This window comes from Sarcophilus harrisii, chromosome 5 (genome assembly GCF_902635505.1).
Source record: "Sarcophilus harrisii chromosome 5, mSarHar1.11, whole genome shotgun sequence".
Taxonomy (NCBI): Eukaryota; Metazoa; Chordata; class Mammalia; order Dasyuromorphia; family Dasyuridae; genus Sarcophilus; species Sarcophilus harrisii.
In genome coordinates this window covers 49,718,948-50,007,305 of record NC_045430.1, presented here as the reverse complement: position 1 = coordinate 50,007,305, position 288,358 = coordinate 49,718,948, and the positions used below count along the sequence as shown (strand labels likewise).

At 34.1% G+C, this 288,358-nt stretch overlaps 1 protein-coding gene across 7 annotated transcripts; it reads right to left on the bottom strand.

Annotated features, from left to right (window-relative positions):
- Window positions 1-56,465: 56,465 nt before the first annotated feature.
- PPP1R12A (protein phosphatase 1 regulatory subunit 12A) lies at window positions 56,466-214,742 on the bottom strand. 7 transcript variants are annotated; one of them, XM_031938713.1, is made up of 26 exons: window positions 214,433-214,742; window positions 154,497-154,627; window positions 135,350-135,468; window positions 126,929-127,088; window positions 124,115-124,259; window positions 119,203-119,277; window positions 118,544-118,632; window positions 118,253-118,410; window positions 113,453-113,577; window positions 107,906-108,118; window positions 104,529-104,623; window positions 102,636-102,755; window positions 101,273-101,440; window positions 100,667-100,843; window positions 94,944-95,034; window positions 92,295-92,495; window positions 92,000-92,171; window positions 87,328-87,446; window positions 85,625-85,687; window positions 80,068-80,084; window positions 66,261-66,396; window positions 65,082-65,186; window positions 64,143-64,190; window positions 61,952-61,982; window positions 61,130-61,180; window positions 56,466-58,690 (listed from the first exon to the last, which is right to left on the bottom strand). In XM_031938713.1, exons 1-25 carry the CDS (start codon window positions 214,667-214,669, stop codon window positions 61,149-61,151), a joined length of 3,027 nt encoding a protein of 1,008 aa, XP_031794573.1. In that variant the 5' UTR covers window positions 214,670-214,742; the 3' UTR covers window positions 56,466-58,690; window positions 61,130-61,148. The 7 variants fall into 7 exon arrangements, 6 of the variants coding, with proteins under 6 accessions (XP_031794573.1, XP_031794572.1, XP_031794570.1 ...); XM_031938710.1 differs by lacking the exon at window positions 61,952-61,982 and adding an exon at window positions 60,003-60,172 and having other exon boundaries at window positions 58,611-58,690; XM_031938711.1 differs by lacking the exon at window positions 61,952-61,982 and adding an exon at window positions 60,003-60,172 and having other exon boundaries at window positions 58,611-58,690; window positions 101,273-101,398.
- Between the last annotated feature and the right edge of the window lie 73,616 nt (window positions 214,743-288,358).

Below are 288,358 nucleotides of genomic sequence, written 5' to 3'. Positions count from 1 at the left end.
GGGGGCTCATCCGGGATTGGTGTCTTTTGGGGAGATGGGTGCTCACCTTGAGCGGAGGCGGGCGCCCACGGAGGAATTTTTCTAGTGGTCTCCGACTCAAGCATGTGAGTCCTTCCTCCTTATCAGACAACGGACCGAAGCAGGGGGACTCAGTGATGTACAGAAGCTAATACTCTGGAAGAAACAAATGTCCTGACTGGCCAGTGCAGTTTAGAATCCACACCGTGTGGATCGGTAAGCTCTTGGAATAGTTTGGGGGTCTTATTGGCTGGGTTTTAGGGAACCCGAGGGAATAGCCCTTGTTAAATTTTGTTGAGTGCTGGATTGTGACAGGCCCCAGTGTTAAAGAACTGCCAAGGGAGGCTTCCGAGAAACTGCTGAACTTAGTTTGGGAACTAAGTAAAGATGGGGAAATCATAATCCAAAAATGAGTGTCAAAATCCTAGTCAGGGAATTCCAGTCAACAGCCCATTAGGAAGTCAACTTAAGGACTGGGAGGAACTTCCCAGATACAAAGGAAAGGACAAAAGAAAAATGGTTAAATATTGCTGCTTTGTTTGGAGCAGCCAAAATATTGGTGGGGGAACGATTTGAGCCGAGATTTGGTTCCTCTAAGGATTGGGTGTCAACAATTGTATGTGAATGGTAAAGACCCTTTTAACCCAGAGGAATCTGCTTATGTTAATCTCTGGCTTGATGGATCTGCTAAAGTCTTTTTGAACCAGCCCCAGAAACTGGAGTCAGAGAAAACAGAAAAAGAGCCAGAGGCTAAAAAGAAAGTAGTAAAGGAAGAGAAGCAGGATTGGGACCCTATATAAGCTCTTCCCCCTCCTTACATTCCACCCCCAGGGGAAGTACAGCCAATTGAGGCCCAGTTCGTAGATGAAGCTCCTGGAGAGCAGATAAGAGAAGGACCGTATGTTCCTATTTCCGGAGAATTGCTCCAGTTGTAGAAGGATATTCAGAGCTTCCCCTTTAGGGAAGAGGCAGGATCACTCCCAATAAAGACAGGAGTTCAGTGGGAGATATATGTAGAAAGGTCCCCCTCCCAGCTGGGGATGCCAATATGTTCCCCCTCATGGAAGTCCCATTAGGTAGGTCTCAAGAGGGCATTGGATATGTGAATGCACCCCTATCAAGAAGTGAGGCCAGGGCATTTAAAAAAGAATTAGTTTGTGTTATGGAGGACTCAGTTGGGGCATCAAAACAGATCAATTCCTGGGCCCCAGTTTATATACCTGGGGGAAATTAATGCATGAATTATCAATATTGTTTACTCCTGAAGAGCGCTGCTCAATTCGGGCACAAGCCATGTGGGAATGAGAAAGGAGGCACCCATCCCTGAATGATGGGGCGGTCCCAACTGAATAGAAGTATCTTGTGAATGACCCAGGATGGGATGGTAATAATCAGGCGCATAGACAGAATATGCAAGATCTGAGGGAGTTAATAGTTGTGGGGGTGAGGGATGCCTTCCCAAAAAGGCAAAATATGAATAAGGGCTTAGCTATCACCCAAGAAAAGGATGAGTTACCAGCTCAGTATTTAGAAAGAATTAGAGAAGGAATAAGAAAATATTCAGGAACAGATCCTGATAGCCCAGAGAATGAACAGATGTTAAAGGTGTAGTTTGTATCTAATTCCTGGCCGGATATAAATAGAAAGTTACAGAAGAGTGAAGGGTGGATGTGGTCTCCTTTGGAAACTTTATTGGAGGAAGCTACTAAGGTTTATGTAAGGGGTGATGAGGACCGGGCTAAAGAAAAAGAGAGGCAGAGAAGGGAATGGGAAAAGCACAGGGATAAGAGAGAAAGAGAGAAATAGGATCATGATTCAGCAGATCCATAACTTGGATGCTGCTAAAAAGGAACATAAGGGACCTAGAAGGAGCTGGGAGTCTGCAAGAAACAATAAAGGAAAGGGTGCATTGAGAAATTCAAATTTAGAATGTTGGACGTGTGAAAACAAGGAAACATATTGGGTAATTTGTTAACATTGTAAGTTATGCTTTATGGAGTTTTTCTAGCTATTCACTATATTGTGAATCTTAAAAGTTCTGAAGGGAACTGGAAAGAAGAATGCAGGAGATTTATGAAGGATTGATTTGTAGGAGCAAATTGAGAGCCTGAATGATATCAAGAAGGAATCAGGTGGAAAAAGAAAGGAAATAAATCGTTGTCCAGGAGTGCAGGAGTTGGGGAAGGGTGGCCACATGGATTCCTCTCTTCCCCTCCCCACCACCAAGTGAGTTCCAGTCATTTTCTGTAGTGGCTTGGCTAATTGACTGAATATTTGTTTCTTTGAAACATAATGGTTTTCTTGTTTAAGGAATATGATCATAAATGCAATCCATAGTTTGAAAGGGTTATTTCAAAAATGATGTTTTTAAGAACTTTTCAGATTCTTTTATGTGAAAATAGGAAGTTTTAGTTAACTGTATTGATGCCAATTATTTAAAGGTTCTCCAAGGATAATAGTTTTTGCCTTTGTCCTTTTGAAAATGTTTTTGTTATGGACAATATGTAGTTTGGAATTTTTCTGTGTTTTGGGTATTTTGAAAACAAAATGATTGGTATAATGTTCAATTTTTGAAACATCTACTTGGGTATATAAGAATTGTGTGAACATTCTGGGATAAATTTCTTACTGTTAAAAGTCTTACAATATATAGATGATCCTCTTGTGACAAGAAGGAAAAAGAGTGACCTTGTCCAAGTTACTATCAGTTTGTTAAATTATTTAGGAGCACAGGAATTGAGAATTTCTCAAGACCAATTGCAATTTGTGAAATGGGAGGTAAAATATTTAGGTCATTGAAGTGAATGAGGTTGTGAAATTGAGGTAAAATATTTAGTGAAGGAAAATAAAATTAGATCCTGTAAATTACTTGGGGGAAAGAATGGAAACAGTAAAGGTAAGGGATTGGTACACAGGGCATTGGTCACTGAAATTTTGACTAATCTTATGTTACCTAAGAACATTGCAGTGATTTATGTGCAGGGGCACCAAAGAGGAGATCCATTTGAGACAAGGGGAAAGTGCTTTGCAGATGAGGAGATGAAACGGGCTGGAGGAGGTGAAAGAGGCTGGAGGAGAGGAATCTGTGAGTACAGAGGAAATGATGGTGTTAATTCTGGCATTTCTGCCTCCAATGCCTCCACTTTCTCTTACCCCAGAAGAGAAGCAGGAAATCCAAAGCCTTGGTGCTCAGGAACATAAAGAGGGGCACTGGCTCCTCCCTGACAGCAGAGAGGCATTGACCACAGCAGATATGAGACATGTGCTCCAACATTTACATCAGGGCAGTCCTTGGGGTGTCCAAGACCTGTTTGACGTGGTGCTGACTAAGTTTATGGCACTGGGCTTATACATAACAGCAGGCAACTGGCCAGCAAGTGTCCTGTTTGTCAAAGGATGAATAGGGCGGCCCAATGACAAGTCCAAAAACGAGGAAGGCCCCCTGGTATCAGGCCTTTCCAAAGCATTCAGGTGGACTTTACCGAGCTGCCATCAGTGGAGTGTCTCAAATACCTGCTGGTCATAGTGGACCATCTGACCTTATGGTCCCCCTTGCCCGGACAACTGCCTTGGCAGTTGTAAAAGTACTCCTTGAGCATATCACTCCAGGGTATGGGTGAGTAGAGCCGGTAGATTTGGACCAAGGTACCTATTTCACAGCTAAGATCCTCCTATCTGTGGCCCAAGCTCTAGAAATATCATGGGACTTACATACCCCATGACCTCCTCCCTCATCAGGTAAAGTGGAAAGGATGGATAAGGAAATTAAACAGCAACTGACTAAATTGGTTGAGACACAATTGCCCTGGACCAAGTGCCTTCCCCTTGCCTTATTAAGAATAGAACAAAACCCTGAAGGGATGTGGAATTTTCACTTTATGAATTATTGTATGGTCACCCTTATCCAAAAAGGGATTCAAAATTTTTCCTTGGATCAATATTTGAGACCAAGGATTTGGTTTTAAAGAAATTTGTTCTGTGTTTACTGTAACTTCTGAAAACTTCACAACTAAAAAGGCTTATTGCTCAAACTCCTTCCTTAGGATTCACAGTACATGAGTTCTAGCCTGGAGACTGGGTCCTGGTTTGGACGTGGAAGGTGGACAAGCTGACCCTGAGCTGGGAAGGACTGTTCCAGATCCTGTTGACTTCAAATACGGCAATACGCACCAAAGAGAAAGGTTGGACATATCACACTGGAGTCAAAGGTCCTGTGGATGCGCCAAAGAAGTGGGCAGTAGAGACTGATCCAGGAACCTTGAAAGTGCAGCTGAAATTACAAGAAACTTAGCAAAGATGATGAATTGTGCATGTAAAATCTTTTTGACTTATCTCATTTGGGGAACTCTCTTGGGACTTTTCTTGTTGGTACTAGATATTACATTTTGTTGAACTGTATTGTTAGGAATTAGGGATATTATATACTATTAGGAAGAATGGGTGTGAACCAAACCCAAAGGGTTGGAGAGTGTGCCTTGTATATGCATGTATGATTTTATGTGGGTACACCTTTTGTACTGGTACCTCCAGAGCAGTGGGGTATGAAAATACCTTTCAAACCCTCATCCAAACAATAGCCACTAGCTTTAGATTGACCAATTGTTGGATCTGTGGGGGACTTGATCAATTTATACAGTGGCCCTGGGTTCCTGTTCCCTTGTCTCCGGCCTGAATCTTGAGCAACAGATCAGTAATACACAATGAAACAGGTTTCTAGTCAGCAGAAGAACAACATCACCGGACTCTGACCAGTACAGGTTTCGGGAGATATTGCCTGAATCAATGTGGTACAGGGCCATGGATGGGAGAAAGTGAAGGTACATGGACATTTACTCGCAGGCCGGAGAAGGGAGCTATCATAGACTGCAGTAGGTATGTGAATAGATGGAATCAAACCAGTATAACTTGTTATGACGGATCAGTGGTTCCCTGTATCCAACATTCTAATAGTAGTGAAGGGTGTGCGAGGAAAATGCCACCTGCCTGTTTAATCCCTGATCCAGAGGGACCCCAGATATGGACATGTATAACCTTCAGCTTACACTTCGATGGAATGGAAGTGGGAGAATAGAGAAGGCACTGTTAGGAAAATGTTTAATAATTTTTGGAGCCATCAGGATCTTACTGGGAAAATGGTTGCACCTGCCAATGGGTAGTTGAAAGTCATCTTTGGAGATGATGGTCCCTGGGATGTCAGGTATTTTCTACCTTCAAGTTGACCTGTTATATTTTGGTATGATGATAATCCTGCCCTGAAGGGGCATTACTCGATCTGTGGTCAGAAGGCTTATACCCATTTACCCAAAAATTGGACTGGGGGTTGTTATATAGGTATAATTAGACCTAAATTTTTCTTTCTCCCATCAAGCATTGGCAGGCAATTGGGGATACGGTTATACGAAGATTTGGAAAGGGAAACACAAAGTGCCGACTGCTCCCTAACCCACATTGATACTTCTTTGACCCAGACAAATGATGCCAATAAGTGAGGAGATGCCTGGCCTCTGGAGAGAATTATAAAAGAGTACGGACCGGCAACATGGGTTCAGAATGGTAGTTGGGGGTACCGAACACTGATATATGTGTTAAAATGGTTGATTAGGCTACAGGCAGTCCTAGAGATAATAACCAACCAAACCGCTCAAGCCTTAAACTTACTGGCCAATCAGGCAACTCGGAAAAGGGAAGCACTGTTACAACATCGGCTAGTCTTAGACTATTTGCTAGCAGAGGAAGGAGGGGTCTGTGGGAAACTGAATTTGTCCACCTGCTGTATGCAGATTGATGATAATGGGCAAATTGTTAAAGAAATCACAAAGAACATCCGTAAGATTGCACATGTACCTGTGCAGATTTGGAAATCTCCCTTTGGTACTGGCTGGTGGTCATGGTTCGGTGGAAGCTGGTGGAAACAATTGTTGGGATATGGATTAATAGCTATAAATGGAATCATCCTGTTGCCACTATGTTTACCCTGTATGATTACATTGGTAACAAAAATAGTTTGGAGGTCACTGCCAAGAATTTTACAGACAGAGAATGCCATTAAAATGATGATTTTACAAAAGGAGGGATGGGAGGCGGTAGCAGGGGATGATCCTGATGAAGAGATTAACAAGCAATGTGTAGAAATGTTAATTGAATTTGACCACAATGTTAGTTCTTCATGAGGAAATATATATACATATATATTTATGAATAATGGGGGATTGTGTGGAAAGGTGAAGAATTTAACAGATTAAGCACATATTGATACGAGAGTGATCTACTGTTAAAGTACATGAGGCCTATAGGTCCCAGTCACATGATTTTAGATGAGACCTGGACTGCATTCCATTGTCCAAAGAAGGAATTAAGTGGCCGAAGCTGTAAATCACCTTTTCCACTGCATTCCACTGACCAAATAGGGGGATAAAGGTTTAGGTAACCAATCACAGCCTATAGAGGGTGGGATTTTGGGGGTTCTTTGTCTGAAATGTATAAAAGTTGTAACCAATTTCAAGTGAATGACTCTCCTTCTATGGGTATCCTTGCTGTCCCTTCGGGCCCACAGGGCAGGACAGTCTGCTTCTCGAGATTCTAATAAATTCTTTCTGTACATCATTTGGAGCGACTCCTGAGTAGTCAGTTTGGGTAGGTGCAATTGCCCCAAACATGGGTTACACGCAATTGTCTTCTGTAAGAGGGAGTTCCTGTTACTGTAAGTCCTTCCTAAAACTTAAAACTGTTGAAATGGGTTACATACTTCTGTAAGAGGGAGTTCCTATTACTGTAAGTGTTTAAGCAGAGGCTTGATGAAGGAGAAAAATTTGGAACACAAGGTTAAATGGAACTGATTAGATAAAGTATGTCTTAGTATTGAGACTAAGTCACATGATCCCTGTTCCCAGACCAGGGAGATTGGATCTTGGACTCTGGGTCTGAGAGGGGTTCTGGGGGATCACATGATCTCTGGAGGGTCAGGCTCTGGGTTGCAGGAAGTGACAGGAAGCAGTAAATGACATGGCCTGTGGGAGGCAGACAACATTGATGACCACTGGTCAAGGATGGTTACTTCCTTCTAGTATATCCAATGAAAAGGCTTGGGTCTTTTGTTATTTAAACCTGAGGAGGCAGAAGCTGGTCAGGTTCAGGAGCACTTAGCAGGGGTTAGGATGGCCCCCAGGTGTGTGTCTGGGCCTTTCTCTGCAAGGATTAAATAAATGCTTTCTCTTTGTATCTGACGATACCTTTGATTAGTTAATTTGGGAAAAGAGATCAAGCACCCATCGCACACAAGGTTTTGCAAGAATTACAGTTGAAAATTATCTTTGCATGTGTTTTGAAAAATAAAAACCTATCATCATAAAATATAATATTTTATTTATCAAAATACATGCAAAGGTAATTTTTAATATTCCTTTTTTTATTCAGTGACTATTTTATTTTTCCAATTACATGTAAAGATAGTTTTCAACATTCGTTTTTGCAAAACTATGTGTTCCAAATTTTTCTCCCTCCCTCTTTTTTTTTACTCCTTCCCCTAGACAACAAGCAATTCAATATAGGTTAAACGTGCAATTCTTCTAAACATAATTTCACATTTGTCATGCTATGCAAGAAAAATCAGATCAAAATGGGGGGAAACAACAACAAAAAAAACAAGCTAACAAACGATAACAACAATAAAAAATGAAAATATTATAATTTGATCCACATTCAGTCTTCACATTTCTCTCTCTGGATGTGGATGGCTTTTTCCATCACAAGTCTATTGGAATTGCCTTAAATCGCCTCATTGTTGAAAAGAGCCAAATCAATCACAGTTGATTATTACATAATCTTCTTGTTGTGTACAATGTTCTCTTAGTTTTATTCACTTCACTTAGCATCACTTCATATATGTCTAATAAAATACTAATAAGAGTGAAAAGTGGTCTCTACACCAAAAACTCTGACAATCATTGATATAGGGAAGTGCCAGGTTAAAAAAAAACAAAAAAAACCTTTTTACTAAAAACAAATTAGCACCTTTTCTGCAATTTATAGTCTCAAAATAGTTAAAGTATTGAAAAAATTAAGTGATTTGCCTAGGGGTCACATGTCAATATATGTTAGGCATGGACTTTGAACTCAGGAGTTTCTCTTCAAGATCACCACTATATTTACTGCAGCATACTGCCTTTGTTTGTATTTATTTATAGAAGACACTCAATTAAATTTTGAATAAATGGACGGATAGATATTTGCACTGAAGGGAGATGCTGTGATGTTATTTAAATAATGAAAAGATTTTGGTTTGGTTGACTAAAGCTTCAAATACATACAAAAAAGAAGAGATTCTCTTTGGTAGTTGGGGTAGTGGCTTAGCCAGGTTTACACAACTAGTAAGTGAAGTGTCTGAGGACAGATTTTAATTCAAATATTCCTGACTCTAGGACCAGTGTTCTATCTTCAGAGCCACCAACTGCCCCAAAGTAATATCATTGTCATGTACATATTTGTAGATGATTATCAATGGGATTTTTGAATTACAGTAATGAATGACTAAATCTCTAGGTAAGTAGGTGGTGCAGTAGATAATGTGGTGGGCCTACAGTCTGGAAGACTTGTCTTCCTGAGTTCAAATCTGTCCTCAAGCACAAACTAGCTGTGTGACCTTGACCTTAACCCTATGTGCCTCAGTTTCTCAACTGTAAAATTGAACCAAAGAAGGAAATAGTAAACCACTCCAATATCTTTGTCAAGAAAACCCCCAAGGGGTAGAAGGACTAAACATTTTTCTCATAATTAAATTTCATTCTACTTCCCTGTTTCATAAAAATAAATAAATGAAGTTAAAAAGTTGCCCTTCAAATATCAAAAAAGGCATTGAAATCTTATTAAGTAACTGATGGGAAGACTATTTCAAGTGCCCAGCGCAAAAACACTGACATTCAGCTATTTGCATTCCAATGGGAACATTATTTATTCTAGATGCAATTTCAGAAATAAAGTACCAAATAACTTACAGTAAGTATCATTTTACATAAATTGAGAGAAACATAACCTTGAAAATGTTTTTAACATATCTTTTCTGACTTACTGAACTTCTTAAAAGCCAAATACTTTCTAGACTTGAAGATGCATTGCTTTAAGGAAGTCCTTGCCAACAAAGGCTAAACATTATAGAATTGTGGAGCTTAGTGAGTCCTTAGACATCCTAAGTCTGGTGCTTCTTAGCCCCCCCCCCCTTTTTTGGGGAGGGGGAGATATTACAAACTCTTTGGCAATCTGGAGAAATCTATGAAACCTTTCTCAGAATAATATTTTTAAATGATTGAAGGAAAGGTTGAAATTTCAGTGAGAAGTTAGTGAAAATAAATTTTCTCTTTTCCCCCCCTTGCAAGTTTATGGATTATTTGAAATCTATTGACAAATTTCTTAGAGGGGGTGACCTCCCCCTAATTTCAGATGAGGTAACAGGCAAAGATGATTGAAGCACCTGTCCAATGGCAAGGATCTTGAGCTCCTAGAATAGCTCAGTACCCCTTCCATCATTTCTCCAATCCTAAAAACATGAATTATGTGTAATTCATTATTATTTCAATTTGTAAAGTCATAGAGTAGGATTTTAATACTTTTTTGAATGAATATTGAATTAATGTGAAGATCAATTAACTTGACATACTTTTAGCTAGAAAATGTAGTTTTTCCCATTTCATTATAGAACTCAAACTCAGTAGCTTCTCCTAATCTGATTTGATAATTTAATACAACTGGCAATGTAGGTACTGCTTCCAATGGAGTGCAACTCATCCTACCTTGTAGTTAACATTTAGGGTGTGCACAATCCTTTATATCTGTTATTTCCTCCTGCCTTTCCTTGGGCATAAATTCTTAAATTCTTGCTTAAATTTTTCCATAATGGGACCACCCAATGTGCTGAGAACCTGGCTAAGGTAATAATGTATGGATACCAGTGGAACAGACAAGATAACCATTGGTTATCCCTTTATTTCACCACTAGGACTTCTTTTTGATTTACTAATGTCTTTGATGATCTCTTTGATTTCATTTGCTCATATCTTCATTGACAATATTCTGCAGCTTATTTAATGTCAGCTTAGTGGTATAGTAATAGTGTTGGGCTTGGATTTAGGCAGTCAACTTCAAATCCTGCTTCAGTAAGTAGTAAGAACTAGCTATTTGATGCTAACAAGTCACTTGGCATCTGTCTGTCTCAGTTTCCTCAGTTGTAATGTGAGGATGATAATAATAGCACCCACCACTTAGAGTCGTTTTCAGGATCAAATGAATTAGTATTTATAAAGCATTTAACAGAGTGGTTCCTACATAATAGGCATTCAATAAATGCTTGTACCAAAAAAAATCTGCATCACCTTTCTTTAACCTTGCAAAGGTAATTATTCCAAGATTATAGCATTCTATTTGCAATCATGCAACACATTAGGAAAATAATATTGTTAAAAAATATAAGTCCTTGTTTCAGGGAGGAGCTGGGAAAGAACCTTGCAGAGTCTCCTAAACCCCAGTTTTTTAAACTGTGGATTGTGACCTCATTTGAAATCTCCTAACTGAATATGGAGCTTGCTAAATCATGATTTATTATCAATAAATGTTTTATTTGCATACCAATTATATACCTATATACCTAGAATCATGTAAAAATTTCTAAGATGATAGAGTAACTAGTGAAAAAGTTTAAGAAGACCTGTCCTAAATGACAAAATTGCCAAAAAGTCTTTTCCTATTTACTCTTATCTCTAGCTTTACTTCCTGATTTAAGATTTTGTGATGGAGCTAGGAGCTCTGGCACTTTTAGATAGGAGTAGTCTGTTTGGTTTGACCTTACTTTCCTGAGTTCCCAAACATTGACTTCCAATTCTGCTATATCTGTTTTCAGAATACTGGTAGACTTCAATATTCCCAATCAACTCTAGAGTTACTGACTATCTATGGTCAAGATTTTCACTCCAGCTAGAAGTTCCTATATAAGGTGCTGACTGATTTGCTGCCCCTGGGTCTTACTCAATCTGTGTGCTGGGTAATGTTCTATGATCCCTGGGACTTATTTGCTCAGAATATTTCCTGATCTTTTTTGCTGTTGTTGTTCTCTTCCTCCTCCTCCTTCTCCTTTTCCTCCTCCTCCTCTTCCTGCTCTTCCTCTTCTTCCTCCTCCTCCTTCCTTCTTCCTTCTCCTGTTTACTACTCTTTGTCTTTAGATTTCTTGATCATTATTAAATTTCAATCAGTATTTATTAATATGTGTCAGGCACTGAGATACATTTAGTGATCTTTTTAGATCATCAGGGATAGAGACTGGACCCCTGGTTTTATTGCTATAGAGAATTCAAAGGTAAGGAAACTCCTTTTACCATTGCAGATTGGTATCTTCTCTGCAACATTTCAGAGTTACTTAGTGCAGGTAGGGTGTAAAGTCACACAGCAAGTATGAATTAGAGATAGACTCAAACCTGTCTTCCTGATATACTATATACTATTATACTATATACTGTGTGCATACATATATATGTATGTATATATGTATACTATCTCTATCCACACATTATATAGATGCATATACTTCACATGTGTGTAAATGTGTGCATGTATATGTTATATATGATAGATAGCATATATGAATATATATACTCTGAGTTCATGTCAATACCATATACTGTATATACCATACTTTATGCATATACTCTATTTATATATGTATACTTTACACATGCATATATATGTTTACATATACACATGTTTGTATTGTATATAGTACACACATTTATATATATATACACACATATATACTGTAATCATTAGTATGTCTTTTAGATCACTGATGGAGTAAAAGTGAGAGTGTTGAATTTCCCTATGATTTTTCACACTGCCATCTTAACTAGAAACCTACATCACTGAAAAGTTTTTGAGCTAACTACACACACAGGGAAAACAAAGTGGATGAAGAATACCTATGATTCAAACAATGATATGCAACTGAATGAATGATCCATAGAATCGATTCATTTATACATCTCTTCAACAGAATTTGAAGATGGACAATAATCTGGGCTCAGAAACAAGGAAAGGGAGAGTAGAGTAGATTGAAATAGCGTAATAAGCCTCACTTTTTAATAATCTGATTCTAACTCAGTTAAATTCACAATAAGCGTGTATATTAAATGTCTCCTGTCACAAAAGCAACATCTGTCTCACACAGACTGGACTGAATTTTCCAGAAAAGTATTGAAACCATACTTGAAATTTAATTAGTGCAAGGAGTTAAGGCTAGAGCCACTGAAGTGACTTTTCAGTCTTAAGTAAAAGTAGTCAGTGCCCGATGAGTCAGGAAAGCAAAAACAAAAGAAGGGCAGCTATGCCAAGCTGAATGGATATAGTATCCCTGATGAATATCCTTTCTGTATTATGGCTAAATAAACTTCCTTTGGTTAAATATTAGATAGTCCATGAGAATTTCATTTCCTCCCAGTACCAATACCAAAACCATAAGATCAGCCTGAGTCAGATCTGTCTATCACATCTATGTGTCAGGGACTGTGCTAGGAGCCAGATGGATAAATAGATATAAATTGCTATGCACACCTTAAATGTGATATATAAGCCAATATAAATATGAGCTGCTGATGTGCTGTTGTTAGATCCACTAGGTGGCATAATGGAGTAAGTATTCCATGTGGAATCAGAGTTCATTTGAATTCTTGTCCAGTGTAACCCTGGGCAAGTTATTTAAAGTTTCTCAACCTCAGTTTTCTCATATTTAAAATGGGGCTAAGTCACAAGGCTGTTGTGAGGATCAAATAAGTTGACATGTAGAAAATAATTTGCAAATCTTAAAGCACAATATAAATGCTAGATATTGTTATTATATTATTAATATCTTATGAAACATTTGTCAAGCATTTAGCACAGTGCCTGGCCCTTAATAAATGATTGTTTCTATTATTATTATTTTTACAAAGTATCAAAGTTAAATAGTCTGTTCCCTCAAGGAACTTAGACCGTATTTAGTGGTAGAGAAACATTTACAATAAAGTTTTATTTAAAATAATACACATATGTGTGTACATAGTTATCTAGGTAGATATTAGATACATAGATAGATAGATAGATACATAGATAGATGGCTAAATACATGGATGGCTAGATGAATGGATAGATGGATAGTGGACAGATAGAGTTGGACCTGTGATTTCATCATTATGCATTAGTCCTAACAAGGAAATTCCTTTTACTAAAATGAAGTGGCAATGATCCTACAAGTAATAATCCTGGAGAGCTGCCTGGAGCAATCTTGAGAGGCAGAATTATATAATCAATATGTACGAGAGGCAGGATTTAAATTTTAGTCGTTTGGATTTGGAGGGAAATTCTGCACTATACCAAACTATTTCTCCTTCTATATAGTAAAATTTATTATTGTTCAGTAGTGCCCAGCTCTTTACAACTTCATTGACCATATTGTCCAGTGGGTTTCCTTGATAATGATTTTAGAATGGTTTGCCTTTTCCTTCTCCATTATAATAATACAGCAAATAACATACAAATAAGTATTAATGTTGAACTTCTGAGTTATCTTAAGAAAGATAAATTCTAATCTGGGACTATGTCCAAAGGGCAACCAAACTGTGAATCAAAAAAGCAGTATCCCAAAGAGATCTTTAAAAATCAGGGAAGGGGAGATGAGAATTGAAGGACTATGCATACAAAAACATTTATAGCGACTCTTTTTGTGGTGGCAAAGATGGCAAAGAATGAGAGTATGCTCATCATTTGGAAAAAGGCTGAACAAGTTGTAGTATATGATTGTGATAGGTTATAGTCCTTTAAGAAATGAGCAGAATGATTTCAGAAAAAAACATGAAAAGACTTATATGAATCGATGCAAAATGAAATGAGAACCAGGAGAAAATTGTACACTATAACAGCAATGTTGTACAATGATCAACTGTGAATGACTTGGCTATTCTGAGTAATACAACGATCAAAGAGAATTCCAAAGTATTCGTGATGAAAATAACTATTCACATCCAGAGAAAGTATTGATGGAGTCTGAATACAGATTGAAGCATGCTATTTTTCACTTGTTCCCATTTTTTTTGTTTTGTGTTTTCTTAAACATCATGACTAATATGGAAATGTTTCACATGACTGCACATGCATAACCTATATCAAATTTTTTACTGTTATAGGGAAAAGGCAGGTGACAGAGAGAGAAAATCTGTAATTAATTTTTTTAAAGATTTAAAAGAAGATTAAAGAAAGCAGAATCATGAGAACAATATTTCCACAGGAAGACATGGCTTCAACTTCTGCCTCAGTTACTTATTAGCTAGATAATCCATTATATGTTAAACATGGCAAAAGTATATATTAAATCCAATATATACATACATATTTATAAAATAATATGCATACTTATTTATATTATTATCTTGCCACACAAGAAAAATAAAATCAAAAGAAAAAATAAGAAAAAAATAAAATGCAAGCAACAACAACAAAAAGAGTAAAAATGCTATTTTGTGATCCATATTCAGTTCCCACAGTACTCTCTCTTGGTGTAGATGGCTTTCTTCATCACAAGATCATTGGAACTGGCCTGGGTCATCTCATTATTGAAAAGAACCACATTTATCAGAATTGATCATTGTGTAATCTTGTTTTTTGTACAATGATCTCTTGGTTCTGCTCATTTCACTTAGCATCAGTTCATGTAAAACTCTTCAGGCCTCTCCAAAATCATCCTGCTGATTGTTTCTTATAGAACAATAATATTCCATAATGTTCATATACCATAACTTATTCAGCCATTCTCCAACTGATGGGCATCCACTCAGTTTGTAGTTTCTTGTCACTACAAAAAAGCCTGTCACAAACATAAAATTAATATTTTAAAAACGGAATGATTAACAATTATTCTTTGAATTTGGCCATCCAACCAATTATGAATCTATTTATTAGTATTATAACCTAATTTGCATCTCTACATATTCTTTTCAAGGAGAGAATGAAATTTTGTTAAAAGCTTTGTTAAAAATCCAAGCAAACTGTACCTAAAGCTATATCCCCCCTTACCTTCTTAACTGATCCTGTCCAAAAAAAAAAAAAAAAAAAAAAAGGATGTGAAATTAATCTGATATGACCTGTTCTTGACAGCTCTTTATAACTACTGTAGCTTTTACTAGATGTAGACCAATGATCTTTTAAGTGATCTGTTCTGGAATTTTCCCAGGAAATTCAAGAACCCAGAAGTTTGATCATTTTCTCTTTTCATATTTTTTTAATTTGGAATTTAGTAATTCTTAAAGATTAGCCATTTAACTAATTATTTCACCCGCCTGAAAAGTGCCTTTAACATTTCTGAGAATGTAATTCTACCTTTGTTTCCTTTCCTTCCTTTCTTTCTTCACAATCACTTGAATTTACTGTCATGTTTCTTGATATTTTTGCCAGTTGATACCTTGCCAACTTGTTGAATTATCCTTGGGCTAAGGAGTCAGTAGAGCTGAAGTCTGAAATGTTACATCCTTACACAACAAAGGAAGCTCATCCAAATGTCTATTGAACCACATGCAGAAAATTAGTTTGGGGGTTCTCTCTTCCCTCAGAATAATGGTTTATTTTTGCTGATAACTACTATACTTGTTATTTGAATTTAGCAAAATAGCATTTAGTTTAGCTGACAAAAATGGCAATTTCTTAAATAGGACCTATCTGTTATCAAAGTTTGGACAGAGAAATCTGAAGGCAAGGACTGCCCTGATCTCTATTCCCTGTATAATTACAGTCCTTTCAGATTTCCTGCAACAGTTTGTTTCATAAAACATTAATGCATTTCTCATGCAATATGCTGATACCTATATTATAGCTATTTATTATGGTGTTTCATCTCCCAACTAGACTGGAGCTCCTTGAGGGAAGGGAATTAAATCTTACTACATTTTGTATATCTGTCAATACTTAGAATGGTATAAATATATTTGTGCATATAGGTCCTATTTTAGATATTAATCTATCACAGTTATCCTTATTTCACACCCTTTAATTTAATTTTTTTTAGATATCATTTCATCATAGTCAACTCACAGCTATGCCCTCTGACTACATATTCTCCTTCTAATTGTCCTAATAATGAAAAAGTTCTTAGGAGTTATAAGTATCAGTAATATAAACACTTTAGCCTTATTTAATCTCTCATGATTTCTCTTTCCTGTTTACCTTTTTAATGTTTCTCTTGGGTTTTGTATTTGAAAAAGTCACATTTTCCATTCAACTCTGGTCTTTTCATCAGGAACCTTGAAAGTTTTCTCTTTCATTAAATACACATTTTCTCTCCTGAAGGATTATACTCATTTTTCTCTGGGTAAGTGATTCTTTGTTTTAATCTTAGCTCTTTTGATCTCTGGAATATCATATTCAGCTGCAAAATTTGGTGTTATATTGATATTTCAATTTTTTATTTTTGGTTGCTTGCAATATTTTCTCCTTGACCCAGGAGTCCTATATTTTGGCCATAATATTACCAGAAATTTTCATTTTGGGATTTCTTTTTACCCTCTGGTTCTATAGTATCAGGGAAGTTTTCCTTGATAATTTCTTCAAAGATGATGTCAAGGTTATTTTTTTTTTTTTGATCATCACTTTCAAGTAGATGATCAAGAGATCATTTCTCTTCAATCTATTCTCTAGGCAATTTCTTTTTCCAATAAAAATATTTCATGTTTTCTTCTTTTTGTTCTTTTAATTTTTTAGATTGTTTCTTGATGTCTTATATAGTCATTAGCTTTCATTTGTCCAGTTCTAATTTTTAATGAATAATTTTCTTCAGTAAATTTTATCTTCTTTTCCATGTCACCAATTCTACTTTTTAAAAGGTATTCTTTTCTTCGGTGAATTTTTTTGCACATCTTTTTTTTTTTTTTTTTTTTTTTCATTTGACCAGTTCTGCTTTTTAAGGAGTTCTCTATTTTATTGGGTTTTTATGCTTCTTTTACCATTTGACCCAGTTTATTATTATTATTATTGCTGAAGCAATTGAGGTTAGGTGACTTGCTCAGAGTTACACAGCCAGGAAATATTAAGTGTCTGGGGCCACATTTGAAATCAGGTCCTCATGACTTCAGGGCCAACTAGCAATCCTAGGACCAGGCTGTTTTTAATGTGTGTTTTTTTAAAGATGCTTTTAGTCCTTTTATTAGATATTATTATATGTCCTATTATTACAGGAAGTCTAAGTTTTCAGTTCTTCCAACATGGTTGTTAGAAGAAATCCAACTTGGTATGATTTAAGGAGAAGTATGGTCACTGTTCTCTTGGCCTGTCCTCTAGTCTGTTAAGCAACAACAAATACTTTTTTCCATTCCAGCTTTTTTTTTTTTTTTTTTTTTTTTTTTTTTGGCCAAGGCACTTGGGATTAAGTGACTTGTCCAGGGTCACACAACTAGGAAGTATTAAGGGTCTGAGACCAGATTTGAACTCAGGTCCTCCTGACTTCAGGGCTGGTGCTCTATCCACTGTGCCACCTAGCTGCCCCTTTTTTTCCATTCCAAAACTGTGACCAGGTACCTGTGTTCCCTTGTACCTACAAGCTCTATTGTGCTAGTTCTCTTCCTTGTCCTGAGACCTGCAATCCAGAACCATATACGGGCAATGCAATTGAGACTTGCCCCCAATGCCAGCAAGATGGCTTCTGTAACCTATTGGCCAGTTATCTTTTGTCATTTACCATTTGTGAGCTGAGAGTTTTGGAAGCTACCACTGCCAATTCAGTCATTCTCTAAGCTTGCTGGGCTCAACCTGAGCTGCCTTGCATTTCATTCTCATTCCAGTGAGACAGATCTTTCTTGTCAACTTCTAAGTTGTCTTAGGCTGGAAATTATTTTAGTCTACCCTTTTGTTAGTTCTACCACACCAGAATTTATTTTGAGGAATTATTTTAATGTTGTTTGGAGAGGAATTTGGGAGAGCTCAGTAAGTCTCTGCCTTTACTCTGCCATTTTGTTACCTGAGGCTTTTTTTAAAACACTGTCCTCCACTCCCCACTTCTGATTAAAAAATTACATCCAAAGAGGCTGCCATTCACTACATTGTTAGCAGAATAGAACCAATCATAGACTATTTGTTTCTGATAGCTTTCCAAGATACTTCTATTACACAGTCATCATGAGTCTCCCAGAAGAAAACTCCCAGCCTCTTCCATGTGAGGATGGCTATCAGTCCTTGTTAAACAAGATCCTGTTGGTAATTAATAAGTGTCAGAAGGTGGATTTGAACTCACATCCCTTGATTCCAAAGCCAGCACATTTTTCATTGTATCTACCACATCATCAACTTAAAATGAACAAACAAAAAAAGTGGCTATGGTATTTCATTTGACAACCTATACCACCAACTTTATCCATCAATAGCACCTACCTTGAAACTGGTAGAGTTCCCTAGACTTGTCCACATGTAGTAAAGGAAAACAAAATAGAAGAGGTATGGCCAAGTCTTCTAAACAGGCTAGATTGCAAGCACTGCATGGGCAAAGAGATACTTTTCTTTGTTTTGTAAATTTGCACCACACACAGTCAGGTACCCCATGGGCATCAAATACATTGTTAATTGAATAATGTTGAAAAGACAAAACCCCTTGGAAAAATTTCCCAGACTTCAACTTTGCCTTGGGCTGATTTCTTTCAAAAGTTGAATAAATAACAGAGGGGGAAATACTCATTAGTTTCTGAAGAAGTCAGATCATGACTGGGTTCTCTGTTGCTCAATATTATTATTGCATTTAAAGAGTATTATTAATGCAAAAGTGCCACTCAACAGGTAAGGCTGCAGATTACAGCAGATTCATGGGATGGAAGGTGAGACCTAAAAATCTAGACATTGCATACAAAACAATGATTTCTGCTGAGTTAGAGATTGAGATCCAGATGCCATAGAGGGTCTTGGTGTGAGAAGGAGGAATGAAGAAGAGGAGAAGGAGGAGGAGAAACCAGGGCAGGAATTGACCTGGTGAAAGAGACCATACACACTGCTAATGGGAATAGGGAAGACAAAAGGAGCTAAGATGAGCCAAGGCAAACAGCAGGGCTGTTTTTAAAAGCAAAAGATTCAGTTACTGTTAACAGAGGAAAAAATAAAAAGAAAATAAAAGTCATATAAAAAGAAAAGATGGTAATAAAAATTTTCAAAGAAAATATTTTTGAATATTTAGATATAATATAAAAATATATAAAATTTTTTTTGAAATGGAACTTTTCAGAGAATTTTTGCCCATTTATTATGGCTTTGCAGTTAGATGATCTGACTTTGAACTCTGCCATTTTTAATCTGTGAAACTTCAAACAAGCTACATCTTCTTATTGGGTCTCAGTCTTTCTATCTGTAAAATGAACACATTAGACTAGATGAACTCTAAAGTTTCTACCAGATTTCCATCTATGCATTCTACAATCCAGGTACTCTGAACAATTTGCTGTTCCTTATGCAAGACACTATCTCCTGACTCCATGCATAGACATTGGGAGGCTTTGTCCCCTATTCCTTGAAAATTCTCATTTCCTCCCTACAACTTCTAGCTTTCCTGATTTCCTTCAAGATTCAGCTCAAACTGACCAAATCTTTCATCCTATATCAGTTAATTTTTTTCTCAATGGTATTTTATTTTTCCACTTAAACATGTAAAGATGGTTTTCAACATGCATTTTTATAAGATTTTAAATTCTAAATTTTTCTCCCTCCTTTCCTTATCTCCCTAAGACAGCAAGCAATCTTAATGAGCTACCAAACATTTATTAAGTGCTTACCCTGATCAGGAACTGTGAAAAGCTCTGGGAACATCAATAAAAGGTAAAATTGCCTGCCTTTAAGGATGCCAATTAGAAGGAAATTGCAATAAAGGTGGAGAGAACATGTACTTGGGTGGTAATTAGCTAAGTGGAGAGAATAAGAGAAATGAGACAAATGTTGTGGAGCTAGAAATAAAAATTTTGGGGAGTAAGTTGGATATGAGAGATGAGTGAGAGGTAGAGAATGATGCCAAAGTTACAAACAAGTGAATGAGAGGTTGATTGTGTCTTTGAGTGTAGAGAGCCAGAACTTTAGAGAAGTATACTTGAAATAAGGTGTTAACTCAATGGAATTGATAAGATCATGGTTCTCTAGTTCACATATATATTTAGTACTTAGTATTATGATGTATTAATTCTCTAGTCCTGAGGGCTTGGGTTAAGGGAAAGATGAGTTCTTTTGTGGACATACTCAGTTTGAGATGCCTACTGGATATTCAATTCAAAATGCCCCCTTCCACCACTGACCCTCATCCTTATTGGCTGAGGATCTTACATTCTAAACGTGGGAACTATCCAAGAAATTGAACTTGACCAATAAATACATAGTTGCCCATATTTGACCTAAACAGAAAGACACTGATGTCATAGGAGGATAACAAGGGGACTTATCCCCTTAGGGGATAGCAGGGAGGGAACTTAAGTATGCCCTTGAGTTGATGCTTAAAATCCTTCAGGCCTACTCCAACTCTGAAATAGATGAAGCCTTACTCGATTTTCACAACTGTCTTGAAATATCTCACCTCATCTCATTCAGTTCCCCCTCTTATTTGTACACTGAGATCTCTTCAAATTCTGGTAGCCTAACTTCACATTCCCTATCGAATTCAATGCTAATACAGTGATTTCTTGAAAGCTTCTATGGTGAGTGAGATGGTGAATTCATTAGACAGGAATAAAAAGATTGTCTTGCTGTGCTGATGGTCCTGATGAAATGAGATAATATAAATTTGTAATGAACTCACTTAACATAGTTTTGAAATTTTCTCCAGTACCATGCCCATGAATAGAAATGAGGGAAGCAGATGTTAGGAGAAATCGAAGTTTGGAATTTGGTAAAGTATCACCAACTATAGAATAAGGGAACGAAGGATTTGAATGTAAAGCTTAGTGTAGAGTTGAATTGGTTTGCCATAGAGTTGAGATTGGGAAAGTAGTAGACAGAGGAGGGGAAAGTAGAGTACTTGGAGGCCATTATGAGAATAAATAGTAGGCTTAAGAGACAGAAGGACTAAGGAGAGATGGAAAGATAAAAGATAATGATCAGATTAAAAAATTTCAGAATTCTTTATTGTGGAAATACAATATTTGTGTGAGTGACAGCAAGATCCCTTGATCTTGACTATCTATGACTATCCCTATATATAGTCGAGATGGAGATTAATTCATAGAAGCTGATTACATTAAAGAACTTGAAAGTATATGAAGGAATGTCAGTCTGTATGAAGTATCCTAATATGAGCCTAAGAGTTGGGCAGAGAAAAAACTGAGCCATGACACTGAACTTACTGGAAAAGAAAGGACATTATGGGAGAAGGGAAGAAGTCAATAGGGAACAGCTAGTAGATTATGGATTGGTTGATAAATTTGGATTTCATGAATCTCAAATGGGGAAAGATTACTAAATGGCGTCAGTATAGGAAAAATCTGGAAGTGGGAAGAAAGCAAGGAATATTTTAATAGCTCTACTACTAGTACATGTGTAGTGATGGTGATAGTTGTAGTGGTAAAGGAGCAAAAGGAAGATTAAAGAAAGTACAGCCATTACTCAAAAGGTTGGTCAGCCATACAGTCTTATGTAGAAAAAATTAGATTTCAGTAGGTGCCACAAATGAGATGAACAAGATAAGTGGTTTAGATGAAAGTTTGTTAATAATGGTGTAGAAGGTCTGAAGTAGGACACAGGATGGGGGGAAGGTTGACAAGATGGAAAGGGAACAGACAGCTAGAGTTGGGGAAAGCAGTTCTTCTGTAGTTGTGGTTTTTGTTTAACACTAACATGAGAAGAGTAATAATAGGTGACCATATACTAGCCACTAATGAATGAGTATAGAAAGACTACCAATGAAGTCCATTGAGGGAGTTAGATGATTAGCAAGGTCAAGGCAGAGACCATAAGTGAGAATTCAACGAACATTTAGTTTCCACAGAGTTAAGAAACTTAAATCAGAGAAATGATGAAACCTAAAGGTTACAAAACTTATAGAGGGGAGCTATAAATCAGAATTAGAAACATGCTATGAGATATAATCACAATGGGAACTCATAGCCATGTGAGAGAATTCGGTGTTCTCCATAGGCTATAACCTCTATAGTATATAATCAGTGGGGAATCAAGAAAAGGATTTGCATTTGAGGACAGGGCATAGAAAGATATGTTTTATTGATTTTAAGGATTTTCATTTCCAGATACCTGGTGTTGCTAGCTATCCTTTCTTGCCTTCATCAGTGGGTCTCGTAAGATGCCTGTCTCTTACAGTGTTATAATTCAGAAAAAGAACAAACAAGTTTTCTAGCAAAAATCCAATAGATCAAGGCATAATGAGGCACAAATTTGTTTTTTTCCTTCTAATTTCTTTATCACTCAATCTATCAACAAACATTTTTAAGCTGATTAGGCCTTCTTCCAGCCAGTCTAATGACTCCTAACTTCTTAAACTGTATTTCTCAATCCCATAATTCAGTTGCATAACTGAATGTGAAGGTCACAAAATTATGATTTATTATTGCAAGTGTTTGATTTGTGTATGTATTTTATATAACTATAGACCCTAGGTCATGTAAAAATTTCTCAGGTGAAAAGTAGTTGTGAGTGAAAAAAATTTAAGAAGCCTGACAATGAATTCATATTGGAAGTATAATTCAGTGAAATACTCCTAGGTCATAAAATTCAATAAAATAAAAAATTAGAAAGGAATAATTAATAACAACTCATTCTCACAATTAACCCTTTCATTGTGCCAACTTCTTCTAGGGTAAGCTTTTTGTAATTCAGGAGACAAAGAAATGATACTAATGACTCACCCAAGTTTCCTGAACCAACTAAATCATGAGGACAACCCAGAAAGAGAAACCAACCCAGCCAAAATCTTTCAAAATTGTAATGCTCTCTCTAAAATGTAATGTTTTCTGTTGAGGTTTTCTTGGGGTCCCTGGAGCAGCTCTCGTTGCAGTTCAGTAATCACCATATGAGTAGCCAGGGGTTAAAGTCCAAATCCTTTATTGTCTCTTTCAAAGCCTTGTCTCCTTTCCTGGGGCCCAGTTAGCTTTCTTAGAAGCCTATCACTCTCTCCTTGGTTCCGAGAGCTTGAGCTCCTGTGGCCAGTCCTTTGTGTTCTCTGTCTCTGCCAGCTTCTTGAGGTCCTCCTGAATGTGTTTTGGTTTCTATGGGGGAGGCAGGAGGACCACCACCACGGTCTCTTGTCTTCCAGTTCTGATTCTGGCTGAGTTTGTCCGAGCTTATATGCTCTCTTATCGGTGTGAATCTTGTAGAACTATAGTAAGTACTAAGTACATGTACTGAACTACAGAACTGTTAAGCACCCTCCTAAATAACCATTATCTCTATCAATTCCACTGACTTAGCATCTTGTTTCAAGTTCTGGCCCATAACACAAAATCAATCTCAGAACTTAGTTGCAAGATTCTTTATTCTTTAAGTCAACTTTAGAGTACATGATAAAGTATTGGACTTTGAGTCAGGAAGAACTTTTTTGGATTTCTGTGTTGGATTTCTGCTCCCTCACCCTCAGTTTCCTCCTTTGTAAAAAAGTAATCATGTCAATCATGTATGATGATGTATGATCAAATGATATAACATATCTAAAGCACTTTTTCAAACTTAAAGTGATATCTAAATGCCAGATATTACTAAAGTTTTGCTTTGGGAATACTATTTTATCACTTTCTTTTAAAGAAGGACCCCAAAGATGAAAAATGAGGCAGGAAAAAGAGCATTTTCCCTATCCCCTTCTCATATTTAGTGAATGAAGGGAAACTTGACTTAGATCCAGGTGTAATTAGGCTTAGTTTGGCTGGATGAGTGGGAGGAAATCTTGGCAAAAGAAGATTCCCTATCCTGGTGGGTGGAGCAGAAGGCAAAAGAAAAACACAGCTGGGCTAATTTCTATCTAACTCACTTTCCTCCTTCTCTTTTGACTGCTCTGTCATCTACCAAGCTGTATGTATGTAAGTCTTTTCTGGTAGATAAGACCAGGGGCATTCATGTGACTGAAATGCCTCAGGCCAGTAAGGACACAATCCTTTGATGAAATCAAACAAAAAGATTTACCATGGGGGTAGAAACTAGAAAAAAGAGGCACAAAATAGTGAGAATGAGAAATTATTAACTTGTTCATAAAAGCAGCGAGGGCATGAGAGAAAGAGAAAGAAAACTGGGCTTAGATTGCATAGCCAAAGAGAAAAAAAATGAATTAAAAAATGATATCATTAGTATGCATTTGATTAATGGAAAGGACAATGGCTTTGGCTATGGAGAAAGCACTTCTTTGTAATTTGAAAAGTAAAAATTGATGCAAAACTTCAGAACATTTCATGGACTAAGAATGTGTTTTCCCTGAGGTCTTAGAATATTAAAGCCACATAAAATATTTTGTCTAGTGATTCAATGATATTCAATTAAAGAATAGCTCCTGCCTCCACATACCTCCTTCCCACAGAGCAACTGAGGCAAGTCTCTGTTAAAAGATGAACAAAGTTTCAAAGATAATTAGTGACAGATTGGAGTCGAGTAAGAATTTCTATACGGTGCACCTTTATCCCTGACTTATCAAGTCCAATCCTACCTGATTTTTCATTTCCATCTCTATGGCTGCCATATGCTCCCACTTCCCTAGATACTTATCAGTCTGGAATAGTTTAGGTTTGGTTTGGACCAGGCAGATGTAGCCTAGAGGCCTCTTCCAACTGTATTCTGTTGTGATTTCCACCCCCCCCCCAAAAAAAATGAGGTATAATTAGCCCTGATAGGCTTGCATGAAGCCTAATTTTCTGAAAGAGCCCCACTGTACTTTTATGATGGTATTCTCTTTGAGAGTGAAGGACAAACAACAGCAACAACTTAATTGGGAAAGAATGTTTTTTTTTAAATGACTCCCCTCTATCATGGAGACTTCCCAGCACACAGAGCTTATATTTCTTCCTTTGACTTGGTATTCAGTCAGATACTACTTTGTGGGATTTCCTATACTGTTATCTAACAGCAATAGGGACTCTCAAAATATATAAGTTGGCACAAGTTAGCACACTTCTGAAACTTAATAGTCTTAAAGAATTGCCTTGATCATTGAAATGTTATGATTTGTCTAGGGTAATACAACTAGTGAAGACTAATTAGTAGCTCAGTAGAGTCAGGAAGACCTGAGTTCAAATGGCTATTCGACCCTGGACAAATCATTAACTCAATTTGCTTTGATTTCCTCATTTGTCAAATGAATCAGAGAAGGAAATGGCAAACCACTCCAGTATCCAAGAAAATCTCATGGGCAGGATTGACATGATATGATACACAAGATTAAGAAGAATGGGACATGATTGAACAATACAACTATTATGTGTCAAAGGTGGAATTAGAATGCATATTTTCCTTATCATCCCATGTGATGATATAGTTGCTGAATATTTGACTTCCTGTGTGTTTGTAACTTGTTTGTCCAACTAGAATGTAACTCTATAAAACTTAAAACTGTTATTTCTCTGTTCATATCCTACAACATGGCTGGGTACTCAGGAAAAAATACATGCTTAATAAACATGTGTTGCTTCATTGAAATAATATTTGGAATAGTATCATTATTAAGTGATGTAGTGAATACATAGATATCCTTTGATTCAGAAAGCCCTGGATTTATGTTTTGTTTCTAAAGAACACTAGCTGTATGACTATGAACAAGTCACTTAATCTCTTAGTGATCCCAGACAATCTCTACAATTGTAAATTACAGACAAATTGTCATTAATGCACTAGTGTAGAGAGCTTCCACTTTGGAAGCTACCTAAGCCAATGAAATCAAAGATCCAAATATGCCTTTCCCCCCCAACTGATTTACAGTCATGTCACTATAAGATAGCCCATTCTATGGATGGAAAAACCATGTCAATACATTTAAAAGAAAAAAAAAATATTGTTTTAGTTTTTCTGGCTTACATTGGATAGGAGAGATACTGAGGTTCCTTTCATATCTGCAATTTTGTGACCTTGAAATGAGAAATAAAGGCCCAGTCATTAACCAGATAATATAGGCTATAAGAATGTTCATTTTAAAGTCAGTTGGGAAATGATTTATTTTTTTAAGAATCAAGACCTAAAAGGTGTAAATAGAGATTGAATGAAATGTTCATATATTTGTTTCAGTTGAATTCAACAAGCATTTCACAGAATCAGGCAGAATTGAAGAGTTGTTAGGATTCTCATCCTTGGTGAGCTTGTCTAACCCATATCCCCAAAGAATCCTCACTATTACATACCAGACAAGCCTCTGCTAGCAGACTACCAGCAAGGGGGTTTCCACTATTCCTGAGGCAGTCCATTCCACTTGTGAAGGAGTTCTAGGTGTCAGGTTACTTCCTGACACTGATTTTACTTTGGTTGGGTTATACTGGCAGGCAGACCACTCGGCAATCCTATATCCTTTTCTCTATTTCCCTGACCATACTATAAGGAAGCTTTTGATGTGACTTGAAGAATCTCCAGCTTACCCTGTTAATCTTTGGTTTCAAGGTAAAGGTGAAGTACTCCAAGAAACAACAGCAGTGATGGGATTTGCTAGATGCTGAGCACTAGGGAAGCAGACATTGTTCCATATCATTTTATAAGCAGTGACAAATACCATGGCAAGTTTTTTTGGGCCCTAACTAGAAAGAAAAATTATTTCAGTTTGTTCATCAAGAATGGCAATGCTTTGAATTCCTCTTAAAATCCTTGGGGATTTTATGGGTTTGGGGCCCAAGTTGTTTTTAAATATTTTCCTGAGACTACATAGTTTTTAAATAACTATAGACTCAAGGGGGTGCATGAAAACAATCACATTTAATATACTCTTGTTGGAGCTGTGAAGTGTTCCAACTATTTTGGAAAACAATTTGAAACTTTTCTCCAAAGTTACAAAATTGTGCATACCCTTTGACCCAAGGGTACTGCTACTAGGCCTGAGAAAAAAAGGAAAGGACATATACAGATAAAGTTATTTATAGAAGCTTTTTTTGTGGTGGTAAAAGAGTTGGATACTAAGAATGTGGCTGAACAAATTACATTATATGAATGTAAAAGAATACATCATTCCAAACAAAATAACAAAGAGGATTGGAGAGGGCCATAGACAGTAAGGGAACTCTGGGTGAGGTATAAGACCCTTTACCTCAGAGGGAATCTGCTAACAATGTCTGGTTCGCTACCCCCCCCCCACCCCCTCCCCTAAGGGCTTTCGGCCTTCCTGAGAAGTCAGGGGGCAGTGACAACCTGTGTTGGGATTGAAGCAGAGTGATACCAGGTGTCAAAGAGTGATACCACATGGCAATTTTCATACAATAGCAAGTTGTTTATGTGGTGCCATGTGAGCAGTAGATATTTAGTGCATGCCCAGTGTTCTTTTGGCTACATAAGGGTATGAGGGTATATAAGGGTGAAAGAACTGGGAATAAATGGGTTCCATATTTCTACCATCCTCAGCAGTCCCACCTCATCACTTTTTCACTAAGACAGCATGTTTTAATCACCCTAGCATGGGGGCTCTAGAAAGCATGGCATATTTTGTCACTGCAACTTGGGGCTCTAGAAAGCAGGACACAACAGAGGATGATTTCAATCTTCCAGGTATGAGCAGATTTGGCTGAGTCTAGAATGGAGAAGAGATAGTTCAATTTATACTATAACTGCAGTATTGTAAAAATGAAAAACTTTGAAAGACTGAAGACCATCCAATACAATGATCAACAATGATTCCAGAGGCCTTATGATAAAGAATATTACTCTCCTCCTGATAGACTTCTGATGGACTCAATTACAGAAAAAGACATATTTTTGAACCTGGTCAGTGAGAGAATTTGTTTTGCTTGTTCATGTATAATCATAAATACTTTTTTATTCTTTTATTTTCAGTAGTGGGGGAGTGGGTAGAGAGATAGAAGAAAGGGGAAATAAATTCTCATTCATTGAAAAAAAGTTTCAAAAATAGAAAAAATAGCTATAGGACTCTTTGTATGTGAAAATTAATTTTCACCTTTTGTCCATTTCAAGTATTTCTTTGATCCTTTCTTCAAGATCCAACCCAAATCCCATCTATCACATGATAGGGCATTATTCCAAATTTTTTTTTTATCTCTCTCCACAACTACCCCTCAATTTGGATTGTACTTATGAAAGACAAAAACCCCCAAAACAAAACAATAACAAAACAAAAAACTAGGCATTTGAGAAAGTGAAAAATGTACAGAGAAAGTAGTCCAAAGTGTGCCTTAATTTAAAAGCAGGGGCTGTAATACAATAACAGCAATATTGTAAATGTAATCAACTTTGAAAGACCTAGTAATTGTGATTAACACAATTTCAAAAGAATTATGATGAAATACATTATTAACTTCCAGATAGAGAAATGATGGACCCATAATGGAAACATATTTTTTCCTCTTCCTTTTTCTTGCTTTTTTGGGAAGAGAAAGCAAGGGGGGAGGGGAAATATGCATAATGCAGAGATCAGTTTTTTGCATAACTATAAGTATTTGTAAAAGATTTTGCTTTTCTTGCCTTTTAGTTTTGTTGTTTGTTCCTTGCATGACACGGAGCAAGGGACAATTTCTGGATCTCAAAATACAAAGGAAAAAGAGGAGAGAGAAAGAAAAGAATTTGGAACTGAAAATAAGACAACTGAATTAATAAGAAAAAAATAAAGGAAAGGGCTGGGACACTGTTCAGTTAAGGGGTAGAGACCATAAGACTTTATGAAGTCACTGCTATGCTGAGGAGAGGGCCAGAAAAAGGTGACAGAGAGAAGGACAAAAGAGGAGCTCACATCAGTTTAGCTCTTGGCAACTTCTTAGTTTAATAAAATTTTAAAGAAATATTTTATTTTTTCTCCAATTACATATATAAACAATTTTTTAACATTCATTTTTTAAAATTCTGATTTCCAGATTCTCTTCCTCCTTCCCTCCCATCTCCCTCATTGATAATGCAAACAATTTGATTTAGGATATACATGTATAGTCATACAAAATATTTCCATATTAGTCACATTGTGAAAGAAAACAAATGGAAAAATGAAGAAAAAAAATTTTTTAAGTATTCTTTGATTGCATTTAGACTTCATCAGTTCTTTCTCTGGAGATGGATAGCATTTTTCATCATGTCCTTTAAAATTGCCTTAAAATTATTGTATTCCTGAGAAAAACTTATCATAATTGATCATTGTTCAATATTGCCATTGCTGTGTACAATGTTCTCTTGGTTATGCTCATTTTACTTTGCAAAAGTTCATGTAAATCTTTCCAGGTTTTTCTGAGAGAATCCTGCTTAGCATTTCTTATAGCACAAAAGTATTCCATCACAATGATATACCACAATGGTTCAGCCATTCCCCAAGTGATAGGCATCCACTCAATTTTCAATTCTTTGCCACCACAAAAAGAGCTGCTAAGACTATTTTTGTGCACCAAAGTCCTTTTTCTTTCTCTTTTTTTTTCTTTTAATCTTTTTGGAATAAAGACCTAGTATGGTGTGCATGGTTTTATAGCTCTTTGGGGTGTAATTCTGCTCATCTCTATCTGTGAGGTCCACAAGCTACCACTAAAGATGTTGCTTCAACCCCAAGACTTGAAGTAGGTTTGCTGGGGTATGGCCTGCACTGACACAGCTTGCATTGGAGCTGAACTGTATTCTACTCCTACACTACTGAGACAGACTTTCCCTGCCTTCCTTCTAAGTTGTTGTGGACTGGAAACTTGTTTTACCCCAACCTTTTGCAGGTTCTGCTGCTCCAGAATTTGCTTTGAGGGGAATTCAGGAGAACTCTGGTGAATCTCCTTTTTTATTGGCTCTACCATGCCAACCCCATCCCCCTTCATTTAATTGTTTAAAAACTGAAGTTTTATTGACGTTTTTTGTTTTAGAATAATTATATAATTATATAATTCAGATAGACCTACCTCTCTCTACTTTCCCTTATACCAGTTACACACTACCTATTTATTAGTGATAACTAGGTGCTAAACTATTTAGAAGGTAAATTCTATCAGTACCTTTTAAATGTTAGATTAGGGAAAAAAGGTCTTGTTACCCTTTTACAATTCTTACTTTAGAACTCTCCTTATGTTTGGTCTAGTTCAACTTCTTTTTATATTTTTCTATATTTAAAATGTTTCTTTTTAGAAATGATGAGCAGGCTTTTTAGAAAAGCCTGGAAAGACTTATATGAATCAATGCTGAGTGAAGTGAGCAGAACCAGGAGAACATTGTATGCAGTAACAAGATTATGTGATTATCAACTATGATAGACTTAGCTCTTCTCAGCAATACAGTGATCCAAGACTATTCCAATAAACTTGGAATGGAAAATGCCATCTGCATCCAGAGAGAGAACTATGGAGACTGAATGCAGATGTATTTTTACCTTTTTTTGGTTTAGTTTTTTTTTTTTTTTCCTCGTGATTTTTCCCTTTTGTTCTGAGCTTTCTTTCACATGTCCAGTCTGGAAATGTGTTTAGAATGATTATAGATATATAACTTATATGAGATTGCTGAATTGGGGAGTGGAGAAGTAAAGGAGAGTAAAGGAAAGGAGAAAAAATTTGGAACTCTAAATCTTGCAAAAATAAATGTTGAAAACTATCTTTACATGTATTTGGAAGAATAAAATACTATTAATTTAAAAAATGTTTCTTTTTACATACAATTACAAGCAATTTAATAATAATAAGTACATAATATAAATATATATTTATATAATATGTAAATTATATTACATTTTATGTACATAATATATTATGTATTTATAAAAACATGTAACATAAAATTACAAATACTTATAATATACTGATTATATATTTAATATATAAAATATATTTAAAATGTACACTCAGAGAAGGGAGATAACAAGATAAGGTGGGAAGTGTTCTGAATTTGGTGTCAAAGGAACTGGTTTTAACCTTTAGCTTTGTTGTTTGTTCCTTGCATGACACCGAGCAAGGGACAATTTCTGGGTCTCAAAATTCCTCATTTGTAAAATAAAAGGTCTAGACTAAAGATGATATCCAAGGTCCCTTCAAGCTCTAAATCTATAATGTGAAAAAAAGAGAATTGCCTAGAGAAGTTCCATGTTTATCTGCCAGCTATTTATACCACAGAAGTTCTAGAAATAAGGCAACTAGTCCAAGATACTCAAGGATTAGGGGTTTTTGTGTTTTCATTTTCACTTTTTCATCTACAACATATTATATAGTAACAATTTCTTTTTCTTTTTGGATAGTTTATTATTTTTTTGATCTAAAATTTTCCTCAATGAGCTTACATTTTGTTTTTCATTTATTTTTGTGAGACATTTAGAGTTAAGTGACTTGCTCAGGGTCACACAGCTAGCAAGTGTTTGAGGCTACATTTGCATTCAGATCCAGATTCCAGTAAATGAATCATCTAGCTGCCTCATGTTTTAATTTTTAAAAATTACTGATGTATTTGTGGTTTTGACATAACAAGTGTTTTGCACTTTTTCAGGCTTAATACTAAAAGGGAATTTTAGAGATTATTTAATCCAAACCCTTCATTTATAGATGAAGAAACTGAGGTTGAGTCTCATAGATCATGAGATAGAATTTTTACCCAAGTTCTCTTAACTCCAAAACTAATACTATTTCTCTAGCATAAATCCCTTTCCCCTTTACAAAGGATAATTTCTCCCCTAAAAAGTCAATATATAACTCCTGATTTCTCCTCTGCCAGTTCTTTCAGCAAATCCGCCCCCCCATTTCAGTCTATTTCTACCTACAGACTTAATCCCAACTGTCTACACCCCAGTTCAATTTTTTCCTGCCCATCATCCTCACTTGACCATATCATACCTTCACATTATTATCCTTTTCTCTTCCCTAAACTCTTAAACTCCTAAAAAACCTTAAACTCCTAGGAAAGGTTAGTTATATTTGTTTCAAATATGAAAATTTATCACACAATTGAACCTCCTCAAAAGATTTCTTATCTAAGTGCCATAGCTAACTAATGACTTTTTCTCCACCTTCATCTTTACTGAACTTTAAGCAGCATTTGATACTGTTAATCATCTTCCTGGTAATTCTCTTAAATCTGGATTTTCATGACATCCTGACACCATTTTCTTGGTTCTCATCCCACCTGACTGACCTCTCTTGCAGCTTTCTTCACTAGATCATTCTCCATATCTTGCCTTATAATTATAGTTTACTCCAAAACTCTCTCCTGGACCCCATTCCTTTCCCTTATTACATATTCTCTTGGTGGCTTTACCAGCCCCAATTGGTTCAATGATCATCTCTACAATTTCATCATTAACTGTCTACTGGACATTTCCAGCTGGACAATTCATAGTTGTTACAAAATGGGACACAAGGGAACTCATTTTTTTCTATCAAATTTACTTCTTTTCAGAACTACCCTTTTACTGTCAAAAACATCATTTTTGCAGGCACCCAGATTCATAACTCTGGAGTCATTGTTAAATTCCTCACCCTTCCACATTGCATATATGCAATCAGTTGCTGAGGCTATCTCTGTATAAGAGTTCTCACATTCATCCTCTTGTCTTCACTCCTACAAATGCTATAGGCTCTTTTCATTAGAGATTTAGAACAGGGCTTCTTAAACTTTTTCCACTCAAGTCTCTTTTTCACCTGAGAAATTTTTACATGACCCTGGGTATATAGATATATGTAACAGACATACAAACTGTATGGTTCAGAAATGGTGAGGGGTCACCATTTTAATAAAAAAAGCTGGAGAGATCTCTAGAAGCAAAGCAAAGTTTATTATACATTCTCCTGAGAAGGGCGTCCCACCCATCAAGCAGAAAATCGAAAGGAGGAAGCACCATAGCGGGCAGGGTCAACACTTTTAATCCCTAACGCAAATACCCCCTCCCACCACTGACCCTCATCCTTATTGGTTGAGGATCTTACATTCTAAACTTGGGAACTACCCAAGAAATTGAACTTGACCAATAAGTACATAGTTGCCCATATTTGACTGAAATAGGGAGATGCTGATGTCACAGGAGGATAGCAGGAAGGGGATTTAGGTATGCCCTTGGATCAATGCTTAAAGTCCTTCAGGCCTACTCAAACTCTGAAGTAGATGAAGCCTTACTCGATTTTCACAACTGTCTTGAAAGATATCACCTCATCTTGTTCATAAATCAAACATTTACTGATAATAAGCTATAATTTATAATTTTCAGCTTATGAGGCTTCATATAAAATTGTGACTCAGTTTAAGAAGCTTTAGTTTAGACTATTGCAGTCTCCTAATTAGTCTCCCTGCCTCAAGTCCTTCACCTTTCCAGTCACACAGCTACTAAAATAATAATTATTTATTTTATTTTCAATATAAGGAACAAAAACAAACATTTCCACAACACAGTACAATTAAAAAGATGATTGTACAGATCTAATCATATCACTTCACCTTACTGATGTGGGTTTGGTCCTTTAAGAATTGATTCCTTTCTTTCTGATTCCCAACCCTTCCTAGCTGATGGATTATCAATCCAGGAAGCTAGGACCTTTGATTCACAAATCCTGGTCCCTTTGAATTCCAATAGAAGATCTGGGCCTGTCCCAGCCTCCATCAGATCTGAGCCAACTTGGGCTCTCCCAGCCTCCATTCTAATAATATGCTCAGATTTCCCAACCCCACCAAGCAACTCAAGCCCCCAATGAAAGCCAAAAGGAACCAACCTGGGACTCTACCCACAGGCCCCTTTAGCTAAATCTCTCATTATAAAAGAGCCAAATTGGAGTCCTCTCTTTGCAGAGGTTCCAAACATGCCAGCCTTACGCCTGGCATGCCAGGACCCTCTGTCCACTGAAATCCTGTTTCTGGTGCCCTTCTTATCTCTTTATCCTTACCTCTTTCCTTAACTATACCTTAACCTTACTTCCAAAGCCCATAATAAACCTCTTTTATCAATCTAGCTTTTTGGGCCAATAAATTCTTTTATTGGGGCCTTGCACCGCCACTAGACCTCATTTAACTCTGTATCCTTGCACCAAATCCAAAGAGGTTGCAGGGGAGTTCTATTTGACTCCCTGTACCCCAAACCTGCCACTAGACTTCAATTAAATCCTAATTTCATTTAGGTACCCCATATCTAGGCCTCATCATTACCACCATGTATCATATGATCCAGTGTCTCTAGTCATCTTGGTCTTCCTCACAGAAGATATTTCATCTCAACTTCTAGTGTTTTCACTGGCTTTTCTCAATAGCTAGAATGTTTATCCTTCTCATCTCTACTTCCTAGCTTTCAAGTTTCAGCTAAAGTACTACCTTCTGCAAGAAGTCTTTCTCAGACATCTTAACCTCAGTACCTTTTCTCTGAGATTATCCTCAAGTAAAATGTCTCCTCCATTAGACTAGGTGCCACTGGAGAATGTGTGCTACTTTTTGGTCCTTCTTTCTATCTCTAGTGTTTAATACTGCCTAGCATATATTAGATGCTTAAAAAATTCTAGTGGACTGATTGCTCAAATAATCCTAGGAACTCAGTATTATCTCTAGAATCAAAAGCAAACTTTGGAATTAAAAACCCTTCAACAAGTACCAGCCCAATTTTCTATCTTCCTTTCTTCCGTACTTCATTCCTTTGTTCATTCATTTTTTCCTTCCTTCTCTTTTTTCTTTCCTTTCTTTCTTCCTTTCTTTTTCTCTTTTCTTTCTCTCTCCATTTTCTTCCCTTTCTTTCCTTTCTTCTTTCTGTCTTTTTCTTTCTCCTTTCTTTCTTTTCTTCCTTCCTTTTTCTCCCTCCCTTCTCTTTTTCTTTCTTTCTATTTTCTTTTTAACAAAAATCATCACATAAACATTTATTTTATTTTAATAGTATTTTATTTTTCCAAATACATGTAAAGATAGTTCTCAACATTCATTTCTGCAAGACTTTGGGTTCCAAAATTTTCTCCTCTTTCATCTTCCTTCCCTCAGACAGCAAGCAATCTGATATACATTAAATATATACAATTCGTTTAAGCATATTTCCATATTTGTCATGTTGTGCCAAAAAAAAAAACCTCAAATCAAAAGGGAGAAAAACCACAAGGAAAAAAAAACCAAGTAAATAAACAACAACAAAAAGTGAAAATACTATCCTTTGATCCGTATAAACACTCCATACTTCTCTCTTGGGATGCAGATGGCATCTACCGGATTTGCCTCGAATCACCTCATTGTTGAAGAGCCAAGTCCATCACAGTTGATCATCACATAATCTTGCTGTTACTGTGAATAATGCTCTCTTGGTTTGGCTCACTTCACTCAGCATCAGTTCATGTAAGTCTTTCCAGGCTTTTCTGAAATCAGCCTGCTTATTTCTTATACAACAATAATATTCTATTACCTTAACTGATGGGTATCCATTTAATTTCCAGTTCCTTGCCACTATAAAAAGCCAGCCTATCTTTTCCAGACTTAGTATATGTTAGTTTTCTCTGTGCACAGTGTGATATATTCAAAGTTGTCTGACAGCTATTCCTCACATATGATACCCCCTCATGCTTTTGCTTTTCAAGTGACGCCAAACCACCATGTCTTTGTGTGTATATATATATATGTGTGTGTGTGTGTGTGTATGTATGTATACACTCAACTTAAAGATCATGAGATGTCTAAATGTGGTTTGCAGCTTAGATATCTTTTTTAGGAAGACTGTGGTTTTACCTAGAGAGAAAATAAAAAAGAGCTTACTTGCTCCTTGCTTTTCCTCTCTCCAAGAGAAATATTAGTATAGAATTATCTATCTTCTCCTCCCTGATTCCTATCCCTAAATATTTCTGGCCCAGGGGCAGAATAATTGGTCCAGAAATCCCCAGTTGATCTTTTGGTGAGAATAGATCCAAGTTCATAAACTCAGGCTTGGTTCTTTCCCACAAAATGTCGGTTATACAAAGATCATCACAAACAGCAAAAAGATTAGAATATAAAAATAGAATTAGATTGCATACATTAGCTACAGTAGGCACAGTGGATAGAGTGCTGAATCTGGTGTGAGAAGACCTGACTTCAAACCTGGTCTGATAAGCTGTGTGATCCTAGGCAAGTCACTTAATTGCTAATATATATATGCTATTATTATTGATTATAGATTGTTATTTATTAAGTGTTTACTAGGTGCCAGGAATTATGCTAAGCAAAACAAATCCAAGAAATTAATAAGTATATTAATAATACATTAAATAATAAATATAAAAATATGCAAGATGAATTAATTCATTAGAGGGAGCAAGGGCCTGATCTCAGTCACAGGATTCTCTCCAAAGTCTTTAGGAAGGCAAGTTGGAAATCAAAGATATGCAGAGGAGCTGGTTTGTCCTGAATATCTTCAGCATCCAAAACCTTTCTCCATTTTTTTTTCTTAGAGTTTCTCTCTTGCAAGAATTTCTTGCTCCAACCTATCCCTTTATGCAGGTACCAAACATCATGTTTGTGCTCAAAATTCTCTCTACCAATCTGCCACCTTCTGCATAGATAGCAGCCTATAAAAACACCCCAATCCAGGATAAAAGCATGGAGAGGAGGCTGACAGCAATGGTGATAACAAAACCTTTAGTGATGAGTTTAGAAGTGATGAATTTATCCTGGGAAAGACATTTTGTTTTATGAAGTTGAAATCAGGCAAAGGAGCAGATGCAAAGTAGAGTGATTATAGATGAAGAAACTGAAAAACAAAGTTATGCTGATGGTTGTTCAAGGTCCCACAAATAGTATGAATTGAAGCTGGCTCTAGATTTTAGAAATTTCTTTCCTAGATGAGCATTCCTTCCAGAAGATCAAGATCATTTTCTTTGTGTCTTGGATACCTTTGGTGGTCTAGAGAAGCCTATAGGTCCTCTTCCTTTGAAGAATCATGTTTTAAACGCACAAAATAATGCACATAGGATTACTGATTATGCTACAAGATAGTCACCAAAATATAAAATGTGGAATTTTAAACATTTAAGTTAACTTAATTTTTTTAAATTAAATTAACTTAATTTTTTTTAAATGACTTGCCCAGGGTCACACAGATAGTAAGTATTGTATCCAGTCTGGATTTGAATTCAGGTCTTGCCTAACTCTAGAGCTGGTGCTCTATCCACTGTGCTATCTAGCTACCCCTAAAATTTAATTTTAAATAAATATAACCTTAATCTAAATTAATTTTATATTAATTAAATTTAATTTTGAAACTAAGCTAATTTAGTTTTAAATTAGTTAAATTATAAGCTAAGCTAATTTAATTTCAAATAAATTTAATTTCACATGTAACAAATTTTAAATGTAACATTTTAAATATAATTTTATTGTAATGAACTTAATAATGAACATAAGTATTTCAACATACAAAAAATAAAAGATTACATATGAATTTGTGAACTCTTGAATGAAATGAATTTTTTCCCTTTTGATCTGATATTTTTTTTGTGCAGCATGATCAACGTTTAGAAGAATTGTACATGTTTAACCTATATTGTGTTGTTTGCTGTTTTGGGGAGGGGGAAGGAGGAAGGAGAGGGAGAAAAATTTGGAACACAAGGTTTTGCAAAGATAAATGTTGAAAACTATCTTTGCAAGTATTTGGAAAAATAAAATACTATTAAAAACTAAAAGTATGTTTTAAATTTAAGAAGTTTGCAACAAACATGCCTTATTTGTGTGTTCATATATGTGTACACATAGAACATACTCATATATACATGTATGCATATACATTATATATGTCTATAGCATATTGTGTACCCATGTGTATGCACATTCATACACTCGAAATGAGCTTACCTGAATCTTAGAAAGCTTGTTCTCACTAAAAGTGTAAAAGTATAGGCTAGAATATTAGCAAAGGGGATTCTTACATTATGTGGGCTGCTGGTTTGAAAGTCCTTCCTAAATCCAAGAATGTTGAGATAACTCTGTGTTCTAGACCTTATACTGTCTTCCTAAGCAGGTCTGTAGATTTTAGGGCTGTGGTCTATGTTTTTCTGACTGGGATTTCAGGTGAACATATCCTGAGGAAAAATCATGAGCCACTAAATGTATACTGTCTTGAAATTCTGAAAATGCTTGCCACCTGGTGCCATCTAGTGACTTTAGTGTTAACAATAGCAGAGTGCCAGTTTCTTAATTGGTGGCTATTGTACCCTAAAAACAAACAAAAAACCCAAACAAAACACATAACTAGAATACACACATTCCTTTCTTCAAAATATTCATCTCAATAGCATTATTTTAAATCACATAACTGAATTTCTTGACCATTTTTTCAGGATAGGAATATAAGCAAAAATTCTTTTCTGTATAGAAGTTTTTATTAAAGGTATTTGAAAACATAAAAAACAGTACAATTTTGATGATAGACTTCTCTAATTTGTTTATCTAAAATTTACATTTGTTAACCAGTTGAAACTTAAAAGATAAATGAAAATTAGAGAAAAAATTATTTTCAAACACTTTTAGCTGAGATTCTTAATCTGAATTTAAAAAAAAAGCTTTGATAATTGAATTTCAAAATAATTGGTCTTCATTGTAATCCTATGTATTTAATGCATTTAAAAACTTCAATTTAAATTAAAACAAATTTTAAAACTTCTTCTGAGAAGAGGTATTGATGCGGGAAAGATTCCAATCTTTGATTCTCAACCCCCTCTAGCTAATGTAAATTACCCTTTGACTCACAAATCCTGGTCCCTTTGAATTCCAATAGAAGATCCGGACCTGTCCCAGCCCCACCCGGATCTGAGCCAACTTTGGGGCTACACCCCAAAGCCCCTAGAGCTAAGTCTCCGACTTAAAAGGACCACACTGGGAACCCCTCTTTGCAGAGATTCCAAACATGGTCGCCATGTGAGGACCCTCTGTCCACTGGACCCTCTGTCTAGTATCCTCCTTATCTCTACCTTCACCTATCTCCTACTTCTAAACTCAGTAATAAACCTTTTATTAATCTAGTTCTCTGGGCCAATAAATGCTTTTATTGGGAATTCCCTGCCGCTACTACCGCCGTATCCTTGCGCCGAATCCAAGGGGGTTGCAGGGGAACTCTGTTTGACTCCCTGTACCCCAAACCTGCCACTAGACCTTAACTAAACCCTAATTTCATTTAGGTACCCCAGATGTAGACCTCAACATGTGGCCTACACCTCAACATTTGGTTCCTGTATATGGGCTTCAGTAGACTGTTAAAGGGGAACATTCATGACATAAGAGTTAAAAACTCTTTATAAATACTCAATTACACAAGACATTGGTAGAGAAACCATATTATATATGTGTTTGTGTGTATATGAACATATCAATATTTCACTTTTCACCTTCCAAAAGTGTTCTTTTATCCAGAGTAAGTTAAACATATGGTAAGATAGGAAATGGTCCTTCTCTAAATCTTAAGATGTAAATGCCATAAATAAAAATGGAACATAATTTTGCTTTTTAAATCATAAAATATTCTTATCTATTCATTTAGCAGAACAGATTCTCTATAATTATTTGCCAATCTAACATGTACTATGATGTATCTAAAATAATATGGCCTTTTATTATCTATTGAAGAGGGGACCATGAAACTCTGAAAATCTTTGAAGGAGAAAATCTTCAACTCTGCCTCAGGGAGACACCCTGCCCCGAGGGACAAACATGCTTACGGAGAGAGCTGGAAGCTGTGGCTCCTTTAAGAGCCAGGCAAAGTTTCTGGGAGGGGTGTGGCCGGCTTGTCCAGAATGCCTTGTTAGTTTAAAAGTTGGTGGAAAACTTTTCCATAGATTTGAGAACATAACATTGAGTCCCCAATCTCCCCGGTGTATAGTGCCCCAATAAGGGGACAGGATAGGAACATTTAAGTGACAGGTTGCCAAACCATATGGGAGAGGTCTGAAACAGGCCTTGAGTTCCTCTGCGATCCTCACTCTATGGAGGAGGGGGAGGAAAGACCAAAGGTGCCAGCAAGGATGGGGGAGAAAGAAATGCCATCTTAACCAGTTTCCTGAATAGCCAGGGCTCCTCTGGCATTTCCACATTGGAATTTGAGGGAGGGGTAGCTGACCAAACCCCCAAATCTTGCTGGGAGAATAAGACCTGAAGGAGGCGGCCCCTTCCTGTCCAGGGAGTAACAGCCAAGGGTAGAGAGATGTTCTCCAAGCTCACCCCAATTTAGTGACCTTTCTTCTCATGGCTACAGCCTGACCATTAGAGACTCCATTGTATTTAACAGTGGAGTGGGAGAAGGGCTCAAACACAGCTTCTTTTAAGTTTCTCCATTTATCTCCCCAGAATAGATCAAAGAGAGTGCTGGCCTTGGACCCCCAAGAGGGGTCCCCAGAATAGCCATGTGTCTCCTTAGTCTGGGGTGTGTGTGTGTGGGGGGGGGGGGGGGGTTGTGTTACAATTCCTTTTCTGTCTCCTGCTGCTTGAGGGCAGGACTTTCTGGTGAAAGAAAAAGGAGTTTAGGAGTGCCTTAAGATGCAAAAGAAGGTCCTTTGTGCTTGGAGGGGCTGGGCAGAGGAAATTTCCTCAAGCCAAGTATCTCTGCTCAAGGAAGGATTTTTAGAGGTAGAGGTGTTTCTAGATTATGGAAAAGTAAAAACTTTTAGTTTTCACAAATTCTTGCAGCCTCTCTCATATCTCTAGAGAGAGAGAGAGACAAAAGGAGGCCTTTTGTCAGTCCACAGCAATTCGTAAAGAATTCTGCACAAGCGTAATGACCCCTCTAACAGCGACGCAAGGCTGACCCTGGTGGCTTGGGTGTCCACTACAGAATAGGGAAAGAAAAAAGGTCTTTTATCTTGTCCATTGTTCCAGATTTCCTCGTCCCACTATCTCTAAAAATAGAGTGTGACAAAAAGAGGCCTTTTTGCCTTAAAATCCCTTAAAAAAAAGGGTACTCTCATTGAATTCAATTCAATAGTTCCACTACCCAGACCAGATCTGGGTGCCCAATATCTTTAGAGATAGAGGGAGGCAAAAGAAGGAACCCAGGTATTCATCCTGGAAGTATACTACACCAACAGCTCAAAACCCAAATTGGTTCTGAGTGTCCAGAGTTTTGGGGTTCTGTTCGGTTGCCAAATGGTGTCTAGTTTTTGGGGTTCCCGGTTAGGGAACCAAATGTTGAGGTTTAGATTTAGGGAACCAAAATGAAATTAGGGTTTCTGGTGGTCAAGGAGTTAAATAAGGACTAGTGGCAGGTTTGGAGTTCAGGGAACCAAATGGAGAGGTTTGGCTCCCCTGCAACCCCTTGAGATTGGGCTCAAAGATAGGAGTTTTGGGGACTCCCTTCTGGCGGCACGGAGGTTCTCTGTAAAAGAATTTACAGACCTAAAATCTAGATTGATAAAAGAGGTTTATTATGGGGATTGGAAGTAAGGTTAGAAATTCTGACAGAGAGGTATATAGTCTGGTTAGGAAATAGGTGAGGATAAAGAGAGGATGGCAGTGGAAAGAGTATTCCAGTGGACAGAGGTTCCTTGGCATGGCATGGCATAGCATAGCTGGCATGTTTGGAACCTCTGCAAAGAGAGGGTTTTAGTTTGGCTTTTTATAAGGAGAGCTTTGGCTACAAGCTGAAGTTGGCTTATAAGTGGGTTTTAGCTTGAGCTGGAATTTGAATTAAATTCAATGAGTTTCAGGACTGAGCCAACCCCACCCTGATAACAAGGATGAAACTGTTTGTCCCTCGGGGCAGAGTTGAAGGAGATTTTCTTCTTCAAGGCTTTTCAGAATTTCAGGGTCCCCTCTTCATTATGACATAGTATATATAAAATGATTTTCTTTGAAAAAGTTCTTTAACTCAAAGCCGTTAGATAATTATTGCAAAGCTCAGAAAAATAAGAATTCCGAGTTGGATGGAATTATAGTGACCATTTAACTAATACTAGAAAATAAAATATATTCATGTACACTGTGAAAAGGACCTACCCAAATATTGTAGCTGGAAAAAGAAGTGGAAACAAATGTGAGAAATGTTATAGGGATGGAATCAATAGAAGTTAGCCATTGATCAGATTTCACAAAATTAGAATTGAAAAGGGCTTCCAAGGCTATCTATCCCTAGTCTTTGTGTGAATAAAAGTTCCTGTATGACAGAAAGATATATCTCCCTTCATTCTTCTTTTGAAGAATTCTAATTGTTAGGTAAATTTAGGGTTAATTAGGGGGAAATTTTTTTCTCTAACCAGTTCCAGTTGAGCAATGTTCTTCCCTTCTTTCCTTCCTTCCTTCTGCTCCTTAGCTAGCTTTGCTATTACTTAACCTCCCCTCACCTAAGTATCCCCCTTTTTGTCTTCTCTCACCCTTTGTTTGCCCAAAGTTTTGGGGTCATAGACTAGTCTGAGGTGTCTTAAAAGAATTTGCAGGCTTGAATCCAATTCCTAGTCAAGGGACAAAGTTTTATTGTAATTGTAATGCCATTACAAGTTCCAAAAGAAGTTAGCAAAGAAACAGAAGCAAAGAGACACATTTATCCAGCTTTCTATCATGCTAATTCTATGGCCTAGGGGTAGGTCTCCAAAATTGGTTCTCACTGACCAGATTATCAGTGGGCAATAAATTGAGGAATGGTCTATTTAGAATCAGACAGATTCTTGTTCTTAGATTGGGAGTGTGGGAAGTCCCTGAGGATTACTGACTTGTTAGAACAGAAGCCCTCCCTAAAATCAGGGGATCTCAATTGCTATGTTACATTATTATTCCCTATTTAACCCATTTCCAATGTGAGTAGGTTTTCAGAACTACAAGTCCTCCTCTCCTCTCTAATTCCTCTGAGTCTATTCTTCCTCTGTACATCATTCGTATGATATAATTACTTTAAATCTGCCAATCTTTTTTTTTTGAGCTGCCTTATTGTTAATATGAATCTTAAACATAAAGTATATATTTCTCATGTTAAAAAAAATGTTTGTCCATGTTGAGTTCCTTGAAATTGATGTTTGATATAGGCTCTTAATATATTAAATTCTCTGTTAAGTTCAGGTTTCATTGATAGAAAGGCATGAAAATCTGCAAATCATTGAATTTCTATTTTTAATATTATGAATGATTTTGCTGGATATAATATTTTTGGCCACAGGCCTAGTTCTTTTCATTGTTGGTAGATATGATTCCAGGACATGCAGTCTTTTATTGTCACTGCTGATACAATTCTATACAATTCTAATTGTAGCTCCAGTGTATTTGAATTGTTTTTAATGTTTCTTGCAAAATTTACTCTTTGATCTGGGAGTTTCAAAATTTGGTAATAATATTCCTGTGTGTTTTGCACAAAGGATCTCTTTAAGGTGATGATCAGTGAATTTTTTTTTTTTTTTTTCTATTTCTACTTTCCCCTCATGTTCTATCACAATAGGATAATTTTCTTGAATTATTTCCTGCATTATTGTGGCAAGATTTTTTTGGTCACAATTTCCACACCGTTTATTCTTTTATTTTATTTTCTTGATCTGTTCTCCAGATCTGTCATTTTTCTTATGTTTCACATTCTGTTCTATTTTCTCATTCTTTATAATCTGTTTTGTTATTTCTTGGTCTCTCACAGCTTCTCCAGCTTCCCCTTGTCCATTTTTTGAAGAATTAGTTTCATCTTTGAGACTCTGTATCTCCTTTTCTAATTGGTTAACTTTTTTTTTTCATAATCTTATTTTTCTTGAAAGGTTTTTAGTTTTTCCTTAATATTTCTTATTTGATTTTTAAATTCTTTTTTAAGTTCTTCTATAAATTCTCTCTGGGAGCCATTCCACAATACTTTTTGGGGTAGAAGTTTTTTTACTTCAGTATCCTGCTCTGAAGATGAATCCTAGTTCCCTGTTCCCAAAGTAGGTTTCATTGGTGGGGTTCTTTCTTTGCCAGCTTATTTTTTTTTCATAAGAGATATTAGTGTAAGCACCTCTAATCCTGGGGTGCAGAGAATGGTGTTTCAAGCTTCCCTTCAGCTCTCCACTCTGACTGGGAACCTCAAACCAAGAGCTCTACTCTCCTGCAAGCTCCCACTGCGGCATCCCTACCCCAGTGCCTTTGCACTCACTCACTGAGTGCTGGTTTCTTCTCACCCATGAGTAGGACTTTGCAACACACCTGGATCTGGTGTTTCTAATCAGGTGAGGTTCCCTTAGTCTTCCCAGACTCAGACCCTGACTCCATAAACAATAGAGGTAAAAGTCTCTGTGGTTCCTGCAGAAGCTCCAACCACACCCAGTTAGCCTGAGGGCTCCCTATTTGGTATTTCTGCAGGGCTAGCTGATAGTTGTTTGCACTTCACAGGAGTTAATCCCAGCTTTGGGTCATTCTTCAGATTTTTTTAGATTGTACCTGAAGGACCTTTGATCTGCAAATCTTGATTTTTCACCAGTTTACATTTGCCCTGAGGCTCTAACTTGTTCTATTTGTGGAGAAAATCTGGAGAGTTTGAAATTTACCAATCTACTCCACCAATTTCCTAGAATCCTCAGAATATAAATTTTAATCACTGAAGCTTTGCAAAATATCTTTGGATTTGGGGGCTAGATTTTTTTTTCTCTTCTCTACTTAATTATTCCACCTTTAAAAAAAGAAAAAAAAACCCAAACAAACCTTGGACAATTAACTCTTTTGTCTCACAGTTTCATTGATAATTTCTTGAAATAGAGATATCTTACTAGACACCTGATAACACTGTTATATTCCTTCTGGGCCTTTTATTTTCTCTGCTAAATATCTCCAACTGATTTTACTATAACATGTAAGTCTTTTCATGTTCCTGAATTTCTCATATATATCATCTTATAGGAAATAATTTACATTTTGTCATATGTTTTACATGTGATAAAAATATGATATTATATAAATGGTATATTTATATTATTAAAAGTATCATTTTATATAGAATAATAATTTATTCCATTTTGTAGAACATTTCCTTACATTCATGTTTCATAATTTGTTTAGCCATTGTCTCATTGATGGACATCATCTTTGCTCTCAGTTTTTTTTTTTTTTGTTTTTTTTTTTTGGGGGGGGGTGGTACTCAAAATGTTTGGGACAAAAAGACCTACCCAACTTGACTACTACAGAGATCACTCATAGAAAGCAGAATTATTTATTAGAATCTTGAGAAGTGGACCCCATCCTGATCTGCGAGCAAAATTTCACAGCAGGATAGGGCCAGAGCCTTGAAAATGCTTACAGCTTTTATACATTTCAGACAAAGAACCTCCAAAATCCCACCCTGTATATGATGTGATTGGTCTTATAAGTCTACTGGTTCCCCTAGTTGGTCAGTGGAATGTAGTAGACAAGGTGATATACAGCTTCTTCAGCCACTCCCTTCGTTGGACAATGGAATGTATTCCAGGCCTTATCTAAAATCATGCAACTCCAGAGAAACAAACTGAGGCCTATAAGGCTTGATCTATTTTAGAATCTGTAAGTTCTTCACCTTTTTTCCCCCCATACAAAAATAATTGTTGTTAATATTGTGAACAAATATTAATATTAATGAATTGAATTAATAAATCTAATTAATAAATGTAATTTTCTACTCAGGGTATATTTTAAGACTGGTAGGGGACAAAGGATATGAACTTTTCTTGCATAATAACAAATTGATTTCTAGAATACTTAGGGTCAACTCATAGCTCTTATAACAATGGATTAGCATGTTTGGCTTCCAAAAGCCCTCCAGAGTTGCAAATTTATGATTTTTATCACTTTGGGAAAAAATTTTTTTATTATAATTTTCATTCTACACTTGTAGAATTAATTGATATGTAAAGAAGAGAGAAAAGCCATGAGTCAAAAATTGAGAATATGTCAGACAGAGTTAATAGTAATGTCATAAAAGGAGCAAAATGTGGAGGAGGGAGAGAAAAGTTAAGGAGAAAAGATTTAAGTTGGTTTGGGAGGCAGCATGATATGGTGGAAAGAGCACTGGCTCCTGTCTACTTGAGTTCAAATTCCAGTTTACCACTTGAGAGAACAGAAGTTACTTAACTTCTCTGGATCTCAGTTTCCTCAGGTGTAAAATGGACTGGACTTGAAGGCCTCTAAGGTACCTTTCAGTTCAAGTTCTATGCTCCCATGAATGGAGTTTAAGGTATCTACAAGACACACAGATGGGGTAATGACTCTGCATTTAAATTCATATCTTTCACTATATCATAAGAGATCTTTAGCTGTGTATTTTCTGGGCTGTTTCACTTTTTTATTTTTTATTTTGCTGAGGCAGTTGGGGTTAAGTGACTTGCCCAGGGTCACACAGCTAGAAAGTATTAAGTGTCTGAGGTTGGATTTGAACTCAGGTCTTCCTGACTTCAAGTCTGGTGCTCTATCCACTGTCCAATCTAGCTGCCCTAGTTGTTTCACTTTTAAAACCATTCCCCATCCCTCTAGTAAATTTTCTATCCCTCTTGAACTTGTTTTGTAATTATTGGTTTTTTACTTATATGTTATTATCCTTCTAAAAGAATGTAAGCTTCTTGATATTCAGGAAATTCACTTTTGTTATTGGTTTTCTACCTCCCCCCACTTTCCACCTAGCATAAAGCCTTTGTTATGCCCTGAATAAAATTATTATAGCTATTCTCCCCTTCCTCCCCTCCTTGACTTTAGGACTGGTAGAGTTGAGTCAGGAAAAAACTTGGAGCTCTGATCACCTTTATATACCCTTGTCATAAAATCTAGGTGCATTATCTTGATCCTTGCTAGGATAATTCCCCTTGCCTTGCTATCTTCTGCCATCTTCTGCCCTGACCTTCTTATCTTAACTCCTATTCTGTCAGGATTACATAATGATCCTTTCCTGGAATTATGGCTTGTCCACCCACCCAGTGTCCTTTATCTGCCTTTGTTTCCCCTATAAGATTGTATTCTGCTTGCAAACCCTAGTTAGTAAAACCCTATATAAGAGTTCCCTGCCTCAGTTCCTCTGGGCTGGAAAGATTTGGACATGAGTCCCATCCAGTCTGCTAGCCTAAACTCTCCACATTAAAAGATTAAAAACCAATCTCTGTCTTGCCTTGGTTTCTCTAGTATTACATCTTGTAAAGTATTTAATAAATGAAAATGACTGATAATTTGAACTTAAAGGGGGAGTTTAGCAAATTTTTCACAGACAACATATACACATTTGAACATATTCTCGGAATTATATATGAATGAGTATAAATTCTTATAAAATAGAGTGAGAAACATTTATCTTCATGTTCCTTTTCTTTTGAAAATAAGATTAAATTTAGTTTAATTTTTGTACTTTAGACCAGTTAGAAGGGGGATTAAATATGCCCATGAAAGCTATTTGGCACAGAAGAAAAGGGAAGTTGTTACAAGACAATGATGAAAGCCAGGATAAATTTAAGAATGACAGAATACAAAAAGAGCTATTGAGAATAGGATGAATGGTATGGAAAAGGAGGAAATGAGGGTTGAAAGTACAAGGTATACATCTCTGTACCTACTGCGTGTAAAAGGGAACTCTGTTTAGATTAAGGGAAATGATCAGTGGAACTGGCATAACAGCAAAAAGACAAAGAAAAAAAAAAACATACTAGCACAAGAAATGGAGGGTTTAGGTTAGAAGTGAGCAATTCAACTGGCACAATAGCAGCAAGAAAACAAATGAAAAATACTAGCAGACTTGGAAAAGTTTGCCAATTGTTAAAGTTTTTGTTATTATTGTTGAGTCATTTTTACTTTTGTTTGACTCTTCATGAGTTGGTTGGGGTTTTCTTGGGAAAAATATTGGACTGATTAGCCATTTCCTTCTCCAGCTCCTTTTACAAATGAGGAAACTAAAGTAAAACAGAGTTAAGTAATTTGTCCTGGATCACAAAGCTAATACAGGTTTCAAACCAGATTGAAGTCATGATAAGTCTTCCTGACTTTAGACCCAACATTGTATCTACTGTCACAGTTGCTCACCATCTTAGATATTCTCTGGCCAATTGAAGAACATTTCTTCTTTAATTAAAATTGTAAACTGTAGGTTAGCCATTAAGTTTCTACAGTTCAGTCTGTCTAAAAGTTTATAGTATGATTTAATCCACATTTAATGGATTGTTTTGAAATGTGGAAATGTGGATTCCCTATAATATGGGAAGAATTTTGATACAATATTCTTAATAGTAATAACAATTAGACAAAATTTGGTGCAGCAACCAACAAAATGTTTAGAAGTACTTTCATTTCGCGGAAAGAACAAAATTGCAAGGGAAAAAGATGAGTTGATTATAAAAGTTTTGCACATAATTCTTAATGACTAACAGATATTACACAAATGATAACAAACGTTGTCTTATGACATGCAGTTACACATTTTCCTTGCATTGTTTGTGGTAGCAAAATTATGAGAACACAATTTGTGCAGGACAAAAGAATGCATGAAAATGGAATATATGAAGAAGCCACTTCTATTATAATCACTGTCTTGGGAAAGAAGAAAATGTGTTCTATAACCCTGAGTTTCTGATCTGAGAAATAAGGTTAATGGGCTTTTTGAAAATCTGCAGTAAACTGTTAAATAGGTATAATGGATGGTTCTTCAAAGAACAGATTGATTCAAAGCTTCTTACTATTATATATATATATAATATGTATAATATTATAATTACATATTATATATTATATATATATTACAATTGGTGTAATCAAGGAAGCCCAAAAGGACTTTAGCTACTCCATGGAACATTCTTAGAAATAAGCCTCTTTCAAGGTCATGCTATTATCTTTTTAGCTGATCTTCCCCAATTCCATATTTGCCTTGTAAAAAATAAGGCAAAAGAAACAACTTTTCTGTGAGTTGGTACTGAAAGACTTAATACTTCAGGATGAATCATAAGAGCAGCAGGAAGAAGGGATTATGTCCAGGATTGGCCACTGTAGCAGGAAGAACTGCCTATGCAGAAAACCTCAAAACAGAAGTCCCTAATCAGGGGATCATGAACTTGTTTTTGTAGTTATTTTGAAAACTCTATTTCAACATAATAGATGTTAGCTGCAAACCTAAGAATTTTGTATTGAACAACACGAGTAGGGATTCATAGAATTTTCCAAGTTGTCAAGGATAAATGACAGAAAAAAGTACTGCTAAGTGATTATGCCCTCCCATGGGCTTTCTTTCTCTTGCATAGGATGTCCACTTTCACCTCAAGCACTTATTGGGAATTCAAACTTGAACTTGTACTTCCAACTTCCTCCTTACCTTTGTTTCTTTCTCTGATTACAGATGACTGAACTTCTAGGTTTTGAAGGCGATCTTGTGAGTTTGAGAATTGAGGGTCCTCTGGGTCCTTACATTGGGAGATAGATCTTCCCAGTGTGATTACAGTACTCTTTAGAGAAGACCATGACCAAAAGGAAGAAGATCTCAATCAATGGCTTGGCCTGTCAAAAGGATCACATGGATCACATCAGATTTAATGTGGTCATGTCAAAAGAGAAATGCAATCAACTCTACAGCAAAATACTTGTCTTGATAGTTCAAGTAACTGATTTTTCAGGAGTATATAATTGCAGTTTTAAGTTATTGTTCTACATTTAAATCTTTGTTAGTACATACTTGTGAGTCTTTTGTGTTTAAACAAACTTTTCTTTTGTGCAGATCTCTTTCATGTTGTATCCCTATCCCGGTTCATAAGGAACGTTCCCACCTTAAAGGGGGAAATAGAGATGGAAGTGTTTTACTCAAGGGCAAACTAGTAATGAAGACACAGGATCTTAACTGTCTTCTGACTCCAAATCCGGTCTTCTTTTCACTGTAATCTAGCAAGTATTTATTACTTTTTCTACATGGTTTTAAAAATGCATCTACACATAACTAAGTGCAGTTTTCTGTTTATTCACTTTAAAAAGAAAGACTAATTTATAATTTCTTGCTAGATATAGGCTCCCTCCATCTATTCTGGTTTGGCCTTACTGAAGGGGTAGAAGAGAAATACTATTCCATCAGCTACCCTCAGAACCCATTACCCTAAGTCAAGGTCATACTTGTATATTTGGATTCTCATAAAGTCATTAGCTTTTACTTGATTCATTTCAACTTTCAGGGACTGTTGCCTGGCTTTGTACCTCATATATCAAGTAGTTAAATTTCAATACTTTTTTTTCCTAGTTTTCATTTCTTTTCATAGTTATTTCTCTTGTTTCCTTTCTTCCAGGAATTTTAGCTAAACTTGTCTCTGCTGGTTTTTCTTTCTTTCTTTTTTTTTTTTTATTTAATAGCCTTTTATTTACAGGTTATATGCATGGGTAACTTTACAGCGTTAACAATTCCAAATCTTGTTTTTTTCCCTCTTACCCCCCCCCTCTCCCTAGATGGCAGGATGACCAGTAAATTTAAATACATTAAAATATAAATTAGATTAAGTAAGTATACATGACAAAACATTTTTTGCTGTATAAAAGATCGACTTAAATATTGTACAATTAGCTTGTGAAGGAAATAAAAAAATGCAGGTGGGCATAAATTAGGGATTGGTTCAATGTAATGGTTTTAGTCATCTCCCAGGTTCTTTCTGGGCGTGGAGTTCGTTCATTACTGCTCCTTGGAAATATTTGGTTGATCTGTTGTGAGGATGGTCAGGTCCATCAGAACTGGTCATCATATGTATTTTGAAATATATAATGATCTCCTGGTCTGCTCATTTCACTCAGCATCAGTTAAAGAATCTCTCAGGCCTTTCTGAAATCATCCGTTGGTCATTTCTTACAGAACATAATATTCCAAATATTCATATACCAAATTTATTCAGCCATTCTCAACTGTGGACATCCATTCATTTCAGTTTCTACCACTACAAACAGGGCTGCCACAAACATTGTGCACATACAGGTCCCTTTCCCTTCTTTGTAATGTAATCTCTTTGGGATATAAGCCAGTATAACACTGCTGGATCCAAAAGGTATGCATTTGATAACTTTTTGACATAATTCAAACTATTTCCCAAAATGGTTGGATTGTTCAACTCCAAACATCATCAATGTATTTTCCCCCTCCCCTGACAATCATCATTATTTTTTCCTGTATCTTAGCCAATCGCAGGTGTGAAGTATCTTAAGTTGTTTAATTTGCATTTCTTGATTTAATGACGGGTATCTTTTCATATGACTAAAATAGTTTCAATTTCTTCATCTAGGGTGTCTTTCATATCCTTTGACCATTTTCAATTGGAGAATGGCGATTTTTATAAATTAAGTTAATTCTCTATATATTTTGAAATAGGGCCTTTATCAGAACCTTTGACTGAAAAATATTTTCCCAGTTTTTCTTCCCTTCTAATCTTGTCTGCATTAGTTTTGTTTGTCAAAAACTTTTCGTTTTATTCGAAATTTTCTATTTTGTGATCAGTAATGATCTCTGTTTCTTTGGTCATAAAGTCCTTCCCCTTCCACAGGTCTGGAGGTAAACTATCCTGTGTTCCTCTAATTATTAATAATTTATTCTTTACTAGGTCTGAACCCATTTTGACCTTTTTGGTGTCGGTTTTAGGTTGGATCAATGCCCTGTTTCTGCCATAAACCCAATTTTCCCAGCAATTTTTATCAAACGTAAAGTTCTTATCCCAAAAGCTGGGGTCTTTGGGTTTGTCAAAATGTTGCTATTTTTGCTATTTTATCCCTTGAACCTAACCTATTCACTGATCCTAATCTTTCCAGCCAATACCAAATGGTTTGGTAACTGCTGCTCTATAATTTTAGATCTGGTACAGCTAAACCTTCATTTGATTTTTTTTCATTAATTCCCTTGAAATTCTTGACCTTTTGTTTTCCATATGAATTTTGTTTTTTTTCTAGGTCATTAAAAATAGTTTTTTTAGTCTGATTGGTATGCTAAATAAATAGATTAGTTTGGTAATATTTCATCTTTATTATTTTTGCCCTATCCAAGAGCATTTAATATTTTCAATTGTTAGATCGACTTAATTTGTGTGAAAAGTGGTCTGTAATTTTTCATAAAGTTTCTGATTTTCCCTTGGCAGATAGATTCCTAAATATTTTATATTATCAGTAGTTACTTTAAATGGAATTTCTCTGTAACTCTGACTGTTGGTTTTGTTATGATATATAAAGTGCTGATGACTTATGTGGGTTTATTTTATAACCAACAACTTTGCTAAAAGTTTGGTTATTTCTAATAAGTTTTAGTAGAATCTGGGGTTCTCTAAATATACCATCATGTTCGGCAAAAGAGGATAAATTTGGTTTCCTCATTCCTATTCTTATTCCTTTAATCTCTTTCTCAGCTCTTTTGCCAAAGCTGCGTTCTAATCAATATTTAAGCTATATGGGCAACCTTTTTCCTCAGATCTTATTGGGAATGGTTTCTGCTGGTTTTTCTGTGTGCTTTTAAAGGCTTGGTTTATAAATGTTTTAGAGCCTTTTTTTTGTTCTGGGTTTGTGTCTTGACAGTCTATGAACAAAAACAACTTTTTACAGTGGGATTGTTTGCTCATTCTTCCAGTCTTATTTCCAGTTGGTATGTTTTGCTAGGTCCAGGCTCTGTGCCTTTCTGAAGTCAAGACCTCTAGATCATGCTTGGAGCTATTTTTTGGTTCTCTTGGGTTCTTCTGCTCCTTTTTAAAAAAAAAAAAAAAAAAGGATTTGATTGCTGTTTTTCAAAGATTTCACAGATAACTCAGAGGCTATAGACATGTGAGATTTTGGTGAGCCTAAATCAGTCTGATACAGGGCAAAGTTTGAACATTGTGAATTTCAATCCTAGGTTTGGATCTGAACAACAATCTTCAGGGATTATCCCTGGTTGGAACTCAAATAGTGGCTGGCTGGCAATAATTGAGTAACTACTAGACTCAATTATTGCCAGCCAGTTTGGAAGTTCCTTAGGTTTAGAGTCTGATCTTTGGTCTAATCTTCCTGTCCTGGTTCTTTTGCATGCTTCAGAATAGGCTAGTAATTGAATCTGAGACTTTATTCTGCTCCTGGGGTCAATCACTTAACTGCTCCTTGCTTTTGTACTTGATTCTTGCTCAGTACACAGGTGATCCTGTCTTTCCCTCCTATTTTCAGTCCACAATGAATCCCATTATCAGAACACCATTAAGTCTAAACTTTTACCTGCAACATTAAAATTGTTTCCAGTAAATCTTGAAAAAAGGGTCATGCCTTACTTATTTAAAGTGTGACAGAACTGTCAGTTGACATTTGTGGCTCTTTTTTGTACAAGATTAGGCCCCTTTGTGATAAACATTCTCTTTTTGTCCTGGTAAAGATACAGGCATACTAACTAGGCCAGGTTCCACACATTTTTTTTTCCTATGGCAATTAGACTGGGAAGGTGACTTATTTTTTCTTGAATTTCTGACCACAACTTGCTCTGTTGAATTTTATTTTTGTGGAAAGCCAAATATTGCTCTCTATCATCTTGGCTATCCCTCCTCTTCAGAAGATGTGGGTTCCAAAATGCTAGTTCTACTCACTATGTGACCTTTGGAAGCCAGTGAAGCTATGAGACCAAGAAACAAAAACAGATTATAAAGAATGAGAAAATAGAACAAAATGTGAAACAAAAGAAAAATGACAGATCTGGAGAACAGATCAAGAAGAGAAAATAAAAGAATAATTGAATTGTATTAAAGTTGTGACCAAAAAAAGTACCTTGACACAATGCAGGAAATAATCCAAGAAAATTGTCCCGAAGGGATAGAACATGAGGGGAAAATAGAAATAATAATAATAATAATAAAAAAAATCCACTGATCATCACCTCAAAGAGATCCTTTGTGGAAAACACACAGGGATATTATTACCAAATTTTGAAATTCCCAGATCAAGGAGAAAATTTTGCAAGGAAAAAACAATTCAAATACACTGGAGCTACAATTAGAACTGTACAGAACTTATCAGCAGCTACATTAAAAGACCACAGGTCCTGGAATCATATCTACTGACAATCAGAAGAACTATGCCTGTGACCAAAAATATCATATCCAGCAAAATCGTAATATTGAACAAAATGGACATTCAATGAACTTGCAAATTTTCAGGCCTTTCTATCAACCAAAGTTCAGACTTAAGAGAGACTATTTGAATATATTAAGAACCAATATCAAAGATCAATTTCAAGGAACTCAACATGGAAAAACTGTTTATGGGTTTCATGGGAAATGTATACTATATGTTTAAGACTCACATCAACAATAGGGTAGCTCAAAAAGATTGTCAGAGTTAAGGTAAAAATAGGAATTGTTATACAAATGAGGTAAACGAAGAATAGACACAAAGGCCTTGGGGGGGGGGCGGGGGGAGTTAATAATTCTGAAAACCTACTCACATTGGGAATGGATTAAATAGGCAACACTATATAGACACCATGAAGGGTATAGTACCTTCCAAAATTTATAAAGAAATAAGGGAGGAGAGGACTAGGATGAAGGAAGAAGACGGAAGGAATCTATGGGTGGGAGGAGATTAAGTAATAGCAAGGCAAATTAAGGAGCAGAATTAAAGCAAAGAGTCATTAGGGATAGGAAAGATATGAATATAATTTCTTCAACTAAAATTATATACTTTACTGAACTGGTAATTTGTTGTTATATTATTTTGAATCTTCTCTGATAGTCTACTGGGCACATGACAATGTTCTATTTTGTTTTGTATTTCTTTTGTTTTTTGTTTTTCCTTATTCTGTTTCTTTAAATAAAATAAAATTTAAAAATAAAAAGTCTTAAGTTTTCTAAAGCAATGCCATCTGTAAAATGGATTTCTTCTCAGCACTACAATCCCATGACTTAAAAAAAAAATGTCTATGGTACAACGCAGAAAATGTGGAGACAAAACTTAGGAATTTCAGATATCTGGATCAAACACTCTCAACAATTGGACCACACATAGAGATATCCAATTAAGTTAAAAGTCAAAGAAATGGAGAAATAACTAACATTTCAGGGGAGTGGAGATGGGTGTGTCAAAAGCAGCTGAATTGTTAACCTTTAGGATCTACTCTAATAATGTTATTCTAAGCAGAACTGTTCCACAGAACCTTTTCTGATTTGAGAAGACATTATATAATTTGCAAATCTGTCTTGCTCATAATCCTAATTTTGCTTAATATGAAAACTTTTTTTTTAAAAAACACTGAGTACTGATAATAAAAGTAGGTGAGATCAAGAATTGGTTCCGTTTCTTTTAATTTACTTAATATGACAATCTTAAAGGTCTTTAAACAAGAACACAGGAATATTTAATTTTTATCTAAATATGTTCCTTTTAATGATTGTCAAATCCATAACAAATGTGATAGTAAGGTTGTTTTGCAGTATCCATTATCACTAGTGTCTCCATAAAAACCCTTCTTCAGCTTAGAATACTGGTGGTCAATAGGTGTTGTAGACTCAAGTATTGAATTTTCATTCAGTTAATTATAAACACTAAAACTAGAATTATGTTTTAGATAGTCTAAAAAATGATTTAGATAATGCTGATTCTAGTGCTTCTGGCTATGACACATGAAATACTACAGGCTCTGAAAAATTGAAGATGAGGATTATCCAAAGATTAGTTGCAAAGGAAGAATTAAGATAAACAAGAAATATAGTCCACCTGTTCGAATGATAACCTCAGGATGTTAAAAGCACTCAAGGAAGACTTCCCTCTTGCTGGACATAGTCCCCAGTCCCAAAGAAATAGAATATGTACGCAAGGCTGCGGGATGGGTGGTGATCTGCAGTATCAAAGAGATACAGGGATGGGTGAAATCAAAGATAGTGGAGAACTATAGATTTTCCAACATGTTTTAATCTATGTGGTACTTGGTATGAATAGACTGTTCCTAAGAGAACTGTCTTGTATAGATTTTTAAAATTTTGTATTAAAAACTATGACAAACAAGCATATTAAAAATCTATAAAACAGTTATGGTTTCTCATCTTCTAAAGTAGCTATTTTAAAGAACTCATTCCTGTATCCTTATTAGAAAACCCCCATCCTTGTTTTTAGATTCTGCAGACTGATATGCATAAAATTCACAAAAATTTCCCCAAATTGGTATGTGGATTGCAAAAATATAAGACTATTATTATAACTTACACATGCGTGTAGAATAAAGTGCAATTTATGAAAATATTACCATTTTTGAAAATTATCCTGGCAACCATGATATAATGGATAGAAAGCTGGCTTTGAAGAAAAAATTTGGTTTCAAGTCATGTTTCTGACACAGAATGGTTGTGTGATCCTGGTCACTTTCTAAGTTTTCTCACTAGAAGTTCCCTATACCAATGCTATCACAGGTCTGACCAAACCAAGAAACCAAAAAAGTCCCAAGCCTAAAACATCTCAATAACCTAAAAATTCCTAACATGGATTAAAAAAAAGAAGTTAGAAGAAAACAAAAAAAGCTCAGGCAGGCTTAAATACTAAAGTCAAAACAGAATTTAACATGTCTTCAGAAAAGTTCCAGACATTTAAAATAGTTTTATTTATTTTATTTGTATATGTCAAAATACATTTTTTTCCAAAATAGTGGGTTTTGCAACTAGTTTCATGCAGAAACAAAGTCTGCGCAATACTACCAATAAAATCAATATAGCACAGTAGCTGTTCAGTTTTAGATACAAAGAATAAATAACCTAAATACAAAACACTAAAATATTAGAAACACGCATTTAATCATTCTTCACAGGCATCCAAACATCACAAAATATAATCCTTAGCATGCCTTAACTGTTGTGCAACACCTTAACAGGTTGCAGCCATTCAAACTGCATATTTTCCCTTAGACCATGGAAAGTCTCTATATTCAGACCCACCTTTCATACAGTCCAATTATGACAAAAGAAAAATCCCAAAACTATCCTTGTACCTTTAAAAATCAAGAATCCTGAGCTTGGTAGTAAGAGCATAACCTTGTATCTTCACAAAACCAATCAGCAAAAGACTTAATGTCTTGCTAACCAAAATACCTACCCTCCCACTCCCCAAATAATCTGAATTAGGCAGTTGAACACGATGACCTTTTTAAATGAAGGGGTACAAATTCACATTTAATATAGTATACAATATAATCAATACAACAGCTACTTCAAGCTTTACAATATACAATTTATTTTAATGGCTGAACTGTTCAGTGGTTTTAGGAGACAGATTATGTGCCAGTAAGATGTCATATTTTCACATGGTTAAATGAAAATATAAAAGCTCTTTGTCTCTTAACAAAAGACATCTTTGCTTAAGTACTTTTTTCCCCCCCATTTTTGTTTTTTTGAAAAAAGGCCACTGAAATGTACAAAATGGTCTGACATGATGGTGGTGGTATCAAATTAGATGCCCCTTCACATGGCAACAACAGTGCATATCAACATTTCTATGAGTAATGGATTAGGTTTGGAAATGATTTAATAACATTACTTTGGCTAGCACAACAGTTTTGGACAGCACTCAGATAAATACAAGAATGTGAAATGTAGTGAAGCAATTATATTTAAGCAACTTTAAGTATAGTGAACACTCAAATGAAAACTGGAAAAAAAAATTACTTTACAGTAGAAACCTTTTGTAAAGATAGGACTCCATAAAATGCATAATATTTAAATTCTTGATACCACAAAGTTTGCAAATTTCAACACTATTCTGGAGTAGCCTACTTTGTATGAACAGACATTTGCAATCATGAAAAAAGTCAAGCATGCCATGTGGTGGTTTAAAAATTCAAACAGTACACTTATTGATATATACAGCATCACTCAGTACCTGCTAAAATAATTGTGAAGATTACAGTATCCAACATCTTACTCTACAATTAAAACAACAACAACAACAACAACAATAAAACACCCCAAAACAAACTCCCCCCCAAAACACATGACTAATGAAAGCAGAAAATAGGATTTGTGGAATTCTAATTTGAACTGACATTAAAGCATTTCATATATGAAATAAATGCATATTGCACAAACAGTGAAAGCAAATGTTCCACCTAGGTTTCTGTTCCAGGTGGTTAAACAACACAACACCATATCACTATACAAAGATGTAATTTAAAAGTGTTCTTTGCAAACAATGAAACTGTGAAAACACTGTACAGGGGGTTGGGGGAAGTCTGGCACATGAATAGTTAGAAGAGGAAAAAAGACAAATCCAAACTTAAGCTTTGAAACAACAACAAAAAGTGGAATTTAAGAAAACTGGAAGCTGTGGCACAACATCAAAAAAAATGTTTTGAGTAACTGTCTTCTGTGAGAGCTGAAAGCTTTTGTTGATGCAAAAGTGTTTCTGTACAACTAAGGCTTACTGGTTAAATATCTGAGGCGTATCTGGCCTTGAACACTTTCCTTATGTATGTTGTAGCTGTAAACAAGATTTCTCAGTCATTTTCATCTTCTCAGCAGCTGCATTAAACATGAAACAATGGTCTTGGTGCAAAAATGAAGCAAAACCAAAAAACCAAAACCAAAAAACCCCATAAAATAACCCATAGGTAAGAGGGCATTTGGCAGGATATTTGAAAATGACAGTTCTTCAGGATTCTTTCCCCATGAATCCAGTGACTGCCATATATGGTCCACTGGGGTTACTAGTATGTGCAATATTGTTATTTGCTGCTTTTCTTTTATTTGGAAAGTTTGCTTATAACTCTGATCAAGGCCCCATTTTCATCTTTTAGCCTCTGGTTGTCTGCTTTAAGGTCTGGTAGCATCTGAAAGTAAAAAAAGAAGCCACGGTTAACTATGGGAAAGCAAGAAATGAAATAGTGGGGTAAGATCTCAATGTACTGCTTTCCAGGTATTTGAACAAATTGTTCTTTTGACAAATGTTATACTTTCACCACAAACAAAAAGCAAGCTGCGTCAGGTAAATATATTTTAGTGGCTAAATCAGATGGAATAGGAGGACAGCATTAAAGTTATTTTTGTGAAGACATTTCTAGTTTGTTAAAGAAATCACTCAATCAGGTTCTCTAAGGGCAGAGAGTGAAATTTATGAGACTTTCTGGCATCAAGATTAAGATCCAGTCTATACTAATACTATATTCTAGTACTATTAAAAGAAATCACCTTAGAAGTCCACCTTAGAAGCAGCTTTCTGGTTTTTAATGAAATCTCAATTTAAAAAAAAATTTCTTGTAAACTATGAAGCACTTTGCATTATGTGTGTGCATATAGTATGCTCAGTTTACTATCTCTTTTGAGAAAATATATTATTTAAACAATTCTCACTGGTTTCCCCAAGGACAAACACTAGTCTCACTATTGAGAAATTATACTTTCCCAAGTTCTTATATGTTTACTATGTTATTCTACTAGCTAACAATAAAATACTGATGAAATGACCTATTAACTTGAAATGTAATAGTAGTATTCTGAACGTTAATTTCCAAATAAGCTTTGAGAGAAAAAAAGGATTATAAGGAATGACCTCTAATTGTACTTCAACATAAAACAAATGAAATAAAGTCAAGTTGTCATTAAGATGAAAACAGGCATAATACAAAAAGTGGATGAATCAGAATGGCTCTGAATAAAAATTAATTTTGGAGGGACACAAAGACTACAATAAGAGGATTGGACTAGATGACCTCTAGAGTTCCTTCTGTAACTTATGACATATCAATTTAAACTTATTACTATATTACAAAGGTGAATGTGTCTGATCAATTCAAAACCCATACTTAAGACTGTTTAAAAAGACAAGATAATTGTGAAATGAAAAAACTCAAACCACCAAACCTAACAATCTCAAAACACCTATCGAAAGTAATTTTGGATTACATATTAATACAATTAACAAAAATCTTTCATTCTATTCCCTGACTGATGTGACTGCATAAATGTGACTGTTTTAATGTGACTGCAGCTTATCAGTGGTCATGGATAATTAGTGAACACTCTCTAGAAACTCCAAGCAGCAGCATGCAGAATTAAAACAGTTACATGACAGTCTTTAGACAACACAGGCATTAATTGTAAAAGCAGGCCCAGCACACTAACACTACAACAGAAAACACCTGCCTGGCTCTATCAAGAAGAAGTGTAGCAAATATAAATTACAACTTGACAGCCTGTGGTGACCTATAGGACCCTGACCGCTTGGCTATCACTCTGGCCAAGGCCCTATTCTCAGTCACCAGTCGCTCATGTAATTGTCTTAGACTTTGAATCTGCTTTATTTGATGTAGGTTCTGTAGGAATCAGAACAATAGAGAAAAATGAATGAGAATGGAAGAGGAAGAAACAGCCCAATAGGTACAAAGAAAGTACAGGTGAATAAAAAAAAATTAGTCTCAGAAAGAAGTCTCGCCAAGTTCTTTAGAAAGGGACTATCTTCTTAAAGCACACTTCAGAAAAGCAAATGATTAGTTACTTGTAAAACTATTTAGTCTACATTGAATAAAAAAAATTTATTAGACAGAATAAATATTGTATTTGGAAGTTAAAATCAAAACCATAAAATGAAGTCTAAGTACACCTTTCAAGTTTTCCCTGCAGTAATTTAAACATTACTATTCTAGTATTTTATGCCTAACTACTCCCAGAGGTAATGCAGATCTTCATCCACCTTTCTGGTGCTCATCTTTTAAAAAGATGGGACATATCCTTTCTTGTACTTCTACCTGGATTTCCCCCCTCCCTTTACATGCCATATACATAAGCCAATATTTAAAAAACCCTCAAAAACAAATAAACCAAACCAAACAAAACAATAAACAAAACAACAAAAAACTAGGTTATAGAGAAATCCTCAGCTAGTGAAACATATTTTAAGAATAATGAAGTTAATATTATAGTCGATCTTAGGAATAATTTCTATATCTCAAAATATGGAACAATTTCTGACTTAATAATGGTAATGGAGGAACAAATTTATAGCTAATCCATGGAGAATTTCCAAAACTTATGTGACCATTATTTCCCATCCTCATAGTTCACAAGTTCTGTAAAACTATTATAATTAATGACTGAATTTTAGTTTCTTGGTCAGCTTAATTATTTTAGTGGTCTGGGTACAAGCTAAGAGGTAGCAGGAAAGAAAAGAGATGGCATGAGCAATCTGGAATCTGAACTATCAACTTAAATGTTTTTTTACTGCATAATGGAACTAAAACTTGAACTGATTTTAAGTAGCATAGCTTGCTTACTTTGAGTTCTTCTTCCATTTCAGATATTCTTCTTTCTAGAGCTCTTCGTTCCTAGGATCAAACAATGTGTTAGAATTACTAATGGCAAAATAATTACATTTTCAAAGCTTTTATATATACACTGTGAAATAGTGATACATAAATAAAAAAAACAAATCAGGAGCAGTGTAGATAGAAAATGTGATGCAGGTGATGTGTAGAAAGCTTTCTAAAGTTTGAAAAAACTAAAAATGAAGACCTGTTTTTAATATATTTCTATTAACAGATAATCTTTTCATTAAAGGATTGAAATGCTGATAGGCACAATGCTTCATACCATGTCTTTTAAGCTGTTTAGATAAACTACTTTAGGTAAAACTACAGAATAGATTATACCACGCCAAAGATGAAGAAATTCATATGGAAGTTTAAGTAAACCAAACCCGCATAGGCACACAAAGAAATCCCGAATAATTATGCTAAAGTGGTATAAGCAAAGAAGCAGACAAGCAAATGTGAATAAAATCTATACTATGCTTAGAACATTTGAGCGCTCTATGCTATTCATTTCTCCAATCCAATTATTTTTCCTTAATAATAATTTAAGCAAAAATTTGTAGAGGCTTACTTCTAAGTTGACTTCTTTGTGTAGCATTAATGCAGTGGATCTAATTTAAAAGCAGTTGCATTATTTTGTTATCTTTTTTCAAAGAGTGATATGCAAAAGCAGCATACAATATATTATGGCAGCATAGGTTTGTTTTTTGAATTAGCATACTGAGGCATTATGCAAAATGCAAGCAACAGTAACTGATGTGCTATAAAACTTTGGTTAGGTCATACCGCCCAGAAGATACTGACTCTTGCCGGTCACCTTTCAGATACAAACCATTTGAATTTAGTTTAATCATAATGAAGCTCTTTTTATGACAACCTTTTCCCAATTAGTAACTACTATCAATCTTTATTTAGTAAAAGCGTCTACTGCCATTGTTATTGTCTCTTATGAGTTTATTCAACTGATTTTTAAAACCTACTCTAGCAGTCTACAAACATTCTTACAAGCAACTTATTTCAGTATTGGAATGCTCAAGAAACCTCACACACATAAATACTTTATAAATTACAATTTATATTAATAGCACTGGCTCCTGGTAAAGAAGACCATCAACTCTTTGCATTTACCTAGATATTTAAATGTTTTCAAAGCGTTTTCACAAATACCATTTCATATATTTTGAAAACCACTTTATATGTTAGAAAAACATGTTTTATTATTCCCATGCAACAAATTCAAATGGTGCTGCACTGACAAAAACATCAAATGGCCCTAGAGCCTGTGATCAGAAACTTTTTTGTGTCATGGATGTCTTGGGAAGTCTGGTGAAGCCTTATGGGCTCCTTGGAGTAATGCTTTCCAAAACAAAGGAAACCAATTATACTGAATTACCAATCATAATTAGAATGGCCCTATCCTAGAGGGAGGTCTCTTTTGTGAGACACAGATCCTGTATGAAGGCCAAAGGGAAGAATTCAAAATGATAAGTCATGATTAGGTTCTGCCTTGCAAGTGAAGAAACACTAACCACATCAAAGAACAATTGAAGTAACATGACAAATAATGAAAGGACAAAGTGAATTAAGGGACTCTTAAGTGACTAGTCGAGCTTGGCAGGTACAGTAGAAAGCTTCCTGGTTAAATACTGGATGTGCTGGGCTTCCTAGGTGGTTGCTCTCCTCTCCCCTTGCCCCCCATTTAGACCTTGCTTTATCTATGAACTTGGATGGACAAGATGCTCTTGAATATCTATGAGTAAACTTGACATTTTTTTATTTACTAAAATACTATTTTTTATTTCCTCTCTAATTACAAATAAAAACAACATTCTTTTTTTTTTTTTTAAATAAAACTTTTGAGTCCCAAATTCTATCTTTCTCTCCTTTCCCTTCCCCCTCCCTAAGACAGTAAGTAATCTGACAGAGGTTGTACATGAGCAGCCATGTAAAAACATTTCCATATTGGAATTCAACATTTTATAGATCATTTGCAGTAGGAGATCAAGAGATTTAAGTTAGTGTCAAGTGTGTGAATTTGTGTCTCTGTGATTGCTATGAAAACACAGGTTTTGTATTATTTGTAATTCTGAGGTATCTATGTCTTTTTTCTCCTCTTGTTCAGTACTGGCAAATATATAACTGATGTTGTGTTTTAGAAATAAATAAAACTTAATATTAGTTAAAACTACTGAAAGGATACAAAATGGATATTAGACAGAAATAAGAAATTTATATTTTCTTAGAAATTTCTAATAATCAAACTGTTAAAGTAATACTTTTTTCATTAATAAAATAACCTGATTATACAATTGTGTCTCCAACCCATTTCAAATAATTTTATTTACTAAAAGTTAAAAATCTAACATAGCTATTAATTTCAACATACAGGATACAATTTTGCATATAAAACACATGAAAATATTACATTTAAAATTTATAAAAACTTTTAAAAAACTTTTGTTTTTATAATTCTGTTTCTACAATAGGGAAGAGAAAAATTCCCACTATTCACCGTTACTGAATCTATAAATAAAGAGAATATCGCTGCTACAATTGGAAGAATAATTATATTTTTCAATTTTAAAAAATACCATTTATGAAAGTTTAACATAAGGTAGTCATAATGGCAGATTTAAAGGCTGTTTCTCCCAAACCACATAGTTTAAGGAAACAGGCTTTGAGAGCAAAGAATGAGCTTTAATTTTGAAGACAGCAGAATTACATCAAATTGGGTATTTCTTTAAGTACACTACTATAAATGGTATGAGATGATAGTATTTAAGAACAATCTTTAATTCACTAATTTTGGGATCAAGAAGAAAACTTCTTTTATTATGTAGTATAATATTTTAGGCTACAAATTACTATGGATTTTAAAGGGCTAATGAATTTATAGATTTTACAAACTTGAGATTCAATTTTATTGGAAGTCAAGGGGAAAAATAATTTTCATTTCATCAAAACATCTGAAGCTTACCCTTTTTTCCATTTCCAAAAGTGACCTGTCAGCAAATCTTTCTTGTCTCTGTAATGTAAAGTTAATATATTAAAAAAAAAAAAAAAAAAAAAGAGGAAATGGGACCAGCTGTGGGACAGCTAGGAAGACTCATCTTCCCAAGTTCAAATCCTAGGGGAAAGACAGTATAACATAATAACTATTAAAAGAAAGCACAACTGCAATCCAAGTACATTAGCTAAAAAAAGCTTAAAGAAAGTTAAAAAAATTAACCAAACATACTTACTGAACAACACAATTTTTTTTTTCTTTTTCTAGATAGGTAGTGGAAAGAAAGTGACTGAGGACTTTTTTTGGTCATAACTTCTATTGTTATTTCTTCTGTTTGCTTTTGGGTATAGTAATAAGACCAGTAACACCCAACATTTATTTATATGGTGTTTACTAGGAAGTGATTTACAATTATGTTCTTTCATCCTCCTAACAACCTTGTAAAAAGGAGGGTTTGAACAAAGAATCAGACAAGAATAAAAAAGAAAGTTAATAGGGAAATATCAAAAAGTACATTGAAATGAACAGGAAAAATGGTATCAAACTCTCACATTTTAATCTGGCTCTGCAGTTGATAACTTCAGTCCTAAGAACAAATATTAGCCCACTGGAGGCTATTTAACTAATTCCTATGACTCTGTCCCTACCAACACTTTGAGCTTACAGAAAAAATATTGTGAGAGGACAGGTTCACAATTTCATTTATTGCAACAAGAAACAAATGTGGTACCTTCCTGTATTGCCTCTGAATTATTTTCTAACTTTACCAAAAAAGGAATCTATTGCATCAAGATCCCATAACTTTAGTCAGAACAATTGCTGGAGATAATCCCAATTCTATTTTTTAGAATGCCTGAATGAAAATGATATTCACAGTCATTTAGAGATGAAAAAGAAGAAAGAACAAACCTGGGTGGCCTTTTCCAATTGCAGTTTAAGCTCTGTCAGTTCCATATTTGTATCATGTAGCTGTGTTTTCAGTTTTTCATTTTCAGCTAGAATTTGTTCATAAAGCTAAGACAAAAAATAGGGTAATTAGAGGCTAATTATATTTCTGATCTATTATTTCTGTCCAAGCATTAAGCATCTCACCCCCATAACTGTTCTGCTATATTAGAGGAGAAAAATAAATAGAAGACATGTTTACTATAAAAGTTTAACTTAAAATTACCTTTGTTTGTACAATTCTCAGATCTAATAATTCATATTAAAAAAAAAAAACCTTACATGCCACCCTACACAAAATGGGCCTTTAGTAAATATTTATTACATAGTTTGTTTAAACTTACTGATAATACAATACAATCTTTTCAATCTTTTCAAGTTCAAATCCAGCCTCAGAAACTTACTAGCTATGTGACCCTGGCAAATTACTTAACCCAATTTGCTTGTTTCCTAATCTGTAAAACAATGCTGGAGAAGAAAATGGCAAACTGTTCTAGTATCTTTGCCAAGAAAACAAAACCCCAAAGGGGGTCATGAACAGTTGGACACAACTGAAAAAAGTAACCATGGAATACCTAAGCCTTAACTAACTTTTGTACTATATTTAAAATATACACAATTTGTAGTACTGCTAGAAGGGTGAGGGGAAATAACCATCAAAAGACTTAAGTTCTCCCTTCCCTTATATTTGATTGAGAAAGGTATAGATTATGACTCAGAATTATCTTTTTCTGTTGACCATCCTCAAATTTCTAATTTTGTTACTTCCTAATAGTTATTCTGTAGGTGCTTTTTACCATCCTTGTACCTAGTTTCTCAGCTCTTAACATTCTTTGGGAAAAATTTATATACTATAATCCTTCATTAATTTTCTTGTGCTGGAAAAGACTTAAAAGTCTACTTAATGGCCAGCACCACATAATCGTGTCTATTTATCTTTGCCTTCTTATATTACCTACCCATGTCAGGTAGAAGGCAAGGTCATAGAGGGTAAAGGGCCAAAACCCATGCTCCTGTCACTCCTCCTCCCCCACCAAAATGTCATGTGTTCTCTTATATCCACTACAAAATGCTTATATTAATTATTCTCAATAGCAAAAAATGATTTGACTTTACTTAAGAGAGATCAGATGGGCAAAATACCTTTTTAAAATCAGTTGAATCTTCTCTTTCTAGTCTACTAGAATAAAGTTTTCTTTCTTCCAAGTAACTGTAAGACCCAGATCGACTCAGCAAGGAATCACAACGCTCGCTAGATGATGTAGAACTTGTGTCATGTCTTCAGAAGGAAATAAACTGATAAGTTAAAATTATGATGACAACCCCCAATGTTAATACATAAAGATGTATTTAATTCAAATATATTCACAAACAAGACCACCACTAAATGTAAACAAACTTGGCAAACCAATATAAAATGACAAAATTAAATCTGTTGACTCTGAATACAGAAATTAGTGTTTTTGAAAATTATGCTTCAAGTAACCAATAAAACCAAATATTATCTTGCTTAATTGTTTCAAAATACAAAAATTAAAAAGTAAAATATTCAACTATATGAGAAAGAATCCCAAATAAAACATTTTTATCATTCTATTTTGAATTCTGGTCATTTTTCAGAACAACTTTCTGGGCTAATCTAGCAGCAGGATCTGCTTTTGAATTTGATCTCTGTCTTACAGACAAAGCATTGAGATCTATTTAAGCAACTGTAATTAAGATGTGTGAATTGGAAGTTTTCTCTTGGAATGTAGTTTTAGACTAGAGATATGAGAGCCTTTGCTAAGCACTGTGATAAGTGCTCAAGAGATAAAACAGTTCCTGTCCTCAAATTCAGTCTAATCAGGGAGACAACATGTAAATGAGGTAAATACAACACACACACACACACACACACACACACACACACACACACACACGATGGAAAGTAACTTCAGAGAGAAAGTGTTATGCCATAGTTCTCTTTAACTGTTCTGACTCGGTTTCCCTGAACTAGTTTCCTTTGTCTCAGTTTCCTTAACTATTCTGTCAAATCCCCTTAGTTGTAAAAACCCACTCTGGTCCATTAAGATTGGGAACTGTTTACTCTAAGGTTATAAGTTGCTAGCAAGATAAACAAGAGAGCAGAACTCCTGTTCTCAAGAATTTACAATATCCCTCAAGACCTCACTGACATCTTTATCTCTGGGTATTCAGACATCCTGTCTCTGGGCTTTTAGGATTTATGGTCTCCCCCCATCCTCTTGGTTCTTTGTTTCTAAAGAGTCTTTAAGAAGCTGGGTCACTCCCATTCATTGCTGGATTCCAGCCAGGGGACTAACATGGTTTCCTTGGTCCCAGTACATTTTTATCTCTATCTGACTGGATAATTTGAGACGAGAGTCCTATCCAGTCAATTATACTCTCCAATTAATAAAATATTGAAAACTCTCTAATCTCTCTCCTGCCTCAGTTTCTCCAGCATTATAAAAGCACTAACATCTAGGGAAGGTATGGACTTAACTTTTTTTTGTCATAGACTCCTTGGGAAATCTGGTGAAGCTTATGAACTTTTCAGAATGTTTTTCAATATATAAACTCTACACAATAACTAAGAAAAACATTTCTATTGTAATACAATAATTTAAAAAGAGGGACTGGGAAAGGTCTCCTGCAGAAGATGAAATGTGAGCTGAATGTTAAAGGAAGCTGATAAGTAGAAGCGAAGAGTAGGTAGAGGGGATAACTAGTAAAGAGGCACAATGCCAAGATTCAGAGTGTCATGAGTATCAGTAACATGGCAGGCGTTGCTGGACTCTAAAGTAAATGTAAGAGCATTAAAGTGTAAAAAGATTGGAAAAACCGAACAGGGCAAGGTTGTGAAAGGCTTTACAACATGCTAGAGAGGGGATTTTATATTTGGCCCTAGAAGAAGTTATTGGCAGTGGTAGTTAAGAAAAACATGGTCAGGGCTGTGTTTTAGGAAATCACTTTAAGCAGAGGATTTACTTGAATAGAAGAGCCAAGAAGACTAATTTAGAAGGCTAGGAGGGTAGCTGTTTGAGGAGAAAGAAGGGGACAAGATGGAAAAAACGTTGTGAAAATAGGATTGACAAGATATGAAAATGGATTATATATATGAAGTAAAATTTAATCAAGGTAATGAAAGGTTGTAAGCCTGAGTAACTGGAAGGATTGTGATACTGTTAATAGTAAAAAATAGATTGTAGGAGAGTTGGAGGCTGGGGTTGTTCAATAGGAATATGATCAATTTTTTAGAAGACTAAGGGATATTAATTTAAAGATGTCCAAAAAGTAGTTGGTCATACAGGATTGGGCTCTGGAAATATACTAAAGCTGATTATAAAGACCTGGTAATCATTTGCATAAATATAATAGAAGCCATGGGAGTTGATGAGTTCATCATATGAGACACTACAGTATAAAAGCAAGAAGGTCTAGCATAGACCTTGGGGGACATCACAAATGGGGACATAAATACATATAATGAGCCTATAAAAGTTGGAGGGCATTATATGAAAGTCCAGCAAAGGAGATGGAAAAGGAACAATTAGGTAGGTGGGAAGAGAACCAAAACAGATTATAAAGTAAGGGATTAAACAGGAAGAGAAAATGATCAACAATGTCAGGAGTTACAGAGATGGGTATGAGGGATGATCAATAAAAATAAGTATTGAGAAAAAGCCATTGAGTTTGGCCATTAAGAGATCATCCACAACTTTGAAGAGGACAGTTTCAGATGAAGAAGACAGAAGCCAGAAAACAGAGGGTTAAGAAAAGATGAGAAGAAAGGAAGTGGAGACATCTACTTGGTCTAGATGAATTTCTGAAATAGTTTAGCTGAGAAAGTGAAGAGAATGTTTACAATACTATATGTGGGGGATAGGCTCAAGGGGGATTTTTGTTATTTTTTGAAAAAATGAAAGAACCCGATTAGTAGGAAAATCCAACAAACTAGGAGAAAGTAGAAAAGAAAGTCAGGATAAATGTGAAATTGATAGTAAAGGCAATCTACTGTAGAAGATAAGATGAGATGGGAGTATGGAAACATATAAGGCAGCTGGGTGGCACATTGGACAGAGTTATCAGGCCTGGAGGCAGGAAAACCTGAGTTCAAATCTGACCTCAGACACTTAGTAGCTGCGTAACCTTGGGCAAAGAAGCACTTAGCCCCGTTTGATTCTATTTCCTTATCTGTAAAGTGATCTTGAGAAGGAAATGGCAAATTACTCCAGTGTCTGCCAAGAAAATCCCAAATGGGATTGCCTGGAGGCAGAGATGACTTAAATGAGAGATCAAGAACTGAGAAACTGACTATAGAGAAATGAAATTCTTTATCTACAGACAGCTCTTGCTTTACATAAATTCATCTCACATAAATTTGACTTGCAGTAGTGTTTCTGCAGCCATAGGCAAAGGGTCCTACCGTCCAGGCACTGAAATCAGCCAACAGAGCCCCAGAAGGTACCAGGCCCTAAAGAATTTCAAAGAGTAGAGGGTGAGGTCTGAGGAATGGTCCACTAATCCTAAGCAAGAACTGTTTTTTTTTTTTTAACTTCTGCTCACTTTGGTAGTTCATGAAGGATATAGATGGTAGGAGTAATCTACAGTTTAATAAGGTATGATAAGCAAAAGGAAAAGGCCTAGAGCATTTCCTAACAGAGGGCAGTACTGAAATAATTTAACAAAAGTTAAGAAGAGGAAATGGAGGTTGATGATGCTAGTACAAGGGTGATTACCTAAAGAAAATAAAGGACAGAGAAAACAGAAGATGAAAAGTATGGTTCATATCAAAATCGAGGGAAATGAACTAAAACGATTATAATTATATAAAATAATTTACAAACACTAAAGTAGAACACTTGCAGGAGATGGCAAGATTAAGAGTTTCTGTACAGTAGAGGTAAGAAGAAAAATAGGTTATGGGTATTGTGTAGTAAAGTTAAATAATTTCAAAGTGTCTTCCCTAATGTATGAGGATTTTTTTTGTTTTTGTTTTTTGGTCTTATAATTCAAATTTAGATAGCTTTTTAAAAGAAAACAAAAACAGGTATCCCAAAATAATTAAGTCTTTTATGACTTCGGGTCAAAATGGTACTCTGGATAGAAAGTTAGTCAAAGTCCTAGATTTTAATACAATGACACACCCAAATTTTGTATCAGATCAAATATCAAGAAGCAACTATTTCCACTACTGAACTACATGTAGTCAGCCCAGATAAAAAGTTAAGGTGGCTGCCAAGAAAACCAGCCCCAAAGCAGACATGAGGTTCAAAGAACATAGAAAGTAGGAGAAGATTCTTCCAGAAAGACACAGAAGTCAGAAAGGCCCACTAAGGTGCAGTGGGGCTACCCTGGAAGCCATGTGGAAGGGCAATGACTATAGCAGCAGGTAATATTCAGACTGAGATAATCCAAGTGCAAAGTCTCCTAAATAACTAGTACTCCACCTTAAAAAACCAGATGGACCTGGGAAGATCTAACACTTTGATCCTCAAAGATCTAGGAATGCAACCAACCTTAGGAAGCAAAGCTCAGCAGAGGAACCCAGTGGAATTAAGGTTGAGAGCAAACACCCCACCCAATAGTACATCAGGAGTTGAATCTGGTCTGGTTGAGACCAAATTCAAGAATGAAAGGTGGGGAGATAAATAAAGAAAACACAAATGAGTGCAAACGATTAAAAATCTAAGAATCTTCAAAATAATAAGTATTCTGTAACAAGTGCAAGCAGAGATCCAAAGGGAAGAACATGCTTTTTCACAAGGACATAAATACTGAAAAGAATAAGATTTTTAAAAAATGAAATAAAATCTCTGGAGGAAAGAATTAAGAAAATAAGTAACTCAGAAGAGAAAGGGGGAAAACTTACCAAAGAAGACGACTGCCTGAAAACTAGGATAGATCGAACAGAAATTAATAAGAAAACAAGAAACATTAGACAAAAATCGAAAGATTGAAAAAAGAAATCTAAGACATCGGAAATAAAACAGGTCAAAGAGATAATTAAAAAAGCAATGGATTCCTGAAAATCATGATTTATTAGAACCACAAAGGAAAAAACCTCATACATATCATAGCCAAATTCAAGAGCTCATTTAAAAAAAAAAATTCTGTAAGAATCCAGAAAGGAATTTAAGTAATAAGGAATTATAATTAAGATCACATAAGACCTGGTAGGAACACCTAGGTGATGAAATGGATAGCACGCCATGTCTGGAGTCAGAAAGACGAGTTCAAATTTGGCCTCAGACACTAGTTGAGTGACCCTGGTCAAGTCATTTAATCCTATTTGTCTCAGTTTTCATATTTATAAATGAACTGGAGAAGAAATGGTAATCCACTCTAGTATCTTTTCCAAGAAAACCCCAAATAAGGTCATGAAGAGTCATGAGGTCATTGAATGTGACTGAAAAATGACTGAAGAACAATGATGACCTGATATCTTCTATAAATGAGAGAGGAGATTCTGGAATATAATGTTCCAAAAGGCAAAAAGAGAAAAGCTCACAATGAAAAACAGCTTATCTTATGTGCCATAAACCTAAATATGATTTTGGGAAGAAGACCTTTAATGGAAGATAGGCGTTTCATTTCTACGGAATAGATTAGAGCCAAGCAGGACTTTAAATGCAAACACCAGACTTAAGAGAAAACTAGAAGAAAAAATTTGAATAGAATATACCTCTAAAACATTAATGAATTCAAAGAGTATTGAGGAAGCTAAGAAAAATAAAGGGTATGAACTGGTTCAGTTCTAAAGGTTTTAAGATAGAAAAATGAAGGGAAGTAAAAAAACAGGGTAAAAATGTAGAAGGTAGGGACAAGGAAAGTAAAACTGTTTCTTTCTTGTAATTAGTGTATATGCAACAAACACCATATGTACATGAAAGAAAAAGTTAGGAGAAGCTGGCCTTAAGTTGAATTTCATTCTTTCGGTGCTAGTCTGTATATATGCAAATATTCTTCTTTGTTAGCCTTTATATTCAGAATGAAAAATGAAATATATCAAATAAGGACTGGTCTGCTACTTTAGGTAGAAGAACCTAAATAGATAGCAAATGTCATTGTCATTTTAAAGATGAGGAAATTAAAAGTCATTAAATTCATAGAGCTAGCAAATGGTCTTCCATTCAGATCTTTTTTTCTTTTTTGGTTTGGTGATTTAAAAACATTAGACACATCATTATTTTCTATTTTTATAGAAAAACAAAATAAAAAAGAATTAACTTCTTGCTCAAAGGGGAGATCTGGCCTGAGCTTAATTCCTTCTAATTCAGAGTTAATACCAATTATTGATCAGAAAATAAAATATAGGTATTTAACACATGCACACGCTTGTTAACTTGACTTGCATCCCTTTTGATAGCTGATAAAACTAATCAAATTTTAAATAACTGAAGAAAATGCTAAATTTCACAAGTTATTGAAACTATTTTAGCGCTTTCCCCCTCCCCCCCAATTCAGGTTCAGGGATCTAATGTATTACACCAGGGGTAGGAAATCTTTTTTCTGCCAAGGGCCTATATAACATCATTTGTGGGACATAAAAAATTATCAATTTAAAAACTCAAGCAGTGGGAAATTATTGTGAGAGCTTTCTGCTCATAACTGCTTGTGGTTGCTTTGGTTAGGACCAGATGAAATGATTTTGTGGGGTTTATATGGTAATTCAGTGGGATGTTCCCTATCTCTGTACTAGAGTGATTTTAAAATCTGAAACATCTAGTAGGGTAGAAAAGGAGAAAACAGATTTTCCTTCTTTTTTTGGATACAGTAAAAATGATCTTTCCAGATATCTATTTCACTGGAGAACAAAAAGTGCTCATCCCTATGTATTTGCTGACAAAGGCAAAATGAAATTTTAATGTTTCCTACAGAAAAACCCTTTAAAATATATATATTTTAAAAATACAGATATGCATCATATGGGAAATTCAGTAAAACAAACAAAAAAACAAGGGCATAATTTCCCCTGAATTGAGAAGAGGCAAATTTTTTGTAATATGAAAAATATACACATATACATTTAATGCATGTGTACATATCACAATACATATATCCAAATGTACTATTGTCAAGTTAACCTTAAATTAGCATACTATATCTCTTGTCTAACAAAATAAACTTCAAATAGGAATAAAAGGAAAAGAGCTTTGTTTTTCCTCCTTCCCCAATTACATGTAAAAACCATTTGAAACATTAAAAAAAAAAAAAAAGATAATTTCAAATTCCCTCCTTCTTTCCTCTCTTCTTTAATTGAGAAGGGCAAGGTTATATATGTGCAGTCATGTAAAACATATTTCAATATTAATCATGTTGTGAAAGAAAACACAGAATGAAGGGGGGGAAAAAAGTTCAAGGAAAAAAGCGTGCATCAATTTATTCTCTAGAAATGGATAGCATTTTTAAAATCACAGGTCCTTTCAGAATTGTCTTGGATTATTATATTGCTGGAAATAGCCAAATCATTCACAGTTGATCATCATACAATACTGCTGTCACTGTGTACACTTTTCTCCTGGTTCTGAGCATGCTCATCAATTTTTATAGCACAACAGAACTGTGGCATAGTCTATGCTCTTGTGATAGAAGAATCACACAAATGCTGATGTATAAGTGATGCTTTGAGAGAAAATAATCATACTGTGTTCTGGAATTGGAATTCAATTCTTTGGAATTGATATATTTTATGCATTTGGAGCTTTAGTTTTCTATTATTTAGTGACTCTTACTAGGGAGAATATATAAGTATATAAAATATTTTAAGTTTTAAACTTTTATGTAACACTCTGGCATAGATCTCACAATCCCTTGTTTTTTGTTGAATATTAGTTATTTTTTAACGTTTTAGTCAGGTATACTTATTGTGTATCTAATTTATATTTTAATATATTTAACATCTACTGGTCATCCTGCCATCTAGGGGAGGGGGTGGGGGGGGGTAAGAGGTGAAAAATTGGAACAAGAGGTTTGGCAATTGTTAATGCTGTAAAGTTACCCATGTATATATCCTGTAAATAAAAGGCTATTAAATTAAAAAAAAAAAAAAAGAATATTAGTTATTTTTGCACATATTCCATTCCCTCTTACGTGTTCTGGCAGGTGTAGAATAGTCTTACATTATACAATTTTATTTCCTTTGTATTCGAAGATCTTTCCCCTGGCAACTTACAGAATTTGTTTCTAAAATAAATTGTTTTTAACCACTATGTGTTTTGGATTCTTATTCCCTCTTCCCCCCAGAAGAAATCTGTAAATTCTTTCAACAGTCATTTTATTTTCTAGATTCAGAAATTCTGCAGTTTTCCTAAATTTATGGCATTAAGGTTTTATTGTCCTGTCACATTCTAATGTGAACATAGATTTTTTTAAGGCTGTCTTTTGAGATCAGTATGTTCTTACTTGCACAATGAGTTTATTTTCTTTTAAATTTTTGTTTGCCTCTTCTAGATTGTTTTTCCCATCTGTGTATTTGCATTGTTGAAACTTGCCATTGCAAAATCTAGTTTTTCCCTCTGCTATTTCTGCTGTGTAGAGATTTTGCAGCAATTGTTCTCACAACTCTCATTTTTCTTTTAAACCACTCAGACGTGGTATGTTGCAATTCCATGTTCTCCTTAAATTCCAAAAGGTCATCTGTCTCATGAAATGTTGTATCATTTTTGTTTTGCAAATGTCTGAATTCATTTATAGATTTAGGGCCATGTTTCTCTTCCCTGTTGATTTATCTGTTTGTGTTTGAGGCCTTTTAAATTTTCTTTTTCCTGAGAACTCTTAGTAATTTCAAACTCTCCCTCCCCTTATTTTCTCCTATTGCTCACTTTCTGACTTGCCGATTCTCTTCCTCAAATGATAGTATCTTTGGGGACTAAATCTCAAAGCATCTCAGCCTCCTCTCACATCAGCTTAGGTCTCTGTCTCAAATGATTTTAGGTCCCAGCTCTCCCCATCTGCCCATGTCCTACTCCCCCCATTCCCTCCTTTCACTGACTGGGCAATGGCAGTTCAGTTAACTGCCATGTTGGTGCTAAGAGGTTAACTTTTGTTTGAATCTGAGGCTCTGAAAGAATAGGAGCGGGAGGCAGGATGTCTGCCCCTTTCACTCTGTTCCTGAAGCTCCTTAAGAAATTTTTTATAGCAAAGGATGTGGCCTGCTACATGGTCCCAATGAGCTTCCATAGCCTAAAGTGCTATAGAAGTGTGCTGGCTGCCTGTGCTGGTCTGAGGGGGCTTAGAAACTTGGAGCCAGGATCTCTAAGGTGCCAAAAAGTGAAGGAAAAGACAGGATATAGGTTTGGGTTTTCTTTCAGGCATTCTGTGGGATGGCTAGTCCAGCCTTGCCACTGTAGCTTAAGAAATGGGGAGAATTGCTTAAGAAAGCTGTACATATTTAATTTTTTTCCCTTAAGCTTTCTTTTGAATCCAAAGAAGCATGGATAAAAGGTTTGTTTTTTTCTTTGGTATAAAATGTCTGTTTTGGAGAGGTCTGAAAAACCAAGGGAAATCAGAGAATAGGCTTTATTTAGCTTATCACGTAACTCAGAAGTATATTTATTTATCTTAATATTAATCCTAAATATTAGGATTTGCTGTGATATTAAAAATCATAATATGACATCAAGGAAGTCAGTTCACTTCTCTGGGCCTCTGTTTCCTCATCTGTAAGATGGACACTGGAGGATGAGCAGGCTCCAACAGTCCTTCCAGACTTGGAGCTTCAATCTCCATTGTTTGTCTCAGTTAATATGTTACATATGGAAGAAAACCTGTAACTTTCTAACATTATTGTGAGGGAAGGACTATAACCAAATTTAATACACCAGAGAAATGAGTTATTCTGTCAAGAAATATTTCACATAAAAGTTCATGAATGCTATCATTGTACTCTTTTGGAAGTAATAATCAAATGGGCTATTTTGGGGAATTTAACAAATGTATTTATTATAACTCAACTGTATCAATTGTGTCTTACCAGTTCTAGGATATACTGAAACATCTTTTTTTAAAAAGTACAGGGGAATGAGTTAATAGTATCTATTTTTGACTACTCTGAGATAACGGGAAAGGGAAAAAATGATAGGTTGCTCTTTAAAAATGTTTTTTAATGAGAGAAATATTATCAAACAGGGAAGTTCATCAAGAAAAAAGGTTCAAAGTTCAAACTTCCTTATAGTTTTTCAACTTAACCCATGAAAAGTTGAGCACCCAAGAAGTTAAAAATAGTAAATGTTGGGTTTTTTGAGGGAAAACTTACAACGGGTATAGTTTTTGTGCTGTCTGTACAGACTTCCAGGTCTCTTGGACCTTTTGACCAATCAACGTAAAGTTTTAAAAATGTCTATTTTATGAGAGACTGGTGCACAAAAGGGCATGAATTTAAAACATTGCAAATCCAAGATATGACTTCTTCCTCCTCTTTCCCAAGGAAGCCTTGCAATTCCTGATCTCCACTGAGAAGGGGTTCAATGGGTTACTTGTACCTGTCATGCAAGGCCTGAACATCTAGAGGTTTCCAAGACCTGGTGTTGCTCTAACCTGAGAATCAGCCTAGAATAGGAAACAGTACACTGAACTTGTAGCCACTAACATGAAGTTGCAAGTTACTACCTTAATCTGAATGTGACAGCAGAAAAAGTATCAACCTAAATTGGGATATAGTGTTTCCTTATGTGAATTTATTATACGCTTAAGGCACAGTCCCTCCCTCCATATTTTTAAGAGTTAAAAGAAAGACATGAATGATTTGAATATTAAGTGATTTGTATTTTCTATATCTTTACCAGAAGGGCTCTCCTCTGGATGATCTTCAGGAGACTAAGGACAGAGTGAGAAAGCATGGATAAGTTGCATTACTAGAGGAAATACCCACATTGATAAGATAAGAGATCCACTAACATACTGAATTGTATTGTTTAGTACCATACTTTAGATGGTAAATAAAGAGTTACAAGGATTATACAGTTTCTAACTGTGTTCCTACAGGAAAAGTAGGTCTGTTTTACAATTATCCCTTTCATGATACTACTCAAGGAATACATTATATCAACCACTGGGGATCTCTTCCATATGAAAATATCTCTGTGTTCTGAATATCTTTTTTGCTCTAATCCTTCAGAGAAGACAGGGAATGATGCAGTCTTGAGTCCCAGCACAATCCGAGGCTGTAATCTCTTCCATGACTTCCCATATAACATATATAATTGGGGTAACTAGAGAGAAACCAGAGGTTCTGATGCTTCTTTCTCAAAATCATTTATCTAAATATAATTTGCTTTAGCATATATATATGAATGCACCTTTATTATTATAAAATAAATTATAATATAGACATTACAGAAAAAAATAGCAATATTTGTATTTTTGCTTGAGGTATCAATTGCTAGAAATCTCTTCAGGTTGAGCATTCTTTTTAGTTGGCCCTCAATTTAACAGTTTCCTTTGCAGATATTAATTTGTAATGAAACAAACAAGGAAGTCTTCAAGGTTGGAAAAATTTACCTGGTCCCTTATACCTAGAATGCATACCCTTCAATTACTGTTTTCTTAGAATTTTTTCATTTAAAAGTCTGGGGCTCAGATTTATAGATGTGGGATTCTCTCAGCAGACGGGGCTTTTTCTCATGTGAAATTATCTTGTATTTTTGTTTTTCACATGCTGTAATCTTCAAATCGAAGAAAAACTCTTTAAGGGGAAGGGGCAGTTTGTGTCTTTTTATCCTCTTTTCATCTAGCACTTTGTCTAAAATCTATCATGTGATTAATAAATGTTTACTGAATTGAAATGAATAAGATGTAGGCACAAAGAAGGTCAATTTAGGGTTATGCTCCAATATACTTTATCTATATTAACTGACTTATTGCTATGCTAAGGCAACAAGAAAAAGAAAAAAGAAAAGTAGAAAGGAAAGAGAGAGGGGGAGAAAAGAGGGAGAGATACCTAGCATTGACAAATCTGCAAAGTGGTAGCAATCACCAAAATCATTTGATATTGGTTAGAAAGCAGAAAATTAGTTCAGATGAAGAGCCTAGACTAGAAAAACATACAAAAGATAGAAATCAAATATTTTATACACACAAGAACAAAAAGTTCTAGGGGAGGGTATTTTATTTGACATGGACTACTGAAAGCCTAGAAAGCAGTTTGGCATAAAACAAGAATAGCTCAACATCTTTTAGTATATATGTCCCAATAAGTTCCAACTGGACTATAAAAAGAAAGATGATAAAAAAAAGAGGAAAAAAAATCTATATTGTATAAAAAATTTTAAAAATATTTACACAAACAAAATAACAAGGATTGGGGAAAAGGAGACTATTCACATCAAATGATTCTGATAAAAGCCTGATATTTCAGCTATATAAGGGAACTTAAACAAATATAAGAGCTATTTCCCAATACCTCAAAGGATACAATCAAAACAAGAAATATAAACTATTAATAATCACCCAAGAGAAACACAAATTAAAACAACTCTGAAGTTTAATCTGATATACATCAAATTGTCACTAGTGAGCTCTTTTAAGGATATATTAGATATAGTATATATTCTAGGAATTAATTGTATAAAAAAGTCAACAACAACAACAACAACAACAACAACAACAACAACAACAACAAAAAAGCTTCAATAAAGATCATTAAACATTTCAGCATGGTATAGTGCCTGGTTTTAAAACTGTGGTTTGTGACCCTATGTGGCATCTTGTAATAACTGAATGAAGGTGTCGCGAAATTGTGATGTATTATCAGTAAATGTTTGATTTGGATGCCTATATTATTTGTGTATCTATATACCCAGGGTTGTGAAATAAATTTTGGGGTGACAAGGGATTGCGAGTGGAAAAAGAAATGCATTATGACAGTTTTAACACTAAAATAATTCCCATGGGAATTTCTCTTAAATAATTACTACATATACACAAAGACAGGTCCTCTGCATAAAAAATTCAGCCTATCATGTCAGGTCTAAATATAGATTCCTAGTGAGAATATCACCAATATTTGATATGTATTATGTAGTATATACATACATATATATTATGGTGACAACTTTTCATATGTAATAGATCTTGGAAAAGACTTTATTTTGGCAGGCAAGAAAGTCTTAAACTAGAGCACTTTGAATGATGAGGTCATTAATATATTCCATATTATGAAAAATTTCTTAAAATTCAGTCAGTCTAGTCAATGATGTTTATATTATCTCTAAAGATGGGACTCTTTGAAACAGGTTTCAAGTGTTTACTCAAAGTATCCAAACTATAACTATTAGAACTTCAATTACATTAAACTGTGATGTTGTTTTATGATCCCATTGTATTAGGCACTGAGAAAACAAAGATACAAGAGAAAAAGTCCCTGCCCTCAGAAGATTTTACATTTTGCCAGGAGCAAACAGCATGTTTTCCAATAAGTAAAATTTAAAAATGCAAACAAAATAATTTCCAAGGGGAAGAGTATAGAAGGCTAGTTTGTCAATGGGGTTCCAAAAGGCAAAGTGCAAGGGAAATAGATAGTGGAAAATAAGGCTGAGAGGGAAGAACAGTGGAAATGGAACAACAGTCCAGGAAGGGAGTTTTGGCCTAGGCAACCTATCATTCACAATCACAAGAATTTCAGGTAGAATAAGAGGATAGTTTTAAATCACTATACCTTTTAGTTCAACAAAGATAATATTAAAAGTAATCAATCCCTGAGAAGGATTATGGAAGAATACAGCAGATCTCATCTATTGCGGTTACACTGTAGAAGTTAAAAATGAAAAAGTAATTCTCTATTGTACAATACATTCAGTTCAAAATGTCTAGATTTTTAAAAAACTCATATTTATGAATAGAATAACCAAATATTAAATTTTAAATATTTGAATACATGAGTTAAATAGGATTTATTTCTAAAAATGAAACACACACACACACACACACACACACAAAACCTGAAACGTACCTTGAAAGGGAATCAGTCTAAAAAGAAGGGAAAAAAAGAAAAAGATTAATTTTTATGCTTTCACAGGAAGGCAAACTAGTTACAACTAACTGTAATATGGCAACAATCTAGTTAAGGTGCGTGCGCACACAAAAAGGCAAACCATTTACTAGCAGTAGACTAATGCATCTGAACAACATGTACACTTTCAACATTTGTTTTATCTATTATAAATAAATAGCATGTATCAAAATATATTGCCAGAAAAACGGCTTATAAAGGTAACTCTTTTAGATGGTTTAAGAGTTAAGATTTTTTGAGTTCTTAGTAAATTTATATGTTTATACAGTTGAATATGCTGATGTTCATTATTGCAAACATTACGTACACTATGATCTATCACTATTGCAAATTTTTAAGGGACATTTTTAACTTGCTTCCAATTTCTTCCTCTTAAAACAAATCAGAACATTTTAATAATTTAAGTGACTCAATGATTAGCTCATAAATTCATGAAAGATTAAAGCATTATACCAGAATTATCATTAGAGCAAAATATTTTGAGAGGGATTTTGGAAAAATGTCAACTATTTTCTATTTTTTTGTTGTTAAGACAGCAAGAGGCAGCTAGATGGCATAGTGGATAGAACCCTGGCCCTGAAGTCAGGAGGACCTGAGTTCAAATTCAACCACCTCAGATACGTAATATTTCCTAGCTGTGTAACTCTGGGAAAGTCACTTGAGGCAGTTGAAGGTTAAGTAAGGGGAAAAGAATAAGCAGCAAGACAAATTCATATGCAATCACAAAACATTTCATAAATTCTTAAGAGCAAAGAGATATTGATTAAAATTTATTTTTTGGAATTCAAAGTAACTTTTTTTTTTCTGAGTTAATTGGGGTTAAGTGATTGTCCAAAATCACACAGCTTAGGAAGTATTAAGTGTTTGAAGCTGAATTTGAACTCAGGTCCTCCTGACTTCAGGGCTGGTGCTCTATCCACCCAAACAAACATCTTCTAGTAAGGTGTATTGCTAAATGGAAATGAGAGTATGGGAAATCTGTAGTTGTAACTGCTCTCTTAAGGAAATGATATGCTATGTAAACAATTTATTAACAAATATTTATTGAGGGCCTATTACATATCAGGTACTGCATATGAAAGTCAGAAGACCCAAGTTTAATTCAACTCAGATATTTGTGGGATTCTGAACAAATTATTTCACTTTCTGGGAGATTTCCTTACCTATAAGAGATGTAAAATATAGATCTCTCAAGTCTATAGAGACCTATGAAACATTTTGTCTATAATATTCATTATGTGTAGAATACTGTACTACACAGCAATGTATCTACACTGACTTATTTGTGACTTAATTTATAAAGTATATACAAAATCCAGTTCCATCCTACCTTTCCAGCCTCATTCCATTATCCCTTTCCTCCATATAAATTATGTTTTTTTTTAGCTAAAATGATACTCCTTTGTCATCGCTTATTTTATTCCTCTAAGGCATCTACTAAGATATCTCTCTCTAAGACATCTAATCTAAGACAAGATTGCTCACCACAAAATGTCCCAACCAGGTCTTTCTATTTAAATGCCCTCAATTTATCTTTTAATCATCAGCTCAAATACCACCTACTCTAATACACATCTAAAACATTTATTAAGCAACTACTACATATAAGATGTAGAAGTTAAAAGGTACAAAGACAAAAACGGGAAAAAAATTCCTGCCCACATGAAGCAACTACTCAAAAGGATCATGGAAAACAAAGTAGCAAAATATATATATTCTCTCTCTCCTTTATGTTATTCAATCAAGCCTTTTCATGATTATATCACTGGGAATTCTCACTCTTCTCTGGCCTGAAATGGCACTTATGCAAGTCATTATTTTACACTATAATTACTGGTATAAATATTATATCAGTAACTTCTTGAGGAAAGGGAACATCTAAATAATGCTTCTATGTTCTAGTAAAGATTGACATATGTTTATAGAAGCCCTTAAAATTCAAATTTAGTGGGAAGGATGGTAGTGCCATTTACAAAAAAAAGAGAACATTTAGAGAAAGTAAAAATGACGGATCAAATGTTTTAAATGTGAGTTTAGTTGCCTCCAATTAGCAAAGAGTTTGAGCGACATATCTGTAGTCATTTGGACTATAGTAACAAATGAGATCCAGAGGAAGAATAAGGGGGAAAATCAGACACAAATGTGGAAAAAATGTGAAAGTGAAAAATCTGAGCCAATGCAAGAGCCAGAGAAGGAAGACTGAGAGTCATAGGAGTGGAAACAATTGAGTAGTATAGAGAAGCAAAGGGCTAGAGAGGGTGAGAACGATAAAGACTTAGAAAAAAATGAATGGATTTTGGAACTAGGTTATGAATCAGTGAGAGTTTTGGTGGAATAATTGAAAAGGAGTTTGAGAAGCACAAGAATAATGGGTAGACTTCTCTTTAAAGGTGACTAATGAAAATAAGTGTGACAAATTTTGTTCATTTAAAACCATTTACTTAGGATTTTAACAAGGTTTTAAATTTAACTGTATTTTATTTTCTTTGATATTTATACTATGCATTGTTATGAACTTAAAATTTAAGTGTTTTGATTTGAGACCTAAAAATTTCCCACCAGGATAATATATACAATTTACTATTTTTTTTCTTTTCACTATTAGAAATGTTAATAAGCTGTTTAATAGATCACTATTAAAAAGAAACGTTGAGAGGAGGAAAAATAAGAAAAGGAGTCTGACAGGTGGCACAAAATACCATTTTACTAATACTTTTTTTTTTTAAACGAATGAAGCTTATCACTAAACATAAGATTTCCAACTTGAAACCAACTTTTTGTTGGCTTTTGTGAGATGTTTAGTAAAAAGCAGTTTTTCTTAACTGCTTGGTATCAACAGGAATTACGTACTGTTAAAAAAAGAAAATTATTGGACTAGATCAGAGGTTAGATTAAAATAAGAGTTCCCGGGGAGGGGGGGTGGGGGGTGAGGTGACATGCTGACTTAAAAAATACTAATCTTATCTTTGTTGTACTTTTAAAAAATTTAAATTGGTTTTTAATTAAAAATTAAATTTACCAATAGTACCATAATCTGATTTGAACTAGCCTTTAACACGTAGGAACTGGGTTCCTTTCTCAAGCTTCAATTTTATGATACTATGAAAGAATTAAGCTGCTGGATTTCTTTAAATCTATAATCAATTATACACGGAAAACTGATTATCTTCTTGTTTCTAAGGTTCAGTAGTATATTATCTCATGCTGCCTCTTAATAGACAAACTATAAGGGTGAAAATTTCTGTGGGTTAAGCCATAAGCCAAATGTTTTATTGGAAAATAACAGGAAATACATTATACAATGCATACTGTCAACATGGATATCTGGATTTCTCAAAACACAGTAGAATGATCTAGGATTTTAAAATATTTGACAAAGTGCCATTTTCTTTTGTAGTTATCTGAATTCAATAAACCATTTCTAAACAAAAAATTGTGCAAGATATTTAGGAAATTCAAAGACTAGTTAAAGTATGATGTCTGCCTAGAAAAAATTCAGTCTGGAGAATTCAGACAGTTGCAGAAATAACTAAACATTAGAGACAATAAGTGTGATAGAAGAAGCAATAAAATAATAAAAGATATATAGAAAAATATCCAATATAATAGATGATAAGAAGTGGGGAGAACCAATAAATCAGCAAGTACTTATTAAACGGTAGCAGGCACTAGAGATACTACAAAGGCAAAAATGAAACAAACCTTAAACCCGACAGATTTGAGATAATACATTTATAATATATCAGGGATAATATGTATATAAAGAGGTATATATATCTGTATGCCTGTGTACATAAAGAATACATATATACATATATATATATATATATATGTTTGGGGAGGGGAATCGGCAAAGGCTAAAGGTAGTGATGATTGAAGGATCTTAAAAAAAAATTATGAATTTGATAAGTACCAATAAATCTCAAGAAGCCCACTAATAATAGGGGTTTCTACTTTCTTCCTTCTCACTGTCTTAACTGTTTTTGGTATGGCTTCCAATCTCATCACAGAATCAAAACTGTTTTCTCCAAAATTACCAAATATTTCTCAATTGCCAATTTTAACAAACAATTCTCAAATTTCAATGTTTTTGAATTGATTTCAGCTTTGATACTGTTAATTATGCTCTTCTTGAACTCAAGTTTTTTTTTTTTTTTTTTAAAAAGACAATGTTCTCTCCAAGTTTTCCTCTTTCTTTGACTCTTCCTTCGCTGTTTATTTTTCAGGATCTTCATCAAATTCATTACCTGATAACTAGATGTCCCACAAAGGTGCTTTTTTCTTCTCCCTCTATTTTATTTCACTTGGTGATTTCACCAGCTCCCATGAATTCAATTATACTTTAACTAGCCTTAACTTTTCCTAATATCTAGCCATACAAGTTCAAATTATATAGCATTATGTGAAGCTCTTTATGAACCTTAAAAAATATTGCATAATTGTGGTTAAAATACAAATCTCATTATGTACAGGATTGGATTTATGATGAATCATATCATCTACCTTCTCAGAAAGAAGATGGACTCAAAGTACAGGAAGTGACATAGTTTTTGGACATGGCCACCATATGAAACCATTTTGCCTGACTATGCTTATTTGTTATAGAGGTAACAAGTGTAAGAGGTAATTTTTTTCTTCTCACCACTGGATTTTTTAAATGGAAAAACTACAAAGCAGTAGTTATCAAAACAATGTGGTTCTGGTTAAAAGTTAAAAAGCTTAGATAAATGAAAATTATAGTAACTCTGCTAACTGGCTTACCCTTATCAGACGGGTAAAGTTTAAAAAGGAAAATATTGGAGAGCTTATGAAAAAATAGACATATTAATTCATGGTGGTGTTGTGAACTGGTCCAGGAATAGCTATTTGAAACTATGTTCTCCACATTAATAAGCTATAAGAATAGAAACCATACTCTCTCATTCAGAGAAAAAAAAAAAAAAAAAAAAAAACACTCACTGTAAGACCACAGGCTAAAGTTGGGGGAAGAGGGAAAAAGAAGAGAAGGAAGAATAGCAACTCTTTGGTGGACTCAAATTATCCAGAGCCATACAACTAAAGCTGAATTTGAATCCATATCCTCTCCTGACATTGTGGTGAACTCAATCCACTATAACATAAATTGCCTTCTCAACTTTAAATGTCACCTAAAAATTGATTAACAATGTATTCTAAATAAAAGATAAAGCTTCATAAAACCAGTTCAATAACAAAGTTGCATTATTGAAATCTAACTTCAGAATGTATTTTAACATTCAAAATTTAAGGAGAAACAAGAGAGAAAGATACTACCAAAGTATCAATAATTGGTGAAACTTTTGACTTTTCTTTAAAAAAGAACTACAACTTTCTTTAGAAACAAATCCTGCTGAGAATGAAAATACAAAGTCATTAATCAGGCAGAATTTAATGAATTCAGATAAGGAAATCTAATTGCAATGAAAGTTATATTAGCATGCCATTTGTTTCCCTAAAAAATCTCAATAATGAAATTTACCTGAGTGTTTTTATTTGATCCTTCTTCTAAGTCAGACTGTTGCTCCTGTTCATTTTCATCACTCTGAAATAGATTTTTAATGTTTTTAGATAACCAAATTAAAAAATTAATACCTGGGTTAATTAAAGAATTTTAAAAGTTGTCTTATTTAAAACCTCATCCGAGAAAATTCTAACAAGAAGTAAAACTATTTTAAAATAGGAGCTCTTTTCTATTGTATAAAGTTGCTTTTTTTTTTTTTTAAACTTAAAGTGTTTTGAAGTATACGAGTTACATAGCAAAATAGCTGGAATAAATATCAACAATAGTTAATAACAACAGGAGAGAGAAAGAAAGAATAAGCAAAGAAGGGAGAACAAATAAACATATCATAATTTATGTTAAATAATCCTATAATTCAGCAAACAAAATTTGGCTCTTCAATGAGAAGCTGAATGGCTTCTTGTAGAGTATTTATGTTTCAGAAAGGGATTAGAGTAGATAACTCTTAAAAATCCTATGGAATTCTATGAATTTCAGTGAGGAAGAATAGAAAGTTGATAAAATGAGTTTCATCTCCTCCTCTGCTCTAACTGTGAAATCTTGGGCAAGTGTTGGAATCTCTCTGGGTAATACACAATGAGTTGAATGGATTAAAGAAACCAGCAGAGGAAAACAACTGTTGGTATACAACCGTTTGCACTCTTTTTAGGAGGTTAGCTGCAAGGTTGAAGACAGTTGATGCAGAAAGCAAAATATTTAATAAAAACAATATAGATTTAGAATTGAAAAGAAGCTTACAGATTAGTTTTTAAGGTATTATAAATTTTCAAACCTAATACTCATAGCTAAGAAAATGTCTTCTGAAAATGGCGTTCTAGGTCTTGCATATTTATTAAATTTACTAAATAAATATATGCATAATGAAAAATTAATGCATTACAGAAAAGAAACAGCTACCTTAATATTATTAATAAGTAAAATTAGTATTATTAATTAAGAAGAAGTTATGAGCCTCTGAAAATGCTAAAATAACTAGGCCACCAAAATTTGGACTTAGGAATGCTTGCAGATTCTGTTCATCTTTTTATCAAATGTCAGAGAGTATGTTTTGATTTAACATCCCAATCTTCTAGCTCTTATCTAGAGCAAAAAGAATATACCAAGTATATTGATAGTGACAAGAGAATGAATTATTTATATAGGATCAGTTGTTGCAGAGAATTTTTATTAAGACAAAAGAAAGCAACATTTTATAAACTATTTAGTAGGGTTCAAATCACTACTACAGAGATCTTTGTAACAGCATTTTGCCTATGAGATCTTTCTTTTAAGAATAGCCAAAATAAATGAAAGATACAAGTAAGTGCTTATGTCCTAGAAAACCCAAATGAGTTGTTTTGGCGGCATTAATATTTTAGTTTCTTATTCAAACAAAAAGTGGAGTTTAACTCCTGACTTACCAGAGGACCAAGATGGACGGTAACTATTTTTGTACAAAGAAGTGCTATGGTTTGTTTAAAAAAAAAAAAAAAAAAAAACCACAAACTCTAAGCTATAGAACTGGTTTCAAATGTATATTCTGACACATCCTTTTAGCTTCAAGTGCAAAAAATATTAGTGAATACCTCTCTGCATATAGCACTGTTATATGTACTGCTAGATGTGGTCTTAACATTTACAGAAATCTTGAAACGAGTCACTTCAGCAGTTTTTTCACTCACATCTTGTGTCCAAAATGAAACTCCAGTAGATCTTCGTTTTTCTCTTGGTCGTCGTCGTTCTCTTATTGATTTTGTTTGTGATTTATCTTCTTCTTTTTCTTCTTCTTTTTTTTCACCATCTATTAAAGATAAGTGAACTAATATGATGACTAGGATGTATTTATTTTTCTTTGTACGATGACAATAATAAGCAGGATATGTATAAGAGAGTGTAAGTAATCTCAGTTGTAGAAACTTCAGTTGGAAGCTAGCAGGAGCATCCTTGCTAAATATCACTTTTAAGTGTCTGTTCTCAAAATTATCTACATGTCCTTTCAGCTTTCAGAGAGAGAGTGCTCATTTCAATTCCTAAAAACATTACTTAATAATTCTATTACTTTAGATTCTAGGAATAATTTTGTTTTCCTAGAAAATGATATACAACATTAAAAAATAGAACAGTGATATAGCCAGGATGGTGGAGTGAGGATCCGAAGTGTAGCATATTAGCATAGTGCTCAGGGATGCAAAGGGAACTAAATACCTAGGCTCCTACTGGAGCAGGAATGAGTGCCATTTGGCAGCTCTGTTGCCCAATACTCAGTTCTTGGTCACAGCCCCAGGATGGTGAGGAAGAAGAGGCCCTACTTTTTAATGACTAATGAAAATGTTCCAGAAACACAACTGCGGCTTTGAGTCCAAGAGCAGAGGGAAGAATTAGCTATAACTTTTAGACCTTCATATAAGCCAGAAATGGAATAAACCAGGACAAGAGACCAAAACCAAGGGAAAACCAACAGTTCAGTCACTTTGAACCAGCAGACTAGTAGAGTCCAGCAGCAGTCTAGAGAAACTCTCACAGCATTAGAAACCTAAAGTGGATGATGAATTTAAAAAGTGGCGATCAGAAGGGTAATGAACAAATTTCTTCCTACATCATAGTACTCTGGAAGCAGAGAAAAATTATAGGTCCACAAAGTGAGCTGTCAAAGCAGCAAAGCATAAATGACAGAAGCTTAGGATTATTATTCTCCTCCTTCACTTCATAAGGCAAGCAAAGTTCAACAATAACACAAAGCCCAAAGTTAAGAAGTAGGCTAGAAAAACGAGCAAATAAAGAACCTGACCATAAAAGGCTACTACGATAACAAGGAAGCTTAAAACACAAACAGAAGAATACTAGACTTGAAAATGCATAAGCAAAACCTCAAAGAAAAGATAAATGCAGCCAGGACACAAGCCCAACAAAATTTCCTAGAAGTGATAAAAAGAGATTTTAGAGAAGGGGGTGGGGGTGGGGGGAGATTTTAAAAATCAAATAAGAACAGTAGAAAAATTAAGAAATGAGAATATAAGAAAAATAATGAAAAGAAAACAGTTTGGTAAAAGAGGCAATAACTTTTTAAAAATCACAATTGGCCAAATGTTAAAAGCATATAAAATTTTACTGACTATAACAACAACTCAAAAATTAGAAATAACCAAGAGGAAGCTAATAACTACATGAAGCATCCAGAAACAATATATCTCTCAGAAGAAAAAGAACTAATCTGGGAAAAAAGATTGAGGAGAGCTAGTTTAAGAATCATCAGTTTACTTGAAAATTATGAGAGAAAAAAAAAGCCTAGGGATTTGAAGGAAAATACTCATATGCTATATAGAACCATAAGGTAAAATAGAATGTGAAAGATTCTAACAATCACTTGAAAGAAACATCCCCATCCCACTCTAACCCCACTCCAAAAAAATCTCCTCCAACTCCCATGAATATCAGAGCCAAAATCTAGAACTCCAAGGTCAAGGAGACAATATTACAAACAGACATAAAGAAAGAATTCCAATACTGTGGAGCCATAGTTAGGATCACACAAGACTTAGCAGCTACCACAATAAATAAAGGGTGTAGAATATAATCTTTCAGAGGGCAAAAGAGAGATGAATAACCTACCCAACAAAACTGAGTATAATACTCCGGGGGTAGGGAGGAAAGGAGACAGGGATAGACTATTTAAAGAAATAAAATATTTTCAAGCATTTCTGATAAAAATACCAGAGCTAAATGAAAATATTATATTCAAATGATCATAAAAAATGCAAACATGAGGCAAGAAATCATAAGAGAATAAACAAAGTTAAACTGTCTAAATTTCTCCATGAAAAGATAATATATGCATGCATTATGATTGACCTGCCAGAACTTTGTCATCACTAGAGCTGTAAGATAGATAGATGGAAGGCATGAGTTTGATCTCAAATGAATAATGGGAAAGTAACAGAGGGATTGTCCTGGAAGTGGGGGGGAAAGAAGGGAATGGGGAAAATTATGTCAAATAAATGAGGCACCAAGGAAGAGTTTATACAACAGAGGGGAGAATAAGAGTGAGGAGAGTAGAGAGAAGTTAAGAAACACAAAATCTCATTCTCTTCTAAACTGGGTTCAAGGAAAGATATAGCTGGGTAAAACAATTCATCTTACCTAAATGGGAAACAGGAGGGAAAAGAGTTAACCTAGTGTTTGATAAACCCAAAGATTCCAGCTATTGGGATAAAAAATATTTGATAAAAACTATTAGAAAACCTAGAAAATAGTCTGGCAGAAATTGGACACAAACCAATCTTATATTATATAATCAAAAAACAAACAAAAAAAGCAAGCTCAAAATGGGTTTGTGATTTAGACAAAGTATGATATATGCAAAATGGAAAAAAAAATCAGATTTGGGAAAGGGTTTATAACAAAACAAAAGATAATGGTTCATGGGAAAATGGATACTTTTTCTGATACATTCATAAAATAAAAATTTTGTATAATCAGACAAGAACCAATGTAACCAAAATTACAAGAGCAGGAAATTAGAAAAGAATTTCATGCAGAAAGATCCTATGATCTCAACTTGTCTAATATATAGGGAACTGAGTCAGTTTTATAAGAATTAGAGATATTCCTCAATTGATAAAGTCTTGGGTAATTTTCAAACAAGAAAACAAAGCTATCACAAGAGGGCTATGAATTACTAATTTACTCTAAATTACTAATAATTATAAAAATACAAATTAAAAATACTCCAAGGAACCACATCATACCCATCACATTGTTTAACATGACTGAAAAAGAAAATGACAAATGCTGGGAGAGATATGGAAAAATATATATGACCAGCTACTAGATTCATACTTCAAAGAGGTAAAAGGAAAAACAATCCACATAAAACAAAAAAGTTTAGAGCAGATCTTATTTTTCCCTTAATAATATTCTATTTTTCCAATTACATGTAGATATTTTCAACATTGATTTTTGTAAGATTTAAGCTCCAAATTTTTTTCTCCCTTCTTCACCTTTTCCCTCCCCAACCAAGACAGCAAAAAATCTGATATAATTTATAGGTGTAATCATTTTCAACATATTTCCATATGTCATGCTGTGAAAGAAAAAACAAAACAAAACAACAAAAGGGAAAAAAGTCAGGAGAAAGAAAAAGCAAAGAGGATGGAATTTTAAGTCTATCGTAGTTGATCATCACATAATTTTGCTGTACTGTGCATAATGCTCTCCTGGGTTTTCACTCAGCATCAGTTTATATAAGTCTATCCTAGGGTTTTTTGAAATCAGCCTGTTCATTATTTCTTATAGAATAATATTCCATTACATTCATACACCATAATTTATTCAATCCTTCCCTAATGGATGGGCATCCATTCAATTTTCAATTCCTTGCTACTATAAATAGTTGTTAAAAACATTTTTTGGACATGAGGATCTTTGTCCTTTTCCTCTCTTTTTCTTCTTTTCTTTATCACCAGTAGTGACAGTGCTTAATCAAAGGAAATGTGCTGTTTTATAGTCCTTTAGGAATAGTTCCAAATTGAAGCAGGTCTTTTTATGCTGGTAAAAAACTGGAAATTGAGGGTATGCCCATTGATTGAATGGTTGAACAAATAATGGAATCTGAATGTAATAGAATACTACTGTGCTATAGTAAATGATTTTTTAAAAATGTGGGAAGATTTATGTGAACTGATACAAAGTGAAATGAGCAGAATCAAGAAATTAATGTATACAACAACAGCAATATTAATCAACTGTGAAATATTTAGTAACTTTGATTATTAAAATAACATATATAATTCCAAAGAACTCATAATGAAAAATGTTATCCACCTCCAGAAAGAGAATGGATGAATGAGTATAAACTGAAGTATGATTTTTTTCCCTCCACTGTTTTTCTTTCTTACTTTCTTTTGTGTGATATGGCTAATATGGAAATATTTTGCATGACTTCACATGCATAATTGATATCATATTATTTGCTTTCTCAGTGAATGGGCAGCAGCTAAAGAGGAGAGAATTTACAGCTCAAAATTTGAAAAGAACAACAAAAAACCTACATGAAAGCAGACCTTGGTATCAAATGTCTTTTCACCAGAAGGCTAAAAGCCAAGGCTGGGTGAATACCCTTAAAAAGAATTTATAATTCAAATACAAGTTAGAAAAGATGATCTTTGTGGTCCCTTCTAAGATTGAAAATAGTCGGTCCCTCTTCACATTCAAAGGTCTGTAAGAAAAGATGGTATTCTTTGACCAGATTTGTACTACTTATTGGAAAAGATAAATTGAATCCACTTTATAATATTTTCCTAAAAAGTAATGCGCTACAGGAGGAAAAATAATCCTAATAAGGCAATGTGTTCTTACCTCTTTCATTATCTTTTGTTAAACCTCTGGAATAAGCAGATGTTATACCTATAAGACTATTTGGCCTGTTTAATTGACTTGGAGTATAGAGAGAACTGCTGATGGTGGAAAGTGAAGAGGATGATGAAGAAGTTGAGCTTGATGTTGACACTGGTCTATAACGCTGATAGGGCTATTGAATAGAAAATTTAAAAAATATATAAGCAATTATTATATTTCACTTTAAAGAAAAGCTAATCATTGTTTTACAGTGTTAGAAAAATGAAAACCTTTATTTCAAGAGATTATTCATTACCTCATCATATGTCCTAGAGTATTTCTGTTTATATTCATCTTCTCTAGAAGTGTCTGACTCCTTTTTGTCTTCTTGCTTTTCTTTGTCTTGCTTTTCTTTTTCTTCTTTCTCCTTTTCTTCACTTTCTTGTTCTCTGGATCGCGTAGATCGACTTCTTACTATAGTTTTCTCAGCTTCTTGAAGATCAGTCAATGTCACTCCCTATGGGCAACAAAGGTAAATTAAGTTGAAATATATATAGTCCATTTTATTGACACATACATTCAAACAAAATGATTCTCAGAATAAAGTAACTGATGAGACAGTGGTCTATCTGAGTTAAAAAAAAAAAAAAGTAAAGTCCATTTAGAACAGGTTTTGAAATTGAGAAAGTTTGTATTTCAGTCATGCCTTTCAATGAACCAACCAAATATTTAACGTAACAGTGAACAAAGATCTGGCTAAGGGTACAGGAAATATATGGTTCTTTTTCTGAAAAAATATGACCTAATTAAGGAGAAGTGGCATAAACATAGCTACAAAACAAAAAACTAAGACTGAATCATGGCTCATTTTTTTTTTCTTTTTTATTTAATAGCCTTTTATTTACAGGTTATATGCATGGGTAACTTTACAGCATTAACAATTGCATGGCTCATTTTTTGACTCATTTCTGGATATGGATTGATCTTTCTAAGACAATATTTTTGAAGGGAAAATGGGCTTGTGTTTATGTAGATATGCATCTAAGGTAAGCTTATGCATTTGGCTGTAGCATAAGGTTTGTATGGGGCAAAAAAGAATGGCAGGTTGAATAAGATTGATTAAAAAAAATGAGGACTTCAGAGTTTAACATTGGGAAAGGAAAGAATGATCAATGGAACATTTTGACTGATATTGGCAAATTTATTTTAAAATGTTAACAACAACAACAAAAATAAAACCTTAGTTGTGACAAGGTAATAAGGACACACAAATTCCTCCTTTCTTCTCTTCAGCCTAGCACTAAGATGTTCTCTACAAAGAAAAGGGCAATGAGGTCTTCTGAAAGAGAAATATTTTCAAAGTGAATTACCTTTCAAATTGATGGTAATGAAAACAATCCCTTTGATTTTTCCTCTTTCACAATATCATATGGATAACTCAACTCTTTGATAGTGGGTCACTGTTAGAAAAATTCTATTAATTCATTATTGATAGCTTTATTTGAAGCAGGCCTGGAGGTCTACATGAGAGTTTTTAACTGTACATTCTTCGATAAAAAAGTATATATACACCCTAAAATTTTTCTAGGTGGCAAAATTATACAAGGCCCTAAGTATGCCATACTTATTATTGATTAATGAGGCAGTTTTCAACTCCAGTTAAGTGCTCTTGAATATCTATGTCTACATAGCTTCCAAAATGCAGGGTTGCAAGCAAACCTCATAAAGTCGCATGCCAAACTCCTGACCCTTTTTCCTTTTAGCATTCCAGGGAAATTGCTCACAGTCTGCCCACACCCCTGGGAATAAAAGGGTATCCCAGCAGGTGATGAGCACTGGCCCCCCAAAGTAGAAGGAAGGGACCTGCAGAGATATAATGACCAATCAGTATTTGTGAAGCACCTACATATCAGGTAGTCTTCCCAAAGGACACAGTTCCTGCTTTTAAGGAGCTAACATGTTAGTAGCTTGTGTATGATACCTTGCATCACAGGTTCATGACATCTGATAGAGAAAACAAGACTTGTCTCTTTATCACATGGGAAATAGTTTATGTCTGAAAAAAATTAGCATTTTAATTGGGCAATACCAACATTTTAATGCGAGCACATTTTAGCCCTTAATTGTTTTCATTGCTAATAATTTTTTATATGTAATACTTCTAAGGATAAATAAGAACTATGATGATGACTCAAAACAACATTGCCTTACTTCTCACTCAGCTGCTCTACTCTGGGTTATTTCCATCAAGCCCCATGTGATACATTTTATTGCTTCCCCAACTCCCCATACATAAAAAAGCAGGGGCTTTTAAAGCTTCTTTCTGTATTGCCTTTTCCAACTGGATTGCGAGTTCCTCAAAGGCAGGGAATGTCTTTTTCAATATCTGTATCCCCAGTACTTAGCACTATATAATGGCCTACAGCTGGCCAAGAAATGTTTAATGACACTTTATTATAGCTATTTTAGGCCTTTAAAGTTCCTTATGAATTTTTAAATTCATTTGAGCTTCACATTAACCCTGTTAAGTCAAAATTGGGTAGATATGACCCAATAAATAAGCTGAAAAAATTAAAAAAGAAAAGTTACGTATAGTAGAAATTAAACTCTGGCCTTCATGATATGAGGTTGAGAAGCCTATTCATTGTGTTTATATACTTACATCAATAAAATCAAAGTCAAGAAAGAATTCAAAATAAAAATTACTGATCTTTTGCTTTATGCTTTTAAGTTCAATGTAAGAGGTATGATGGTATAGTGGATAGAGTGAGAATGCCTTGCAATGAGGTTCCCATGACCTGGTTGTCATCAGGAATTTAAATGGGCAGTGCTTTAATTACCAGACTTCTCTACTTCATTGAAATTACAGCTGCTCTGCCAATTGTGTGTACATGAGTGTGTGTCTCCTACCCCCTACCACTGGGTAAAGTTCAATGTATTTGTATATTTAGTATATTAAACACACCTGGGTTGATCTTCTAGACTGTCTTGCTTGTCTTGATCTTGCTTTTCTTTGGGACTCAGACTCTTCGTCCCTAACTGGAGTGAGGTATGATCTATAGTGGAAAATAAAAATCATTAGTTAGATATATGACATGTTAAAAGAAAACAAGAAATTATTGAGTAGGAATGAAAGATTTACTTATTAAAAAATATTGTTGAGCAGTGTCACTATTGGGTCTGTATCCCAAAGAGACTATAAAAAGAGGGAAAATGCTTGTAGTACATCTCTTAGAGGGTGCCCATCAATGGGGAATGACTGAATAAAAGTTATGCTATATAAATGTAATGAAATATTATTGTTCTATAATAAATGATGAGTAGGCTAATTTCTGAAAAGCCTAGAAAGACTTACATGAACTGATGTTGAGTGAAGTGAGCAGAACCAGAACATTGTACATAGCAACACTGTGTGATGATCAACTATGATATGCCATCCACATCCAGGGAGAACCATGAAGACTGAATGCAGATCAAAGCATATAATTTTTACCCTTCCCTCCCCATTTGTTTGCTTTTTCTTTCTTATGTTTTTTTTTCATAACATAGCAAATATGGGAATATGTTTAAAATGATTATACATTTTAACCAATATGAAAGGGAGGAAAAAATTTAGAACTCAAAATCTTACAAAAATGAATGTTGAAAACTATCTTTACAAGTTATTGAAAAAATGTTGCTGATAAAATTCTTTAGAAATTAGTTGTATGTATTCTGAAATGCCAAAATATGATGTCTCTAGAGACAAGTTACTTTTTAGATGTGAAAGCTAAAGTTTGTTACTTTTCCTGTTTCAAATACCATTCTGAACAATGGAGCTCATTTCCTCATTAGAACCAAATTTCTAACCAATTATAATCTCTTAGGTGTCCCTTGCTTCCTTTCCCCTCAAATTCTGAGGAAGACTTTGGTTCTTGTGAAGAGAAATATATTCCGTACATTAAAATCTTACGTGAGAAAACTCAGTAAATGGAAAGCTACTTAATTCTATGGTTAGCTGAGAAAATGTCTTTCAATCTTGGTGCTGAGAATGCTTTTACTGTATGTAATCACAACAATGAAGTTCATATGGACCTAGAAAGATGAAAAAGGCAACATCCCTTCTTCTTTGAAGAGATGAGGGACAACAGATGTAGAACACTGAATATATTGTTAAGAATTGGGCGATGTGTTCACTGAAGTGCTTCCAAACCATTTTCTTAATTCTGTCTTTACAAGGGATCATTCATTAGAAGGGTTAGGGGGGAAAAAAAAGTAATTGTTCTTCAATTATTTAGCACTTAACTAAGATAATAGCTTTCTACCACTGTAGTTGGAGAGCAAATCCACTTTCATTCAGTCACCATGACTTAAGCATCTTGTGGTGCTTTGAGGACCAATATCTTGAATATATATATATTTTAGCAACTTCTGATTAAATAAGCACTGAGCTACAAGTGTCAAACCACACTATCTTAGTGCTACCTAAACCAGATTAAAATGTAATTGAAAAATGTTTAATAAAAGATGATCGATTGCTGTGGATGTTTCAAACTCCAGACTTTATAAAACTAAACACTGGATTAAATTTGTGCTTGCTGTATTTAGGAGAAGAAATTCTAAATACATTCAAGAGCATATTATTTCCTTAAAATTACATGCTATAAACTATTTCCCTGATAATTATGTCACTCATTTAGTAAGTCTATACTTTAAACAAAAAAAATGGCTTAAATGAGAGGTTTACTTAAAAAGTGGTGGAAATTCAAAGTTTTCATTAGAAATGATCATTGCTTTAGATTTTAAAGATTTCCATGACATGAAACTACTCAATTCTGAATACAATTTATAAGTCATACTTGTGTCATCTAAACTTTTTTCTTAATAAATAATTTCTAATAAAAGTCATAAAATCTTATTTTCTTCAAAAATTGTGGTTGTCAGTCTAATTCAAGAAAAAGAATTTTTGTTTTTTAAATACCTTGTTTCCTAGATATAATTTAAGTAAAAATAAAATAAATCTTAAGTTGAAGCATAATGTTAAATGAGAGAACACAAAATGTACTGAGTTTCAATGAGTAGATCAATTCTTTAAATTAGACATATTCCACATTTCTTACCAGAATTAAATCTGGCTCTTTTTGGACAAATAATGTAATTGGCAAAGCAAAGTGCTGAAGCAACAGTAATTGAAAATGATATGACTTCCTAGACCTCCACAGTGCCTCCCTTCCACCATTCTCAGGCTATTTCATTGGTTATTTTAAGACTGTATCTCAATTGTACAAGAGTCACTTGAATAGGAGACAATCCCTAAATTCTTGAGCTAATCTGACAAAAGTTTCAAGCTCTCAGAATAAAAATGACTCTCTTAGACACTTCCTATCTGGCCTTAAATGAAGGCAAGAAGAATAAAAACAAAACAAAAAACCTCACTATAATGAGAATGGGACCACACAGCCACTTCCATCACAATTTGGGTTCAACAAAAAGAACCAGGACAACTAACTACACTAGAAAATTATAGCCTTTTAGTAACCTATTACCACATTATTACTGGGTTTTATTGCAAGACTCTTACAAAGAGAATGCAATTATGCAATTATATGTACAATTCCATGACTGTAATATTAAGATTTTTCTTTTTAAAGAACATTTTGTATTTAGCAAAGGAATTAATTTCAAATTTTTCAACATTCAGATCCTTAATGTAAAAAAAAAAAAATTTAGGCACTGAAATTTACTGAATTAAAATTACTGAAATTTTCCATTTGAGGGGCAGCTAGGTGGCGCAGTGGACAGAGCACCAGTCCTGAATTCAGGAGGACCTGAGTTCAAGCCTGGTTTCAGACACTTAACATTGACATTACGTTAGATCCTTTTAAAAAACATCTGTGTAAAAAAAATTATTCCTCAATGAAAGTTTTTTTGAGGGTTTAGGGTGAGGCAATGGGTGAATAATACTATGATTTAATTAAAAGACAAGCAAAAGATAACAAAACAATTATTAAAAATAGCAAACAATTATTTCACATGGAACAAAACGCAAGCACTAAAATTACTGCAGACATATTTAAAACAAAGCCACAAAATTTCTATAATGAAAATGGAAAAATTCTTGACACTTTAAAATTTTGTTTTGTATTACTTGGTAATGCTTAAAAATTTGATGACATTCAAACAATTTAAGCAAATACTATTAAAGGAGACTTTCAAAAACAATTTTAACTATTCCTGGGCAAAGAAAATCTTGACTTTAAAAGAAAAAAATGTTTTAAATTGTAGTATTTATGATAGACATCTTTAAAATTAGGCTTAGGATTAAGACCCAGGATTTTGCAAGTCTAATTTCAAACAACAAAAACTCATTTTTAAAAACTTACATATGAGCTAAAAGTTTAGTCAAATTTCTTGGTGCGTGAATTTAAAAAGATAAATAGCAAATCATCTGCCTTTAATTAAAAAAACATACAAAAACAGTAGAAAATAAAGTTTTGATTATGTTTCCTAGAATGTGCTCTTTTAAAGAGCACAAAAGTAGGCAGCCAAGGTTCTCCATTCAGGCTCTAGCATTAATTAGCTCTGTGGTCTTGGACAAGTTCCTTGACCTCCCTGAGTCTTAATTTTCTCATGTCCTCATCCATAAATTAAGCAATTACATGACTTCTAAAATCTGTTCTAGTTCTATAAGTATATATCAAAATACATACATATAGGAGAGAGTGTTGCTTTCTTCAAGCTGAGAAGAATTCCTTTCACCAAAGCATATTCCATCCATGTTATAATTTTTTTTTAAATGATGAAGTTTTCATTTATTAAAAAATTAAGAATATACAAGTTCATACGTTGTTCAAAAGCTGAGTAATATAACATTAGCCTTTGTGGTGTGCAAAATAAGGATTCATGAAGGCAATTTGATTTTTACAACAGAAGTTCTATTATAATTTCATAAAATGGTACACAGGACAATTTTACAGAATTAAAAATCTCCAAGACAAGATGGAGATAGTTGAATTACCATTGTACTACTCATAATTTGGGCAGTTAGGTGGCTGAGTGGAAAGGGCACTGGGTTAGGAAAATTCATCTTGATGAGTTCAAATCTTCCTCTCAGATACTTAACTAGTGATGTGATTTTGGGCAAGTCAATTCTGTTTGCCTCATTTTCCTTATTGGTAAAATAAATGTTGGAGAAAGAAATCAGGCTATAACTTTTAAGTGCTTGGGAGCTGCCTGAGATATACAGAGACATACTGACAAGGCTAGTCACATATCTAGTATATGTCAGAGTTATGACTGGAACAAAGATCTTCTTTGGTTCCAACCAAGAACAGAACCCAAAATTATATTATACTATTTGCAGCTTGATAGGAGTTGGTGAAAGAAGAGGGAGTAAGGCAAGGGAATGATGCTGTCAAATGCATTTAGTAATGAGAGGAAGGGAAATAAATGCAGGTATGTATGTTCATGTAAAATTAAATACTGGCGTATATAGATACAGCTTTGTTTTATCCAAGTTGATTTTAAAATGAAATTTTCTTATAAAAATCCTCTTTTCTTACTAACGGGGGAAAATGATGAAGAATAAATAAGAAACTAATTTTTGGGACAGTAGTATACACTGAAATGTTAAATACTAATAGTCCTCCAGTTTTCTCACACTCAGTACATTTGTCATAAAGGTAATCTTGAGAGAGAGAGAGAGAGAGAGAGAGAGAGAGAGAGAATGTGTGTGTGTGTGTGTGTGTGTGTGTGTGTTTAAAGTTCTGAATACTGGCTATCATGAAATGAATTAATTTATGGTTACAGCAACACATGGAATTAAATATTAAGAAGTTGAGAATTATCAAAGATAGCAAAGATTTTTTGGACATATTATTGTTAATTTTTTTTAACATTTCCAGAATCCTTAAGTTGTTATACTGCTTTGGTTTCTTTTATAATTTCTATATACCGTTTACATTTTGGAATTCAAAGGAAAAAAAAAAACTGATTTAAAGAATTATATACAGCTAAACTATATATAAAAATTTTTTTGTTCACAAAAAAAAACCCAGCTTGAAAACATCTAAGAGAAACAATCGTTAAAAATAAAAGTAATAATGATACCAGACTAAAATCGTTTTAGCTATATCAGCTGCTGTTTACAGGTTAAATAAGCCGAGTTAAGGCAGAATGAACCTTAAGACTCAGAGAGGTTAAGTCAAAAATGAATGGACCATAAAATCTCAGCGTAGAGAATCTTAGAGACAGTTTAGAATATCATATCTATCTATCTATATCTATATAGATATCTATATATATCTATATATAGATATAGATATATATAGATATCTATATAGATATATATAGATATATCACTGCAAGAGACTTCTTTATAATGTGTCTGACTTGTCTTATGGACCAGTTTAAAAGGACTAGAGCCAAAATGGGAATCCAGGTAGGACTTCTTTTTTCAGTTATTTTCCTAGTGAACACTACTATTTCTTTGCCTCCAAATTTTAAGAGCCAATTAGACCTTAATGGGTTGATAGTTGTAACTATACAGTTTCTAAGTAAATAACTTGCATCACTTCATTTATCCTAACAGAAAGATGGTCAACTAGACAAAATTTCAAAACAAAACGAAACAAGCAACCCCACCCACCCTTGCCCCCAAAACCACCTATCCCTGGGTATGCTCTCCCAGCATCGGGTCCTTTTACACACCTGCGTCTCTCCCTGACCTCTGCTGTTGAGGACACAGTACCAGCAGTAGTTGTAGTCAAGGCTGTGGTAGAAGTGGCAGCATTTACAACAGTTGGTGCAACAGGAATGGTCACTGCCGTGGGAACACTGTCCTTGTCTTTTTCAGCACTATCCTCAGCCCACAAACGATGTGAGGTACTATAACATTATAAGCAGCAACACAAAAAAGAGAAAAGGAAACAGCTAAACACCGAAAGCACTTTGCTAAACAGCTGAATAACATGTAATTCCAGGGATGGATTTTTTAAAAACACAAAGTGAGAAATCTCTCAGCTATGAACAATAAAGCTCATTAGGAATAATCCAAGGTAAATTCACATTTAAGAATTTAATTAGCAAGTAGTTAATAATGACTAAATTTAATATTTTATTTTCCTTCACAGAGACATGCATAATTGTTACTTTAAGGCTAACTTTTTGCACAATATTTTTTCTGTCTGTGAAGTAGCCAAATAAATTTACAGAGTAAATGAAAAAATCCAGAGTCCCAGTACCTACTAAACGAAAATGCATGCACATACAAAAGCACACAGTAGAACTGAACACAAAACACAAGTGTGAACTGACCTGCTTTGTGTGCCTGCTGAAGAGGAGGTGGTTGCAACTTTTGTGGTAGTGCTTGCACTCGAAAGCAGGCTTTTCTGGAGCCCAGTGGCAGAGGTAATTGTTGGCGTTGATGTGGTGCTTGGAACACTAGAATTAACCAAATCATCTTGTCTTCTACCAAAGGAACAACTGAAGGAAAGAGTCATATCTATATAGAATGTGTTTCAATATGGACACTAAAGTCACTATCTACAGGTTAACCAAGTTGGTGAGGCTTGGAATCATCAGAAACACCAAATACTTTACATACCATACCATCAGAGTTGTACCCACTACTTGCCACCTCTCTAATTTGAGAATATAATCTTTTATGAATAATGAATTAAAATAGTTTGTTCATCTGGCGTACTTTTTGAAGTGTCCCAGATATTGATCTGGGACAATACCTTAGTCCATGGTATCACTCTAGGATAGACTAATACCAATCATATTAGTAATTATAATAGGTCATTGTTAAGATCTGAAGAAAACCATTTTGAAAACCCTAGACTGAATCTTAAACCCTTAATGGGGCTTTCAAATAGAACTAGGATTCTTGTAATCAAGAGGACCTTTCAGAAGAATCAAAGTACTTATTCTACTTCCCAAGTATACTTTAGCCCATAGTCCTGGCATGGTCTGAAAAGCAGATCAATGAAAGCTAAAGCTCAAAATTTCACTCATAAATTGATTGTAAATCATTATGAATTGAGATAAAAACTGAAGCATTGTATAGTTTTGCATTTTATTTAAACTAGGATCTGCATGAAAAAATAAAAAAACAAAATAACTTTTGTAAATTTTTCTTGTCTCCTTTTGAAGGATAAAGTAAGAAATGAGAATGAAGCAATTCTGTTCCATGACTGTAAATAAGCAGAGAATTCATATATTTCCCCAAATATTGCTTAATATTTTTTTCCTTAGGCCAGTATGAATACTATTAGATCAGTTGACATCCTATTTTTAGCATTCTAACTGACTTCAAGTTATTGGCAGAGGCAATTAGACCTTAATAGTCTACCATGCAGAATTTTGGACTATTTACCAGAGAATCAATTATCTGGTTATTATTCAGCTCCAGTTCCACCCATTTATAACTGAATACATTTTTATTGTATAGCAAATTAATGCAATGTAAATGAGGAAGTCATTGCTGTGGAAAAATATTTATGAATAATAGTTTGAAGGTTAAAAATAGAAAAGCTAAATTTGCCATAAACAATGAGAGAGAATCTTGAAAACTACTTAATTCTAAAAACTCCAAATAAATGCCTCTTGTTCAACAAAATATAAATTAACTCCCAAGACATCTAAATACACACAATAAAGTTTTTAGTAATAATACCTTTTATGATAAGATGGGCCAAGTGATGATAATCCTTCATTAATTGAGCTATTCTTCTTGATATCGTCTTCCCATTTTCTTCTTGTATATGAACCACTCGTTCGTAAGCTTGACGAATCTCTATGGAAAAGATCATATTAAACCAAAAAAAAAAAAAAAATGTTAAGAAACTTTGTATTAAATAGTGTAAAAATTTATCATCTGATCAATGAAAAATTTTTATACTTATCAATAAAAAAATTTCAAAGTAATAAGAAGATATCAAAATTAAAACATGGACATAAAAATAAGTATTAATGAAAGAAAGCTGTTGTGAAGAAGTGAACAAGAAAAATACCTCGGATTCATACAGTGCATACTACATTCTAAAGTACTATAAATTCTGTTTGGGTAGACTGTAAATGAAGCTTTATCATCCAACACACATACTGATTATGCAAAACATATTTCAAATGCCATAGCTTCTCAATTTTTAATAATGAACATTTCCATGAACACTTCACATTATAAAAATGTGAAGATCCAATTAGTAGAAACTTCTGGTTGACATTATACTGGTTAATATAACTTTTTTATTAACTGAAAATTTTTTTTCTGAATAAATGTCAGACTTGTGAAAATGCAAAAGTAGAAGCAATAATGTTATGCAATTGAGAGTGTGCACAATGTATAACTGTATTGATGTATGAGAGGGATTTAGGCAGAAGATATAGGAACCTATATTCTATGAAAGGGTACACTTATTTAGGATACTGTACATATTCCATGATCTGTCTATTCTTCATACATCTAATATGTACTGAGGAATAGACACCACAGGCAAGACATTGTGCTCTTAGAAGATGACAGGAGGAAGACAGATAAAAGACATACAAAGAAGTCAAGATTATTAGCCTCAAGAAACTTGATTTTCAGAAAAATACATTTAATACCCTAACTCATGTCCTTAATGGAAGTATGTAAACCATGCAAATGTAGCTCTGGCATTTGGATTGTTTGTTATATTATAACACATGTGAAGGACTGAATTATTCACAAGATAACAATGGAAAAAAAATCATCAGACTCTTGACTGGAAAGTTCCAGAGAGTATTTTTTCTAATATTCCATCATATAAATTCTGAACATATATAGTGATGATATTAATAGGAAAACTAGAAGACAAAGTCCAGGAGTATTCCGAAACTGGTTTGTATTGGCTTACAAAGAGCAATTCTTAATTTTCAGCATAGGTATTTAAACTTTGGGAATTGGTCAATGCTGCAAATGAGGATTTGAGTTATTGTTTTGTTCATTGTCTAGGATTTAGAAAGTAATAAAATGCAAATTAAACTTAAAAGCATGTTATATGTACGATAAAAAAAATTGCAGATAGTTAGCTATGAAGCATTTGCCAAAAGGGGCTAATGGACAGGTCTTCAGCCGCTATCAACAGAATTATAGCTCTTCTATTTGGGGGGGGGAAAAAAAAGGAAATATAGATCATTCTGAGCTTAATCAAAACGGGGTAAATGTGCCTTCTGACCCAGTTTTGAATAAATATCTATATTTCTTTTCACTTGTTAGATCTGTTCAATTGATATATAGCCAAAGCTTGCTCTGTTATAGCAAGTGATATAGACAATGTTTAAGTAAGGTAGGAGAAATCTACTAACCTGATTTATAGATGCTTAGTCACACATGACTTCTGATCATTGTTTTACAAATAACTTAACAAATACTGCTTTTTCATTCTTTTAACACATTTTAGAAAGAAAAAAAAAAGGACTTGGCCATTTAAACGGAAATTTTAAATAAAATGGCACATTTACCTTAACTACAGAGATTTTTTTAAAAAAGCTTTTGTTTTTATAAAATTAAAGCAAATTATTTAAATTTTTATGGGGAAGTCACCTGTTTTCTTTCTCTTCGATGTCAGATGTACTGGCTTGACGCCTAGGTATCGTAGGTGTAACATATGCAAGTCTAGTTCCTTTATTATCTTTCTCCTGCAAAACATGGAATATTTTGTAAAATACAATCAATATTTATTCAAAAAGGCAGAATCACTCAGCTACTGGAATTTAGAAGAAATTATTAGGAATCATGTGTTATAATCTTAGCCTTACCACGGTATGATGTTGGGTAAATGATAATGTTAGGCCCTTGGTTTCCTCAAATGTAAAATGAGTAATTAGAATTACATAATTCCTAAGATTTCTTCCATCTTAAATGTCTATAATGCTATTATTCCTTATTGTTCACTTCTTTTACTTTTATTAAAAGATCTGCTAAAGTTTGGAAATGAGAAAATGAAAATTCTTTTATCATTTGGTGAAATTCCCTAAAACCGGTAAGTTTCTCAAAGTAATGTAATTTTATAGCTGGAAGATTCTATTTATTAATTTCAAAGCTACTGGTAGCTCAAAATTTCTTTTTCATCTGCTTCAACAAGGTTCACAATATTAAGGTTAACATAAGTTTATTCTCAATTTTTGCTACTACTAAATCACTATATAACTAATTTTAAATTAGCTCAGGAAGCTATATTATTAAAATAATTAAATAGTGAGCCTTTCTTTAGTCTGTCTGAAGGGCAAACTGTTCTACAATGTAATCTTTATAGTTTTTGGTCAATATAGTATTGTGATTTCTTTAAATAATAAACTCTTGACAAACAAAACTAAATTGGCTTATAAGCTACAATTTGGAAGAGCAGCCACTGAATTATTCCCTCAGAACATGTATCTTGGCCAGGCATCATATATAGACTCGAACTATAGGAGGAAATTGAACTGAGCATGCAACTCATTTAAAGATCCCAAGTGCCTCTGTGATACAAAAGTTTATCCTTTTCAAGACCACCAGTGCTCTTTCTTCTATGTGACTGTGAAATCACTGAACATCATAATTTCCAAAATATCAAAATTCAGAAGTGATTTAAAAAGAAAATAATGAATATACATATATACTATAAGGTAGGCTATAGCCTGGCTCTGGAATCATAGAATCTGAGCTCAAGTTACTAAACTCCCCTGGACCTCAATTTTCTCATCTGTGAAAATGAAGGGAATTCTACTAAAAAGCTATTAGAAATAATCCACAACTTTAGCAAAGTTACAGGATACAAAATAAATCCACATAAATCATCAGCATTTTTATATATCACTAACAAAATGCAACAGCAAAAGATAGAGAAATTCCATTTAAAATAACTGTCGATAGTATAAAATATTTGGGAATCTATCTGCCAAAGGAAAGTCAGGAACTATATGAGGAAAAGTAAAAAACACTTTCCACACAAATAAAGTCAGATCTAAACAATTGGAAAAATGTTAAGTGTCCTTGGATAGGTTGAACAAATAAAATAAAGATGACAATACTACCTAAACTAATCTATTTATTTAGTGTTATACCAATCAGACTCCCAAGGACCCAATGACCTAGAAAAAATAACAACAAAATTCATCTGGAAGAAGAAAAGGTCAAGAATTTCAAGGGAACTAATGAAAAAAAAAATCAAATGAAGGTGGCCTAGCTGTACCTGATCTAAAACTATATTATAAAGCAACAGTCACCAAAACCATTTGGTATTGGCCAAAAAATAGACTAGTTGATCAGTGGACTAGGTTAGGTTCACAGGACAAAGTAGTCAATAACCATAGCAATCTAGTGTTTGACAAACCCAAAGACCCTGGCTTTTAGGCTAAGAATTCACTGACAAAAACTGCTGGGAAAATTGGAAATTGGTATGGCACAAACTAGGCATTGACCCACACTTAACACCATATACCAAGACAAGATCAAAATAGGCTCATGATTTAGGCATTAAGAATGAGATTAAAAATAAATTAGAAGAACATAAAAGACCTCTCAGATTTGTGGAAGAGGAAGGAATTTGTGATCAAAGAAGAACTAGAGATCATTATTGATCAAAAAATAGAAAATTTTGATTATATCAAGTTAAAAAGCTTTTGTGCAAACAAAACTAATTACAGACAAGATTAGAAGGGAATCAATAAACTGGGAAAACATTTTTACAGTTAAAGGTTCTGATAAAGACCTCATTTCCAAAGTATATAGAAAATTGACTAATTTATTAAGAAATCAAGTCATTCTCCAGTTGATAAATGGTCAAAGGATACGAATAGACAATTTTCAGATGATGAAATTGAAACTATTTCTATTCATATGAAAAGGTGTTCCAAATTGTTACTGATCAGAGAAATGCAAATTAAGACCACTCTGAGATACCACTACATACCTATAAGATTGGATAAGATGACAGGAAAAGATAATAGTGAATGTTGGAGGGAATGTGGGAAAACTGGGACACTGATGCATTTTTAGTGGAGTTATGAACAGATCCATAATTGTGAACTATGCTCAAAAAGTTATTAAAATGTGCATACTCTTTGATCTAGCAGTGTTACTACTGGGCTTATATCCCAAAGAGATATTAAAGATATCCTGTATGTGCCAAAATGTTTGTGGCAGACCTTTTCATAGTGACTAGACTCTGGAAATTGAATTGATGCCCATCAATTGGAGATGGTTAAGTAAATTATGGTATATGAATGTTATGGAATATTATTGTTCTATAAGAAATGACCAGCAAGATGAATACAGAGAGGCTTGGAAAGACTTACATGAACTGATGCTAAGTGAGATGAGCAGAACCAGGAAATGATTATACACTTCAACAACAATACTATATGAGGATCAATTCTGATGGAAGTGGTTCTCTTCGGCAATGAGAGGAACCAATTCAGTTCCAAGTTAGTGATGAACAGAACCAGCTACACACAGCGAAAGAATATTGGGAAACGAGTGTGAACTGCTTGTATTTTTTTTTAACCTTTATAAATCCAATTTTCTTGTGCAACAAGAGAACTGTATAAATATGTACACATATATTATATTTAAGATATACTTTAACATGTTTAACATGTATGAGACTGCCTGTCATCTAGGGGAGGGGGTAGAGGGAAGGAAGGGAAAAGAGAAGTTGCAAGGGTCAGTGTTGAAAAATTACCCATGCATATGTTGTGTCAATAAAAAAACTATTAAAAAAAAAGAGAAGAAAAGAATGAAGGAGTTGGAAAAGGCAACTTCTGAAACCCTTTCCAGCTCTAGGTTCATGATACTATAAGAATTTTAGCCGATTATTAAGAGAGAATCAAATAAGATGATGTATATCAAAGTACTTTGTAACACTGAAGTACTAGAGGGAATTATTATTAGGTACAGCATTATGGGGAAAACAATTAGGTACAAGTGTGAAAATTTACCTTTTCTTTATTATCCAATGAAGAAGAAAGCCTGGGGCTGGATGCTGAGCGCATAACCCCTGTCATGTCCTTCTCTTTCTGGGCTTCTTTAGAGGCTGTAATTTCAGCAAGGGCACCGTAGCTGCCTGTCTTCCTAAGACCAAGCCGCCAAGAAGCTGGGGATTCATCTTTCCTCTCTTCTTCTTTTGGAGAAACTTTTGTAGAAGTTGGAAACTGTTTTTGTATGTAAAAAGTGGGGGGAAAGAGGAGGGAGAGAGAAGTACATCATACTAGAACTTAGATCAAAATAACATTTGTAGGCAAACAGGACATAAAAAATATGATCATATATAAGAAAATGCTGTTTTCCTATGTTAATGACTTCATCAATAATGAGGACATCCATAGCTGGAAAAATGGAATAGAATTTTAGAAGTTAGACTTACAAAAATGCACTCCACACATTTTAATCACACAGAGACACCAAGATGCAAATCTAAACAAAGCAGAACTGACCACACAGTAAAAATTTAAAACCATGCAAATGTAGTCCTGGCATATGGATTAAGTTTGTTATATTATAACCTAAAACAAATTCTTGTACATACAAAATCCTCACCAGAAGTTTTTCACCCTTACTGGGCACAAGAACAATGCCAGTTTTGCGTAACCCCTGCCTCCATGACGCAGGATTTATTGATTCCGCCACAGGAATGATAGGAGGAATGAAATCATACTAAAGCCAATTAAAATATGACATGTAAAGAAATGAAGATCGAAAGAACACAAAAAAAGTTAAGAAAGGACACAATATTCATTTGCTCATTTAAGATCAAACTAGAAATATTGACCTTAGTCTTTAAAAATAATTGAGAATAAGCTTTAATCTTAGCACAGAAGACAGCATGATGAAAGAAGCTGTTAGAGAAATAAGCTGTATTCCCAAGACAGTTTAAAATAAACAACATTTGTTAAAATAGCAAGCCAGAATACCTAGTGCATAAAGGTAGCCCAATCTGAAAACATAAATTAAAAGAATACCAACCATTTTGAAGTCAACAAACCTTTTGGTGAAACCTGAATTTTGGTTTTTAACAAATCATATATATAGCTTGCTTTAAATATTTTGCTCTACAGATTAAAAAAATGGGGGGAAAAAATTCTTCTGATCCAAATTGAATATAAATTAATTACATGAATCCTCAGGATAATAGAAGTTAGATTATTTTAAGAGATGATAAATCTGGTTTATTCTTCAAATTTAACATTTTTATTATCTTTTATTAACATTTTAAAAATATTTTTAAATAATTCATCTCAGGAATGATTTTTAATTTATGATTACTACAAGAAATTTGATCTTCATAATTAATTGAGAAAATCATTCAATTACATTTGACTGTGAGCTCCAGAACAGGAAGCAAATCTTACTTTTAACTCTGTATTTCCTTCTTACAACTCCTTGAACAATATTCTTCACAAGTATCATGTTTACTAAAAGTTTGCAGGTGTTAAAAGATAATAATATATCTTCAAATTAGGAACAGAGCATCAAATTAAAATGAATAGTTTGGTATTAATTTCCTGTGGAAAAAGAAAATTCAGATTGCCCAAGACTAACTGAATTGCTCACAGGAGTTGTTTATGAAGCAAAAAAATAATGATGCTATTATATAGGTATACTTTGTTATGTAACTGTAGTACTGCCCAATATGCTTCTCTAATTTAAATTATTCTCTTCTCAATGAATGAATATTTACTCATTCAAAATGGTATTGCAGTTTTTAAAGGCAATTTTGAAAAAAAGAAAAAAAATTAACAGTGACATCATTATTATATATACTCTCTTCTTTGAAAATGATTAGTTCTTTGAATACATTAGTTTTGTTGAACTTGTTAAGAAGTGAGAATATAATATTTTGCTGAAATTTGTACTGAGTTTTAAATACCTCTTGCTTATAAAACAATTACTTTATAAAACTCTGAGTTGAGTTTTTAAATTACAATCCAAGTAACGAAGAAAAACTAAATAATTGCCTCAAGTGGACCACTTACAAAGAAATAAGCTGATAAGCATTATTTAATTTTGCATTTAATGTTATCTATACATATAATTAACCAGAACACAGTACTGGAAAATTCTAATTAACTGAGGTTTTTCCTGAACAAAGAACAGAAACTATGTTTGAAATAATAAAATTATTTTTGTATGTGTGAGATATTAAACAAATGATTCATGCACAAAAATATTCTGTAGATATTAGAGGACAATAGACATTTTAGAAACAGAAATGGAAAGGGAAGAATAGCTAGGTGGACATGTATGTTCTACATGGTACTATAGTAAAGAAATTAAAATATAATAGAATGAAGATGGAAATATGATTTAGTAGATCTCCAGAGAGGCAAATCAAGGAGGTACCAGAGATAGTTTTAATACACATCAGATATTGTTCATCTTCCTACACTCAGTGCGGAAAGGACCAAAATACTAAACCAGCCACTCTGAAAATTGCAACTAATATGCCAATATAACAGAGGTTGAAGAACTTGATGTTGTTCATCTTCCTACACTCAGTGCGGAAAGGACCAAAATACTAAACCAGCCACTCTGAAAATTGCAACTAATATGCCAATATAACAGAGGTTGAAGAACTTGATGTTAACACTCTTTAAATTAAATCAACATAGCCACTGATGCTTTGCTGGTTTCAATACAATGCTAAACAAAAGGAAGAATGGCAAACTTTCTAATGGGAGTAAATGCAACAAAAGTTGGTGGAACAAATAAATGGAAAGTAAGATCGAATTGCAGAAGTACTAAATGCCACTCCCGAAGAAGGCATGGTTCTCCAAGGTGGCTTTGCATTGCTTTGATGCATTCTGGTCCTAGAATCATTGATTTTGGCAAATAAAGATTTAAAAAGCAAACAAACAAACAAATAACAACAAACCTGAAGAAAATAATGAAGACCACTTTTATGAATATAGATGGAAAGTCATTGACTGTTGAGAAAATTGTACAAAGCTCTTCAAAGACTGATTATGTTAGGATACTTGGATACTTTAAGAATATGATTGAAAAAGGAATAATTGATTCAACTAAGGATGTAAGATCTGTTTTGTTGTATGCTACTGATGTGGCTCCCCTGTTCATTATAGCAGGTATTACTGCCACCAAAAATCTTTTGAGGAAGAAGGCATATGTGACATGTTTTAATTTCCTAAGACGGTGCTGAAAGAACATGAACTGTGAAGTAAACAAGACTTAAGCCTGTGGTCCTTGCTTAAATTCAGTAGCCAGATAGAGACAGTGACTCAATTGAAAGTTGACATTCAAGAAAATCATTTAACGATCAATTATTGGTGACAACTGACAAAATGTCTAATGGTTTGCTATTTCCATCACTAATGCCAAAAGATTATTTAGTTATTATTATACTAAATCAGAATTTTAATGTTTGCCATCATTACAAAGTTCCAAAGTGGTGTTTCAAAGATTATGTACAAATTAGAAGTCTATCCAATTATGAAATAATCTTTGTGCAATAAAATTATTAGAAGTAACAAACAGAAAAATGAGGTGAAGGCAAAAAAGGAAAACAGACACACTATATATATATATATATATATAAATAAAAACATTTTCATACCTAAATTTAACTGATGTGAATGAAATTATGCTGAAATGATTCAAGAATACAGGCTGCAAAACTTTTTAAATCTTTTTTTACCATCATATTTGAACTTAAAACTCATAGTATGTTTGGCTTAAGAAAGTAGAATGTTGGAAAAAAAACAAGATAAAAAAATTAGCTGAACTGGAAAAATGAAACATAAGAAGTCTGTGCTGGAAATCATAATCTTGAGAATACAAAGGAACCAATCCTCAGAAAGGAAAAGAAATCAATAGCGTGGACAATCTCTTAAACTTAAAAAAGTTAAGGGAAGAACTTCAATCACTCTGACCCAAATAGCTACTTTACCACCTAAATAAAATTTTTAATAGAACTGATATTATTTCAACAATGTTACTGATGAGGAAAATAGAAAGTACTAAGCAAGAAGGCTCTCACAAGTGTTATTCAATAGTGGATCATATTTTACACTACACAATTTAAGAAATGGATAGAATATAAAATACTTGTTTTTTGGTTAAAAAAGATTTTGATAAAACATTATCATCTTAAAAGCTCTTCTTCAAAAATTTATCTCCCATTGAATCAAAATTATACAAGATTCCTTTAAATATAACTCAATTTAATGATTTTCTGTTCTATTTGATCACTGATTTGAAACGAGGTATAAAACAAAGACAGCATATACTGAAAAAAAGTTTTTTTCAGGATACAGTTCAAGTTGAAGATTGCCTATAATTGATGAGGTTCTTCTCCAGATGCTCTTCTAGAATCTAGGTGATGTAATAAAGGCCAATTGTGTCAACTCTAAGAACACTGAGGGGCCTCCTAAAATGAGACCCATAATCACTCAAAAGAATGAAAAATCATGTAGAAAGGTGAAGAAGGCCTATTATCCAAATGCATTTCAGTGGAAAATTCTTAAAAGCTTATATACATATCATACAGGACAACAAACAGATAAGGGGGGGTCACAGAATGGAGTATCTCACATGAAGACAGAGTAAAGGCCAGTATTACTGGATTGTTGAGGGTATGGAGCAGAAAAAGATTTAAGAAGACAGGAGACAATGTGTTTGACATTTGAACAGTCTATAGATGACTTAATATCTGATCTTGGAAGTAACTGGAAGTCACTAGAATTCACTGAATGAGAGGTTAACAGGGTCATTTTTGTACTTTAGGAACATCAATTTGACAGCAAGTTGGAGGATAGACTGAAAAGGGAAAAGATTTATGGCAGTGAGAACAGCCATCCAGTTATTATAATGTTCTAAAATCAGGGTGATTAGGGCTACAGCAGGGAGTGTAAGTGTCAAATGAAAGTAGCACATATATAAGAAATGTTATACATATAGAATGAATAGGTCTTGGCAACAGGTTGGACATAGGGCATGAGTGTGAGGAGTTGAGGATAAGCTTGAGCTTGATGACTGCGAAGAGAGTAGTAATCTTAACAAGAAGTTCAGAAAGAGGGGAAGATAAGAAAGGAAAGACTCTATGACCATGAACAAGTTCTTTATGCGCAGCTTCCTCATTTTTAGAGGGGCATAATGACAGCTATATAGTACTTATCTCACATGGTTAAGAGAAAGATATAAAATGAACTAAAGTAAATAAAAACATTTTATAAATACCAAAGTTTGGATGAATGTCAGCTATCACGCAAATATGGATAGGGTTAGTAAAGTTTCCAAATCTTACATGTAAACATGCGATTTGTTTTATTACCAATATTAATTTTTCTTGGTCCTGTTACAAATAACTGAAATAATGAAATTGCACAGTATCGTTTCCAAAACAAATATTTTATGAATAAAATATTTTTAACTTAAAATAAGCCAGAAAATGATCAATGTGCAATTGTGAATAATTCATTTCATTCCTCTGAGCAAAATGCAAGTTTCAATGAACTGATTTTCTTACTTACCTTTTTAATTGGTGACGTAGGTGTCACCTGGCCAGAAGACAAAGTAGGTGTTGTGACAGCTATAGGAGCTGCTGGCACATTGGAGGTATTGGTGTTAGCAACAGATGCCATGGGTTTTGTTTTATCTTAAAGACACAAAAGCAAAAATTTGGATATTAAGAGACAAGATGAAAAATATTTCTGTTCAATTTATATGACATGAAAGGTAGGATTTTAAAGTCTTCTTTTGAAATTTATTTTTCTAAAAACAAAAACACTAAAAATGATGGGAACTTTAAATATTTCAATAGAATGAAATAATTCATGAGAATAAATTGGAAGATTCAAGAAAAAAATTTTTACAAAAAAGAATATAGGTTGATTTTTCTCCATTTATAAATAAAATTTGATAAAAATCTTACGTGTTCTGTAGAAAAAATAAATATGATGACCACATAGCTTTCACATTGACTTTCTATTTACAGCATAAAATTTTAAAAATCATTAAAACCACCTTGAAGACTTTGTTGAACCTACTAGGACTCTATGAAATGAGTCCATAAAAACTAATTATATCTCTCTCTGCAAATGATGAGGAAGAAAACCTGATCAGACAATCTTTATTGCAACTGAAATCAAAATATGTAATAGGGGTCCAAAAAAAAAAAAGTCTGGCATGTCCAGGTATGCAAAGAAAACAAAGTAGAATCCTTATTGATATGGGAAAGAGTTGTATATTCCAGATAAACACGTGTTACCATATCCTACTATTCTCCACTAGTTTTCAAAGGAATCTTTCATTTTAGTGGTAATGTATGTTATCTTCAAAAAGCATAGCAATATGACACAGTACTTTGTTTTTTGTATTCTTTCTGGTAATGGAATCAGATTTTTAATGATTCATTGCCTCTTTTACTAAATTCCCATAGTAAGTAAAAATAAATGTTTTCTAAAGTGGATAAGAAGGGGTAAAAGGACATGTGAAATTACTACCAAATTTGGAAATCAATTAAAATTTCATTACTACCTACCATGAACTGCAAAATCTAATTCATTCTCTCTTAAAAGTTTACATGACGCTAATATGGACTTTAAAGAATCTAATTTATTAATATTGATACAATTAGGGACACAATTACAATTTTTATTTATAAAGAATATCAACCTGCTACCAATAAAAAATATGAATTCGGAATTTTAAAAAGACTTTCATAAACCATTTAGAAGAAAAGCTTTGTCTTGAACTTTCTTTTTTGGTTAATAAGATTGTCCCCCCCCCCCCCCCCCAACTAGCAGGTAAACTATTCAAGATAACATAGTTTAAAAAAAAAAATTCTTAACTACTATAAAAGCTTAAAAAAGACAAAAAATTCATAAATTAAACAGCTTTTACAAAAAAAAAAAAGTCCAATTTTTAATCTTGCCAAATGAAAAGACAAGTTAGATTAAAAAAAAAAAAGAAGAAGAAATCACACGGATATTGATTTCTTGTCAAGATATTTAGTATATATATTTAAAAACAGCAATAAAATCATTCCTATGATTCTATACTTAGAACCTGAGGAACTTTACAAAATAAGGCATAAAATGGGAACATGCTTCAAATCATGGAATGTGTCTGGTGCAAATGGAAAGATTCCTTAATGCTGATGATGTTCTTCAAAGCTTCCTTTGTACATGGCATTTTGTGGTCTGCATCAAGTCCCAGAAAATTAACAGGGTCTCTGGTCTCTCCAAGTGAGTTTCAAGTGTTAAAATGGCTAAGGGATAAAATTTGCTCCAAGACTAAGGCAAAGGCAAAAAAATAGGAGGGAGCCAAAAGCTGCTCCTTCCTTGTTTCATGTTAAAAATGTATTATTTTAAAATATACAATGTTTGGGGGGGGGGGGGGGGAAAAAAAAAAGAGGAAAAAACAGTCAAGAGGTCCTATACCATAGAAACGGTTATACAGGGTATAACTGACATCTGCAAGAAAAGTAACATTGCTGGAACTGAAAATAGCCAGAAAATGAACCAATAATAAATGGTTGAATTAAAAAAAATTATTAAGCACTTAATATATAAAAACATTGAACTAACTATGGGTTATGCATATGAACAGAAAAGTACTTGCTGTCAAGAATATCACACATTTTAGCTGCAAGGCAGATGGAAAGATCCCACATTCTTTAGGTCCATGCCAAAGCAGATGGCAATCTACTTTACCTAATGTCATTTTCATTTATATAATTCTATTTCCAGTATTGAACAATTTGGCTACTGCCAAGAGCTTTGAAGGCAAATACTTTCTTTTGGGGATTCTTGAGTATCTAAAGTTGCTGAGAATGTAAGAGTTTGAAGTAGCTACTAAGGATGTGCCACATCATATGTCCACTTAGATTGCTTTCCAAACATTGGTCGCAGGACCAGGCTAGTCAAGAGTGAACCAAAACAATGATATATAAAAGCAAAAGAAAAGTTATCAATACAACTGAGTTTGGATTCAGACTCGACATATGCATTGACTTGTAAAATGAGGGAATGGCTGGCCCCTTCACCGTGACCATTTTATGGATGGGATGGAATCAGAATATGAGTTAATAAATAGTGATGTTTTCAGAGATGCAAGAATTTAAACTGTATCTATATATGTAGAGCAAACTCATTCTTTAAACTGAAGACACGTAAGGTTGATAAAGTAAAAGTTTGTTCCAAGATACTGTTAACCTGAATATGGGGTTCAGGTACATTAAGTGAATTTACATTACGTATGTTTATATGACCTCCATGAGATGGAAAATGAGAGGGGCACAGAAATTAAAAGGAGAGGAGGGAAAAGAAGGCTTAATTTACAATGATTTTAATACTTAGTCTCTTTCATGCTCTAAATGCTGTTTAACATGCAGAATGTCACAATTAACAAAACATCAAAAGAGCAGGTATGCTAAAAGACAAAGGCAGATTAAGTAGACTGTAGTATATTACCCAAGCAAGAATTTGCATAAAACATATCTCAAGGTTCTCTACAAAGTCATTTCTCAAAGAAAGCAAAACCAGGCAAACAAACAAACAAATAAATAAATAAATGCCGCTTTCCAAGTGATAAATAGATGAAGTACAACAGTAGGACTTCAGAACTATATATAATTTCAAAAACTTGGCAAGATAGTTTAGAACTTGACTGATTAAGGCCTAATAGTAAAGTTTAACAAAAAAGAAAATCTGACAAATTTCTAATGCTCTACTTCAAAACATAAAATGAAAACTATGCCACATGATAATTTCTTTCCCCAAAAAACAAAAGCAGAAGCAACTAATTTAATTTATATCTCAATAATTTTAACAAAATGTGCATTGTACACATCCAAAATTTAGTTAGAACACTCTGTATATAATAAGTGCTCAAATAAAAGCTTAGAAAATGAAAACTTATTTATTCAACTGCATAAAGCAATATTTTAAAAATTAGCTAATACTGGTGCATAATTAAGATTTGGTCAAAAAACATTAAACGCTTACTATTTGTCAGGTACTATAAATAGTCCAATTTGTACCTTATGAGCAAATATGTGAAAACAGTTTTTCTGACTTAACAAAAAAAAATTAGGTCCACAAATATTTGTAACAGTATTGTTTGTAATTGCAAAGAACTGAAAACAATTCAAATGAACAATAGTTGATAAATGACAGAATAAATCCTGCTATGGAGCAATATGAGACATATCTCTTTGGGTTTAATGTCTTCATTTTTGTTAGAATGAGGGTCACCTTAAAGGTCCTATGAATATCAATGTAATGGAATATTAAAATGCTAATTAAAATAATATGAAGATTATGAGAAAATATGGATCTTTACGAAGCAATGCTAAGTCAAGAACACTGGACAAGAAAAACAATATACACACTGACTGCAGATATATAAAAATAAAAATTCATATATACAGAGATAACCAATAAACTGAAGGAAATAAAAGGAAAAGCCACTATTATGCTTGATAAGCATTTAAAACATATTTGAATTGGTTCAATGTTATTTTATATTGGGATGTTTTATGTGCAGATTACATATTGATTGTTTCAAAAGTTTTAGTGGACATTTAAGTTTTTGTTGTGATATGGGAGCCACCTGCCAGTGGCTGCTGGAGGTCTAACTCAGACCTAGAATGGATCTCTTCATGTGAGAGGAGGATGATGACACTAAGAGACTGAGAGGCAGTTGCTGTTCTCTGACCTCTCCACTGAGAGGCCATCGCATTGTCTGACCTCTTTCCTCTAATTTATTTAAATTCTCAATCCATAAGGAACATCTACATCAAAGGCTGCTTTGCAATTCCTTCAAGTGTTATGATTCACAGCTGTGGAGGCAATCAGAGAATTGACCTGCCCCTTCATCTAGGCATAGTCCTTAACAAGTTTTAATAAGCTTACAACTGCACAAATTTAAAATAAGAGAGATGAAAATTCTTCAAAAGGTTAAATGACTGTAACCAATGATATTTTAATACAGCCATCCTCTTTTAGGATTATAAATTGGCTTTGTGAAAGGATGAAAATGTTACTGGAGGCAATTAGGAAAAATGTTAGGGCATCAAAATCTATTCTTTAGAATGGCACTACAACGTAGTTTAGTTAAAATATATTAACAATATTGTCAATCATTGCTAATTAAGGCAACATTACACAGGCTTTGTAGTCAGAGTGTAACACACAACACTTTATTCAGAAAATGACTGCTGAATTAAGACTAAGAACAACTGTTAATCTTTCTATACTAATAGGATCTCATTCTAGAATACATCATAAGTCTACAAGTCTCCTGATTCAGAATTTTTTTTTTTTTACCTGTTTCAGCTTCTGATTCTGAGTCATCTTCCTCATCTTCTTCACTAGAGCAACTAGATTCATCTTTCTTGCCTTCTTCTTCCTCATCTGCCTTTTCATGCTCCAGAGATTCAATACTGGTTGCATTTTTCTCTGGCTCAATAATTAATGTCTCTTTGCTGTAGATGAAAAACATATGCCTAATCACAAAATACTCAAATTTTGCAAAGGCTACCTACATTCCTGAAAATCAAATGAATTTATAAATCCTCCCCCCAACAATAATGAAACTCATTTAAATATTTTACTTACTTTTTAAATGATTTTTGTGATTGGTTGTTATCCATATTGGCTGTGGATTCAATTAATGGAGACTTCTTTTCTCGCTTTTCACTATGGAGCTTTCATAAAATCATTATTGGGAAAACTTGTTAAAATAATATGGAGCAATAACATGTATAGTTGCATGCATTATGTATATGACCTATCAATCTCAGTCATTTTCTTAAAAAGTATTTATTTTACCTTAAACATAAGCGCTAAGGGAAAGGGCATAGTGACAACATAGACAGCTATCAAATTCATTTTCAAGGACATAGAGTTCAACTGAACTACCTAGTTATTCTGTACTTTTAATTCCATTTAAAGCTCTGGTTCCCTACTTAGATAAGCATGAAAAAGTTAGCAATGGGTATTCTGGTTAAAGAGTAATAAGACAGTATAAGCTTTTTTGAATTCTTTTTTAAAGTCAAGAGATTGTAAGAACATGCTTTTAACCCATATTAAGCAATAATCAAAACGCTAAATTTGCCCAGGAAAAACAAAAATCCCTCAACAACCTTTTCCTGACAGAGGCCAAAATTAATTTGACTAAAAGAGACACACAAACACTAATGGAAAGAAAAACTGTTAACATTTAAAGTTAAAAACCAAGCAATTATCTATGTGTTTTATATAACTGTTAAACATACCAGATTTTGTTTCTTTTGCAGTTCCTCTAAATATCCTAGAATGTCTTCATCTGCTACATCAAAGGCAGTCTGACCCTACATGGGGAAAATTTTTTTAAGTTTTTTTTTTTTTTTTTTTAAAGTTAACATAACATTTTATAACATTTTCTCTGTTCTTATACCTCCTCCTTATTCCCACTTAACACCTGCTATATCTATTTTGGCAACTAGATAAGATTTTTTTTTTTTTCTTTTTGTTTCTGCATTGGATAAGGAGCATATTTATTTTATAGCAAAGTGTCAAAGCCACAATAGACTTAAAAATGAAAATTCTAAAAAATGAAATTTATAGCAGTTACAGGACAGTTAACAGGCCTGCCTTATTCTTCATTTTATAAATAAGCTCTAGCCTCAGGAACTATAAATCATCAAGTTTTTGGCTTTTCAAAAAACATATTCAGAACATTTGTCATTTTATATCTGCTCACTGACCAAAACTTTGATTTACTGTCCTGTATTGTCCCTATTTGCTGCCTCCCTAATGCAAGTTTTTAGACTGACAAAAATTCATTCTTTAAGAAAATCGATATGCGATATGAGAAGAATCTGTTATATACTGACAAAGACCTGATTAAGTCTTAGAACCAATTCTTTTTCACATGGAAAATAACACATGAAAAAGCAGCTCAAACTTTGAATATATAAAAAATGAAACTGTAATCAGAACATGACTAAATAGTCTCAAAATTAATGTGAATTTGGAAATAGATATATAAACAATAATTAATATTTTTAAAGACAAAGCTCTTGGTCTTTAATTTTACCTAAAGAACAGAATATCTTCTAGAAGAAAGGTCATACATTTCCTATTGTAGTCAAAATAAGAGTATGCATAAATACATCTCAACTTGTAAGTTAAAATTTCTGCTTATAGTTCATAAAAGTAACATTTATTCCAAAACATGCAAAATATCTATCTAAAAAAGATAGAAAAAAATGAATTTGGGTTAAAGGGAACTTACCTATACATAGCAAAAAGCATCTTTTGCAAATTTCACCTATAAAAATTGCTCTTGAATTTTGTTGTGCCAGATGAGCATACTGGTTTAACCAGCATTTCTCCTTCCTCTCTTGGCCCAGAGTAAGAAAAGTGTTGGCTGAAGTAAGGAATTTGTTTCTTTTTCAGTTTCTAGTACTGAAAGTCAAAGGTAGTTCCCACATAAATGGAATATTCTTGAACAAACTGAAAATTTCAATTTGGGCCTATAGTTATTCTAGATAATCTAAATATTATGCTTTACTTTGACTTACAAGTTATTGTACATTTTCCCCACAGATCAGTGCTACAAAAAAAAATGCTTTTTAAGGCAGCTTTGTTTCAAAAATTCTATTCAGAGATATTGATTTTTCAAATTTGGCTTTGTAATGAGCCTTGGTAAAATAAAGGGATTATTTGTGCAAAATAGTTAACAGAATTAGAATCAGAATATTCCAGAGTTGTCAGGGCTTTAGAGATCACTTAATTTTTCCAGAGAGTGAATATGAGGTTCAGAGACTTTTCAAGGTCAAATGTAACTGAACCTGAACTAGATAGAATCCACAGTTGTTGATCTCCAGGATGCAATGGAATTTTTACATCACTAATAATAAGAGTTTGAAGCACCTATCAACACTTCTATTTAAAAATAAATTAAGCAAATCTTGATAATTTTAGCAACAATTAAATAGAAAGCTGTTGTTTATTTACTAGGGGTTTTCCTTTTTAAGGATACAAAACATGGTCACCTTACTAACCTTTCTTTTCACTTTCTCCCTCGACAAATGAGTCTACTTTGTAAACAGCAGCTGATAGAGAATAAAAACTAGAGTAAAATGTAGGCTGTGAACATGGAAAAATTAAACCTATCAATTTAACCTATTAGCCCAGACATACACTCTAAATAATTATTAGTAGTTACCAAATCACACACATCACATGATTCTTAACCACCTTAAGGCTACTCTACTCTAGCAATTAAATTAAAGGAATCACATTGTGGAATAATTCACTAATACTCAAGACTATGGGGAAGATAAATCAAGAGGATACAGAATTAGCTTTGAGAGAGAAGATGAAAATTAATTAATTACTATATAGAGGTGCCATCTTAAAAGTGAGACTGCTTAAAAGAAATTCTAATTACTTAACATTATGTAATAGGTATTAAAATCTATATAGTTTAACTGCATTTTAATTCTTTTATTCTTAATAGCCTCACATTTATACATAGCCTTGCACCTTTTCAAAGTGTTTTCAAATACATGATGATATTCATCTTGTCACAACAAAACTAAGCAAGACATGGTTTATACACTTCCAGCTCAGTCGAGGATTTGCTCAAGGTTATAGTTATCAAAAGGCTAGTAGAAGTAGAACTCAGACCTCTAAATCTAACACCTCTTAAGAAAGGAGGAATGAAAAAAAAAAAAGAAAGGAGGAATGATTTTCTTTTAATTTAAAAGAAATTAAGTTCCTCATTAATACTATTAACAAAGTAATGCTGCCAACTAATTTAAACTTTTGTAACATTATAAAAATGTCCATTCATTTTAATGTAATTTCATTATGGATTGAAAACAAAGAATTGTAGCAAAATGGGACAGTAAACATTGTGGGTATACCATAGCAAAATAATTCTCCTATTTATTAAAATTTCAAAATAATCAACTGTGATGCCAGCTTTAAATTTACATTAAAATTCATAATAGGCAAAAGTATATCCACTTACAAAAAGGAGTGATTTATAAATCTTATAATGTTTGGTGTTTTTTAATGGTTTCTAAAACTCATGATCCTCAAAGTAACTTACTTTTGTTGTTGCACTAAGATTTATATAAACTTTTCAGAGTTCATGCATTTTAAAAAGAATTATGGCAAAAATATGATATAATTAAAAAAATATAGATTGCAAATTCATATGAAGCATCCAAAGATGAACTTATCATCACACACACACACACACACAAATTGTGTTTTGATGATTACAAAGTATCATGGAAACAAGTCTTACTGTTATAATACAAAATTTTCTTTATAGACCACAAAAAAGCCCAATGAAATTTTAAAAACTGAAGTGATTAAAGTAAATAAAAACAGAATTTGGGGAGTAAATCATAATGATAACTTATAAACAAAAAGAATTTGAATAATACAAATTAATGTGAATGGTTCTAAACTTCTCAATGCCTCAGTTTTCTCATCGATAAAATGGAGAAAATAATTAAGATCATCTACCTCAAATGGTTGTGAGGAACTCCTTTGTAAACCTTAAAACACAATATTAAAATGTGTTATTATTATTCCCAGTTATACAAAATGATTGGTATTATTGGGGATGAGGGTGAAGTTAAGGATCATAAGCTCCTTGAATGCAAGTGCTATGTGCTTCTAATCCCTTAATCCTTATTGCTAAGCATCATATTGTAGACATGATATGTGCTTAATAAGCAGTTAAGAGAACTATCTTTATAGAATAGCATGATGTGCCTATGACTTTTCTAAAAGACCCTGACAACTCCCTATAATTCTCCATGTCTTATATTACCCAAAGAATCAATGGGTGGATGAACAGCTCTTGAAGTGGCACTGTCTGGGACAGGGAGAAACAAGAGGTAAGTTAAATCATCTCTGCTGAGTCATTCCTACTCTATCACTGCAGCAGAATAGGCAATTCCTATTTTGAAAGTTGTAGAATCAGAGATGGTTCAGTTCAATTCAATAAAAAGTGAATATTGGTGCTGTTGGTAATTGATAGTATAAAAAAGGGAGCTGGTAGATAGTTCAAATGCCATATTTTTTTCAGTAATGTGAGCCCCCAAAATGAAGAGAAGTCAACAAGAGTCTACAACCTAAGGAGTGAGCTAAATAAAGTGTGTGTGTGAGAAGGGGGGGGCGGAAGGAGGGGTAGCAAATAAAAAATATAAAGGCATCTAAAAAATTTCCATAAGCCACTGAAAAACAGTATTATTATTTGAGGGATATCAACTTACTAGACAAAATCTCAACATCAAGAGACACACATCTACACATACATGTACACACAAAAGATCTCATCCATAGCAGCCAGAAGGCACAAGGGAAAAAAAGCTGTTCATTCTCCAACTACAACCAATCTAACCACAAATGTGATTTAAGGTCATATAAGGCAGACTATAATATAACAGCAATATTTATTCTAATAATTCTGTAGCATCTGCATATACATTTTTACATCTGAGCTTCAAAAACCATTGAAAATTAGACATACATTTCTGTTTTTTAAAACGTAGCAAATGAGGCTTAGAAATGCTAAGTAATTTGTCTAAGGTTCTCTAACTAGTAAGTGGTTACTAGTAGTAGAGTAGGACTATAATGGGTGTTTTACTTAGGTGGGCTGTGATAATATTTTATCTTACTACTTAGTAACTAGATATAGTAATAATGCCCATCAGGAAGCATCATTGCTAAAATGCTAGCATTTAAAATGTTAGCAACAAAATATAATTTTTGTCTTCTATGTAATCCATATTAAACCAGGAATAATTTGGGAGTTAATGTTGCTAGCAAGTGAAGAAGAATGAATCACTTACTAATTGCTATATTCATAAAACATCTTTAAACCTCTCCTCTAACTTCATTCTTCATACATAAGAATATTGTATTAATGAACTTACCAGAAACTATCATGAATACTAATCTCAAAATAATGTTTCTTTTTCTTCAGAAAAAGATCATAAAAAGTACTTCAAATAAATACAAAATTAGGAAATTTACTTTCACTACCCAAAAAGGGCTAAATACTTATGATCATTAATTCTAAAAATGAACTGAACTACCAGTGTATTTCTGTGTATCATTTGAGAGGTTACAATTATATGTCTTACACTAAAACATGTACACGTTTGAATAGCTTACCACTTTGTTGATCATATCCATATCACAAAGATTGTCCACTAAAATTCGACAGGCTTCTTCTTTACCCCAGTGAGCTGCAGCATGAAGAGGTGTCCAACCATCATAATCTTTAATATTTACATCATAGCCTGCTTGTAGTAAAAGCCTAAAGAAATTATATAACAAATTAGCTAGGCAGTAAGTTAACCTTAGGAATTTGTAAAACTATTCATCAATTTAATTTCATGCATATTAAGTAAAATTCGGGCAATAGGATATGGTCAACTATTTTGTTTTTCATGTTTCAACATTTTTTCCTGTGATGTCTAAACTGGATGGGATAGGTAGAAATTAGTTAAAGCACAACCCTGGAAGAAGAAATTCTAAATTAACATGATGAAATACTGTCCTGTGGTGGGTATAAATTCATTTTCATTGTCTCCTAGTTCTGTCATGTAAGTTTGGTATGAAAAATTTTATTATTCCCATGATTTTAATATGAGAATTTTCTTAGGATCAATCTAGTTTACCTCGTCTGAGCCAACCACTGAATCAATCTTATTTACTACAAGGCAAACTTTGTAATTATTTACTATTGATTATACACAATTAAATACTGTTTTCTATATACTAAACAATTATTTATTATAGAGCAACTAGATGGTAGAATAGATAGAGTGTTGGTCCTAAAGTCAAGAGTATGCATTGTCCCAAGTTCAAATCTTGTTTTCAGATACATAGTAGCCACATGATTCCGGACATGTCTTTAATCCTATTTGCCTCAGTTTCAGTTCTTGCCTAGTTTTCCTCATAAGAAGCCTCTTATTTGCTCCTTTGGCTACTTCACTTGATGGTCTTCACCATCCCCTCCCCTAACTCTTACGATATTCCTGCCTCAGTTTCTTGAAAAAGTCAAACTATTCTAATATCTCTGCCAAGTAAACTTCAAATGGAGTCACAGAGTCAGACATGACTGAAAAATGACAAATTTTATTTTACATGCTAAACACATATTGGAATATATACTTTGGGAAAAAAAGGCTTGATATGGTCTTACAGGACAATAGAAAAGAATTACATTATACTATATAGTTACTTGTAAAATTATATCTTCTTTTGCACAGGAAATTTTTAAGGGGAAAATGACAATTTCTTCATATAGTTTTTAAAAATGTGAAAGAATCTTGATTTTACTTTACAGAGTAGTAGTAGAAAGCAAGAGATTCTAACCAACAATACTAGAATATCAGTAATAATTTTAATGAAATGCAGAGTTGCAAAAATTGTTAGCATGCCCTTTTAATTGTACATAGGTATTACTCTTACCTTTACTTAGAATGTTAAGTCTCTAAAAGGCAGAGAACAGGCCTATAACTTGCAGGCACAGCGCAGCCCAACACACAAACACTAAATTTAATAAAAATAATAATAAAGAAAACTGATAAACCTTTACCTCACTTTCCATGCTGTGAGCTTGAGAAGTCCTTCTTTTTACCTACAGAAGGTGGCAGTGATATCTAATGTATAACCCTTCATTCACATTTCAAAAACTTAAACTTATGGCCTAATAAAGCCCTTCAAATAGTATAGGCTTAACAAAAGACTATTGGATTACTGAATAACCCCTTCCTATCTCTTACTACATATAACCAACAAACATCAAGTGATGAAAACAATCCCAGTAAATCACATTTCTTTGTTGGGAACTCTATAAGTGGAAGGAGAAATCACTTAAGAGGTAGAAGCATATACCAGAAGGAAGGTTAAAGTACAAAAACTCACTAAATATTAACTAAAACAAGATCATCCTCACCAGGAAACTTAAAATATGTGTCTGGGGGAAGGGCAAGACAAGAATAAAGGCAAGGTTGTATAGAGAAGAAAGGGCTTTGGAAAGAAGTATACAAAGAAGAGAGTACTTCAATAGTCTAGAAAAGAAATGAGGTTAAAAAAAAATAAAGCCTTAGAATGAACTAAAACTAGAGAATATATAGACCAGAATCCTCTTTTTGAGACAAGAGAAGATGGTAAAAGGACAAAAAGGGCAATGAAAATGTTAAGTATTAAGATTTGAATTTGCACAGAAATATTTGGCAGAAGGAGCCATACCCAACTCTACCTTAAATTGGGCAGAGGCAAGGAGAATCTATGCTAAGTTCCTTCTGTCATGAAACTATTGATAGCTCTGTATCTTATGATTTACCACTATTTTAAATGTCGCTGACTTTACATGAAGAAGTTTCATTCTCAAGGATTTCTTAATCAAGAAACCAGTTTTCATTCTCAAAGATTTCTTAATCAAGAAACCAGTTTCCAGTAAGCTCTGCTATAAGCTTTCTGTAGGGACTTAAGTAAAAACTGAATTTCAAGTTTCTTATTTATAAAACAGAAAATACACCTATTACGTCCATAGTACAATACTATAAAGATCAACTGATAATTTCCTAAACATAATGTCTTTTATCTTTAGATAAAAGTTAATTCTTTTGTGTTGTATCTGTGTTGGATCTGTGAAATTATCAGTACAAATTTCCTCTCATAATATCTTTTAAGTGACTTTCATCTTATTTTAAAAGGCCAAAAATACACCAGAAAATTTTAACTAGAAACTAAGAAATAATACCCATACACATATACACATGCATCTGAATATGTGTGTATGTGTAAATTTCAGAAAAAAGTCACATCAAAATAAATTTGTTCTCCAACTTGAGTTTCTTCAGAATGACTCTTGGAGGAAAACGATACCTGGAAATCTCAAGATAAAGTAATAAGATGACGAAAGCATTATTAGCATATGAAAAAGTGTCCCACTCTCAAGAAAACATTACTTACTTTAAAACTTCTGTATAGCCTTTAGCAGCTGCTACATGGAGTGCAGTTCCACCAGACTTTACATGTCTAACATCATTAATGTGGCCACTATTGAGCCACTGTCTTGCATCCCGAAGCATTATCCGTTCTTCTTCCTTACGGGCTGCCTCTATATCGACTCCTAAAGCAAGAGGGAGGAGGGAAAGAATGATATAATTTTGCTTACATTGTTTTTTTTTTTAAAATGCTGAAGTAAACCCAACAAAAATGTTTCAAGTTTTAAGAGACATCAAGTTGGCAACTATAGTGAGGAATTCAGAGACACCGCAAATTACTTACAGGAAAATGAATCATTATCCATTCCTTCCTACCTTTGGTTTTCTCTGACAAGTTTTCCTCACAAGAAGCTGCTTATTGTCCTTCTGGCTATTTCCACTCAATGGTGTTCACCAACCCCTTTCCTAAATTTTATGATTTTCCTACAAACACTTAATACTTTAACCAGATTTCACTCTTTTCTTAAAGTACACTTAACTCTACTATCCCCTTTTACAATGATTACCGATGCTGTTTTGTATTATAATTATGTACGGACCTTATTTTCCAATCTTATTATACAACGTTTCTATGTAATTTCTCCTTTGATATCATACTTCGTCAGTATTCAACAAATATTTGAATTGTTTTATGTAAATAATTATATATATATATATGAAATTCTCTCCCTATGTCAGATTGCTTGCTGTTTTGGGAAGGGAGGAAGAAGAATTTCGAACACAAAGTCTTACAGAAATGAGTGTTGACAACTATCTTTACGTGTATTTGGAAAAATAAAATACTATTGAGAAAACAAATTCTCAGTTCTTCTTAAACTATGTGATGATAAGGCACTCGTTCTTTCTGCATCTCAAATCTTTAAATAGCAAACTGAAGGGGTTGTAATGTATGATCTAAGTTCTCTTCCAACTCTTGAGTCTGATGCTCAAGTAGAAGACATGAGAACAAAAAATTTAGACCTTGTACATATTGTTCAACATAATCTGAAGAAGATAAACCTGTTTCCCCCTAATACTTGTTCTGAAGCACAATACTGCTTAGCAAAAGAACATAGACCTCTGCCTAGAGATTTAAAAAAAAAAAAAAGTCCAAACAACAACAACAACAACAAAAATAGACTAGTTTTGGAGGGTAGACAGAAGGCATGACAAAAAGACAGGGTAAACTAATCTCAAGAATTTTCAACTACTAGATTAGGAATACAAATAACAAAAGGAAAGCAATAAACTGGGAAAACATTTTTAACATCCAAAGGATCTGATAAAGGCCTCATTTCTAAAGTATATAGAGAATTGACTCAATTTATACTAGTTCTGGAGAACCATTCTGGAGAACAGTTTGGAACTGTGCATACCCTTTGATCCAGCAATGTTTCTACTGGGTTTATATCCCAAAGAGATCTTAAAGAAGGGAAAGGGACCCACAATTGCAAAAATATTTGTGGCAGCCCTTTTTGTAGAGGCAAAAAACTGGAAACTGAGTGGACGCCCATCAATTGGAGAATGGCTGAATAAATTATGGTATATGCATATTATGGAATACTATTATTCTGTAAGAAATGACCAGCATAATGATTTCAGAGAGACTTGGAGAGACCTACACAAACTGATACTAAGTGAAATGAACAGAACCAGGAGATCATTGTACATGGAAACAAGAAGACTATACGACGATCAATGCTGATGGACATGGCTCTCTTCAACAATGAGATGATTCAAACCTGTTCCACTTGTGCAGCGATGAAGAGAGCTATCTATACCCAAAAAGAGAACCATGGGAACAGAGTATAGAATACAACATAGGATTTTCGCTCTCTCTGTTATTTGCTTGCATTTTGCTTTCTTTCTCAGTTTTTCTTTTTCTTCCTTCTTGAGCTGATTTTAAATATGTATACATATATTGGATCTAACATGTATTGGTCTACCTGCTAGCTAAAGGAGGGGAAAATTTGGAACTTTTGTTTGTTAGGCTATGCAGTGTTGGAAAATTTACCCATGCATACATATGCTTTGTAAATATAAAGCTTTAAAAAAAAAAAAAAAAAAAAGGAATACAAATAACCTTTGTCACACTTTGCTTCAAAACTTTGGTAATAAATATTTTAAGGGGTATGCTTTAATTTTTAAAGGAAAAAACCTAATTCTATGCTTTGGAAAATGAGTGTTATAGGTAACAACTTTTATTTGCAGGAAATATTAATGTTTTTGCATCTAAAAACATTTGGTTAATAAGGTTTTTTAACTATGAGATTTGAAATCCAAGATTGCTACTTTCCTACTATAAAAAATAGTAAGGCTTTTAGTAGCTTTTTAGTAGCACTTTTATTTGGTATACACCTCAAAACCAGATTATAACATTTAAATAATTTAATTATAAAAATTAAATCTTCCAATTACATATAAAGGTAGTTTTCAATATTCATTTTTAATAAGACTGAGTTCCAAATGTTTTTCCCTCTCTCTCTTCTTCCCCTGCAAAACAGCAAGCAATCTTTATAGGTTATACATGTGCAATCATGTTAAACATATTTCCACATTAGTCTTGTGAGAAAAGAAAAAGAACTAAAGGAAAAAAAACAATTAAAACCCCCCCACAAACAAAGAAGACTCATTTCTGTAAGAATTTGGTACACAAAGTTCCAAATTCTCTCCCCAAAGACAGCAAGCAATCTGATAAATTAAATAATCTGATATATGCAAACCTTGTAAAATATATGCCTGTATTTGTCATGTTGTGCAAGAAAAATCAGACCAAAAGGTGAAAAAAACACAACAAAGAAAAAAAAAAATTAGGGGAAAATAATATGCTTCAATCCACATTCAGATTGTAACAGTTCTTTCTCTGGTTATGCATAGCACTTCACAGCATGAGCCTTGGAATTTTCTTGGATTATTGAACTGCAGAGAAGAACTAAATCTTATCACTGTTGATCATCACATTCTGTATTCTGGTTCTGCTCACTTCGTTCAGCATCAGTTCATAAATATAAAACTTACTTTAAATGCTGCAAGGTTGCTTTGGTCATATGAACCAATGTTTTAGAAAAGTTGCAAATCTCAACAATTTCTCTTCTAACTCTTCAAAAATAATGCTTTACTAAAATAAAATAATTCTAAATGTTTTGGTACATAGAAAGCTTTTGAAAGAAAATATATATGTAAGTATATTTTTCTGAGTAAAATAATGTTTTACTCACAGATTTTTATTCAAGTATTCTCTTTAATAGAACTTTAAATCCCAATTTAAGAATCTATTAAAGGTTTGAAGAAATAGTCCCATCCTCTTGGATGGAATTATAAGTTCCTTTGACTTGAGAGGCCAGACATTTTTGTCACAACCACCCTTATTTAGAGCTAATTAAAAATCTTAGTGTGCAAGTAGCTTCTTTTCAACCTTTCTTAGACTTACATTTATGTTATATCCAGCTCATTATGGAAAGAAAAAGAACAAAGACACTTTAAATAGTAAGATGGAGAATGTTATCTATGAAACCAAATACTTAATTAACACTTTGATAAGCCAAACTCAGTGGGGCTCTAGAGAGGCTCTGCAGGAGCAGACACCCTGTGGTTTTATTGCCAAGAATTCAAGATGTGCCCTAAGGCCCAAATAACCTTCCTAAAATTCCCCTTTTCTCCTTTCTCTCCCATGCTGATACTGAAATATCTCGAAAACTGTCCACTCTTCCTCATTCTCCTGAGAGAACTCAGATCAATTTCATGGTGACCTTGAGGTCCATTATCTACTTCCCAAATGTTTGAATTTAGTCACTTTCAGAACCACTTTTCCTCCTTGGCCATCCTCCTCCATCGCCCACCCAAAGGCACTCAGATGTGCAAGTAAGTCTTCAGCTACAATCTTTCTGATAAAATGGATAAGCATAAATAGCCTTACCATTTGCTCAGTCCACTATGCCCTTCAGCTCATAGAGCTGCTACCTGTTCTGCTGATACATACTTCTGAAACCTAAGCACTGCCATCTGCCCTCAAATTGTACTGTAAAGGCCACTTTGCTTTTTCAACTGGCCTTCCACTGTGACTTAAATAAGGATCACTGGATCTTTCCATTCGTTGTTAAATTGAATTTTACTTTAGGTATCCTATTCTTTTTCAGCTCCTTGTGTCTTTTTTCAGGGCAGTGCCAAGCACAGTCCTTGTACATAGCAAATAGTTAATTTGTGTGTTCTGAGGTTTCTTCCAGTTCTAAATAAACAATCATGACCATTTATTCAGCCAGCATTTTCTAAGTATTTACTATGTGCCAAGCATTGTGTTAAGTGCTGAAAACATAAAACCAAAAAGTGAAACTCTTATTCTCATGATCTTTCATTTTAACAGAAGAGACAGTTTGGTCAGAACATCTATAGAATGAATATAAATAAAAAGTAGTTTTGGGAGGGAGGGTATGAACATTTGTGAAATAATGAAAGCTGACCTTCACTTGTATTTATATTAATTCTACTACTGCAGATCAAGGACCTTAAGACTCCTTAACTCTGAGTCTTGTTCATTTTTTTACCCAAACTCTTCATGGACAACATACTAGAATTACTGGAGTAGTTCTTCTGGTTCTTCAATACCTTTGACTATAATTGCTATAATTTTCCTGAAGAAGATCATTTAAGAGTCATTGGATTACTGAGAAGTCATGCTAGAGGGTTGGATACACTAAGAGGATATAGGGACTAGATATCAGAAATCTCAAAAAGAAAAAATGTCTAGATCTTTAAAGGCCAAAGGGCAAAATCAAATTAGAAACCACCTGTAACATCCTGAGAGAAATTCCAAAATGAAAATTTGCAAGAAAATTATAGCAACAATCCAGAGCTTCCAAGTTAAGTCACCAAAGAGAAAGAATTTTAAAACTGAGATAAATAGAATTTAGCAGACACTTCTAGAATACTTCTGGGGGTTCAGGGAAGGAGAGGAAGACCAGAGAAAATTATTTCACAGAATTCAGTGCGCAAGTAGGTCCAACTGACATTCTGTAATATGATACTACTGTTTTGTAAGAAATGACAGAGAAGCTTAGGAGATATCCTAATCTTCAACTATCAGTTGGTTCTAAGTGTCTGCCATCATTAAAAGCCTTCACTAGATCCTACCATCCCCTCAAACTAGAATCTTTTGTTTCTACTCCCTTTCTTACACAAATTCTTAAAATTATTGCCTATACTCATTGTATCAATGTTCTTATTTCCTCAGCCCTTTGCAAATTTCACTTTCCCCAAAATAATCAATCCTCTCAGTTTTCGTAACAGTTCACATGTTATAAGTCTGACAGTTACTTGGTTTCCTCATCTGGCTGATTATCTATCTACATCATGGCATCCAAATGTGGGAATTGTCCAAGATTCTGTCTTTGACTTTTTATATCCTTAATAATCACCACTATGCAGATGACTCTCATATTCATATATCCATCCCCCAGTCTCTCTTCCAAGTTTCATTTAAGACCATCTATTAATTACTGGATATTTTTAACCTGATTTCTTAGAATTAACTAAATTTTAGTATATCTAAGATTGAATTTATAATATTTTCTCTGTGTTCCAAACTTTTCTATTTCTGTTGAAGACACCAGCATTTTGAATGTCTCAGGTTCATAATCTCAGTACTAACCTGGACTCCTTACTCACTGTATTACCCCTTCCAGGCTAGAATGAGTTTTCTCCTTATTTCTCTCTCTTTCAGAGTCCCTCTTTTTCTTTAAGATAAAACAAAAGTAATATTTTTTTGCATGAAGACTATATTTTGACCTGTTGTTAGAGAGCCTTACCTTTGAACCTATCTTATACAACTCTCTTTTATACTGTCTGGTACATAAGAGGCACTTTATGATAAATACTTGTTGGCAGCTAAGAGAAATCACTATATTTATATTTCTCTTACCACATTCATTATTTATTTTACTGAATAAATAGACGTGAAATAACCTCTCTGTAGATGAATTCAAAACTTCAATCTTCAAGGCCTGGAGAGACTTACACAAACTGATGCTGAGTGAAATGAGCAGGACCAGGAGATTATTATATACTTCAGCAACAATACTATATGATGATCAATTCTGATGGACCTGGCCCTCTTCAACAATGAGATGAACCAAATCAGTTCTAATGGAGCAGTAATGAACTGAACCAGCTACACCCAGCAAAAAAACTCTGGGAGATGACATAGAACCATTCCATTGAATTCCCAATCCTTATATTTTTGCCCGCCTGCATTTTTGAGTTTCTTCACAGGCTAATGGTATAATATTTCAGAGTCTGATTCTTTTTGTACAGCAAAATAACGGTTTGGACATGTATATTTATTTTGTATTTAATATATTTAACATGTATTGGTCATCCTGCCATCTAGAGGAGGGGGTGGGGGGAAAGAGGGGAAAGACTGGAACAAAAGGTTTGGCAATTGTCAATGCTGTAAAATTACCCATGCATATAACTTGTTAATAAAAAACTATTAAAATAAAAAAAAAAAGCCTTCAATCTACTCAGGTGGTATCTAAATCAAATAAAAATCTTCCTAAAATATTTACAATCATACAGTAAGATGAACATAATACACTGTCATACACTTTAGTTCGTATTAACACTGAACAAAAGTTTCTGACCAACTAGTCATTTTGTTTTGTTTTTAAAGGGTTCTTTTTACAGAAATAAAAAGCAAAGAGAAGAAACAAAGGATAAGCAGATGATTACTAGAAAAACTATTTGGGAATGGGAAAACAACAGACAGCTATAGATTTTAAGTAGGAAAGAAGGCAGAAAGAGCTGTATTTACAATAGAAACCTATTTATAGTTATATTAGTTTCCAAAGCCTTATGTACCAAACCTGAGAGAAATATTGCAGAATGTAAGAATCTGTACAGGTCTGTAATGCATTAGATTTTTACAAAATCATAACCATACTTTCCTAGAAAGTATTTTATCTGTCCTTCCTTCTATCTTTTGAAGGTCTTCAAACCTTTTTTCCACTCAATATTTTTCACTAACCTCTTTACTATTTTGCCCTACCCATTCCTGTTATCAGCACAAAATATCATCAGAGCCACAAAGGCAATAAAAAAAGGTAATGGCAACAACCTTCTGAGCTTTACTTTGTAGCCCTATAAAGTTCAGGTCATTTCTAGAGAATAATTTGGAACTATGACCAAAGGGCAATCAAACTGCACATGCCCCTTGATCCAGCAATAACACTACTAGGTTTGTATCCAAAGAGATCATTAAAAAAAGAGAAAAGAACCTATAAGTACAAAAATATTTATAGCAACTCTTTTTATGGTGGCAAAGAATTAGAAATTGAGGGGATGTCCATCAAGTGGGGATTGGCTGATTAAGTTGTGGTATCCAAATGCAATGGAATACTACTGTGCTATAAGGAATGATGAGCAAGTGAATTTCAAAAAAACCTTTAAAGACTCATGAACTGATGCCAAGTGAAATGAAATGAGCAGAACCAAGAGAACATTGTACACAATAACAAGTGGGGTGATCAAACATGATTGCCTTAGGTCTTTGCTCTTTTTAGCAATACAATGATCCAAAACAATTCTAAAAGATTTCATGATGGAAAATGCTACCCATATCCAGAAAAATAACTATAAAGTCTGAATGCAGATCGAAGCATATTATTTGGACTTTTAAAATGTTTTCATGGTTTTTCCCTTTTGTTCTGATTCTTCTTTCAAAAAATGATTAATGTGGAAATACATTTTTATGATTGCTTGCTGTACTGGGGAGAAGGAAAGAAAAGGGAGAGGGAGAAAAATTTGGAACTCAAGACTTTATAAAACTGAATGTTTAAAAGTATTTTTACATTTAATTGATGGGGCAGGGAGAGGCACTTAAGTGAGGTAAATTGTGTAATTATATTAGTCAATCTAAAACAAGATGGAAAATGTCATCATATCCCTTCTGAGGAACAGAAATCTAAGAATCAAATATATCTTCTGTCCACTGAGATCACAATGACAGAATAAATTTATACTTATCACTTTTAATAGTACAAACTGTAAATGATGTAATGATTTTTTGTTTTTCAAAAAATTATTTGGACTAATAAGAAAAAGACAAGATAGAGAACATGACAGGAAAAAGAGATAACAAGGAAGCTCAAAAATGTTAAGATTATACATGTACAAGAAAATGAAGTATTGTTAATCAAATTATGGTTACTAGTTGGGTAATCTGGCATAATAACTACAGAAGAATTCTATCCTTTGTAATTCACTGGCTATAAAATCATGGGTTGATATACATGAGTTAGCAGAGACCAAAGGGATGACTATATACCTCTCAGTTTGTCTTTTAAAAGAGTTATAGTATGGTCTATTTTAACAAATGGTTTTGAAAAAATAAATTTTAAGTGTTGTTCTAAATTACCTTGTCGATTAACTTCATTTTGAAGTAACTCTTCCATTGCTTCCTCTTCAGCAATATCTAAAGGTGTATCACCTTCACTATTGACAGCTCCTACATGTGCTCCTTGACCAATTAAAAACCTGCAAAACAGATTATCAGTTAAATAAGATAAAGATAAAAAACTAGAAAACGACAAACAAAATAACTAGAAAGAATTTTAACTGGTCAAAAAGGGGATAATATAAACACACATATAAAATATATGTATGTATATATGTGTAGATGCATGTCTTCATGCATGTATATATTCAGCTATACATACATTTTGTGCACATGAATAAATACAAACACACATACATAAGCATATACATGAGTGTGTATGTGTGTAAAATGTCCCAGAATCTTAGAATAGTTTTAATTTTAATTACTCTGAAAGCTTAAAACCTACTGGTGCAGTGTTGTGCTTGGAGTCAGGAAGACCGAAGTTCAAATCTGGCTTCAGATACTTCCTAGCTATGTTACCTTAGGATAAATCACTTTACCCTGTTTGCCTTACTTCCTAAACTGTAAAATGAGCTGGAGAAGGAAATGGTGAATCACTTCAAGAAAATGCTAACTGGGGTCATGAAGAGTCAGACAACAAATGCAAAACTACTATAACAAAAAAGTTTAAGGCTCTGCTAAGTATCACAGGACACTTTGTCTAGATTAAAAAGCCCTTAAGACTAAGGGATTGTGTTATAATATTCTATCACTACTTTACCATATTGACCACAAAGTCTTTCTAATAAACTTGTCTTTCTGGATTTTTATTAGCCTTTTCATCTTCCTTTCTACCCAAAATGCCCTAGCAGACTCAACTAATACATTTAGATGAGATAGTACTACTGTCTTCAAATAATTTAATCTTATCTTTGCAAGAAGGAATGGATCTAGTTTAAATTATTCTAGATGGCAGAAGTAGGACCTATGGGGAGGTTAAAAGCAGACAGATTGAAGTGCCACAAATGAAAGAAATATTTATGGATATATTGTATAAATAAATTTACTTGCAACCAAAATACTTCTTTTTACGTACAAAGAGGTATTTTAAGGCAAATATACAAAAAGATAACAAAATGCCTTCAAAAAGAAAATAATAATTGTGATAACTCTGAGAAGCCCCAATAGCTTTTTCCCATTGGGCACAGGATTACAATGAGGTCATCAGATTAAATGTCTCCTGGGAAAACAAATATCAATTGATCCAGAATAGCTAAGGTGCAAGACAAATTTAGGTGGGAAAGAGAACAGATTGGCAGATTAGTACAATAGTGAAGGGAAACAGATGAGAAAGCGTGGGTGGGTGTGGAGGGGTGATAAATATATCTCGTAGTCTTAAATTGTCCAAAGGTTTTTAAAAGTCCATTAAAGTACAAGTGGAAGAATTGCTTTGACTCAAAGTTCCCACTAATATATTTTACCCAGAGCTTCCTAGATGATCTGCTGACTCCTATTCTAGATTAAGGTTTCTGAATTCAATTCTCTATCCTAGTAGGGCAGCTCTACATATGCTCATGAGCCCATTAATCCCTTTGCCCTTGCTTAACTAAGCTTCCTTTATCAGCATGACAGTGAAACTTTTCCTACTTGAATGGTTTCTTCACAATCTATCCTATCCCACTACTATCCATTCTGAAAAGTGACAAAGTATAAGACTAATATAAACATATTTCTTTAGAAGGTATCCATTCAACTAACCAATAACCACCTGTAACTATCTACTATGTTCCAAACACTGTGCTAGGCACTTGGAATATGAAAACAAAATTGAGATACTTCCTAATCTTAAGAAATTTAAGAATCCCTTAAACGATAGCACATGCTCAATGGGATTGCAGATCATATGGTTTCACTTTAATCGATGTGATGGAACATAAGTCACAGTGCCTACTGAGTGAAAAAATACTTGTAAATAGAAGCATAAAGCCAACAAAAAAGAGAATCTCATATCTGTTGATCTTGAAAGTGCATCTAAAGATGTCGGAATTCTGTTCATACAAAGAAAAGTCTATTTTAAAAAGCTAGGATACTTCCAAAACTTTGAATACTATTTCACAAGGTCTTTTTTGGAAGTATCTATAAAAATGCATACTAGAGTGCCTCTAAAAGAAACTTATACTACTGAAGAAACTGAAATGGAGGGAAAAAATTATATTTGGTTCTCTTGTTAAATGATGTGATACATTCTAAAATAGTTGATATATTTTTCAACATTTTGAAGCACGTAATTGTAAGCCATGCTCTTTTCTTCAATATAGAGCTGGAAGAAGCTGCAAACATCCTATAAAACAGTCAGCTCTTTGTTTTTGTTAGCCAATATGGATCTTGAAACCAAGGAAGAATTCTTATTTTTGAGAGAGTCCCTTTTGGACACAGTAAAAAGTTTCTTTCCCAAACAAAACTTGGATGGAAAAGAAAAACTTTATATTTTGTATCTGAGAAGAAAGCTCCAGGAATGCTTGGTTTTTGCTACTTTCATGAAAAAAGAAAGTTTCCCATTTTGGTCATAGCTCATGCCTTCTAGGGAGATACACACTGATGGCAAGAGATTCTTATTAAAATGACAATATCCACAAAAGTCTCCAACTTTATCAGAAGCAAATCTTTTAATCATCACATTTCTAAAAGATTTCGTCAAGAAATGGGAACAGAATGTCAAAGCTTCCCTAACATACAGGAACTTAAGAGAACAGGTCTTAGAAGAAAAAGAAAACTTACCCTTGAACACTAAAAGAAATGGACTTTGATTAAAGTGGCAGATTATTTTTAATCATATGAATGAGATAATAAGTCTTTCAAATCAAATGATATTATTAAAAAATTGTAAGCTTTCTTGGCAAAGCTGCCAATATAAAAGAGAACAGAGGTTACCCATTATAAGTGCTTTAACAAGATGCGAGCTGAGATACAAAATTCTTTTTCAATTTCTTTTAAAAGAGAAATCTGCAAACACTTGAATACTCTTCAGGACTCTTTCACAAGTTATTTCTATACTGATGGGATTAAAGTTGAAGCAAAAATTAATAATTGTTTTCTTTTTGACAAACTGTATAAAAAAAGTTGACCTAGACAGAAAAGAACTCATTAATCTTAGGGAAAAAAAAATTAAGACAACTAAAGTTTAACTCAAAAGAGAATTCTTTATTCCTTTGCAAATCCAGCTTTGCTTTGTAAAGGGAACTGTGGAAGCTTTAATTCCAGTTGCAGGCACACATCTTTACAAATTGGGATTTTTAACACTTTTAACCATACAAATAATTAAAATAAATGGAAATCTCAGTTTAATGTTCTCATTCAAACTAATCAATCAAAATTTTCAGTAAAATATTTAATTTCAATATACACACACATTACTATATCACAAAACTGTTTAAGTGAATTTCAATATAACTTACAGTTATTTATATTATTTTATGTAATTAAAAGCATTTTTCAGAGAAGATTCTAAAGGTATCATTAGAATGTCAAAGGAGGGAAAAAAAAAAAGTCAAAGGAGTCCATGATACAATAAAAGGTAAAGAATCTTATTGTAGAGAAAGAAACACTACTATTTGGCAGCCCACTGAATGTGAAGTGAATAAAAAGGAGCATCTATCTAAAAATGACCAAGGTCATGAGACTGAGCAACAGAAAAGAGTGACAGTCCCCCCACAATGGTAAAAAGGAAATTTGGAGGAGGTTTTTTTTTGGAGATTCTGAGTACTGGGGAAATAGGAAAAATGTTGAGTTTTATTCTGGATATTTTAAATTTGAGATATTCATTAAGAAGATGATGATATGGGGTATAAGCTTGGGGATTCACCAGGACTTTATTTATAAATAATGGAAGTCACCTGCATAAATATGATAATTAAACTTATAAGTTTAACAATCACCAAGTGAGAAAATAGAGAAAAAAATAACATTACAAATCAGTATTTAATTCAACATAAAATCTCTTGGATCAGTCCAATTTGTAAGATAGTCCCATATATTGCTTGTCATCCTTTACTATATGAATCACTCTGCTCTCTATGATAAATCATCTCCAACATATGCACACTCATAACTTGCCACATGACTGTGCAGAAAAATTCTAGCACTCCGTACAAGCCAGCATATTAAATTAGCACCTTCATTTTGTAACTGAATCTAATGTCTTTGCCATCTTTCCTAGAATTTTATTACTTGCATGTCAATGTTCCAATCTACATTAATATTACCATGAGATTTTGTTAGATAAGAATCTTTGAAATGATTATGGGTGAAGAAAGGAGGGGAGAAGAAATGGACTAATAATAAGGAACAACAGGAGCAAAAAGGAATTTTTTTAACACCAGGTCAGAAGATTGTGTAGAAAAAGGGACAACCCTTTTCTCCCCACCCCCCCCAAGTTTCTGGGGATATATTAATTTTCCCTCAAATACTCTAACCACACAGTTCCTCAATTTACTCAATAATTCTGTTAAGATAACTTTTTCTCTTACTGATTACTACACCATTTGAAACACAAAATGAATATTAGGCCAAGTTAAGACATTATTAGCTACTCTGCTTTTGGGGGAGAAGAAGGGTGCACAGACCCTCTGGATAAATGAAGTCTCCCCCCTCCCTTTATTATACTATGCTCTGTACTAGATTTGTGATGATTTCCTAAATACTCATTTATTTCCACAAATAGAACCCACTCTCATAACAGTTGAGCAAAGCAAACTGATGGAGTTAATATTCATCTTAGCCTCACATTTGCAGCATTAAGTTACCATATCCTTCCTCTCTCCTTTAAACCTAGAGAAAGGAAACAAATGAAGCTGTCATTTAGAAAACAAATTTTTTCATTTGTCTTATCACCACTGCTGAGGTTCCCTTGATTTGTCTTTTTTGGGGGGACAGAGGTAGTGGTGATAGCTCTGTATTCATCGGCACTGTTCATAGTCTGTTTTTTATGGGGTCCTGGTTTTGTCACATTTTCTAAAAGAAAAGTGCTACTTTATTTCCAAGATTTCCCCCCTCTAAGACTACTAAGAAAGTAGACATTCTTAGGATATATGCCTTGATATGTGATCAATGGATCAAAGAATATGAATAGCTTAATCATTTTTTTCCTCATTGTACTCAATTGATACTAGAATAGGTGAAACAATTCATGATTCAAATAACAAAGCATTAGTGTTGCCCATCTTCCTAACCTCATCAATAATGGCTATTTCTTTTATATCTTTTGCCATCTTTGCAAATTAAGTGCAACGTAAAACCTCTAAAAATGTTATCTATTTATAAAGCCCCAGTTGCTCAAGATAAAATATTTCATCCTCAATTTATTGTTTAAGGAACAGCACAATAATAAGCAAAATGTTACAGAGTATTGCAATTATATTATTTTCTCAAAGGTTTCATTGCAGATATTTAAGTTACATTATATACTAAACAAGTGTTTGTGAGTCAGTCAAGAAAATCAATTCTCTTTTCTAATGATATATCTAGAATAAAAACTGTTGAGTTTCCAGCTACTGAGTCATAAGTTAACCTTAAGAACACTACTAATTTATCTACAAAGGTCAAATACTGTTTACTAATTGCTTATGCCACCTGTTTTTTTTTTTAAACTGCTAAATAGAAATAATGAGTTTATAGATGTGTACTATATTCTGCTATTTTAATAAAATCTCAATAGTTTCTTTTCAGGCTTGCATTCATTCTTTGGCTATAAGCCAGAGGAGTAGCAACATGAAATGAAATCTTAAAGTCGGGTCCCTATCTCAATTAGCTCTGTTAGTTTTTCTTTGGATATTTTTGGGGAGATTGGGAGGGTAGGGGGTAGTAGTGGTGGTTATAAATAAGCCAATTGCAAATAGAAATAATTTTTGTTTCCTCTCTGGCAAGGTTCATAGTTTAATTCTACATAACAGCATTTTTTAGAATTATGTCAAATGACACCTGAGAGGGGAGTCTTTTAAAAAAAAACTTTTGGTATTTCTCTATTACTTTAATGCTAGATTTTGGTTTCAGACATAAACTTTAAATTTTTTTATTTTGAAATTGCCTTTATATACATCTATGCCCCTCCCCCCACCCCGGTTTTGTCAAAGCAAAAATTTGATAACCGCTCCCCCCCAAAAGATTTGGCAAAAATAAAAGATTGTGACGAAATCTTTTATCAAAAGTTTTTAATGACTATACTTCAATTATCATATGGCTTTGATTATTTTCATTTTTAGTATGATTTTGAATATGTAAGAGGTAGAGATAGAAGGGTGGTCTGGTCCAAAGATTTCACTGGTATGTGGAACTCTGGGCTCAGAAATTACTTTTACTAATAAAAAGTGACAAGTTATCAGTTTTGATTTGAAGCCTTAATTTGTCCAAGATCACATAACTATTTTGTTGTTGGAAGCTGAACTCGAATGGCAGGTCTTCTGAATTCAAGGCCAGCACTTGTCTAGGATCAAAAAGTATGACTAAGTGCTCCTGTGAACTAAGAATACAGGGAAGCAGAGGCAAGGACACAAAAAACCAGAACAAAAACAAACAAAGAAAAAAACCCAAGCTTAACATGAGCAGTATTAAGAGCTTCTGCTGGTGTGAGCACATGAATCTAGTTCTTAATCTCCCTCCCTCATACTGCACAAGATATTCTCACCCATTTTACTTTGTCATTTTCTTTTCCATAACACCTCAGAATAGTGAAAAATGGAGGCTAAAGGAAAGGAATGATAGAAATTCAAACTACAACATTAATGTTGATCCCTTCAATAGCTGTTATAATGTGCATTTTCTATGTTATTTAAAATTGCTAACAGATCAAAGGTCATTTAAAAACTTCTATAAAGGATTGATTATCAAAGAACCCTGTAACTTCAAGGAGGACTGATACCAGAGGCTATCTCATCAGATCCATACCTGACAATGTGTCTTCTCTTACAGACCATATTTCACAAGTGATCATCTAGGCTTCATTTCAAGGTCTCAAAAAAATAGTTGAATTTTTGAGTCCCTTGCTTGGGGGATTACAAAGTAGCTTCAAGAATGTCAATCGAAAGACATTTATTTTGTGCTTATTAGACATGCACATACACAAAGGCTCCCCCAAAAAGAAAAGCAAAAAGCACTATTCCTGAGCTTTAAGAGGCACATTCCAATTCAGTAGGGCAACAAAAATCTGGGCAAGTGAAAATATGCAGTATTTGCAGTGTAAACAGAAGATAACCTTAGTAAGAAGGCAATGGAGTAGAGAAAATAAGGAAAATAAGTACAGAAAGGTCTTTCGTAAAAGTAAGTCTAAAACAATATATATGAGATCTAAGAACATTATTAAATCATTATCTACTCAATCATATTTTAAAATCTAAAATCCAAGATACTATTGGGGAAATTCTATATATATATATACTATGAGGTCCAGATCACAGTAGGCTAAGTGTAATCACTAAATAAACAGAGACTGATCAACTAGGATTATAGCTCCTCTTTTACAAGTCCATGATAATTTAATACAAACTGCAGTCAATCAATAAACATTTATTAAATGCCTAATATATATCAGGTCTAAACTCTGAGATATAAAGAAAAGCAGTCTAACTAATGACAAAGAAAACATGCAAACAAGTATATAGTACAAACAAGATATATCAATAAATAGACCGAAAAAAAAAAAAAAAAAAAAAAAAAAAAAAAAAAAAAAAAAAAAAAAAAAAAAAAAAAAAAAAAAAAAAAAAAAAAAAAAAAAAAAAGGGACGGCAGTGGAATTAAGAGGGCTTAGAAGAGTCTATGAAAGGCAAGATTTTTAATTGCTTTGTCTTCAAAAAAAAAAAAAAAAAACCATAATTTTACTGTTTGTTAAAATGTGAGTGATTTTTATTATTACTATCTCTCATCCACCCTGCTCTTCTTCTCCCTCCACCCCTGCCCCACCACCCACAATTTGGCCTTTACTTAGGTAGATGTTACTGGAATACAGGAAAGAAGAGAAACAAAAATGGGTAATCAATTTTAGTAAACAGGAAAAAAGAACAGTGCCTTAAAAAACAAAAATGGGTAATCAATTTTAGTAAACAGGAAAAAAGAACAGTGCCTTAGAATTAAATACTGACAGTTAAAAAGAAATGAAAAACAAACGAAATAACATATGAAATGAAAATTTATAAAGACATAAAAAAGGGAAAAGGCTGATTTAAAATGGTAAGTTTTTATAATCACTGTTAAATATTCTTAACCTAAATCACATTTAAAATAATTTGATTCAAGAATGGACTGATGAATAAACATAGAAGCACGGCACAATAAATGCCCAGTTTTACTAGAAATGTAAGAGTATGAATAATGTCTTCTCATTGATGTGGATATTTCCATCAATAATGCAATTTGACAGGTGAACATCAAATGTGACTCTTCTTGTGTAAGGTAAGAATACCTTACAATAATTCACCATCAGCAGAGATTTTCCTTGAATTCTTCTAAAAATATTTTCAATCTAAGATTTCTTTATGACATTATTTACACTATTTCTTGCTTCTAATTTGATATAGGCCTCCTCCTGCCCACCAAATCTCCAATGACATTGAATGATCTTCAACCTCAATTTTCTAGAGATGTAGGGTTCCATGATTTGCAGTCACACAACACTGCTTGGAGAACAGAAAAGAGTATTTAAGGGAGAAACCTGAGGCCCACTAAAAGAACCTTTGCAATTTACCAGTTTAATGCATGCTTTAAAGCATGTTGAGTCCTGGATGATTTTTGCAGTGTTTGCACTAGATATGTTTATGTGTATATACATGTGGGCTAAGCTCCATAGTTTAATCGATCTGCAGTATCATGCAAAATGACAAGTATTCTTCAAACACTTGGTTTTGCTTGCACAGATAAGTCATTTTAGATCTTATTTAGGATGTTTTTAGAAGAGAGGATATCTAGGACCAGAGATGTAGAATAAAATATGCATTCTCAAATAGACTAAGATATTATTAATTTGTTTTCTTTAAACTATACTTAAATTATCTAACTGCAGTTTCCATGAAGAGAGAAGAGTTGGGCAGAAAGTGGCAATGATAAGAAACAACAAAAATTAACAAAACCCTTTAATTTTTTTATTGAAGTTTTTTATTTTCAAAACATATGCAAGGATAATTTTTCAACATTAACCCTTGAAAAACTTTGTGTTCCAATTTTCCTCTCCTTCCTCCTTTCCTAAATAGCATATAATCCAATATATAAAACCCCTTAACAATTAAAGTGTCATTCCATAACAATGGCATGGACTAATTTCCACAATGAATGAAAGAGAATATACTTTCACATTCCAATATCTTATATTTAGAAAATTTGAACTTAAAAAAAAAAAAAAAAAAGGCAAAATCTCTACTATGAAGAACTAATTCAGGGGAAGATAAAAATTCTTAGTCAAGCATTTATATTACGTTTAAGTGCTGTAAGAACTCTATTATGTCTCGTCATTTATGTTCCAATTATGCTGCAAGATCATAACTTATTCCCTTTCCTCCCAAGGGAAGATAATTGCTCTGACTTAAAAGCTGAGGAAACCAGTATGTATGAAGGGCATCTCAAACTGTCTTTTGCGATTCCTGGTAGGCTTAGGGCCCACTGGATAAGTGGTATGATATCAGAAAGTACAATGTTTAAAGGGAAATAGACTCAGGCATTATCATCCCATTGTTGAAAATGTAGTCATTAAAAGAATAACTAATTGCATGTAATTTATTCATTTATAATTTTAATGTGAGTCGAGTTCTTGTTTTCTTTCCATTATTCCCCAAAACAAGAAGGTTTGCTGTTGCAATCCATATTCCTATCAGGAAGATGGGAACAAAACCAAACTACTTCAAATAAACCATAAACAAATAGGCCTCAAAATGTTACATACATTAAAGGTAATTTGTGAGGAACTAGTATATTACTTATGGTAACTTTAGAGGCCTGGCAAGTACACTGAAATGTTGTTAAACTAGGATTTAAATGGTATTATTAGTTGAATTAAGCATCCAGTTCAATGGTGTGGAATTACTTCTATAAATCAAAGGCATAGGGTTGAATATGCTCAAAACATTTAAGATGATTAACTAGAAATAGATGATTGGAGAAGGCAAAATACACTATGATAAAAAATCCATTGCCCTGTCTGATGGAAATGCTTGGTACAGATGGTGCTGACCACCAAACACAGCAAACCATTTATGTTTGAAATGAATTGGAGACATGAATATATTATAAGTGTTATGTCAAAATAAAATTGGAAACAGTTCTACTCAGTTACAGGCAAAAGTTTTATGATGTTTTTAGTCAATAATACGCTCAGCTCCTTAGTCATACATACAGCTGACCAGTGCAAGATAATCCTAAAGAAGTTTCATTCCTAAATCTAAATGTATATAAAATAAGAAATAAGGGAGTTAGTTAAATCTGAAAAGAAAAATTTAAAGAACTTAAACTCACTGACAATTTTCACTTAACACAAATTGAGAAATTATACCTAATACCAAAATGGATAAAATGTCAATGAATCAATTGATTTGGAAAATAAGGCAGATATACTGTTTATTGTTGTATATTCATTTTGAATATCTTTTTTTGAGTCTGATATTATAAATACAATTGAAAGAATAATTATACCAGAAAAAAGGTTTAAAAAGGTTGATTAAGTATCCAAACCATCATCAATCAACATATATTCACTTCAATATATCACTTGGAAGTCTATATAAACATATACACAATTAAAAGAAAACATTATATTGGTAAAAATGGTGTGCTCCCCCTTCAAACCACAATTTAATAATTGTATTCAAGAAATCCCTTAAAAAATGTCATAAGACTTATACTGCCTTTATTAATGCAAAATCTTTGATTCCATGTAATCTTCAAAAGTTGTTCAGGGCAAAAATGCTGTAAAAATACAAAATAGATCCAACTATAGGGAGAATACTAGACTATTTTATATCCATATTTTAAAACATCTTGTCAACTTGAAAAATGACACCAACCCAATATCACAGAACATGGCATTTTCCAGGAAAACAATTTAAGCCCAATGTGGTTCTTTGTTGTTGGTTCAGTCTCTTAGTGACTCTTAGTGACCTCATTTGAAGTTTTCCTGGAAAAAATTTGTGCTTTCCTTCTCCAGCTCATTTTTGTAAATGAAGAAATGGAGGCAACTGGGGTCCAATATGAATTCAGGAAGATGAACCTTTCTGATTCTCCAGGCCCATTACTCTACTGCACTATCTACCTGCTGTTCATATGGTTCTGCTCACTTTAATATATTACCAATAATAATATTGGTAATATATTAAGTGAATTAAATATGGTTTCAAATTAAAGAGGAATCAACCCAAATAATATTAAGAATTATTTGATGTACATGAAATCAACAAGGTACAGAGATACAGTGAATGATGTTATTTTAATTTTGTTGAATCTTCAATATTAAAAATTCATCTCAATTTGATTAGGAATAATAGATCCTGAAGACAAGCTACAGGAAACCTTAAAACCCTTAAAAAAAGAAATTTATAGCTAAATGTGCTGAAAGACTCAATAAAAAGGACTTATTTAAAGCAACTTACACTAAAGTACAATCTTAATTGTATATTTCCTGATCTTCTAGTAAGTCAGACAAATATTTATTAAATGATTACTAAATGTAAACTAAATGCTGGGATGGAAAAGGCAAAAACAGTCTCTATCTTCAAATTTGTATATTTTAATGGAGACAACATTGAAATAACTGTAACTGGGGTGTGCAGTACAGATATGTTAAATCCATATCTGAGTTGAAATTCCCCAATATTATACAATTATTTTTTAATTTTATAAATTAAAAACCTGTTATATGAATGTAATGATACATTATTCTGTAAGAAATGATAAGCAGGCTGACTTCAGAAAAACCTGAAAAGACTTGCATGAACTGTTGCTGAGCGAAGTGTGCACAACTAAGAGAACATTGTACACAATAACAACAAGAATATGAGATGATCAACTGTGATAGACTTGACTCTTTTTACCAATAAAATGATTCAAAGCAATTCCAATAGCCTCGGGTTAGAAAAAGCCATTCTCAACCAGAGAGAGAACTATGGAGACTGAATGTGGATCAAAGCATAGTATTTTTACCTTTTGCTACTGTTGCTGTTTGTTTGCTTGTCTCCCCTACCCCCTTCTTGTGTTTTTTTCTCTTTTGATCTGGTTTTTTGTGTGTATGCTGCATGATGAATAGATAAATGTTTAGAAGAATTACACATGTTTAATTTATAGCAGACTACTTGTCTTGGGAGAGGGAGAAAAATTTGAAACATAAAGCTGTGCAAAGGTGAATGTTAAAAATTAGCTCTGCATGTATGAGAAAATAAAATACTATTTTAAAATAATAGTTGTGGCATATGATTGTGATGGAATATTATCATGCTATAAGAAATGATGATCTAGTTTTTGGAAAAACATGGAAAGACTTGAAATAATGAAGAATGAAATGAACAAAACCAAGAGAAATTTGTACACAATAATAATATTGTAAAACGTTTTGAACATTATAAATACCAAATCAACTACAAATAACTTATGAAGCAAGATCCTCCCTACTTTTAGAGAAAGAACTGAGAATTATTAAGTATGTATGATATCATCTTACATAAATACATACATACATATGTCTAATTATCACCACCTCTAGAATACAGTAGGGAGGGAGAAAAAAGTTCATAGCAGAGAGCAAAAGAAAATTTAGAAAGCCCGGAAGTCAGGAGTTCAAATGTTGCCTCAAACACTTAAATACTTCCTAGCTCTGTGACCTTTGGCAAGTCACTTAACCTAATTGCCTCAGCAAAAAACAAAAACAAAAAACAAAACAAACAAAAAAAAGTGCAGTAGTAATATTGTCTGTCAAAAAAGTAAACAGTATGAAATGGAAAATTATGGCTTTATATTGAATCGCCTTTTTATCTTGTGCTATGACAAGGAAATATTTTCTATTTTTTTTCTATCTTTTTTCTATTTTTGTATTTAAGTTAAAAATTTGGTATATAAGAAATGCTCTTTTGGAGGGTTTAAATTCATAGTAAAATGTTTTCAGATGCTAAAACAAATATTGTTTTATTTTATTCGACATTTATAATTACAGTTTAATCTAGTAATCTGTGAGTTTGATAATTTTGTTATGTAGACAGCAATAGGTTCAAAAGTAGGTCTGCAAAATGATGAGGGAACAAAATTGTGTGGTGTATCTGAATGTGGCAGGGGCCAAGTTATTTAAGCTGTTTCTGCCTTTGAATCTTTATCTGTCAAATGAAGATAATAATAGCACCTACTTCAAAGGATTTTTGTGAATTAAAATGAGATATTAAGAAAGTACTCTGCAAATCATATAAATACTAAGGTCCTTCTACTATCAAATAGTTTTTTGAGAAGAGTGTGAAATCAAAGGGGCTTTTTGGGTCAAAATTATCTAGCGCACATTGGTCCAACAACCAGTTAGTCCTTGTCTGAGTAACCATTTATATAGCACTTACTATGTGCCAGACCCTGTGCTAAATGGCTCATTTATCTGTTTTTTTGAGAATATGATTACATTTGATATTTGAAATTCACAACTGGGAGAGTTAAGTGCTATTATTATCCTTTTATAGTTGAAGGAACTGAGGTAAACAACTTAAGTGACTTGTCTAGGATCACAAAGCTAGGAAGTGAGAGAAGAGAAGAGAAGAGAAGAGAAGAGAAGAGAAGAGAAGAGAAGAGAAGAGAAGAGAAGAGAAGAGAAGAGAAGAGAAGAGAAGAGAAGAGAAGAGAAGAGAAGAGAAGAGACGAGACGAGACTAAAAGCTGGTGGATTGAAAAAAGCCTCTTGCAGAAGGCTTGGAGATAAGGAAACTAAGAAGCAGAAGTGAGGATATATATAATAGCCCACCAGGCACTGGGGTCAGCCAGTCCAAAAATAAAGAAATGGGATATTTTTTAAAGCTGACTGTCTCAGTGTATTTTTTTTTTCTTTTCTGAGAGGCAGTTGAGGTTAAGTGATTTGCCCAAGGTCATACAACTAGGTAATATTAAAAGTCTAAGGTCAAATCTGAACTCGGGTCCTCCTCACTCCAAGGCCAGTGTTCTATCTATTGTGCCATCTAGCTGCCCCATTGTTGTACTTTTTGCAAAAAATTTGGAAAATAGTTAAATATTTTTAGAATTATTTGATGCAAATAATTAAGCACAAAATATGACATTTCCTTCAATATGTTTAAGGACACTTATGTAACAGTGGAAAGAGGACTCAGTCTATAAAAACTGGAGAAGGAAAAATGGCAAACCACTCTATTAGCATTGCCAAGAAAATCTCATGTGGAATCATGAAGAGTAAGGCAGGACTTTGAAACAACTCAATCCACTTAAAAGGACATCCACTCTTTCAATCTGCATATAAGTGATTTTCCAGCTAATCCTGTAAATAAAGGAAATCCTTTTAAAAAAGGATTCTATTCAACCTACAAAAAATTATAGTGATTGCAAAGTTTAGAAAGGAAGATAAGGGAATTGTTTATGTAAAGACACAGCTCCAGAGTCACTTTTCAAGTGATAAATGGCCAAAGAATAGAGTATAAATAGGTAGTTTTCAGAAGAAATCAAAGCTATGGAAATCATATGAAGTAAAAAAAAAAAACAAAAAAACACCCTACTCCTACTCTAAATCACTAATTGTTAGAGAAGTCCAAATTAAAACAATTCTGAGATATGATCTCATATCCATCAGGCAGATTAACATAATAGAAAAAAAGACAAATTTTGGAGAGGATATGGAAAAATATGTACATATGCCTTAGTGTTGGAATTGAACTAGTTCAATCATTTTGGATAATAATCTAGAACTATGACCAAAGAGTTATAAAATTGTGTATACCATGTGCCGCTGAGATATCCTTACCAAGACTATGTACCACAAAGAGATGGATCAAAGAAAAAAGAAAATGACTCATATACAAAAATATGTATAGCTCTTTTTCGAGAGGCAAGGAAATAGAAATTGAGGGTATGTTTTTGAAATGGGGAATAGCTGAACAATTTATAATATATGATTACGGGCATGGCTTCAGAAAAACTTGGGAAGACTGATATAAAAAGAAGAGAGCAGAACCAGGAGAAAAATGTACACAGTAATAGCAATATTGTAAAGATGATTAATTGTATAAGACTTAGAAAAGCTGATCCATGACAATTCCAAAGGCCTCTATGCACTTCCAGACAGAGAACTGGTATTAGTGGAGAGTAAAGTATACTGTTTTCTCCTTCCACAAGTCAAAATATATGACTTTTACATAAACAATGGGCATTGTAATTCATGCTTTTTGCATATAAAGGAAGAAATTTGCAACTGAAAATAAAAATAAATCTTAAAAAAAGATGAGGCACATAATAAATGAAATATTTGATCATGTAAATACACTTTAATTCCTTATTTTAAAAAAAGAAAAAAAGACCAATTACCAATTACCAGAGCAAGGCCACAGAAAGAATAACATTTAAAAGGATGGAGAATTTGGAATTAGACCACAGGAGTATCATCAGATGATGAGCATGTTCAATGCTAAAAAAGTAGGACAAGAACCTCAGGTTAGAAAGGGAAGCAAACTAAGGCCAGAATGGGAGAAGTTGAATAATATGATTAAAGCAAATCTGTGTATATGTTTATACCTAGTAAAACGTAAACCTCTTTACATCAAACTTTTTTCTTTGTATCCCCCAGCACTTTTGTATTGTACAAAGGGTTCAATTGTAAACAAAAGTTATAATTAAAGAGAATTTCAGATTAAGCTATAACTAAACTAATTTTTCTGAACTAAATTCATTTGTGTATTATTTAATACGTAATTTTGAAAATGTTTTGTGTAAATTATTTCATATATTCTCACTAATTTATTGGCAGTTAGGTGGCATGTTGGAGAGAGGGAAGAGTCTGGAATCGGGAAGACCTAAATTCAAATAAATTTCAGACACTTAGAACAATAACAAAAATAATTATATGTGTTAGAATATGATTTCGATAGGGGCAGGAGATTTTATTTAAAGATTTATTCCTCAATAATGTGGTATATAACGTGTGAAACACTGGAATGGAGTTGAAGATCTGTTTTCTAGTAGCTCTGACATGATATTTACAAATCTCTTATCTCTGAATGATAGTTGCTGCACAGGCAGTAAGAAAACAGGCATATTCTTGTGTTGTGGTAGAGCTGTAAATTGCTAAAAATCTTTCTGGAAAGTTAGGTTAGGAATACTGTTTCTTTTAGGGGTGAAAAGAAAATCTATTAAAATAATACCAACAACCAAAAAAGGAAGGCCAGAAGGACCACAAATAATGAAGACAACTCTAGGAGTACTATGTACTATCAGAATTTATTGGATACTTAAAAAAAAAAGCAAGCTCTATGTAATAAAGAATTGAATTTTTATGTACAATCTTCTGCTCTTCAATGTGTTTTATTTTATTTGAGATTTGTTAATTCCAGATTAAAAAAAGAAAGAAAACAAAAGTAGAGAAAAGAAATTGAAATCTTAAGGGCCATGTCCAAAGGTAACAAGTAGCAGAAGCAGAATTTCAGTCCAGATCCTGAGACTCTATACATGCAGCCCAATTTCCACTACATTATGCTGATTGATTTTTTTTAAAAAAATAAGAAACACTGTCGTTAGAAGAGAGATGGTTCAACATGATTTTCCTTAGCTATTCATCCTATTAAAATAATTTTCTTCTCAACAGCTAAATGACACCAGAGTGAATTTATTATTTCAATAATGATTCCAAAGAATATTGAATAACAGATCAATGTTAATCCAGATTACATCACTAGTGTTTTTGTTTTGGCTTGGTCTTTAAGGCAAATTTTTAGATGGTATAAAGTTCGGGGCAATAAATAATAAAAGACATAAGAATGATACCAACAAATGTCAGACCGTAACAAAATAAAATTTATGTTAGTCTCTGTAACTGTAGACAAGTAAGTAAGTCTCTTAACCTCTCAATGTTCAAGCAACTCTCCAAGACTAAGCTGCAGAAGTTATTGATCAGTATGGCAAGAAAGCTTCACAACTGATAATTTCCTAAAACAATGAAGTCACCTAATCTGTTAATCTCCTTTAGGAAGTTGTCTATTTGGAGCAGCTAGGTGGTACAGTGGATAGAGCACCACTCTGAAGTCAGGAGGACCTGAATTCAAATTTACTCTCAGGAATTTAAGGGCAAGTCACTTAACCCCAAGTGACAGAAAAAAAAAAAAAAAAGAAGTTGTATATTTAAGTTGTAAAAACCCATTCAGCTCCAAAGACTGAAATATGCCTCCTATACTCAGAATACTCTATCCCTATTGCTTCCTGATGAGCTTTATTTAGTTCAGGTCCTATGTAAAGCATTTCTTGATTTCCTTTTCCCATCTAAATTGTTATCACTCTACACTCCCAAAATTACTTTGTATTTTTGCAGCCTTGAACAAGGAATATTTCCCAAAGTGTATGTAAGCTCTGAAAGAAGATACTTGCCATTTTTTATTTGCAGGAATGGAGCACTGTGCTGTGCCAGAGTAGAAACTTATTTAAGTAGGAAGTATTTATGGAATGTTATTGTTTACAAATGTTACCATATGGACCCTCTGAATATGTTATGGTTTTTTTTAACAGAAGAAATTAAGTTACATGTTAAATAACTTATTCAAGATTAGAAATGAGGTTCAATCTCCTTTTAAAAGCATTCTCTTATTCCATCTTACATCAATCTCCTTTTTGTCTAAAATTTTACAAAACTTATCTGTAACAAAAATTGTCAAAACTCAACCAAACTTTCAAACTAGATTCAAAGTGACCTGTTAAGAGTCACATGACTACTAAAAAGAGGATTTGAACCTAAGTTTCCTGAATCTCATCATTCTAGGAGCACACCATCTTTAAAAAAAAAAAAAAAATTTTTTTAAACAATGCATCTGTGCTAGTTTTATCGTGCCAATTAGATGTGGTCTCCTTGGGAAATTTAAGAGCACATTTTTACACTGCCTTTACTGAGCTCCATATCTATAAATTCAAAATGAGGGCAGAAATAACCATAAATTTGCAGAAAATTTCAGGTAAGGATAAGCCATGAGAAGTGAGCAGTTATTATTTGTTGATGAAATATATGAACATAATCCAGAGAAATGAAAACTTGGAGTTTTGCTTTTTGGAAAAAAACAAACATATTTCTTTCTTATACTAGGGTGCATTAATTTTGTCTATGCAGAAACCTTTCAATTTCAATTGATCAGTTATATTTTATCTTTTACAATTTGCCTTTCTGGAGGGTTAATTTTGTATCTAAAAATTTTATGGCAGCACTTTTTTGTGACAGCAAAGAATTGGAAATAAAGTAAATGCCCAATAATAGAGGAATGGGTAAATTGTACAAGAATGCAATGGAATATTACTATGCTGTGTAAATTATATAATGAAAACAGAGAAGCATGGAAAAATCTACATGGATTAATGCAGAATAAAGGAAGTAGAGTCAAGAAAAAATATACAAAATAACTACAAAAATATAACTGATAAGACATCAAACACACATTATAAAAGCCAATGTTACAAAATTATTATTAAGAGAAAACTTCTGTTTACGGAGGCGGGAAGGCACACATGCATTACATATTATATGTTTTGGGACATTTTCAATGTATCAATCATTTTCAAATCTGGATCACCTTCTTTTCCCCCAAAATAGCCTAGTTAAAAACTGATAATTAAATTCCCCATTAATGCAGGGATTATAGATGGGCAAGTAAATCAAGACCTGAAAAGATAAAATAGGTTAACACTATAGTTTTCAGAAAAAATTTAAAAGGAAATCCATAAAATAGTTAATATTAATATACTAAGTTATATGTAAAGTACATTCCACTTTGTAAGAAAACACACTTCACAACATTTGAGAGATGATGAAACTAAAATATAAATCTGTTGATCTAAGAAAATTCTCAATTCAGGAGAGTTAGCTCCCAAGATCAAGTTAATACCAAAGAGTACAACGAACTACCTTAGATTACATACGGATTCTTATGAAACCTCAGGTGGCCTTTAAAATACCAACAATATATTAATGTCAAATTAACATAAAGAACACAGAACTAGCTTACTCTGCTATATCAAGATATCCACAGGAAGCAGCTGCATGTAGTGGTATCCAGCCCTCGTTATCAGGTTGATTAATATTTGCTCCATTTTCCACCAGAAATTTCACCATATCAACATTATCATCAATGCATGCCTGAAAATGAAACAGAAAGCATTATTAAAATTCTGTTTCAGATGTTAAAAAACAATGGTTCAGATACTACACCCAATTCCAGAAATCACCTCCAAAGACTTTTTTAAGTCTTATTTCCCTTACTCTAGCTTCACTTACCTCTATTTGTAGTAATTATTCTATGATCAAATAATTAAGGTTATCATTTTTGAATCCTTGTTCCTACTAATCTTGCACCATTCTTTAATCTTTAATCCTTTATACAATAATCATAATAATCTAATTTAATTGGTGTTATTCCTAACCTAAGATAGAGTTATGACTTACTGAAGTAATGAAATCATGCTGGCTTGAGTGAATAATTTTATAATTTTAGTTGAGTATTCATTAGGCAATTCTTTCCTCATTCTCCACATCAATTGTTCTAAATCTTCTTCTCTATGTTCAGCTTCTTGAACACAGTTCCCACCCCCCTACAATGACAGCACTCTCCTACTTCACTGAGGATATTAGACCCACATAGTTAGAGATCCTTTAAATCCCTTTCTCAAAATGTCCAAACTTTCTTTTGCCCAAACTCAGAGGAGAAAATCCCATACTCTGCCAAGGCTGCTTCCTGTTTTATTCCAAGATCATGCAATTTCCATCCACCTTATTATTGCCAAAATAATCTTCCTAATGCTCAAAGGAATTTCCTTGATCAAAAACTTTCAGCTACATATGCGACTCACCCCATATTAAACTTCCAAGTTCCTCAAACATTTTCCTGCTTTGTTTTTATGTTTACACCCTTTTAAGTAGCTGCTATTGCTGTGCAATTGTTTTTCAGTTATATCTGACTCCATTTGGGGTTATTCTCATTTCTTGCTCCAGTTCATTTTACTGAAGAAACTGAAGCAAATAGATTTAAATGACTTGTCCAAGGTCATACTGCTATTAAGTGTCTAAGGCCACATTTGAACTCAGGAAGATGAAGTCTTCCTAACTCTAGGCCTGCCGCTTATCCACAGTGCCACCTAGCTGCCCCTTCATATATAGTCGACATTTCATTAACATTTATTGAATTGAATTTCCTAATCAAACTTAATAATCTACTTTTATTAGCAAAGTGATTCCTTAGAGACAGAATGAGAAGGGGATTGGAGCTAAGGTAGCAAGTAGGAAGCCAAACTAATTAGACTATGACAGTGGTCTTGGTCTTTTTTGATAGGCTTGCAATTTAATTTCTAAAATATGAGTGGAATATTTTATATTTATCCCTGTTAAATTTGATCTCTTTCTAGATTATTTTGGTTTTGAGGTATTCCCCCTAATCTTGTGTTATTTTAAAATATGATAACTGTTTTTGTGTCTTCATTTTAAATAGAATCTTAGTAAATATTACTGGAGGCCTCCTGATTTTTTTCTAATAATCACTCTTTTGGTCATAATGAACCAATTGTTAATATTATCATGAGAACTGACTGAAGGCACTGAAAAATGACATGCCCAGGATCACTTGCCTATTATACAATTCTGTATATTGACACAAAATCTGTCAGTAGCTCATGTTAAAAATTCCTAGGGCTTTCATTTAATCAAATGAGTCACTGTAGCATGGTTGCTAAAAAGCTGCATAAAGAAAAGCACGATATTTCAATCACAGGAAAAGAGTCTTATTGTGTTTCATAATGTTCAAACCATTTTAAAAGGAAGAGTCTTGACAAAATAGAAGTGATCAGGATAAAGGATCTTAAAATGATACAATGTAAGAAACACGTGAAAGAATTTTAATTGGCTTGGAGAAAAGAATAGAACTCCTCGGATATTTGAAAACCATTAATATGTTCTTTCTAGCACCTGGGGTGTAAAAGGTGGGACTGATTTAAGGAGATTGCCCTCTTTAATTTTGTCAATATTATCGCCCCCTTTGATTTTGTCAAAGCCATCTTGTCATCCATTTTTTTTTTCCTTTTGCTGTCTCCGCTCCTAAGTCCTAAGAAATCCTTGATTAAGTGTTTGTCTTTGGTCTAAAAGAGTTGACCAAATGACCATTCTTTTAAACAACCTGCTGGCCTTCTTAATAAAACGATTCAATTGCTCTCTACCACCCCTCCATATAAAGGATGACATATTTCGTATCATAAGAAATGAAGAATTTCCCAAATAATGAGAAGCTTAACAATGGTGACTACTGTCTAAGTAGTTAGCTAGTAAGTCAACTAAAAAGTACTCAAGATTAAATGACCATCTATTGCAGATATTATTGAAGAGATTTCTTCAGTTTTTGGAACATTAGACCAAAAGACCTCCAAGATTCTTTGGGATTCTACAATTCTAGGCTTCATCTTAGTTTTATTTAAGTGGTTTGTCAAAACACACTAATTTCTTTTGTAAGAATTCTGCATCTAGGGGTCTGCTCCTGAGGCACCCTGAATATATTCTATCTACTATTCTATCTCCTAACTCTTTCTTTTTTTTATATAGCATTTTGTTTTTTCCTCAGTCACATGTTAAGAAATTTTTAAGCATTCATTTTTACAAGAAGGAGTTTCAATTTTTCCTCCCTTCCTCTCATTTGAAAGTGTAGGCAATCTGATAATAGTATAATAGTTTATACATGTGCTATCAAGTAAAATATATTTTCCTATTAGTCCCAGTTGTGAAAGAAACAGGTCAAAAGAAAAAAAATTCTTCCTCTTTCAAAAATCTTAAGCCTTTATTGCTAAGATTAATTTGGGCCTGGTCATAGGATTTACAGTAATAATATTATTTCACATTATATTATAGTTTGCAAAGTATTTTCCTCATAACAACTCTATATATAAATATTCCCATTTTACAGAAGAGGAAACTCAGACTTTACTAATAAAGCTGTATGCTAATTACAGTAATGCTTTTGTAAAAAGAAAAATAAGTATGGCATAGCCAAATTCTTCAAGATTTTAAATAAATGTGAAAAAAAAACCAACAAATTACTATAATAAAATGTACTGTTTCTTTGATAAGTAATATTATGTTTTTTAAAAGACTAAAAATGTTACAACGTATAGACAGAAGATGGTGCTCTAAACAAATAGAAATAATAAATGAGACAACTCTCAAAGTTTCAGAGGAAATACATTGATATTTGTATATTATACTCATAAAAAATTCTAGCTCCTAACTTTCTTCAGACAGCTTAAGAAATAAAGATCACTTTAATTTTCTAATGCAGTATTGTCTATCCTTAATTTTCTTGTCATCCCTACATGTAATCCCCGAGTTGGTAGGAAAAAAAGGCTTCTGTGATTATGAAACCCTCATATGTCAGGAATGGATAAGTATAAACACACACACACACACACACACACCCTTACCCTTCTTACCAACACAGTGCGGCTGCCATAGATTTAAATCCTAAGGCAATATTTGGGCGTCCAGGGCATAAGAGCCTTATGCTATGTCTAAAGCATAAAGCTATGATGCATGAGAAAAGAGAAATCAAAGGGAGAGGAGAAACTCAAACAAGTATGTCCCCCCATTTTGGTCACTGTTTTCCACAGCTCAGGCTATGACAGAAATAAAAACTTGCAGCACTAGTTGCTAGTCCTTAAATTCCAGAACTACACCAAAGGAATATGGTTGAATTAGAAAAATGCATTTAGCTAACAGATGAGAATGGAAAGGTTGTTCTGTATTTTGAGTGAAGATTAAGATTTGCAAAACACTTTTGTCATAATAATCCTGAGAATGAGACAATGCAAGTAATCTATCATTTCTAAGAAACTTAATGTTTTCTGTTTCAGTTTTTCTTGGGGTCTTTAGGAGCAGCCTCATTTCAGTTCAGTAATCACCACAAGTACAGCCAGGTGTTAAAGTCCAAATTCTTTATTATCACTTTCAATGTCTTGTCTCCTTTTCTGGGGTCTGGTTAGCTTTCTTATAGTACGGATCCTTTATTATTTCCTTCCAGGGGCTGGGCAGCTTTCTGGAGAGCCTTTCAGTCTGGCCTTGGTCTTAGTGGGGGAAGTGCAGGAGTCCAGGCCAGCCACCAGGAAGATCGAAGATGGAACTGAATTTCTCCCCTTGGTTCTGAGAACTTAAGCTCCTGCCGCCAGTCCTTTGCCTTCTCTCCAATTGTCTCTGAATCTCCCGGCTGAGGCTTCTAGCTTATATGCTCCACACTGAGTACAAACCAATTATTATATTACTAGGAAACCATTATTTGTTGTAGGATTAAATCAATGCTAAACTAGATTTAACCACTATCTCCTCAATTCCACTTAGTACCTTGTTTCAAGTTCTGGCCCATAACATCTCCTTGTAGAATTAAATCAATCATACTGAACCATGCTAAATTAGATAACTATTGTCTCTATCAATTCCACTGACTTGGTACCTTGTAAGAATCCTTTGTTTCAAGTTCAGAGTTCTGGCCCATAACAGAAAGAGTATTAACTTTGAAATCAGAGGGATTGAATTCCAACCCTGCCTCTGAAAACAATGCCAATATAATTTTGGACAAATCATGTAGTCTGAGAATCAGTTTCCTTATTTGTAAAATGGGTTCAGTTAAATGGCCTTTAAGATCTGTTCCAGATTTAAATCTGATCCATGATCTGGTGAAGGGACTTGCATAGGACCATAAAGACCTGTGTACAGGAGCACACATTTAGGGTTATGGTCTTCCAACACACTTAAGCAAATAGGCAGGAAAGGGCCAGACTAGGGAAAGGAACTTTGGAAGAGTTAGTTTTATTGCTTCAACCCACAAATCTAATTAAAGATTCCAATGAAATAATAAGACAAAGTAAACAGGACGGGGGGGGGGGGGGGGGGGGGGGGGGGGGGAGTTTGAAAGCATCACTCTTTCAATGCTGGGGGGAGAAGGGAGGGAAAAAAGAATATACATTTAAAAAGTGCCTTCACATATTTCTTTTGCTAGGTATTCATTAAAAAATGAAAATACTGGCCCTCAGGGAATTTAAAATTTAAGGGGTGAAAGTGAAAAGGAAAAGAACATTCATACTTCAAAAATATATCATTTTTTTTGTCATTGTAGCACCTTCTTTATCAAGGCAGATATATAACCTCTTTTAACTTAGAAAATAGTCTTTGAAAACCAAAGCTTAATGAACAGAGCAGCTGACATAATGGTGAGTGAGTCTCCCCAACTTAGCTAGGCTGCTCAGAAAATAGACATGTACATCACCAGATCCAGAAGATGGAGAAAACCTTCCAATTGATAATGATGTCAATAAGAATAACAAGTTAATAAGAAAATTTAATAAAGTATTTCAAGTGTTTTGGTTTTATGCTATTATCATTTCTACATATACTCTTCCCTTCTCTACTTTTCAGAGCTCCATCTCATGAAGTGAACTAAGTAGTTTTACAAAACAAATTCACCAAAAATAAAATAAAATAAAATAAAAACTCACCCACCATGCCTGATAGCAAATATAACATTCTATAACCATTATGTAAAGGACACAGCAGATACATCTCAACTCTTTTATAGTGTGTCAAGATGGGTCACTACCATGATCTGAAAAATAGGGAAATTAATGGCACCTACCTTACAAGGTAATTCTATATAAATTGTAGCTATTATTATTATTATTACTTGAATAAAGTACTATATAAAGTGCTATAAATTCTAGCTGTTATAATTATTATTACTTGAATAGTTCAGAATTATAGAATCAGTCCAAAGAAAAATCACATATACATAAAAGGTGACGACACCAAGAGTTTGTATCTCAAGAATGTAACATAAGTCTGAAAGATTTTGAAACTGGGAGGAGAAAGAGAATGAGGACAAGAAGGAGCAAAACTCCTTAATTCTTAAACCATGGGTTGTGATCCCATGTGGGGTCATTAACTGTGTGGAATCAGGAAATTATGACCTAATATCAGTAAATGTTTGATCTGCATACCTACTTTATATACCTATATGCTTGAGGTTGCATAAAAATTTCTTGGGCAAAAAGGGGTCAACAGTTTAAGAAGCCTCAGGGTAGGGGAAGATAGCCCTGCCTTCCTGACTTAGTTTTTATTATAGTCTAACTTCACTGAATGCCAAAGACAACACTGAGGGCATTTTGGTAACTTGGTCTCTATTCAACTTTTGCCGCCCCCCCCCCCCCCCCCCCCCCGCCCTTTAGGGAACATAAAACCCTAATCAAATCTATAACAGTTGTTAAAAGAAATGTCTAACTTTTGAGTCAGATGTCGAGGACCATAGATTTCAAATATGCTTAAGACATTTCAATTAAAAGAATAAACTATTATCTTAGGTATGCTCCCTGGCGCACTGTGGTAGTTCACAGCACTTAATAATACAAGAAAAAAGATGTAGTTTTTCTTGTTAAAGAGAAACTTTCTAGCATTTTGCCTCAGCAAATTCAAATAGAGAATAGAAGAGGTGAGCCAGCTTTATCCAACAGCCTCATACATGCAACAGATGATTACAGACAGCAGCTAAGTGACCACAAAACAAAACAAAGACACCTCAATGGAGTAAGTGGAAGTTAGGCAGAGGCTTTGCAACATTTGGGGTATGAATTGCTATTCCTATATGTATACTATCCATATAGATCTCATGATAGTTATCTCTCTATTTATGTTCCCTATTCATATGTTTGCTTTCTTCATTGCTGGTATGGTAACACAAGAGCAAATAGATCCTATATATACATGGATTAGTGTGACAGAGAGATTTTTTTCTATCACTTTATCAGTTATAATCTTCAACTAAATGTAAATGTGTCCTCTAGCTGGTCAAAGTAAACATTGACAGAGGAGGTCCCACTTCAAATATCAGTTTATGTTCATAACTCTCAAATCTTTGACTCAGAGTATTTTAAACTTAAGATAAATTTTCCAAGAATTCAGAGGGGAAAGGAGGAGTAATTTAAGTGCTACAAGGTTTAATTAGGTATCCATATACATCAAGTTATATGATGAGCAACTAGTCACTTCTTTACTTTAGAGGCAAACATCATTATTTATTCAGACATTATTCAGAGAAAAGCAGAAGATATTATTCTGAAATAATAGGAATCACATGAGGATGTATTTGGTATCTCCTTCAGAAAGTACAGTATTGTGAAAAAGAACAATGCAGATGGAATAAGAAGACTTAGTCCCTTACTTTTTATTACCTGTGTGAACTTAGATAAGTCACTTTCAGTTTCCTCATCCATAAAATAAGGGCACTAGATAAAAGTGGCTTCTCTGGTTCCTTTCAGGTCTATATTTCCAACACCACCCCTAATACAATTCACCATTAGCTCCTATTGTTCAAAAATATTTCCTTTCTGCAGCTTCTATATTATAGATTCTAGAATTCATAGGATCAAAGGATCAGATTTGAAGTTGGAAGCACTTCTCCCTAGAATTTAACAGAAAAGCAATTTCTTTTCCATAATACAGTTTTCAAAATATTTAAAGACTATACGTCTCCTTCTTCATTTTGTCTTCTCTTTTTCAAGTGAAATAGTCTTAGTTCCTACAACTGATCCTCATATGAAAAGGCTTAATGACTCCTACTAATCTAGCTATACTCCCTTAGATATACCCCAATTTGTTAAGATTCTTCCAAAAATGTGGCATCCAGAGACAGATAAAACACTCCTGATAGGATAGGGACCTATCTCTCTCTCTCTGTCTCTCTCACTATATACTGAGATTGTGGTAGAATTTTTTTTAGCTTTAAGTCCTACTACTAAATCACTGCTTTAGATTTTTTCTTTTTAGTTCCAAATAAGCTGTCTACCCATACCTCCCCTAATATGCAGTTAAGTTTTTTTTTTTTTAATCCAAGTGAAGGCTTTTTACTTTTTCTTCATCTTTGCTAAATTTTATTAGTTTTGGCCCAATACTGTCAATTGTCATTTTAGTGATGCCTCTTTTCATGTCATTTGCAAATACAAATGCCATTAATGCCTCTGTACAAATCATCAGTTAAAATGTTAGAAAACAGAATCAAGGATAATTATCTGGAATATTCCACCATAGATCTCCCTCCAAGTTGGCATCAAGCCAATGATTAACCTTTGTGGGTCGTAATAACAGAACCAGTTTCAAATTAAATCCTTCCATCTTACCACAGGATAACATGCTATATACTTGGTTAGATAGTTTGGTGAAATCAGGTAAAGTCTTATCTAAAACAATCCTCTTATCTCCAGGTCCAATAACTATAAAAAACGCAAATAAATTCAGTCTGGCATGATCTATTCTATATGAAGTCATATTACATCTTATTGACTACCACATCCCTTTCTAAATATTTACAAACTATGTTTTTAATATATCCTGTAATTAAGACTTTTAAAAAGGATATTCTGTATAACTATAGGATGTTGGGGGAAAGTTGGCTAAATGCTCATATGGAAGGAAAAGCAAAAATCTAGGAATCCTAAAGGTTCAACAGGAGTCGGCATTATGACATGACACCTAAAAAAAAGCTAATGCCATCTCATATAAGAGCAGTTAGTTGGTGTAGCAGATAGACTGCCAGGCCTGGAATCATGAAAATTATTTCCCTGACTTCAAAACTGGCCTCAGACACTCATTAGATGTGTTTTCCTAAGCAAGTCATTTAACATTGTCTACCTCTGTTTCCTGATTTATGAACTGGAGGAAAAATGGCATTCCAGTCCAATATCATTGCCGAGAAAACATCAAATGGGGATATGAAAAGCCAGACACAACCGAAAATCTCATACAACATAAAAAAACCCCACACTTACTAGAAAAGAGGTGTGATAATTGCAGCTTTTAGTCAGCTGTCCAACTTTTAATTATGTTCTTGTTACACCACATTTCAGATGTAATTTCCAATGTCACAAATTTCAGGATGGGCACCAATAAACTAGCCAATAGAATGACCAGAAGAGTCACAATTAAGAATAAAACAGAATCTATGCTATATTAGCATTAATTGAAGGAACTGGACAAGGGAAGATTTGGAGACTTTTCACTGTTTTAAAATAGCAGGTGAGCTATCCAATAGAAAAGTTGATCTAATTCCAGAGGCCAGAATAGCCCAAAAGGGTCACCTAAAAAAATTCACAAGTTGCAACTAAACTATGTCAAGGTCTTTGACTTTCATGATTTTATATACTTTATACTGTCTGGAAAGATTTCCTAAATTTTTAAGTCACAGCACCTAGAGATATGCTTGGCACTTATGTTTAACTATCCTTTCTTTGAAACAATGCAGAAGAAATAGTTGTTTTCTAGGAAAAATAGAATTTGTAACATAAAGCCAGTTAAAAGAAAAAGATAACCCAGTTTCCTTTCCTCCACTGATGGTATAGAATTTTTATTCTGTTCCTCTCCAACTTTATAATTGAGGGTGAGGGGGTGCGATCAAGACCATGATCCTGAAGACAAAATAATGTTTTCATAACCATTAAATGTAGTTTAAAAAATTGATTCTGTTAATGATTATTTTGTTTTTTAACAAGTATGCTTTTAAGAAGTTTTAGTAGAAACGTTAATGACCCCAACAGAAAACATACATTGAGCCTGTTAGTATTAATTGTTTATAGAACAATCCTTTTGCACATTCTTAAAGTATACACAAAAAACTGGCAAGACATACCCATAAAAATATTGTTGCTAAGAGAATCAAAAGCTTACACATGCAGCACATTAAGAGACACATGACTAGTTGACTTAAAATATTTGACCAAATTTGGTCACTTTATTGTGCTGTATATGGAGAGAAACAGAACAGCTAAAATATACTTGCAAGGGTCTGAGTTTATTTTTTTTAAGTTTCTCATGAATCTGTATGAGTTATTAAATGTAAGAAGTAGTTGTATGAAAACAGTTGCAATTTATTTCCAGGTACATTGCTTTGCCAATTATAGTACTGAAACTAATGTAAAAAGCTGGCTTCATCAAACAGATAAGAAACAACTGCTCTACTTTAAAAGTTGTTACTTTACCAGCAAATTATTTCAAGGCTGTTCAAAATATTTTCTTTTCACCTCTTTTGGGATAAAAATCAAAAAGAATGGCATGAAACTGGAGAAAATAAAAAGAAAATAAAAGTAGTCATCATATGAAATAAGGATTATTCACTTAACTATTTCACAGTTTTAGTTGGAAATTTAAGAGAAAGAACATGTTCAGACACTGTAAAAACTCAACTTTAAAGGAAATAAATGTTTGATCATTACAAACAAATGAAGTAAGTAGAGCTGTGTATTTTGAAAGCCAATACCATTTTCTTCTTTATGTTAAGCCAAATTAAAAAAAAAATTCACTTCAAATGTTAGCCTATTAGAACATAGATTATTGATGAGGCTACCAGATTTTGGGGAGGAGGGTAAACAGACTCAAAACTCACATTTCTATCACTAATCATATCCATTAAAATGACTCTGCACTACATTTCCCATTCTACCTTCTTTAATATAAAAAATATTTTTAATATAACAATAAAAATACATCAAAAAACTCAAAAAATTTATGAGGGGGGAAAACTTTTCTATCTAAAAGTCACCTTCCTAGTTCTCTTTCCATTAACTTCTTTCAACACATTAAAAAAAAAAAAGACTAATAAAAAACATTGGAACTGTAAGAAAACAAATACAGTGGAGAGGACCAGGAAACATGGTGACAAAAAGAATGGGTGGAGAGAAATATTCCTTTCAATTTTCTTTTTGCTAAATATCCCTATGAACTAGGAGCAGAGTGGTGGAAAATAATGTTGTGCTACAAAAACAAAACAAACAAAAAAATCTTGCCAAGTTCAATTCAATAAGCATTTATTAAACACCTACATGTCAAGCATAGTACAGGTATTGGCAACTACTGACTGGAGAATTTATAAATTCTAATTAACTACAATTGGCACAGTGCCTGGCATATAGTGAGTAATAAATGTTTGTTGATTTGACCTGACCATAGTATATATAGTAAACAACTAAACTCTAAACTAAGTAGCCCAGACAGCCTTAAACTCGGGTGAATCCATGAAAGCAAGATCAAAGGTAAGGATCCAAAACCCTCTTTTATTGACAGTCTCAATGTCAATTAGCTACCAATGTCCTCTTGATATGATGAATCAGTACCTTCCATCCCAGATCTATTTTTTCCTAGTTCCTATCCTCAATATCTAGTCCTGATTGATATGTATATATGAGCACTGCAAAACCCTCCTCTATATTCCCCTCATTGGTCACCTAATGACCATGGCGCTCCCTGACTTTCTCAGCCCTGTGTTATCTTATCCTCACTAAAGTTTGTGGCCTATATTTTTAGTCAGTGTCATCTCATACTGCATGGGGTTTGTCGTTGGACCCATACCTCCCAAACATGCCAGTGCAGTCCTTGGAAATATTAGTTGTCCTCTAAAACCATGACTAAGAAAATTTAGTGGCCATAGTACCTAATTTACAAAACTGACAAATATAGAAAGCAAAAACTGTGAAACACTTGCTACAAAAGTAGCCCCACCCCAACCTTCTGCTCCTCAATTATCAACATAACTGGTGAGTTAAAGGAAATTAACACTTTTCTGAATACAGAACTTTGGTATTCAGAATCTTTCTGAGTCTGCACTTAAGACAACAGGTTCTTAGCATTTAGGGCTGGTAAACTTTGAAGTTATCTAACAGAAACTCTCAGTTTAAGAATGAGAAAAGTGAAGTCCTAATAAATGACTGATCTCATGACTCTAATTCCAGTACTTTCCCCACAATATCACACTGAAGTGGCATCATAGAATATATGTAACCTGTTTTCATTACTAGCTATGATACTGGGCAAAGCAATTACTTTTAGGCATCCATTTATTTACTTTCAGGTATAGATTACCTGAATGCTGCTCTCTCAATTATAGCACTTAAGCCATTTTAAGAAACTGGTTCGAGCATATAAGAAGGATCTTGCTGTTCTTTAAATCACTTCCTCTGCTGATAAAGCAGTTTATGATAAAGTAAAGTTTACTTCTTTAAAAGCGTTATTAAAGTAAACTTATTAAAAGGGCCCATTCAACCTTTTTGCTTTAGGGGACAAAGAGGGCAGAGAAATCCTTCCAAAATTTTCATTGAGAAGGGTAGCCAGGTAGCCATCTCTACTCATCTTGCTGCAGCACTCCTTTGGAATTTCTCCTTAAGTTTCCTCTCAGGTTCCTTATTTCCTGACCTTTTGCTTCTCAGCTTCCTTTTATGGATTGTCTTCTCCACTAGCATGTAAGCTTCCTTGAGGGGGCAGTTTTTATATTTTGTATTTGCCTCCTTAGATTTAGCACAGTGCCTGGGGACATAGTAGGCACTCAGTAAATGTTTGACACAATAAAGATAAATAACTGTGGAAGACTTACCAACTCTGATGACCAAAACCATTGCAGGGCATGATGATGAAGCTTGCCACCTACTTACTAATAGAGAGGAATGGGACTCAAAATACAGAATGAGATATACATTTTTGGACTTGATAAATGTAGGAACATGTTTTGCTTGACTATATTTACTATACAAGTTTTGCTTTTCTTGTTTCACCTAGGAAGGGAAAATAAAATGGGGAGAGAAAATAAAACTTAAAATCAAAATGAAATATTTTAAAGAGGAAAACAAAAATACTTTAAATAAATAAATAATATAGTCAAAGGAAAACACTTTCACGTCGTGGTTTACGTCCAAAAATGTGTATATCTATGGTCTTTGATCCTTGTCAAGAAGTAAATAACAACACTTTCTATCAATGATTCTCTAGAATCATGGCTGGTTACTGAATTGATCAGATTTCTTAGCCATTAAAAGTTCTTTTATAATGTTATTGTCGACCTGTGTATTGTTCTCTTGATTTTGCTTACTTGACTCTGCACCAATTCATATTACTGGGGATTCTCTGAAATCTTTTTCATCATTTTCTATGATGTTGTGACATTCCATTATGCTAATATAACAATTTGTTCCCTTATGCCCAAACTGATCAATAGTCCCTTTATGTCCGGGTGCTAAATGTTTTGTTGTTGTTGTTTTTAAATCTCCCCCCTCACTTCCATCCCCTCAAAAATCAGCAAGTCTGTTTTTGTTCCCAACTTTCCTCTTCCAAAATTCAAAATTATTCTCTCTTTCTATGTATTTATCTATTATAATTATCTTCTAATGTTTATTTATCTGGCCTAATTCCTGAAGTGAGGCTTTGTGCTGGGGACAAGTTTTGTTGTTTTTTTAGGAGGAGAAGGGGGAAAGAGTCACCCCTTGCACGGATCTTAAATAGGGACACTTGGAGTCTGCTCTCCTAGGGTTAGCACCCCTCCCTCCCAATCTCTGAGCTTCAAAGTACTAGATCTTTGAGGTTTTCTATGACTGCTCAACAGAGAGTAACTGAGAACTAAAAAGCCCACAAACCTAGATGTCTTGCTCTGAAGGATGCCAAATCTATACTGGTTACTAATACTCCCAGTACTTTCCAAAGTTCCCAATGTGGATTTCCTACCTTCCATGCTTTCTTAGGAGGTTTCTCTGTTCTTGCTGCTTACAGATATAGTCTTGCAGACTACAAGTATTATTCAACCATTACTATTTATGCTGAGGAGATACTGGTTTGTTTGCCTGATTACAGATACTGACTTTCCATGACAATCCTCTTTCCTATGGTCTATAAGTTTCTGACTTATTGTTTATGAAGTTCTAGGATGGAGAAATTTACTTACAGTAGATATCTTAATATTGGGGCTGCTATGATTTTTAGATTTAGGTTTGGTTTGTCTTCCTTAAGGTAGCTATATTGATAAAAAGAAGCATGAGCTTTCTTTTATAATTTTATGACATATAAATATACTTATATAATATATATTTATATTTTGTAATTATAAACACTATCAGCATACTTAAAGCATTTTTAATAATATTAAAATATTTCAAAATTTTGAATCTTAACAATGGCATATACCATACTACCCTCCTCACTTATACTTCAATAAGTGGATTAAATGTAGATGTTGAAAGAATAGACATAAATATATAAATGAGGGTTAAAATCCAGCTGATCATAAATTTGTGCAGTCTACCAAATATCAACTTATTGCTGAAAATCTGGATTTTAAAAGATTTGAGTTAAAAATCCTAGAAATGACAAGTAAATATATAATTCAGGGCTTCTTCCCTTACACTCGAAGGATCCCAAATGGGTCTGTGAGGATGAAGTGAGGATATACATGCATGTGGAAGAGACGAGAGGAGATTTTTAAATATATGCATATATCTGTATATATCTTTATTTTCATGAAACTATGTAACATGTCCTTCAATTATGAATGTAAAAAATAACCCTAATTCGGAAAACAGGCTTGTGCCACATTATCAGGACACAACATAGCTTAAGACTCTAGATCTAATTCAACTCTCATTTTATACTAAGGAAACAGAGGTGGGAGGGTGGTATTGGGTTTAAGTTATTTGCCTACTGATCCAAACCAATTAAAAGTACAGTTAAAAATTTGGAGGCCCAATGTACTTTCTAGTAAATTGTCTTTCTTCATCTGGGAGGGGAAAAAAAAGTCACATTCTATTCATCAGTAGTGGTATCAGTTTCTACTTTAAGACATTTTCAATCCTCATGTAAATAAGAGAATTTCTTTATCTGAATATTCTACTTCCCAACTGTGAAAAATTTATGCATATTGAATTTATATTATATACAAGTCTTATAAGTTTCCGTTATATACTCAATACAATAAATTCTTCAAACATAGAAAACCAACATAACAGAAAAAATGAGGATGTAAAGCAATATTGTAACTCAAGGTAAAATCCTAGCATAATAAACTTAACAGGTATTCAAATTTGTAGTTTGACTTCCAGTTATTTAGAATAACAGAATGCTTATTTAATAGACCCAGTATTATAGCAAATAATGTACTGGGCAAACATAATAGCTTTTTGAATGACTTTTGTTTGGGAGTGAGAGCAAAAGGTCTTTGGATGCCCAATCAAGTCAACCTGATTATTGAGATTATAAGGCTCACCACAGAGAAACAAGCCATCCAAATTTCCTGCAAGACCAACTGCAGTTCAAAAAGTTATCAAACTGTGCATAACCTTTGATCCAGCAGTGTTACTACTGGGCTTATATCCCAAAGAGATTATAAAGAAGGGAAAGGGACCTGTATGTGCACGAATGTTTGTGGCAGCCCTCTTTGTAGTGGCTAGAAACTGGAAACTGAATGGATGCCCATCAGCTGGAGAATGGCTGAATAAATTGTGGTATATGAATATTATGGAATATTATTGTTCTGTAAGAAATGACCAACAGGATGATTTCAGAAAGGCTGGAGAGACTTACACGAACTGATGCTGAGTGAAATGAGCAGGACCAGGAGATCATTATATACTTCAACAACAATACTATATGATGACCAGTTCTGATGGACCTGGCCATCCTCAGCAACGAGATCAACCAAATCATTTCCAATGGAGCAGTAATGAACTGAACCAGCTACGCCCAGAGAAAGAAACTTTGGGAGATGACTAAAAACCATTACATTGAATTCCCAATCCCTATATTTATGCCCACCTGCATTTTTGATTTCCTTCACAAGCTAATTGTACAATATTTCAGAGTCTGATTCTTTTTGTACAGCAAAATAACGGTTTGGTCATGTATACTTATTGTGTATCTAATTTATATTTTAATATATTTAACATCTACTGGTCATCCTGCCATCTGGGGGAGAGGGTGGGGGGTAAGAGGTGAAAAATTGGAACAAGAGGTTTGGCAATTGTTAATGCTGTAAAGTTACCCATGCATATAACCTGTAAATAAAAGGCTATCAAATAAAATAAATAAATTAAAAAAAAAAAAAAAAAAAAAGACCAACTGCAGTATCATGGCTATCTCCATGAAGTATAAGATTTACAAAGTGCAATATCCAAGATATGCATAAAGCCTTCCACTCACTCTCCTTCACTCCTAACTCCTTCAACTTCAACCAGATTAAAAAAAAAAATCCAACAGATCAAATTCTTATTGGGGAATTAAAACAAAAGTCATAGTGATTTAATTTTTTCAGATCAGATCAACACAGGAAGACAGAGTTTGGTGGACATTGGGCAAAGCACTGAAATCCAATGAGAGATATAAAATAAGATAAGAGGAGTTCTAAGTTACAGATTCAGGAAGAATGGAGGAGGTACCTATACTTAAAGATGGCAGGACAAGAGAAAAAGAGATATTGGCTGTATTCTGAAAGAAAACCAACTAGAAGCAAGCAAAGGCACATGAGTGAATCAGGCTCTCAGTTTCAACATCTAACCCAGCTTGCCAAGGGATAATCAGAGCAGGAATCCCAGACACCAAGAGAGAACCTATAATTTGATCATTCTGAACAAAGAGTTTTTCAAGCTGGTTGATAGGGGCCAAATATAGTAGCATTCTGTTTTTGCTCAGCACTAAATCTACATTATAAACTTTCAGAAATCAGACGAGAGAGGCAGCAATCACTTTGTCCTGGATTAGAGCATTCTGGAAAAAACAAAGGATTGCAGATTCCAATCTGTCTCTAAGATCACAAAACTCATTCCTTCAGGAATGACACAACAGAACAAGACTAGACTTTCCCTCCAGAACTACACAAAATCAGGCTCTATCAACAATTCTAAAGTCAGAAAGTATGTCAGAAAACCGAGCACATACAAATTTCTCACAATAAAAGGCTATCAGGGATATTCAAGACAAAGCACCTTTGGGAGGGGGAGGGGAGTAAGAGAAAAAAATTATTCCAAAACACCAAAAAGCAAAACGTCAAAGAAAAGTATAGATCGGCGGCAGCTAGATGGTACAGTGGATAGAATACCATACCTGAAGTCAGAAGGACCCGAGTTCAAATCTGGGCTCAGACACAATACTTCCTATATGTGGGATCCTGGGCAAGGAAGGGAGGAAGAAAAGGGAGGGAGGGAGGGAAGGAGGGAAGGAAGAAAAAGTATAGCTTGGGCAAAAACCAGAATTCCTGAAAGAGATAAAGCAAGAGTTTTTAAGTTTAAAGATTAAAAGAGAGCACTTAGAAGAGAAAAACTGGAAAAGAAATGAGAGCTATGGAAGAAGGAATTGGCACGAGAATTAATAGGTTGTTAGAAGAGATAGAATAAGTAAAGGAAATATAAGATAGCTTGGAGCAAAAACAAGTGACTTGGAAACACATTGAGGAGAAATAAAATTAAGAGTAGATATTCCCAGGAATATTATAGCCAGGTCAAGGAAAAAAAAATATTGCTTAAGCAGTCAAAATGAAAGAATCCAAGTACCAAATAGTCACTGTCAGAATCATACACAATTTAAGTTCAACAATGTTAGCAAATATTGGGTTAAAAACATAGATAATGTAATCATAAAAATGAAAATCATGCTAATGGTTAAAGGTTAGAAGATTTAGCTGATACTAGATGATGGAATCAGGGGTCTTAAATGATGTAATAATGGCTTTCTCCTTTCTAGAGAGTCTCCTTGAATATTAATCTATTAAAATTCTGCCCATAGACACTAATACATTGTTGGTGGAGTTGCGAACTGATCAATCTCATTTTATTTATTTATTTTATTATAGCTTTTTATTTACAAGATATATGCATAGGTAATTTTTCAGCATTGACCCTTGCAAAACCTATTCCAACTTTTCCCCTCCTTCCCCCAGATGGCAGGTACACCAATACATGTTAAATATATTAAAATATGTTAAATACAATATATGTATACATATCCATACATAAACTGATCAATTTTAAAGAACAATGTAGAACTATGCCTAAAAGGGCTATCAAATTGTGCATAATCTTTCATCCAGTAAGGGCCTATCCATCAGTTGGGGAATGGCTGAATAAGTTATGTTATATGAATATTATTGTTCTATAAGAAACAATCAGCAGGATGGTTCCAGAAAGGCCTGGAGAGACTTACATGAACTGATGCTAAGAGAAATGAATAAAGCCAAGAGAACATTGAACACAGCAATAAGAAAATTATGTGATGATCAATTCTGATGGACTTGACTCTTTTCAACTATGAGGTGATTCAAGGCAATTCCATATCCAGAGACAGAATTATGGAGACTGAATGTGGATCAAAGAAATAGTATTCTCACCTTTTTGTTGTTGATGTTTATGTGCTTTTTCCCCCTTTCACCTTTTGATCTGATTTTTTCTTGTGCAGCATGACAAATATGTAAATATTTTTAGAAGAACCGCACATGTTTAATTTATATTGGATTGTATGCTGTCTACAGGAAGGAGGAGGGAGAAAAATTTGGAATACAAAGTTTTGTAGTGGTGAATGTTGAAAACTATCTTTACATGTATTTAGAAAAATTTAGAAAAATTATCTATCATAAAAAAAAAATTCTGCCCATAAACTAAAGATGGAAGCTTGATATACTGAGGATGAATTTAGAATCTTGCCAAAAGAATTCCATGCAACAAATCTACCAAGTAGTGAGTGACTAGGACTATAAGACTGACATGATTCTCTATGTTTCAGCCTTATTGAATATTCCTAGTGTAGATCAAACCACAGTGATACCATATGATTCTCATACCCAGGGGCTCAGCAGTTTTATAGAAATTTTGCTGCTACTTTTCCATACATCTTTAAAAAGTCCTTTTTGGTTACCACATTGTAATTTTCATCCTAGTCGTCTAATTCAAAACCCAGATGGCCACAGACAAAAATGGGAGTAATTTTGATCCAAATATGTTATGGAATAGTCACTATTAAAAATGGAACTTATAACTATTAGATCTTCCTTAATAGTAATTCTTCAAAAACACAGAGGAAGCAATGCAAGAAACTTTGTTCTGAGTAATAAGGCTGTAGAGGTTAAAAAAAAAAAAGTGAGGGGAACCTAAGGAGGAAATAAATTCTCCATCTGAGAGTTAAAAAGGTCTTCCTACCCTAAAATCAAAACAACAACAGAAACAAATTCTTCACTAGATGCAACTATCCTCTCAAGTTACTATCCTATATATCTTTGTAAGGCAAAATGCCCAAGAGCCTATCTAAGACTTCCGTCTTCTTCCAAGCCTCAATCTTTGCAGAATGACTTCTGTTCTCAATGGTCAATTGAAGCAATCTTTTGTTCAAACTTGTACCAACAATCTCCCTAAAGAATAATTTCATTGAAATGTTTTGTTTTTACATTGTTTATTTCCTAATGTATCTCTCCCTCTTCTACCCCCAGATCCTCTCATAATAAAGAATGACCAAGTAGTGTAGCAAAACTCACCAATCCATCGTTTAAATCCTAGGTTATAATATACAGTATTACACTCAGAACCACCTTCACTTGTACCTCTCCCTGTCCTTTCAATCCCCTACCCTTTTCTCTAAATGTTGGGGGGAGGGGAGGAAGGAAAAGAGCAAGCTTCTATTCCCTTTTCTTCCAGGATAATGACTCTCCAGTAGAATACAGAGCACTCAACTTTTGGGTTTTGTTGGGTTTATAAGATTGTAGTTATTGTTCCCATACTCTCCTGACATTTTTCATAGTCAATATTCTGTATGGTGCTCCAAATATGCTAATATGCTAAAAATGCCAAGACATTTGAATGTTATGCTATTCAAATACCATTCAATAATATTCATTGGCATTTTCCAGTCTGAATATTTTCCATAGGCTATAGTTTGTTATGCTTATTACTAAACTAACATCTCTACATAAAACTTTTAAACCTATAAGTAAAATATTATGAAAAATACAGAACTCAGTGTCTTGGGAATTTCCAGGAATTCTTGATTTCTTATTCCAGAATCTCAAAGATTTATCTGCTGCTAATTTGGAAACACCAGCACATTTTGTCAATCCTCATCCTTAATTTCTCTAATTTTTGACACTACAAACTATTCTCCCTCCCTATTCTTTCATTCTCATATTTTCATGACATTGCTCTCTCTGGGTTCAAATGAGATAATATTTATAAAGCACTTAGAACAACACCTGAAATAATAGCTATTCTTATTCCCCTCCTACCTATTAGACTACTCCTTAAAGTTAGCTAGAGCACTATCCATATACTCTGTCACCTAATAGTAGGTGTTTGACTAGGATTCTTCTCTCTAAATGACATCAACACTTCCTATGTATGGTGTTATGAAGAATCAGACACAACTGAACAATAATATATCTTTCTAATTACTCAGATTCACAACCTGAGGCATCTTTGACTTTTTTGTCTCCCTCACCCGCTTATCCAGTTCAATCATTTCTCCCCCTTTCTCCACTCATATATCCTTAATTCAAGCCCCTATTATCCTCTTGCCTATACTATGGCAACAGACTACTCCTGCCGTTATGCTTGCAACTACTAGTCCCTTCTCTCTCCAATCTATCAACTAGACCTACTACCAAAATAATCTTAGAGCATAAATATACTCCTAACATAAACTACTCTGTCCTTTAAAGCCTTTCACCTTTTCAGACTTACAACATACTACTCTCCCATACATACTTTATATCGTAGCCCATCTACTATTTCCCTTTGAACTTCTATTTTCTATCTCTTAAGGCTTTGTACTGGCTATCTCTGAGATCTACTTACATCCTTACCTCTGACTCTTAGAATTTAAAAGAAGTTCATGTGACACTTCCTCTGATACATCCCAGGAAATTCTTTCTATCTCTCTCCTTTCCCTCTCCTTCTCCAATATGTACACAACTTATCTCTTTACAGGTTGTAACCCTTCAATGGAATATAAGCTTCTTAAAAGGAAAGACTTTTTTTTTGGTTTGGCCTCTGTAAATCTAGGACCTAGCAGACAGCCCCCAACATAGCAAACTCCAAATAAATGATTATTGAATTAATTAAATTAGAAAGTACTTCAGAGTAAAGAAAACAAAACCAGAAGAACAAATATATACAACATAAATAAGACAACACTAAAAGTCAAACTACAGTGAACTATGTTTAATATCATACTCCCCATTTAAGAAACATATTTTTCCTTTCTAGCAATAACTGGTAAACTATAAAAACTGCAAGTAAATGTATCATCAGTTACAATGACCTTACTTTTTTAGAGAATGGGAGAAGCAAGGGAAAGGTGGGAGAAGAAGGTACAAAGATGACACGAATATTTTGTTTTCAAGTGTGCATTATATCAAAACAAAATGTAGCAAATAAAATGCCTTAAAAAAAAAAAAGAAAGAAAATCAATGAAGAAGAGATGATAAATAGCAAAAAATACAGGAATACCATTATACTAAACCTCAGAATAATATGAAGCTGGTTATGACAGGTGAAGAACAAAAAAAAGGGGAGGGGGGGGTATGTTAAGCTACAAAAACTGAGAGCAAGAAGAAAATCAAAGGCACAGAGTTGCAGATGCTCCAACATATTTTGCTCCACAAAATTTTCAGTCATTTTCTCTCCACTTGTCCTGGGTCACCTGAATCTGATAAGTTTATGAATTTCTGTAAATTAAACTAAAGGCAAAGAACAAAGACACCAAATCAAAGTTTTGTTCAAAAAAGAGGCTTCCACAGTGATATACCTCATTAGGGACTTAGTAATATCTTTCAATGAAGTATTATTTTATTATAGTTTTTGCTTTCACTAGTGTCTAGCATATAGTTGGCTTTCTGAATAATATAGGGGGAAAAAACCATATTTTACCTGTTCCTGGCACACAGTAGGCATTTTTTCCTTTCTTTTTTCCCCCCTTTTGCTGAGGCAACTGGGGTTAAGTGACTTGCCCAGGGTCAAACAGCTAGGAAGTGTTAAGTGTCTGAGGCCAAATTTGAACTCAGCTCCTCCTGACTTTAGGGCTGGTGCTCTATCCACTGCGCCACCTAGCTTCCCTCATAGTAGGCATTTAATACAAGTTCACTGACTTGTTCTGCCCTGACCAAAAGTAGGCCAAATCAATTAATAGAGGCAATACTATTTTAAGGCACTTAGGATTACCATATTGTCTCAAAGGGGAATGCCAAAACAATGGAAAAGATGACAACATTGCTTTTGTCCTTCTTTCCCATCCAGGAGATCAGGGGATCAAGATGACAGCAGCAACTCTTAACTCATAAGTCATCTTCAGTCCCCAAGAATCTGTAATTTAAGATAAGTACATCTCTTGTGTCTGTTATGATTTATCCCTCACCCACCTCCCCAAAGTCACATCATAATGCCTCCATAAGCTTAGTAGATGGTCTTGATCCATAGCCAACCTGAATAACCCCTCTCTTCTAAGGTGAAGCAATAATGGCGAATAAAGACAGAACAGTGCTGTGATTTCTATACATGCGGAAAATTGTCATTGTTAACTGCTATTTTATCAAACCTAGAAGCATTAAAATTTATTTGTTCTACCACTCAAGTGTACATGAACAAGAAAAGAGACAAGCCCATAGCTATCTTCAGGTTGTCAAATCCCTTCCTGTTTACAATGCTTTCCAATTTTAGCTTGCTAATTACAAGGAATATATGATTTTAATAAAGGAAGATAAGCAAGTGAAAGGTCAATACAACAAACAAGCCATTTATACACATATCAAACACTATCAGTGAGGAGTAAGGTGCTCCACTGTATCTGGAAATTTAATGTGCTATTTTATAGTAGCATAACCTAATTGTCAAATAAATGTTTAGGCCTGTGTATCCCTTTAGAAAATGGCCCCAAACTGTTAAGTATTTTAATTGAAGTTTAATAATTCTTTCTGGAAACCAATGACCTCTAATCCTCATTGTAATGACTCCTGATCAAGAAGTCAGTCTATTACCTAGGTAATCAAATCTAGTCAAAGTTTCCCATTAGCAAAATACATTATATCGTCTTATCTTATCAAAAGGGAACAATATGAAAAAATATCAAATATCTGCAATATTTACAAACAAGAAATCACAGATGAAAGTTTCCAGTATTGTGGATTTTGAAGCAAAATGCATCGGCAATGCAAAGCCACTAAAATTGTTGGGTTTCTGTTGTTGTTTTGGTGAGGACAGAGTGGGAATGAGGAAATAGTCAAGTTAAAGTAGTAAGAAAAATCTCTTCTTGGTGCAAGCATCCAAGCAGGATTTAAAAACACAAAACTCTCATTACCACAAGGTGGCAATAAATGGAAGCTATTAGAGGGAAATATTGGGCCACCATTACAATTATTTTTTTTTTTGGTTGAGGCAATGGGGTTAAGTGACTTGCCCAAGGTCACACAGCTAGCAAGTGTTAAGTGTCTGTGAGGCTAGATCTGAACTCAGGTGTTCCTGACTTCAGGGCTGGTGTTCTATCCACTGTGCCACCTAGCTGATCCCCATTACAATCACTTATAACTTCTTTATCCTGAAACCTTTGAAGACTGCTATGATACATTAAATTACAATTCATTCTGCAAATACTTTCACTCATTTAGCTATCCTTTATTTTTTAACAGCAAATCCGCAGGTGGGATGGGAGTACCCCATCCCAGAGTACCCACTTCCCCATCATGCTCTTGAGCTTCAAAACCTTTGTTATATGGCTTATCTCTTCTACTGAAATTGCTCTTGAGGATTGTCAAAACCAACCAATTTTTCAGGGTTTCTTGACCTACCTGTCAATATAGAAAACCCTTTCCTTTTAGAGACACTCTATTGCATACAATGGCCCAAATCTCCTAATTTTTTCTTTTTGCTAGATCTTCATCCTTTTGCCCCTTAAGGTTGTCCAATGTTCTATCACTGAGCTGCATCTCTCTTTATATTCTATCACTTGTAATTCTTGTTCAGTTCCATAACTTCAATGGTCACACTTATCATCTCAATTCTCATTCCAGACCTGATTGATCTCTTAGGAACTTTCCAGTTGAGGTTTCTTAATTATCTAAATATTATCTCTTGACTATTTTAGCTAATACATTAAATTAGAATATGTTCAAAACTAATCATTTTTTTCTTTTCAAAGCCTTCTTTTAATAGATTACTATAATTTTCATTCAAGTTGTATATTTGAAGATGTTATTTTCCTTTTGACTTTTTATATAATCAGATTCCAAATTCTATCAAGTTTACTTCTATGGTCTCTTGCAACTTCTCTTTCCACAATCATTACTCCAGAAGCTAGGGACACTGATGCCCACTAGTTTTGACTACTAACAACATCAGCTTCTAAATAGGTCATCTTGCCTTCTATAAGAAAGCTTTCCCCAGTTGTTTGTTTTTTTTTTTTTTAATGCCCAATTCTTTGTGATTCCACGTAGGGTATTCTTGGCAAAGATAATGGCATGTTTGATATTTCCTACTCCAGATCATTTTACAGAGGAAAAAACTGAAGCAAAGAGAATTAAGTAATGTGCCAGGGTCATACAACTAGGGAATGTCAAATCACATTTGAACTCAGGAAGTGAGTCTTTTTGACTCCAAGCCAGGCATACTATCTACCACATCAACTAGCTGCCTCTTTCCTCTGCAGCTTGCTAAAAATGAAATTCCTTTTGCCTGGTGGGAAAAGCCAACAGCAGTGTGACCTCACATTATTCTCTCCCTCTCCTCCATCTACAACTTCCTCAAAATGAAGAACTTTCCATCCACTGAATATACTTCTCTGCTTTCTTATCAATTAAGATAATGCTCTCACACACAGTCATTCAAGCCTGGAATATCCTCTACCACTCTTTGCCTACTGAATCTCCAACCTAGAGATTAGAAGAAAGAAAGCACAGTTCCAGTCCTAATTCTCAATCTCGGGAAAGGTTCCTGTGCTTTCTTTTTTTAGATTTGATTTATCATTTACTATTTTCCTCCAGGTATACTCAAAACTTTTTTTTTTCACATTTGTTTTTAAAACTGTTGAGTCCTAGGTTCTCTCCCTTGTCTCCACCCACAATTAAGAAACCACATGTGAAGTTAAGCAAAACATTTCCATAAAAGTTAAGTTGAGAAAGAAAATATAGATCTTCTACTCTAATGAAAATAAAAACCCTCAAGAAAAATTAAGAGAGAGGGAGGAAGGGAAGGAAGGAAAGAAGAACAGAGAAAGAGAGAGAGAGAGAGAGAGAATCAGTTCCTTCTCTAGATATGGATAGGGTTTTTCATCTAAGTCCTTCAGAGTAGTCATGGATGATTTTACTACTGAGAATAGCAAAGTCATTTACAGCTGTTCATACTAGAACATTCCTATTACTTTGTATATAATACAAAGTTCATGGAGGACTGTCCAAGTTATTTTTTTTTTCCTGAGAGCATTCTGCTCATCATTTCTCATAGAACAATGTTCCATTACAAACACATACCGCAGTTTATTGAGTCATTCCTCAATTGATGAGCATTCCCTCAATTTCCAAAATTTTTTTTGCCTTGAAAAGAGAGCTATTATGAATTTTTTTGTATATATAGGTCATTTTCTTTTCTTTTCTTTTTTGGTATGGCTTTTGGTATTAAGGCATAATAGTGGTGGTGTTAGGTCAAAGGATATGCATGAATCTATAGCTCTCTGGGCACAGGTACTATCTTTTCATCATTTACCAGTTGGAGCAAGGCTTTTTTTTTTTTAATAACAAATCTGACTCAATTTCCTCTTATGTTTGAGAAATGAGGCCTGCTCAGAGAAATTTGCTTTGAAGTTCTTTTTATAATTACTATTTCTAATTGTATTTCCCTCATTTATTCTCTCTCCTTTACTGACCATTCCCCTCCACCAATATGCCACCCCTTCTCATATTCCATTCCCGTTTTATTTTTCCTGCAGGGTACGATAGATTTCTATTCCCATGAGTATGTAAGTTATTTTCTCTTTGAGCCAATTCTGATGAGAGTAAGGTTGACTCACCCTTGTCTCATCTCCTCACCCTCTTCCCTCCCCCTCCTCTGTAAAAACTTTTTTTTGCCTATTTTCATGACAAATAATTTGCACATTCCGCTTCTCCCTGTATATTCCTCACCCTTTAATTTCATCATTTCTAAAAAAATATATCCCTTCATATTCAACACACACACACACACATACACACACTCCCCTTCTAACTGCCATAATGAGAAAATTCTAATGTGTTACAAGTATCATCCTCCCATGAAGGAATGTAAATAGATAAACCTAATTAAGTCCTTCATGATCACTTTCCTGATTACCTCCTCATGCTTCTCAGAGTCCTGTATTTTCTTTTTTTTAAATTATAGTTTTTTATTTACAAGATATATGCATGGGTAATTTTTCAGTATTGAATTGTTACAATTTTTCCCCTCCCTCCTCCCATCGCAGATTGACCAATACATATTATATATTTAAATACAATATACGTATACATGTCCATACAGTTATTTTTCTGTACAAAAATAATCGGACTTTGAAATAGTGTACAATTAACCTGATGGAAATAAAAAATGCAGGCGGACAAAAATAGAGGGATTGGGAATTCTATGTAGTGGTTCATACTCATTTCCCTGAGTTCTTTTGCTGAGTGTAGCTGGTTCAATTTATTACTGCTCTATTGGAACTGATTTGGTTCATCTCATTGTTGAAGAGGGCCACGTTCATCAGAATTGATCAACATACACTATTGTTGTTGAAGTATATAAAGATCTCCTGGTCCTGCTCGTTTCACTCAGCATCAGTTCATGTAAGTCTCTCCAGGCCTTTCTGAAATCATCCCGCTGGTCATTTTAACAGAACAATAATATTCCATAACATTCATATACCACAATTTATTCAGCCATTCTCCAATTGATGGGCATCCATAGAGTCCTGCATTTTCAATGTATCAAATTTTCCCATTCAACTCTGGTCTTTTCATCATGAATGTTTGAAAATTCATTATTTCACTGAATGTTCACCATTTCCTCAGAAGAATTATAGTCAGTTCTGCTGGATGGGTGATTTTTGGTTGCATTCCTAGCTCTACTGTTCTCCAGAATATCATATTCCAGGGGCAGCTAGGTGGCCTAATGTATAGAGCACCAGCCCTGAAATCAGGAAGACCTGAGTTCAAATTTGATGTCACACAAGTGTCTTGACCCTGGGCAAGTCACCCAACCTCAATTGTCTCAGGAAAAAAAAAAAAAGCTTTCTGAACAGAATATCATATTCCAAGCCTCTGGTCCTTTAATGTTGAAACTGCTAAATCTAGTATTATTCTGATTGTGGTTCCACTATACTTGAATTGTTCCTTTCTGAATGCTTGCAATATTTTCTCCTTGACCTGGTAATTCTGGAATTTGGCTATAATATTCCTGAGAGTTTTCATTTTGGGATCTCTCCCAGGAGGTAGATTATTTCAATTTCTATTTTACTCTCTGGTTCTAGAATATCAGAACAGTTTTCCTTGATAAATTGTTTAAAGATGATGTCCAAGCTTTTTTTGATCCTGACTTTCAGGTACACCTATAAATTTAAATATATCTCATGGATCTATTTTCCAGGACAATTATTTTTCCAATGAGGTATTTTCAAACTTTTTCAGTTTTTTTTCATTTTTTTAATGGTATCTTTATTTCTCATAAAGCCATTAGCTTCCACCTGCTCAATTCTATCTTTTTAAGGAATTATTTTCCTCTGTGAGCTTTTGTACCACCTTTCCCAATTGGCCAATTTTGCTTTTTAAGGCATTCTTCTCACTAGCTTTTGCGATTTCCTTTTGCACCACTCTCAATTCTTTTCCTCATTTTTCTTCTATCTCTCTTACTTGATTTTCAAAATCCCTTGAGCTATTCCATAGCCTAAGTCCAATTCTTATTTTTCTTGGAGACATTGCATGTAGGAGCTCTGACTTTGTTATCTTTGGAAAGTGTGTTTTGATTTTCCTTGTCACCATAATCTCAACAGTCAGAAACTTTTACTGTTCTCTGCTCATTTTCTTAGCCTATCACTCAATTTTTAACTCTTTGTTAAAGTAGGGCTCAACTTTCCAGGGTGGAGGGTAGACTGTCCCAAGCTTCAGTGGTTTTAGGCAGTTGTTTTCAGAATTCCTTCTAGGAATCTGACCACAAGCACTCTTTTCTTCCCTGAAGCTGTTAGGAGTATTCCCGCCCCACAGTGGCTGTAAAATCTACGGTGTTAATTGCAAGAGTTCAGCTTTGCTGATACTGGGGCCAGAGTTGGGGCTGGAACTTCACTGATGTGGCCTGAACTGAGACTACAAACCATTCTTCCATCCTGTTGCCACAGACCCTCTCTCGTGACCTTCCCAGTTTTCCCTGGAATCCCCAGGTGAAGAAGTCCAGAAACCTCTAGCACTGTGGCTGATTCAGAGGTCCTACCTTGCTGACAATGGGGCCTGGGTTGGGGTAGGGTTAGATTTGGGCATTGGGACTGGGCCTGTCTGGGATTGCACACTAGGCTCCTACCCTGGTTCCACAGACCTTTGCTGCTGACCTTCTAAATTGCCTTCAGCGGAAAATGTTCTACTTCATCTTTTGGGGTGTCTGATGCGCTAAATTTTGTTCAGAGTCATTAATTTAAAGGAATTTGGAGTGGTTTAGAGGAGAGGTTAGGCAAGTTCCTGCCTCTACTCTGCCATATTGGCTCCGCCTTCTTGAGAAAAGCTGGAATGTACTGTACTTTCACTGCTATAGAGAATTCCAAGAGAGGACAGAGGTGTAACTTATACCCTTAGATGCACTTGTCTTCCCACTCCCAACTGACACATAACAAACCCCTGGAATCAAGGGCAAAGTGGTCTACTCTGGAGAGCTCCAAGGAGTGAAACTTGAACTCAGATCTTTCTTATTTTGAGGTCAGCTCTTTACCTATTGTCTGCATATATATGTAATAGTAAGTACATTTACATCTGAGAAATACATCTCTAAAATACCCTTCAAGTGTACATAAATACACTTTTACATGAATAGATTCCAACCAAATCACTGGCAAAAATCACAGGGCATTCTTTGAAAATATTACCATGTATATGAAATATTAATTAGTTGCTTTATAGAGAGCTTCTGACCATATTCTCCTTGAAAGTTACTTAAATCTCAGCAATCTCCTGATAATCAAAACCAAGCAATAAAACAGAGATGCATATTTTCAAAAACATGTTCTAATAATATCAAGTGGATGATAATTTTCAGATGAGTCTTCAAATGACATATTTCTGACTATCAGTTTTGTATAATGAGGAGCATCCCAATTGGAATCCAAAATCACTCAAAAGTATATTAGCAACAAAACAAGAAAGAGAGGTAGGTTAATGATGTGATAAAAACAAAGGATGTACAGAGCAAATGCTATTATTCACTAAGTCTAGATACCTAGACTAAGTTTTGGAGTTCACTGGAGAAAACATGGATGATAAAAACCTGTCTTTAAATTAAATTTGTTGAAAGAGAATGGATAGCCTCCTCGTTAAAAGAAAGCACTATTCCTTGCTTTAAATATAATATAAGCTTCTTTCTTTAAACCAAGTCCTCATTCTCTTGTATTATGGCACTATGTACAGGTAGGTGAAAAGTAGGGGAGAAGCAGCCTGGAAAAAAAAGGGCAGATATTTATACTTCCTTATAAGAACTGAGGGAACTTTCAGATCACATGACCACCCCTCCCCCAAATCAAACCAGATATTTTATCTGCTAGCCTTAATTAAACCTCTCAAACTCTAAAGCAAGGTAAAATTCTGCAAAAAGTCATGAAATGCCATTGACACTTATTGACACCAAGTTCATTCAGCATCCATTTCCCATCTTCTATACTGTTTGGCAAACAAGATGGCAAAAGGCTACGGTAGTAAACCCAAGGACATGACACTAGACTTTAAAGAGAACAAAACTCCATCCCACGCTTTAGTGCCACGAAGACTTCACTGTAGAAGTTTACACACAGGTCATGTGTATAACAAAAGCTGGCCAGAGATTATAACCCGGTAGTTTTAAGACTGCAAATCTCTGAACTGCATAGTAAAAGGTCAGAGAACCAAGGAACATTTCACCAAGCCTGAGAGAAAGAGCACAACATCTGGGTGAGGTAAGTTCTAACTTTCCTAAAGTCTTCCTTAAGGCAGAGAACTAGTCTGATGTTCTAATAATTGTTCATTAGAAGGTAGCTGAGAAGCTTTGATATCAAGCTCCCAAGAAAACCACAAGAGGGAACAAAAGCACAAAAAGAATAAGGGAAGTCAGAGTGGAAAAGATAAAAAGATCTCAGGAAGAATTAAATTCAAACACTTTGAACTTAATCAGATAAATCAATAGAGAAAACAATATAACATGAGGAAATATGACCTCTAAATGTAGAAGAAAAAAGTGGTCGTTGTGAGACAGAATAACTAACACAGAGAAGCAGCATAGTATATTAGGTGATACTGACTTCATGTTAGATGAAATTTGGCTTTTTATTCTACCTCAAACACTTACTAGTTGTGTAACAATGTAACCAAGCTATAAACCTCCGTTTTATGTACAACATACATAGTACCTTTACAAAACTTAAGAAATCATATGTGTGTGTGGGAGGTATACTTCTTGATAATCCACATATAAATCAGTTAATAATAATAATTAGCCAATCCTCCCATTTTCCTTATAAAAAAAGCTGTTACTCTGATCCTTGACCCAAATTTTATTTTGTAGCAAATGCTTCTACAACCTTATATAATTCATTAATGCTGGTCACTTTGGTTCACATCTACAAAGGAAACCAAAAATATCAATTACAGCATGCACTAAAAGATGGACCCACCCACACTGACTGAGTAGGCTAAAATATTAGCCAGTTATTTTCAGTGATATAACACAGATGGAAAGCTGAGTTTGTCATTGCTATGTTTGCAAAGCCTTTGTTAGTGGTCTAAAATGCAACTGAATATTTATAATTAATAATTCATCATTTTAAAACAGAAGGGACTAACAGTTAAAATAAGACAAGATCCAGATTCACAAGACTGGAGTATGTGCTATTTACTACCACTATAACCTTTGTACTTCAGTTTCTTCATCTGTAACATAATGGGGTAAGAGACTAGATGATTTCTACTCTCTTTTTCATCTCTAAACCTAAGCTCTCTATAATTTCCTTTTGAAACAGAAGAAAAAATACATTTTGGGCAGGGTCACACCTAAATAAGTCAGAGATGCTATGAAGAAAAATATACTACTAATCCTCATGGTTTTAAAAAACATTTTCAACTCAGTCTAATGAAAAAAAATATTAACACATTAGAGAAAATCAGAACTTTTCTATAGTAGTAGATTCAAATACACTATGTACAGCATCACAGATTTTAACTGAAAGGGCATGTAGAGGTCACTGAGTCAAAGTCCTTCAAGTTACTAAAGAGGAAAATGAGGCTGTAAGGCTTTAAAGGCCTAGCCTCAAACCTCACAGATAGTAAAGAGAAAAATCAATGGAAAAAACTGTCCTCTGTCCACTGTATCACACTGGAGCATTCACTGTTTTTATTCTGTAATTATCCAATACACATCAGACTACCATCTACTTATGAACTCCATGAGTTCTGCAAGACTAGGCATGACCATTCAATCAAACAACATTCAAGGAAAACAGGCTATGGTTTATTTTTTTTTTAAAACCCAGTTGCCAACCAAAGTTGCCAAGTCACTAAAATGAACCTGAAAGTAAATTTAAATCTTAGCCATTACACTATAATTAAATAATTCTGTCTCTGTACTGACGTGCCCCCTATAGGCAATTTGTTGCACTGCCATCACTGAGTGACAACTGAAGTTTCATTACTGGTACCCTACTATCCTCACTGTATACCACAGTAGCTAGAGAAAATACTTTGTCAATAACAAAAACTAAACATTTACATAACTTAGTTATATAAATTATGTGCCAGGAACATTACAATTAATAGCGTACTTAATCCTCATAACAATTCTGAGAGGTAGGTTTTACATCATCCCTGCTTTACCAATGAGAAACCTAAGATACACAGGTTAAGTGATCTTCCTAGGAACACAGTTAATAAGTGTCAAAGGTTAGATTTGAACTCAAATCTTCCTGACTCCAGGCTCAATAATCTATCTACTGTGTCACCTAGCTGCTCACAGCTGTTTTGGACTGCTACACAAAGTCTGAAAAGAGGTTAAAATTTCTAAAACATTTGACTTTCTTAGAAAGTGATGATATCTAAATACATGATATTCTTATGATTCTTAAAAGTCTTCTATTGGAAACTAAAAACTAATTAAGAATTAGTAAAGATAAAGAACATATGCTGAGACCAAAAGTCTAAAGTGGCAAAAATCAGTCATGCTGGAATGCTCCAAAGTTCCTATTCAGTGGTGTTTTTATATTCTAGGATACTAGGTGAAAATTGGATAACAGGTTTTGATTCCCTGCAAGTTAGTTCCTGACTTGCTATCATTAGTGGATGGCATGTTATTCTGCTATATAGCACTTATAGCTCATTCATTTTCACTCATTAAACTTTGCTTATGCCACAAGGGCACTAAAAAAAAAAGTACTAGGAATTAAATCTCTAGTATGTTTCCAGACCTTTTTTCACCTTCCTACAATCCTCAACTATTAGGAAGGACAATTACATCTGACTGATTCACATATGAACATAGGAAAACAACTAATATGGGCAAATTAACTGGTAAGGAGTGTTTTAAAAATGGTTAAAATAAATTTTCATATAAAATTAAGTTTATAATCAGAAAGTTTTAAAATCAGAAAATAAATTAAAATAAAATTAAGATTAGGGTGAAACCATTGCCTCAAAAAGATTTCTTTTTAAGCACTTGTGGTAGACTTGATGTATGTGCAATTTAGCTACTGGGCTAGTGAATGATGCAAAAGAGATTGGGGTGGGGGAAGTACTACAAAATTGAAGTCAAACCAGAGTGGATTTAGGTATTCCTTATTTTTTAGATATGTGCTTTTGAATTCATCACAAGGCTAGAAACTAAACTCTGCCCATATAAAGCTTTAGGATTTTCACAGAAATGCCCAAACAATAAATCAGATCCATATATTGGCTCTGTTAACTTTATATATGAAGCACATTTACCAAAGTTAGAATGAAAATCAACCTTAGCATACATAGTTCCAAAATTCCTGCTACATATGCATAAAGAATACACAAATATTTAACATATATAATCTTACGGTGTTTTCAAAACAAATCATTATGACAAACTTTCTGCTTTTAAATAACAGTCAACAAACATTTATTAAGTAGTTACTATGTGTCAGGCATCGGGTTAAGCACTGAAGACACAAAGAAAAGCAATATAGATAGCCCAGCAAACAAGCTATGTATGTGACAGTTTAGAAATTATCCAGAGAGAAGGGTTCCTATATAAAGTACTGGGACTTGATGGAAGTCAAGAAGGTATAGATGAGGAAGAACAACATTCTATTCATGGGGCACAGTCTGTGAAAATCCCAGAAATGAAAGATAGAATGTCTGGCTTGAGGAATAACAAGGAGACTATTAAAGGGTATATGGCTATGTGTCTAAGCATAAGAAGTTTAGAAACTAGAGATGAGGGCAGGTTACAAAGAGATTTTAACTCTAAAGAGAGGAGTTTTGTAAAACTTTATTTTAAGGATGACAGGAAACCACTGGAGTTTATTTATTGAGGGGAGACATAGTTAAATCTACACTTTAGGAAAACAACTTTGACAATTGAATATAAGATGTATTGGAGTGAGGAAAGGCAAATCAACCAAAGTTACTGCAATAGTCCAGACATATGGTGATAAATGCCTGCACCAAAGTGGTAACAGCATCAGATGAGAGACCCAGAAGCATGGTTTAGCAAGAAGTCAGAGATGGGTGAGGGAAAAGTGTGTGTGTGTGTGTGTGTGTGTAGACTGGAGGAAGACATCTAAGTTGTGAACATGGGAAAATGGCCTGATGTCGACAGTAATAGGGAACTTGGGGAATGGAAAGATTTCAGTTTTAGTGGAATTTAAGATGCTAAAGTATAACAGGCAGCAACTTTTCCAAATGAGGTGGTGCATGATGAAAATTCACTTAGGTGGACTGAAAAGACTATCTTATACAATCTCATTTTACAGATGTTGGAAATTGAGACCCAAAGAAGTTAACTGATTTGTCTCAAGTCACACAGGTAGTAAGGAGGAGAGGAATGTTGTGAATCTAGTTCCTGATTTTTATCTATCACACCTTCCACTACACCAAGCTGCTTTGAATAGATGAAACTACAGATACATGAAATATTGAGATAAATTAGTAAATGAATAATGCTTTAGCACATCACAAGTCAACTCTATATCATTATGCATCAGAAAGAAAATGGATATAAATAAAACAGTAAATAAACAAAAACAAAGTGTTTCATTTAATCACAAATGATTTTTTTTTCCTTCAGCAAATTTTAAGATATTATTGCTTAATTGCTTGCCCTATTTAATGCTGTTAAACAGCATTTTTAGCAAGAAAATCCCATACAGAACAAAAGACAAAACAAAGAAAGTAAATACTAAAATTTATTCCATTAGTATCTCTTCTTTACTGTGGCTATTTATATTAACATAGGAAATATTCTAGTGTTTATTTTTGAACAGTATAGAATTGGACATGGAATCTCTGCTTTCTGAATTTAGGAATAAAATAAATGGCTAGAATTTACAAATCCAGAACCAAAACAAAACTTTATTTCTTAAAAAGGGCATGCAAAATTTCAATAAGTTAGAGAGAAAATTATCAAAAGATAAAAATTTTAAATGTCAGCATTAAATAATAAAATATGTAGGATGCCTACTCTGCAATCAGGACCACTGGATTCAAATCTAGCCTCAGATAAATACTGAACCGCTCACTATATCTGCCTCAGTTTCCTCAACTATAAAATGAACATATAAGAAGAGCACTAACCTTAAAGGGCTTGTTGTGAGGATCAAATGAAATAATAACTAGTCATGTAGTAAAATGCTATATAAATGTAACTATTATTATTGTTGCTAAATTTTCATTTAAGAAACCAAATAACATGTTGAATGGGCAGCTAGCTGGCTGACAGATGGAATGCTAGGTCTGGAGTTAGGAAGATTTATCTTCCCGAGTACAAAACTGACTTCAGATACTTATTACCCTTGGGACTCTGGGTAAGACATTTAATGCTGATAGCCTCAGTTTCCTCATCTATAAAATAAACTGGAGAATGTAATGGCAAACCAGTATAACTGCCAAGAAAAGCCCAAAGAGAGTCACAAAGAGTTAAATACAACTGAAAAATGACATGACAACAAAAACGAGTTGAATAAATGTGATGTTTTTGTTTTAATTCAATGTTTTATGATTGGCACAATTATTTTGATAAAAATAGGAGAAAAATAATTTTATGCCTTAGCAATGAAATTTTTTTTGTGAAGTATTTTATTTTTTTATTTTTATAATGTTCTTTTATTTTTCAAAATATATGCAAAGATAGTTTTTAACATTCACCCTTGCAAAATCTTGTGTTCCATATCTTTCTCCCTCCCTCCCTATAAAGCAAGTAATTTAATACAAGTTAAACAAGGGCAATTCTTCTAACATATTTCCACATTTATCATGCTGCACAAGAAAAATAAGATCAAAAAGGAATAAAAATGAGAGAAAAAAAAAGCAAACAACAACAACAACAAAAGTGAAAATACCACGTTGTAATCCATATACAGTTTCCATAGTCTTCTCTCTGAAACAGATGCTTTCCATCACAAGTCCACTGGGAATTGGTCTGAATCATCTTTTTGTTGAAAAAAATCAAGTCCGTCACATTCGATCATCACATAATCTTGCTGTTGCTGTGTACAATGTTCCCTTGGTTCTACTCACTTCACTTAGCATCAGTTCATTTAAGTCTTTCCAGGCTTTTCTGAACTTAGTCTGTCCATCATTTTATACAGAACAATAATATTCCATTACATTCATATACCATAAGTTAGTCAATCATTCTCCAGTTGATGGATATCCAGTCAGTTTCCAGTTCCTTGCCAAACAAAAGGGCTGCTACAAACATTTTTTGCACATGTGAGTTCTTTTCCTAGTAGACACATTGCTGGATCAAAGAATATGCACAATTTAATAGCCCTTTGGGCATAGTTCCAAACTGCTCTTGGAAATATTTTACATATACTATGTGAAATATAAACTCTTCCCTGATTTGATCTGGATGGGAAATGTGATTCAGAAAATGTAACAAAGTTAAATGAAATTTCAACCAAGCTTTTGGAATTCAAATTAAAATTCTTTAGTTTCTTTCTATTAACAAGAGTTTGCAACCTGCCAGACTTTTATTAAAGTTAATTTAGTACATAACTGAAAAATACTTTTAAAGTCTAACAATAAATTCTTTAATTTCCCAGTGAAATTAAATTCATTAGGTCATGCCCCTACCCTTTTACTATCAATGTAGACATTAGCATCCATAATTTTTTTACATGATATAAATTCGTTTTCTAAAAGGGTTGTACACATTAGGATAGCATTCTTGCTTCAAAAAAAATTTAATATATATAGAACTGAGAATGAATGTGAGGTAATTTTGTTTGCCTATCCAAGATCACCCAAAAGTAATTAAAGATTTAGCTGGTGGGAAGGACATGTAAGGGAAGCACATTAAAAAAATATATGTGTGTGTGTGTGTGCATGTGCGCGTGCGTGCATGCATACACACACACACACACACACACACACACACACACACACACGGGATTTCCTTAGGAGGGGTTAACACAGGAAATTTTCTAGTAAATAAATCAAAACATAGCAAAGGAAGATTAACCTTTATAATATACACATCTTTTCACTAACATGAGAACAATGTTCTGGAAGGTGATAAAACTCTTAAAAAATTTATGATTCAAGTGATCCAACTCAGTCTTATTAATATAATTAATGAAGTTTCATATTAGTTAAACCCCAATATTATCAAATGATTTATAGTCATAGAGAAATAAAAAAATCCAAATATTTTTCTTAAAAGAACATGAACATTGATCAATGATGAAAAATGTTTTGCTATAATGTGAGTTTAGTTCACAATAGATTTTTCTTGTACAGTTCTCTTAAAGATACTTTGCAGCAAAGTATGGAAATCTAAATCATAAGGCATTTTGTACAGCCAAGACTAGACCAAAATTGGTGGGAAAAAGTTATACTTTGAAAAGGATGAAAAACTGAGCAATTTGTATATTGGGATTTCTGATTCTCAAAATGGAATAGTTACATTAATACTGTTTTTAAAGAATCTTTGTAAATTATTGTACTTTGTAAAGCCAAGTCCTACTATCTTTATTTTTATTCCAAAATAAGAATATCATGGTTAATGTAGAAAAACCAGATGGTAGAAACTTTGTTGCAATCAGGAACTGCTTTTCTAAGTTTTTATCTCTATCATCCCACAGTCCTATAAAACATAGATGTTCTAAACTTGGAATGAACACATCCAATAAAAAACAAATGAGCTTTAAGTCATGTCCAAATATAGAATCTAGCAGAAAAGTAGGTATATTATCACACATGCATTTAGCCTAGATAGGAAACAGAAGCTTTTGTTTAGCTTTTATGTCTTCTGTCTTTCTTCCTCCCTACAAGGTTGCTTTTTTCTTAAGGTTTAGTACTCAATAACAATTACAACTTCAAAATTTTTCCACCCTTCCTCTTATCTGCTACCTATAAAAAAAGTTAAAAAGAAACTTTGTAGGTACTCGATTACATTAAAGAAAGGCACTAAGAGTGAGGAGCTCAAACAATAAAAGTATATAATACTCAAGCAAAAATCTAAATTTCTATTTCAACCATACTAAAGAATAAGTCACTGGACTAAATAGCTGCCACAATTTCCAGGCAACAATAGGCTGACTTTTGGCTATATTATTTTAAATAGCAGAACATTTGGCTTAGCTGGAGGGAAAATAAAAATTAGGGTATCTAACAGACTAGTACTCAAAATTTCAACTAACTCTCTTGAGGACAAACAAATCGAAAATCACTTATATACTAGACATTCTTGATATTGTACTTACAAAGACAAAAAATAAAAGTTTCTGCCCTTGAGAAGTCCACAATGCTAATAATATTCATTGCCACTAAAGAAAGACAGCATGTATTCAAATAAATACCTACAAAACAAAAAAGCAAGGTAATTTGGAGGAGTGGAAAGGAGAAACTGAGGGTGGGAGAACTAAGTAAAGTTCATACATGGAGAGTAATACTTGAGCTGAACTTTGAAGACAAATGGGACTTCAAAGAGGTAAGAAAGCCTGTTAGTTGAACTACAAAGTTTAAAAAAGTCTTGAAAGATGTACTTCCATCAAGTTTGGAAGGGTTTTTAAAATGCAAAACAGGAGCCTGCTTGGAATACTAAAGCTTGAACTTGAATAAGAGCAACAGAAATATCATGTTGGCAGTTCTAGGTAATAAATTGGAAAGGGGAGAGAAGGAAGGTAAGGAGACCAATTAAAAAGCTAGCAAGAGTAGTCCAGGAGAAAAGTGATGAAGGCTCGATAAGGGAATAGATGCAAGAATTGTTGTGAAAGAATCCTTAGTAAAACTCTGTTTCCCTGAGAGTGGAAAAAGGTTTCTCTCCTCCCCAACCCTGAAACATAGTTTAATGTATGAATTATACCCACCAATACAATAAAAATTGTAGAAGTTTATCATTAAATTATTAAGGGAATGGTCTATTAGAGCTTAAAAGAGAAGCCTGTGAACACTATCATTCAGCATTGAATTCTTTTCATTGAATTCCCAGCATCATTCTTTTTAAAGAAGTCACATCAAATTAAGTACCTTTGGTAAGTGGATCAGAATAATACTATTGAACCTCCCCTCCCCCCCCAAAAAATCAATATTCTAAAAAAAATCAGAGATTTAGAACTGCAAAGAACCTTAAAATATAATCTGGCTATTAGATTATATAAGAGCTGAAAGAGATCTGAGCCCCCTACTGCATTCCCACTCCTCATTTTGCAGATGACGAAATGAAGCCTAGAGATTTTAAATGACTTGTCCAATGTTAGAGGAGACTCTAAAGAGACAGAAGCAAAATCTGAATCTAGGTCTCCGACTTTCGACTGTACCATGTATTTCAACAAAACATGCAGTAAGGTCTTTCATGATATTCTTCTGGACAAGAGAAAGATGTGAGGGCCAGTGACACAGATTCATAATTTACCAGACAACACAGAACAAAGTAGTAATGAATTGATCTGTAGAAAAGATTTATATTTAAGCACAAGTTAGATGACTTGTAATTAATTTTCAACTCTTGAGATTATGTCAGCCCATTGACAGGTTGACAACTATCCCAAAATTCTACCCTTGGACCAATTCTGTTTAATATTTTGATGAATGGCTTGAAGGAAGACCTAAATGTCATGTTTATTAAATATTTGAATGGTAGGACATAACTAACATGTAAGAATTCTTCTCATGTGCCAAGTTGGCATATTTTGGAAAGGAAGCTGTACTGGATCAACAAGATTGACCAGGATGGCAAAACACAGCTGAAAATCATACCATATGAGTACTAATTGCAAAAAAAAATGACTGTAAGTTAGAGAAAATATTACAATTAAAGGAGACACTAGCTTTATGGAAACTGCAGGAAAAGCAAGCTTTTGTTCAATATAGGGAAGTTCATATCAGTCATCAAAAAATACAAAAAAAAAAAAAAAAAAAAAAAAAAAAAAAAGATGCCCCTGGAGAATTAATGAGGCTAGACATTAAAATTTCCCAAGCAGAAGCTGGATGACCAATAATCAATAATATCATAGAAGATTCATGCTTCAGTTAATCAGATAATGTCTGAAATCCCTGAAAGCTCTGGCATTCTATGATTCTATTCTTTCCGTTGTATGTCTTCAGATCAAAATATTTGAACTATTAACAGATCACTTCAGAGAATGACCATAAACAGTTCAGATTACTTATTATATAAATTCTATGGTTCACACCATCACGCTAAAAATAAGAACAAAAGTTTCTTCATAAAAGTAGAATACAAAATTATTTTATAGTACCTTGCTTAGTCCTTTACAAAACAAAAGCTTTCCCTATTTCTTATTTAGTTTTAAAATAGAAAATATGAAAATAACACATATGCTTGGACCTAAGGACTCTTTTAAAAAGCTTGTACTTTAAGGTCTTTTCTGAATAAGTATTTCTCATATTCTGTCTTAAATATAGCTGTTTAGTTAAAATACTAATTATTTATTAATATATATATATTGCAGTCAGGAAAACTCATCATTTCCTCATGTTCAAATCCCATCTCAAACACTAGTAGTGTGACCCTGGGCAAGTCACTTAAATCTACCTCAGTTTCCTCAATTGTAAAATGGGTATAAGAGCACCTACCTCCCATGGTTATGGTGAAGAGCAAATGAGATAACAACTGTAAAGCACTGAGCACAGTTCCTGGCACATAACAAATGGTATATAAATGTTAGCTATCATTATTATTAAATTTTTCCTTAAGAAACCAAGTAATATGTTGAATGAGCATCTAGTGGGGCAATGGATAAAGCACTGGGCTTGGTTTCAGGAAGATTAATTTTCCTTAGTTTAAATTTAGTCTCAGAAATGCAAATTAAGACAACTCTGAGATATCATTACACACCTGTCAGATTGGCTAGAATGACAGGGAAAAATAATGCGGAATGTTGGAGGGGATGTGGGAAAACAGGGACACTAATACATTGTTAGTGGAATTGTGAATACATCCAACCATTCTGGAGAGCAATTTGGAACTATGCTCAAAAAGTTATCAAACTGTCCATACCTTTTGATCCAGCAGTGTTACTATTGGGCTTATATCCCAAAGAGATCATAAAGAAGGGAAAGGGACCTATATGTGCACGAATGTTTGTGGCAGCTCTTTTTGTAGTGGCTAGAAACTGGAAACTGAATGGATGCCCATCAGTTGGAGAATGGCTGAATAAATTGTGGTATATGAATATTATGGAATATTATTGTTCTGTAAGAAATGACCAACAGGATGATTTCAGAAAGGCATGGAGAGACTTACACGAACTGATGCTGAGTGAAACGAGCAGGGGCAAGAGATCACTATATACTTCAACAATAATACTAGATGATGACCAGTTGTGATGGACCTGGCCATCTTCAGCAATGAGATCAACCAAATCATTTCCAATGGAGCAGTAATGAACTGAACCAGCTACGCCCAGAGAAAGAACTCTGGGAGATGACTAAAAACCATTATATTGAATTCCCAATCCCTATATTTTTGCCCACCTGCATTTTTTATTTCCTTCACAAGCTAATTGTACAATATTTCAGAGTCTGATTCTATTTGTACAGCAAAATAACGGTTTGGTCATGAATATTTATTGTGTATCTAATTTATATTTTAATATATTTAACAACTACTGATCATCCTGACATCTGGGGGAGGGGGGAGGTAAGAGGGGAAAAATTGGAACAAGAGGTTTGGCAATTGTTAATGCTGTAAAGTTATCCATACATATAACCTGTAAATAAAAGGCTATTAAATTAAAAAAAAAATAAATTTAGTCTCAGACACTAGTTGTGCGACCTTGGACAAATCACTTAATCCTCTTTGCCTCAGTTGCCTCATTTGTAAAATGCACTGGAAAAGGAAATGACAAATCATTTCAGTATCTTTGAGAAGAAATCCCCAAATGGGGTAATGAAGAATCAGACATGACAACAACAATGATGTTGGGAAGCAGATCTTAGTCTACAGTGCTATCTGTTAATAGTTAACGACTCATGTAAGTGCCTACTATCAGAAAGATATGTTGTTGCAGGCATGGTAAGAGTAAATTAGATGTTGCACCAGGCCTGAAGTCAGGAAGATTTAATACAAAACCAGTCTCAGATACTTAATGCCTGTGTAAACCATGGGGCAAATAACTTAATCAGTCTGCCTCAGTTTCTTCCTTCTTAAAGTAGGGGACAATAATAGCACCTAACTCCTAAGTGAGCTATGAACTTAAATGGTTAATGTCCATTATGCAAATGAATACCAAATTTTATTATTTTTTAATAGCAAATGGACTTGGAAAGCTTTACAGAAACCAAACCTTTTTTTCCCCTGCAAAGGCTACTGTAAAATTTTTCTACTTCACCTAAATTCAGATAGAATCTTGTAAAAAATCGTGTTTTTTAAAAAACAGATTTCTATTTCAATAAACTTTGTGATAGTATTAATTTCATTCTCACATGTTATTTATATAAATGACACTAAATACAAAGATATTAAACCTAATGCTTCCCAATGACAAAATTCTTTACTTTCCTAAACATTAAAATAGTTGAGCATTAATTTATCTGATTTAAAAGGTGGCACAGTGAATATAATACTTCAGTATTGCGTAGTCGAATCAATTATATAGCATTAAGAAGATATTATGCTCTATGACCTAGCATTATATTTCTTTAGTCTAAAATTTTATTTGCTATCCTGCCAGTTTTGTCACATAGTTGGTATATATAATTCATTTTAAATATTTACAAGAAGCTATTCTAGATTCAAAACACTAGAGAAAACAAGAACAAAAATGCTCCATCCCTGCCCTCAGGAAGCTATATTTTAATGCAGTGATAATGCATTTCACAGTTGAGTAAATACATAATTTCTGGAGAGGACACTAACAACTCCAAGAAAACGAAAAATAAGACTTTCATGTAAGAAGTAGAACCTGAAAGGAGCCCTGAAGGAAGAAAGTTAAGGATTTTAAGACATGGAGAGGTTGAGGAAGTGGGAAAGCAGACACTGATAAATCTAAGTCCTCCAGGTAGTTTCACTTGAACTACGGAAAATATGGGTCCCCCCTAACTAGTATAAGTGGATTTTCAGAACTTAAATATACACTGTCCAATCAATACTGCAGATTTCATTTTATTCTTTATAGACTGGAATTATTACAATTCAGTTGTGCTTATTACTTACTGCTCCTAGCTATGTAATCTGTAAATTGTGCCTTCATATAAGTCATTGATATGAAAACAGAACTATAGAAAGAAAAAGAGAGACTAAAGCCTGTGTGGCAAACATCAGAAACTAATACTGTAGGTTGACATCTCTTACTCAACATTCTTTGCATAGCTGTTCAACTAGTAAATCCACTTCACTATCTAATAGCAGCTGAGGGGAAAATGAGCTTTCAGTCAACTGAATATGAGATCCAACTAAGGAAGATTTCCTTGAGAGCATTTTATAGAAGAAACTTTAGGGAGTCAAGTTTGTTACAATAGAAAGTACTGGACCAGACTTTTTAATCTATGATCCTATGAAAACAATAGATGAGAAATGGAAAAGACACAAAAATATTTCAATATATATTCTCAATCAACACTGGGACTCTATCATCACTTCAATACTTAATAAATTGCATGGGTAAGTGGCAAGAGCACTTACAAAAATGAGTCTCAAATAAATCAGAAATCCCATAAGTCATTTTTAAAGCACGTGAGTAAGAATTTAAAAACTCCAAAAGGATAAAATTTAAAGGAGAACAAAAGAATACAATAAGTACTTTTGCCACTGAAAAGAAAACTGGGACTATGCTATGTTCATTTTTAAAAAAAATTTCTTCCATGGATCTTTTCCCTTTTTGCTCTGATTTTTCTCTCCCAATATGATTCATAAAGCAATGTGTTTAAAAACAAATTTCCTGGGGAGAAAAAAATGGCAAGATTTTATAATGGGCCTATATAATCACTGAATTGTGACTTTAAAAAAGCATTTCAAAGGTGCATTCCATTATCATAGTATATGTGCCTTACTACTCTAAATGGTGAGTGGGGATAATGGGTTGGTTACTTTAAAATTGGAGACTACCACAGGACTTATTCAGTGAAATCCACAGTTCCTCAAAAGATAAGCACACACATACAATGTGAGTTTACCTGTCTCTTCCAGGGTCATTGAGCAGATGATCATTGAGCAGAACCTCTCACGTAACAAAATTGTAATGAATTTGGAGGCATAAAAGATCTGGGTTCAAATTCCTCTTCTCATACTTACTAGGTATATGGTTAAATGCAAATTACTAACCTTCCAAATCCTCAATCTGCTAATTTGTAAAATAGAGAGATATTACCATAAAATCTACTTCATAGGATTGGTGTGAAAATCAAGTGAGACAACATAGGTTAACTTGCCTAAATGAGTTACACTCTGGGGAAAGACAAGAAGTATGATAGGCAAGTAAAAAATCACTACCCACCACCATCTTTAATGTCTACTATCTTCTGTAGTACTAGAGAACTCTGGGCCCATTAATCTTGGAAAAACCAGCACTCTCAAAAGCACAGGACCTGCTTCTAGTACAGCCCTTACAGCTATCATCTCAGGAACCAACTGGTAACCAATTGGTAACTACTTCATAAGTGTTTTATTCCTGCCTCCTCAACAGAAGATTTGGGGGTGGGGGTGGGGGAGGGAAGGTTCTCAAAAAGTCTTTGACACTATCAAATAGTTCAATATCAGAAAGTGTTATGATTTAATCAGCAGAAAGAGGCATTACCATCTGCTTTTCTGCTATACCCTAAGAACTCTGGCATCTTTCAATCTCACCAGTAGCTGAAAGCTCCTATGTGTGTTGTCTCCCCTGTTAGACTGTGAACTCCTTGGGAGAAATCCTGCTTTTCTATATGTCTCCTCGATTCTTGGCACACAGTAAGAGTTTGATATGGTTTTTTCCTCCATTTGTTCAGTACATCTCTAAAAGTTCTTTGTGACATTATATATATATAAAAGATTATTATATGTGACAGATTATTCAATGCTCATACTGATCCGAAGTTATTTCCTATCACCAAATCCCATTATTAGATCAGTATTTTCCCTGTGATTTATTCATATGGCTATAATTCAAGGAACATCTTGCTCACTCCATTCAAAATTTCAGATGAACCAAAGTTTAAATATTGCTTTGTGGTTATATATCTGTAATGATTATCTTCTTCCAAGAAATAACATGAACAGTATCATCAAGTACATGTAAGATCAGGAAAAAGGATGAGCTGGTGTGTAGGAAGAATGAAATAACATATGGATAGTCTGGTGCAATCATTGTATAGTTATTCTCTATAGAAGATTTATAAGATCACAAAGGAAAAGAGTAAGAAAGATTCGCAATCAGCAACTGTAGAAGAATTATAGAATCTGAAAGTTGGAAGAAACATCAGTGACCATCTTCTCCAATCTGTGCATCAATGGAATTCCCACTCTAACAAACCTGAGAAATCACCCAGGCACTGAAGACTTTCAAAAAGGGAGAAGAAGCTATTACCCTGAAATAGAGGCATATACTTTTGGACAACTCTAAATGTTAAGAAGCTTTTGTGGACATTAAATCTGAATTTTTCTCTCTGCAACTCCCACCCACTAAGTAAGTTCTACCTTTTCCAAGACAAAAAGAGAAAACCTGATCCTTCTATATTATAGCCCTTCAAATATTTGAAGGAAGGTGTTCATTCCTGAGCATTCTCTTCTCCAGCTAAATATGCTCAGTTCCTAGCTTAAGGTCCTCTTGGCTACCAGTAATATTAATGCCATTCTTAAACTGTAGTGCTCAAAACAGAATACAATAATCCTGATGAGGGCAAATGATGAGATACTGCTTCTTTTGCTTTTCACAAGGCAGCCCAAAATCACATTATTTTTTTCTTACCACATTACATACCTAATTCAACCAAGCACTTTCCCAGAATTGCTTCCTAATCACTTTTTTCACCCTATACTTGTGAAGAAGCTCTGTGTGTGTGTGCATTTGTGTATTTTTAACTTAAGCACAAGAAAGAACAAATATTCATTTCTATAGAATTTCATGTTATTAGATTCAGATTCAGCTAGGACTCTTATCCACTGTTACTATAACTCTAAGTTTTGTGTCATTTGCAAATTTCAGGAACCTCTCACCATACTATCTTTTCCAACTTGATCCAAGACATTAATTTTAAAAAATCAACAGTCTAGGGCCTTCTAAGCAAATTCGTGGGATACTTCACTGATTATCCCTGACTCTTTGACATTGAACCATTAAAAACTAGTTTTTTTGAATCTGGGAATGTAATCATCTCTGAATTCACCTGATTTTGTAATCATTTACATCATTTCCCTTCATCTACTCCACAAGAATGTATCTTAAGCAAAAGTTTTGTTAACATCTCTGTAAACTATTTTACATGCCATTTCCTTCATGTATTCAGTACCCCTGTCAAAAATTTAAGAGTTTGGCATAACTTGTTTTTAATAAAGGGAGCTAGCTCCTTGTAATTTCCCTTTTATAGATGTTCAAAACTATCTCTTTAATAATCCATTCTATTAGTTTATAGAGTTTACAGACTTTCCCACTTTTTTGAAAATCAGTAAATTTGTCCCTTTCCAAACAATCACATCTGCCAGCTCTTTCCATATACAAGGCTGTAGTTGATCTGGAACAGTTGATTTAAATTCATTATGGGCAACTAGACGGATTTTTACTATCTTATTACTTATTTGAGGAATCAATTAGCTGTTAGCAATTTTTCTATTGTTCTCAGTACAAATTTTATTCTTCTTGGAAGAAAAAAAGGGAGGCAAAATAAATCAGCAACATTGCTATCAGTGATCATCATCCTGCTTTAACCCAAAGCAAAGGGTTATTCTTTTATTTTCTATTTTTTTAAAAAAAATTTTCTCAATTACATATGAAAATTTTAACACTTTTTAAAAATTTTGAGTTCCAAAATCTCTCCTCTTTTTCTCCCTCTTTGCACACCAAGATAGTTGGTATGGATTATACATGTGAAATCAAGAAAAACATTTCCATATTAGCTATGATGCAAAAGAAAACAAACCAATAATAAAAAAGGAAAAGTATGCTGTGATCTTCAGACATTTATCAAAATTCTCCTGTGAATATGGACAGCATTTTTCACCCTTAAAGAGTTGTCTTGGATCGTTATACTGTTCAGTATAGCTAAGTCATTTTAGTTGATCATCAAACACCACTGTTACTGTATACAATATTCTCACGGTTCTGCTTACTTCACTTTGCATCAGTTAAGTCTTTCCAGCTTTCTTCTGAAACCAACCCATACCTCATTTCTTAAAGCACAAAGTACTCCATCAAAATTGTATACCACAACTTATGTGACCATTCCCCAGGTGATGGGCATTCCCTCAATTTCCAATCTTTGCCATCAGAAAAGAGCTGCTATAAATATTTTTGCACTTACATTTCTTTTTCTTTGATCTCTTTGGGATACAGATCTATATTTATAATATTGCTGGGTCAAAGGGCACACAGTATTTTATTGCCCTTTGGACACCATTCCAAATTGTTCTCTAGAATGGCTAGATCAGTTCACAACTCCAATTGTGCAACCCAATTTTTTCCCACCCCCTTCACCATATCATTTTCATTTTCTGTCACATTAGCCAATCTGATAAATGTGAGGCAGTACGTCAAAGATGACTTATTTGTATTTCTCTAATGAAAAGTGATTCTGCATTTTTATATGATTATAAATAACTTTGATTTTTTTCTTCTGAAAACCCTTCATATTTTTTGACCATTTCTCAATTGGAAAATGACTCATAATCGTATAAATTTGACTGAGTTCTCTATATTTGAGAAACAAGGCCTTTATCAAAGAAACACAGTAAAAAAATTACCCCAGAGTTTTCTGTTTTTATTCTAATTTTGGCTGCATTTGTTTTGGTTGTGCAGAAACCTTTAACATAATCAAAATTATCCATTTTATATCCTTGTAATGCTTTCCTCATTTGGCCATAAATTCTTCCCTTATCCCTAGAAATGGACAGGTAAAATTTTTTATGCTACTCTAATGTGCTCATATCACCCTTTATGTCTAAATCATGTACCCATTTTGACCAAATCTTGTATAAAGTGTGGCATGTTGTCCTACAACTACTTCCATACATACTTTCTGCCAAACTGGCTTATAATTTTTCTAAGAATTTTGTCAAATAGTGAATTCTTGTCCAAAAACCTTGGATCTTTGAGTTTATCAAACACTACATTATTCTGTTCTTAATCTATTCCAACCCATCATTCTAACGTTTTTACTGCAACTTTGTAATACCGTTTAAGAGCCGGTCTTACTTAGTATTCCTTCATATTCTTCCCCCCCTTCCCCCACTGATTTCCTTGATATTTTTTACCTTTTATTCTTCCAAATGAATTATTATTTTTTCTAGTCCTATGAAAGAATTTTTTGGTAGTTTGGTATGGTACTTAACAAGTAAAGATAGGACTGTCATTTTTATATTGGCTCAGCCTACTCAAGAGCAACCAATATTCCTCCAATTGTTTAGATCTGAATTTGTGTGAAAAATGTTTTGTAATCATATTTATAGTCTCTAAATGACATTTTTCTTTGTATCTCTTCCTGCTGAACTTTGTTGGTAATATATAGAAATGCTAAAGATTTATGAAGGGTTATTTTATATATTACAGCTTTGCTAAAATTATTTATTTCCACTAGTTTTTAAACTGATTCTCTAGGTTTTTCTAAGAATAATACTATCACACTATCCGCAAGGACTGATAGTTTCCTCTATGCCCACTCTTAATTCCTTTCATTAAGTATCTTCTGTTAATCTGGGCAATTTATATTTTTATAAACATTCATCCATTTCAGTGATTGCTAGATTTACTGGCAGGTTTATTTTTTATTCTAAACTCATCTCCAGCCCCTAGCCATAAACCTTAAAATGTTTGTTGTTGTTATCCTTAGCCTCCCTAGGCAACTTTAAATTCATTCTAACTTTTAACACTCCTGATGCTATTTTAGAGGAATTAACCTCAAGTTTATAATCATCCTTTTTTACCCAGCTTTGCTTCTATCTTCTGTACATTTTTTCTTCTTTCATTCTCTTCTTTAAAAATATCATTTGGTAATAAGTTCCCTGAGCATTAGGGTATTCAAGCAAATTTCATTTGTCCTCATTGGAATTTCTTTCCCTTTGTGCTTTCAAATTTTTATTTGTTTACATTTCCCTTTCTCTCTTTAGAAAGAAAGTAACCCTAACAGTGAGAAAATGCATCTGTCTTTGTGTAAAATTCTGATAGTCATCAAAATGTAACAAAACTTTTGATTAAAGAGTTCTTAAAAGGGGGCTTTTCTCACATATTTCTAAGTCCTTTGCATACCAAAAGCTAGATTATTGAAGATTATCTTGTATTTTTTATAAACTAAAACAAATACATTTACACATACACATGAATACAGTTGGTATATATGGCTAAATTTCAAGGATATATCCAAGCCAGTATATGTTGCCAAGGTTAAAATATAAGCATTTTATTTCAGTTTAAGCAGAAACTAGTCTAGTATGGATCTTACTATCTAAAACTCACAATTTAGGGAGGAGAGTACATAACAGTTACTTCATTATAATTTAATTTATGTGATATTTTAATATAATTTATGTGACCCAGGCTTCAAGTCAGTCAAACCTACACATAACTTTGATTAAAGCTTCCTAAACATGGATATTATGAACAACATTATTTAGCAATGATCAAGATCACAGCTGGGCAATTACAAAAGCTATCCTACTGAATGTTTAGTTTGGTAGAAAACCTTCAACCTATTCTATGTTAGTGCTTTACATATTTCATTAATATCCAAGAAAAAAATGAGGAAATTCCCAAAATTTTAAATGAATTCTTTACATATTCCAGTAACAGCCAAAAACAAAAAAACAAAACAAAACAAAACAAAACAAATGAAGAAGCTTCCAAATGTACTATCTGCAACAATAGTGCGAAAAGATACAATTTTACTTATATTGTATCTGAACATATTCACTCTACAAAACAGCAATAGCTTAGAAGCCAAAGTGCCATTTTATGAAAATTTTCATTTCGTTCAAAAATATATATTTAAATTAGTTTTCCATGCTAAACATGCAAAACTATTATAGCCACCTTTTATCTGGGTGTCTTAAAACTAAATTGCCCCATGGGACAGGACTTATTTTCTGAAAACCAAAATGCAAGAAACACAGCCAAAATTTCATGTTTTCAAAAACATTTAATATAGCTTACTATTGAAATACATCATCAAATGATGCAATGTGATCCTCCTGTCCCTTCTAGTTGGAAGGTACTTTAAGGATGACTAAGGATTCCTCCTCACTCCCGATTTCTGCAGATAGCAAACTGAAGTGTTAAGATGCATTTACCACAATTTATAGAGTAATTAATTAGTCAGAAGCAAATTCAGATCTTTAGTCCAGTTCCAATGCTTTTCAAAAAACCCCAATGAATGAATATGTTAGTTGGTCAAAGGGAAGAGAGTATCCTTGAAAGCAATAATTTGTCAATGACTTAATTTGTGTCAATTCAATTCAACTATTATCTAAATACCAGCTATTTCCAAAGTTCCATGCTAAGTGGTAAGAATATAAAGACATAAAAAGGATCAGGAACATGACATCCAAGATTATCTTTGAAGGAAAAAGGATTCCAAAAGATGGAAGGGGGAGGAATGCATTCTCAACCTGTAGGTAAGCTTAGAGTTGGACACATCAAAGAACCGGATGACAAGAAGAGAAGGGAAAACAACTACATAAAGAAAACGAGGGATAAAGTGAGTAGTACAAGGGATGCACTGATAATAGCAAAGTATTATGAGAATCATGGAGCTATGCTTGCAAATTTGCATGATTCCAAAATGGAATAATGCAGGACAATAACAATCAGATGCTTGGGCTGTCTCATCAGTTTTTCAATCAATACTGATATCAAGTAGAGGATAACTAAGTTTATTGCTTGGTAATGTTTCAAACCTTTTTTAGGAATAAATTTTCTTAATTATGTTCTTATTGTTACATACATAAAATATTTTAAGGGCTACTAGAAAGTTAACTGCTGAGAAAGTTTTCATTCCTAGGCCACAGTTTCTATCAACTGTCATTTCAGGAATGCTGATAGAAACTCAAGCCAGGAAGGAAGGCATCTACTCATACAAATGCATAAGGAACAAGTACTGCTTACAAGTACAGTTGCAAGGTAATGTAGTACATTTTATTTAGAAAAAGCTGGACATTTAAAAATTATGCAAATATATTCGTCTCAAACCTCAAAATATCAATTTCCCCAAATTTTCTTCTAAAGAAAGTTATATGCAATATAATAAAATAATACCAAAATAGTTATATCCAATGATATCAACAAGTAATTCTGCTAATTATGATACTTTCTTTTCAAAAATTAAACTATAATATTGCTAAATTTTAGCAAACTTTTAAAAACTCTGCCTCCTTACATTTTAAGTATTTCAAAAGCCTGGTTTAAGTTTAAAAATAGGACATCTACTAAGCTCAGTGACTTATTTCCAGACGTTTTGATTTTCTATGTCAAATTTAGTCTTTTCTTAATCAAGAAATACATACTAGATGTATTTTAAAATACAGAATGCAACATTATGTATAGAACAATTCCTATTCTCTGTTCCTCAAGAGTTTACATCCTTCTCAGAAGACAGTACCACATATTCAATGAGTATCATACAAAAAGATATGGAGGTGAAGTCTGAGGGTCTAGACCAGGGGTCCTCAAGCCAGATGCAGCAGCTGAGGACGTTTATTCCCCCTCACCCAGGGCTATGAAATTTCTTTATTTAAAGGCCCACAAAACAAAGTTTTTGTTTTTATTATAGTCTGGCCCTCCAACAGTTTGAGGGACAGTGAACTGGCCCCCTATTTAAAAAGTTTGAGGACCCCTGGAACTCTAGACATTCAAACTGTTGGTCCTATGTCCTACTTTCTGTGTGTGGTACTGGGGAAAGCCAACTACCACCTCTGTGTCTGTTTCTCTGTAGCTCTCCTGAGTCAGGCTCTAAGGATTCTAACCCTAATAATATGCAATATTCCTATTCCACAAAGGAAATGCAAAGCAATGTTAAACTTCCAAATGCCAACTTGGACTAAAGTATATCAGCTGTACTGAGCAGAGACTGGGGCAGTCGTGAGAATAGGTGGGGCCTGGTAGAAAAAAGAACAGATTGTGCCAAATGGGCTATTAGGAAACATTTCATTAAAATTACTTTCTATAGTAGCCCATATATCAGTTATCTCTTTGAGGACAGTCACTCTTTTTGTCTTATATCTCCAAGTACCTAGCATTAGTAGGTACTTCATAAATGCTTAATTGATAAGTATGTTTTGGATAAAGGGAGAATTGAAGGCAAAGTTAAAAGTGGGATCAAAGAAAAAGAAAGGAAAAAGTCTGATTCACTTTCAAGTCCTAGCTCTGCCACTTGCTATGTAATCCTGACTGTGTCTTTCTCTCTAGGGCTTAATAATTTCTAAAAAATATTGGGGAAGAGGAGAGACTATTAGCCTAAAGGATTTCTAAGATGCCTTCTATCTCCTAGCTCTTTGATCCTAGCATCTATAATGTCTCTTTTTCCAACTGCAAAGTTTTGGGATTTTAGATTTGGAGTAAAATATGGAGACTAGAATATAGGAAGGAAAGAGTGGGATTATAGAATAAAGACAGAATATCTATGTTAGGCTAAGACCAAATCCTAAAGAGTCTCAAATGCAATGTCTCTAAAATATAAGAGATTTGCAAGAGCTCTTTTCCACTTTCATGTAGAAAGCAGAATGGTTTTAGTAAGAAGAATGCTAATAGGAAGTCAAGAAACAAATTGAATCTCTGTGTAACTAGCTGTATAAATGAGACTTAAAGAAAAGGTAAATGTCTTGGCTCAAAGTTTTATTATCTATAAAATGAGAAGGCCTTTGGCATTAACTAAACAATAGGTCAACAACTTGTGTTATGTGGATTTAATGAAATATTATGCCATGAATAATGAAGGACACACTTAGGGGGGAAATGGAAAGACTTGTACAAACTGACAGAGGAAAGAAAATAGAACTAGGAAACCATACATGTCTGTAATAATGTAAAACATTCAAAGACAGCTAAATTCAGATTAAATCTGTATCTAATACTTTTATTAATCAACACTGCTCCCAGTATCCAAGTGATAAAATACACTTCTCTTTGTAGGGACTACAGATGGAGAATGTCTTGTTTTATTTAACTGCATTTCTTTGTCTCATGAGAAAGAATGAAAAATTAAGAAATGACTTATGTTGTAAAATAGAATAAATTAAGAAAAACCTTAATAATAAGAGAGTTGTTAGAAATGTTTTCGAAGACCCATACTAACTTAAAGAAGCCAATAATTCTAAATATAACCAATTCGTTTTATGCCCTTCATGGGTTAAAGTTAAGATCATTTTTTATATAGACTAAATCTAGTTCTGTAAAATCTAAATTCCATTTTAGAAATAAACAACTAAAACAAGAGATTGAAACCTTTCAAAAAAAAAGAGCCCACATGCAAGCTTCTGTTCTGGTAAGGCCACTACGGAGTAGAAAAATGGTAACTTCATTGAAAACATGGCTGTGGACTGCAGACTTCAAACCAAAATGCTACTGAATTTTTCTTAATGTTAAAATTGTTTAAAATCACCATGCTGGACATAATTTTGGAGCAAATCATTAAAATTAAATAGTTTTTTTTTTCTATGAACATTATTTCCAAGACTGGGACACTAAAATAATGTTTTGCAAGTAAAAAATCAGAACACATGGACTGACAAAAGACATTTATTTTGCAAATCCTTATTAAAAATACATTTGAATATCTTGAAATGAAGATTATTCCCATTTTGAAATCTGTATCACATATGGTTAGTCTCACCTATGTGAAAAGTTTCTTCCCTATGTTATTTTTTGCTTACTTATACTTAGACACACAGAAAAAAGACTGCTTGGAGTTATGCTTTGGCTATTCCAACTGAGAAAGGATTTAGTTATGCCACTTCAAAGTCAGACCACAAAGTTCTTGCCAAGAAGTCACAGAATCATAGAGCTGTCCAAAAATGGAATGGGGCTGCCGCCGGGAGTACAAAGCTCCTCTCCATTAGTTTCAGAGGCTAGGTGAAAATTACTTGAGAACTTTCTCGACAAGATTAATGATTTTAGAAGAAGTTAGTCATGATTTCTCGAAATTTCAGTCAATTCTCTAAATCTGGAATATATATATTTTTAGCAGAACACTGTTTAGAAAGGTGGTGATTCTTAGTTCGTTACTGCCGTTTCTATCACATCACAATGGAAAAGAACAAGGTGTTTGCTCTTTACTATTAAAGAGACAATAAATATCAAGTTAGGGCCAAGAAATCATTAAAAAAAAAAAAAAAAAAAAAGACCAGCTCAATTTTAAGACAATTCAAGTTATGTTCTAAAGGCAAGATATGCCTTCTTAACCTCTAAAAGTTTAAAATTTTAAGTTAAATGTATTCTTGGTATGACCTTAATCTCCACAACAGTTTCCTAATTTCTATATATATATATATTTAAGTGTGGCACAATTATTTAAAAAATGTTTTGTTTTGTTTTTAAAGCTAACACCCCTCAACTAACAATTAAGTAGAGAAAACAGGAATAAGTAGAGTACATTACTTTCAATAGCCAGCTTACGTATTAAGATTAATAAAATACCCATAAGCCACAGATTTACTTTGAATTCAATCCCTCAGCTATAAAATCTCAGTATGCCAACATATTAATGTAGAATTTGCTAACTACTGTTTCATCAACATTTTCCCCAGCTTTCAAAACGCCATATCAGTATATTTGAAAATAAAATAATTTGGGAATTATCAAAGGTTTGTCTGCTATCAATTTAGTAGTTTTCCTTTTCCTAACAGAAGGTGAAGAAACCAACACTTTGCATATAAGTCTACAAAACTGATAGCATATTAAATTTTTTTTTGAATTTTCATTCAATTCTAGGATAACTACCCACGTTTTTAATATAAAATTTCAAAAAATAAGGCTAATGTATTAAAGTGGAAATTTATATTACTGTTCAATTTTAAAAGTTAAATGATCAAAAAAAATTCTACTTAGGAAAAGGATGAAAGGTAAAAAGTTCAATTAGAAATATTCTTTCTAGCATATAATTAGGATATGGGCTGGTTTATTTTATCATTACTAGGCAAAGGGGGAGAGGAGATTGGTGATAACAAAAATAACAGCAACAACAGAAAATTATACACAGCAAGAAATATATGTCTGATTCACATAAAATCCTAGGTAGGAAGGATAAATAACTTCTGGGTGAAGTCATGAGGAGGGGTTTCATGATGGACATGACATATGACATGGGCCTTGGAGCACAGTGGGCTTGTTTTCAGAAGCAAACAAAGGAAAAAAAAAATGATTGGCTTAAGCCAGAGAGCCACAGAAGCAAAGACTGACTTGACAGAAGTTTAAAGCAAGGGTGAGACTATTGAATGTTAAGGATGCTATGTTCAGATGTTATTTTTTGGAAAATGATCCTGCACAGTTAGTGGGTCTGGAGTCAGAAGAAGAGTTCAAAATCTATCTCAGACATAGCTTGTGATCCTGAGCAAGGAACTTGACCTCTCACTTTCAGTTTTGTCACCTGTAAATAGGGATAATAATTAATAGCATCTATCTCAAAAATTTGCATCAGATTGTAACATTTATAAAGCAGTCTGAAAACCTTAAAACACTTGATAAATGCTAACTTTTATTAAATTAAAAAACTAAAGGAAGTTTTTGAGTCAGAATGAGAAAAATGCTATCTTAGGAAAATTAAACTGGTAGAAGTATGCAGGATGGACTGAGGCAGGGAGAACAATGAGCAGTCTTGGCAGTAGCCCATGCATGTGGTAAACTGGGGCTTCAACTAGGATGGCAGCATTGAAACTAGAAAAAAGAATACAAAGAAACTTGGCAACTGAATATTTGGGGTCTCAAGGACTCAAGAAGAAAGAAACTTCTAGTCTGTTGACACCATTAATGAAAGTAGATAATAAGGATTGGTACATTTTTACTTGAATAAGTAATAAAGGTGAAAGGATAAACTGATGAAGTCCATTTCTTACCAACTGAATTTGAAGTTACTGTACTATTTCCATACAGATGGAAGTGGCAGTTGGAAAATAGAAAAGCTCAGAAGAGGTGTCAGGGTTACAGCTATGGAGGGGAAGGGGAATGGAGAAGTAAATGAGATTTCCAAAGGAGTAAGTGTAAAGAAAAAAGAGGGGGCCTAAACACATGACCCGATACCTAGATCTATGAAATGGTAATAGAACTCACAATCCTGCACTGAGTATATAACCATACAAGAAAATGTGTGCATGTGTGTGTATATGTACATGCACATCTCACAAGAAATTATAAATCTTTATATCACTTCAAAACGATATTTATTCCTAAGAGAAAAATATCTAAGAAGTCCTGCTAGAATAACCAATTTTTCTCTTAAGTAAAAAAATGACATTTCTCTTCTAAGTGGGGTTTTGGCTAGAAAAATGGGAAAAAAATTTTTTCTTCAGGGAAGAGGTTATATCTGCGCTAACTAATACAATGCCAGACACATAGCATGTACTTAATAAATAATATTTGTTGCCTGATATAGATAACAATTTTTATTTAAAGATGGCTTTTGCAATTCAAAACAAAATAAGTACATTACCTCTCTGAATCTCATTTTCTTTATCTATAAAATAAAATTATCCTGGATGAGTTCTAAGGTCTCCCCTTTCAGTTCTAAACCTGATCTTAATGATTTTTAAAAATTAAAATGTACCAGAGAGAGGACTGTGGGAACTGAGTACGGTTCACAATTTAACATTTTCTCACTCTTTTTGGTGTTGTTTGCTAGCATTTTATTTTGCTTCACTTTTTCTCTTGTATGGCATGATAATTGTATAAATATGTATGCATATATTGGATTTAACATATTTCTACCACGATTAACATGTATTAGACTACTTGCCATCTAAGGGGAAGGTGTGGGGGAAGGGGGAGGGAGAGGGAAAGGGATTGGAACATAAGGTTTTTGCAAGGACTAGTGCTGAAGAACTGTCCAGGCATATGTTTTGAAAAATGAAAAGCTTTAATAAAAAAAATTAAAGTGTAATTATATGAGCAAACTGTCAGAACAATGATTAATGACTACCAATCAGTGGAATAGGAAGTTCTTAAAGACTTTCCATATCAAAGTGAAATCTACATTTTTTTTTTTTTGGTTTGGGGAAGGAAAAACAAAACAATATACTAAAAAACAAACCAACATTTAATCCAGTAAGAATTTCTGCAGTGCAATATATTTTAATGTCCAATTGACATAAGTCATTTAAGATATAAACTATCAATTATATTCAAGTGGTTTTTTTTTTAATGGATTAGTACAAAAAAAAAAAAAGCTAACATTGAATTGACTTCTTTCTTATAACTTGTTTTTATTGCAGAAACTACAGAACTACAGTGGTTGATAGAACATGTAGTGGAACTCTCTTAAAACCTTTCATAGATCAATTTCTTTATTTCAGTAAAATGTGGTTTGGAACCTACAGATATTTTATTCTTATATTTCACTTTCCTAAGAAATGCCTGCTTTCCTCACCACAATGGCAAAGTATACACTATAACCAGGTCCAAAAAGACTGGTAAACAAGAAATACCGATAAAGAAAAACATATGACAAAAAGAAAATAATCTTTAATATTTTAAAAAATATAAAATTTCACTAGTCTGAAAGTTGTACAAATGAGATACTTCAAAGTTCTTATGCAAACAAATTGTTCTAAGAATTATTTACACGCTGATATGAATTATATATCGGTTAAAATAAATTAGGTTTACAGAATGTCAAAAATTCAACTCACTAAGTCCAGAATAAAAATCAGCCAAAATGATTGCTGTGACAATGTGTAGACACAGTGACTGAAATACTGTGTTATATTTATAATAACACACAAAATAAAAATGGAACCAAAAAGGCAGTAAATACAAGTTGTGCACATTTTAAACCAATATGGTCATTAATGTATCACAAGTGACACCTTTTCTTTTCCCATTCAAATATACTGTGGTCACAATTACAACAGATAAATGAAATAAAACATTTTAAAATATTAAAATAAAAAACAAACCAATCCTTTAATGTCTTAATGTCTGCCCAATTATCTTTTGCCTCTTCAAAAACCATTCTTTCTTAATAAAATAAATAAACAGCATGTAAAGACTTATAAAGTTCTTCTCCCTCAAAATAAAAATACAAATTATCAGGCTTGATCATATTTAGGATTTTCTACCTTATTTTAAAATGAATCAATTTATTGAAATGTCCTTTCATTCTTATCACCCCAAGTTTTAAAAATTAAGTGTTATAAGCTTAACCATAAAGTAAACCACAGACAATGATCATTTTGCAGGTTAAAACATCTAGATAAAATGAGATGAAGATAGTGATGTCCATCATATCTGACTTGCCTTTTACACCCCTCAACTGTCAGTAGTTTCAATTCACAAAGTTAAACTTGGTAAAACAAAGACTTGCTAAATTCGATATCAAGCTTGAGTCAATGAAATAAAATTTAAAATGTAGAGCTTTGACTTAAACTGAAAGCAGTAAAATGGGAAATATGATCACATACCTCTCTCGAAAATATGAGGCAAACTAATGTGCATGAAATCTAAGCCCTAAGTTTCACCACCCACGGACAAGTTTTATCTCCATTGTATTACTCAAAATAAAGCCACAGCCTTCCTCATACAACATTTTCAGTTTTGAAATGTGGAAAGATGAAATAGGTTGTCAACTACAACCATTCACTCAAAAATTTGCTTTCAATTTGATGAACTCTCTGAAAGTACCATTACTTTTGGCCTGTTCAAGGCAAAGTTCCACATTATCTCTGGATTGCCAATAGTCTCTCCTTATTTGGCTAACATTGAGAGATCCCAATCTGACTCTACTATAAAACTTTAACATGCACAAAGCATCCATTTTGAACAAAGTTCCTAGTTTCCTTTTCCCCACCTCGGGGGGTTGGGGTGGGGAAATCACGTCTAGATAAGTGCATCTGAAGATCTCTAGTTGTCCTCCACCCTTCTCCCAACCCTATTCAAGAAAATTTTAATGCCATTGATGTTAGTTTCGCTAAAACCAACGCACGGGGGAGGGAGGAGGATGACCTGAGGTCCCTGACACTGCGGCAAAATCCTCACGTAACACCAGACTCCCAAACCAGGGAGGTAGGCAGCATTTGGTTGCTCCCCCCACCCCGTTCCATCTCCACCCCAACAAGGAGAAGTGCAGACCGGGGTGGAGAATTCCACCCCCGCGCTCGGGAGAGGCGGCAAGCAGGAAATAGCCCCAGGCGGGAGGCTCAGGATGCCGGGGACTCCAGCCCGCAGCGGGTCCCACCATCAGGCCGATGCCAGCTTGGTGCCCCCGGCCCCCAGGGAAAGCTTCCCCTCTCTTTCCGAGCACTATCAGACCGAGCTCTTGGAGCGCAGGAACGCTGTTCTGCCTCCTTCGTAACCTCTGCGCTTAACGCGGGGCTTGGTACGTAGTAGGCGCTTAGAAAAGGTCCCAGGCTTCACTACATCCACACGGGCTGGTTGCAGAGAGACGGGGGAAGTAGAGGACTGAGATCCCCAAGTGCTAAGCACTGATGAAGGAGATGCCCAAGTGCTCCCACCGTCCCCTACAGCGAGCGCTCTCACCATCCAGCTCATAAAGCAACAGTGCCTGACACACAGTAGGCGCTTAATAAGTGCTCTGTGACTTGACTAGACACCAGTTGGAGGAAGGAGGTGGGATCCTTAAGGACTTTCGCCATTCCCTCCCCCTTTTCTCTCCACTTCCACGCCCCGGACCCACCCAGCGCCCCCCCAATTCTGGGTTCCGAGCCGGCCCGGGGGTGGCCGTCTCTCTCGGTCAGTCCTGGGTCTCTCCCTGGGGAGGTCGAAGCCCGGCCCTTGGAGGCGGTCAATGAGCCCGGGGTCTCCCTGAGGCCCCCCGAGGGTGGGAACTGGGAAGGGACGAGAGGGAGGGGACATGATCGAGCTCAGCCCAGCACGAATTAGGCGCCTACGGTGTGCGGGCGCCTACGGTGTGCGGGCGCCTCCGGCGGGGCCTCCCCGGCGGCGGCCACTCAGACAGACCTGGTGCAGAGCAGTGAGTCCGTCCACATTAGCGTAGTTGATGTCGGCGCCGCGATGCAGCAGCTCAAGCACCTCGTCCGTGTCCCCGCTGGAGCAGGCTGCCAGGAAGACGGCGCCATCGTCGAACTTCACCTTGGTCTTCTGGCGCTTCACCACGGGAGGCTCGAGGTCCGTCTCGGAGCCGATCCAGCGTTTCAGCTGCTCGTTCCGCTTCTGCTTCGCGTCCGCCATCTTCATCCCCCACTCCGGCCGCCGGGTCTTCTTATCGCGAGGGGAGGAGGGAAAGAGGGAGGGAGGAAGGGAGGGAGGGAGGGGGAGAGGGAGAGGGAGGGACGGCGGGCGAGAGGTGGAGGGGGGCGCGGGCGCGGGGGCGCGCGCCGGAGCGACGAGGAGGAGGAGGAGGAGGAGGAGGAGGAGGGTGTGAGGAACTTAGAGAGGAGGCGGGAAGAGGAGACGCTCGTCCGGGACTTCCGGTATCCCACAGAGCACTGGGGCGGCACGCACCTGGCGGGCGGACCGAGCGGGCCTCTCTGGCTCTTTCCTCACACAAACACTCCCGCCCTCCCCGCCCCCGCCCCCGCCCCCGCCCCCGCCCCTCTCAGGGCAGGCCGCTACCCGTCACCCGCGGCCTCTGTAGCGTAACCTCGCGAGAGTGGAGCGGGGAGGCGCCCTTCGGCCACTGCGCATGTTCTGCGACTCGCCCTCCCCACGCTGAGGCGGAAGAGCAGGAAGACGCAGGAGTAATCACTGAGGCCGGGCGCGGTGGCTTTTTGGGGGAAGAGGGTGGGGCTTCACGGATCTCCGGAACCGGGGCCCAGGAGGAAGGGAAGGGACGGGGATTTGTCCCTCGGCAACGCCGTGGGTTGAGGAGAGACTGTAGTAGCTTTTTCTTAATCCAACCTGGGATTTGGTGTTAGGAAGGCCCAAATTCGAATCCTGAATCGGACACGCTTTGGCTGTGTTAACTCTTGGGAAAAACTTGCCCAGTTATTTCATCTGTAAAATGAGGGAAATATTTAAATAGGGCAGAAAGGAAAAATAGTTAAACCTCTGTACCTCAGTTTGTGCATATATAAAATGGGGCAATAATAGCACCTCAGTTTGTACATGTGTGAAATGGGGCAATAATAGCACCTCGGTTTGTGCCTTTGTAAAATGGGGGCAATAATAACACCTCAGTTTGTGGATGTGTAAAATGGGGCGATAATAGCACCTCAGTTTGTGGATGTGTAAAATGGGGCAATAATAGCACCTACCTCCCAGTATTATTTTGAGGATCAAGTGTAAAATCGTTTTGTAAACTTTGAAGCGAATGCTAGCAGTTATTCTTATAGGAAGATTTGGGTGCGAATTCTGTTCTAATAGCGCTTAATTTCACTGAGGTGGTGGAAAACCTTAAATCACTGTTCTAGGAAGACCAAAGTTCAGTGACCACAGTCGAGGAGCCATAATTATGTGACCTTGGGCCAGTCGCCTTATCTGTAAAATGAGGGGACTGGACTAGATGACTTCTTAAGTTCCAACCCCAAATCTGTGGTTATTTGTAAAGTACTTTTCTGCTTACAAGATCATGTCCCTGTGATATAAGGAAGATGTATTAAGTTCCATTTACAGATAGATGGTCCAAGAATTTAATTGTAAACGTGGGCTTTTAGGATAGAGCCTTTAAGGCCTACGGAGATCCTTACATACACGAATCTCATTTGGTTATGTGGCCTCTTAGAGCTTTATATCTATAATTCTATTTCAATCAAACAATAAATATTAAGTAATGTGTCTCAGACACTGTGCTAAACAAAAACTTTATCGAGAGAGAATTGTATTTATGAGTGAGCATTAGAATGGGGAGAGCTAGATTCAAATCCTCCCCCTCTGACTTACAAGCCCTTGTGACCCAGGCAAAATCCTAACCACTCTCTGTGCCCCTAGACATTTTAAGTTACTGGAATTATGCAGAACAACTTTGGTTAGAGTTTATTCTCTAGAAATCACAAGTCCCACCTTATCAAAAACATTAAGTGCCTCTTATTCGACAAACTTTGAGAACTCTGCCCTCTAGGTGGAAGAAACATAGATAATCAAATGTAGAATTGATACAAAATAGATAAAAAATTGGGCTGGGACAAACTATTGGGAAAGGTAATAAGGAAATATTCATATTCAGAATAGATTTTTCAATGTAAAGAGTCAAATAGGTCAAATAAAGGAAGCCATTAGGTGGCCCAGTGGTTGGAGCTCTGAGCCCTGGAGTCTTGGAATCAAATCCAGCTCACTGTATGAATTTGGGCTTAACCTTTGTTTTCCCTAATCCATTGGAGAAGGAAATGCCAAACCACTTCAGTATTTTTTTCATAAAGTCCCAATATTACATCTCAATCCTTCATCTCAAGTGTAAGTACTTTCTCCTTAAGTAACACACCCATCCAGTTAATGAAATAAATTTAGTGGCCTTTTCCTAATCATAAACCAAGATAAAGACAAACTAAGTCTGGTCAAGGAAAAGTGAAATTCTTAACTTGCTGAAACATTAAGACCATAGACATAACCTCAAAGGTGTATAGTTTCTTTTAGAAAATAGTGATATCCATACTTCATGGAGTTATGAGAATTAAGTGAAATAAGGCACTAGAAGTGTTTTGAAATTATTCTCCCCATTGTATTTTATAGACACTCAAAGTTGGAAAACACCTGAGAAATAATTTTTGTCTTATACATACTAAAACAAAATCCCTTATTTTTCTTGCATAATTATTAGCATATATAGGTCTTTACAACATTCAGATGCACTTATTTTATCTCATAGCATCTTGTTGACCTGGGTTCAACACCAGCCTCTGATACACTGTAATCCTGGGCAAATTACTTACCCTCTCAGTTTTTTTAGGCAACTTCTCTAAGACTTTTAAGAGATAGAGAAGTTGACAGTGTGCCTGGGTCCTGAGATCTTCATTTGGGAATGAAGTTATAGGAATTCCATCTCCTTACATCAAATCTGGGAAGTCAGTAATGCAAGTATTATTGGCTTATTTTTGCCCAGATGGGAAAAATGAGGGATATGAGACAAAAAAGCTCCCAGAATTTGTCCTGTGATCTCATATCCAGGAAATTGCAAAACCAAGATTCTAATCCAATTCTAAAAGTGATACAGAGGAAAGCATGATGGATCTGACATCAAAGGCTCTTAGTCTGCTTTCAGCATTGCGACTTATTCCATTTGTGACTTTAGGAAAGTTATTTAAACTCCCTTGACCTCAGTTTCCTTTTCTGGAGGTAGATTCCAATACTCATCTTAGACTAGAAGCCCAAATCTGATGATCTTGGCTCTGCACTATTGCTTTGTTATATGTTCTTTTGTTCTTTGAACGACACAATTTGTTGCAGAAGTACCAAGTTTAAGGTGAATTCAGTCTCTTGTATAGCTCCACTACTTGCTCTAGAATACTTTACATATTTAATTTAAAAATAAAATCATTACTGTAATAATAAAAATCCTTAATAAAAATGTTCACATTTAGAATTAACACTGACAATATTACCACAGAGTGTTAAAAGAATCCCTAAAGGCCATGCTTAGGACATTGCCATACCTTCAAAAGATTTCATCAGCTCTGAAACAGAGAAAGGAACTGGAAAAAGCCCTGTCTTATCAGGTACTCTCGTCTCCATCTAAAAAATTAATGCAGGGAAGAGCCAAGGTCTCTGTTTTCCAAGAATCTTTGAATCTGTTAGCTCTTAAAGAGCAAAAAAGAGATTAAAGGAATTAGAGTAGGTAATGAGGAAACCAAATTATCACACTTTGCTGATGATATCATGGTATACTTATAGAGAACCCCAGAGATTCTACTAAAAAGCTATTAGAAATAATCCATACCTTTAGCAAAGTTGCAGGATACAAAATAAACTCACATAAGTCATTGGAATTCTTATATATCACTAATAAAATCCAACAGTTAGAGTTACAAAGAGAAATTCCATTTAAAGTAACTACCGATAGAATGAAGTATTTAGGAATCTCTCTGCCAAGGGAAAATCACAACAGAAAAAGCCAAACGCCTTAAGTTTGAGTCCTACTACCTAGTTGTATCATTGTGGTCAAGTCCATTAATCACTTATTTTCTTCATCTGTTCAATGGAATAATACTTCTTTTATGTAATTAATAGTTTTATGAGAAAAGTCCTTTTTAAAAACTTTTATGGCCTTATGGTTTTTAGTAATAAAATATAAACAACAACTCTGGATAATACACACATAGATTTTGGTTTACTTATATTTTAATCCCAATTTCAAAATATATTTCATGCTAGTCCAGTGTATATATTGGAACCATTTGTATATTACCACTTAATCTTATATAGGTGGTACAATGGATAGAACACTGGACCTGGAGTTAGGAAAATCTGAGCTTCAGACATTAGCTCTGTGATCCTGGGCAAGTCACTTAACTCCTTTGCTTCAGTTCCTCATCTGTGAAATGGAGAAACACTAGAATAGGAAATGACAAAGCCCTCCAGTATCTTTGCCATGAAAACTCCATGAACAAAGCCCATGGGATCACAGAGTCAGACACAACTGAACAGCAACCTTATTACAGCATAATTAAATTAAACTTTACATAAAGGTAAGCTGGTATTATTACTAAAAGAAATATTCTTCATTGATGCAAAATAATTAAAGAATAGCATTCCTTCATGGGATTTAGACCTGGAAAAGACCTTAGGAATTATTACCTAGTTCAACATCTTTTTTATAAATAGCTTGTCTGGGCTTTAGGCATGGCCCTAAATCATAGTAGATGATTTAAATCTACTATAGGGAGAGTAGATTTAATTTTCTTTTTGTTTTTTTTTTTTTTTTTTATTTAATAGCCTTTTATTTACAGGATTTATACATGGGTAACTTTACAGCATTAACAATTGCCAAACCTCTTGTTCCAATTTTTCACCTCTTACCCCCCTCCCCTCCCCCAGATGGCAGGATGACCAGTAGATGTTAAATACATCAAAATATAACTTAGATACACAATAAGTATACATGACCAAAACATTATTTTGCTGTACAAAAAGAATCAGATTCTGAATTATTGTACAATTAGCTTGTGAAGGAAATCAAAAATGCATGTGTGCATAAATATAGATTGGGAATTCAATGTAATGGTTTTTAGTCATCTCCCAAAGTTCTTTTTCTGGGTATAGCTAGTTCAGTTCATTACTGCTCCATTAGAAATGATTTGGTTGATCTCGTTGCTGAGGATGGCCTGATCCATCAGAACTGGTCATCATCTAGTATTGTTGTTGACATATATAATGATCCCCTGGTCCTGCTCATTTCACTCAGCATCAGTTCGTGTAAGTCTCTCCAGGCCTTTCTGAAATCATCCTGTTGGTCATTTCTTACAGAACAGTAATATTCCATAATTTTCATATACCACAATTTATTCAGCCATTCTCCAACTGATGGACATCCATTCAGTTTCCAGTTTCTAGCCACTACAAAAAGGGCTGCCGCAGACATTCGTGCACATACAGGTCCCTTTCCCTTCTTTATAATCTCTTTGGGATATAATCCCAGTAGTAACACTGCTGGATCAAAGGGTATGCACAGTTTGATAACTTTTTGAGCATAGTTCCAAACTGAGAGTAGATTTAATTTTCAATGAGTAGATTCTAGTATTTCGATTTGATTGTTTTACTATTTTTCAGTCTACCCATATTTTGTAACATGAGTAAGTTATCCATATCATCTTCTATACTTATCATGGTGCTCTATTCCCATTCTACTCATTCTCATCTTCTTACCTTTGCTCATGCCAACTCCCAAGACCCCTGGAATAGATTCTCTCCATTTTAGCTTGTGGAATCTTTTTCTTCCTACATGGCTCCAATCGTAAGTAAATCATAAGTAGAATCAGAATTAAAATCTCATATCTTCAGGTTTCAAATTATTGTATACTACTGCTTGTCCTATTTTCTGTGTAGCAGACCTAGGCTATATCTGTACTTTTCCAATCCCTACTCAATTGAGTAAGGTATCTAGAGCAAGAATATTACTTCAAGATTAAGACCCTGAAGAGCTGGGGAATAACTTTTCTATAATAATGTTTGCTCGTGAGTCTTTATCCAGTATATTCTCCCCAATATCAGTTCCAGTGATTATTGCCCCCAATATCCTTTAGATTAATTGGTATTTCTTCTATATCAGTAATTAACCAATTAAAACCATTAGCTTTTACAAAGGAATATTTTTTGAGAAGTTATAGTAGCAGAACACAAACTCTGAAACCAGGAAGCCCACTTTTACAAACCAATTTGATTGCCACATTAACACTGTCTCCTGATAGCATATTCACTACTAGTACAAGTCAAGCAAGTGTTTAACAATTTCTAGATTTTTCTGATAGCATATTCACTACTAGTACAAATCAAGGCAGTGTTTAAACAATTTCTAGATGTCTGGTGGCTCTTTTAATCTTTTCAAGCTCACAAGGTCATAACATTCATTTGCCCCTACAATCATTAAAGAATCCAGAGGAAAAAACAATGCAGTGAGTTGATTCCAAGGTCCTTCCCCAACCTGGAGGCCCACAGCAGTTCCTCAACTGCCAGCAAAGAGAGTTCTTTTGTTAATTCAAACTGTGTGCATGTTCTCTTCAAGCTCAGCTACAAATTAAAATACTTTTCATCAACATTGACAAGAAATTGTCACATTTTTATTTTCTTTAATGCCCATTTGTTTTTAAGGATACTTTTAAGTTTTTATGTAGAAAACAGCAACATTTTTCAGGACTAAAGTATACCTTAATCTACCTTTGGAGGTTTGTTTCCTGGATACCCGGTTTTAGAAAGGACATAAATAAACCTGAAAATATCTTTAGTTACAAGTAAGCTGAGGGCCTTTGAGGTAATGCCAAGTGAGGATCATTTGAAGAAACTGAGGATGATTAGCTTCAAAAGGAAAAAAAAATTGAGGTTTTAATTATTTGAAGGGCTTTCATTTAAATGAATGATTATCTTGATTTACTTAGTCTTAAGAGGACAGAACCAGAAAATAATTTGTAGGGGTGACAAAGAGGACCTCATTTAAGGAAAAAAACTTGCAAACAATTAGAGTTGTCCAAAAGAAGAATGGACTACTTCAGGAAGCAGTGGATTCCCTATCACTTCAAGCAAAGGCTACTTGACCACTTTTCCAGTAATATTATACAGGAGATTCTTATTTAGGTATGAGTTGGACTTGATGAACTTTGATATGCCTTGCAACCCTCAGCTTCTGTGATGCATTTTGCCACCATAATGTACACAGGTAAGCTTGTGTTATTTTAGAAGAGCTGGTCAGGAAAGAAGAAAAAATATATAAATTCTGTAGCAGTTGAAGTTGAATGACAAAGTTTAATTCAGCATCTTAATTATGATAGCTAACGTTTCTATAATACTTTAGGATTTGCAAATCTGTGAAGTCAGTATTATCTTCATCAAACAAATGTGGAGACCAAGAAGTTGAGTGACTTACCCATGATTACATATCTAGTAAGTGTCTCAGGCAGAATTTGAACTTTTCATCCAGACTTCACACCCGTTCTATCTACTCCACCAAGCTGTCTGATAACAGTGATTCTTATTAAAACAAACAAACAAAAAACTCCACTAGAGTTTATGGATAGAAAGATGAAATTTGATATACTTCTTATTTTACATTCATTTTAAAATAAGAACACAAGAAACATTCATATAAAGTGTTTTAAGAAGTTTGAAGAGGGAAAGAGTACTTCCATCTGGGAAAATAAGAGAAAGTTTCATGGAAGAATGAAATGTCTAGAGGTGAAAGAGACTTATGAAGTCTCTTTGACCATTGAATGCCCATCCCCACAATGAGGAAAGGAACCAATGAAAACTAACTGACTGGCCTAAAGTCACATAGTTAATGTTAGATGAGATTGGAGCCATGTAGGAAGAAAAAGATTCCACAAGCTAAAATGGAGAGAATCTATTCCAGGTCTTGGGAGTTGGCATGAGCAAAGGTAAGAAGATGGGAATAAGTAGAATGGGAATAGAGAACCATGATAGTATAGAAGATGATATGGGTAACAATCATGCTACAAAATATGGATAGACTGAAAAATAGTAAAACTGAATCAAACTGAAATACTAGAATCTACTCATTGAAAAAGTTCAAAATGAAAATCTTGCACTGTCTTTTATCCTTTGAAATCATATTCTGATTACCTTTATTAGACCTGCTTTTAAAAACTTACTTTTTGCAATTTGGTAAGAATTTTTAAGTGATAGGAAGCAGCTGTGAATTGCAAAGAAAGTGAATTGAGTCCCTTTTCTTGTTCCTTAATAGTTTATGTAATCTTATCTGTAAAACAAAAATAAAGGTATTTTTCATTGTAGTAGATGAGTGTAATAAAATTTGCAATAGATCAGTAAATCATTCTATAAACTTTAATGTGAAATTAGATATACAAAAATAGCAACATCTTGCCTTCAAAAACCTTATAGTCTATTTGGGAAGAGGAATAAGTGAGCAAAAGTAATTAATTACAAAACCAGCTCTCCCTCCCCATTACATTATTAGCATTGTTTAATCCAGTTCCACATTCACAAAGTACCTATTCTGTTCAAAGCACTGAGTGATGATAATGAACAAATTCATTTGTTGATGTGATGATAGTGATGATAAAACTTCACTAGGTGAAGATAATGATTTGGCTATATGGTCCAGTATAGAATTCAACCTAAGAATACAGTAAACATTTTGAATATTTTTTTTTTGTTTACTTTTTCAGTTGTGTCTGGCTCTTTGTGAACCCTTTTTGTGGTGATGGGGGAAGGAAAGGGCTTGACAGAAATAATGGAGTAATTTGCTATTTCCTTCTCCAGGAAGAAAATTTTACAAATGACAAAACAAAAGCTAACATGGTTAAGTGACTTGCCCAGGGTCACACATCTAGTGGCTGAGGCCAAATTTGAACTCAGGTCTTCTTGACCCTAGTCCCGTTTTTGGATAATATGTTTTAAAATAAATTTATAATGATCCTTTTTGTTTTTTACATCATTTGCATTTCCCACTATCTCTTTTATCCTGAGGGAAAACCAAAGTATAATTAATTCCATCAGCAATACCTTTGTATGCTAAACTTAGCACACTCTATCCCCTAACTGTTCTCATCTTTGTTATCTTTGCTAATATATAACATTTTTTTCATATTGTTAATAGTTTACAATTCTTTTGATAATGTTCAAATCCTTAACCATTATTGGGAAATGGCCTTTGGTCACATATAATTCTATTAGTTGTTTATAATCTTGGCTGTCAGATTCTGCTTGCCCAGGGATCATCTCTTCTGGGGATCATTTCCTCAGGAAATTTTCCTTTATGATAAAGAATTTTTTTTTTTTTTTTTTAAGTTCAGCAAAACTAACCAACAGATCATAAAAACAGATCTGGCATTATATGATGTAGTATTCCATAGCCAAAGTCTCCCAACCTTTTCAAAATGAAGATCAGTGAAAGAAGTATTTTCTTATATCTCTTCTTTGGAGCCAGTATTGGTCATTATAATGTTACATACATATATGTCTAATATTATATTATGCATATATACACAAATATATATAAGAAATATAACAAATATTTTTAGTTTCAAGTTTTTCTTGTTCTTTCATTTGAACTATTATAATCATCATATATGCTGTTTTCTAGATTATGCTTATTTCATTGAGAATCAGTTAATATAAATATACGTTTCTCTACAGTCATCATAGTCATCACATCTTATAGCACAGTAATATTTAATAGCATTACTGTTACAGAATTTGTTTAACCATTCCTCAATAGATGGTTAGCTGCTTTGTTTCCAGTTTTGTTACTAAAAAGAAGTGTTGCTATGAATATTTTGGCATAAAAGGGGCTTTTCTTTTTATATTTAGAGTATAATAGAGATATTAAAAGATATCGACATTTCATTCACTTTTTCCCACATAATTCTATATTGCTTTCTAGAATGATAAAACCAACATAGTTCCACCAGCAATGCATTTGTATGCTAAACTTAGCACAGTAACTCATTGATAATTCTCATCTCTTGTTATCTTTTCTAATATATAACACATTCACATTGTTGTTAATAGTTTGCAATTCTTTTAATCTTTTTGTTCATATCCTATGACCACTTAACTATTGAAATTTGGTTTTTGATCATGAAAATTCTATTAGTAATTTATATCTTGGATATTAGACCCATATCAAAGATCTTTGATTCAGAGATTTTTTTTTCCCTCTAGTTTACTACTTCCCTTCTTACACTGGTTCAATTAATTTTGGTCATGCAAAAAGCTTTTCAGTTTCATGGAATCAAGATTACATTTATATTATCTTATGTAATTGCCTCTATCCCTTATTTAGTTAAGAATTCAGCTGCCAGATATTTGTCAGTTGGGGAACCACTGAATATATTATGGTATGTTAATATAATGGGAAACTATAGTTCTATAAGAAATGATGTATAAGATTGTTTCAGATTTGTATGAACTGGTGCTGAGTGAAGTAAACAGAACCAGAAGGGCAATTTATATTATAACAACATTGAAAAAACAACTTTAAAATGCTTAGGAACTCTTGTCAGCACAACAAACAACTATGATCCATCAGAACTGATGATGATAATAATGTAACGAAACCTACTTTATGACAGAAAGCTAATAAACTAAATATGCAAAAATGAAACACATTTTTGGACATGGTCACTGTGGGAATTTGTTCTACTTGACTTTGTGTATCTGTTTTTACCTTTTTTTTTCCCTCTCGGGAGAGGGAGAAAAAATTGCTTGATAGTTGAAAAAAATTATTTAAAAAATCACATCCTTCCTTGGAGTTGTAAAAAGTATATGATCTATTTATCCTTAGATAATATTTTAAAAAGTAATTTTGTGTAATATTAACTTGACTAACTATTTTAATAGACCAAAAAGCTACTGAAAGAACTAGTTCACATACCTCACATTTATATAGCTCTTAAGGTTTAGAACTTCCAATCAGTCTAAATATTTATTAAGTGCCCATTATGTCCCAGACATTGTACTAAGTTCCATTGATTTCTATCCTTACTCATGGTGACAGGAACACTTGGTTTTTAAGGTTATGGCCATTGAATAGATCCTACCAAACTAGAAAGATTTTGAATATGGGTAGGTGATGGGCTGCCAATCTGGTTTTGGGGAATCACTCTAAATAAGATCTGAAAGGTTTATCACCAAGTTGACTATATGATGATTACTTTTTCAGCCATATAAAACAGTTTAGCCATATCAAATCTGAAACTCTTGACTAAAGGAATTCTTAATATAAGATCCAGGGACCCCAAAGGAATCTAAATAAATTTCAAAGTCTATGAATTTAGTTAGAAAAAAATGCAATCTTTATTTTTACTGATAAATAGCTGAAAATTAGCATTTCCTTCGGACATATTATTTATTTACTTATGCTTCAATCTATATTCAGGTATAATCAGTTTTTTCTCTGGGTGTGGATAGCATTTTTTCATCATAAATCCTTCAGAGTAGTCCCGGATTATTGCATTGCTGAGAATAACAAAGTTATTCACAGCCAATTATCCCACAACAATACTATTACTTTATGTACAATACATTTCACTTTGCTTGAGTTCATAGAGGACTCCTCAGATTTTTCTGAGAGCATCCTCTTTATTTTTCATAGAACAATAATACTCCATCACAATCAAATACCACAATTTATTCAGCCATTCCCCAATTGATAGACATCCCCTCAGTTTCCGATTGTTTGTCCCCAGAAAAGAACTGCTATAAATATTTTTTCATACATATAGGTTGTTTTCCTTTCTGTTTTTTTTTTTTTTTCTCTTTGGGGAGACACACATAGTGATGATATTGTTACCTTAAAGAGTATTCATGATTTTATAGCCCTTTGGGATACATAGTTCATATATTTTGATCATTTGTCAATTGGGGAAAGGCTCTTTTTTTTTTTTTTAAATAAATTTGACTCAGTTGCCTTTAATGTCTGAAAAATGAGGCCTTATCAGAAAATGAGGCCTCAGAGAAACTTACTTTGAAATTCTTTTTATAATTACATGAGAGAAATGAGACTTTTCATTAAAGAAACTCACTTCAAAATTCTTTTCCAAATTATTATTGCTAACTGTATTTCTCCCACCCCCATATTTTATTCTAGTCTTTCTCCTTTTACTCTGAACCTCCTCAAAAATGTTTTGCTTTGGATAAACCTTTTTTAATCTATGCACCTCTCCCCTTCTTGTCTCCCTTTCCCTTCTTTCCTGTAGGGTAGGATAGATTTCAGTACCCATATTGAATGTATATGTTATTTCTTCTTTAAGCCAATTCTGGTGAAAATAAGATTCACTCACTCTCCTTCACCCCCTACCCCTCCTTCTTTCCTTCCACTGTAAAAGATTTTTCTTGTCTCTTTTATGGCAAATAATTTATACCATTCCAACTCTCCCATTTCTATTCTCTGAGTTCATTCCTCTCGTCTTTAATTTTTCTTTTAGATATTATCCCTTCATATTCAGTTCACATGTATGCCTTCTGTCTATATATTCCCCTCTTAACTGTCATAATGACGAGAAAGTTCTTATGAATTACAAGTAACATCCTCCCATGTAGAAACATAAACAGATAAACCTTATTAAGTCCCTTATGATATTCCTTTACTGATTATTTCCTTGTGCTTCTCCTGAGGCCTGTATTTGAAAATAAAATCTTTCATGAAGAATGCTTGAAAATCTTTTATTTCATTGAATTTTGACCTTTTCCCCTGAAGGATTTCCAGTTTTGCTGGATAGATTATTATCGCTTATAATACTAGCGCTATTGCTCTACAGAATATCATATTCCAAACCTTGCAATCCTTTAATGTAAAATCTTGTGTTATCCTGACTTTGGCTCAATTATGCTTGAATTGTTTCTACATGCTTGCAATATCTTCTTCTTGACCTGGGAGTTCTGGAATTTGGCTATAATATTCCTGGGAGTTTACATTTTGGAATCTCAGGAGGTCATTGGTGGATTCTTTCAATTTCTCTTTTACCCTTTAATTCTAGAATACCAGTATAATTTTCCTTGAAAAATGTTGTCTAATCTCTTTTTTTTTTAAATCATGATTTTCAGGTAGAACAATAATTTTAACATTATCTCTCTTGAATCTATTTTCCAGGTCAATTGTTTTTCCATTTAAATATTTTACATTATAGGACTGCTTGCCATCTGGGGGAGGGGGTGAAGGGAGAGAGAGGAAAAATCAGAAGAGAAGTGAGTGCAATGGATAATGTTGTAAAAAATTACCCTGGCATGGGTTCTGTCAATAAAAAGTTATTAAAAAAAAACACATGCAAAAAATAAATATTTTACATTTTTTTCTATTTTTCATTCTTTTGGTTTTGTTTTATTATTTCTTGATTTCTCATATGTCATCAATTTCCATTTGATCAATTATGATTTTCAAGGAATTAATTTTCCCCATGAGTTTTTGTTATTTCCTTTCCCATCTGCTTTTTAAGGCATTATTCTACTCATTAGCTTTTTGTTTTTCCTTTTGTGCCACTCTCAATTTTCTTCCCAATTTTTCCTTTTTCTCTCTTACTTGATTTTCAAAATTCCTTTTGAGTTCTTCCATGGCACGAGAGCAATTCTTATTGTTTTTGGAGGCTTTGGATATAGTAGCTTTGACTTCATTATCTTCTTAAGAGTCTGTGTTTTGATCTTCCTTGTTACTATGATAACTTTTTATGGTCAGATTCTTTTTCTGTTGTTTATTCATTTTCCCAGCCTATTATTTGGCTTTTCACTCTTTGTTAAAATAGGGCTCTGTTTCCAATTGGAGGATGCACTGTCTCAAGCTTCAGGGGTTTTGTGCAGCTGTTTTTAGACATTCTTCTAGGGAAGATCACTCTTTTGTTGCCCTGAGCCTGTGAAGAATGACCCCACTCCATTGTGGCTGTGTAAGTTCTAATGTGCAAAAGCAATAGAGTCCTTTCTTAGTACTAGTAAAGTGAACTGAGGCCTCCAGAAGCTGGTACCATCATCACCACTGCCCCTGTCCAATTCTGGTTTGCTGGTTTCCAAGACCTTCTCATCCTACTCACACTTTTTCTGCTGGATTTCCAAGTTGTCTCTGGTGTCTCTGGGCTGAGAGGTTTGGAAACTGCCAACACTGTTGCTGATTCAAAAGCTGAGGCTGGGGCACAGCTAGAACTGTGCATTGGACTCCCATCCTGGTGCTGCAGATCTTTCCTGCTGACATTCTAAGTTGTATTTGACTGGAAAGTTACACTCTATTTTTTTTTTTTTCTGTGTTCTGATACTCTGAAATTTGTTTAGGGTTATTAGCTGAATGAGTTCCTGCCTTTACTCTGCCATCTTGACCTTCATTTTTCCTTCAGGTATTTAAAAACACTATTCTGAAGTGTCCATCAGACTGCCAAAATGGTCTTGGACATGGAAAGAATTATAAATCCCAGTACAGTTTAAACATTTTGTATCAGCAGAAGGAATTCCTTCAAGAACCTACATATCCTTGTCATCTTGAAAGACTGAGGTTGACAAAGTGCTGAAATAAATTGTACATTTATCTATTTCTATCTATATGTACATATATATGTATATGTATGTATATGTATATATCATTATTATATAAATACTCTCATATGAGAAACAGGTATCTCCTAAAGTTCTTTTTTTTTGTTTTTCTGAGGCAATTGGGGTCAAGTGATTTGGCCAGGATCACACAGCTAGGAAGTGTTAAGTGTCTGAGACCAGATTTGAACTCAGGTCCTCCTGACTTCAGAGCTGGTGCTCTATCCACTGCGGCACCTAGCTGCCCCCTAAGTTCATTTTTAATATATTTGGGACTTGGATTGTGTTTCCCCCAATAGAAATAACATTATGAATGAAGGTTGGATTCCTAGACCAGCCAACAAACTCTCCCATTTAATATGCTATGAACCTGAAATGTAATGGACTTGATGACCTCTAATGTCCTTTCCAACTCCCAAATTTATCTAATTGTATTTGTTTAAACTCTGATTGTTGCCAGTCAGTCCTCTTTGAGACAATTACAAGCATTTGTTTTGGCTTTCTTGAATCTGGGAAAGAGACTATATCTCTGTTAATCTTCATTCTCCAAGATCTACATAAAAACAGGGCAGAAATCAGTACCTATGTTAGAATGTGCTATGTGACTTAATTATGCTATGAATCCACCCAAATCCTGAATCTCCTAGTTCAAATTCTATTTCCAACCTATTGCTTTTTCATAGATTCAGCAACTATCCTTGATGCATTCCTGTACACACAGATTTTCTATACCTTCTTGTCAGACTTCAACCTCTGTCATCTTGCTACTTAGCCCATATATTCCAAACCTCTGTCTATCCCTTTGAGCTTGGACCTCTGAACATCAAACCCTCACTTACCTACTCAGACTCCAGACTACTCAGCACTGTTGGTATTTCAAGCACATCTAGCCATTCAGATAACTTTGTTTCTTTGGGGAAATAAGGGCACTAAGAAGTCGTCATCCATCAAGGACAACAGCATTGTCAAGGAGTCAAATGAGATACTCTTAAATGTCAGACTCATACCAATGAAATGTGATTAGAGCTGAAATGTATCTTAGGGGCCATCTAATCCATCCCTTTGTTTTGCAGATAAGGAAATTGAGGCTCAGAGAGATTAAGTGACTTAACTAAAGTCACACAAGTAGTAAGCAACAGAGGTGAGATCGGAACCCAGGGCCTCTGACTATAGTGATAGTGTTCTTTCCATTCCATCTCTTGTAATTTCTTTAGCTCCAAATCCACAAGAGAAAGCACTTTTGCATCTAGAGATCTATGAATTAGAATGAATTCTCTACATAACTACATTTCTGTATCTGCATAAGAGAAGGCATATGTATATCAGTCACAAAAATAGCTGTCTCATATTATTCACAAGATCATCAGATCATGAGATATTTTTATATCAAAGAGAACTTAGATCTAATTAGACTCTTGTATTTTTTTTTTTCTAGAGGAGAATTCTATGAAGGTATTTTTAGTCAGGACATAAAAAAATTTGGCTAACTCCAATCCAGAATATCTGGGTTTCTTTATATGCAGAAATCACCTAGAAGTCTAATGTTACATTAGAATTTCCTTATAGTGATGTTAGAACATCATTTGAGAATCCTTAACTAGATAAGAAGGAATTTGTTAGCGAAGAGAATATCAATCACAGCTAAGTATTTAACAATCTCATACACTCTTGCTAGTGGTCTGGTGCCTTTGGCATAACTCCATGAAGCAGAATTTGGTAATTCCATATTCCTCCTGATTTTGTCCATCTATACCTAGCCTTGCTTTGGTTATATGGGATAGACCTTCTGTGAATTAATATATTTTATGCCAGTTAATATATTTTGCCAATGGATTCTATGTGTCTGATTATAACCCTATGAACCCATGATCCAGATTTCTAATTGTTTCCTTTGATTACCTGTTGAGTTTTGGTATTTTTTGATTCTAGCCTCCCCTAATTTAATCAAATCAACTACAATTGGGGAATGGAGGCGGAGCCAAGATGATGGAGTGAAGGCAGGAAGCTTCCTTGGAAAACTATATGAAATCAAGCCTCTGAACAGAGTCTGACAAAATGAAACCACTCTCCAGCTCAAGATAGATTGGAAGGACTTCAAGAAAGGTCTCTGGAGTGAAAGGGGTGTTCAGTTCAGCTCAGATGGTGTCTGGGAAAGCCATTGGAAAGAGTCTTAAATATGGCAGATCAGCAACTGAAACTGTTGGCCCTGGCTCAGTAGTGGAGCAGACTAGTGGCAGAGTCTCTAGTTTCAGCTTGGAAGATGAATTGCCAGACTGGGAAACTGTTTCCTGGAAAGAGCAGGTAGGGCTACCCCTTGTGAGCAAAACACCAAAGAAACACAAGGGGCTCTTGTAATCAAAGTGAAAGCTCAGAGATGCACAGGAAGCTTAGGACAGTACTCCCTTTACCCCTCAAGCAGAGTTCAATCATAAAAATCACAAAAAGAGGAAATACAAAAAAAGAAGGAAAGAAAATGAGCAAGAAACAGAAAATAACTTTAACTATAAAAAGCTACAGGAAAATCAAACACCAACTCAGACAAGGACAAAATATCCACAGAGGAACTCTCAAAAGAGTGATACAATTGCTCTTAAAACCCCAAAAGGCTTTTTGGAAACACTCATAAAAGATTTTAAAAGACAAGTAAGAGAGGTAGAAGAAAAAATGAGAAAAGATAAGAGGCATGCAAGAGATTCAATCACTTGGAAAATGGAGGAAAAATCCACTGAAGAAGTCAATTCCTTAAAAAACACAATAGGCCCAATGCGAAACAAACAAAAAAACAAAACACTGATGAAAACAACATCTTGAAAAGTAGAATTAATCAAATGGCAAAAGAAATATAAGAGTGAACTGAAGAAAATCACACATTAAAAACTAGAACAAGGCAAATGGAAACTAATGACTATGAGACATCATGAATCAGTCAAATGAACTAAAAAGAATGAAAAAATGGAAGAAAATGTAAAATACCTTATTGGAAAAACAGCCAACCTAGAAAATAGGTCTAGGAGAGAAAATTTAAATTTGAATTTGATTTATCTAATATTTTTCTCCAGCTACACTCAAAACAAAATTTTTAACATTTAAATTTTTTGAGTTCTAGGTTCTCTCCCTTATTCCCTCCTACAATTAAGAAACCGCATGTGAAATTATATAATACATTTCCATAAAAGTCAAGTTGTGAAAGAAAACAGATCTCCCACCCTAATTAAAAAAAAAAACTCTCAAGAAAGATTAAATTCAAGAAACAGAGATAGAGAGAATGTTTCAGTCTATATTCTCCCACAATCAGTTCCTTCTCTGAGTATGGATACGATTTTTCATAAGTCCTTCAGAGTAGTTGTGGATGATTGTATTACTTAGAATAGCAGCAATGTCATTCATAGCTTGTCTTCCCAGAACATTGCTATTACTTTGACTATAATACATTTCACTTTGTTTGCATTCATGGAAGACTTTTCAGGTTTGGGTTTTTTTTTCCTCCTGAGAGCATCCTGCTTGTTATTTTCTATAGAACAATATTCCATCACAAACACATATCACAGTTTATCGAGCCATTCCTCAACTGATGGGCATCCCCTCAATTTCCATTTTTTTTTTGCCCTGAGAAGAGAGCCATTAATTTTTTTTTGTACCTATAGGTAATTTTTCTTTCTTTTCTTTTTTAAAATCTCTTTTAGTATTCATGCCTAGCAGTAGTGTTGTTAGATCAAATGATAATGCGAGAATTATAGTCTTTTGATGCACAGATATATTTTGATTCTTTACTAGTTGGGGCATGAAGTGTTTTTTTTTTTTTTTGTTAACATAAATTTGACCCAATTACCTTTAATATTTGAGAAATGAGCCTTATCAGAGAAACTTGCTTTGAAATTATTTTTATAATTACTACTACTAACTGTATTTTCCCTCATTTATTCTCTCTCCTTTCACCCTATTGTTCCTCAAAAGTGTTTCAGTACTGACCACTCCTTCTATATCCCATTCCTCTCCTATTTTAGGAGAGACAGTTTAAAAATTATTGGTCTACTTGTTGGCCATGACCAAAGAAAGAGCCTGGATAGCAGTTGTCAAGAGATCATCAAGAAAAAGTGCTCTGATATCCTAGAACTAGAAAGGAAAATAGTTATTGAAAGAATCTATTGATCACCTCTGGAAAGAGATCCCACAAGGAAAACTCCAAGGAATGCTATTGTAAAACTCCAGGAAAATATACTACAAGCTGCTAGGGAAAAAAAATCCAAGTATTAAGGAGCAATAGTCAGAATTATCCAGGATTTGGCAGCTTCTAGAATAAAGGATCAGAGGGCCTGGAATCCTGTATTCCAGAAGGCAATGCACCTGGGAATACAACCAAGAATTAACTACCCAATGATACTGAACATCTTTCAGGGGAAATTTACTTCAATGAAATAAGAAACTTTTAATCATTTCCATTGGAAAAATCAGAACTAAACAGAAAATTTGATCTTCAAACACAAGACTCAAGAGAGTCATAGAAAGGTAAACGGGAAAATATATATATTATTTAAAGGTTAAACTGTCTATATTCCTGGGTGGGAAAATAATATCTGTAACTCTTGAGAACTGTATCTGTTATTGAGGCAGTTAGAGGGAGTATATATGGATGAAAGTGTGGTTGTCAATGGACTCTGATGTGATATCAAAGAAAAATACCTTAAGGGATGGAGAAAGGATTGTACTGGAAGAAGAGGAAAGGGGAGATATAATGAGACAAATTAGATAACATGAAGAGGCACAAAAGACCTATTACAATAGAGGGAAAGAGTGACAAATCATTCAGCTGTGTATAGAAATTTGTCTCACCCTATAAAGGAATAGGAGAGAAAGGGGAAAGAAAGGGGAGGGATTGGATAAAAGGGAGGGCAGAAACACTAGGAGAAAGGGTAAGAGAAGAGAAGAAAGGTGATAGAAGATAGGGCAAGTAGAAGGCAGGATGGGTTAGAAACAAAACATGACTAAGGAGGAAAGAGAACAAAAGTATATATAGGGGAGAAAATAGGGTAGAGGGAAAGACTCATCTGGTAATCATAACTGTGAATGTGAATGGAATGAACTCTCCCAAAACATGGAAGCAAATAGCATAGGGCATTAAAAAACCCACAATATGTTGTTTACCAGAAACACATTTGAAACAGAGCAGTATATACAGCTTAAGGACAAAAGGCTGGAGCAGAATTTATTATTCTTCAGCTGAAGCAAAAAAAAAAAAAAAAGGCAGGAGTAGCAATTCTGATCTCAGATAAAGCAAAAAAGTAAAAGTAGATCTAATTAAAAGTAATAAAGGATATCATGGACAATGAAATAGTACTAATACTATATATACATGTACAAAGTGATACAACATCTAGATTCTTAGACAAGTTAAACCAGTTACAGGAAGAAATAGATAGCAAAACTATATTTGTGGGGGATCTCAACCTCCCCTTCTCAGAATTAGACAACTCTAACCACAAAATAAGCAAGAAAGTAACTAGGGAGGTTAATAGAATTCTAGAAAAATTAGATACGATAGATCTCTGGAGAAAATTGAATAGGGACAGAAAGAAAGATGTCTTTTTTCTCAGTACTATCTATATGGAATTTGATTATTGTTTATTAAAAAAATGCCTGTGCTTATTCAAAGAGCAAAAAATGAAATTCTCTATCTTATTTAAGAAGAAAATCAAACTACATGTGACTGAAAGAGGATCAAAATCATAACTTGTTTTTTTAAATGTGATGCTGAAATGCAAAAATATAAAGATATTAAAGATATCAAAATTTTAAAAAAGGAAATGAAAAAAAATTAACCCAGCAGAAGCTTTCTGCTCAGTCACTGACCCTTTTCAGTTGTGAGGGTATAGATCCTATCAATTACATTCATCTCTTTGGTTTTGTGGGCTCCACCCAATGCCAGGAGCACTCAGGGAGAACTCTAAAAATTATGTAGTTCTTAGAGAGCTCCTATTTGTTGTCCACTAACAGCAACTGTTAGTATGTGAGTCTGTGGTCAGTGTGGACTTTTTGAATGAGATCTTGGTTTTATGGCCTCACCCACTAGGAAAACTCTACTCTTTTCTTTACTGTGGGAACTTTAGAGTTCAAGTGAACTCTGGTCACAATAATATGTCATAATGGAATCATCATAAACATAACTAAACTCAATACAATTTTTATTTATGACCACCAAAAAAAAGAAATATAATAAAAATATCTTAGCAGAAGAGTGTATAGACTGCTTCTCCCTTCAGCCCCTTTAAGATAATTATTGTATTATTTTCCTTCCTTCCCCCACCCTATCCCAACACATTTTTTTTTCCATTTTCTGAATTTACTACTCTCTTTTCTCAGGAATATGTAGGTTAGGAGTTCTTAACTTTAAAAAAAGTCACAGACCCCTTTGGTAGTCTAATAAAGTTTATGAACCCTTTCTCAAAATAATCTTTTTAAATATCATAAACACACAAGATTATAAAGGGAAAAAAAACAAGTTTACTGACCCCAGGGTAAGAATCTCTATCTTATATTACCAGAGCACAGGATATGAGTAGGAGGTCTTTCAGATCCAGCTCCAACCCAAATCTCTGACCTAAGAACAATTTAGATCTGGTTGTAAACACTTTAAACAAACTTCGTAGGAAATGCTCTGTCCATCACTTTGGGGAAAAAAGGCAGAGAGGATCAGGAAAAACTCTCCTGCACCAATCTGCACCATGACTCCAGTTGAAGGAAGAAAAATGGAAGTCTTCAGTGAATGCCTAAGAGGGAAAACCACTCAGAGCCAATTATTGAATTGGAAGGAAAGAGTGGGCTGGATTTGGGAACACTTGCAATGAATAAATTTCTGCCTGAATGAAAAAAAGCAACCAAAAAAAAAAAAAAGTGAGAATACTATGATTTGATCCACATTCAGTCTCCATAGCTTTCTCTGGATGGCTCTTTACATCATAATTCTAATGGAATTCCTTTGATTGCCTCATTGTTAAAAAGAGTCAAGTCCATCACAGCTGATCATCACATAACCTTCTTGTTGTTCTTATTACTGTGTTTCCCTGATAATAACACACTGTCTTATTATTTTGTTTGGACAGAAAAACACCAGAGGGCTTATTTTCAGGGGAGGGCTTATTTTAATGAACATTGACAGCACAACCAAGGCCTTTGCTCTCCTGTCAGCAATCCATTCACCAATGAGGATCTCCAAGTCAGGATATAAGGGTTGCCAACCTGATCCAGACCTGCGCTTTTTTCCCTTTTCCCTCATCCACCTGTTGATTGAGGTTATTATAATTTGCTCTCCATTTTCTGACCATTCGAAGATCCAAAAGTTTTTCTTTAAAGAAAACTGCAAGATTCTTACCATGTGACTCCTCTACAATTGCTTTTTTGTACTCAACAGTATAGCTCTTCCTTTTTGTACTCATGTCTGGGGGTCAAAACAGACAGAATAATAAAATTATGACCATCAGTCCTTCTTTTCACTCCATCATGCCCCTCAATAATGTTTTAACCCCATCATGCTCCCTGAGTGCTCCTTCTATCCTCCATGATGCCTCCTGAGTTCTTCTTTTATCCTTCATCATGCCCCTTTTATCCTCCATCATGCCCCCTCACTCCCACTTACATACCGAGTTTTTTGTTGTCCTGCCTCAGCTCTCCTCTGTGGCACTGCTCTCAATGGTGCCAGCAAGCAAAATCACTGGGGAAGAACAGGATGACGTGCTCACTGCTGCAGCTCTGATTGGATGCAGCTCGGAGCACAGCGTGCGGTTCACTATCAGAGCTGCAGCAGTGAGCACGTCATCCTGTTCTTCCCCAGTGATCAGGGGATCACCTTCACTACAGTACCAATTTCAATAGGGCTTATTTTCGGGGGAGGGCTTAATTTAGAGGAATCTTACACAGTAAGGGGAGGGCTTATTTTCGGGATAAGTCTTATTATCGGGGAAACACGGTATGTTCTTTTGTTTCTGGTCACATCATTTAACATCAGTTCATGTAAGTGTGTTGGGATTCTTACAAGGTGCTAAGTTGGTTGTCTAATTTTAGCATTGTGCTTAGCACTTCTTTGGTTCACAAATGTATTTAGTACTCATTGGAATTTTACAAGATTCACAAGTCAGAGAGGAGTCTGGGAGATTCACAAGTCCAGGAGATTCACAAGTTCAGTGGAGGAGATTCATGAGTCACAGCTGCTGCAATCCCACTCTTGGAGGAGGAGTCAACCTTTGAGTTCACACCTTTAAGAGAGCATATAAAAAGGAGGAGCCCACTTAGAGGACAAGAACTAGAGACTTTGGGGAGATTGAGAAGCCAGGATTCAGTGGAGCAGAAAGAAGGATTCAGAGAGAGTGGAAGGCTAAAGCTGGCTGAGGCAAAAGGACTAGCAACAGGAGCTCTTGGAACCAAGGAGAAAGATAGGCTCTAAGAAAACTAACCGGGCTGTTTTGGAAGAGACAATAAAGGACTGGACTTTAACTCCTGGCTGCATTTGAGATGATTATTACTTTGAATTGAACCTAAGGCTGCTTCCAGAAGCCACCCAGGAAATCTGCTCCCAGAGAACTTTATATTTTAGAGAAGAGAACATTACATAAGTGTTTCCAGGTTTTTCTGAAATCAGCCCGTTCATCATTTCTTATAGAATAATAAATATTCCACTTCATTTATATGCTATAACATATTCAGTCATTTCCCAAGTAATAGGCATCCACTTAATTTCCAATTCCTTGCCACTACAAAAAGGGCTAAACATTTTTGCATTGGGATACAGACCCAGTAGAGACACTGCTGGATCAAAAGGTTTTCACAGCTATAAAGGGCTATAAAGCCCTTTTAAGCATAGTTCCAACTTGTTCTCCAGAATGATTGGATCAGTTCACAACTCCACCAGCAGTGCATGAGTGTCCCAGTTTTCCTACATCCCCTCTAACATTCATCATTATCTTTTCCTATCATTTTAGCCAATCTGAGAGATGTGAAGTGGTACCTCAGAGTTCTGTTAAGTTTCATTTCTCTAATCAATTGTGATTTAGAACATGTAAAAACAATTCTAACATTCTTTTAAAAAACTCTTGACTTCCAAATTCTCTCCCTCAATCCCTCTTATCCTTTACCCTCTCATTGAGAAGGCAAGCAATTTAACATGTTATACATATGTAATCTTGCAAAACACGTTTCCATATAATTCATGCACTTTTGAGATAAGTACATAGTATTTACGAAACTATTGTTAATATTGCTTTAAAGCTGGAGAACTCTCAGAAGACAAAAACTAATATTTTTGTTTATAAAAAGAATAATAAATTACTATAATAGTGCCATTTATATAAAGTTCTATGTAATCTGGTTTACAATATTTTACTCTACTTCACAATTCTAGATGAAGCATGTTAGTTACCCACCTCCTGACAAAAAATAAACACAAGATAAAGAATGAGACATATAGTTTTGGACTTGGCCAAGTGGATATTTGTTTTATTTAGCTATGCGTATTTGCTGTAAGAGTTTGGGGGTTTTCTTTTCTTTTTTCCAAGGAGAGAAGAGAAAGGTGGGAAAACGAAAATGGTATTAATTGAAAAATTAAATGCATTGCTTTTTTTCTTTGATAGGTATAACATAGTAATATAGAAAAAGATCTATACAATTTAAGAAACCATTGGAGAACTTGCATAAATGAACTAGCATCAAGATAGAAAAATATAGGGAAATTAGTTGCTGCATTTTGAGAAAGGGAGTTGAGAGACTTGTGATACAGTGGATTTAGAACTCCAGATAATAGGTTAAGGACAACATTGGCAGAGTGACAATCAGAACAATGAGCAATTGCTGAGAAATTGGGAGGTAATTAATACTTTTCATATGAATAGAAGCCAGAAATAGACAAGCCAGGACCTATGGAAAAATCCTTAGGAAAAGGAAAGAGAAAAAATGGGTTTTCTTTTAGGTGCAAAGGATATTGAAATTTAGGTAAATGTAACTAAAAACAGTAAAGTAAGAGAAAACACAAAATTTGTAGTTTTGGTTTCATATTTCAGCCCTTGCTTTCTGTGGTTATTTTATTGCCCAAAGTACCAACTAGAAATTTGGCAATCTGCATTTTTTTAAAATAAGGAATTCTGGTTTTATGGGGAAAGCATAGGTGTCTGAAATGTGTTTTAATCTTGCTCTTCTCTAAAACCCCCGAATTGTAAAAAGTCATCTTCTTGTAACCCAAGATTTTTAAGCAGTTGCTATCATTTCATGAAAGCTACCCAAAATATAAGCTTATAATTCTTAGGAAGTATTATTTCACCTTTATAGGAATAGGCTCTAAAACATTAATTCTGTTGTAATATTCCATATTCTGTTTAGAACCATCCTCTTTCCTTCTTTCTCTGCATCTTTTCATTAATTGATTTGATTTGATCATTCAATGATTGTCTCTATGAATTCTTAAATCTATATAAACAATCCTAATATTATGTCAGAAGGAAAATACAGGTGGTAGAGATGATTGAAAATACAATTCAGATATATCTACTTGTCCTATTACTATTCATTGTCATTTTCAGCATCTTTATTAAGCCTATGGGTCATTAAGCACAAAGCAAGAAGCATTAAGCAAGAAGACAGGTCTCATTTTTGCTTTCCTCATTTTGCTTTGCCTTAAAACAAGTGGTAAGTGACTTTATAGGAAGTTCAAGACCAGTGCAATCAAAGGTAGAGCATGTCATGGCTATACCTGAGGGTGAAACGACTCCCAATAGTTAATTGGATAAAGAAAAAGAGATAGAGATGAGATAAAGATAGCACCAATGGTAGACCCCTAGTAAACTAAGAAGTCCTTGATGGAGGTAAATCATGGAACCAAGAATTTAGCATATACAGAAGTGAACAGATTGTTTTTTAAAAAAAAAAGGATCGAAGAAAGTTGTGAAGAATTTTATATGACAAATGACTGTAGATGACTCTAAAGGGTAATTCAGGTGTCTCAGTGAGACTAACCAATCAAGAACTAGGAGCTGAAAGCTTCTTGTCAGCTGGTGACTCTTCTATGACTTCTTCAAACAACTACATCATTGATAACTTCCCTCCTTCTTCGAACCTCCCTTTTTTCCATTTTCTTTGGCTTATTCGTGTCTATTATATTATAGACATATTATTATATTATATATAAAATATGTAATATATATTATATAATAATATTATTATAAGACAATTTTATTATTCTTTCCTCTTCCCCAAATTACTCTAGTGTCTTACTTTCCCTTATGAAGTAAAAAAAGTGAAATAAAAAATCACAATCTTTTCTTTCTGTTGGTTACAAACCAATAGCTTTTATTTAATCATCCTGTAACTTTTGAACATTATGTGATTGACCATTTTGTGAGTTTTAATCTCTTGGGCCTAAAAACAGTAATGCAAATACAAATGCCTTGCCAGTTTCAACCTTTTGGAAGTCCTCAGAATGGACTTTTAATATTGTGTCTCTGAAAACTACATTCCTCCACATTTCATTTTTATGTTTTAATTAAAGGGGCAGCTAGATATTCCGTGGATAGAGCACCAGCTCTGGAGTCAGGATGACATGAGTTCAAATCTAGCTTCAGATACTTACTGGTCATGTGACCTTGGGCAAGTCACTTAACCCTGATTACATCAGTTTCCTTCTCTGTAAAATGTAAAAAATGCAAAAAAAAAAAAAAAATCCAGTATCTTTGCCAAGAAAACCCCAGATAGGATCACAGGAAGTCAAACATGATTGAAATGACTCAACAACAAACAAGTTATATAAAAATTGTTTTTCTGTCTTTTCTCAGCCACAAAACTTCACGTATGAAAGGATCACACACACACACATATATATATTCATATATTCTTCACAAAGTGATTTATGTTTCATCACTATGATTTAGTTTTTGATTCAACAATTCTTTAGTTATTTACTCTTCAGTTGATTTGAAATAATTGTTAATTGGAGATTGATTTAAAATAATTTGTTGTAGTATGATCATTAAAGGACATATATAATGCTTTTGCTTTTTTGAATGTCTGTGAGATTTTTATTTCCTAAGATATAATCATGTTGTGTAAAGGTGCTATGTATAGCCAAGAAATATCTACTCTTTTCTATTTACATTCAGGATTTATCAGAGGTCTCAGATATCTAATTTTTCTAAAATTCTATTCACATCCTTAAATTTTTGTTTATGTTTTATTAGATTTATCTGAAAATAAAATTAATAATTATTTCACACAGAGTGATATTATATTCGGTAAAATGTCTCTTATGTCTGCTAAAGAAAATTGTCTTCAAAACCTTTATGATTTCTCATGTTTTAAAATGAAGGATACTCTTAAGACTCTTTTCACGAAGATTTCGTGGACAAAGATATCCTAAAAATGTGTTTTAGATCTCTATAGCAAAAACTTGGGAGATATAACATATACAACATATGAATGTAATATTTTTATGATCCTCATGCCAGGAGATGAGCCTAATATTTGTTTTATAAACTATTTTTAAATTCATAGGTTGCTGTTTATACATGTATGTATATGTATTTTATCTTTCAGAGGACTTGCTTTAATTTAATATTGATTTGAATCTATGAAATAACAAGCTTTGTTATTATGGAATTTATGCTATAATTTTAAAGCAAAATAATTTGTTTTTATATCTGGGAAATGTTTATTGAGGGGGAATATTTTATATAGATGAGAGAATAATCAAATGAATTGGTATGTTATTGGCTTCTCTGTTGCATTTCTTTAGTAGAAACACTATTTCTGCTTTGGATTCTTGTTCCCTTTGAGATATCTAATAAATTAATCCCTGAGTGACTTATAAGTGGTCTTACCTACAAAATACATTTTTTTTCTGTATATATTGGTCAGGCCTAACTTTTGTTTTGTATACCTAAAAATGCTTTATTACCTTCATTAACATTTCTGAATATATAGTAGCCAGTCTTCTAAGTACCTAGATAATAAAATTTTGTTCATGTTTCTTAAGTAATTTTTTTTTCCTGAGGCAAATGGGATTAAGTGACTTGCCCAGGTTTACACAGCTAGGAAGTGTTAAATGTCTGAGGTCACACTTGAACTCAGGTCCTCCTGACTTCAGGGCTGGTGCTTTACCTACTGTGCCACCTACCTGCCCCAAAGTAAAATATTTTTAAAGTCTATTTACATTCATTTTACTTACTAACACCTATGTCTAGAATATTAATGCTAGAAATAATTTTCTGCCGTATCTCCAACCTTATCTTAAACATTGAAATTTTGCCAAGTGAGAGTGGAGGAGTGAAGGTTATTAATGATGACTATCTTCATTTGTGTTTAAATTATATTGCAGACATAAAATCATCTTTGTTTACATATTTCTTTAAGAGTGTGCAACTTTCCCTACAATAGAATCCAATGTCATTTTAATATAAAACATTTTTACATAGTTTGTAAATGAAAGGATTTTTGATTCATTGCAAAATATAGGCTAAGAAGGAAAAAAAAAACACAAGATCTAGAGAATTTAATGTAGGAATCATTAATCTAAAATACCTCTGGTGATTTTGAATAATAAGTCCTACTCTAAGTACAATGCTTAAGAAGGCAAAATGTGTCATCTCTACTGATTAAATTAAACTGACGAAATTGGTATTTTGATAGAACTGATTTGTCAAATGTGGTTATCACCATTTGTAGAATTAAGCGAAGTAAGGAAAGGTATTATTGAATCTTTGTAGATCCTTAAATAAAAATTTAAGAACCGAACAGTTTGAAATGGTTATTCAGAAAAGAAACCTGAAAGCATCTTGGTGGTCTAAAATACTGGAAGAATTTAGTATGCTGTGTTATCACAAAGTATCCCATATCAAATGTTTCCTTTTGGAGACATACCAAAACCAGAATTGTTTGAGTGGTTTCTACTAACTGTAATGTTAAATCTTAGAAAAATACTTTGCAAATGAGAGTGATTGTGCTAATATTGTCTTCTGGACAAAGTTCTCTACAGAGTTCTGTTCCAGTGCCTTATTTTTGCCATGGATATGATCCTGGATTCTTAAAGACTGTGCCAACAAAGCACAGTCTCTAGCAAGTTTTATCATACTGGAAAGACTTCGAGTATGATCCTATAATAAACCAACTCTCTTTTCCAAGGATCAACCTAGCTGATTATAGAGAATTACATCATCAGTAGGCTGGCCATCTGGGAAATGGGTTTTTGCTTTTTGTTGTTTTGTTTTGTTTTGTTTGGTTTTGGTTTTGGTTTTTGTCTAGGACCGTCCTTAAAACAAAGGGAAGAAAATTAAAGAGTTTTCAGCCTTTTGTGTCCCATTTTTATTTCTGCCATTACTGTGGTAAGAAAAGAAGCAGAAGTTTCTAAAAATCAGATGGTTTTTGGACTATCACCAAACATCATTTTGTCTGTTAGTACTCTAAACATGAGATTCTTTTCTAATCATCACATAGACATTCTGATAAAATGGAAGAATGGCTCACATACTCCTTGGAAACTCAAAGGAACTAGATGTAACATGAACTATTTCATGGTGTACTTGGTCATTTTGTGTTTTAGTATAAAAATGTTGTTATGAAAATAACTTTACACACTAACATTGGTTTCTGAGGATGAAGTGGTTGAGAAATTCTAGAAAGAATTTCATTATACCCAAATCAAATCAATATTCAATATTGTAATTGGTGACTTCAAAAAATAGGTGGGAAAAGGTGAGAATGAAAAAATATATGGAAGACAATGGCCAGGGAAGAAGATATGAGAGAAACCAAAGACACAGTTTATATAGCAACTGCATAGCTCCATAGTATGAACACTTTCTTTGAAGAAAAGAAAAAAAAATAGTAAATAGTACTTACAAGAAGTATCAGATAATGCCTGTAAGAATGAAATAGATTATATTTTAACAGACAATCCCGCCCCCCCAACTTTGTGGGAGTTATCCCTAAGGCAGTTTTTTCTTTTATAGGCATATTATCAACAGATCAGCCTAAAATCAGATTATATAAAAAGGAGTAAGGGCAGTTAGGTGGCACAATGGTTAGAGCACCAGCCCTGAAGTCAGGAGAACATGAGTTCAAATTTGGTCTCAGATACTTAACACTTCCTAACTGTGTGACTTGCCCTAGACAAGTCACTTAACCCCAGTTGCCTCAGCCAAAAAAAAAAAAAGAAGTAAAGGTGTAAAAGTAGAACTTTATTTCTGAATTATTTAAATAAGTCATTGAAAATAGTGAGAAGTGGACACAGAAGTTATTTTGATATCAACTACACTAATTTTGTTCAGACATTTAACCGTTGTAATTAATTGCCAAAATTAATAAAATTGTTCAGAAAATGCCCAAATCAGCAAACTTTTGATTTGCTTTCTAAATGAATAGAGCCAGCTGCCAAAAATAAAATTTAGAATGCAAACTTATTTGCAAAACTTTAATATGAAAGATGATGGATGATTATAAGCAGTATTATCTCTCAGAATTAAGAACCAGAATACATAAGTTTTTGTACTAAATATACCTATTACTGTATTATGACTAGTGCAGTTAATGCTTATGGTTTCTTGGTTTTCCTCATTTGTAAAATGTGAGTTGGATTTTAATATTCTCTAGCCCTAATTTTACATTTGCATAATTTTGTGTATGTATATGCAATATCATTAATTTGGACTACTTATAAAGATGCTGACCGTGAATAATCTAAATTATAAAATAATTTAAAAGGTAAACTAGCTCCCTCTTTTCTGTGTAGAATTGGGAGTACTATGAGTGTGAAACATTGCATATACTGTAAGACTCACTTGATGAGTGAGTTAATTTTGCTGAATGGGTTTTTTAATCTTTTTTTTTTTTTTTTAATCCTTTCTGTGTAGAAGAGTAGGAAGGGATATAGTGGGAAATAACATAGTGGGAAATAACATTGATAAAAGATCAATAAAATAAAGAAACAAAAACATAAGTGTATTTTTATTACCTTCAAACATTCATTAAATAAAATGAAGCCAATGTTAGGCTTGTGAGGGTTTTCAAAGGGAGAAGACAATCACCAAGAAAAACAGCCCGAGTTGATTCATTTACCTATTTACAAATCATGCCAAACTAATTTTAATTCAACTATGTAGTTTTTTTTTTTTTTTTTTTTTACTTAGGACTGGTTAACATCGGATACATCATATTCCAAAACTATTTCTGTGGCTTGGATGCATCAAAAAGAAACTAAGCCATGCCATTTTGTCAGGTGCCTACTATAGCTCTAAACTGATATATCAACATTCATGTGGGCTGGGTTTACTTGATTCATCTGTATCAAATCAGAGATCAGTCTTAATGGCCTCAAACCAAATGTGTTCATAAGCTCCATTAGTAGAAGAAGAATTTACAGAAAGAAGTAGTCATAGTTCTACTATATTCCAATATGATTCAACCCAACTAGACTTTTGTGTTGACTGTAGGTATTCAATTTTAAAAAAGAATTGGGCAAGGTGAACTAGAGAAAAGAGAAAGCTATAAAGATGGTGAAAGGCCTGGAAATCATAACTATATGAAGCTTGTCAGAAGAGACAGAACATATTTAGCCTGAAGAAGAAAAGTTTTAAATCTTCCCCCTTTTTTTTAAAGGAAGGGGAAGAGAGAGCAAAGAATGCTGGGTATAGAAACTGGTTTCCATGGATGCCAAATAAAATAATTTTCCATGGTCATTCATCCAATGTAAGGCAGAAGCAGGATCCAAACTTGAGTCTTTTTAGTCCAAAGCTAGAAGTCTATAGTCTTAGAATAGTTGGATAGCTGTCATGTGAATGGCAGATTGAATTCATACACAATTACTAAATTCCTTCTATATATGGCATTATATTTATGGCACTGGTAACACAGAAACAAAAGTCAAACCATCTCTGTCCTTGTATTCTACTGGACTACACTTATTCTTTGGTCTCAGTAGTCAGAAATAGGGTGAAAGTCCATCATATATGGAAATACATCCCTCCAGAGTCATCAAAAAATGATTGGAACCCTAAATTCTTTATTACTGGAGATCTTAAAGCAAGTGAGTCATAATAACAAAATAACTGACAATAAAGTGCTTATGTAAAGCATTTTGCATAAATTTTGCATTATGTAAAATGCTTTGTTATTGTTCAATTGTATCCAAGTCTCTGTGACCCCATTTGGGGTTTTCTTAGAAGAGATATTAAGATGGTTGCTATTTCTTTTTCCAGTTCATTTTATGGTTGATGGCAAACAAGGTTAAGTGACTAGCCCAGGGTCACACAAATGACTGTGTGTGACCTAGATCAGATTTGATCCAAGAAGATGAGTCTTCTTTACTCCAGACCTGGAACTCCATCCTCTATGCCCATACAAAATGCAATATTTATACTATTTCTTTCAAGCCTGTAAAGTAGGTTTTGTCTCCATTTTTTATGGGAGGAAATCAAGTCTCAGAGAAGATTAAGTGATTTGTTTGTGAATATAAAGCTATTAAGTGTTGGAGATAGCACTGAACTAAGGGTTTTTTTTTTTTTTTTTTTTTAACTTCAAATACAGCACTCAATCCATTACATCATGATGCCTCTTGTAGAATTTGGATCGGGAAGACACATTGGAAATGATTTTTGTAAGATTTTGAGTTCCCAGTTTCTCTCCCTCTTTTCTTCTCCTCACTCTTCAAGACAGCAAGCAATCTGATTTAGACTATGCATGTACAATGTACAATTATGCATATGTCCATATTAATCATGTTGTGAAAGAATCAAAACAAAAGGGAAAAACCACAAAAAAGAAAAAAAAACACCAAATTTTAAAAAAGTGAAAATAGTATGTTTCAATCTGCATTTAGACTCCATAGTTCTTTCTCTGGATGTGGATAGCATTTTCCATCACAAGTCTTTTGGAATTGTCTTGTATCACTGTATTGCTGAGAAGAGCTAAACTGATGTTGCTGATACTGTATACAATGTTCTGGTTCTGCTTTCATTCAGCATCAGTTCATGTAAGTCTTTCCAATCAACCAGATGTTCTTAATCTGGTATCTACATACCCCATAAACTGTATGTGTATAAAATTCAGGGGAGTTTTAAATCTGAATGAGAAAAAATACCATATTTATTTTATTTTTTGCTAACTTTCAGATGAAATTTAGAATTCCCTTTATTCCACTCTTTTTTTAAAACGATTATTCTGAGTTATCCAAAAGCTTCAGACTGATGGGGGAGTCAATTACAGACAAAATGGTTAAGAACTTCTGATTTAAACATTTTTATGCACCTTTTGAGTTCAATTGCTGAAAATGAATGTTGCTACATGGTTGGTTTAGTTATATCATCAATATGGGATACTATCTTTATGAATGTCGATCACCACTCCTTTGCACATCATTTTTTGCAGTTCTTGCCTATATAATTCTTCAGACGATCTCTTCAGTGCATTGGAGGCCTTCTGGTTCTTTATATATTTTGTGGATACCAGAATGCATGGTCCATTTTAGAGACTGGAAAAGTAAGTCTGGAGAGAGCATATAGCTACTAAGTATGCAGTAAAGACTTGAACCTAGTTCTGTGTTCCATGGTTCTTCCTACTATGTCAGGATACCAATTCTGGCAACTGATTGGATATGGGGCATAAGGATGGAAAGAAGTCAAATCTAAAATTTGTCACAAATTTGTAAACTTGAAGACACTTGAAAATAATTTGTCCTTTCAGCATTTCATACATGAAGAAATTGAAGCTCAGATAGATAAAATGACTTCTTTAAAGTCATATGGCTGGCATCTATGAGATCTGCTCTATTCCCTCTATCATATTCCCTTTCTTAGTAAAACTTAATGATTATAAGATATGGTGACTATAAGACTTAGAAAAAAGTCATAGAAAACATTAATAAGCTGTAAGGTACAATTAAAACCCCCCAAGGAAGAAGCAACATTATTATCAGTTCTCATTTTAGATAACCTGCAGTCATAATTCCACCTTCTGTCTCTTAATATTGCTGTTGACTAGAACTAAAATTTGTGGTGTTCTCTTCTTTTGTAAAATATATGATCGTTCTCTGGGAGCAGATTTCTTGGGGAGGTTTTCTGGAGGCAGCCTTAGTTTCAGTTCCAAGTAATAATCACTCCAAATAAAGCCAGGAGTTAAAATCCAATTTTTTATTGTCTCTTCCAAAATAGCCCAGTTAGCTTTCCTTGCTTCCGAGAGCTCTTGTTGCTAGTCCTTTGCTTTTGCCAGCTTCTGCCTCTAGCTTAATTTCGACTCCTAGCAATCTTCCGAACTAACTGACTGATTGACTGACTGAACCTTTTTTTATGCTCTTTTAGAGCTGTAAACTCAAAGGTTGACCCCTCCTCCGAGAGTGGGATTATGGGATGTATGAATTCACAAAGTTACAAAGTTAACTTTGTGAATCTCCTGTACTTGTGAACATTTATGAATCTTCCAAACTTGTGAACCAATGTGTGAGCTAATGTGTGAACTCTCAAAGGTGCAAACCCAAGCACACAAGCATTGCTTCCATCAATTCCAGTGAGTCAACACTAGGATTCTAACAAAAATTAAGTCTGGAATCATGAACTCCTTCCTATTATGCAGATAATAAAACTGAAGTCTAGTAATGAATGTGACCTATTCAAAGTCTAATACTATATTTAATAACAGTCTGAACTAGTATTCAATTATTTGACTACCAATGCATTTTTCCCATGATTTCTTTCACATTTCGCACAAGATATAGGTTACACTACTTATAATTCCTGCTGCTCTGATAATTAGACCACGTCTAGGAAGTAGGTTGGGAGGACTTCTATCCTTCTGAGGTGCCTCACACAATCTCTGGTGATGGCAGGTTACTTCAGTGTCTTTCTCTATTCCTGGAAAAAATGCAAAGAGTTCAGCTTATATGTTGATGCTGGAAAAATAAAGCTAGAGAAGTAAAGCTAGAAATTCCTGGCAGGGAAAAAAGAGTATGAACTAAAACTAGTTTATTAGTCCAAGAAGTTGATACAAAAACTTATTTTAGAAAGAAACTCAGAAGGAGAGAAATTGTACATAACTTTTAATTTTTAAAGCTATTTATTAGCTATCCATTTTTAATTTCTATTGATATCTATTGTTTTTACATCATTTTAATTCCCAAATATTTCCTGCCTGGTTCCCCAATCAGAGAACACTTTTAACAAAGAATTTTTAAAAGAGAAAAAAAACTGCAACTTAGGTAAATGAATCGAAATCACAACTTAATTTTACAAGTGTGTGCAATGTTCTATCCCAGTAGTCCTCCACCTCTGCAAAGTAAAAAGGAAAGTACATTCATTTTCTCATTTTTCTTTCTGAGCCAACATTGGTTATTATCATTATCTAGCATATTCAGTTTGGGAGTAATTTTGTTTTTTTCACTCACATTGTTATAGTCATGTCATGTGTTACTTTAGTGGTTCTGACTACTCCATCTTGCATCATTTCACATAAATTTTCTCTTGCTTCTTTATTATTTATATTCATCTTTTCTTAAAAAATTTTATCTATAGTTTTTGTTTTGACATTGCATATCTCTCCTCTCACAGAAAAATTTCCTTTAATCAAAAAAGATTTTAAAAACAGAATGAGGGAAAAAATAGCAAAATCAATAATGACTTCAAAAAATCTGATATTATAAGTAATATTTCACATCCATGGGAGTGTCTGCTCATCTCTCTTTAGGACCAAGTTTGTTCCTAATAATTTCATAGCACTCAATTTCACTTGTAATAGTTCTTTCATTTATGTTTTTGAAGTAATTCTGTAATTGTTTTTAGTGATTCTGTTTGCTTCAGTTTGCATCAATCAGTTAATCTAAGTCTTTAAATCATTTGATGTTTTTATAGCATGGCATTCTATTTCATCACATTTCTATACCACAATTATATAGAAAGTGCTGCTTTAAATATTTCTGAGTCCTTGGTATTTTTCTTCCTTTCTTTGACCTTCTTGGGAAATGTGCATAATAGTGGGAATTCTGGAACATAGAGTATGTACACTTTTGCCACTTTCTTAGAATATTTCCAAATTGCATTCCAGAATGGTTTGATCAATTCACATCTCAAGCAATAATGCATTAATTAGAGACAGATTTACTCTTTTCAAGACTAGGTTGAGATGGTTATCTTTGTGACCTTATAATTTCTCAACTCTTGTTAAATGAATTTTGTTTAAAAACCATCTATGAATAGACTTTATTAGCTGAATGAAAATGAACTTATTGCCTACTAGTTACTAGGCATGATAACAAACCACTTTGTTATGGATAGGATAATGGGATCTTAGATCTAAGTCAGGAAGGGATAGAAGAAGTTACTTAATCCTGCCCTCTTATTCTATAGAGGAAAAAACTGAAGCACAGAGAAATTAAGTGATTGGCCCAAAGTCACAAAAGTATTAAATAGAAATATCAGGATTTGAATCCAAGTTCTTTTTCCACTTTATCATTGTTGGAATTTAAAAAAATATATTACTTAAAAAAGTTTTTTTTTGGTTGATCAATACATACATAGTATATATTATCTATTTTATATATGTGGCAAATGCATATATATTATAAATAATATTTATGTAATTTTATATTATATATTTATAACATAATTTATATTATATTTATAAATATATCACATTCATATTTATTATATAATATATAATTATTATAAATATAAAATATATTTATATTATTTATTATAATAATAAATATATTATTATATGTAATATATGATAAATATATAAATATTTTATTTATAAAAATTTATACGAATATATAAATATATATTTATTAAAAATTACTGGTCTGATGATGCCCTTAAGTTTTTTAGTTACCTAAGTTTAAGGCCTAAGTTATATTGTTCCCTGCTCATGTTACATTAATCATAGATAATTCTAGTACACCATTAATTACAACCAAATACAAGAAACACAAAGTCCAGAAGAGGACTAATAAACATTCTTTCTTCCTCTTCTTTTACTACAAATCATTGGTTTAGAACTAAAAGGGAACTTTTAGGTCAGCTTGTCCAACCCACTTATTTTATAGATGAGAAATTGGGACCCAGTGAGGCAAAGTGATTGCCCAAGGTCTCACAGGTAGTCAGTAGCAAAGTTGGGATTTGACCCAAGTTTTCTGATACTGCACCAACATTTGTGTATATGCCAAATACTGATTATTGGTCTGTTTCTATTTGTTGTAAATATTAAACATGATAATGAAAATAAAACAAATAAAAGTGGTTGGGGAATTGTAGATTATTAGATTCTTTCCTCCTGTACCTTGAGATTTATATCAAGGCTTTAATCTTATTTTTCTCCCATGATTCAGTAGTGAATGAGCAAATACTCACTCTGAGAACAAATATCTGGAATGACACATATGAGATTAGTTATGGTTCCTCTGCTGTCATGGAACATCTCATTTTTTAAAATTAAATATATTGGAAACATTGGAAAAGTAGAATGGATTAATGCAGAATGAAGTGAGCAGAATCAGAACAACTCATATCAATCCCAATAGTGGTAAAGAAAATTAAAAAAAAAAAACTATGATGAATCATACTTCCCATCTCTTGTCACAGAGATCAGAGACTAGAGGTATAGATATAGCTAAAGTATGAATGTGTTTTATGCAACAATTTTTTTTTCTTTTTCTTTTTCTTTTTTTTTAGGAGAGAAGGCTTTTATTTTTTTCTTCTTCTGGAAAAGTCGATTTGAGTCAGAGTAGGGAAATAATAATAATAACATTTAATAAACAGCTAAAAAAGCAGCACACAGCCTAAATCAAAAGACCTGAGTTCAAAGAGTCAAGTCCATCATAGTTGATCATCACATTATCTTGTTGCTATGTATAACGTTCTCTTGGCTCTACTCATTTTACTAAATATTTCCAGGATTTTCTGAAATCAGCCTGCTCATCATTTCTTATGGAACAATACATTACCTTCATATACCATAACTTATTCAGCCATTCCTCAACTGATAGGCATCCACTTAGTTTCTAGTTCCTTGCCACTACATAAAAGGATGCCACAAATTTTTGCACATTCCCCTCTTTTTATAATCTCTTTGAGACACAGACCCAGTAGAGACATTGCTGAATCAAAGGGTATGCACAGTTTGATAGCCCTTTGAGCATAGTTCCAAATTGCTTTCCAGAATGGTTGAGTCAGTTCATAACTCCACCAACAATGGATTAGTGTCTTAGTTTTCCCACATCCCCTCCAATGTTTATCATTATCTTTTCCTGTCATCTTAGCCAACCTGAGAGCTGTGAAGTTGTACCTTAACAATTGTCATAATTTGCATTTATCTAACCAATAGTGATTTGGAGCTTTGCTCTGTTTTAAGAAAGGATATAAGGATAAATATGACATAGTACTTAAAATTCATGTCATTTTTTAAAAAAGATCATACCGCTTCCTAAGTGTTACAATTAAAACTGAGCATTGAAATTTTTTTTTCTGTTTGAACATATATTATCTTGGTATTTATCTATAAATCTGTCATAAATAAATTAAATCTAACACATAAATATTGACTATAAATCACCAGATTCTTTTTTCTTGATGAGATAACATTCATTGTCATTGTGTTTTTGTTTAATACAAAATATTGTAAAAGATCACTGAGTAAAAAAAAGCAGGGATTCCCCTGGACTCACCCCCAAATCCCTCCAAATACTTTTAAATAATGACTAAATAAATTTTTGAGCAACAGAACCCACAAAAGTTCCGAGTGAAGTAATTTTCCAGCCCAGGACAACTTGGAAGGAAAAGTCTGTCATACCAGGTTAGAGAGGTGCAGTAGCTTCAAGTTACACCAGTGTAGCACCAGCACTAGAAACCAGGAACAGGCTTTCAGTGACTGAATCAATGGCAACATTAACAGTTTCCACATCTATTAGATAATTCAGGTGAGTAGGAAAGGTTTGCTGAAGCTAGGTGAGAATGAAGCACATTCCAGCACAAGCATGCCAATACAGACCTGGCCCAGCAAAGTAGGAGCGGTTTTGTGAGCCACTAAGTCAGTGGAAGCAGTGGCTTCTGAAGCTCTTAGCCCATAGAGGGAGGGGACAGAAACACTGGTCAGAAGGAGATTACAAGGGTCTTTTTGCTAGCACTAAGGCAGACTTTGTTACTTTGTTTATACTAGAATCTGTGTTGCAATCCTGCATGGCAGTCCTATGTGGCAATCCCGGGGCAAGGAGTACTTAGCACACCAGAGCTTGCAACCATAATGGGGCAGGGTCCACAAAATGAGTGCTTGTGGTGGCTCACAGATCTGAGGACAGTCCAGAATAGGAGTAGACATCTCTCCTTATATTATGCCAACTTGCAAGTCCCTAGAAATATCTTTAGAACAGTTGCACAAAATCTCTGAAGCTTAGTACAATGCATCCCCAACCCTGGAAGTAGGGCTTTTTTTTTTTTTTTTTTTTTTTTTTTAAACAAATAGTTAAAAGCTGAGTAATAAGCTGGGGAAATGAACAAACAGCAGAAAAAGATTCTGACCATAGAAAGCTACTATGGTAACAAGATCAAAACAAAAGAAAAATAAGAATTGGTTTCAGAATCTATAGAAGAACTTCAAAAGAAATTTGAAAATCAAGTAAAAGATGTGAAGAAAAAAACTGAGAAGAGATGTAAGAAAATAATGAAAAGCAAGTCAACAGCTTGATAAAGGAGACAAAAAAACTACTGAAGAAAATCACACCTTAAAAACAGACTAGGCCAAATGGTAAATGAAGTACAAAAAGGCAGTGAAGAGAAGAATAACTTAAAAAACAGAATCGGCCAAAAAAAAATAAATAAAATCCTCCGACGAATACAACTTTAAAAGTAAAATTGGGAGGGGCAGCTAGGTGGCTCAGTCGATTGAGCACCAGCCTTGAAATCAGGAGGTCCTGATTTTAAATGTGGTCTCAGATACTTAACACTTCCCTGGACAAGTCACTTGTCAGCAAAAAATAAATTAAAAAAAGTAGAATTGGTCAAATGGAAAAGGAGGTACAAAAGTTCATTGAAGAAAATAAATTCTAAGAAATTAGAATTGAGCAAATGGAACCTAATGCCGTTATAATTAATTATGAAACAATCAAACAAAATTAAAAGATTGAAAAGGCAAAAGACAATATGAAATATCTTCTTTGAAAAACAATTGACCTGGAAAATACATCCAGGAGAAAAAATTTTAAAATTATTGGACTACCTGAAATCCATGATAGAGCCTAGGTATCATCTTTCAAGAAATTGTCAAGGAAAACTTCCCTGATGTTCTAAAATCAGAGAATAAAATAGAAATTGAAAGCATTCATTGATCAACTCCTGAAAGTCATCCTAAAATGAAAACTCACAGAAATATTATAGCCAAATTCCAAAGCTCCCAGATCAAGGAGAAAATATTGCAAGCAGCTGGAAAGAAACAACTTAAATATTATGGAGCCATATTCAGGATTACACAAGGTTTATCAGCTTTTACACTAAAGGATTGGAGAGCTTGGAACATAATATTCCAGAGCACAGTTGTAGTAGGATCCAAGAATAATCTATCCAGTAAACTCAGTATAATCCTTCAGGAGAAAGATATGTATTCAATGAAATAAAGGCTTTACAAAAACATTCTTAAAAAGATCATAGTTGAATAGAAAATTTGAGCTTGAAATACAAGACTCTAGAGAAACATAAAAAGATAAACAGGTCAAAGGAAATCATAAGGAACTTAATATGATTAGATTGATTGCATTTCTATATGGGAAGAGGATATCTGTAATTCATAAGAATTTTGATATTATTAGAGCAATTAAGAGTATATAGGGGTACAGGTAATGAATTGAATGTGAAGAGATGATATCTAAAAAAAGAAAATTGGGATGATTCAGGGAAGATGGTGGAGTAGATTGGTAAATTTCAAGCTCCACTGATTTCCTCCACAAATATAACAAATTTGTGCCTCAGGGTGAGCATAGCCTTGTGAAAAATCAAGAAGACTTGGGGTAGAACAGAGGTCCTCCTGATACAACCAAAGAAGATCTGAGGAAAGACCCAGCTAGGAATTAACCTGTCTGAAATGGAAACACTTTCTGGCTAGCTTAGCAGAAACATCAAGTGAGGACCCATTGGGCTATTTAGGTATGGCTGGAGTGTCAGCAGGAACCACAGAGACTTTCATCTCCCATGTTGTTTGTGGAATGGGGGGAGGGGGTCTGAGAAGACTAAAGGAATCTTGACTGATTGGGAATGCCAGGGCAAGCTGTGCTACTGAGAAGTGGCCCTGGGCAGAACCAATACCTGATAAGTGCAGAAACAGCAGGGCAGAGAATGCTGCTGGCTGTGGGGATTTGCAGGAGGGTGGAATTCTTGGTTTGGGGTTCCTGGTCAGAGGGGGAAGCTGAAAGGAAGCTTGAGGTACCATCCCTTTATTCCACAATCAGAAGTGCTTACATTAATACCTCTCTCTCTCTCTTTTTTAATTAAAGCTTTTTATTTACAAAACATATGCATGGGTCATTTTTCAGCATTGACCCTTGCAAAGCCTTCTGTTCCAAATTATCCCCTCCTTCCCCCCACCGCCTCCCCTAGATGGAAGGTAGTCCAGCATATATTAAATATGTTAAATCTGATATATGTGTACATATTTATATACATCTTGCTGCAAAAGAAAAATCGGATCAAGAAGGAAAAAAACTGAAAGAAAATAAAATGCAAGCAAACAACAACAAAGAGAATGAGAATGCTATATTGTGATCCACACTCAGTTCCCATGGTCCTCTCTCTAGGTGTACATGTCTCTTTTCATTACTGAACAAGTGGCACTGGTTTGAATATGTCTTATCTATTTTGTGATCAACAATGATCTCTGGTTCTTCTTTGGTTGCAAATTCCTTCCTCCTCCACAGATCTGAGAGGTAAACTATTTGAGAGGTTCTTCTAATTTGTTTATAATATCATTTTTTTATGTCTAATCATGAACCCATTTTGACCTTATCTTGGTATATGGTGTTAAGTGTGGATAAATGCTTAGTTTCTGCCATACTAGTTTCCAATTTTCCCAGCAGTTTTTGTCAAACAATAAATTCTTATTCCTAAAGTTGGGATCTTTAGGTTTGTCAAACACTAGATTGTTATAGTTATTGAGTATTTTGTCCTGTGAACCTAACCTATTCCACTGATCAACTGCTCTGTTTCTTAGCCAGTACCAAATGGTTTTGATGACCACTGCTTTATATATAGTTTTAGATTTGGTACAGCTATGCTACTTTCATTTGCTTTTCTTTTCATTAATTCCCTTGAAATTCTTGACTTTTTGTTCTTCCAGATGAATTTTGTTATTTTTTTTCTAGGTCAGTAAAATAATTTCTTGGGAGTTTGATTGGCATTAAATAAATAGATTAGTTTAGGGAGCACTGTCACCTTTATTATATTCGTTTGACCTATTTAAGAGCACTTGATATTTTTCCAATTGCTTAGATCTGACTTTATTTGTGTGGAAAGTATTTTGTAGTTTTGCTCATATAGTTTCTGACTTTCCCTTGTCAGATAGATTCTCAAATATTTTATCCTACCAACAGCTATTTTAAGTGGAATTTCTCTTTGTATTTCTTACTGTTGGATTTTGTTAGTGATGTATCAAAATGCTGATGATTTATGTGAATTTATTTTGTATCCTGCAACTTAGTTAATGTAATGGATTATTTCTAATAGTTTTTTAGTTGATTCTTTAGGGTTCTCAAACTCTAAAGTATATACCATCCTAAAATGGTATATACCATTAGCCCATAGAGGGAGGGGACAGAAACACTGGTAAGAAGGAGATTACAAGGGTCTTTTTGCTAGCACTAAGGCAGACTTTGTTACTTTGTTTATACCAGAATCTGTGTTGCAATCCTGCATGGCAGTCCTATGTGGCAATCCCGGGGCAAGGAGTACTTAGCACACCAGAGCTTGCAACCATAATGGGGCAGGGTCCCCCTTTATGTATACCATCTGAACATGTATACCATCATATCATCTGCAAAGAGTGATAATTTGGTTTCCTCATTACCTACTCTAATTCCTTTAATCACTTTTTCTTCTCTTATTGCCAAAGCTAGCATTTCTAACACTATATTGAATAGTAATGGTGATATGGGCAACCTTGTTTCACCCCTGATTTTCTTGAGAATGGTTCCAGTTTATCCCCATTACTTATGTTGCGTGCTGATTGATGGTTTTAAATAGATGCTACTGACTGTTTTAAGGAAAAGTCCATTTAATTTTTTATTTTCTAGTGTTTTTTTAAATAGGAATTGATGTTGGATTTTGTCAAATGCTTTTTCTGTATCAATTGAGATAATCATATGGTTTTTGTTTAATTTGGTTATAGTCAGTTATGCTAATAGTTTTCCTAACATTAAATTAGCCCTGCATTCCTGGTATAAATCCTATGTGGTTGTATTGTATTATCTTGGGGATGATTTTTTTTGTAATCTCTTTGCTAATATTTTATTTAAGATTTTACATCAATATTCATTAGGGAGATTGGTCTATAATTTTCTTTCTCTGTTTTCATCCTACCTGGTTTAGGTATCAATACCATGTCTGTGTCATAAAAGGAATTTGGTAGGAGTCTTTCATTCCCTATTTTTTTTTCAAATAGTTTATATAGTATTGGAGTTAATTGTTCTTTAAATATTTGATAGAATTCACATGTAAATCTTTCTGGTCCTGGGGATTTTTTCTTAAAGAGCTGATTAATAGCATGTTCTATTTCTTTTTCTAAAATGGGACTATTTAAGTAATTTATTTCCTTTTCTGTTAATCTGGGCAATCTATATTTTTGTAGATATTCCTCCATTTCACTTAGGTTGTCAAATTTATTGGCATAAAGTTGGGTAAAGTAATTCCTAATAATTGCTCTAATTTCCTCATCATTGGTGGAAAGTTCTCCCTTTTTATTTTTGAGACTAACAATTTGATTTTTCTCTTTCCTTTTTCTAATCAAATGAACTAAAGGTTGTTGGTTTTTTCATAAAATCAAATGTTAGTTTTATTTCTTAATTCACTAGTTTTTTTAGTTTCAATTTTATTGAGCTTTCTTTTTATTTTTAGAATTTCAAGTTAGGTTTTTGATTTTTTAAAAAATTTGTTCTTTTAACTCTGGGAGATGACTAAAAACCATTACATTGAATTCCCAATCCCTATATTTATGCACACCTGCATTTTTGATTTCCTTCACAAGCTAATTGTACAATAATTCAGAGTCTGATTCTTTGTACAGCAAAATAATGTTTGGTCATGTTACTTATTATGTATCTAAGTTATATTTTAATATATTTAACATCTACTGGTCATCCTGCCATTTAGGGGGGGGGTAGAGGTGAAAATTGGAACAAGAGGTTTGGCAATTGTTAATGCTGTAAAGTTACCCATGTATATATCCTGTAAATAAAAGGCTATTAAATTTTAAAAAAATTTGTTCTTTTTCTAGCTTTTTTAGTTGCAAGCCCAATTCATTGATTTTCTCTTTCTCTATTTTATGCAAGTAAACATTTATAAAATTTCCCCTTTTTACCACTTTGGCTTCATCCCACAAATTTTGGTATGTTGTCTCATTATTATCATTCTCTTGGATAAAATTATTGATTGTGTCTATGATTTGCAATTTCACCCATTCATTCTTTAGAATGAGATTATTTAGTTTCCAATTACTTTTTAGTCTATTTCCCCTTGGCCTTTTATTGAATGTAATTGTTATTGCATTGTGATCTGAAAAAAAAAATGCATTTACTATTTCTGCCTTTCTGCATTTGATTTTGAGGTCTTTATGTCCTAATATATGGCCATTTTTTGTGTAGGTTCCATGAACTGCTGAGAAGAAAAGTACTCCTTTCTATCTCCATTCAATTTTCTCCAAAGATCAATCATACCTAACTTTTCTAGTATTCTATTTATGTCTTTAACTTCTTTCTTATTTATTTTGTGATTTGATTTATTTAGTTTTGAAAGTGCAAGGTTGAGATCTCCCACTATTATAAATGTTTTGCCGTCTATTTCTTCTTGCAATTCTCTTAACTTCTCCTTTAGAAATTTAGTTGCTGCACTAGTTGGTGCATATATGTTTAATATTGATATTGCTTCTATGGTATCCTTTAGCAAGATATAGTTTTCTTCTTTATCTCTTTTAATTAGATCAATGTTTGCTTTTGCTTGATGTGAGATAAGGATGGCTACCCCTGTTTTTTTAACTTTACCTGAAGTATGATAGATTCTGCACCAACCTTTTACCTTTACTCTGTATGTATTGCTCTGTTTTAAATGTGTTTCTAGTAAACAACATATTGTAGGATTCTGGCTTTTAATCCAGTCTTCTATCCACTTACACTTTAGGGGAGAGTTCACCCCATTCACATTTACGGTTAAAACTACTAATTCTGTATTTCCTGCCATTTTATTAACCCTAAATTATACTTTTCTCTTCACTATATAATTTGCACCTCTCTTAAAGTATATTATCTGAAACCACAAAATGGTGGAGGTGACCTCAAGGGCCTTGGAGGTTATATCTATGGAATACAAACTCTGGCAGATCTTACCAACCTTTGACTATGGTCTTAGAAGTATCTGTTTGTCATCTGAGAACCAATCTAAAAATGTGAGTGGAGAATCCTCATCAGGAGCTTAATGAGTTCATAAAACTCTACTAAATTATGAATGAAGTGAAGAAAACACCCACACCAGTGTAAAACTCCTAAAAATGTGTTTGGAAAAAGTGAACTTGGTCTTGAGAACCTTCTTTTTTATAGCTTTAGCATTCTTCCTTTAATGGAATAGCTTATCCAAATACCAGTTTTAATTTTTTTAAATGGGAGTAAATATTTTAATAAATTATTTGACTACTCTTTAAAAGTCCACCTTCATTGTCATAATCTTGAAATGTTATATGTTTTAAAAATTGGAACATAATGTTAACCACAGCAGCTGACTGGTAGCATAGTTCAAGAAAAATCATAAATGAAGTTTTACTGAAGAAGTGCAAGAGACAACAGCTCTGAGCTCCAGCCCTCCTCTGCTATTCATTATTCTCATGACCTTGGTAAGTCTTGTTGACATCTATAGACTTTGTTTTCATCATTTCTGGCTGGACCATAAATGTTTCCTGACTCAAATTATACTAGAGAACACTGGAATGACTATATTTGTCTATCATGAACTCCTTGATCCAACCTCAGGCTAGTGATTCTCATTGATATTGTGGGCAGGTAATAAGAGCAAAAGAAAGGTAGAAAATAAAAGACTTTGATAAAAGAGTCTTTCAGATATGTAAAACTTTTGCACAGACAACTTGGGAAAACAACATAAATATATGAAATATGAAATAGAATAGCTAGGGATAAGACTAGACAAGTAGACTGGAAGTTTAAATGTGGAGTATTTTCATGATAGTCAATACATGTTTTGAAGGCTAAATTTATTTATTTTTTCAAATAATATCTTTTTATTTTCAAAATAACATGCAAAGATAGTTTCTAGCATTCACCCTTGCAAAACCTTATGTTCCAAAATTTTTTCCCTCCCTTCCCCTCATTTCCTCCCCTAGACAGCAAGTAATATAGTTTAAACATGTGCAAATCTTCTAAATATAATCTGATATTTATCATTCTGCATAAGAAAAATCAGATCAAAAAGGAAAAACACGAGAAGGGAAAAAAAAGCAAGCAAGCAATGACAAAAAAATGAAAATACTATATTGTGATCCATATTCAATCCCCATAGTCCTCTCTCTGGATGCAGATGACTCCATCATAAGTCTATTGGAACTGACCTGAATTACTTCATTGTTAAAAAGATGCCATCAGAGTTGATCAATACATAATTTTCTTGTTGCTATGTACAATGTTCTTTTGGTTCTACTTACTTCATTTAACATGAGGTCATTAAGTGTCTCCAGGTCTTCTGAAATCATCCTATTAATTGTTTTTTATAGAACAATAATATTCCACTACATTCATATCACTATAGTTTATTCAGCCATTCCCCAACAGATGGGCATCCATTAAATTTCCAATTCCTTGCCACTACAAAAAGAGCTGCTACAAACATTTTTGCACATGTGAGTCCATTCCCATCTTTTATGATCTTTTGGGGATAAAGACTCAGTAGAAACACTGTTGGATCAAAGGGTATGCATAGTTAGATAGCCCTTAGGGCATAGTTCAAAATTGCTCTCCAGAATGGTTGTATCAATTATAGGCCAAATTTAAAATATATAAAAATGGGAAGATTGGAGTTATTTAAGATTTTTTATTCAACTTCTTGACTTAATTCAATTCAATTTTAAGAATCTGTTATGCACAAGACCCTTTGTAGGTTTTGACAGTGTAGAGACAAAAAATGAAGTAGTCTCTACCTTCAAAGATTTTATGTTATAGTAAAGAAGTAGGAGAAAAACATCAGAATACTGCATATAAGTACACAGATAAATAAATATATTATAATTTTTGGAGGGAAATCTGAAAGTGACACCTGAGATGAAATCTGAAAGAAGCTAAGCATAAATTAAAATAAATGGCCTTCCTCCTCCTTTCTTTCTTTGTATTTCTAGCTCTTATCCCATGTCTGGCACATGCTTAATAAATGCTTTATGATTCATTCCTACTTTGTTTTCCAAAAATATCATTTTTGTTTTTAAAAAAACCCTTTTATCAAAGTATCATTATGCAACGCATGATGTAGATTTAACAAAATTCATTTCTACCCATTGATGTTTACAGATACATTAGTTTCTATGTTATGAGATTATGAAGTAACCAATTTTCTTTCATGAAATTAGCTTTCAATGAATTTGTAGTCACTTAGATACAAAGGATATACAGAATGACAATATTTTTTTTCCTGAGGCAATTGGGATTAAGTGACTTGCCCAGGGTCCCACAGCTATGAAGTGTTAAGTGTCTGAGACTAGATTTGAACTCAGGTCTTCCTGACTTCAGGACTGGTGCTCTATCCATTGTACCACCTAGCTGCCCTGATGACAGAATTTTTAGAAGAAACCTCAGGTCACTACATTACAAGAATCTCCCCTTTAACATACCCAAAAAGTTATCTTCCAACCTCCAACTTTAAGATGTTCAAAAAGGGAAAACTACTCAAAGCAAGCCATTCCAGATTTAGACAACTAATTGTTATAAAGTTTTTCCTTTGTTGTTGTTGCTATTGATGTGTTCTTTCAGTCAGTCATATCTGACTCTCCATGACCACATTTGAGGTTTTCTTGGGCAAAGATTCTTGAGACTACTGCCATTTCCTTCTCTAGCTCATTTTACAGATGAAGAAACTTAGGCAAGGGTCTTGCCAAGGGTCATACAATTAATGTGTCTAAGGCTACAGTTGAACTCAGGAAGAAGAGTTTTCTTGATTCTAGGCCTGGACTTAATCCATTTTGCAACTTAGGGGCCCCATTTCATAGAGACTATATAGGCTCCTCTTAATGCAAGCTAAGATGGTATTATCTTTTTTTTTTTTTTTTAGCATCTACATCATATTACTGACTCATATTGAGCTTGTAGTATACCATAAATTCAAGATTTTTCACAATAATAATTCTCTAACCATGATTCTTCTGGCTTGTACTTGTCAAATTAATTTTTTAAAATACTCAACTATAAGATTTTATTGCTATCTTTGTTGAATTTTACCTTCAGATATTTAGCTCAGCTTGTCAACATTGTTTTGGATCCTGATTTCTGTTATCCATCATCATATTAGCCATCCCTCTTGGTTTTGTGTCTTCTGTAAACCTTATAAATAGATTAGCTTTATTAATAACTAAGTCATTGATCCAAATATTAAGCAGCACAGATCCTAGGATATTCACTAGAGACTTCCTGCTTTATTGACATTGAATCACTTATACTCTTTTAGTCTGGCCATTTAAACTGTTTTATATGGATCTGACATTACCATGTGATCCTTATTTCTCACTTTTATTAACAATAATAATGTGAAAATTAAAAAAAACAGTATTCTTGTTAAAATCTATTTAAATAATATCTACAACATTCCCTTACCTACTAGTTTAGTAATCCTTTCAAAAGTGAAAATGAGGTTAGTTTGGCATGATTTATTCTTTTTTTGGGGGGGGGTTGTTTTATTTATTTAATATTTTTCCCCACTTACATTCAAAAAAAAATTTACAGTTGTTTATAAAATTTTTGAATTCTAGGTTCCCTCCCTTATTCCCACCCACAATTAAAAAAGCACTTATGAAATTATGGCATTATTCCTGATGAAGTATTTCTAGCTTTTAATCATCACTTCCCAATCTGAGTTTTTGCCAACTAGTTCTTTAATAATCTGTTCCAGAACATTCCCATGACTTAAATTAAGCTCACTGGCCTATAGTTTGCAGATTCAATCCTTTAAATGAAGTAAGGTAAACATATATTCAGAGATTAAAACTGTATTTTTATAGATTTAAATCAGAGGAAATTTTCTATCTAATTTCAATTAGAGCAGACTTTATGGGAGAAGGAAGATTTTAAGAACTGAAAAGTTGAATACAAGGAGAGGGCTTTGAGGTGTTCCAGGAACATAATGTCTATTGAAGAAACAAGTGGGATGTAGATTTGAGCAAATTTACATGTTAGGGTACTATTGGGTAGATTAATGGAGGTAACCATAAGGTAAGTGGGTAGAAAAACTTTTTTTAAAGAACAAATTGAAACAATTTAAATTATGCAACAGTATGTTTCTCCATGGCCTTCATGAGAAATGCTGTGGGTTGGCATTTTGCAAAGACTATGTAGGGTCTTTTATTGGCATGAAAGCTTTGCAAAGAAGCTCAAATTGAAGCTTTGATTATGTCATTCCCTTGTTGCCTATGTGGTTTCCATCACATTGAAACCACATTTCTCTTCCCTCTTTTCAAGGCCCTCAAAAATCTTGTTTTAATCTTTCTATCCGAGTTCTATTATTATGAACGATTATGCAAAAGACACTTCGTTTTATCTAGTCAGCCCATACCCTGTATCCTTTTTTCTCTCTGTCCTTGCTTACTTTTTTCCCAGTTTCTGTACCTAACCTATTGTTTTATCTATTGTTTAAGGCGCAATAAAATCTTTCCTCTTTTAAGAATATTCTAGCCCACTTTATTCTTTCCTTTCTTCAATATTCTATTACACTGATGATTAAGGTGCAGAGTTTAGCACTGAGCTGTTCTATGTTAGTGAGCAAACAACCATGCGTTATCCTTTTTTATTCTTCATAGTGCCTACCATAATGTAGAACCTCAAAACATGGCTTTCATATGCCCGCAAGTATACTTGTAATATGGTGACATCATCTAGCTTGAAGGCAGCTATTTTGAAGAATTGATACTAGAAATGCTTCCTACTTGATTTAACCTTTTGTTGTTTACCTTATTTTTTTTTTTTTGTTGTTGTTGTTTAAGTGGTTTTTGACTTCTCACTATAGAATAGGCTCTGGGGCTACTCTGCTGACAGCCACTCACCTTGACAAGTTGGGGTCCTAGAGGGTGACTGGCTCTTCCTTTAGGGTTGTGAGGTTTAAAGCAAAACTAGTACTATGTATTATGAGTTCCCACTTTTATACTTCTTTTGTTGATTATTAATTGATCTAAATTAGCCCAGCCAAAATTAATTAGCTTTACCAAATGGATATATACTAAAGTGGTATACTTAGAGCATTTGATAAACCATTCCCCCTAAAGTTTGGGACATGCTTTCCCACAAGTACATACAAAATTCAGGGCAAAGTGGGCTCAATTTTAGAGAGCAAATGTGGCAAAGAGTTAATTTATAGCTTTTGATTGCTTAAAATTCTTTTCTCTACACTCCTGCAGAGTCCTAAAGTTGTCTTTCCTCAGTATATCTAATATGTCCTCATCTGCAATTCCAAGGATATTGCTAGGATACCCATGGGAAATACAAAATCTTTCCATTTTCAAAGTTCAAAGGGTCATCCTGTTTCATTCTCCCATCCCCAAGTAGTCTTTCTTAGTAGCTTCGTGGGAATTGCTTCATTATTGAGGGGGCCCACCAATTAAATGCTGGGTTCTAAGTTGGCTTGCTATTCTACATAAGACCCATAGGTCATACATTTTTTCATTGTCATTTCATTTCATCCAAAGGTTTGAGACACAACTTCTGAACAATTTAGTTTACATGATTCAATAGAAGCATTCTTACTTGAGATGGTATCAGGCTTGTAGTACTTCATTCATTACCTTAAGTGAGATGCGATAATTGTAGAGGTAATCAACTTAAATTCAGAGGAAAATGGTAGCATATAAACAGAAGCTCTAATAGATGATGCCACATACAAACTAAATACTAGACCTAGGGATACACATACACACACATATACATGAGTGTGTATATTTAACCTGTTACAATTTAGTACATCAATAGTCCAAATTACGAGGTGAATTCTGCAAATAAGTGAAATACAGAATTTGCAAGTCTCTTAAAGCAAAAAACAAAACAAAAGAAAACAAAACTATGAGGTCATGCTTTCTTTTAAAAATCTATATTTCTTCAAAGGGAAAGTGGCACTTTTGACATTACCTTGAAATGTAGAGGGCAATGATATTAAAAATGCAGCAGTGTTTTTGAAAGAAACTCTTGTCTGAGAAGTATGGAAATTCACTTATAATCAGAGGCTTTTTCTAAATAAAAGAAGAAACTGTTCTTGCCTAAATATGGTCATATTACTTGTTTGATTCCTCTCTGATCCCTATTGCTGTTTGCTACATTAAGTTCTGATTGCATGTGCACTTGCTTCTTGGGCAATGAAAATAAATTAATCTTGAACATTTATCTGAAAACATTTCTCTTTAGTCTTCCAGTTGAGTTACTTCTTGTTGATTCTGCTAAAGTGCTAAGGCATTTTGGATCCAGATAAAGAAGTTTTTAAAAATCACCTTTGTTAAAATTCCATCCTAGACTGAAATGGCAAGAAGTAAATGAATCTATCCTCCCTGGTTGACTCTATCGTCTAAATAGGGAAAATTAGTTGGACCTTTTAAAATGCCTTATTTATATTTAATTCAATTTAACAAACATTTATCAAGTATCTCTTATTTTCAAAACTCTGTTCTAGGCTATGGATTCAAAAATTGAACAATAACAGGATCCTGCCCTCAGCGATCTTACTCTTGTTAGCTATTTTTGGTTCTGTCTTTCTTTCTTTGAAGGGCATTGCCTTTGGTAATGAACTCAGAATCCAAAGGGAGTTAAATAGTTCTATCTTCTCTTTGATGCATATTATCATCATCATTTCTTGGACTTAAAGTAAAGATAGATTTGAGTTAAATTACTGCCAGTCACATAACCTTTCTTAGCATCAATTTCTTTATTTGTAAAATGGGAATAATAAATAACATTTATCTTACTTCATAGGATTGTTTCAAGGACTAAGTGAGATAACATATATAAAGCATACTGCAAACCTTAAAGAGCTATATAAATGCTACTCCTATTATTATTCCAGGCAGGGATTCTATCCCTTCTTTGATTTCTTTTGATCTATAGTTCAATGAGAATAGGATCCAGACATGACAGAACCACTGAATTTTTTCTTACACGAGCCCTGAACCCACTCTATTCCTTTCCTCTAAATTGGGAGCTGTGTTTCCCCACTGGGATATAGCCATACTATAGTTAAATGCAGAGCCAAAATTAACTTCACTTAGCTTTTTAGTCACCTGGTATATCTTCAATTATATGGCTGTTAGCATTTTTAAGGTATAACTATTAGAGGAAACTCAGAGAATTATTACAAGGAAACAAGATAGAGATAGACCATTAGAAGAAAGCGGAATAATACATATAGAAAATTCAATTGGGCACAAATGGAGATTAGGCTGGTCTACAATAAGCAATCCAGACAAATTTAGTGTTTCAGCTTTGTAAATTGGAACAAGACCACTCACAGAATACTCATCCATTTATTTATTTATAATAGTATTTTAGTTTTCTAAATACATGTAAAGATAGTTTTCAACATACATTTTATAAAAATTTGTGTTCTAAATTTTTCTCCTCTCTCCCTTACTTCTCTCCTCTTTAAGACAGCAAGCAATCTGATATCGGTTAGACATGTGCAATCCTCTTAAGCATATTTCTGTATTTTCATGTTGTGCAAAAAAAAATCACCCCAAAAGGAAAAAGGAAACATGATAAAGAAAAAACCCAACAAAAATGTGAAAATACAATGTTTTGATCCATATTCAATCTTCATAGTTCTCTCTCTGGATGTGATTAGCATTTATCATCCTAAGTCTATTGGCATTGCTTTGGATCACTGCATTTGCTGTGAAGAACCAAGTCCATCACAGCTGATCATCATGTAATCTTATTACTGTGTACAATGTTCTATTGGTTCTGCTCACAGCATCAGTTCATGTATTTCTTTCCAGGCTTTTCTGAAATCAGCCTGCTCATCCTTTCTTATAGAATAATATTCCATTACTTTTATATACTATAACATATTCAGCAATACCCCAACAGATGGACATCCACTCAATTTCCAGTTCCTTGCCACTACAAAAAGAGCTGCTACATTTTTGCACATATAGATTCTTTTCCTTCTTTTATGATCTCTGTTGAATATAGACCATGTAGAGAAACTGCTGGATCAAAGAGAATGCACAGCATGTTGGACCTAGTTCCCAATTGCTCTACAGAATGGTTGTGTGATTTCACAACTTCACCAACAATGTTTTCCCTCCTCCAACATTTATCATTATCTTTTCCTGTCATCTTAGTCAATCTGAGAAGTTTAAGGTGGTACATCAGAGTAGATAAACCATTAATTTAATTAAATAAACCATTTAACCAAAGGACATTTGCTCAGCTAAAGCAAGGAAAGGATATTCAGCAAGGCCATAACACTGATGCAAGTTGAATGCAGTATTCCCTCTGTGCTGAACCTACCAGCATTTTGGTTAAATCTGAGGGAGGATCTACTTCTGGGAAGAACACTGGCCATTTGAAAATTATATCAAGTTCTAAAGGCCTCATTTCCAAAATATATAGAGAATTAACTCTAATTTATAAAAAATCAAGCCATTCTCCAATTGAAAAATGGTCAAAGGATATGAACAGAATATTCTCAGATGAAGAAATTGAAACTATTTCTAGTCATATGAAAAGATGCTTCAAGTCATTATTAATCAGAGAAATGCAAATTAAGACAACTCTAAGATACCACTACACACCTGTCAGATTGGCTAAGATGACAGGAAAAAATAATGATGATTGTTGGAGGGGATGTGGGAAAACTGGGACATTGATGCATTGTTGGTGGAGTTGTGAACGAATCCAACCATTTTGGAGAGTAGTTTGGAACTATGATCAAAAAGTTATCAAACTGTGCATACCCTTTGATCCAGCAGTGTTACTATTGGGCTTATATCCCAAAGAGATTATAAAGAAGGGAAAGGGACCTGTATGTGCACGAATGTTTGTGGCAGTCCTTTTTGTAGTGTCTAGAAACTGGAAACTGAATGGATGTCCATCAGTTGGAGAATGGCTGAATAAATTGTGGTATATGAATACTATGGAATATTACTGTTCTGTAAGAAATGACCAACAGGATGATTTCAGAAAGGCCTGGAGAGACTTACATGAACTGATGCTAAGTGAAATGAGCAGAACCAGGAGATCATTATATACTTCAACAACAATATTATATGATGACCAGTTCTAATGGACCTGGCCATCCTCAGCAACGAGATCAACCAAATCATTTCCAATGGAGCAGTAATGAACTGAACTAGCTACGCCCAGAGAAAGAACTATGGGAGATGACTAAAAACCATTACATTGAATTCCCAATCCCTATATCTATGCCCACCTGCATTTTTGATTTCCTTCACAAGCTAATTGTACAATATTTCAAAGTCTGATTCTTTTTGTACAGCAAAATAACGTTTTGGTCATGTATACTTATTGTGTATCTAATTTATGTTTTAATATATTTAACATCTACTGGTCATCCTGCCATCTAGGGGAGGGGGTGGGGGGGTAAGAGGTGAAAAATTGGAACAAGAGGTTTAGCAATTGTTAATGCTGTAAAGTTACCCATACATATAACCTGTAAATAAAAGGCTATTAAATAAAAAAAAAAGAAAATTATATCAAGTTCCCAAACTATAGTTCCCTGAGATAAGCCTATAGGATAATTTTTGACATTTTAAAGGAAAAACTAGCCTACTTTATGTGACAAATATTTTTCCCACCATCAAAAATTCTTGAAACCCTAATTTAGAGTAGGAAAAAACCCCATTGGTGATCTAGTTCAACCTCTTTCATTTAGAAATGAGGAAATTAAGGTTCAGAGATATCAAATGATTACAGGTAGTAAGCAGCCCTTTCAGAGCAAGCCACAGTTCAAATTGTTCCTGGCATTAAGTGTTCTTAATTTTTTGTACAGGTCATGGATCCCTTACAACCATATTTTTAGGTGAGGTTTATGAACTCCTCAAACTAATTCTTATAAATGAATAAAATATAAACATACAGACTTACAAGATATATATATATATATATATACATATATATATATATATATATATATATATATATTTTAAAAGTTTTGGGTTAAAGGATAAGAACTCCTGCCTTAAGATCAGCAAAGTATTGCAATAGATAGTACACTAGACCTGAAATCAGGGGGACTTCAGTTCAAATCAGCTTTAGAAGCTTGTTAATTTTAGGGCATTAGGCAAGTCATATAACTTTTATATGCCTTCCTCAGTAGTAAAAAGGAGATAATCATAACACCTGCTCCTGAAGGCTGTTGTAAGGATCAAATGAGAAACTTGTAAAGCACTTGCTACAGTGTCTGGCACATAGTAGGTGCTTAACAAGTGCTTCCCTCCACTTCTTTTCCTTCCTTCTATACAAAATCTTCCTCTCTGTTCTGTCTCCCTATTGTTTCTGTTTCTACAAAGTCTGAATTCAATCCCTGGACTTTTATTAGTATAGAGATTTTCTTCATGTAATTTTACTTTAAAAATAAAAAATAGTTGCCAGAGAAGCTTAATAGTGTAGCTTTGGATACTTTAAAATTTTAAATTCCAAAACTTAAAATGAAATGTTTGGTAAAAATTGGTGCATCTTCATGTTTATACAACAAGGCATACATGAATAACTAGTTTTCTGTTAACATTAAATAGCTCTTAAAGTTAACTATTGAATAAATGCTTTTTCTAGAGCTAAGTCTCCAGCATCCAAATAAAGGCAAAATAAATGAATGAATGAATGAACAAATAAGTAAATAAATGTATTGTTTAAAAATGTAGCCAGGACCACCCATCCTTGGGGAACTCTAGGTAATACTGTGTAAGCATTTCCATGCTCAGCTTTATGCTTTGGCAGTTTCTAACTATTGTAGGAAACTCTGATTAGGTGAAACTTAAAAATTAAGAGAATGAATTCATTCTTAGACAAATTTTTGCTGTTTGTCTTACATATTTTTAATAAGAATTATTTTCATTATATTAAAATACTATACACAAAGTACTGTGGTGATAGGCCCTACAAATATAGAGCTATGGTGGACAGAATCTTCTCCCCTTCCCATATCTAGTGTTTTCTAAACCTGCTTTTTTGGACTGACTTCTTTTATTGGAAAAGATTTCTATAAAAATTCCTTTTGTAGAACATACAGAATATCCATGACTATAAAGTATTTTATAATAATTTCCTTTCCATTCATGGAAAGTTAAATAACTCATGGATCTTGTAAAGAAAAACATAGTTTCTTGGGGCAGCTGGATAGAGCACCAGCCCTGAATTCAGGAGGACTTGAGTTCAAATCTGACCTCAGACACTTAACATTTCCTGTCTGTGTGACCCTGGAAAAGTCACTTAACCCAAATTGCCTTAGGAAAAAAGCAAAACAAACAAACAAAAAAACAGCTTCTCTTTTTTCAAAAACTAGCCAATAAAGATGACTAACATTTAATGTTAGTATTGATGTTTTACCTTTAAAAACTCCTAATTCCTCCCTCCTCTCTGTCTTAGTTTTTCTATTTCTCTCTCCTTTATTTCTCCTTCTCCCTCCTTTCTTCCCTTCCTCTCTTCTTCCTTCTCTGCCCTCCCTCTTTCTATCATGCTCTTGATTTCTGTTTCATCTATTTCTCTTTGTCTTGCTCTCTCTAGTTCTTTGTCTTTGTATCTCACTCTGTGTGTGTGTATGTCTGTGTATGTGTGTCTGTTTTTTTCTAGACCTTTAACTTCTCTGTATAGGGAAGGTCCAATGTGAAAACTCCCTCTGATGTGATTTCATTCGTCCCATTGTGGAATCTCCCTCCACCAATACAGAAGAGAACTGCCTGATGTCTTGTGAGGTTAGCTGATTTGCCTAAAATCACATAGTCAGTATGTGATAAGGGCAAGACTTGAATCCATGTCTTCATGACTTTGATACCATCCTTGATATCACATGTCTCTATGCCATATAACTTTGCAAAAATTTATATGCACACAAAAATATCTATTTAAGGTAAGGATGGCAGATAGGTTTTGTGACATTAAGCAATCCACCAAGAAAACTCATAAAATATTTTTGTACAAAATAGATTTTTTTTTTTTTTGCTGAGGCAATTGAGGTTAAGTGACTTGCCCAGGGTCACACAGCTAGGAAGTGTCTTAGACCAGATTTGAACTCAGGTCCTCCTGACTTCAGGGCTGATGCTCTATCCACTGCACCACCTAGCTGCCCCCAAAATACATTTTTTAAGAGTCACAATGGTATGATGGAAAGAATGCAAGCCTTGGGATTGAGAAAATCTAGTTTGGAATCATAATTCCAACACATGCTAGTTGTGTTATCCAAGCAAGGAATTTAACTATGAATCTTAGCTTGCTCATCCACAAAATGGGAATAAGAATATCTGTAGTATCAACCCTATTGAATTCTTGTGAATATAATGTCACTTGATCATTTTAAAACATTTTTAGATTTTCAGAACATTTTTCTATATATTGTCTCCATAGCAGTATCTTAAAAAACATTTTCTTTTGTTTTTCATTTTTTGCAAGGCAATTAGGTTTAAGTGACTTGCCCAGGGTCACAGAACTAGTATGTGTTGAATATCTGAGGCCAGATTTGAACTTAAGTTCATCTGATTCCAGGGCTGATACTTTATCCATTGCACCATCTACCTGTCCCTCCATGATAATATTTTGAGTAGGATACCACAAACATTATTATTCCAGTTTTACAGATGAAGAAATTTAGGATCAGAGAGATTAAATGACTTAGGGTCATATGTTATTGAAGGTCATATAGTAAGTATCAAAAACCAGATTTGAAACTAGTTCTTACTGACTCCAAGTCCAGCACTCTGTTTATTATGCAACATTATCTCTATCAAATAATTAACTGCTGTATTCTAAAGGGGGAAGATAGCACATTAAAGAGATCCAAAAAGCAGATGAGGGTATGATAAAAAGTACCTATGTAGGAGTAAGGTGAAAAAGTTGTCCAGAGAGTCAGACACTGACCCAGATTTGAGGTAAGCATTAACCATTATGAATATTTTCTAAAATGAAGGTTGCAAAGAAGATCCTGCCAAAAGAAAGGAAAAGTCAAAGTTGTGAAAGCTTTTCCATCTTAAGTGTTGGCAGTAAGTGGGGGCAGTATTGGAAAAGTAGGCTAGAGAACTATGTCAGAGGCATCTGTGTATCTCTTTTCCCATTAGTTCTTCCATTTGCCAATGGGATTTAGAGAGACAGAAGTTAAGAGAAGGTTCATTTCATTCATGGGGAAAGCCAGTTGAAAAGGCATGGAGCTGGGATTTTGGGCATCCCATATAGAGAACTGGCTATACTTCAAAATAAGTGAAGGGGACTACTGTGTAATGAGGATAAAAAAATTGTGAAGAGATTTAAAAGCCAAATAGAAGAGTTTATATTTGTTCGTACTGGCATTTCAGGGTCATTGAACTTCATCAAGGACAGCATCATGATCACTTTGATAGCTTTGTGAAGGATGAAATGAGACAAAATTTGAGCCAGTGGGGCAGAGGATAGAGCACCAGCACTGAAGTCAGGAGGACCTGAGTTTAAATCTGGCCTCAGACACTTAACACTTCCTAGCTGTGGGACCCTGGGCAAGTCACTTAATGTTATGGGCCAAAACTCTGTACTTAAAACAAGGATTCTTATGAGGTGTTAACTCAGTGGAATTGATAATACAATGGTTATCTAGTTTAGCATGGTGATTAATAGTTCTCTAAGTTCACTATGATTGATTTAATCTTATAACAAATAATGGTTTCCTAGTGATATAATGATTGGTTTATACTCAGTGTAGAGCATATAAGCTGGGACAAACTTAGCCAGGAGCAGAGTCAGATTCATTCTCTTCATCTCATACCCCCATGGTGGCTGGCCTCCTGCACTTCCCCCATTGAGACCAAGACCAGTCTGAAAGGCTCTCCAGAAAGCTTCCCAGCCCCAGGCAAGGAGACAATAAAGAATTTGGACTTTAACACCTGGCTATTCTCTTCATGATTACTGAATTGAAACGAAGGCTAGTCCAGAGATCTCCAGAAAACCAACCAGAACATTACAACTTAACCGCAATTGCCTCAGCAAAAACAAACAAAAATTTGAGGCAGCAAGACTATATAAGAGGCTATTCAATAGCCCAAAGTCTTGGGGAGGAGATCTTGAATCAGGGTGATTAGTTATGTGAAAGGAGAAAGGGGGACAAATGGAAAAGAGGTTAAAGAAGTAAATTTATCAAGATTTGCCAACAGATTGTACAGAAAGTAGTAGAGAATGGTCAGGTATGACATGAACGTCATAAAGGTGGGTGACAGAAAGCATGGTATTGTCAACAGAAATGTGGAACTTGGAAAGGATGAACTTGGAGAGGGGGAAGTCCAGTTTTAGATATTTTGAGTTCAAAATAATTAAGAGACATACAGTTAGAAATAATAGGCATTTGATGATTTAGGACCAGAGCTCAGTGAAGAGAAACACAAATGTATTTATAAATCTAGATATTATCTATGTAGAAATGGTAATTAAAATCATGAGAACTGATGAAGTCACCACTACAGATAGTATAGAGAACTCTGGGATATATTTACAGGGAGATGGAAGATCTTGGAAGTAAGCCAGATTTAGGGTTTTGCAAGGCTCTGAACTGTGATAGGCCAAAGTCATGGAAGAGGGAGAGATGAAATGATAGTTTATGTGTAGATAAAGTTAATGTCAGATAAATAAATTTCAGACTTCTTAATCACGGAAGTAGAATACTTGAGAGTGTTGCTAAGATCAAAACTGTCATTTTCTTGTATATAGCTGAGGTGGAGTTGAGAAATAAGTCATAGGAATTGCATAGATTAAGAAATTAGAAGGTTAGGGTTTTCCCCATTTTCCAGGCCATCTGATTGTACCGCTCTTCTTCAGACTTGTTAGAGAATTAGAATGGAATTCCTCTTTGAAGCACTTATTCCAGTTTTTCCATGAACATTTCTTTTCTCATGATTATCTGGAGAGTGTTGAGACTTTCTTTTAGCCTTTTAGCTTCTCTATGAAGGATGTGTCTCTATGAAGAACTTTGGAATTGATTACATGACATGAGAGATACTGGAAAAGGACTGCTCATCATGTCACTATGCTCTATGAATAAAGCAGAATTAAAGTGGCTCAACAAAATCTGAGATGTGAAAATTTGGACAATCTACCCCCAGATGTTCACATGGATAATTTGTGCCTGACCCGTGATAGAGCAGTCCGAGCTTGTTGGTCTGATCAACCCAGTGGGACACACTGTAACTTGCTTCTAACAGAGTGATGGCATTTTGGTCCTCTTGGAGAATGTAGGACATTTTCCATGTAGTCTTTGTGTTTGTGTTGTCAGTATAAGTAATGTCAGATAAGTAATAAGTTTTTATCTACATGACTTTGTCTAGCATAGAGAGAGAAGAAAGAGAGAGAGAGAGAGAGAGAGAGAGAGAGAGAGAGAGAGAGAGAGAGAGAGAGAGAGAGAGAGAGAATGAGAGTCACCCTTCACTTATGCAGGAAACATCAATTAATTATTCTCCACCAAGGAGGAGTCCTGCAAATTAACTTTGAGCTTCAGGTTACATGTAGTTAGGATAGGATTTTGAGTTTGATAATCATAGTCAAGGAGAAAAGTCCCCAAGACTTCATTTCCCATAATGCGTGGGACCTAGAGAGAATTGTTCTCCCCTAAGATACATTTTCCAAGAAGTGTGTTTATTTGGCTGTTAAGTAGTGGGATCACGACATGGAGGCTGAATGAGCCTTCTAGGAAGGATCAGGGCTGTTGAAGTAGTTAAGAGAGGTTATAGGCTGTGTTCAGAGTTGTAAGGGGGAGCATGTAGACTCACCAGACTTTGAAATCCATGAACACAGGAATCTTAATAGAACCATTAGAACTCAGAAGTCGAGAGGAAAGACTTCTTAATGTTGCCTGGAGCCTGGATGCAAGAGTCAGGGGGTCCAAAAAGGAAATTCATCAACCTGCAATTTGGAAAGCATTGAACTTAATTGATTATGGGGACAAAACAATCCTATTTCTTGAATCTCTTGTATTTACACTTGTTTTATGGCTTAAACAAATGATTTTGGCATTGGATTAAGACTCTTATATAGCTTATGAATAGAAATGATGCTGAGTAGGTTGGAACCTGAGCAAATCATGATTTGTAGAATCAATTGAGTTTGGGACAAGTTGCAATGATTGCTAGATCTAGAGTGTTCAGGGGGAATTTGAGAATCCAATTATTTCAGGTGCACATGTAGATGTTACTTGTTATTGGTAAAAATGCATTGTTATGGGTCAATCAAAAATTCCCCTTAACTTTAAATATTTACAAGTGTATAGAAAATTTTTGGGACACTGTGTTTGTTGGATCAGAAATATTCAATCACTTCTTATCTCTTCCTATCTCTTTTCTGTTCACACTGTAGTAGGACTTTAGGCATCTTTTATTTGTCTTCTTTTTATTCTAGTGTCTTCAGTGATTAAAAATCAAGTAACATGCAATTAACTATTTTTATATTTATATTTTAATTATTTATACTATGTTTATATTTGATTACTTGTTATATTTTATATTTCATTTGTCTTGAGTTAAAAGAAGCCATTTCAACTTAAAATAGAAAAAAGTGTTCAAGAAAATACTTCAAAATAAAATAATATAAAAAAATTTAAACTATCTTAAAAACCAGTAAGAATTCTAAAATCACAGCTGTTTTTGTTGCTATAAGAGAAAATAAAGCCTAAAATGAACATAAAAATATCATAAACCAGACATTATAGAAGTGATTTGGAATCACTTTCCAGTGCTAGGTATAATTATAAGGAAATATGAATGAATTACTAACAAATAACAAATGAAAAACTAACAAACAAATTTAATCATTTATTTTTCAAGGATACAGCCACAAAAAGACTATATCCTAATGGACAGACTAATGACTTTGAAGTCATAAAAACAAAAATTAAATCTTGTTCCTGACACTATCTGTGTGTCCATGAGAAGAATCACTTAACTTCTTTGAAGTTATAGATTGTGACTTTTGGAGGGAAATCTTGCACTGATCAAATCACAGATCCTTGTAGTATTGACATCAAGCAAACAAATAAACAGAAAATGGAAGAAGCAAGATAAAGGTATGAACAAATTCCTTGGATTTCCCAGGTTCATAAGGTACCAAGATTTAGTGGGAGGGAATTTCCCTATGAGATAGGTCCATCTTGCTTTATTCCATATTCATTCTTTTTCTGATACAGTTTTCCTTTTATATTTTATTCTTCCTTGCCGTTCATTTCTTAAACACTAGTCTTTTTCTACCACAGATTCAGATTGACTGGATAGAATGTATGGAGAAAGATATGGAGAAAGATACATAGACTGCTGTAATTGGGGAAAAAACTAGAGGAGAAAATGGATCTCTGGTTCTCTTCCAATCATATATTCCTTTGGGCAAGCAACCCTCTGCTTGGATTTCATTTCTATCTCTTGCTAAATACAATGCCTTTTTCTCATTTCTCTTCCTCCTTGACTTTTCTGTAGGAGTCAAGTCAATCAACAAACATATAAAATATCCACTTTGTGCAGAGCACTGTGTTAGGATAGAAATAGTTATAAAATTTAAATGATACATGATCTTTACCTTAAAAAAGGTACAGTTTATTAGGGGAAACCTAAACATATAACTAGCAGATACAATCTTACATGATTAATAGATTGCTAAGTTTTGCTGTAGGTAGGGGTGTGGTGGTAATTGTCTAACAATCAGATCTCTCAATAGAAATGTACCTATGACATACTTTTATATTTAATTAACAATATTGACAATTTCTCCATCACTTTTTAAATTCTAAACAATCAACAAAAAATGTCATGCCCTGATTCATAGAATTTGCTAATTTCTAAATGCTAACAATGAAAATTTAACTACTAGCTCTTTTGAACTGGTTCCAACACAACCCTGGCTAAAAAGTAGACTGTGTGAAGGGGAGTTGAATGAAATAAGGGTATAGAGTTAGGTTGCTATCAGGTTATGGAAGGTTTTAAATATCAGACTAAGAAATATGTATTAAAATACATACATGTTCCCTCAGGGGAACAACCTGAAGTTGTCAAAAGGTAGTAGGTAAAGTCCTTTCCTTTCAAACTTTAGGTTCTGTGAATCTGATGGTTTAATAGGCAGTCTTTGAAGGTTTTTGAGCAGTGGAGTGACATGGCCAGACTTGTACAAATTCTTTTGACACTTCTCCCTTGACTTCTCCTATGTTCTTTTTATTTTTTCTTAGTTATAAATGTGGCAATAGTCATGAGACCTAAAATCCTCCATTAATACTGCTACTGTTCCATTTCAGATCTTCATCACTTCTTGCCTGGACCAAATAAAACAAAAGGTTTCAAAAGAGAGGTAATTCCTAATTATGACATGTAGACTTTGAAGGATTTAAAATCAAAGTTTTAGAAGAACATTACAAAAACAATCTTTAAAATGAATCCTTGTTTTCTATAACAAATGAGGAAAAGTTAGGTTCATATTTTTGTTATCTTCTCTCCCCCACCCCCGCTATTTCCTGACTCTATAAACATTCAACTTAATTCAGTAAATATATATTAAGCATCTATTATGTGTCAGTTATTGTGCTAAGCAATGGGCTAAGTTGATCTTCTCTTCAGATTCAGCATTTGACACTGCGATATGAATGGCATCCTAATTCATATTACTAGATTCCTAGCCTGAGATGGTTTGGGTTTGGTAAGTTTGTGATTTTTTTCTCAGCCATTTTATAAAATCTGATTCCCATTCTCACCTGTATCTGGCATCTTCTAGCATATGGAGGGGATTCTCCCCACCCCTAAGTTCTATGAAGACTTCTTTGTCCTCCTTCAGAGATACCTGGTTCTTTTCAAATCTTTCTCTTGTCTCTTGCCCTTTAGAAAAGGAAGATTATTCTTTCTTTAATTTCTAAATATGCCTACCACTTCAGATCCTGTTGTGATTATACAGAATTCTATATTTAGAACTGGAAGGCAGCTCAGAGACCATTTATTCAGATATTGAAACTGAAACTTAATGAAAGTAATTGACTACCAACATCATACATGTAGTGAGCATCAGAGATGGGATTTGAGCTCAGATCACCAATTCCAGATTCAGTGCTCTTTCTCCTATTCCATGCTGTTTTTATTAGCATAGCTTTCATTACCCAGGTTTTGGTAACTCTGGCTCCTAAGAATTAACTTAATGGGATAATGGGGATGATCCCCTATGTCCCGACTCTTGCCTAAGCTTATATCCTCCTATGCAGCAACTATTTGGTCTTCAATAGCAAGAATTTTCTGCAAAGTGATTGACTGAAGTCAGGAAAAGCCACCCATTAAATAATCCAGAAGGGTTACAAAGAGGAACCAGGACTATCTCATTCTATTGAGATTCATCCAACCCTTTGTCTCATCTGGGCTTGACTTTCAGCAAGTGGGTGGTGAAGGGTTTGTCTCTCTTTTCCTCTAGTATCAATGATGACAACTAGAATGTGTTCTTTCTTGCCTAGGCAAGAGTCTTGGATCACTTCTTTATGTATTTTCTCCCCTGATCATCAGCCAATGACCAACAAACTTAAGAAAAAAACATTTCCAACTGAGGTTCACTTTTACAAGCAGATGAACTTGTCATCACCATTGCTGCTGAAGGGAGGCAAGAGAAATAAACGCTTTTCCTCCCATTCTATTGGAAGTCCAAGACAGAAAATACAATTTAATAAATCACTAAAAGAGAGAGAACTGGTTCTCCTAGCCCTTCTTCTAGCCCTCAAGAAAGTGACTGCTCTCAACTTTGTGTCCAGTTATTTTTGGCACAGCCAGTGCTTGTGTAGAAACTGCTCTCTTGTCTCCACAGAGGACATTTTAGCCATCATAGAATCAGAGAGCATGCCTCCCTTCAGGGATCATTCTGACCCAAGCTTCTCCATCTCAGTTCATTTTCTGAAACATAGCACAGCAACTGAAACTGGTTTTGTTTGTTGATTGGTTTAAACTAGTTTACAATTTGCCTGGAGGATTGCCAAGCCCGTAAAATGGTCCTGCTGCTTCCATTTTTTCCTCTTCCCCCCAATCCATCTTTCACATAACTGCCAAATTCTTCTTGATGTTCAGGTGTCATCGTGTCACCTTCCTTTTCAGAAACCTTCGATGATATCCTATGATCTACAGTGTAAAAGACAAATTCATTTGTCTTAGATATCAGGGTACCCTTTAATCTGGCTTCAGTCTAGCTTTATGACCCGATTTCATTTCTTACCTTCACACACCCATGTTCTAGTCAACTTATACTGCTTGCTGCCCAGATTCTATCCTGTACTCTCCTTCCTTTATAACCTTTTATAGACTAAATATTCTTAACTTGGGGTTCAGGATCTTTAAAAAAAATTGATAACTATATTTCAATATAATTCAATTTCTTTGTAACCTGTCTTTTATTTTATATATTAATTTAATTCAATTTATATGTGAATAAAAACAAAAATTCTAACAAATAATCTATAAACTCTATTAGTGGGGACCCATGACTCATAAGAGATTAAGAACCCGTGGTATAGACTGCCTCCCATTTCCTTTCCATCTCTGCTACCTGGAATCTTTTTCTTTTAAAGGTGGCAAAGTAGATAGTGTTGGGCCTGAATTCAAGAAGTCCTGAATCCAAATCCAGCCTCAGTCACTAGCTATGTGATTTTGAACAAGTTAACCTTAATCCTTAACCATTTAATCTATGTTTTCCTTAGGATTTTTGATTGTAAAGTGAGTACAACACTAGAACCTACCTTAAAGGGTTGTTATGAGGATCAAATGAGATGATATTTGTAAAATATTTTGCACAGTACCTGAAACATAGTGGGTGATAAATAAATGCTAGCTGTTATGTCTCTCAACAATTAAACTGATCTTTCCTTACTTTCATAGTTCTTATGTAACTTTATCTGAATTACAGACTAGATTCTGGACTAGAGTAGTAGATGAACTTGAAATCGAGATGAATCTTCTCAGATACTAGCTGCATGATCTTGGACAAGTAATTAACCTCTTTGTGTCTCTCTTCTTCTGTAAAATGAAAGATTTGGACTTGATTGCTTCTAAGGTCCCTTCTAGCTCCAAATCTATGATTCTTTATGACATTTAACCTGTATCATACTCATCTTTGTACATATTCTGTAGCAGATTATAAAGTCCCTTGAGAGCAGAGAATGTGGTTTTTCAATTTTTTTCCCCAAGTGCCTGCCACAGTGCCTGTATTATAGGAGGTGCTTAATAAGTATTTTAATAAATAAATGAATTTCTAAAATGATATTTGAAAATAGAGTGGGCTGGAAGTGCAGGCATAAGCAGATTGTTTCTTTGTAAGAATCCCTTCCAGTTCATGCTCCTCAGTGAGAAAAGAGAAGGGCTCAACTGCAGTGTGAGATCAGAGTGGGGCTATTCAGATGAAATGTAATCTGTTATTCGAAAAGGTTTACAGAATTAACCTCACTTCAGAATGCATCTGGCTCTCTGCCAGTTCAAAGGCTGACACTTGAACATTAAATTGGTTTGCATTTTATTTTATCAGTAAATGGATTTATATGACTCCCTTAGGCACCCAAATCCCCTCCCTTTCCTCCATTTTTTGGGGGGAGGTTTAAATTGTGTTCTCTTGACTTGCCCTTTTCCTTTGAATCAGCTCTCTCTGAAAGTAATAACTAATCATCCTGTTGGGCAAAATTTTTCTCTAGCATTTAGCCACTTTAAGCACTTGACACCAGATCTGGACAGAAAGGTAATTACAGAAAGCTTTTGAGAGCTGGAAGAATTGAATAGAATGTCTTTAGAAATGATAGGGACCTTGGAGATTATCTAGTTTAGTCCCTTCTCCCCCTTCTTGTGGCAGATAAGGACACAGTTCTAAAGAATTTAATTTGACTTTGAAGGAGAGGTGGACTTGCAAACCTTTCCATGAAATCTTAAATGAAGTTTTTTTTTTTTTTCCTGCCTTCTCTTCAGGTGATTCAGGGGCTTCTTCCAAAAGTAGCTTCTTTCATTAGCCTAACTGTGTATGTGTATGTGTCTTTGGCAAGGGCAGGGCTATGAGAGGGCTAATGAAAGGAAGGAATCCTCCATGGGACATGGCAATAGATTGCCTTTTCAAAAAATTCCTTAGAGATCATTATTTAAATTTTGTTTCTCATCCATGATAAGTTACTAATAATTATCAAAAGAAACTAAAGGGTTTTTTCCTTTGAGAGGGGTGGTGGAGAGGAAGCACATTCTTAAACTTTTGAAGTTGATATGGAAGATAACTAAATTTTACACAAAGTGATCCATATTTATCTAGTTGTACCATGAGCTTGACCCAGTTTGGCATTTTTTAAATCTTTAGTGTCAATAATTAGTTGAATTGAATCCATAGTACTGGAAAGAAATTTCAAGTCCATATACAGCTTAGTATATCATTAACTTGACTATGTTTGGGGTTTTCAATAGCCAGAGATAAATTGTGTAGGAAGAAAAAAAAGGAAAAAAAAGGAAGCCACAAAGGTTATAACTTTTATCATATATCATATTAAATTTGTCTGTCCAAAGTTCAATTAGAAGTTTCAACAAACTCTGAAGGCCACAGCCCAGCCCAAGGAAATTCCACCAGCATTTATGGGTATCCTATGTGATTTTGACCAGATCTATATTTAAAATCTACTGGACTATATTTGTCATCTATCCCTTTGAGGGCCTATTTGTATAACATATGCCAACTTGACAACTTGGCAGTGTTCTTCAGTGGCCTCCTGCCTTATAGTGGCAATCATGAACTTCTTCATATTCCTTCTCTGTTTTCATGTTATTTAATTTTTGTATTGCCATTTTACTTTTTATCTTGTCTTACCAACTAAGTGGGATATTCTGTGTGTCTGTGTTCTATGTCTTGTATTTTTTAATATACAAGGAATATTTATATTTATGCATATATGTGTGTATATGTGCATGTATATGATGTACACATATATAAATGCATGTGTGTGTTTAGATATGTATAGATGAATGTAGTTATAGATATATGTGACTTTACTTTGTATTCCCAGAACTTAGTTCAGTGCTTGGCACATAATAGATGCTTAATAAATGTTTTTGATTGGTTAATTGATTGAAATGTTTAGTAAGCAATTGATAATGTAAGATAAGAGCTCAGGAGAAAGACTATGTCAGAATATTAAAACCAACTAATCAGCAAAAAAAGATTCCTCGAGTGCTTACTTTATACAAGGTCCTGTATCAAAGACTATCGGGTAGTCCAGACAAAAAGCATACATTAAGCACTTCCTATGCTTGGGAAAGCAAAAGAGGCAAAAGACATTTCTTGCTTTCAAAGATCTTATAATATAATGGGGGAGACACAAACAAATATATGTAAACAATCTATATACAGAACAAATAGTAAATAATTGACAGAAAGAAGACACTAACTAAGAATTAAGAGAAGTTGGGGAAAACTTCCTAGAAGATAGAATTTTAGTGGGCAGAGAGAAGAGGAAGAGCAATTCCAGGCATGGGGGATACCCAGAGAAAATGTTTAGAGTCAGGAAGTGGAGGGTTTTGTTCACAGAGCACCTAGGAGGTTAGTATCACCAGATCAAAGAACATGTAGAAAGGACCTAGATTGGAAAGGTGGGAAAGGGCTAGGTTATGAAGAGCTTTGAATGTCAAACAGAACATTTTGTGTTTGCTCCTGGAGTCAATAGAGAGCCATTGGAGTTTATTGAATAATAGGATGATGTGGTCAAACCTGTGCTTTAGGAGTATCATTTTAGTAGCTGAATTGAAGATGAATTGGAGCAAGAAGAGACTTGGGTTAGGCAGACCCACAAGTAGACTATTAAAGTAATCACAGTGTGAAGTGTTGAGGGCCGGTACCGAGTAGAAGCAATATCAGAGGAGAGGAAGGAACATATATCCCAGAGATATTATTAAGGTGAAATTAACCAGTATTGGCAACAGATTGAAGATTGAAGTGCGTGTGTGTGTGTGTGTGTGTGTGTGTGTGTGTGTGTCTGTGTCTGTGTAAAACAAAGGAGGAGAGAGAGAGAAAGGGAGAGAGGGAAAAAATAGAGAGACACAGAAAGAGATAGACAGAGATAGAAAGAGAGAAACAGAAAGAGAGAGAAACAGAAAGAGAGAGAGAGAAAGAAAGAGAGAGAGAGATATGAGGGGGAGGGAGGGAGGAAGGGAAGAAGGGAAGGAGAGGATGTCTCTAGATATGAGCCTAAAAAACTGGGAGCATGGAGTTGCTTTTTTAAAATTATTATTATTATAGCTTTTTATTTGCAAGGTATATGCATAGGTAATTTTTCAGCACTGACAGTTGCAAATCCTTTTGTTCCAATTTTTTCCCTCCTTCCCCCCACCCCTTCCCCCAGATGGTAGGTTGACCAATACATGTTAAATATGTTAAAGTATAAGTTAAATACAATAAATGTTTATATGTCCAAACAGTTATTTTGCTGTACAAAAAGAGTCAGACTTTGAAATAGTGTAAAATTAGCCTATGAAGGAAATAAAAAATGCAGGCAGACAAAAATAGAGGGATTGGGTATTCTATGTAGTGGTTCATAGTCATCTCCCAGAGTTCTTTCTCTGGGTGTAGCTGGTTCAGTTCATTACTGCTCTATTGGAGCTGATTTGGTTCATCTCATTGTTGAAGAGGGCCACGTCCATCAGAATTGATCACATGAAGTTGCTCTTGACAGAAACAGAGAAGGTAGGACAGTGAAGAGTTTAGGAAGAAATATAATGAATTCTATTTTGCACATGTTGACTTTAAGATGTCTATTGGATATCTTGTTCAAGATGTCTAAAAGGCCTTTGGACAAAGGCAAGACTGAAGGTCAACAGAGAGTTTGAGATAGAATATGCAGATCTAAGAATCATCAGCACAGAGATAATTAAATCCATAAGAATTGATGAAATCATCAACTGAAGAGGGAGAAGAGAAGAGGGCCCAAGACAGAACCCTGAAGGATACTTATAGTTAGAGAATATCATCTAGATGTGCACCAGCAAAGAAGATTTAGGAGAGAATCAGGAGAAAGTGTCCTGAAAATCTGGAGATAATAGAATATCAAGGAGGAAAGAATGATCAAGATTGTAGAGGTCAAAAAAAAGGCCACTAGATTTGGCAACTAAGATCTTTAGTGACTTTGGAAAGAATAGTTTCATTGGAATGATAAGGTCAGAAGCCAGATTATAAGGAGTTAAGAAGAGAATGAGAGGAAAGAAAGTGGAGGCATCTATTATAAATGATCTTTTTAAGGAGCTTATCCATAAAAGGCAAAAGAGATACAGGATGATATTTATCAGGGGTGAAAGGATCAAGTGAGAGTTGTGTTTATTTTGTTTTGTTTTTTCAGGATGGGAAAGCCATAGGTTTGCTTGTAAGCAGGAGAGAATGAGTCAGTAGACAAGGAGAGGTTGAAAACAAGTGATAGAGTGACGAAGACAGGGGGAAGAGGAAGGGCAAGAGAAGAGAATAAGCATTTATATGGCTCACCTACCTTTGGTGCTCACCTTTAGCCTGGCAAATTGAGACCTGAGAAAGACCTTAATTTAGGAAGGCCAAAGTTACCTCCTGCATCTCAGATTATCACCAGTCATACTGATTTTTATCTTGTCTCAGAACTTTGAAAACTCTGGAAGAGACAGTGAAGCTGATGACTGCACAACTTTGCCTCACATAAATCCAATTAACATACAAGTTATGACATCGTTCCATAATATCATTAGTCCTTTTTGAAAATGAAAGATGAACAATAACAGTATAGCACCTAGCAAAGTGGCAGACACTGTGTTAAGTACTTTACAAATATTATGTTATTTGACCAGAGTGTACAGTCTATTATAGGAGAAAATACAACTGGATTTTCTGTAGTTAGCTTAAGCTCTCTATCCCAAATTGAACTCTCTAACTTCTCTACTTTTATCCAGGGCCTCACCATAATTTCCAGACACTGAAAGACCCAACCTTGAAGTCATCCTTAGCTCCTTCCTCCCTCTTATGTTTAGTATCCAATAAGCTGCTAAGTCTTTTTTGATTCTACCTCCACATCTCTCTCTCTCTCTCTCTCTCCCCTTTTCTTCACTCACATAAGCATCACTTGCATCACATTGACCATTGCCGAGAGTCTCCCAGTTGGTCTGCTGCCTCAAGTCTCTCCCTTTTCCAATTCATCACATGCAATTGTAGAAGTAACATTCAAAGTTTAAGCATAAGTATATTACTGCCCTGCTCAACAAGCTCTAACCTCTCCCTCTACAAAATTATTGCACTTTACTCTCTTTTCGGCTTTCTATACTCTAGGCAAGTTAGTCTAATCTCTCTTTCTTACAAGGGACAGTCCATAGCTTTTCACAAGCTGTCTACCCTATGCCTGGAATCCTCTTTCTCCCCACTTCTGCCTCCTTCTTCAAAGACCATTTCAAGTATCATCTTCTAAATAAGGCACTTCTTGAGTCCCATTTACAGTGGGAGTACAGTGCTATATCACCACATTTATTCAATTACTCAATGAGGCTGCTAGGTGGTTCATTTGGAGTCAAATAACCTTGGTTCAACACCTGTCTCAGACAATCACCTCAATATTGATCCTGTCTAAGTTAATCTTAACTTGGGGTTTCAGTTTCCTCATCTGTAAAATGAAATAATTGTAGCAGCTATCTTACAAAGGTACTATGAGGTTCAAAAAAAAAAATGACGTCCTCTACAAATCTTAATGTACAAAGCAAATACTAGCTATTCTTATTACTACTACTATTATTATTGAATTTACTTGGTATAAACTTTGTACTTATACCACGTATGTGTGTTTTACCAAAAAGAATATAAGTTCCATGACAAGGATTTATTTGTTTTTGTATCCTTATTGACTAGCAAATGGTATATAGCACATAGTTGGCATTTTACTCACTGATTGATTAATTTTGCAAGGCAGTTGGGGTTAAGTGACTTGGCCAAGGCCACAGAGCTAAGAAGTGGTGTATCTAAGTTCAAATTTGAACTTGTGTTTCCTGATTCCAAGACCATTGCTCTATCCACTGTGCTATCTAACTGCCTCTATTTTAATTTTGTTGTTGATTGATTGGTTAAAGAAACTGATTAGTAATGTGAATATTTCCAAAAGATAATATCTAATAATATCTGGAATCCTCTCTTTCCCCACTTGATAATATCTGAATCATATGTGGAGATAATATTCTGTATTTAATACTTTGTTGCCTCCACATACAGTACTCCATTTGCTATCTTTCCTATGGGAGGAAGATAGAAAACATTATTTGTAGCATTTAGTCCAGGGCTGATTACATTTGTTTACAGATTATCTCCTTTGCACTCTCTGTTCTTCCCTTTGCTACCATTTATTTTTATTGTAATACAAAGAAAATAGTGGTCACTAACTCTTGTGTATTTGATATGAGCTCCTTGAGAAAGGGGAAGGTTTTGAATGTGAGGGGGAAGACAATTAAGAGAAGGCTTTTTTTGATTCCCTAGAGCTTAATGCAGTGTTTAGTACAAGTACATAGTAGATACTATGAGCACATGTACATTGTCAGCCTTGCCCATAGAGATATGGAAAGAATGAACAGTTTAGGGAAAGTAGACATGTCCTTCCTTTAGCTCAAGGCACAGAAAAATGGCCTAAGGATTATTGTTCCTTCAAGAAATTATACATATTTCAATAACCCTGAGGTGACTTTTAGTCAGTTCAAAGCTAATTTTCCTGATGAGAGTATAAGTAGGGAGAGATAAATAAATTAAAGTGAATTAAAAGACTCTAGATGATATGAAGTGAATAAAAAAAATCTTTAGGCGTTGAACATTTTCTATGAGTCAGGCCAAGACTGATGCAGAAAGAATGGGCACCACATGAGATGTCTTTTGGATTTCTTTACTGGTAGTATACACATTGATGTTTCCTTAAATCCACTCTTGCACTTTACCTTTAGGTAAGGAGTTTAAACAGTGAAGCTGCTCCCTCTCCCCTTCAGCCATATCACCTAAAACCTCTGCATAGGAGTGTGCTAAAATCAGCTTGTACCAGCTCTCACAGTGTATTGGTAAATTTCTGGAGTGAGTATTTATACCTTTGAACTTGGTAAATGCTATAAGTAAAGGCATAATTTATTATTCTTTTAATTGTCCAGACAGGAAAATAATGGAGAAAATGTTAATGACAGATTATTAAGAAGTGTTTGTTTACATTTTTTTTCCCTAGAGAGCTAATTATTAAGCTTTTACAGAAGACCCCACCTCTGTATCTCTATTTAATTCCCCATATGGAAACTGATTCAAATGAAGATGCCTTTTCATTATTATATATGACATATAAAGAAGTTTTTGAATGCTGCAAAGCTAACCATTATTCATGACAACATAAGAAAAGGTATTTCTGAATTTCAAGAAATGGAATTTGAGATATGTGTTGGATTAGATGGCCTCTTGGAGCCTATTAAGCTTCTAAGATCTTATGTGCTTTAAGTTGAACTGTTTTTGTAATATGATATTTATTTTTAGTGCTGCATTTTAGGAAGAACTGGCCAGAGGAAAACTAAACAGAATAATGAAGAACCACATCACATAGGAATCAGCTGAAAGAACTATGGATGTTTTGCCCCAAGATGAGAAGTCTTGCGAGTAGAAAGAAGTCAGTATATATAGAGCTGTGATTATTATAGCTAGGTATCCCAATGGATAGAGAG

What these genes read in the sequence shown, in the direction of transcription:
- PPP1R12A (XM_031938710.1), bottom strand. Translation starts at nt 214,669, where the DNA reads ATGAAGATGGCGGACGCGAAGCAGAAGCGGAACGAGCAGCTGAAACGC. An exon ending in GACTCACTGCTCTGCACCAG is followed by an intron (nt 154,628 to 214,432) that starts GTCTGTCTGAGT and finishes TTTCATTTTCAG; the next exon opens with GCATGCATTGATGATAATGT. An exon ending in CATTGGATAATAAAGAAAAG is followed by an intron (nt 104,624 to 107,905) that starts GTAAATTTTCAC and finishes CATGTTTTGCAG; the next exon opens with GAGAAAGATAATAAAGGAAC.